General features: G+C 41.9%; 1 protein-coding gene and 1 pseudogene across 2 annotated transcripts; one reads left to right on the top strand and one right to left on the bottom strand.

The window, feature by feature from the left end:
• Positions 1-12,174, bottom strand: part of LOC104846621 (CREB-binding protein-like) — a 12,612-nt pseudogene extending 438 nt beyond the window's left edge.
• A 70,620-nt stretch (positions 12,175-82,794) lies between these two features.
• Positions 82,795-240,432, top strand: ADCY9 (adenylate cyclase 9). 2 transcript variants are annotated; one of them, XM_064295495.1, is made up of 11 exons: positions 82,795-82,972; positions 83,176-84,907; positions 201,722-201,912; positions 214,709-214,813; positions 215,904-216,016; positions 220,760-220,862; positions 223,646-223,854; positions 225,025-225,184; positions 227,200-227,348; positions 228,752-228,793; positions 235,857-240,432. In XM_064295495.1, exons 2-11 carry the CDS (start codon positions 83,218-83,220, stop codon positions 237,046-237,048), a joined length of 3,954 nt encoding a protein of 1,317 aa, XP_064151565.1. In that variant the 5' UTR covers positions 82,795-82,972; positions 83,176-83,217; the 3' UTR covers positions 237,049-240,432. The 2 variants fall into 2 exon arrangements, with proteins under 2 accessions (XP_064151565.1, XP_064151564.1); XM_064295494.1 differs by having other exon boundaries at positions 215,904-216,121.
• The last annotated feature ends 47,926 nt before the right edge of the window (positions 240,433-288,358 follow it).

Here is a 288,358-nt window from a genome sequence, read left to right as displayed (position 1 = left end):
CACGCTCGCCAGCTGGGTCTCAGTGTCTCACCTTGTTAGCCCGGGGCTGCATTCGCTCAAAAGATCTAACCTCTTTAAAATCTCATCCTCCACCCGTGTTTCCCCACTCTCGACTTTCCAGTTTTTTAGTATGTACAATAAGATTACACATGAGCACTACATGTGAAATTAGCACATAGCATCTCAATGAGGGGCCAAAAACCAAAACCAAACCCAGTGCTGTCGAGTCGATTCCGACTCATAGCGACCCTATAGGACAGGGTAGAACTGCCCCATGGAGTTTCCAAGGAGCGCCTGGTGGATTTGAACTGCCAACCATTTGGTTAGCAGCCATAGCACTTAACCACTACGTCACCAGGGTTCCCAATGAAAGACAGTAGCTCTTTATGACCCAGGACGACTGATTTATTCTTCTTCCTCTGCGCCCCTGCTGTCTGCGCAGCTCTGGAGAACACGGCCTTGGCAGCTCCTTCCCAGTGCGACTCTCCTTGGTGGAACATTGTAGCTGCAGCACTCAATCATCCCCTTAATAAAAGGTGATTTTTTTTTTTTTTTTTTTTTTTACAGAAGCATATTTTCCCATGATGTGCTAAAAGCACGTTTTGGCTCAACTGAAATCTTTGTTTCCATTTTACAGCAATCCAAAGAAATAGTAAATTTCAAGTCTTTAACCTGAGATCGCAGGAGAGGCATAAGCTCCTCTACCTCATGTGATCTGGAGAGATTTCATTCTATTTAACACACTACGTTTTCTAAAACATAATGAAACACACACCCTGGGGAGTCAAGTGTGCATCCTTAATTTTAGAGCCACTGACTTTTGGGCTTATTCTAAGGGGCGTTGGCCAGTGGGAATCATCTTTTAACTCAAGCAGTTTTTTCTATGACCGTTATAGTTTTTGGCTTTATATTTAGGTCTTCGATCCATTTTTAATTAGTTTTTGCGTATGGTGTGAGGTATGGGTCTTGTTTCATTTTTTTTGCAGATGAACGTCCAGTTTTGCCAGCACCATTTGTTAAAGAGTGGAGCTGCCCTGGATGAAGAGGTGCTGCAGCATTCTGCTGTGGCTGCATTTTGCTGCAGGGCCCACTGGATGTTGGGGGTGCCATCTATGCCCAGCCTGGGCTGCCCCAGCTGGCCCATCTGGGCTGCCATGTGGCCCATCTGGGCTGCCATCTGGCCCATGGAGCTGCCCTGGATAGGGAAGTACTGCGGCATTCTGCTGTGGCAGCATGGTTTGGGGGGGGGGGCGGTATCCTCTGGGTCCCTGCAGCTGCTGGAATTGGCTGTGCCCAGCTGTACCCACACTCCCCTGCTGCTATTGCTGCCATAGCAGCTGCCTCCTCAGCATCTCTCTGTACTGTGGATTCGTGCTCACCATGTTGGGGTTGTGCCCCGGGTTCATGATGTTCAGTGCCCGGCCATGAGGGTTTATGCCTCCCATGACCTGATGTGGTGGTGGCATGGTGGTTTGCATGGTGTTCAGGTTCTGCAGGCTGGGCTATGAGCACATGCTGGGCTGGGGCTGCAGACTGGGCTGCTTGGCTACTTACTTATGTGCACTGCCTGATGAAGGCATCCATGAGCTGCAGGTTGGACTTGAGGATGTTCAGGCTGCTGCTGCTGAGGGGAGCTAGGTGACTTCAGGGTTTGCAGCAGGTCCTGCAGGGAAGTGGGCAAGATGCTCTGGGGCGACTGCATGCTGGACATCCACGGGCTGGCCATGGCCAGCTGGGGTGGCACAGATATCACTGGCCTCAGCATGCCTGGCACCTGGTGCTGTGAGGACACGGGCCCCTGCTGCCACTGGCCCAGTGGCATATTGGGCATTTTGGGCCCACTGACTTGGTTGGGGTGCAGCACATTAAGCCCACAGGGACCATTTGGCTCACCAGGGTCACCATGCCCGTGTGCCTTCGGGGCATAACACTGTTGATGTTGACATGGTACAGGTGCTGCTGAGTGGCCTCCACAGCCTGCCAGGGGCTGGGTGGGTGGGCCAGCACCTGGGTGGTGGGCTTCCCTGTGGATACCATGGTGGGGGCCTGAGTGTGGGCCACACTGAGGAAGCTGGCCGGCAACATGCTTGCAGGTGAGGGCTGGGGCTGGACGGGGGGCTGTGGCATGTGGGGTGTGCTGGGCTGCTATGTGGGGGTGCTAAGTGGTGCTGAGGTAGAAGAAGGCAGGCTCTGCTGATGCGCGTTGTGGGTGTTCATGGTGGCCATTCACCAGTGTACGATCTGGTCCTGCTGCAGGTGGTGCTGGATTTGCTGCTGGCAGACCTTGTGTTTGATGTTGAGGCAGAAGGGCATGGGGCAGTTGTTCTCTTGGCAGTGTCTGGCATGATAGCAGCAAAGGGCAATGAGCTGCTTGCAGACAGGGCAACTACCATTGGTCTTGCCCTTGCAGCCCTTGGTGTGCTGCACCACTCGCTTCATCTTCTGGCAGGATGGCAGCGAGCAGTTGGCGTTGTGGCACTGGCAGGCCTGCACCAGTGACTGGATGCAGCACTGGATGCTCAGGTGCCGATACTCCTGGCGACTCTTGGACTGTGGCTCACCCTGGCCGCTGCCCTCATTTTCCATCTTATGGCTATGGTTCTTGGGGTTGTAGCAGTTGATGTGCAAGTCATAGCCTTCAAACAAGAGGGGACTGAGCAGCATCAGCACAGAGCCTGCACAGGTGGCAGCGTGGCCCCCGACACTGATGCTGGCGACATTTCACGCCAGTTCAACTTTCTGTGACATTAGGGTCAAGCCTTTCTCAATCCAGGAAAACTTAATTTTTCTTTAGAAGACCATAAAGACAATAAAAAGGAAGCACTGGGAAAGAGAGAAACTTAATAGTGACATGCAGTTGCTTGCGACCAAAGGTGTGTTCATCAGATTCGGAGCTTCCCTGTGAACCCACCTCTTATCCTAAGAATAAAGCAACATGCATAAGGGAGTCTTTTCAGAGTCTGCTTGCATTATGGAACATGCACTATGATTTCCCACAATGTCGGTGGGGAAGGGAATCAATTTCTAGAGCCACCTGCTTTGTGCCAGAAAGGAGCTAGGCACCTATAGACATTACTGTATGTAAACGTTAGGATGACCTGATAATTATTACCAGGTACTGTGAGGAGTCCTTTGTATGCATTATTTTATTTAATCTTCATAATTCCACAGGGAGGTAGCACAGACTCTGGAATCAGACTGCTTGGGTGGATCCTGGGATCCACAAGTTACTAGCTGGGTGACCTTATGCAAATTACTTAACCTCTCTGTGCTTCAGTTTCCCTACCTGTTAAATGGAGATACCACCTCATGGGGTTGTTGTGAGGATTAAATGAAACAATGCATGCAAAGTGCTTGAAATAGTACACAGCCCACAGAAAGCATTCAATAAACATTAGTTATTATTACTATTATTATTCATAGTTCATATTATTCATGAGGAGACTGATGGTCAGAGATATTGAAATGATGGCATGTGTACTAAGTAAGTGGGAGGACCAGAATTCTGTCTGACACCTGTCTTACCCTGTAGGTTTGGCAGACACTGGACTGATGGCTCTTCCACAATGTAATATAATGTAGTCACCTCCATGATGAGATCTGATATGAGCCCAAGGCTGTGTTCTCTAGAGGAGCAAAACCAGTGAAACCTATACGTATAAACATATATTTAAAATCCTTCACTATTGCACCTTAAGGCTGGAATTTTTCTTCGTTCTTTCAGCTTGAGAAATGCTGAGCATATTCTTCCTTTTTGGTTTTCTAACTCCAGGTCTTTGCACATGTCATTATAATACTCTACTTTGTCTTCTTGAGTTGCCCTTTGAAATCTTTTGTTCAGCTGTTTTACTTCATCATTTCTTCCATTCGCTTTAGCTACTCTACCTTCAAGAGCAACTTTCAGAGTCTCTTCTGACATCCATTTTGGTCTTTTCTTTCTTTCCTATCTTTTTAAGGACCTCTTGCTTTCTTCATGTATGATGTCCTCGATGTCATCCTACAACTCGTGTGGTCTTTGGTTGTTAGAGTTCAGTGCGTCAAATCTATTCTTGTGATGGTGTCTAAATTCAGATGGGATATACTCAAGGTCATACTTTGGCTCTTAGGGACTTGTTCTAAGTTCTTGTTCCTTCAGCTTCAACTTGAAATTGCATATGAGCAATTTGGTACAGAATCACTGTGCCAAAAAGAACTGGTCAATGTTCAACCACTTCAGGAGGTAGTATATGATCAAGAACTGATGGCACTAAAGGAAGAAGTCCAAGCTGCACTCAAGAACTGGCGAAAAACAAGACTCCAGGAATTGACAGAATACCAACTGAGATGTTTCAACAAACAGATGCAGCAAAGTGGTCACTTGCCTATGCCAAGAAATTTGGAAGATAGCTACCTGGCCAACTGACCAGAAGAGATCCATACTTACGCCTATTCCAAAGAAAGGTGATCCAACCGAATGTAGAAATTATCAAACAATATCATTAATAACACATGCAAGTAAAATTTTGCTGAAGAGCATTCAAAAGCAGTTGTAGCAATACATCAACAGGGAACTGCCAGAAACTCAAGCTGGATTCAGAAGAGGACGTGGAACCAGGGATATCATTGCTGATGCCAGAAACCCTGGTGGCAAAGTGGTTAAGAGCTATGGCTAACCAAAAGGTTGGCAGTCCGAATCTACCAGGCGCTCCTTGGAAACTCTATGGGGCAGTTCTAATCTGTCCTGTAGGGTCGCTATGCCTAGGAATCGACTCGATGGCAACAGGTCATCTGTCAGAAAGATGTTTACCTGTGTTTTATTGACTATGCAAAGACATTCGGCTGTGTGGATCATAACAAACTATGGATAACACTGGAAAGAATGCTAATTCCAGAACACCTAATTGTGCTCATGAGGAACCTGCACATAGATCAAGAGGCAGTTGTTCGGACAGAACAAGGGGATACTGCATGGTTTAAAGTAGTTGTGCATCCGGGTTGTATCCTTTCACCATATGTATTCAATCCATATGCTGAGCAAATAATCCGAGAAACTGGACTATATGAAGAACGAGGCATCAGGATTAGAGGAAGACTCATTAATAACCTGCATTATGCAGATGACACAATTTGCTTGCTGAGAGTGAAGAGCACTTGAAGTACTTAGTGATGAAAATCAAAGACTACAGCTTTCAGTATGGATCACACCTCAACATAAAGAAAACAAAGATCCTCACAACTGGACCAGTAAGCAACATCATGATAAATGGAGAAAAGATTGAAGTTGTCAAGGATTTCATTTTACTTGGATCGACAATCAACACACATGGAAGCATTAGTCAAGAAATCAAATGACGCATTGCAATGGGCAAATCTGCTGCAAAAGATCTCTTTAAAGTGGTAAAAAACAAAGATGTCACGTCAAAGGACTAAGGTATGCCTAACCCAAGCATGGTATCTTCAATTGCCTCATATGCATGTGAAAGCTGGGCAACGAATAAGGAAGACTAAAGAAGAATTGATGCCTTCGAATTGTGGTATTGGCAAGGAATATTGAATATGGACTGCCCAGAACAAACAGATCTGTCTTAGAAGAAGTATAGCCAGAATGCTCTTTAGAAGCAAGGATGGTGAGACTTTGTCTCACATACTTTGGACATGTTATCAGGAGGGATCAGTTTCCAGAGAAGGACATCATGCTTGGTAAAGTAGAGGGTCAGCAAAAAGAGGAAGACCTTCAATGAGATGGACTGACACGGTGGCTGCAACAATGGGCTCAAGCATAACAACGATCATGAGAATGGCACAGGACCCGGCAGTGTTTTGTTCTGTTTTACACAGAGTCACTATGAGTCGGGAGTGACTGGATGGCATCTAACAACACCAACAACATGGAGATTTATCTCAAGGAAATGGCTCACGCAGTTGTGGAGGCTGACAAGTCCCAAATTTGTGGTTCTAGCGTCAGGCTGGAGGGTTCTCCTGACTCACACGGTTGCAGGGGCTGATGAACCCAATATCGGCAGGTCAGGTGGCAGGTTGCTGGCTCCCAAGAACTGGAGGTCAAAGGATGACAAGTCAGCTGCAGGATCCAGAGACAGAGTAAGCCTTGTTGGAACATCCATTCATATACTGGAGGCAGGCCGCACCCCCAAAGAAAGTACCCTTTCAACTGATTGGCTGCTCAGTGCAGATCTCATCATGGAGGCAGTTACCTGTATCAGATCTCATCATGGAGGTGACTATATTATATTACATTATGGAAGAACAGTCAGTCCAGTGTCTGCCAAAGGACTGGAATCATAACCTAGCCAAGTTGACACATACTAGGTGACACATCACGTTGTGATCCCAAGGCTTTTCCCTACTTTTCACAAACTGGCAAATACCCAGAATTTCTTGATTTTTTGGTAAATAGTTGGTCAGCACTTTGAAGCTTGTTAGTAACAAAATTTGAAACATTTAAAAAGTAATTTATTTAGAGGTATTTAAACATTGGAAAATTTATTGAGAATTATTTCCTGAACAAAAAACGGTAATAATGACAAATCCCTTAATTCCATTTCATATTTTATGTTCACCACAATCATCTTGTAAGGCAGGCGGGTTGGGTTTATTTATTATCCCTAAACCCAATGGGGGAAACTGCATCTCCAGAGAAGTTAAAAAACCATCCAAACCAAACCCATTGCCATCGAGTTGATTCTGATTCATAGTGACCCCATAGGACAGAGCAGAACTGCCCCCATAGGATTTCCAAGGAGTGCCTGGTGGATTTGAACTGCTGACCTTTTGGTTAGCCAGCCATAGCTCTTAACCATTATGCCACCACTGTTTCTAGCCAGAGAAGTTAAGCCTGCCCAAATTCACTCAGACCTAATGAAAAGTCCAAGTTTCTACTCATACAATACTTCTAGCAATTCTAACACATTGATTTGTGTTCATCTAGACCCTAAACCAAGTTGTACAAAGTATATTTTTCTGATATACTAAAAAGAATAATTTTGTATTTGTATATAACAACAACAAAAAAATTTCTTGGGTGTATCTGCATTTTCTCCAAACTTCTGGCTATTTCCCAACCACAACTTCTAAAAATTTGGAAATTCTACATATTTACTGAGACATAAGGCTCTGCCTTTGAGCAGATAACAATCTAGTTAGGGATACAAGGCACAGGAACTGGGGTGATAAGGGAAGACCTCAGGGATAAGGTAGCCATATTTTCTAAATCACAAATCAGGGTAGATGTCTGACAAAGGATTTTTTTCCTCATTTGCAAAACTTAACTATTTGATAAGTCTGACTAATGCATATATGTTGTTAAATTTATATAAACATTTCAAGTATCACTTGGTTTGAGAATAAATTAACTTTAGGACTTTTCAAAGAACCCATAGGTGGGGATTTCCAGTTATCAAGCCCCTCAGGGAGTAGAATTTAAGTTTCAGAAATGGGCAGGTTTGGAAGGTCAGAAATTGGGATGCAACCTGGGGGTGAGATCATGGACCCAGATTCAGAGGAAGATGTGTGTGTGTGGCTGGTGATAAGGGGGTAACAGAGGAATCAAGGTTAGAGAGTTGGGTTGAGAAAGCCAGGCCTTAAATGGAAGCCCAAGGAGTCTAGGTTTGAGAGGCATGAAAAAGCAGGGTTGTGGGAAGATCGAGTTAGCAGCAGCATTTGGATTGACTGGACAGGTGAGAGCTTAGCACCCAGGAGCCTATTTTGGCAATCCTGATAGTGTCCCTGGACAGTGTCCTCAGATCTGTGATCCACAGGGTTTATTTCCTCCCTCTACTCTGCCCTGGAGCACACTGAGGAGCCTGAGAGCAATGCGCATCCCATCAGCTTGGCCCTGCCTAGGGGCTCCAGTTGACCCTGGACTCCTGCCTGCCTTGGGCAGCCCCTGCTCTGATTCCCTTCTCAGGATCCTCGTGACATTTTGGGTCACTCCAACCCTTGAAGCCAGTTAAGAACAGACGACCAAGGCCAACGAAGTTGAGGACAACACAGGCCTGTAAACCCGAGGCCATAGGGGGGACGGAGGACAGCCCGGGATTATGATCGCCATCTCGGGTGGCACCTGGTCAGGGGAGGAAGCTCCGCGTTCAGTGGCTCTGGGACTGCTGCCCTCTTCCTCACCGCAGCTGGGTCCGGGTGACTCTCCCTCCTTTAAGGGAAAACACTGCGGCTGAAGGGGCCTCAGCCCTCCTCAGTCCAGCCCCTCACCTTGGAGGGGAAACTGAGGCCCCGATCAGCGCAGTTTTGGGCCTGGGTCCTGAGGGTGGGGACAATAGGGAGCATGGGCTCCCGCCACAGCTCAGCCAGTGAACTTGGCCACGTCGGTTCCTTATGCGCAATCCCTGAGGGGTTGTCATCACCTCGACCCTGCCCGGGGATCGCCCGAGGTAACTGGACAGGGACTGACCTCGTGGCTGCTCACCAGCACGCGTTACCGAACCCACCGCCCGGCGACAACCACGTGTCAAACCCGCCGAGCGTCGCTCAGTAAAAAAGCCAGAAATTCCGGAATGGCACCGCGCATGCGCGCGCAGGCGCTCCCGCGACCATTGTGCTCAGCCCCGCCCTTCCCGGGCCGCGCACTGGGCCGAGTCACAGGCCAGAGCCGGCTCGGGTGCGCGCGTGTGGCGACGGCGGCGGCGCTTCCCCGGAGCGCCGCGCCTAGCGGAGCCTCTGGGTGTGGGTTGACTGAGCGCTGGAGGCGGGAAAGGTTGAGGCCAGCCTCCTGACTTGGGTGGCCTGAGCGGTCTCTCCATACCCTTCGCGCGCAGGACGTTGTCCCAGAACCCAGGGCTGAGCGGGGCCGGAGCTTCGTTGGCGCCAGTGCTGGCCTTACCCGCTCAGCTCAGCCGGGAACGCCAGCCGCTCCTCGCGCCCTAGGCGACTGCTTCCTGGGGCTTTTTTTTTTTTTTTTTCTTCTTCTAGTTCAGTCTCTGGGAGGAGCCTGCGAAGTTGGAGCCGCAAATGAACTTCTTTTCTCTCATACCTTCATGATGGACTTCGAGGGGCGCGGAAGAGTCCAAAGCCCGGTGGCCACCCCTCGGGCTAAGATTGTGTCCTGAAAGCTAGGGTTCTTCTGCACCGGCGATACCTCAGCCTCGGCGCTTTGTGGAACAGACGGCCTGGACTTGCTCACTGGGAGCTGTGGGTTGAGGCCACGGATTTCTGGAGACATTTGAGGGATGTAAAGAACATCAAAGACAAATTGGTGGGTGGTTGCAGTTATTACTTTGTGGTTTTCACCTGAGGCCAGCCCTCAGGTAAAACAGGAAATGAAAGTTTGAGAAGATAATCCAAGCAAGTACATGCAATACTACCTCCCTTACCCTGCCAGGAGCGGAAAGAAGACTGGAATCTGAACTATTCCCTCCCCCTGTCGTTCAAACCAGAACCCAGCCCTATTCTACCCACTTGGGTCCCTTATAGGCTTCTGGGTGAGGGGAGATGAGGAAAGACTTAGGGCAAATGAAAACTCCAGATATTGGGGGACAGGGACAGTAATAGTCTTATTATCTGTATCACTCTAGGAAGTAATTAAGAATTTTTATTCCTTTCCCTTTCCTTAGGACTCTGGTATCTCTTTTTCATTTGTTACTGGCATGATCATTTCTCTCAGCCCTAGGATTCCCCGAATCACTAATTCTAGAAGCTAAGAGGGACTTGAGAGATTCTGTAATAGCCCATCAAGTGGTCAGCCTCTTGTGAAATATGTCCAGCGACAGTGATCTCCCAGGGCATTTCGTGTCTTTTTTTTATAGGATTCTGGATTAGGTCACTTCCTCTGCCCTAGAGGCCAGCTGTCTCCCCAGTATTTTCTAATGCGGACACAGCTTCACGTCACTTTGCAGCCCTGTGGTGAATGCATTGATGCCAGTGGGTATTTTCTTCCCTGCTTGGGTCCCTGGGTATACTAGAACCTGGGAGATGGACCTCTGTGGTTAAACCAGAGTTGGTCAGTTGATTACTGAGAGAAGGAATTTACTTTGTTTCTGGGTTCCCTTGGCTGTTGCTTTGGAGCGGAGATCATTTAGGTATCTGGTACCCTAAAAAGAAAAAGTCCTTGGAAAGGAGTGAGGAGACTACTGGGTATGAAGGAGCTGCTATAGAAGGGAAAGCTGCTGAGCTGGCTAACCTGGCCATTATTGCCCTTTGTGTTAGGGAGCTTTACTCCCTTTTGTGAATCCATTTCCTGGGTTTAATAACCTCCTCTTCACAGAACACCCAGTAGTGGCAGGGAGTCATAGCAGAAAAAGAACTAGATGATTCAGCCCACTCATACTACAGGTGAGGAAGCTGAGGCCTAAAAAAGGGAAGGCCTGGCCCAGGATTACAGAGTGAGCTAGTTGCAGAAATGGGACTTGAATTTAGGCCTCCCGATTCCCAGGCCTGTTCTCACTTCAGTACACTGTGTATATCAGTCAGAGTCCAGCTGAGAACAGATGGCACATTTAAATTGGAAAATTTAGGGCAGGGGTTGGGGAAACTACTGTGGATAGTGAAGTGTTATGGGGCTAGTAACAGTGGGCTCTTATACCTTCGCTTCTGCAGACAGAGGCTGTGTGAAGAGGGTCATCTTATTAGAGCTGGTACTTTTGTCCAGGGGACTCAGGAGAGGAGCCGGGGGGAAAAAACGCTGCCCTCCCTTTCCTTTCCCTCTTTGATCTCCAGCCTTGGCTCCCCATGGTCTGGATCCAGCTGGAAGTCAGAGCGGGTAGGAGTCTTGATGTAGTCCGTGTAGGTCAATTCCAGGGTACAGCACAAGGTGGAGAACGACAAAGCATGTACCTGGAAAGGCAAGGGAGAGATATCCAGCCTGCCATACAGTCTTCTATTAATGTAACAGCTTACATTTCTTGAGCATTTACTCCATTATCTTATTGAATCTTCCCATAAACCTGGTTTTCTCCATATGACAGATGAAACTGACTAGTTAAACAATTGAGGGAGAGAGGTATAAACAACCAAGCTGACATCTGTCTCTCTGAAATCTTGTGTACAGTACCTCTGAATGTTTGTGGAATGAGAATAAATAAGGGGGAAACATGGATAGGGTTAGATAGGAGCCTTAGCTGTGCCCATTCTCCATGGGACTTGGAGGGTCAGCTGTAGGGACTGGAGACTTTCTACAAGGTGGTCCCATGCCTGTTGGTCTCTCCTCTGCTGGTATTGTAATACGCCAGCCTCTTCAGGTTAAAAGAGCAGGTATATAGGTTTGAAAATAATCTTGGACTTTTGTTTGGCTTTCCTAAGAGGACAGCTTTTGGAATTTTTTAATTTTCTCTCTGAAGCCATCTTTACCCACCCCCTGATTCTTGATACCCCCACAGTCTGGGCAAGGGCCCAGGGTGCTGCTTCTCTGCTCTACTCCCACTCGCTGCTCCATGTAACAGTTCAGTTCTGCTATCAGTGCTGGTGCTGCTACTGGAACACAGTGTTCTCCAGGGATGCACGAAGACCAGGTTGGTAGGAACCAGCACCCCTAAAATGGCCTGCTGTGGAATAGAAACCTCACTTTAAAGGCATCAGGACCGTTGTCTCGTGGTTTCCCTCCCTTGACCATCTCTTCTCTTCAGAATCCCTTTTCATTGGCCTTGTCCCTCCTAGAGCGTCCCATAGTCTCTCATTTGTTGTTCATAGTCCAAGTCTTCAAGTACGGAAACACAACGTAATATATATTGATTGTATTCTGTGTGCCAGGTACCTCCAATGCATTATCTCATTCAATTTCATAGCTATCTGTTATGTATAAAGTACCAGATAGGGAACTAGCAAATGAGAAAATCAGGACTTCAGTAAGGTAATTTGTCTAAGATCACATAGCTATGAAGAGTAGAGCTGGCATTTGAACTATGGTCTAATTCCAAGGTCCATCGTGACATACTTCTTCTCAGAATAAATCCTGCCGCTATGGTATTTGGATTACTCTTGTACTTTTGATTTTCAGAGCCTTTTCCTTGTGCCCTTACCTGTGTCCCTGGATGCTTATGTGTGTCGAATGTACTGTTTCAGCTCATCCCTTGAAGATTTCATATGGATTTGCCTAACATTTGATCTATTCTGCCTTACGTATCCTGCTTCAGTCCTTTGCTGGTGAGGTCTCGGTCTGGAAGGCTATTTTATTACCTCTTTCTGAATGGCAACGTCCAACTTGTTCTCCAGTGTGGTGGCTCCTGTCATGTGCTACCTCTCCCATGATGTCCCTCTAATTTCATTCACCTCCAGATTTCCAAACTCACTGTGAGCCTCCTTCCTAAAGGATTTATTACATTATTCCCTATGTAGCAGTAATTTAGGTTATGTAACTTATTTTCCTTTATTTGGGGTAGAAATTATACTGAGTTAATATCTGAATCTCTCCACTTCCTAACAGAAGACCTTACAAATAGTAAGCCCCAGTGAATGAATGCATTAGGGGAGCTGCTTATGGTAAGATTTCTCCCCCAACATCCTATGCTGACTGTGATGACTAAGATTGTATGTCAACATGGTTGGGCTATGATGCTCAGTGGTTTGGCAGGTATGATGTAGTTTGGCAGTTATGTAATGATGTAATCAACACCATGATGAGATCTGCTCTGACTGGCCTGTCAGCTGAAAGGGAATTTCCTTGGGGGTGTGACCTGCCTCCGGTATGGAGGTTCCAGCAAGGCTCTTGCTCTGGATCCTGTGTCCTAATGGTTATTATGTGACCTCTGGTTCTTGGGACTTGAGCTAGCAGCTTCCCTGCCAATTTTGGGTTTTATCAGCCTCTGCAGCTACATAAGGCAGAAGAAGCAGCCTGTCTGACGCTGACCCAACTGTGTGAGTCATTTCTTTGAGATAAATCTCTGTTTCTCTCTGTATATGCATATATGTATTCTTCACTGGTTTTGCTTCCCTAGAGAACACAGCCTAAGATGCTTACATTGCTTAAAAGAAGATTCAACTGTAAGATAAATGTTCTGGTCAAGTCTGGGGGGTAGGGGGTGGTGGGACGCCTGGAAGGGAGAAGTTCCTTGTGTTTTTTCTTGAGGAGCTTTGAATTTGGGGGAAGCGAAGAGACAATATTGAGGACAGGCAGTGGAGAACAATCTTTGCTTAGGTGGAAGACCCCCAGGCCCCACTCATTTGTCTTTCCAGCTGGGACACAACAGAATGGTAAGCTGTGTCCTTTTACCTTTATCATGTGCTGCAGCTTTGCTGAAGCCATCCTCTACTCCCCTGAGTTCGTTTGTTCTGATGGACAAAGGCCATCATGCCTCCTATGTTCACTTCGAAGGTTAGGGGACATCTTGGTCATAACTTAGCCCTTTTCCACTGGGACCTAAGTTGGCTCAGAGCACCCATTTCCCATATCACCCACAAGGCAGACAGATGCTGGGGCCTTCAGCAGAGAATGGGTGTAGGTTGGGATGATTCACTTGCTCTGTCGCTGCCTAAATCTCTTCTCTAAGCCCTTGGGAATCAAAAACACTTCCCTAGGAGAAACACTGAAGGCTCTCCTTAGAGTTAGCAGCTTGGGTTCTTGCTTCTGCAAATGTATGTCACTGTCCCAATTTTTAAAAGTCTAGTTCACTGAGAAACCATCCAACTAGATGGTTGTGGAACACAGGTGGATGAAGCAACCTAGAAAGTCGTGTGCTGACCTGGGCATCAGAAGAGCTAGATTTTAATTGGGTTCTGCCAGTGGCTCACTATGTGTCTGTAAAGGAAGAGAATTCATTTTGGGGGAACACCTACTCCTACAGATACTGTGCTAAGAGGAGAGACAGTTGTGAGAAGTCATAACCTATTCCTACCCCTGATGATCTGTTAATCTTTGTAAATAAATGCAAGTCAGGGTAATAAATGCTATACTGAGGTGCTTTTGGAGAATTAAAGAGAAACTAACTCATTCTAGGGGAAATGAGTGAGCCAGGGAAGATGGAGCTGAAGAGGTAACACTTGAGATAGGTCTTGAAATTGGAATTTGCCTTGCACAGGGGAGTAAGTATATTGCATCTTTGGAGAATATTGTACAATATAGTGTCAATGGACTATAAAGAGGGGTAAAGGCAGAACATTACATTTGAAGGTAAACAGGGTCTAACAGTGAAGGGCCTTGTTAGACCATGGGGACTTTAGACTTTATCCTGAGGGCAGAGGGCAAGGCATGGTCAGATCTGTGTTATAGATTTATCACACTGGCAGCAGTGTGGAGGGTGAATTGGAAGGGCCAAAGATGAAAAGGGAGACACTCATTAGAAGAGTGTTAGAATTACAGGAGTCATGGGGTTGTTAACCAATGTCATACAACAATGTGTGTACTGTTTGATGAGAAGCTGGTTTGTTCTATAAACTTTCATCTAAAGTTCAATAAAAAAAGATTAAAAAAATATTACAGGAAAGAAAGTTTGAGCACCTCTACTATAGGATTAGAGAATTGGAGTAGATAATTCCTAAAACTAAAATTCTTCACACCTAAATGCACCTGTGCCTTGGGTACTTTTTGTGCCCCCCCCCCACCCGCCCCACGTCCCACTCCTGGTTGATTCTCTTGGTTGCTTGCTTCTACTATGGCCTCGGGGGAGGAGAGAGTCTGTGACCTGTTGGATTTGGACCTTATCCAGTTTCCCTGTTTATCAGTTCCGTCCACCCAGTACTTCAGAGGAAACCTCAGCTCCTTGGAGACCAACTAGGAGGAAGCTATTCTCTGCCTAGAGTCTTTCTCACTCCCACCTCTGGCTCCCGCCTCTGGCCTTGACTCTGCTTGTATCTCTAGCTTTGGACCTGGGGTCTCCAGATTGGCAATTGCAGGTGTGCCATCCTTCCTGTTACTCTTTCCAAGAGGAAGGATGAGACACCATGTCTCTTTGTAAGATGTTGACAAGCAGGAAACAGAGTAGAAACCAAGTTTGGGACCTTGGTCTGAGTGAGCATAGAAGATGAATACAGGTCCATTCCACATAATGACCCAGCAAGCCTGAACACCTTGATTTAAATTTAGATCATTTTAAACATATGCCTTTTCCTAATCCCTTTACTGTTCTTATCCCAGACTAGGGTTACAAGTACTGCCCCTACTTGTTCTACTTGTTTGTAAATGTCATCTCTTGATTATTGGGCCTAAAGACTTCAGCAGCTTTCAACAAATATGTTCTTGGTGCCCACTGTATGCCCAGCCTGGTGCTAGCTGGAGTAAGAGAAGTTCCATCGCTATGATCTCAAGGAATCAGGAAGTTGGTATTTCAGTCTATTTGGAAAAGAAAAACACACAAGAACCAACTGGAGAACAGAAATATGGGTAGTTAAGAAGGCAATTGATTTGGTGATAAATTCTGCAAATACCATAGAACCTGAGAAAGAAGGAGCAAATGATGTAGGTCTCTTGGGTTGCCTTAAGTTGGGGGTAGGATCCTAGACCTGGTCTGAGGGTCTAGGCTGGATACCATCTAGCCTCATTGTGAGGTTGGGAGCCAAGAGGCCCCTTATGCTGCTCTCAATCAGGCTATGTCCCTATTTCCTAAATGTTCACGCTATTTCCAGTGTCTGCATCTCTCTCCCAATTTGTCAAGATTCTCCATTCATCCTTCCAGTCTCAGCCCGAATGCTTCTTTTTTTCACAAAGACTTCTCCCCTCCCACCAGTCAGAATTGTTGCTGTCTTCTCTGTTCCTCTGCAGCCCTCTTTTGTGACATTTATTTCATCTTGTATTTGTATTTTCATCTGTTCCCTTAGACTGTGAACTTCAGATAGCAGGGACTATATCTGATTCATTTCTGTAACTCCCGGTGACTAACCTAGAGTAGTACCCTGCTTAGAAAGTGTTTGCTAAATGGGTGAACAACAGTTTAACAGGTTCAGTTCTCCCTGGCACATCAGTTCTGTAACATCAGGTGTCTAAAATGTAATCCTAAAACCAGAATGGAGGCCTGCTTCCTGGGGCCAATTCCTGGCAGGGCAACACAAAGTGAGATTAAGTTACTTTAAGTAGGGCTTGTGTAGAATGTCTTTCTTCTCTTGGTCTCCGTCGTTCAGGGGCCATAGGGACAAAAGTTAGAGTATGAGAAATGGGTTGGGAATCAGAAGTCCCAATCTCTGACAAATGGTGATATTATACTTATTAACCTTATGAGGTTGTTGTGTGAACCAAATGAGATAAGAAATGTGTGAGCCCTTTAAGAAGTACAAAGTGTTACTTGAATATTGTTGTTTGTTGCTGCCAAGTTGGCTCTGACTCATGGTAACCCCATGTACAACAGAAGGAAACACTGCCCAGTCCTGTACAATCTTCATAATCACTGGTATGCTCAAGTTCATTTTTATAACCACTGTGTATTTTGAGTGCCTTTCAACCTAGGAGGCTCTTCTTCCAGTACTATAGTGGACAATATTCTGTTGTGATCCATAGGTTTTCATTAGCTAATTTTCAGAAGTAGATCGCCAGGCCTTTCTTCCCTAGTCTGTCTCAGTCTGGAAGGTCCACTGAAACCTGTCTACCATGGGTGACCCTCCTAGTATTTGAAATACTGGTGACAGAGCTTCTAGTATCATAGTAACATGCAATCCACAACTCAAAACAAACAGACAGATGGGTAGTGGACTTGAATATTACCCATTGCCATTGAGTCCATGTCTAATACGGTTTTCAAGGAGTGGCTGACTGGTGGATTTGACTGCTAACCTTTTAGTTAGCACCTTTGGCTCTTAACCACTGCACCACCAGGGCTCCAATGACTTGAATATTGTTGTTGTTGTTGTTGTTAGGTGCTGTCAAGTCGATTCCAACTCATAGTGATGCTATGTACGACAGGAGGAAACACTGCCTGGTCCTGTGCCATCCTCACAATTGTTGTTATGCTTGAACCCATTGTTGCAGCCACTATGTCAATCCATCTTGTTGAGGGTCTTCCTCTTTTTTGCTGACCCCCAGCTTTACCAATCATGATGTCCTTCTCCAGGGACTTGAACGTTAGACACACATTTTTCCTCTTGCCTCCTGATCCCCACCCCCACCTCATTGTTTCTATGAAGAAATCTCTTGAATCACCTGCTACTTAGATCAGCTTGAAAGAGTTTAGCTAATTTCCATTTGAGTTCCCATTTAGTCTCAGAGACTAGAGCTAAAGTAGAAGAGAGGAGATAACATGGCTTCTTAGCTTCCAAGCCAGTGAACCCTGGGTAAATAACTCTCTGATCTGCAGTTTCCTTATCTGTGAAATGGAGAAAATAACTTCACCCCAGCTACCTCCTAGGACTAATGGGAGGATCAAATGAGACAATGAATGTGACTGTGCCTTGTAAACTATAAAGGTCAAACACTATGGATTTATTTTTTAATCTGTGCTTCTACCCTGTCCTATAGGGTCGCTATGAGTCGGCATCGACTCGACGGCACTGGGTTTTTTTTTTCCAAGGGCCCTGGGTGAAGTTTGCCAAGGGTATTGCAAATCTAGACAGTGACGTCATACACGTGTTGTTGGAGTCCTGGGTGGGGCACAAATGATGGGCTCAGAATCGTGGGGCAAGGTAAATACAGGAAGGAACCCCACCTACTGCCTGCCTTTAGAAGACCTGATTCTTTTGTCAGTCATCTTTCTGACTGGAAGAAATTTGGTCTCCTGGTTTCCACACTGTCAAAAGTTCCTTCCCTGACCTCTGTGTGCAGGGGCTACTTTGACTAAAGCTCCAGAGTAGGGCCGCTCTGAGTGGTCCCTGTCTCCAGGGTGTAGCCAGGTGCCTGGAGCACGGCAAACATTCAGAATATGTTTGTTGTTGAACAAAATATAGGTAGTGCATTTTGTGAGGCCTCCTCTTGATCCTTCTTCTTACCTCCTTTGTGTTTGCAAATTCCAGTTGTAGGAAAGCCTAAAAAATCCAGGACATGATTCAGAAAAACCGTAGCCTACCTCGTGCTTGAAAACATGACTGAGGGATTTTTAGTAAAAGCCATGCTTTGGCAGTGGGGAGTCACCATTTTGATGCTTTGTTAATCCCAGGAAGATGTGAAGGTAGAGTTTTATATAACAAAAATTTTGCCATTGTAACCATTTTGGGTGTACAATTCAGTGACATTAAAAGCATTCACCATGTTGGGCAATCATCACCACTGTCTATTTCCAAAAGTTTTTCATCACCCCAAGCAGAAACTCAGTACCCCTTAAGCAGTACCTTCCCATTTTCCCTTGCCCCAGTCCGTGGTTCAAAAACAAACAAACAAAAGAACCCACACCCATTGCCATAGAGTTGATTCCAAGTCATGGTGACCCCACATGTTTCAGAATAGAACTGCACTCCATAGGGTTTTCAATGGCGAAGGAACCCTAGTTGCACAGTGGTTAAGTGTTAAGGCTGCTAACCAAAAGGTTGTCAGCTCGAATCCACCAGTCGCTCCTTGGAAACCCTATGGAGCGGTTCTACTCTGTCCTGTAGGGTTGCTATGAGTCGGAATTTACAGCAATGGATTTGGTTTTTTGTTGTTGTTAATGTTATAAAGAAGGAGCCCTGGTAGCACATTGGTTAAAGCATTCGCCTGCTAACCGAAAAGTCTGCAGTTCAAACCCACCAGTGGCCCTGAGGGAGAAAGATATGGCAGTCTGCTTCTCTAAAAGATTGCAGCCTTGGAAACCCTATGGCTGTGGGAAATGTTATGGAAGTAGATCACCAGGCCTGTCTTCCATGGTGTCACTTGGTAGATCTGAACTGCCTACATTTCGTCAATTGTTAGGTGCCATCGAGGTGGCTGTGACTCATAGTGACCTTCTGTATAACAGAATGAAATGTTGCTTGGTCTTGTACCATCCTCATGATCGCTTTTCTATATGAGCCCATTGTTGCAGCCACTGTGTCTGTCTCATTGAAGGTCTTCCTCTTTTTTGCTGACCCTCTGCTTTTCCAAGCATGGTGTCTTTCTCCAGTGGTTGGTCCCTCGTGACACGTCCAAAGTAAGCAAGACAAAGTCTCATCATTCTCGCTTCTAAGGAGCATTCTGGCTATACATCCTCCAAGACAGATTTGTTTGTTCTGGCAGTCCACGGCGTAGTCAATATTCTTTGCCAATACCACAATTCAAATTCATCAATTTTTCTTTGGTCTTCTTTGTTCATTGTCCAGCAAATTGAAAATAGAGGAGTGCAAACCGTTTGTGCCCCCTGGTAACCACTAATAAATTTTGCCTCTATGGATTTGCTTATTCTAGGTATTTCATGTAAGTAGGATCTTATATTTGTCCTTTTATGTCTGTTTCACTCAGCACAATGTTTTAGAGGTTTGTCCATGTTGCAGCATGTATCACAACTTCATTTTTCTTTATGGTGGAATAATATTCCATTTTATGTATATACCACATATTGTTTATGTATTCATCTGTTGATTGGCACTTGGGACATTTCCACCTATTGGCTATTGTGAATAATGCTGCAATGAACATTAGTGTGCAACTATCTGTTTGCATTCCTGCTTTCAAGTCTCTTGGGTATATACAGGCAGTCCCTAGGTTAAGAATGAGATCCCTTCCTAAGTGTGTCTTTAAGTCAAATTTGTAGGTAAGTAGGTATAGGTGCATATGGTTCTTATTTAGCCTTGCTTTAGTGCAAGAAGGAAACCCTGGTGGTGTAGTGGCTAAGCACTACAGCTGCTAACCAAAGAGTCAGCAGTTCGCATTCGCCAGGCGTTCCTTGGAAACTCTATGGGGCAGTTCTACTCTGTCCTAAAGGGTCGCTATGAGTCAGAATCGACTCGATGGCGCTGGATTTGGTCTTTGGTTTAGTGCAAGAAAGGCTCGAAGACTTTTCAGTGATTTAAAAGGGAGGAATCTAAGATGATGCTGAAGCCCTGAGTCTAGATGATTGGGAGGACAGTAGAGTCATTAGTCACAGTATGCTCAAGGACTAATACGATAGTGTAGGAAGGCCACCAAGTTTCTGTGTAATTTCAAATCTTCAGCATCCCCAGGCTCTGTTAATCCGTACCTTTTACCTTCAGAGAAGCTGGTTCTCCTGCAAGGAGAGGGCAGGGCCACCAGCTTTATGTCTTGACTCCTGGTAGTGTTTCAAAGCCTAGACATAACTGGGAACCCTGAATGTCCTAGAAGGTGAAGGGGGTTGGAATCTCCACCAAACAATAATAGCATATGGAGCTGGATGCAGAAATTCTTCATTACCCAAAGGCCTGGGAAACCCTCAGTGCTCAAGGTGGTTGACTTTTTTGGACTCTGATGCAGAAATCGCACAGATGGGCCATACTGTGATGTTGGTACACAGTTTGTGGGAAATCGTGGTGCCTTGTCCTGTTACCTCCTGTAGGACAATTATTTCTGGGGCTATCCGTGATAAATCTGGATAGCTGATAATTTGTACTTCTCCTTCCCTGTACCTGTCTGGAGTACTGGTGTCGCAGTGGTTAAGAGTCCAGGCGGCTAACCAAAAGGTCAGCAGTTCAAATTCACAAGCCACTCCTTGGAAACCCTATGGGGCAGTTCTACTCTGTCTGATAGGGTCACTATGAGTTGGAGTTGACTTGATGGCAACGGGTTTTTGGTGTCCCTGTCTAGGGAGCCCTCATGGCGTAGTGATTAAGCGCTCAGCTACTAACCAAAAGGTCAACTGTTCAAACCCACCAGGGGCTCCACAAAGGAAAGAGTAGCTTCTGTAAAGATTACAACTTAGGTAACCCTATGAGGCAGTTCTGCTCTGTCCTGTGAGTTGGAATTGATTTGATGGCAACAGGTTTTTTTTTTTTGTCTCGTCTACCCAGTCTGTTTCAAATAGGTGATGATTACAAAGGAGGTTTGATGGACAATATGATCTCTGTAACAATAAGATCTCTCTCTGCGAATGGGGCTTCGTTTCTTAGGTAATTTGCGTTGTCACTTTTGAATTACTCGTTTACCAGCATTTCTCCAGATTGCTGAGACTGTGTCACTTACAGGCTCTTTGTGGTTTTGTCTTTGCCCTGCTTTTGAATACGTAGAATCTCAACAATATTAGCATGCTTAAAACAATAGTCAGCATCAGATAGGTTGTAATTAAGAGTTTAAACAGGAAGTGTACTATTGTAAGGAGCCCTGGTGATGTAACAGTGAAGCACTTGGCTGCAAATTGAAAGGTTGGAACCCACCCAGAGGCTGTGCAGCAGAAAGGCCTGGCTATCTGCTCCTGGAAACATTGTAGCCTAGGAAACCCTATGGGGCAGGCCACTCTGTTACATGGGGTTGCTACAAGTCAGAATCATCTCAGTGGTACCCAGCAACAAAACATAACTATGTTGTATGTTTTCTCTAATGGCTGTTCCAACTCTGATTCTGTGTGCTGTGGATGTTTAGTTAAGAGGGACGTCCATCAGTAAGACTAGAACTGACAATGCAGAGGACAAGCAGGAGGTGCCCTTAGACTGGGCATTAAAGGATGACTGGGGTGGGTTAAATACACAGGAGAAGGGGAGAAGGCATATGGGCAGGGATGAGGGCTTACTAAAGACGTGCAGGTCTGAATGGGCATGGTCAGAACCAAGGGACTCAGTCCTACCTCAACCTGAGACAGTGACTCTCAGCCTTCTTCCTTTGCATTAAGGTTTTGGGTTTCTTCACTTTTCTTACCTGTATGTTTGTAGAATACTGCTTCCCCTTGAGGTTTATTCTCTGCCTCCCAAACTGAGTCTTCCCCCTGCCCCGCCCCACCCTTACAGTTTTCTTTACAAAGTATTGTTTTTACCAGGGGACTTTACTTGCTGTGTCTTCATTTTTGTAGACAAAATGCAGTATCTTAAAGTCCATTACATTTCAATGTTATTATGTAGTTTATCTTCTGTTAGTTTACTTCTTTTTGGCAACCATGACTGTTATTTCATGTGTTTCATTACTGCACATTTTCTAGAGGAGCATAGGAGGAGGGAGGCCTAGTTTTGGTTGTCATGCTTTGGAGGCTTTTCTCTGCAGACTGGTGGGTAACCCTTGACCGAAGAGTCCTTTTTCTTCTGTGAATCCAGGCACACTAGGGCAGAATTACTCCAGTGATCATACACATCATGAGGAAATGGGTTAATAATGTATTAGTTAGGATTCTGTTATTACAAGCAGAGAAATCAGCTGGAATTAATTTAAGCCAAAGAATAGCATATATTTAAAATGTTTAGGTTTTAGGATCTAAGGATAGGAATACTGCTGGGTCTGAGGAAGGACTTGATCTGGAAGCTGGAAGGCCATGAAGAATCTAGGCAACTTCTTGCTGTGCTGGCTTCAATTTGTGCTCTATGCAGACTGACTGTTCCCTGCTTCCAGGGAATTCCCTTTATCCAAGAGACCAGCCAAGACTCAATGAGCATCTACTTGTTTCAGTTTCAATTACGGCCTGGATAATGACCCTTAGTCCAACAAGAGTGACCAGTGTTGGGTCACAGAACACAGCTCCTGGCTGTTGGAGGCTTTGCCTGTGGAAGGGGCCTATTTCATCCATAGGGGCCTACTTCAAATATCTGGCTCATTTCTAATTGTAACCTGCTCAGAATCTGTCCCACTTCATGAGGGGGGATGAGAATCAAGATCAGCACAAAGCTGGTTCCTGTGAGGTGGAGTTCAGAAATAGCTCCACTCTCCAACTTTCTCACCATTTCTCACACCAGCCACCCCCCTCATGACACTCTCTACTTCTCTGCTGGGTTCGATAGTTCATTGCAGTGGCCACACAGAACTTATAGACCATACTCATGATTATGTGGTTTATTACAGAAGACTACCACCTGGGATCAGGATCAACTTGGATGTAACAGGATACAACTCAGGAGACAGGATACAGTTCTTCAGTCAGGACAGTTTCCAACCAAGACAGCTCTTAGCTTCTTCTTGGCCATGCCCGCAGGCAGGCCTTCTCTTGGCCTAAGCATTACAGCTTTTTAGCTCCTCTGAAAGTGCCCAGAAACACCCTACTCCACTAATAAGCTTTCTGCCTGAAGGCACTCAGCTCTCTCTCTTGCTCCGTGGCTCTGCAAGCCCACTGCAGCCTTCTCACACCGATCTCCTGGTTCCCACCGCTCATACTCCTGCTGCTGTTTCTCTGCCACGGGGCTCTGCTGTGGTTGCCACAGTTTCTCACCTTTTCATGCTGTCTCCAGTGTTACAGCTCTCTCTCTCTTCTATGTATAGGAAGGACTCAGCACAGGGACTTTGGGTCCAAAAGGCTCACTACACTCCAGACTCTTTTTGATAATAGTGAGATCCCCTCCAACCTCGGTGGGTTTGGCCCTTATGTAAGTGTACTCCTTGTCAATTTCAAGGTATGGTCCTCCCACCAAGATGATGAACTGACCAATCCCCTTGGCAGACCACAATCACTTAATTTGCATAGTAATCGACCAGTTCCTGCAAAGTCACTTAATCCTATTGGGCTCTGATCAATCCTTTGCAAGACTGTGACCCAGCCAATCATTTTGGCAGAATTATTAACCTAAGGCCAGAAAAGGCATATGTAAGAGAAATCCATTGCACCACACTAGCCTTTAGCACATCTTAGGTTGGGCAGTTTTACAACGGAGGTCTCGAAGTATGTAGAACTTGGCTAAGAACTCATCATTTTTCTTTGCTGCCAAACCACATTCTACTAAAAAAAAAATTGCTTAACAGAGTTGTTTAAAGGTGTTTTGTTATAGGCTTTTTTTTTTTATTGAGGTGGAATTCACATTACATAAAATTAACCAACGTAAAGCAAACTATTCAGTGATATTCAGTATGTTCACAATGTTGTGTAGTCACCACCTCTGTCTAGTTGTAAAACATTTTCATCAAGAATGCAGCCTTTGGGCACACCAGCCCAAAAGCAAAGATGTGAAGGCAGGAAGGGACAGGAGAACCAGACAAATGGAAACAGGGAAACTGGGGTGGAGAAGGGGAGAGTGTTGACACATAGTGGTTTGGCAACCAATGTCACAAAATGACTTGTATATTAGCTGTTTAATGGGAAATTAATTTGTTCTGTAAACTTTCATCTAAATCACAATTTAAAAAAATGACTATAAATTAAGACATTAAAAAAAAAAAAGCATATTTAAAAAAAAATCTTTTGTAAACTTTTACCAGTTACCTGTTGCTGTTGAGTCAGTTCTGACTCATGGCAACTCCATGTGTGTCAGAGTAGAGTTGTGCTCCAGAGGGTTTTCAATGGCTGATTTTTGGGTTGTAGATAACTAGGCCTTTCTTCTGAAGTGCCTGTAGGTGAACTTGAACCTCCAACCTCTTGTTTATCAACAGAACATGTTAACCATTTGCATCACCCAGTATCTCCATTTGTAAACTGGTGGTAGGGAATTACTAAGAAAAAGGGTTTTAGGCATATTTCTTTAAACAGGTCCTTAGCTAGTGGTAGAGTGGATTTTTTTCACATTTCTTTAGAATCTTTGTCTTTTAGTATAAATAGCATTTGTCCTGGGAGCAGAAGACCGAATTTGAGTCCCCATCCTGATACCAGCTTTGTGGATTTGGGCAAGTTATTTAATATATCTGAGCCCCAGTTCTACTTCCATAAAATGGAATAAATAACAGGATCTACTTTTGAGTGTCAGCAAGACTATGTGAATTAATAAATGATATGTGCTTGGCATACTTCTTTGCATATAAGCATTCAGTAAATGCAGTCTTATAGAAGTTAATGATTAAGTCCGTTTGCTAATAGTTAAGGATCAAAGGGAAAAGAACAAGTTATACTTGGGCATTTATTTGTTTTTAAAGCATACTTTGTGAATATTTTTTTTTAAAAAGCATATACTAATGTTGCCTATAATAAGCTGTTTTATAAAGAGCTATAATTCCTTTTTAAAGGAGAAAAAGTAGGCTTTCTGAGTGTCATAAGAAAGGGAGCTTTGGCCTAAGCCTTTTGGCATGGGTCATGAGATATGAATTATGAAATCACTGCTATCCGGTGATGATATACCCTAATTGCAGGAAAAGTACCTAAATGGGCAAAATGCTGCCTTTTAAATCTATAGAGACAGAAAGTAAATTAATGGTTGCCTAGGTCTGGGGGGTTAGAGGGTGGCAAATGGGGAGTGACTGCTAATGGGTACAGGCTTTCTTTTTGGGGTAATGAAAATGTTCTAAAATTAGATCATGGAGATGCTGCACAACTCTGTGAATATACTAAAAACCATAGAGTTGTAAACTTTAAATTGGTGAGTTTTATTGGTACATTAATTATCTCATTAAAGCTAAATAAAAAATATTGCCTTTTGAAAGTAGTACAAAAACAGCAACAGTGATAATAGCAAATGTTGCTACTTCATTAGCCAACCTCTTTTGAGTAGGGGTGAGTATTATAAATGTTTGCTGAATTTACATTCCTACCCAGAATTTTAGTCACTCTCTATCTCCCTCCAAGTCCCTGGGTGGTGTAAACAGTTAATGCGCTCAGCTACTAACTGAAAGGTTGGAGGTTCGAGTTCACACAGTGGCTTCTCAGAAGAATGGACTGGCAATATACTTCTGAAAAATCAGCCACCAAAAACCACATGGAGCATGGTTCTAGTATGATGCACATGGGGTGGCCATGAGTCAGAACTGACTCTACAGCAACTGGTTAGGTTAGGTTATGTCCCTCCAGTTTCCCAATTCTTCCTTCCATCTGATTCTGTCCCATATGAGTCTACCTTAGGTTCTTCTAATCCAGGAAATGCCTTTATTTCATCTGAGGGGACAAGCAAACCTCTTTTGATCTGAGGAAATAGAAAGTTAGGCAATGGAGAGTAAGCCAGAGGGGGTACCTTTGGGCCCCATACTCGCCATAGATTGGCAGAGGCAGACCAGAAGAGAGGACATCGGGGTCTGTGGGCCTAGTTAGGAGTGGGGTAAGACCTGTGGGAGCTGTTACACAGGGCCTTAAACAGCGCCTCCATACTTCTCATCTCATTTATTCCCCTTTCATTTTCTGTGGTGACTGAAGTTCTACCACTGGTTCCTTGTATGGGTTAGCACTAACCCATGAGTGGCCACTAACCCTTTAGCCCTCAATAAGTTTAGCATATTAGCCTAACTGGAGAGCAATGTTCTGAGTGTATAAGAGTCAAGTAAGGCTTTGGTGAAGAATAAGAAACTATAAGCGATGGGACAGCACTGGACATGTTGCCATGGGGGGAGGTGGGTCCCAAGCCAGCCAGGAAAATCTACGCAGTCCCTAGGCTTTCATGGACTTAAAACTGTTGGCCTTAAGTAACAGACTTGCATCTGTACCTAGAGTTTTTCTGAGGCACCGTTCTACATCCAAGGTAGCAGGGCTCTCCTTGGTAAATTTGCAAGGGTGCCTCCTTGCAAGCTTACTTCCTGATCCAGCAAGAAAGATAAGTGACTAAGAAAGCTAGAGGAAAGATGGCAAATATCTCAAGGTTACAGCAACTGGAAACAATTTGGTAGAGTTTGGGGTTGAAGGTTAGTAGTATTTCTATTCCAACAACGATACCTCTCTAGGTCTTAGACATCACCAAATGGAATGCCACCCTCCATGCCAACGTCCTTCTTTTAAACATGAGGCAACAAACCCAGAGAGAGGAAATAACTGGCCCAAGGTTGCATTGTCAGTTAGAGGTATTGCCAGAACTTCCAGCTCCCCTGTCTGTGCATGTTGCACTCAACTCTACATATCTGGCTAAGCCAACTGTTCCCATTTCCAGCTTCTATTGCTGAGGAGGACACAGGATGATTGATACCATCTCAGATCCCTCCAGGGGCCCTCAAACGTCTAACTTTCCCCACACGTTGCTCTTGAGGCTTTCTTTGGAACAGACTTCTCTCTCGTTGTGCTTTCTGCCTCTCTACTGCAGCCCCCTCAGGTTTCACGATTACACGATATGAGCTGTGGCTCTGCTGAGGACCTTGATGACTCTGTCCACCTGCTCTGCCACATTCTGCCAAGTGTGGGCCCATGCCAATGTAGATTTAGTAAGAAGAGAGTTGTCCTTATATTTATTTCTGAATGCTTAGGAAGAAAATGTTTCTTTGCAGATTTCAGAGTCTTTGCACTGAAGGATGACAGTTTTTTTTTTTTTTTTTTTAACAAAATCTGCCCCTTAGTATTTACCACAGTTGCTCATGAGCTCCTCTGCAGACCCACAGTCCCTGACCCAGTTTTGTATCACAGGCTGCATCTTAGCCTCCTAGTGCTGCTGTAACAGAAATACCACAACTGGGTGTCTTTAACAAACAGAAATTAATTTTCTTATAGTTTAGGAAGCTAGAAGTCTGAATTCAGGGTACCAGCTCTAGGGGAAGGCTTTCTCTCTCTGTTGGTTCTGGAGAAAGGTCTTTGTCTCTTGTCAGTTTCTATTCCTTGGTGATCATGTTGATGTTCATGTTGCGTGGCATCCATCTTCCTCCATCTCTACTTGCTTTGCTCCTCTGTTTACTTGATCTGCTCTTCTATATAGAAAAAGAGATTGATTTAAGAAACAAACAAAAAACCCAAATCTGTTGCCATCATTTTGATTCCAACTTATAGCGACCGTATAGGACAGAATAGTACTGCCTCATAGGGTTTCCAAGGAGCAGCCGGTAGATTCGAACTGCTGATCTTTTGGTTAGCAGTTGAGCTCTTAATCACTGTACCATGAGTGCTCCAATTTAAGATGTATCCTACATTAATACTGCTTCATTAATATAACAAAGAAAACCCATTCCCAAATGGGATTATAACCACTATATAGTTTAGAATTTACAACACATACTTTTGTTGACACAATTCAATCCGTAACAGGCCAGGTGTGTGGTTTTAAGGGGTTAGATACCTGATCCACAAGGGGCTCTTCTGTCCCTTGGCCTCACAGGCTACGCTGCCCTGCCCCAGATCTTAATCTATGACAGGAGAAGCCAAGTCAGGCAAACTGTCATCCTACAAAGCCCTCTGTAGCAGGGAAAGTCTGGCATATACTCCTTGTGCAAAGGGGGTATGCCCTATTCCTCTTGTTTCTCTCCAACTCCATCTTCCTTCCTCTGCCATCTCTCCCCTTCCCTTCTTCTCTTCTTCATCTCATCTCCAGATTTTCTCACCCTTGTGACCTGGTAGCATCCAGTTACTATCTATTTGAAATGCTGTGTTAAAGTTGTGGCTGTTTTTTGAGCAAAGGTATGATAATACAGTTGGGTCATTCATTGTCATTTGTGTTATCAATGGTCTGGGAATGTCTCAGACCAGAAACAAACTCTAAGGAGCTGGGCTGTTCCCAGGATAGGAATCTTTCTCCTTATTTTAATCATGAAGTTAACCAATGGAAGGTTTTATTGACTTTTGTTGCAAGGTGCAAAATGGGGAGCAATGTCCCCTGAGGTCTGCATGGTAGTGGCAGTGGCAATGAGAAAATCCAGGGGAAGGTATCACTCAGGAGAAACAGGGACAGAGTTGCTCAGCTTTTTCCCACCTGGAGTTTCTCTTTCCGCTGTTGCCCCTTGAAGCTTGAAGGCTCAGGTTATATGTCCACTAGGGAAGCTGTCACTAGAGCCCTTGCCTATCTTTGCAATGAACCTCCCCAAAGCCACTGGCTCTTATCTGTCCAAGAAAAAGCCCAGAAAGCAGCTACAAAGCAATTGTTTCCACTTTTTAATTAGGAACCACCTACCCAATCTCTGGTCTCTGTTTTGGTCATACCCAAGTAGTTTGTGGTTCCCCAAACGCTCCATATCTCCTCCTTCTTGCTTTTTGTAAATGTGGTTACCTCTGCCTGGGCTCCCCTTCTTCCCACCCTTTACCCAGCTGAGACCTACTTGAGCTGGGGCATCAGGTCTTTTGGGAAGCTGAGTGAGTTTTCTCTCCTCTGTGCTCTTGCCCTCCCTTCAGCCTACCAGCACTGGGGCATTTATCATCTTGTGCTCCAATGCTGACATGTCTGTGTCCCCCATGAGGTCTTGACATCTTCGAAGGCAGGGATGTCGATATTTATCTTTGTTTGTCCTAGCTCTGTTCCTGTCACTTGCTGAGTGAATGAAGTAGCAGCTAATGTAACCACATTTGCTAAACATGCATGTACATTCCAGCCCTTTTATTTAATTAAAAAAATTTTATTGTGGAAAAATACATGTAACCAAGTTTTTCATTTTAACCATTTTTAAAATGTACATTTCAGTGGCATTAATTACACTCTCAATGCTGTGCAACCACTACCACTATCTATTTCCAAAACTTTTTTATTAACCCACACAGAAACTGTATCCATGAAGCACCAACCCAGCCCTTTTTGATGGTATGAAATCTCCAGAGGGAAATACATTTACCTGGGCCAGGGAGAGAGAGGTATATAGGAGCAATGTGTGAATTGCATTTCCATGGATTCTGCATGGAACATTCTAGTTTCCTGTTGCTGCTGTAACTAATGACCACAAATCTACTGGATTAAAACAACACCAACGTATTGACTTACAGATCTGGACATGAGAAGCTCAAGGTAAGTCTTGCAGGGCTAAAATCAAGGTGTCAGCAGGGCTGTGTTCCCTCTGGAGGCTTCAGAGGAGAATACATTTCCTCGCCTTTTTCACCTTCTAGCGGCTGCCCACATTCCTTGGCTCACGGCCCCTTCCTCACATCACTCCAACCTCTTGCTCCTGTTGTCATATTTCCTAATATATACTCTGATCTCCTCCCTCCTCCTTATAAGAACACTTGTGACTACATGGAGCCCATCCAGATAATCCAGGATAATCTCCTCATCTCAAGATCCTTAATTTAATCACATCTGCAAAATCCCTTTTACCATGTAAGGCAACATATTCATAGGCTCCAGGGATTAGGAAATAAATATCTTTGGGGGCTGTTATGGATTGAATTGTGTCCCCCCAAAACATGTGTTGTAAATCCTACTATATCTGTGGTTATAACCGCATTTGGAAATAGGGTTTTTTTTTTTTTTTATTGTTGTTGTATTAATGAGGCAGTGTTAGTGTAAGGTGTGTCTTAATCAATCTTTTCTGAGATATAAAAGAATAGATTAAGCAAGCAAGCAAAAAAGCAGAGGTGGAGAAAGATAGACCCCATTCCACATGAAGGTCACCAAGGAGCCATTGAATAGAAACTGAAGAGACAGAACCTTCCCTCAGAGCTGACAGAGAGAAAAAGCCTTCACCTAGTGCTGGTGCCCTGAATTTAGACTTCTAGCCTCCTAAACTGTGGGAAAATTAATTTCTGTTCATTAAAGCCACCCACATGTGGTATTTCTGTTACAGCAGTGCTAGATAACTCCATGATTCATCTTACCATATGAAGGAAGCCTGGAGACCCAGTGTCTGCTGTGCTCCTCATCTGTGTTTACATTCTTCCAATCATTCAAGACAGGTAATTCTTCCTCTGTGAGTTCTTCCTGAAGTCCTCATTCCCTCCAGGTGGATACTCCTCAGCCTTGACACTTGACCGTGAGTACTTCTGTGGTCAAGCTGAGCTCCCTTTTGCTCTGTGCATGTTTCCACCTCTGCACCTGTCCCCCCAGAACCTTCCTTCTCTCTGGAGTGGCCCTAGTTTGACCCAGCAGGTCCTCCCTCTTCACAAAGCTCCCACACTTCTCCAGGCAGAGGCCCTACATTGACAGAACTCGGCTTCGATTTGACCAACCCCACAGTGCATTTCAAGTCTTTGCACATTTAGTCTGCACTGCTGGATGACGAGTGAGCTCCCCGGAGTGCAGGGGCACTTCCGACTAACCATCACATCCCCAAAATTAGCACTGTGCTTAGCATGGAGTGCTCACAGAGGGCATGAGTGTGAAACGGTCTCTCCGATTTGAACTTACTTAGCGTTGGCATCTGGAACCCTGTCATTTCTAACACTTGGCACCTGTGGCCTTGTACTGTTAGTTGCTTTTTTTCTGTGTATACTCTGCTGCCCTCCTCCATCCCTACACATGATTAGGACAGGGGTCTTCAGCACTGCACGTAGGGCCTTGTACTCACAAGATGGTCTACCAGGCTGTCATGGATTGAATTGTGTCCCTCCAAAATGTGTTTCAACTTGGCTAGGCCATGGTTCCCAGTATTGCATTGTTGTCCTCGGTTTTGTGATCTAATTTTCCTACCTGTTGTAAATCCTAACCTCTGCCTGTGGTTAATGAGGCGAGATTAGGTTATGTTAAAGAGGATTAAGTGGGATGCAACACCCTTACTCAGGTTACAGCCCTAATTCGATGTAAGGGGAGTTTCCCTGGGGTGTGTTCTGCATCACCTTTTACCTTATAAGACATAAAAGGAGACAGAAGCAAGCAGAGAGATAGGGATCTCAGACTACCAAGCAAGTGGGAGTGGAGTGTATCCTTTGGACCAAGGGTGGCTGTGCTGAGAAGCTCCTAGATCAATGACAAGGGCCTTCCCCCAGAGCCAACAGTGAGAGAAAGTCTCCCCTGGAACTGGCACCCTGAATTTGGACTTCTAGCCTCCTAAACTGAGAATAATTTCTCTTTGTTAAAGCCATCTACTTGTGGTATTTCTGTTACAGCAGCACTAGACACAGGCTGAACCAAATAAAACTGCTGCTATCTGACCGTTCTTGATTTTTTTATCCGACCGTTCTTGATCTACATAGTTCTGAGTGTCTTTTGACAACAAGACAAAGCATGCAGTGCTCAGGGTGTGCTAATGCAATTGGTGGCCAAGTCCTGGGGCTTCCTGCCTGCCTGCTGCTGCCTCCTTCTAGCGCTGGAGGTCCTTCGCTCTGTCCTCCTTCAAGGGCCTCACGCTTCCTGGCATGGCCTCCCTTCAAGCTTAAAAAAATTGCTTTTTGTCTTCTAAATGACAAATCATGTGTCATTTTATTGATTGATTGGTTGATTTCATAATTTATTTTTATTGTTGAGAATACACACAGCAGAGCATACACCAATTCAACAATTTCTACATGTGCAATTCAGTGACATAGATTACATTCAAGTTGTATAACCATTCTCACCCTCCTTCTCTGAATCGTTCCTTTTCCATTAGCATAAACTCACTGCCCCCTAAGTCTCCTGTCTAATCTTTTGAGTTGCTGTTGTCACTTTGATCCTGTGTAGATAGATCTTAAAAGAGCACAGTGCTCAAGGCGGACATTCTTTACTAGTTAAGCTAAACCATTGTTTGATTTTAAGAAGGCTTCAAGGGATATTTTTGGTTTAAGGTAGTTTGTTGACTTACATTGAGAGATATAACTGCCAGAATCACCAGATAGGCGCTCCCTCTTGTAGCAGAAAAATCTCCCCAGGAGGACTTGACATTACAAAGTTGCTTGGGAAGCAATTGACTTGGATGATCTCAAAAGGGAGTGAACTCAAACTTAGTGGCCTTTGCAGGGATTGGCCAGCCTGAAGCAGACGGGCTGCAGTCCAGCCAAGCCCATTCTTCAGAAAGAACAGTTGGGTCTTCACTACAAGACAGAAGGTGCTCAGCTGCAGGTAATGAGAGTCGATTGGGGAGTACACTCTGACAATCACAGGGCCATGGGTGAGCCTGAGCACAGCTTGGTCCCCACTGGGGAGCAGCTTTCTACAGCCCGTGGGGAAATAGTGGGGCTTGACTTGGGTGAGTCACACCCCTCAAATAACCCATGATGGCCTTGGCTAAGACCAGAAGGAATTGCTTCCAGGAAGATTTCTTTCTGTCTCTCTTCCTCCCTTTCTCCCTTCCTTTCCTACGTTCCCTTCCTCCCTCCCGCCTTTCTTTCTCTCTCTAATTCTTTCTGTCTTCTTTTCTTCCTTCCATCCATCCTTCTTTCCTTCCTGTCTTCTGTCTTTCTGCCTTTTTTCTTCCTTTCTGAGGCGGTGGCTTCTTCTTTTCTTCTCCTTCTCCCCCTCCTCCCTTTGAATTACAGTTTACTCACAATAAAATGAGTGTATTTTAATGGCTGGCATCAATACTTTTTGACAAATATACACACCTATGTAATTACCATGGCAATCAAGATGTAAAACATTTCCATTACCCCAGAAAGTTCTCTTGTGCCTTTTCCAGTCAAGCCCCTCCCCAGTTGTCCCTCAACTGAAATGATAAATGAATGGATAAATAAAATGTGGTATATCAAAATAATGGAATATTGTTTAGAAATAAAAAGGAAAAAAGTACTGTATATATATGCTATAACATGGATGAATCTTGAGAACATTATGCTAAGTGAAAGAAGTCAGACACAAAAGGCCACATATTATATGATTCCATTTATGTGAAATGTCCAGAACAAGCTAATCTCTAGAGACAGAAAGTAGATTTTTGGTTGCCAGGGGCTGGGATGAAGGGGGTTGGGGAGTGGGTGGTAAAGACATCTGGAATTAGATAGTGGTGATGGTTGCACAACTCTGAAAGTATGAAAAACTTCTGAATTGCACCCTTTAAGAGGGTGAACTTTATGGTATGTGAAATGTATCTCAATAAAGCTATTATTTAAAAAGAAAGATATAGAGCGTTATCATCACCCAAAAAAGTGCCTTCGTGCCACTCCCCAGTCAATCCTTACCCCATCATTCTTTTTTTTTACACTAAAATATTTTTAACATAATAATACAGTAATAATAATAGTAATAGTAATGTTTTGATGTGCGATGTAAGGTAGCACCCATTTGTTATTACAGGCCATTGTAGATACCTTGAATTTTTTTTTTTGGCTTTTTATTATTATTATTATTTTTAAAATTTTTATTAAGCTTTAAGTGAACATTTACCATTCCAATCAGTCTGTCACATGTAGGTTTACATACATCTTACTCCCTTCTCCCACTTGCTCTCCCCCTATTGAGTCAGCCCTTATAGTCTCTCGTTTCGTGCCAGTTTTGCCATCTTCCCTCTCTCTCTATCTTCCCATCCCCCCTCCAGTCAAGAGTTGCCTACACACTCTCCCGTGTCCACCTGATTTAATTAGCTCACTCTTCATCAGCATCTCTCTCCCCACCACTGACCAGTCCTTTTCATGCCTGATGATTTGTCTTCGGGGATGGTTCCTGTCCTGTGCCATCAGAAGTTCTGGGGAGCATTGTCTCTGGGATTCCTCTAGTCGCAATCATACCATTAGGTGTGGTCTTTTAGTGAGAATTTGTTTACCCCATCATTCTTGAGGCAACAACCGTTCTGTTTTTCTTCCAACATAGATTAGTTGTGTCTGTTCTAGAAATTCATGTAAATAGAATCATGCATTCAGCAATCACTTATGGAAGGCTTCTTTCACTCACCATAATGTTTTTCAGGTTTGTCCTTGTTGTTGTAACAGTAGTTTGTTCCTTTTTATTGCTGAGTAGTATGACTTCACCACAGAGTCTTTATCAATTTTCCTGTAAATAGACATCTGGGCCATTTCCACTTTTGGGCTATTATGAATAAAATATTCTTGTGTAAGGCTTTTTATGGACCTATGTTTATCTTTCTCTTAGGCAGTGTTATGGATTGAGTTGTGTCCCCCCAAAATGTGTGTTGCAAATCATAACCTCTATGCCTGTGGTTATTATCCCATTTGGGGATGGGTTGTCTTTCTTACGTTAATGAAACAGGATTAGTGCAGGGTGTGTCTTGAGCCAATCTCTTTTGGGATATAAAAGAGTTTGAACAAGCAAGCAAGCAGACAGAGATGGGGGAAGAGAAATGTCTAGCTACCTGATCGCCCAGGAACAGAAGCTCAAAGAGACAAGGACCTTCCTCTAGAGCTGACAGAGAAAGCTTTCCCCTAGAGCCAGCACCGTGAATTCAGACTTCTAGCCTCCTAAACTGTGAGAAAATAAACTTCTGTTTGTTAAAGCTACCCATTTGAGGTATTTCTGTTATAGCAGCACTACATAACTAAGACAGGTAAATACCTAGAAATGGAACAGCTGGGTTTTATTTTTCTTTCTATGGGAAACTGCTAGAACTTTTTTCCAAAGTGGTCTTACCATTTTACACTCCCATGAACAATGTATGAGAGTTCTGGTTGTTACTCATCTTTGGTAAAATTTGGTGTTATCAGTCTGTTTAATTTTAGCTATTCTGGTGGGTATATCAGAAATTTAAAATTTTGATGAATTCCAGTGTATTAATTTTTTTCTTTTATAGTTAAAGATTTTTGTGTTCTGTCTAAGAAATATTTGCCTACCTCAGGGTTCTGAAGATGTTCTGCTATGTTTTCTTTTATAAACTGTGCAGTTTTATCTATTTCAATTTTTAAATTTATTTTCAGTATGATGTGAGGAATTGAGGTTCCTTTTTTTCCTTGTGGATAGACAATGTTCCAGCACCATTTGTTGAGAAGATTTTTCTTTCCTCATAGAATTAGTTCGGTACCTTTGTTGACAATCAGTTGACCATGTATATATGGGCCTATTTCTGGACTCTGTTTTCTGTTTCATAGATTTCTTCCATATTCTAATGACAATACCCAATTGTCATGTTGACTGTTGTTTATAGGGATTCTTAAAATAACCTACTGTAAGTCCTCCACATTTGTTTTTCATCAAGGTTGTTTTGGCTTTTTTAGGTCCTTTTCATTTCCACTTAGATTTTTATTAATTTACTTTAGATAGTTAACAGAGCAAGTTAGTTTCTCATTAAACAATTTGTACACATATTGTTTTGTGACATTGGTTGCCAACCCATGACATGTCAACACTCTCCCCTTCTTGACCTTGGGTTCCCCCTTACCAGCTTTCCTGTCCCCTCCTGCCTTCTTGTCCTTGCCCCAGGCTGATGTGTCCACTTAGTCTCATTTTATTTTATGGGCCTGTCTAATCTTTGGCTGAAGGGTCCACTTAGATTTTTAGAATCAGCTTATCAATTACTTAAAAAAAAAAAAAGGCTTTTAGAATTTGATTGGGATTGCATTGAATCTATAGATCAATTTGGAGAGAATTGTCTTCAGTTATTCAGGCCTTCTTTCATTTCTCTCATTAGTGTTTTGTAATTTTCAACGTAGAAGTCTTATACATCTTTCATTAAATTTATGCTAAGTAGCTTTTGTTTTAGAATAAGTAGTTTTTTTTTTTTGCATTTCTTTTTCTTTTTTTATTATACTTTAGATGAAGGTTTACAGAACAAACTAGCTTCTTGTTAAACAATTAATACACATATTGTTTTGTTACATTGGTTGCCAACCCCATGACATGTTAACACTCTCCCCTACTCCACCTTGGGTTCCCTATTATCAGCTTTCCTGTCCCCGCCTGCTTTCTAGTCCTTGCCCCTGGGCTGGTGTGCTCCTTTAGTCTCATTTTTTTTTTTTATGGGCCTGTCTAATCTTTGGCTGAAGGGTAAACCTCAAGAGTGATTTCATTACTGAGCTAAAAGGGTGTCCACAGGCCATACCCTCAGGGCTTCTCCAGTCTCTGTCAGGCAGGCCAGTAATTTGGTCTTTTTTTGTGAGTTCAAATTTTGTTCTACATTTTTCTCTAGCTCTGTCCAGGACCCTCTATTGTGATCCCTGTCAGAGCAGTTGGCGGTACTAGCCAGGAACTGTCTAGTTGTGTTGGACTCAGTCTGGTGGAGGCTGTAGTACTTGTGGTCCATCAGTCATTTGGAGTAATCTTTCCCTTGTGTCTTTGGTTTTCTTCCTTCTCCCTTGCTAGCATCTTTATTTTAATAAAGAAACCTACAGCTTCCAAAGGGGTGAAGGTGAAGTGATAGATTGACAGATGATCCCCCTGATGTTTCGGGTTGGAGCCCTATTCAGGACCCCAAGTTGTCACCAACAAAAAGCAGCTGATCACAAGGGGTGGTTCTTGTTGAGTCCCCTCCATCTGTATAGCAGAATCACATCTCTTCTCTGTCTGGGGACATGTTGTGTTATTCCTTCTGTTCACTGAAACGAACACCTTCTTAGTCCTCCCTTCTGGATACCAGGTGTACCACACTGGTCAATCACAGGCAGGTCATGCTCACTGTCCCCTCTTGAGGGAAACTTTAATGTCTCCAGCTCCTGATAAGAGAAGCCCCCTCAGGCTGTCCCCTGACAAAGCAGTGACTCATGACTTCTGCAAGGACCTGGTTTGGATAGCCCTGCCCCAGTGAACTTGGGAGTGTAGAATCAACCACACATTTCATAGGGGAGGAGAAACAAAGATACGAATGAGAAGATGCAGAGCACAAGAGGAGAGCTGAATGACTGATGGCAGAACACTAGGGTATATGTCCATGAATCACCTGCTTCCCAGATCTGCCTTGGGTTTCTAATGGCCTTCTAGCTCCAATGCCTGGGAGGCCTCTCTCTCCTGGGATTCCTACTCCTCCCACAAGGCTTGATTGCTTGGTTTTTCTAGGGCTTCTGTGAGGGCTGGCCCTTTGGATAAGGTTCCTCTGTTCTTTATTTTCACAAGTATCCCAACAGCACTGCCCACCTGCTTGCAGGAGGTTAACTTGAGGGAGTTGCTGTATTTTTTTTTTTTTTTTTTTTACATCCAAAAGTGTCAAACTCACGCATCCAAGACTCCCCTTGGGTCTATGGTGTTCCCTATTTGATGTCTTTAGTTTTTCCCTGGCTTACATTGCATAAGTATATAAACATAAGTAAATGGGACTCTGAACTTTGTCTTTGTAGTTGCGTTGCAATAGTCAGGGGTCTTATTGAGAATTCGGAGTGGGCCCATTGGAGGGCCTCCTGCACAATGAGGACTCTGAAAGCTATGCTTGTGAAGAGCTATAAGAACCGGGATTCTCAGGAGAAATGTTTGGGGGACCTGCAAGACCACCTCAAAGAAGGAGCACATTCATTCCCAGTGCCATATCAGAAGGGGAGGAAGCTCTAGGCAAAATATTTTGGCTTAATGTAAAGAATCCCATGGGTCTGTCAGGTTGTCATACTATGGTGGCTTGCATGTTGTTGTGATGCTGGAACTGATGCCACTGGTATTTCATGTACCAGCAGGGTCACCCATGGCAGACAGGTTTCTGTGGAGGCTCCAGACTAAGACAGACTAGGAAGTAGGACCTGGCAGTCTACTTTTGAAAAAATTGGCCAGTAAAAACCTCTTGAATAGCTGCAGAACGTTGTCCGGTATAGTGCCAAAAGATGAGCCGCTCGGGTTGGAAGGCATTCAAAATACCACTGGGGATGAACTGCCTTCTCAAAGTTGAGTCCACTTCAATGATGTGAATGGAGTCAAGCTTGCAGGACCTTCATCTGCTGATGTGGCACAACTCAAAATGAGAAGAAACAGCTGCAAACATCTATTAATAATAGGAATGTGAAATGTACGAAGTATGTTTCTAGGAAAATTAGAAGTCATCAGAAATGAAATGGACCACATAAAGATCGATATCCTAGGCATTAGTGAGCTGAAATGGACTGTTATTGGCTGTTTTGAATCAGACAATCATATGGTTTACCATGCCAGGAATGACAAAGAGGAATGGCATCACTTTAATCATCAAAAAGAACATTTCAAAATCTATCCTGAAGTACAATGCTGTCAGTGATAGGAAAATATCCGTACACCTACAAGGAAGACCAGTTAATAGACTATTAATCAAATTTACTCACTAGATGAGGAAGTTGAAGATTTTAACCAAATTCTTCAGTCTGAAATTGATCAAACATGCAATCAAGATGCATTGATAATTACTAGGCATTGGAAGGTGAAATTTGGAAACAAAGAAGGATTGGTAGTTGGAAAATATGGCCTTGGTGATAGAAATTATGCTGGAGATTGCATGATACAATTTTTCAAGACCGATGACTTTTTCATTGCAAATACCTTTTTTTCACCAACATACATGGCAACTATACACATGGACCTTGCCAGATGGAATACACGGGAATCAAATCGACTACATATGTGGGAAGAGATGATGGAAAAGCTCAATATCATCAGTCAGAACAAGACCAGAGGCCAACTGTGAAACAGACCATCAATTACTCGTATGCAAGTTCAAGTTGAAACTGAAGAAAATTAGAACAAGTCCATGAGAGCCAAAGTATGACCTTTGGTTTATCCCAACTGAATTTAGAGACCGTTCCAAGAATAGATTTGACGCGTTGAAGACGAGTGACTGAAGATCAGATGAGTTGTGGAATGACATCATGGAAATCATACGTGAAGAAAGCAAGAGGTCATTAAAAAGGCAGGAAAGAAAGAAAAGACCAAAATGGTTGTCAGAAGAGACTCTGAAACTTGCTCCTGAACATCTAGTAGCTAAAGCAAAAGGAAGAAATGAAGTAAAAGAGCTGAACAAAAGATTTCAAAGGGCAGCTTGAGAAGACAAAGTATTATAATGACATGTGCAAAAACGTGGAGTTAGAAAACTCAAAGGGAAGAACATGCTTGGCATTTCTCAAGCTAAAAGAACTGAAGAAAAAACTCAAGCTTCAAGCTGCAATATTGAAGGATTCTACGGGGAAAATATTGAATAATTCAGGAAGCCTCAAAAGAAGATGGAAGGAATACACAGAGTAACTGTACCAAAAAGAATTGGTTGACGTTCAACCGTTTCAGGAGGTAGCATATGATCAAGAACTGATGGTACTGAAGGAAGAAGTCCAAGCCACACCGAAGGCATTGACAAAAAACAAGGATCCAGGAATTGAGGGAATACCAAATGAGATGTTTCAACAAATGGATGCAGCCCTGGAGGTGCTCATTCATCTATAACAAGAAATGTGTAAGACAGCTACCTGGCCAACTGCCTGGAAGAGATCCATATTTGCGCTCATTCCAAAGAAAGTTGATCCAACAGAATGCAGAAATTATCAAACGATATCATTAATATCACACACAAACAAAATTTTGTTGAAGATCGTTCAAAAGCGATTTCAGCAGTACAGGGAAAGGGAACTGCCAGAAATTCAAGCTGGATTCAGAAGAGGACATGGAACAAGAGATAACATTGCTGATGTCAGATGGATCTTGACTGAAAGCAAAGAATGCCAGAAAGATGTTTACCTGTGTTTTATTGACTATGCAAAGACATTCAGCTGTGTGGATCATAACAAATTATAGATAACATTGTAAATAATGGGAATTCCAGACCACCTAATTGCGCTCATGAGGAACCTGTACATAGACTAAGACACAGTTGTTTGAAAAGAACAAGGGGATGCTGAGTGTTTTAAAGTCAGGAAGAGTGTGAGTCAGGGTTGTATTTTTTCACCATACTTATTCAATCTGTATGCTTAGCAAATAATCCAAGAAACTGGACTATATGAAGAAGAACGGGGCATAAGGATTGGAGGAAGGCTCATTAACAACTTCTGATATGCAGATGACACAACCTTGCTTGCTGAAAGTGAAGAGGACTTGAAGCACTCACTGATTAAGATCGAAGACTACAGCTTTCAGTACAGATTGCACCTTAACATGAAGAAAACAAAATCCTCACAGCTAGACTAATATGCAAATATGCAACATCATCATAAATGGAGAAAATGTTGAATTTGTCAAGGATTTAATTTTACTTGGAGCCAGAGTCAATGCCCATGGAAGCAGCAGTCAGGAAATCAAATGATGTATCACTTTGGGCAAATCTGCTGCAAGAGACCTCTTTAAAGTGTTAAAAAGTAAAGATGTCACTTTGAGGACTAAGGTGCGCCTGGCCCAAGCCATGATGGTTTCAATCACCTCATATGCATGCGAAAGCTGAGCAATGAATAAGAAAGACTGAAGAAGAATTGATACCTTTGAATTATGGTGTTGGTGAAGAGTATTGAATATACCATGGACTGCCAGAAGAATGAACAAATCTGTCTGGGAAGAAGTACAGTCAGAGTGTTCCTTAGAAGCAACGATGGCGAGAGCTCGCCACCCATGCTTTGGACATATTTTCAAGATGGACCAGTCCCTAGAGAAGGACATCATGCTTGGCAAAGTAGAGGATCAGCGAAAAAGAGTAAGACCCTCAATGAGACGGATTGACACAGTGGCTGGAACAATGGGCTCGAGCATAACAAGAATTGTGAGGATAGTGCAGAACTGAGCAGTGTTTCGTTCTGTTGTACATAGGGTTACTGTCAGTTGGAAAAAACTCAATAGCACCTAACAACAATGGTGTAAAGAACTTTATTGGAGCTGTACAGCCACAGAACAGGCTCCCTTGCCAGACTGTGATTTCCATATCCCTGGAACACCTAAAGCAGACCTGTCAGAGATGCCTGCCTTGGGCAAGATAAAGTGACCTTTAAGGCTCATTGGATTCTCGCCCGACACCTTACCAGGAGTTTAATATTCTCCTCTGAAGAGTATTTTTAGAAGAGGAGCTTTCCTGGGGAAAGGAACCTGTCATGGGTTGAATTGTGTCCCTCAAAAATATCTGTCAACTCGGCCAAGAACTGTTTTAGGTGAAGGGAAAGACAACACACAATACAGTGGAGGTCAGCACAATTGTACTAAACCAAAAGCAAAGCAGTTTCCTGAATACAACCAAATGCTTCAAAGGCCAGAGTAGCAGGGATGGGGGTCTGGGGACCATGGTTTAAGGGACATCTAATCAATTGGCAAACAAAATGTATTAAGAAAAAGTTCTGCATCCCACTTCGGTGAGTGGCCTCTGGGGTCTTAAACACAAGCAAGTGACCATCTAATAAGTTGAATCAATTGGTCTCAATCCACCTGGAGCAAAGGAGAATGAGGAACACCAAAGACTCAAGGTAAATATGAGCCTAAGAGACAGAAAGGGCCGCATAAACGAGAGACTACATTAGCCTGAGACTGGAAGAACTAGATGGTGCCCAGCTACCACTGATGACTGCCTTGACAGGGAACACAACTGAGAATCCCTGATGGAGTGGGAGAACAGTGGGATGCAGACCTCAAATTCTTGTAAAAAGGCTAGACTTAATGGCCTAACTAAGACTAGAGGGACCCCAGAAGTTATGGTCACTGAACCGTCTGATAGCCCAAGACTGGAAGCATTTCTGAAGCCAACTCTTCAGACAGGGATTGGACTGGACTATATAAGACCGAAATGATACTGGTGAGGAGTGAGCTTCTTGGCTCAAGTAGACATGTGAGATTATGTGGGCAGCTCCTGTCAGGAGGGAAGATGAGAAGGCAGAGGGGGACAAGAGCTGGTTGAATGGACACAGGGAGTACATGGTGGAGAGGAGGAGTGTGCTGTCAAGTTAGGGGGAGAGCAGCTGGGGTTACTTAGCAAGGTGTGTATAAGTTTTTGTACAAGAGACTGACCTGATTTGTAAACTTTCACTTAAAGCGCAAAAAAAAAAAAAAAAAAAAAAATCTGTCAACTCGACTAGGTCATGATTCCTAGTATTGTACAATTGTCTACCATTTTGTCATCTGATGTGATTTCCCTATGTGTTGTAAATCCTACCACTATGATGTTGATGAAATGGATTATTGGCAGTTATATTGATGAGATCTACAAGATCAGATAGTGTCTTAAGCCAATCTCTTTTGAGATATAAAAAAGAGAAGTAAGCAGGGAGTTGGGGACCTCATACCACCAAGAAAGCAGCACAAGTAGCACAGCACATCCTTTGGACCTGAGTTCCCTGTGCCTGAGAAGGTCCTCAACCGGTGGAAGATTGATAACAAGGACCTTCCTCCAAAGCCGACAGAGAGAGAAACCCTTCCCCTGGAGCTGATGCCCTGAATTTGGATATCTAGCCTGCTAGACTGTGAGAAAATAAACTTCTCTTTAGACTGTGAGAAAATAAACTTCTCTTTGTTAAAACCATCCACCTGTGGTATTTCTGTTATAGCAGCACTAGATAACCAAGACAGAACTCAAACAAAGAAATCTTTAAAGGTGGAATTTCAGGAGCAGTGACAGCAAAGTGGAGGGATGGTTTTGTCCATGGACTTGCCATTGTCCTTAAATTATATTGCAGTTGGTATACAGGACCATCCCCTATACTTCCCACCCTGTGAAAATGCCTTCCCCTTCAACATCCTCACCAATCATTTGTTTGGCCAAAGTAAGCCTCTTTGCAGCTTCTGTCTATGAGAAACTGCCAGAAGGTGCATCATCAGGGCTAGAGGAGAAAGTAGAAGATGAAGGTGGTAGGAGACGCCTACTCAGGCACTTCAAGAAGAGCATCACAGCATCAGTATGGAACCAACTTTTCCTCCTTATTATGACTCAACCCTCATTAACTAGAAAAATTGCCTGAGCATTTTTCAGTCACTCTAAAGTTCTGCCCATGTTCAAGCTATTGATGCTGTAGTTTTCTCCTTTCTCATTTAAGGTCTCCAAGGAGACTTGTCCTTTCCAGAGGGCCCCTTTGGAGGGACACCACACTTCATGGTTTTTGTGGGGTGGAGGGCAACACATTTTCCTTGTGCTTTCAGCTGATCCCACCCTTGATATGTCTTCCCATGATGCATGTTGGGGCCTCTAGTGGGAGAGTAGTGCAGGGGGATAGGGGTGAGGAATGCATCACTCCCCAACATAGAAAGAGAGGTATCATGGTGTTAAAGAAGAGAGCCTTGAGACTGGACAAACCTGGATATGCTTTCCATTCTGACACTAATTAGTTGTGTGACCTTAGTAGTTTATTACCTCATCTGAGCCTCATTTTCTGCAACTATAAAAATGAGATACTGGTGTCTCTTGTACAGGGCTATTGAGATTATTCAATGAGACATTGTATGTGGATCAAGTACTCTACTTTTCCACCATGACCTGGGACTGCTTTCCATTCCATCCAAGGCCTTCTTGGTAGCTGCACAGCAGGTGCACCAGTGGTAATGGGTGTAGAAGGAGCAGTTTTACTGAATAGAAAATCTTAGCACCTTCTAGAGCTTCCAGAAAGGTCCATAGGCAGAATAAATGGCCACTCTCTGCTATTTCACAAGGTGATTTGAGGAGTGGTTACCAAACTCCATCCGTTACTTGTTTACTGGGATGTGGCCTGAAATTCCCCCCCACCATTAGTCATTTACATTTTTTGATTGTCTTTTGGAATCAATACTTCACCTGGGGAAATAGTCAATAGTCTATAGGCTGTATTCTAGAAAGCTACTTTAAAAAGTGGACAGGAAAGCCAGCTACATTGGCTACCTCTCATCCCGTAGCACGTTGATCTCTGACCAACTGCCTTCTTTAAAAATGAGGTCAGTTGGCTGGCACCTTGGAGCAGAAACACTGTCATTTACCTCTTTTTAGTTGGAACATCAAGTACAGGGCCCTGCCTGCAACAGGAACTCATCAACATTTTGTGATGTTCCAGTCAATGTCTTTGAAAAATTGTGTGTGTATGTGTGTGTGCATGTGCACGAATACATGAGATCTAATCAGTGTCCTAAATTTTTAATTTGTGGCATAGTCAATTATTTCTCAAAGGTAATACTGTGTATTAAACTTTGCCAGAAGTAAAAATTTTGCTGGGCTTATTCATTTATTCAGCCAGCACTCCTTGGTTGCCTCCTTTATCCAAGCTCCTGAGCTCAGCTGGTGTGGATACAGAGGTTCTTTCACATGCTTCCTCCAGAGCTAGGCTCTGAGGGCAAGGATGAGACCTGGTGTGTAACCCCTGGATTCCCTGGGTCATCTGTACTCTGGTGGAAGAAGTGGAGAAGCGATTAATTTCACTTGGTGTCTGAGGAAGGCTCCAGGAAGGAGGCAGTGTTTCAGCTGCGTGGTTGTTTAGGGATGTCTTAGATGTCTAGTACTGCTCTAACAGAAATACCACAAGTGGTTGGCTTTAACAAAAGAAATTTATTCTCTCACAGTCTAGTAGGCCAGATATCCAAATTCAGGGCGTCATCTCCAGGGGAAGGCTTTCTCTCTCTGTCAGCTCTGGAGGAAGGTCCTTGTCATCATCTTCCCTTGGTTGAGAAGCTTATCAGGCACAGGGACCCCAGGTCCAAAGGACACGCTCTGTTTCTGGTGCTGCTTTCTTGGTGGTATGAGGTCCCCCACTCTCTGCTTGCTTCCCTTTCCTTTTATCTCTTGTAAGATAAAAGGTGGTGCAGGCCACACTCCAGGGAAATTCCCTCTACATTGGATCAGGGATGTGACCTTAGTAAGGGTGTTACAACCCCAGCCTTATTCTCTTTGACCACAGGCAGAGATTAGGATTTGCAACACACAGGAAACTTACAGTCACAAAATGGAGGACAACCACACAATACTGAGAATCATGGCCTAACCAAGTTGACACATTTTGGAGGGGATACAATTCAGTCCATGATAAGGGAGGACATCAGATGACAGAGCAGGAGGGAAAGGGCTCTATACAAAGAAGGGGGGCCAGCCCTGGACACAGACACAGACTCCTGGCCATATCTAGCAAGTCTGAGAGAGGGGAGGAAGTTGGTGTAGCTTGGGGTGGGGCTCGGGTGGTGAGGAGTACAGCATGATGACTCGCAAGTCATCAGACCTGGATGCCAGGCTCACCTCAGTCTCCTGTCTCCTGTGGACCTTGGCTAAGTTAAGGGAAACCTCTGTTTCCTCATTCATAAAATACAGATAACATTTCTTCCCAGGTTGAGGGTACAAATGAGAAAATTTGTGTAGTTTTTAACTCAGCCCTCTATCTATATCTTTATGTCTATGATTATAACTGCTGCCGTTGAGTCAACTCCAACTTATAGTGACCCTATTTTTTATAGGACAGAGTAGAACTGCCCCATAGTGTTTCCAAGGCTGTAATCTTTATGGGAGCGGACTGCCACAGTTTTCTACTGAGGAAGGGCTGGTGGGTTTGAACTGCTGACCTTTCGGTTGCAGCTGAGCGCTAACTCACTGAGCCACCAGGGCTCCTTCACCTATACCTAACTTGTGTCTCTATCTATACAACACACGCACACATACACACACACAAACACACACAAAGATAAGCCAGGGTCACAGAACGCTGAAGGTTTGGAGACAAGGCTTGGGTACTTTAAGGTTTCAGTTCTGTTTTCTAACCGGGACATCTTGACTCTAGGAAGCAGTGAGAACATCCTGGGTGTGTTTGATGCCCTAGGTTTCCCCAGCCTAGCCTGTGTCAGTGGGTGACAAGGAGTGTGGGAGACAGGGTGGAGGATCTGGCTCTAGTCTGGGTGGTCACCAAGGGTAGGTACTGTGACCGTAGAAGCCCAAGGCTAACTTCTTTCTTTGGTTACTGTCTTAGTTATCTAGTGCTGCTGTAACAGAAATACTATAAATGGATGGCTTTAACAAGTAAAAATTTATTTTCTCCCAGTTTAGGAGGCTAGAAGTCCAAATTCAGAACGCTAGCTTTAGGGAAAATCTTTCTCTCTTTGTCGGCTCTGGAGGAAGGTCTTTGTCTCTTCAGTTTGTTTCTCAGTTCCTTGGAGATCTCCATGTGGGTTGTCATCAATCTATCCCATCTCTCCTCTGCTCGCTTGTTAAATCTCTTATATCTCAAGAGAGATTGACTCAAGATACATCCTACGCTAATCCTGCCTCATTGACGTAACAAAGACAGTGCGTTCTGAAACAGGACTATAACTACAGGCATAGAGGTTATGATTTACAACACATATTTTTGGGGGACATAATTCAGTCCATAACAGTTGCTGTGTTGGGGCTCTGGTCAGAAGCCCAATCTTTTGGGTGGGTCAGTTTGCTTTGTTGCCATGGAAACCACATTGTCTCAGTGCAGACCCGTCCCTCCTACTTCCTGGAGTAGCAGTTTGGAAGGCAACAGGGTAATTTTCTTCAATGAAAAATGGTGCATTCATACACAACCCACACACATGTGCGGGAAGCATGAATGACTTAGATATGATAGAGCCCAAAAAACAATTGGCTCAAGAACAGACCATGGGGAAGGGGGAGGGGTAACACAATGAGTCTCTATTAGCCATTGATACTTCAACTTGAATCAGTTTGTCAGATTTTACATAGTCACTTACGAGGTTTGTGGGGTAGAGATAGCAAAATATTGGGACCTTGGAAGAAAGAGAGGAAATGAATCACAGAGAAATACAGGTACTTTGAATTCCATAGACATTTACTGACAGTCTGCTAATAATTATAATAACCAGTAACCAGTTTTCTTTAACACCAATGCGGTACTTTTCATCACCAATAAAAAATATGAGAATTCTCAAATTACTAATAGTCCCATTGTCTTAGTCATCCAGTGCAGCTATAACAGAAATACTACAAGTGGATGGCTTTAACAAACAGAAGTTTGTTCTTTCACAGGCTTAGAGGCTAGAACTCTAAATTTGGGGCGCCAGCTCCTGGGAAAGGCTTTCTCTGTTGGTTCTGGGGGAAGATCCTTGTCTTCAAAGTCTCCCCCTGGTCTATGAGCTTCTTAGTGCAGGGACTATGGGTCCAAAGGACACACTCTGCTCCTGATGCTTCTTTCTTGGTAGTATGAGGTCCTTCTTCTCTCTGTTGGCTTCTTTCTTTTATATCTCAAAAGAAATTGACTCAAGACACAGTCTAATCCTGTTGATTGAGTCCTGCTTCATTAACATAACTGCTTCCAATCCTGCCTAATTAACATCATAGAGATTAGGATTTATAACACACAGGAAAACCACATCAGATCACAAAATGGTGGACACCCACACAATACTGGGAATCATGACATAGCCAAGTTGACACAAATTTTGGGGGAACATAATTCAATCCATAATATTCATGATCAACATTTTTTATCCAATCCTCAAACTTTAATTTCACTTCAGTAATCTTGTCTAACACAGTAAAACACACACACACACACGCACACCAACCATGCTCATACGCGTGCCCTCTAAGGACCAGAGTTGACAGAAATTAAGACAATGTATTCGTTTGGAATGCATATGACTACAAATAACAGAAAATCCTACTTTAGAGGCTTATACCAATATATGTTTTTCCTATGTAATGATGGAAACCCTGGTGGCATAGTGGTTAAGAGCTACAACTGCTAACCAAAAGGTTGGCAGTTTGACTCCACCAGCTGCTCCTTGGAAAATCTATGGGCCAATTCTACTCTGTCCTATAGGGTTACTATGAGTCAGAATTGACTTGATGGCAATGAGTTTGGTTTGTCTTAAGTAATGACAAGTTCACCGGTAGGCATTCCAAGACTGGCATCAATGACCATTGAGGCCATCAGGAACCCAGGCTCTTTCCATTTTTCTCTTCCTGTATCCTTAGCATAGGAGCCCCTGCATGGCATAAACTGTTAAGTGCTGGACAGCTAAGCGAAAGGTTGGCAGTTCAAACCCATCCAGAGTCTCTTCGGAAGTAAGGCCTGGTGATCTGCTTCTGAAAGGTCACAGCCTTGAAAACCCTATGGAGCACAGTTCTACTCTGCACACATGGGGTCACCATGAGTCGGAATCAACTTGAGTCGACAGCAACTAACAACAACAACAACAATCCTTAGCATAGGTCTTTTGTTCAGAAGCCTGTTTTCTCATGGTGACTGCGGCACCTCCAGGCCTCACATCGATGTTCCAGGCAGGAAGAAGGAAAAGGGGTGAAAGGATGAAGGGCTTTCTCTTAGTGTCTTAGGCTGGATTCTCTAAAGAAGCAAAACCAGTGACGCATACATACACACACACACACACACATACTCACACATATATAGATACAGAGAGAGACTAAGAGAGATTTATATCAAGGAAATGGCTCACACAACTGTAGAGACTGTAATGTCCCAAGTCTGTGGGTCAGGTGTGAGGCTGGAGGCTTCTCCTAACTCACATAGCTGCAGGGGCTGATGAATCCAAAATCTGCAGGTAACGATGCCAGGCTGCTGGCTCACAGGCTGTGGAGGCTGACAAATCCCAAGGTTGGGAATACAGGAAGCCGCTGGCTCAAGTCTCAAGAACTGGAGGTGAGATGATGACAAGGGAAATGCAGGATCCAGAGCGAGCAAAAGCCAGCGAGCTTTGCCAGAAAATCCGCATATATTGGATCCAGGCCACACCCCCAAGGAAAGTTCCTTTCAGCTGATTGGCTGCTCGTAACAGATCTCATCATGGAGGTGATTACATTATATCAGATCTCATTATATGAGACCTCATCAGATCTCATCATTACATAACTGCCAAACCACTGAGAATCATGGCCCAACCAAGTTGACACAGAATCTTAAACCATCAACTTAGTAAGTCTTTACCTTGTCATTCGGGAGGGGAAGCCTTCCCCAGGGCTTGGGAAAGCCAACCAACAGTGTCTGCTTTATATCAATTATCTTATTTAATCCCTATTTGAGCCCTCTGAGGTACACAGTTTTCTCTCTGCCTTACGGATGAGGAAACCTAGAGATCTTAAGCAACTTGCCCAAGGTCATAATGCAAGTGGCAGAGCTAGGACTAACAATAATGAAGTATTATATTTTTCTGGCCTATATTTCATCATTGTATACAAAACACTTCCTCATTCATTTTTTCCTTTGGGTCTCACAAAAATCCATGAGATGGGTGAGGCAGGTAAAAGAATTACCTCCATTTTATAGAAGAGGAATTCAGGACCCAGAGAAGTAAATATTGACTTGCCATGGGTACCCGGTTGCTGAGTTTCAGAGCTGAGGTTCAGTCTTGGGACCAGTGTCCTAACGTCCTTGACCCCGTTGGCTGGGTGCAGTCTGGGAATTATCAATTTGCTGAGGGAGACAGACACAAAAGAAAAGGTAAAGACTGACCTCATGTACTTCAGTCTTACACGGGCCCAGCTTTTGTGGCTTTTCTGCTGTTTCCCTTGCAGGGAGTGACTAGGAGATGATGAGCCAACACTTAGAATAAACCATGCCCCCAGAGGTGGTCAGCATTGCTTTTATTTCCCAACTGGCTCCATTCTTTTTGTGTGTGTGTTTCCAGCCTTGCTCCCAGGTGGGTATCTGCTGTCTGAAGTTGAGATTTCTGGGCCAAAAAGTCAGATTTATTCAATCTGTATGCTAAGCAAATAATTCGAGAAGCTGGGCTGTAGGAAGAAGAGGAAGACTCATTAACAACCTGCAACATGCAGGTGACACAACCTTGCTTGCTGAAAGTGAGGAGGACTTGCAGCACTTACTGATGAAGATCAAACAGACTACAGTCTTCAGTATGGATTGCACCTCAACATAAAGAAAACAAAAGTCCTCACAACTGAACCAATATGCAACATCATGACGAATGGAGAAAATATTAATGTTGTCAAGGATTTAATTTTACGAATCCACAATCAACGTCCATGGAAGTGGCAGTCAAGAAATCAAATGATGTATTGCTTGGGCAAATCTGCTACAAAAGACCTCTTTAAAGTGTTAGAAAGCAAAGATGTCACTTTGAGGGCTAAAGTGTGCCTGACCCAAGCCATGGTATTTTCAATGGCCTCATAGGACAACTGACAGCACCTAAAAACGACAACAATTACCTTCCACTCCTTGAACACAGGTAACACGGAGAAATGGATGTCTCTTGACAACCCTGTCTGATTATATGGCAAAACAAAAGAAAACAAGACAAAACAAAACTGAGACCCAAGAGCATTTTTTGTTGTCCTTGGCAGAATTAAATTATGGTTAAAAACAAAGCAAAACAGCCCATTGATTTTTTTAAAGCCTGTGTGTGACGTGGTGAACCTGGAGCTGAGGTCTGATCTTGGTGGCCAGGTCATGGGGAATCTGAGCAAACCTGGAGTTGATTTATAGCAGGGCAGACACAGTGAAGACCCCAAACACAGTTAACATTCCGAACACAATAGATCTGCAGTGTTTGAATTAAATACGTCCCTTTTAAAATAAAAGTGTGCTATTTTGGTGTTGTGTTAAGTAGGAAAATGTTGATAATCACACAGTGAGCAGATTGGTATCATGATAAATTCATGACCACCAGCCTTACCTTGGTCCTCAATATGGAGGCGCATATAATTGTTGTTAGTTGTTGTCAAGTGGACTCTGATTCATCGGGACCCATATACAATAGAACGAAATGTTACCCAGTGCCGCACAATCTTCATGATTGTTGGTTTGTCTGAGTCTATGGTTGAGGCACATAGTAGGTATTCAATAAAATAGTTATGGAATGACTTTGAGAGTTAAGCCAGCTTCCTGAAATGATCACTGGAATTTTGTTGTTGATTTTGTTTTTGTTGTTGATTTGTGACTTAGGAGACCCCATCTGACATAGTAGAACTGGTCCATAGGGTTTTCTTGGCTATAATTTTATGGAAGCAGTTTGACAGGCCTGTTTCTTCTGCAGTGTGCCACTGGGTGGGCTCAAACCGCCAACCTTTTGGTTACCAGCTGTGATTGTTAAGATTGTGTGTCAGTTTGGCTGTGCCATAATTCTCAGTAGTTTGGCAATTATGTAATGATGTAGTTATCCTCTGTTTTGTGATATAATGTAATTATCTCCATGATGTGATCTTATGTGATCAGCCAATCAGTTGTAAGGGAAGTTTCATTGGGGACGTAGCCTGTATCCAATATATATAGACATTCTGGAAAAGCTTGCTGGCTTTTGCTTCTTCTGGATCCTGCATCCAGCTCATCATCATCTAACCTCCAGTTCTTGGGACTTGAGCCAGATGCCTGCTGTATTGTCTGCTGATCTTGGGATTTGTCATTCTCCACCGACTGTGAGCCAGCAGCTTGCCATCTTACCTGCTGCTCTTGGATTCATCAGCCTCTGGAGCCTGTGAGCTAGCAGCCTGCTGTCTGACCTACCAATCTTGGGTTCATCAGCCTCTGCAGCTACATGAGTCAGGAGAAGCCTCCAGCCTGATGCGTGACCCACAGACTTGGGACTTGCCAGCCTCTACAACCATGTGAACCATTCCCTTGATATAAATTTCTCTCTCTCTCTCTCTATAGTTATATCTATATGCTTCACTGGCTTTGCTTCTCTAGAGAACCCTGCCTAAGACGCCAGCAGAGTGTAAACCACACCACCCAGGGACCTTGATCGCTGGAATTTTGACACCACAATAAGACAAACCATTTAAAAAATGCATTGAATTGTGTTTTTGGTGAAGGTTTACACAGCAGCTTAGATTTCCATTCAATAATTTCTACACAAGTTGTTTGTTGACATTAGTTACATTTTTCACAATGCATAAACATTCTCAGGGAAATAGTCTCGGGAGTCTTCTAATCTCAACCAGTCCTATAGATTTTTTTTTTTTTTTTTTTTAGGAACTTGAGGTTCTTTTCCACAATTTTCTCCCGTTCTTTCAGAGTCCATCTATTATGGCCCTGTTTAGAATGGTTGGTAGTGGTAGCTGGGCACCATCTAGGTTTTCTGGTCTCAGGGTAGATGAAACCATGGTTTGTGTAGACTATGTGTCCTGTAAACTAGTCTCTTCTTTGAATCTTTCATTTCCTTCTTTCTCCTTTGCTCCGGATGAGTAGAGACCAATAGTTGTACCTGAGGTGGACCTGTGCAAGCTTTTAAGACCCTAGACACTACTCACCAAATTAGGATGTAGAACATAACTTTATGAACTATATTACGCCAGTTGACCAAGATTTCCATGAGACTATGGCCCTAATCCTTCAAATCCAGAAATCCAGTCCTGTGAGGTGTTTGATTATGTCTAAGAAGTATCTGTAACTGTGCCTCCATTATTATGCATATGAATATATGTGCATACAGTCACACAGGTGCATATACATATACATATGCATACACCTATGTATACACACATATATACATACCTATATACACAGGGTCGCTATGAGTCGGAATCGACCCAACCGCAACAGGTTTGGTTTTGGTTTTTTATGCATGTATTATATCTCTGCCATCTTTACCAATTCTGACACCAACCATCCCTCCCACAGCACTTTGTACTTCTCTGCTGCGTTCAATAGTTCATTGCAGTGGCCACACAGAACTCACAGACATTACTTACGATTGTGGGGTTTATTAGGGAAGTAACAGGTTGCAATTCAGGTTCAGGAACACTCATGATACAGTTCTTCCATTAGGACAACCTCTTCCCAGCCACGCCCACTGGCATGCCTTTCTGGACTTTGGCCTCTGCTCTGCTCCGGCAAGTGTTACAGAGCTCTTTTAGTTCTGCTGATAAATGCCCTGAGGCACTTCACTCCACCAGTAAGTCTCGGCTGGCCCGAAGGTGAAGGCACTCAGCTCCAGCTCTTCCAACTGCCCAGAGTCATCCTACTCTGCCAGCAAGCCTTCTGCCTGAAGGCACTTGGCTTTCTTGCTCCATGGGTAGGGAAGCCTGCTACAACATCTCCTGCCCATCCCTCCTGCCACCTTTTCTCTGCCACTGCTTCTCACCATCTTCAGTGTACAGCTCTCTGTCTGGGTCCCCCAGAGTCCTGGGTCCAAAGGACATGCTCTGCTCTTGGCCCTTCTTCCTTGATAGTGATGAGATTCCCCTTCTGCTCTGGAATTAACTTTTTTTTTTTTTTTTAATTTTTGTTATGCTTTAAGTGAAAGTTTGCAAATTAAGTCAGTCTCTCATACAACAACTTACATACACCTTGTTATATACTCCTAATTGCTCTCCCCCTAATAAGACAGCACAATCTTTCCCTCCACTCTCTATTTTCGTGTCCATTCAGCCAGATTCTGACTCCCTCTGCTCTCTCATCTCCCCTCCAGACAGGAGATGCCAACATAGTCTCATGTGTCTACTTGATCCAAGAAGCTCATTCTTCCCCATTATCATTTTCTATCCCATAGTCCAGTCCAATCCCTGTCTGAAGAGTTGGCTTTGGGAATGGTTCATGTCTTGGGCTAACAGAAGGTCTGGGGACCATGACCTATGGGGTCCTTCTAGTCTCAGTCAGACCATTAAGTCTTTTATGAGACCATTAAGTTTTATGAGAATTTGGGGTCTGCATCCCACGGTTTTTCTGCTCCCTCAGGGGTTCTCTGTTGTGTTCCCCGTCAGGGCAGTCGTTGGTTGTAGCCAGGCACCATTTAGTTCTTCTGGTCTCAGGCTGCTGTAGTCTCTGGTTTATGTGGTCCTTTCTGTCTCTTGGGCTCGTAATTACCTTGTGTTTTTGGTGTTCTTTATTCTCCTTTGCTCCAGGTGGGTTGAGACCCATTGATGCATCTTAGATGGCCCCTTGCTAGCATTTAAGACCCCAGAAGCAAGTCTCTTGAAATGGTTGAACATCGACTAGTTCTTTTTGGTATAATGACTCTGTGTATTCCTTCCATCTTCTTTTGATTCTTTCTGCATCATTTAATATTTTCCCCATAGAATCCTTCACTATTGCAACTCGAGGCTTGAATTTTTTCTTCAGTTCTTTCAGCTTGAGAAATGCTGAGTGTGTTCTTCCTTTTTGATTTTCAATCTCCAGCTCTTTGCACATGTCATTATAATACTTTGTCTTCTCAAGCCACCCTTTGAAATTTTCTGTTCATTTCTTTTACTTCAATTCTTCCTTTTGCTTTAGCTGCTTGATGTTCGAGAGTAAGTTTCAGAGTCTCCTCTGATATCCATCTTCGTCTTTTCTTTCTTTCCTGATTTTCAGTGACCTCTTGCTTTCTTCATGGATGATGTCCTTGATGTCATTCCACAACTTGTCTGGTTTTTGGTCACTAGTGTTCAATGTTTCAAATTTATTCTTCACATGGTCTCTAAATTCAGGTGGGATATACCCAAGGTCATATTTTAGCTCTTGTGGACTTGCTCTGATTTTCTTCAGTTTCAGCTTGAACTTGCATATGAGCAGTTGATGGGCTGTTCCACAGTCGGCCCCTGGCCTTGTTCTGACTGATGATATTGAGCTTTTCCATCGTCTCTTTTCCACAGATGTAGTCAATTTGATTTCTGTGTGTTCCATCTGGCGAGGTCCATGTGTATAAAAAAAAAAAAATGTGTATAGTCGCTGTTTATGTTGGTGAAAGAAGATATTTGCAATGAAGAAGTCGTTGGTCTTGCAAAATTCTACCATTCAATCTCCAGCATTGTTTCTATCACCAAGGCTGTATTTTCCAAATCCTGATCCTTCTTGTTTGTTTCCAACTTTTGCATTCCAGTCACCAGTAATTATCAATGCATCTTGATTGTGTGTTTAATCAATTTTAGGCTGCAGCAGCTGGTAAAAATCTTCTATTTCTTCATCCTTGGCTCTAGTGGTTGGTGCATAAATTTGAATAATAGTCATATTAACTGGTCTTCCTTGTAGGCATATGGATATTATCCTATGACTGACAGCATTGTACTTCAGGATAGCTCTTGAAATTTTCTTTTTGACAATGAATGGAACACCATTCCTCTTCAAGTTGTCATTCCCTGCATAGTAGACTATATGATTGTCCTATTCAAAATGGCCAATACCAGTCCATTTCAGCTCACTAATGCCTAGGATATCAAGGTTTATGCATTCCATTTCATTTTTTGATGATTTCCAATTTTCCTAGATTCATACTTCGTACATTCCAGGTTCCGATTACTAATGGATGTTTGCAGCTGTTTATTCTCATTTTGAGTTGTGCCACATCAGCAAATGAAGATCCCGAAAGCTTTACTCCATCCATGCCATTAAGGTCGACTCTACTTTGAGGAGGCAGCTCTTCCCCAGTCATCTTTTGAGTGCCTTCCAACCTGGGGGGCTCATCTTCCAGCACTATATCAGACAATGTTCTGCTGCTATTCATAAGGTTTTCACTGGCTAATGCTTTTCAGAAGTAGACTGCCAGGTCCTTCTTCCTAGTCTGTCTTAGTCTGGAAGCTCAGCTGAAACCTGTCCTCCATGGGTGACCCTGCTGTTATCTGAATACCAGTGGCATAGCTTCCAGCATTGCAGCAACACGCTGCAAGCCCCCACAGTACGACGAACCGACAGACATGTGGGGAGACTTTGTATTGCGTTGTCTAATTCTGTAATTTTATTGTTAATCTTCTGAATTTCTGATTACTGTCTTCTATGGATTCTTGCAGCTTATTAAATTTTTCATTATGTTCTTGAATAACGTTTTTAATTACTTCAACTACTTTATCTGTGTTTTCCTTGGCTTGTTTTGCATATTGCCTGATCTCCTTCCTAATTTTGTTCCTGATGTCTTGAAGAGCTCTGTATATTAATCTTTTGAATTCTGCATCTGGTAATTCCAGGAAGGCACCTTCATCCAGAAGATCCATTGATTCTTTGTTTTGAGAGCTTGTTGAAGCGATCATAGTCTGTTTCTTTGTGTGACTTGATATTGACTGTTGTCTCTGAGCCATCTATAAGTTATTGTATTAAGTTTGTTTTATGTTTGCTTACTGTATCCTAGCTTCTTGCTTTGTTTGGTTTGATATGCCCAAATGGGTTGTTTGAGTGAGCTAGCTTGATTATTTTTGCCTTTGAAGCTCTGACATCCTGTCATCAGATGGCTAGAGCTGGTGACAGGTGTATCAGTCTAGGAGTCCATTCACTTTTCTTGTATGAATTCAGCTCAGATGTCCAGGTAGCTGATCATCAAGTGTGTGGTACAGGCTTTGTCATACAGTCTTAGAGGGGCAGGGGTGATTGGTATAGGTACCGGTATCTGGTTGCAGCAGGGGGTCATGCTCTGAACAAGGCAGGGGGCTGAGAACCATCCCCCCAGTGTCTGTGAGGAAAGCATGTTCCTGATCCCTAGAGCATAGAGGTGTGTGGGTTCTGTAGACGGACCATGGGCATCCGATGCTTTTGGTTGTAAGGACTGGGAGGTACCAGTTATCTTTGGACCCCTGTTGCAGGTGGCTGAGTGACCTGAGTGGAGCCACCAGTCCTTAGGCCCCTGATGTGGGTAGGTGAGGACCCTGTTTAATAGGCAAAGCAATGTCAAATATCAAACACCCACCTCTTCACCACACAGCTGAAATGGTTGCAGTCTGCCAATAAGGGCCTACTCTCCTGAAATAGGCCCACACAAGGTCCATGCAGTGGGGAAAGTTATTAAAGTCCACGGACTGTTTATTCCTGGATAGAAACCACTTCTGTCCTGAGCTGCCCTGGTTAGTAGGAGCTGGCAAATTATCTTTTCCCCCAATTGTGAATTTATTCCTACTCCAAGGCCGGGAGGATGGCTCCAGGTGCTCAATGGAGCCTATCTCAGGCCCAGGGAAATCCACAGCCACTGAAGCTGGCTTGGGGGTGGACAGTGCAATAAAATATACGCAAATACTTAGCTTTTGCCAAGAGCGCCGTTCTTCTTTGGGTCCAGCTATGTGGCTGGCTGCTTCTCCCTGAGGAAACTGTGGCCAAACGCTACTAACAGCCTGCTGCAGTCGCTCCTGGGAATGGTGCCTGAGGGTTCCCAGCGATTCCAGTCCGGCAACCCCTCTCTCCCTCCTCCTGCCGCCCAGTGCGTTTTCTAACTTTGTGTTTGAGGTTCAGGGCTCCTAGCTTGTCATAAATATAATCGTTTCACTTGTTTTTTCTGGTCTTTGTTGAAAGAGGGATCGCAGGAAGCATCTGGCTATTCTGCCATCTTGGTGCCATCTCCAGCTTTCTTTTAAGTCAAAACTGACCAATCCTCTTGGTGGGCCATGATCACCTTATTTGCACAGTCCCACCCAATCTCTTGGTGGGAGTTATAAGATCATGTTGAGAAAGGCCACACAAAAGCAACCTATCATACCGCAATATATATAGATATATGTTTTAGTTTACCGCTTCACAATAGTTTGCCCTTTGGGGAGCTCAACTTTCTTGGGCATGCTCTGGACTTTATCTCCTGACCCCACACAGGTGGCATAGGCCTTAGGGGCACCTCCTAGCTTCAGCACTTGTTACCTCTTTGGGTCCCTCCCCCTGTTTTCACTTTTTGGTCTCTGAGGATTTAACTTATTTCTTGCCATGTTGTCTGTGGATTTAAAAATATTTCTCTTGAGGCATTTTGCAGCAGGAGGATTTTTCGGTATAGCCAGGACTCCATGTTGCTAGAAATGGAATACTGGCCCAGACATTCTAAAACATCTAGGTTTAGAGTCAGACATCTAGATTGATGACTTCTGCTCTGTCCTTCTCCAGTCTTGGCACTTACAGCAGATATATGGTATCAGCAATCAGACATTAGAAAGTACAAGAAGAAAGGAGCCCCCAGAATGCAACAACTACACCATGACCAGGAAGAAAGTCCTGGCTACTGTTTCATGTGAGCTGGCAAGTGAAGTCTCTTCAGTGTGAGCCAGGCTTTCTGGCCAAAGTCAGCTTTGAGAGCTGCTGGTGAGGATGATGTTCATTTGACTCTGGGCTGTGAGCAAGGCTCACGATGAAGGCAGCTCCCGCCGGCTGCCTTCCAGAGCTTCTGCAGGAGGCTGCTCTTTCTCAACAGCACCTACCTTCAGAATTACCTGAGCCTCTAAAATCCACCAGGAACTCGTTTTGCAGCACTGCACATTCCAGGTCTCTGCCTAGGGTTGCCACACTCAGATTCCTAGCTGACCCAGCTCCTCCTGCAGCCTTCCCCACCTGCTTGAGTGTTTCTGCCAAGTGACTGAGCCGTGATGCTGCAAAGCGAATGAGCCCTGATGTTGACAGGCAGGGATGCTATGTGCTCCTGCATCTGGGTGCAGCATCACTCGTTCCATCGAAAGGTGGGCTTCCTTTTCATCTGAAGCACACCTCAGCCCTCCAGTTTCACCTGCAGCACAGATACAACTTGGGGGGTCTGCAGGCAGCCCCAGGCACCTACTCCTGCCTCACTAATCTTCCTTGGCCTCCAGATGCTCCCATCCGGCTTCCAAGCCTCCTGTTCACATGGCCCCAGACTGCCTGTCCTGCCTCACATCCTGCTGTTCCCTCTTGTACCCTCTGCACTGCAGCCAGGCTGGCCCGATTGGTCCTTCACAGCACAGCCCACCTCTGGGCTCTCAGCCTGTGACCTTTGCCCTGCTGACTCCCTGGCCACTGATCCCACCTGCCCCTCCTCCAAGTACACCTCCCGTGTTGCCCGTTTGTGGTAGCCAGCATTAGGTGAGTGTTTATAACACATCAGGCACTTCGTGAAGTACTTGCTTTGGCTTTCTCCACTTCAGCCCCTATGAAGTAGGCTGTATTTTTTTTTTTTAAATTGTGCATTACGTGAAATTTTACAGAACAAATTAGCTTTCCATTCGATAGTTTGTATGTTTCATGACCTTGGCTTCATGTCGCACAATGTGTCAGCATGCTCCCAGTTTCCGCCTTGGGTTCCCCATTTCCTTGTGTCCTGGTTTTTTACCCCTTCCTGCCTTCTCATCTTTGCTTTTGGGCAGATAATGCCCTTTTAATCTCGTATAATTGATTGTTCTAAGGAGTGCATTCCTCTTGGGTGTTACTGTTTATCTTATGTACTTCTCTATTGTTTGGGTATGAGGTGGTCTCCAGAATGCCTTCAGTTCCAGGTTAGACAAGTGTCTTAGGGCCGTAGTCTCAGGGGTTCCTCCATTTTCCGTCAGACAAGTAAGTCTGGTCTTTTTTGATTTTGGTTTTTTGTTCTACAATTTTCTCCTGCTCTGTCCAGGACCCTTTGTTCTGATCCTAGTCAGAGCAGTTGGTAGTGGTAGCTGGGCACCATCTAGTTCTGGTCTCGGGGTCATGTAGGCTGTGGATCATGTAGGCTGTGGTTCACGTGGTCCAAGTAGACTCTATTTTGATCCTCACTTTGTGGAACATGAGAGCTGAGGTTGAGAGAAGTTGAGTAACTAGCCCGGGGTTGCACAGCAAGCCGTGGAGCTGGGATTGAGAGCCAGGCAATTCCCCTTCAGAGCCCCCAGATGTAACCACACATAGCACTGCTGCCTCTTCCCTAATCCCCAAGGGACCCTCTCACTTATTGTAATCAGCACACCTTTTAGGCCTATCCCCTCTGCTCTTGTCTTATCCCCCTCTCCCACTTGTTGAGAGCAGATTGTGGGTTTGTTGAGTGGAACTGAAACCCAGAATTGCATGTGGCCAGCAGCTGTGCCGGACACCCTCACCCTGAGGGAGCAAGGAAGGGAAATGGTGTTGACTGCCCACTCCATGCCAGGTCTTGACCTGACAGCCAGAATACTCCTGAATGGGCCCTGTCCCTGGCTGGGCGCTGGTGGGACCCCACTTCCTGCAGACATGCTCTCCCAGCCCTCCAGCCTCAGCTGATAAGGACTCAAAAACCAAAACCAAACCCATTGCGGTGAAGTCGATTCCAACTCATAACAACCCCAGGTGACAGAGTAGAACTGCCTCGTAGGGCTTCCAAGACTGTCATCTTTATGGGAGTAGATCACCAGGTCTTTTCTCCTGTGGACCAGCTAGTGGGTTTGAACCAGCTACCTTTTGTTTAGCAGCTGAGCACTTAACTGCTGCACTACCTAGGCACCCTGATAAGGGCTCAGGAGGAGTCAAATGGGGTGAGTCCCAGCACGGCAGTGTGGCCTGGCTGCAGCAGTACAGCTTCTGCCTTCTCAGGCTACTTAAATAGCCCAGGAACGCAATTTTAGAACCGCTCTGCCATGCTGCCCTGAGAGCTTCAGGCTCAGCTCTCCTTCCCTAACCTTCCTAGTCCCATGAACCACGAATTTCTACCCTGCTGGACCTGCGTACACTCACCTGGGAACATAGTACACTGGTTCTCTTCCCAAATTCGCAGGCTGAGTGCCCAGCCTGGTCCTGGGGTTGAGGCCACTTTCCCACTGCCCGCCAGCCTGGTGCCTGGCCAGTCCTGGGGTTCTGGCAGGAGCAGCTACCACTGTTGCCTATGTTCCCCCCTGAGGAACTCTCTAGACCAACCTGCCTTTCCCCAAATCTGGGGCCCATGAAGCAAGATCTGTCCTGCCCTACCCTGCCTTGTTCTGGGGAACCTGATCAGAGCCAGCCCGCTGCCTGGCTGCATCAAACTAAACCCATAGCCATTGAGTCAATTCTGACTCATAGTGATCCATTAGGACAGAGTAGAACTGCCCCACAGAGTTTCCAAGGAGCGCCTGGTGGATTCAAACTGCCGATCTTTTGGTTAGCAGCTGTAGCTCTTAACCACTATGCCACAGGGTTTCCCCTGACTGCATAGCACCTTGCATATCCCAGCTACTCAGTGAAAATGAGTGGAATTGTGGGGTAGTGTGTTGGTTGCTGAAAAGTTAAACATGGAATTACCAAATGACCGAGAAATTTCACTCCTAGGTTGTTGTTAGGTGCCGTTGAGTTGCTTCTAACTCATATCAATACTATGTACAACAGAATGAAATACTGTCCTACTGTCTGGTCCTGTGCCATCCTCACTATTTTTGGTATGTGTGAGCCCACTGTTGCAGCTTCTGTGTCAACCCATCTTGTTGAGGGCCTTCTTTTTCACTGACCCTCCACCGAGCGTGATGTCCTTCTCCAGGACTGGTCCTTCCTGATAAGATGTCCAAAGTACATAGGCAAAGTCTCACCATCCTCACTTCTAAGGAGCATTCTTGTTGTAATTCCTCCAAGACAGACCTGTTCGTTCTTCTGGCAGTCCATGGTATATTCAATATTCTTCGCCAACATCATAACTCAAATGCAGCAATTTTTCTTTGGTCTTCCTTATTCATTGTCCACCTTTTACATGCATATAAGGAATTGGAAATATCATGGCTTGGGTTAGGTGTACCTTAGTCCTCAAAGTGACATCTTTGCTTTTTAATGCTTTAATGAGGTTTTTGCAGCAGATTTGCTCAATGCAATACATCATTTGATTTCCTGACTGCAGCTTCCATGGGCGTTGATTGTCGGTCCATGTAAAATGAAATGCTTGACAGCCTCAATATTTTCTCCTTGGTATACATGCAAAAACTTGAAAACAGTAACACAAATACTTTTATAGGAATGTTTATAGCACCACTATTTATTCACAATAGCCCAAAGGTTGAAACAAACCAAGCGTCTATCAGTGAATGAATGAACAAAATGTGGTATATACATACAATGGAATAGCTACCACATGGATGAATGTTAAAAATATTATGCTAAGCAAAAGAAGCCAGACGCAAAAGGTCACATATTGTGTGATTCTATTTATATGAAATGTCCAGAATAGGCAAATCCACAGAGACAGAAAATGAATTAGTGGTTGCCAGGGGATAGGAGGAGGAGGATGGGGAGTGACTGCTTAGTGAGTGAGTAAGGGGTTTCCTTTCAGGGTGATGAAGATGTGTGAAACTAGATAGAGGTTATGGCTGCGCAACACTGAATATAAATGTCACTGAACTGAACACTTTAAAAAATGGTTAATGGTTAATTTAATGTAATATGAATTTTACCTCAACTTTTAAAAATGACTGGAATTGAATTGGAGTGAACAGAAGTACATTGAATGCAGCTGAATTAGAAGGCAGAGACAGGGATTTCCTGAGTTCAAATCTTTCCTCCAGTATTTGTTGGCTAAACCTCGATTCTCTAAGGGTGGTTGAGGATCAAATGAGCTAATAAATGTAGAACGGTAGACACAGAGTAAGCACATTGTTATTGTTGTTGTTATGTGCCATCAAGTTGATTCTGACTCAGCAACCCTATAGGATGGAGTAGAACTGCCCCACAGGTTTTCTAGGCTGTAGTCTTCACAAGAGCAGATCACCAGGTCTTTTTTCCTGTGGAGCCACAGTGTGGGTTTGAACTGCTGACCTTTTGGTTAGCAGCCAAGTGCTTAACCATTGCAACTAAATGGTAGTTATTATTATCAGGGTAGAGTGGAGAAAACTCAGGACTAGGAAACCTGGGATTCTAGACTTTTCTTTGCCACAAACTTGCTCTTGACCTTCAGGAAAGCATTTGTACCTTCTGAGTCTCGGTGCCTGCACCTGTCCGTGGGGGCTAATTGATCCTGACCTCCTACCTCAGGATTGTTTTGGGAATCAGAGGACTGAGTATAGATCTAAGCCCTTCATAAACCATAAAGTGTTTCACAAACTCCAGGTGTTTATATTATGGTTTACATGGCCATTATCTGTGTCCTGACGCATTTACCCCCTAGTATCTTTGAATGTGCCTTTGTGTTACTCAAGAGGGATGGGGGCAAAAAAGGTGGTTTTCAAGCTTTTTTTAAAATAATTTTTATTGTGCTTTAAGTGAAAGTTTACAAATCAAGTCAGTCTGTCACATATAAGCTTATATACACCTTACTCCATACTCCCACTTACTCTCCCCCTAATGAGTCAGCCCGCTCCCTCCTTCCAGTCTCTCCTTTTGTGACAATTTTGCCGGTTTCTAACCCTCTCTACCCTCCTATCTCCCCTCCAGACAGAAGATGCTAACACAGTCTCAAGTGTTCACCTGATACAAGTAGCTCACTCTTCGTCAGCATCTCTCTCCAACCCATTCTCCAGTCCCTTCCATGTCTGATGAGTTGTCTTCGGGAATGGTTCCTGTCCTGGGCCAACAGAAGGTTTGGGGACCATGACCGCCAGGTTTCCTCTAGTCTCAGTCAGACCATTAAGTCTGGTCTTTTTATGAGAATTTGGGGACTGCATCCCACTGATCTCCTGCTCCCTCAGGGGTTCTCTGTTGTGGTCCCTGTCAGGGCAGTCATCGGTTGTGGCCGGGCACCATCTAGTTCTTCTGGTCTCAGGATGATGTAAGTCTCTGGTTCATGTGGTACTTTCTGTCTCCTGGGCTCATAGTTATCGTGTGACCTTGGTGTTCTTCATTCTCCTTTGATCCAGGTGGGTTGAGACCAATTGATGCATCTTAGATGGCCGCTTGTTAGCATTTAAGACCCCAGACGCCACATTTCAAAGTGGGATGCACAATGTTTTCATAATAGAATTATTTTGCCAATTGACTTAGAAGTCCCCTTAAGCCATAGTCCCCAAACCCCACCCTTGCTCCACTGACCTTCGAAGCATTCAGTTTATCCCGGAAACTTCTTTGCTTTTGGTCCAGTCCAGTTGAGCTGACCTTCCGTGTATTGAGTATTGTCCTTCCCTTCACCTAAAGTAGTTCTTATCTACTAAGTAATCAGTAAATAACCCTCTCCCACCCTCCCTCCCTCCCCCCCTCGTAACCACAAAAGTATGTGTTCTTCTCAGTTTATACTATTTCTCAAGATCTTATAATAGTGGTCTTATACAATATTTGTCCTTTTGCCTCTGACTAATTTCGCTCAGCATAATGCCTTCCAGGTTCCTCCATGTTATGAAATGTTTCACAGATTCGTCGCTGTTCTTTATCAATGCATAGTGTTCCATTGTGTGAATATACCACAATTTATTTAACCATTCATCCGTTGATGGACACCTTGGTTGCTTCCAGCTTTTTGCTATTGTAAACAGAGCTGCAATAAACGTGGGTGTGCATGTATCTGTTCATGTGAAGGCTCTTATTTCTCTAGGGTATATTCCGAGGAGTGGGATTTCTGGGTTGTATGGTAGTTCTATTTCTAGCTTTTTAAGAAAACGCCAGATAGATTTCCAAAGTGGTCGTACCACTTTACATTCCCACCAGCAGTGTATAAGAGTTCCAATCTCTCCGCAGCCTCTCCAACATTTCTTATTTTGTGTTTTTTGGATTAATGCCAGCCTTGTTGGAGTGAGATGGAATCTCATCCTAGTTTTAATTTGCATTTCTCTAATGGCTAATGATCGAGAGCATTTTCTCATGTATCTGTTAGCTGCCTGAATATCTTCTTTAGTGAAGTGCGTGTTCATATCCCTTGCCCACTTTTTGATTGGGTTGTTTGATTTTTTGTGGTTGACTTTCACCAGTATCATATAGATTTTAGAGATCAGGTGCTGGTCGGAGATGTCATAGCTGAAAATTGTTTCCCAATCTGTAGGTGGTCTTGTTACTCTTTTAGTGAAGTCTTTAGATGAGCATAGGTGTTTGATTTTTAGGAGCTCCCAGTTATCTGGTTTCTCTTCATCATTTTTGGTAACGTTTTGTATTCTGTTTACGCCTTGTATTAGGGCTCCTAACGTTGTCCTTATTTTTCTTCCATGATCTTTATCGTTTTAGTCTTTATGTTTAGGTCTTTGATCCACTCGAAGTTAGTTTTTGTGCATGGTGTGAGGTATAGGTCCTGTTTCATTTTTTTGCAAATGGATATCCAGTTATGCAAGCACCATTTGTTTAAAAGACTATCTTTTCCCCAATTAACTGACACTGGGCCTTTGTCAAATATCAGCTGCTCATATGTGGATGGATTTATATCTGGGTTCTGAATTCTGTTCCATTGGTCTATGTGCCTGTTGTTGTACCAGTGCCAGGCTGTTTTGACTACTGTGGCTGTATAGTATGTTCTAAAATCAGGTAGAGTGAGGCCTCCCACTTTCTTCTTCATTTTCAGTAATGCTTTACGTATCCGGGGCTTCTTTCCCTTCCATATGAAGTTGGTGATTTGTTTCTCCATCACATTAAAAAATGTCATTGGAATTTGAATCGGAAGTGCATTGTATGTATAGATGGCTTTTGGTAGAATAGACGTTTTTACTATGTTAAGTCTTCCTATCCAGGAGCAAGGTATGTTTTTCCACTTGTGGAGGTCCTTTTTAGTTTCTTGCACTAGTACTTTGTAGTTTTCTTTGTATAGGTCTTTTACATCTTTGGTAAGATTTATTCCTAAGTATTTTATCTTCTTGGGGGCTACTGTGAATGGTATTGATTTGGTGATTTCCTCTTTGATGTTGTTTTTGTTGATGTAGAGGAATCCACGTGATTTTTGTATGTTTATCTTATAACCTGAGACTCTGCCAAACTCTTCTATTAGTTTCAGTAGTGTTCTGGAGGATTCCTTAGGGTTTTCTGTGTATAAGATCATGTCATCTGCAAATAGAGATAATTTTTCTTCCTCCTTGCCAATCTGGATGCCCTTTATTTCTTTGCCTAGGCTAATGGCTCTGGCTAGGACCTCTAGGGCAATGCTGAATAAGAGCGGTGGTAGAGGGCATCCTTGTCTAGCTCCGGTTCTCAAGGGAAATGCTTTCAGGCTCTCTCCATTTAGAGTGATGTTGGCTGTTGGCTTTGTATAGATGCCCTTTATTATGTTGAGGAATTTTCCTTCAATTCCTGTTTTGCTGAGAGTTTTTATCATAAATGGGTGTTGGACTTTGTCAAATGCCTTTTCTGCATCTATTGATAAGATCATGTGGTTTTTGTCTTTTGTTTTATTTATATGGTGGATTACATTAATGGTTTTTCTAATATTAAACCAGCCTTGCATACCTGGTATAAATCCCACTTGGTTGTGGTGGATTATTTTTTTGATATGTTGTTGAATTCTATTGGCTAGAATTTTGTTGAGGATTTTTGCATCTATGTTCATGAGGGATATAGGTCTGTAATTTTCTTTTTTTTGTGATGTCTTTACCTGGTTTTGGTATCAGGGATATGGTGGCTTCATGGAATGAGTTAGGTAGTATTTCGTATTCCGTCCTTTTCTATGCTCTGAAATACCTTTAGTAGTAGTGGTGTTAACTCTTCTCTGAAAGTTTGGTAGAACTCTGCAGTGAGGCCGTCCAGGCCAGGGTTTTTTTTTTTGTTGGGAGTTTTTTGATTATTTTATCAATCTCTTTTTTTGTTATGGGTCTATTTAGTTGTTCTACTTCTGATTGTGTTAGTTTAGGCAGGTAGTGTTTTTCTAGGAATTCATCCATTTCTTCCAGGTTTGCAAATTTGTTAGAGTATAATTTTTCGTAATAATCTGATATGATTCTTTTAATTTCAGTTGGGTCTGTTGTGATGTGGCCCATCTTGTTTCTTTTTTTTTTTTTCCATCTCGTTTCTTATTCGGGTTATTTGTTTCCTTTCCTGTATTTCTTTAGTCAGTCTGGCCAATGGTTTATCAATTTTGTTAATTTTTTCAAAGAACCACCTTTTGGCTTTGTTAATTCTTTCAATTGTTTTTCTGTTCTCTATTTCATTTAGTTCAGCTCTAATTTTTATTATTTGTTTTCTTCTGGTGCCTGATGGATTCTTTTGTTGCTCACTTTCTATTTGTTCAAGTTGTTGGGACAGTTCTCTGATTTTGGCTCTTTCTTCTTTTTGTATGTGTGCATGTATCGATATAAATTGACCTCTGAGCACTACTTTTGCTGTGTCCCAGAGGTTTTGATAGGAAGTGTTTTCATTCGTGTTGCATTCTATGAATTTCTTTATTCCCTCCTTAGTGTCTTCTATAACCCAGTCTTTTTTCTGCAGGGTATTGTTCCATTTCCATGTATTTGATTTCTTTTCCCTAATTTTTCTTTTATTGATTTCCACTTTTATGGCCTTTTGGTCTGAGAAGATGCTTTGTAATATTTTGATGTTTTGGATTCTGCAAAGTTTTGTTTTATGACCTAACATGTGGTTTATTCTAGAGAATGTTCCATGTGCGCTAGAAAAAAGACTGTACTTTGCGGCAGTTGGGTGGAGTGTTCTGTATAAGTCTATGAGGTCACATTGGTTGATTGTAGCAATTAAGTCTTCTGTGTCTCTGTTGAGCTTCTTACTGGAAGTCTTGTTCTCCCAAAGTGGTGTGTTGAAGTCTCCTACTATAATTGTGAAAGTGTCTATCTCACTTTTCAGTTATGTATTTTGCAGCCCTGTCACTGGGTGCATAAATATTTAATATGGTTATATCTTCCTGGTCAATAGTCCCTTTAATCATTATGTAGTGTCCTTCTTTATCCTTTGTGGTGGATTTAACTTTAAAGTCTATTTTGTCAGAAAATAATTTTGCTACTCCTCTTTTTTGCTTGTTGTTTGCTTGATATATTTTTTTCCATCCTTTGAGTTTTTGTTTGTTTGTGTCTCTAAGTCTAAGGTTTGTCTCTTGTAGGCAGCATATAGACGGATCGTGTTTCTTTATCCAGTCTGAGACTGTCTCTTTATTGGTGCATTTAGTCCATTTACGTTGAGTGTAATTATAGATAAGTATATGTTTTTATATGTTTAGTGCTGTCATTTTGATGCCTTTTTATGTGTGTTGTTGACAATTTCATTTTTCCACTTACTTTTTTGTGCTGAGACGTTTTTCATTGTAAATTGAGTGTTCCTCATTTTCATAGTATCTGACTTTATGTTTGCTGAGTCGTTATGTTTTTCTTGGTTTTTATTTTGAGTTATGGAGTTGTTATACCTCTTTGTGGTTACCTTAATATTTACCCCTATTTTTCTAAGTAAAAACCTAACTTGTATTGTCCTGTATAGCCTTGTTTCCCTCTCCATATGGCAGTTCTATGCCACCTGTATTTAGTCCATCTTTTTCATTATTGTGATCTTTTACCTATTGACTTCAATGATTCCCTGTTTTAAGCATTTTTTTCTTTTTAAAATTAATCTTAATTTGTTTTTGTGATTTCCCTATTTGAGTTGATATCAGGATGTTCTGTTTTGTGACCTTGTGTTGTGCTGGTATCTGATATTATTGGTTTTCTGACCAAACAATTTCCTTTAGTATTTCTTGTAGCTTTGGTTTGGTTTTTGCAGATTCTCTAAGCTTGTGTTCATCTGTAAATGTTTGAATTTCCCCTTCATATTTGACAGGGAGTTTTGCTGGATTTTTTTTTTTTTTTTTTTTATGATCCTTGGCTGGCAGTTTTTCTCCTTCAGTGCTCTGTATATGTCATCCCATTGCCTTCTTGACTGCATGGTTTCTGCTGAGTGGTCTGAACTTATTCTTATTGATTCTCCTTTGTAGGAGACCTTTCTTTTATCCCTAGCTGCTTTTAAAATTTTCTCTTTATCTTTGGTTTTGGCAAGTTTGATGATAATATGTGTTGGTGATTTTCTTTTTTGATCAGTCTTAAATGGGGTTCAATGAGCATCTTGGATAGATATCTTTTTGTCTTTCACTATGTCAGGGAAGTTTTCTGCCAACAGATCTTCAACTATTCTCTCTGTATTTTCTGTTATCCCTCCCTGTTCTGGGACTCCAGTGACACGCAAGTCATTCTTCTTGATAGAGTCCCACATGATTCTTAAGTTTTCTTCATTTTTTAAAATTCTTTTATCTGATTTTTTTTTCAGTTATATTGGTGTCAATTCCCTTGTCCTCCAGATCCCCTACCCTGCATTCCAATTGCTCGAGTCTGCTCCTCTGACTTCCTATTGAGTTGTCTAATTCTGCAATTTTACTGTTAATCTTTCGGATTTCTGAATGCTGTCTCTCTATGGATTCTTGCAGCTTATTAATTTTTCCACTATGTTCTTGAATAATCTTTTTGAGTTCTTCAACTGCTTTATCAGTGTGTTCCTTGGCTTTTTCTGTAGATTGCCATATTTCATTTATGAGGTCATGCCTGATGTCTTGAAGCATTCTGTAAATTGGTTTCTTATATTCTGCATCTGGCAATTCCAGGATTGTATTTTCATTTGGGAAAGATTTTGATTCTTTAGTTTCGGGAGTTGTAGAAGCAATCATGGTCTGCTTCTTTATGTGGTTTGATATCAACTGCTGTCTCTGAGCCATCTCTAAGATATTGTAGTGACTTATTCTATATTTGCTCACTGAGTCTTATCTTGTTTTGTTTTCTTTCAATATACGTAGATGGGCTACTAGATTGTGCTGTCTTGATTGTTGTAGCCCTTGAATCACTTATGTCCTATTACCAGCTGGTTTGGGCTGTTACCAGATATATAAGCCTAAGAGTCCATTCACTATTCTTGAGTAGAATCTGATTTTGGGTCATCAAGTGTGTGGTGCAGACTGTCACCTATCCACCTAGAGAAGTAGTGGTGATAGTTGTGTGCACCAGATTCTAGTAGCAGCAGGGTTTCACACTCCAGGGCAGGGGCGGGGGCAGGATGCTGACAGGCTTTCCCCAAGTGCCAGTGAGGTAGGTGTGTCTCTATTCCTAAAGCACTTTGCTGGGTGGGCTCTGCAGCTGTACGTTAGGTCCCCATTGCAAGTACCTCTACAGATTGGTAGGTGTCACCCTCCTTAGACCTCTAAGGCAGGAGGCTAGGTGGTCTGGGGGGAGCTTCAGCCCCCAGTTCCCTGTTGTGAGTCAGTGAGGGCTCTGTTGAATACGCAGAGATATCAGACCTGGGAAACTTGTCTTTCCAGTAATCCGCTAAAACAATTTCACTCAGATCCCTATCAGAATTGCCTTTGTATTATAATAGCCACCTTGTTCCTTGTAGGGATGAAAGCCCAAGACTGTGGATCACATATGTTTGGCTGGAGCTGGTTCTGTGTTTTTAGTCCAATTAGGGAAGGATTTTTGGTCCCTGGGTTTTTTGTAGCTGCTTCTGTCAGGCCAGGAGAATGGGTTAGGAAAAGACCAAAAAAAAAAAAAAGAAAAGAAAAGAAAAACCACAGAGCACTTCACTCTCTGGCTCAGGAAATTGCAATGTCAATGAAGCCACCTGGGAAGGGGAGGGGAGGGTTCAGATAAATAGGAGAGAGTAGCACCCCAGAAGATAGACAAAGTTACTTGTCTTGCTTGGGATGACTGTTTTATCTGAGATTGCCGAGGGGTGAGTCGACTGTGTGCGCTGGCTGGGTAGAGATTGCCCCCGAGGGTCAGGCCCATGTCCCGTGCTTGCACTGTCTCAGAAGCCGTGGTCAGTTCCTCCGCTCCCAGTCCAAAGCCCAGGGCCAAGGTTCCCCGGCTGGGATGCCACACTCCAGGCTCCAAAACCAGTTGCTGCTTCCCGGTGACTTTTCATTCTGTCAGCCGCATCACTGCGCTGCCTGCATGCACTGGCTGGCTTCCCCCGAGGTCACTTCTGGGGGGTAGGGCTGCATCCCGTGTTTATGCTGTCTCAGGATGCTATGCTCATGTCCCCCGCGCCCAGTCCAAAGCCCGGCGCCAAGGTTTCCTTACTGGGACGCTGGCTCCAGGCTCTGAAAACAGTCGCTGCTTCCCCGTGGTTGTTCGTTCTCAGTCTCTGTCACTCAAGTCAACTCTTTAGATCTGTGTTTGATGGTCAGGGTTCGTAGATTGTCATGTATGTGATCGATTCACTTGTTTTTCTGAGTCTTTGTTGCAAGAGGGATCCGAGGTAGCTTCTACCTAGTCAGCCATCTTGGCCCCACCTCCGGTTTTCAAGCTTTTAATGTTACCGAGCATGAAAGGTAGTTAGTAAAGAAACTTGGTTCCCAAACAGGTGGAATTAAACTGCAAACACATTTCCTTTGTTCAGTGTCTCACAGTCTTGCAGCTGGGTTCCTGCTTCAGGTGCAGGGGCCTATCTACGGAAAATAGCATCCCTGGCAATTAGACTTAAATTGCAGAATGATCTCTCACAGCTGGCAATGGAAACGGTGATGGCCAATAGAAAGTGCTCGTTCGCATCCCTCCTTAAGCAGCGCCCTACCTGTCATATCTTAGTTATACCTCTGTTCATGTGGCCTCCTCTTTATCTTACTGTAGTCACCAATTGCCTTCTCATAGCAGGTGCAAAGAGGAGAGACACCACAGCCCCTAGACTCAGTGCCCAGGCTGCTGCATACCAGCCCCCTTCCCTGCTATACCTGAGACAAACCTGGGCCTCTGAGAGCCAATGTAGATCTTCCCCCAGCTGGAATAGATGTTGCCCAATATTTGTCTTCCAGATTTTTTAGAGCCTGAGGACAGAGATTCAGACATCTCCTTTTAAATAGCATTATAGTCAATAAGAGCCCCGGTGGCACAGTGGTTAAACGTTCGGCTGCTAACTGAAAGGTTGGCCGTTTGAACCCACCCATTATCTCCTCTGGAGAAAAGCCCTGGGAATCTGTTCCCGTAAAGATTACAGCCAAGAAAACTGTATGGGGTAGTTCTGCTCTGGCACATGGTGTCACTGTGACTTGAAATTGACTCGATGGCACTCAACAGCAAAAATGGTTAATAACAGACTTGGTGCTAAGGAAACACAGACGAGAGATCAACCTCTCTGTCTTGAGGTGGATGAAAGCTGCACACAGCATCTGTTTGTGGGGAAGTTCCTCTGATGGATCCCATCTTGAGAACTTGATCTTCCTGGCCCTGAATATTCTCAGTGGAAGAGATATAAAAGGGGCAATTATGGGTTTAGTTTCAGGAGACACCTAAGTCAACTGGCATAATAAAATCTATTAAGAAAATACTCTGCATCCCACTTTGGAGAGTGGCTTCTGGGATCTTAAAAGCTAGCAAGTGGCCATCTAGGAAGCACCAATGGGTCTCAACCCACCTGGAGCAAAGAAGAATGAAGAACACCAAAGATAGAAGGTAATTATGAGCCCAAGAGACAGAAAAGGCCACATAAACCAGAGACTACATCAGCCTGAGACCAGAAGAACTAGATGGTGCCTGGCTACAACCGACAACTGCCCTGATAGGGAGCACAACAGAGAACCCCTGAGGGAGCAGAAAAGCAGTGGGATGCAGACCCCAAATTCTCATAAAAAGACCAGACTTAATGGTCTGACTGAGACTAGAAGGACCCCATAGGTCATGGTCCCCAGATCTTCTGTTAGCCCAAGACAAGAACCATTCCCAAAGCCAACTCTTTGGACAGGGATTGAACTGGACTATGGGATAGAAAATTATAATGGGGAAGAATGAGCTTCTTGGATCAAGTAGACACATGAGACTATGTTGGCATCTCCTGTCTGGAGGGGAGATGAGGGGGTGAAGGGGATCAGAAGCTGGCCGAATGGACAATTAAATAGAGAGTGGAGGGAAGGATTCTGCTGTCTAATTAGGGGGAGAGCAATTAGGAGTATATAGCAAGGTGTATATAAATTTTTATATGAGAGACTGACTTGATTTGTAAACTTTCACTTAAAACACAATGAAAATTAAAAAAAAAAAAAAAGGAGGCAATTACATAGGGTAGAGGTGGGGGTGTGGAGAACCAGAGAAACGTCTGGGCAGAGGAAGTGGAGAATTTTAAATAGTTTTTCTCCCACAATGGGGCAAGATTTGAATTACTTTGCCTTGGCCTTTTTGTCTGGCCCTACTTACCCTCCAGCCAATTTATCTGGCATCACAGGCTCTGCGCCAGGCATTATCTGTCCTACCCACTCCAGCCTGCCCAGCTCTCTGGCCTTTGTGCCTTTCTTTAGGTGACCCTCTGCCTGGAACACCTTTCCTTAGCCCCATAGTCAGGGTCCTACCACTTCCTCCAAAATGTCATTGTCATCTTACCTCCACCAAAGCTGCCTTTCCACCTCTTTTCTGTCCGAATAAACTTCTCCTGCCCTTTCTCCTACCCTGCTGTGTCTATTTGTTATAGCACCTACCATGAGCTGCTTCCTGTTAAGCCAGTGACAACTCTGTGCACACTAGGACAACAGACTCATTTTTTATTTATCTTTAGCATTCAGCAGCTTAGCACGTTACTTTGTACATAGCAAGCACACAGTAAGTTTTTGTTTAATTAAATTGGGTCTGTCTACCTGAATTTCTGGGGCAGGGGTGGCTGGGAAGAGCTCTGTAAGTACCTAGGAGTCTTTCCTAGAACCTAGACCTTTTTTGTGCTCTAGGTGAAACTTTACAGCTCAAGATAATTTCTCATACAAAAATTTATACACGTATTGTAATGTGACACTATTTGAAATCTGTATAATGTGATAGCATACTCCCCCTTTCCATCCTGGGTTCCCAAGTCCATTCAGCCAGCCCCTGTCCCTTTCTGCCTTCTCATCCTGCCTCTGGACAGGAGCCAACCTTTTTGTCTCATGTATCTGCTTGAACTAAGAAGCACACTCTTCATGAGTATTATTTTATATTAGAACCTAGACTTTGTTTCCAAATATAAACACAGAACTATTTGGGTAGTCACTAAAGTGTCTTCGACATGGCCTAAAAATACAGATCCAGTCTTTTTTTTTTTTGATAATATTTTATTGTGTTTTCAGGGAGACTTTACATAGCAAATTAGGTTCCCATTTAACAACTTCTACACGAATTATTCAGTGACATTGGTTACATTTCTCACAGTGGGTCAACATTCTCATTAATTCCGTTCTGGATGTTTCATTTCCAGTACTCTAGTTTCCCTGTCCCTTTACCTTCTCATCTTTGCTTTAGGGTAATTGTTGACCATTTGGTCTTATACAGACAATTTCTTAAAGGAGCATAGTACTCATGGGTTGTATTCTTTATTTTATGAGCCACTCTGTTGTTTAGGTAAAAGGTAACCTCAGGAAATAGTTTCAGTTCAAGGTTGAGATCCGGTCTTAATGGGAGGAATTAAGGCTTAAAGAGTATTAGGTTGACTGGAAAAAGCTTCCAGGCACTTTAAGCCGGAGTCAGCCCTTTTGGGACTAAGCAGAAATGTCTATTTAGTCCCTTGGAGGAGGAAGGGACTCTCTTAGCCCAGTGGGAACCCAGAGACCCACATCCTTACTTCCACAGTCCCCATGGACTGAGCCGGGAGGAGCTATAGGTATGCTTCCGGCCCCCGGGAGGTCTTTGAGGGAGTGGTGATATTACATGGAAGGAATTCCCTTCCCAGTCAAGGCTAGGAAACCCTGGGCCTTTCTTGGAGAAGCAGAATGAAGCTTGAACTTGAGACAATGATTGCAGAGCCTCAGTTCCATTTTCTAACTGCCTTCAAGTTCCTCCCAGGGGGGGAGATGAGTGGCCTGCATCACTAAGGGCAAGGGCTCAAATGGTATCCTTGTAGAAACTTCCAGGTAACCCCACGTCATCTCCGTTTGGGGTGTAGATATGATTTTGTACTCCCACATGAACATGGGAGTGGCAGATGTTCTGGGAATGCGCTTCACACAATAATGAAGCCACTCTAGTGAAGGCTGACTCAGGGAGTGCTGGGAGGGATCCAGTTCCCACCTCCTGTTCCTGCTCAGTGCCTCCCTGCAACCCACTCCCTGCTGGGAAGAGTGAACTTGTCTCTCAGACTGATGCTGAACGTGGAAGCCACGTCCATAAGTATAAGCTCTCCTTGCTGAATTCACAGCACAGATGCCTGCTGATTTATTCCACACAGTATGTCTCTCTTTCACAATATTAAATCCATTGCCGTCAAGTCGATTATGACTCATGGCAACCCTATAGGACAGAGTAGAACTGCAACATACAGTTTCCAAGGGTGTAATCTTTACAGAAGCAGACTGCCACATCTTTCTCCTGTGTAGTGGCTAGTGGATTCGAACCGCCAACCTTTCAGTGAGCAGCCCAGTGTTTAACCACTGTGCCACCAGGGCTTCTTCTTAGAATCAACAGCCCCCTTAAATGTGTAACAAGAGTTGGCAGTTAGCTAAGAGCACTCTTTGGAACTCTCTTGGAGTCCTCATACAGGACTAGGCTGCTCACTTCATGTGAGAGAGGCTTGTCTCACTCCAACAGTCCCCGCCAATGATTGTGATGGTGCGTTTTTTTCTTGTGTGAGGAGCTTGTCAGGGATCATCAGAACTTGATATATACGTGAGAACAGCAGAGATCCAGAAAATCTGGTTGTGTACAACCCAGAGTCAACAGCTTGTTGTTGGGTACCATCAAGTTGATTCCGACTCATAGTGACCCCATGTGACAGAGTAGAACTGCCTTATAGGGTTTTCTTGGGTTTTTTAATCTTTACAGAAGCAGATTGCCAAGTCTTTTCACCAGGGGAGTTTGAACCCCCAACCTTCTGGTTAGCAGCCAAGTGCTTAACCATTATGTCACCAGTCAAACTAACCGAAACCAAACCTATTGCTGTTGAGTCAATTTGGACTCATAGCGACCCTATAGGACACAGTAGAACTGCCTATAGGGTTTCCAAGGAGTGGTTGGTGGATTCGAACTGCTGACCTTTTTTGGGTAGCAGCTGAGCTCTTAACCGCTGTGCCACCAGGGCTCTAGTCACCAGTAGACCTTATATATTGCTTATTGCAGTGAAACCTGTGAGAGCCGGAACTTGATGGAATTGCCTTGTTTTTCCAGATCTCGCAAGTTTTCCACCTTGGACAGGATGCAGTCTTACCACTTTTCCATTGCTCTCTATTAGTGGAAAATATCTGGGTTTTCCTTCTCTGACAGGTTTCTCTGCCTTCTACAGATTCTGGTTTTTCTGGGTTTTACTGTACTTATCTACATTACATATATATTGCTTATTGTGGATGGTTCTTTCTCCTGGAGTTTTTCTGTTTGAACAAATTACTATTATTTTTGGCCTTGCAATCATATTTTCCTGGCTCACAAACTTTTTAAATAATGTTAATGACAATTTGATACCACTGTGTGCCTAGAATTTAGAGCCCTGGTGGTGCAGTGGTTAAGTGTTTGGCTGCTAACCAAAAAAGACTGGCAGTTTGAATCCACCAACCACTCCTTGGAAACCCTATGGGGCAGTTCTACTCTGTCCTATAAGGTTGCTATGAGTTGGAATCGACTTGAAGGCAATGCTTTTTTTTTTTTTTGGTATGTGCCTAGAATAGACACATATCACCATGACCAGTATACAGGGCTTCTCCGTGGTGGATACAGACAAAAGCTTTATAAGGAGATTCAGATGCATCGTTGTAGATATACCAACACCTGCAATCACTCAACCACCAGGACTGAAAGCAGGGCTTTGAACTGGTTCATTCAGGTTTGAACCCCTACTGAGAATTTGCATTTCTAACAAGTTCCTAGGTGATGCTAATTCTGCTGGTTAGGGACCAATTCTGAGAACCACTAGCAGAGCAGTTGTTTTCAAAATTTATTATACATAAGAATCACCTGGGGATCTTGCTAAACTGTAGATTCTGATTCAGTATATCTGGGATGGAAAGGCAAATTCTCATCAGGGGTTTGAACTGGTTAGAAGCCCTGATTGAAACTGTCTCTGGTAATGGTTTGCTAAAGTGAAGGTTTGCATACCTAAGGCTGAGACTTCCAGCCTTTTCCCTGCTGTCAGCTGAGTGCAGCCAGGCTGGAAGAGTCTTCTCTGAAAAGCCTGACTAACTCGAGGAAAACACTTGAAGATATTGAGATGGGGGTGAGGGGGAAGAGAGTCCTCTACAAAATGACCTAGCCAGAACATTCAAAAGTAATTAGAAAGAATCATTAGAATCACGGGGGGTGGGGGGGGTTGGGGAGGAGTTCCCCCCAGGGGAGGTTTTAATGCCTGTCTGTGCTCCTCCCCCACCCCTGAATGGTTAAAATCGAAACCTCCGAGGAGCAGTCAGGACATGAGTATTAAAAATCACCCAGAGTGATTGGACTGGACTATGAGATAGAAAATAATACTGGTGAAGAGTGAGCTTCTTGGATCAAGTAGACACATGAGACTATGTGGGCCGCTCCTGTCTGGAGAGGAGATGACAGGGTAGAGGGGGTCAGAAGCTGGCCGAATGGACACGAAAATAGAGTGGACAGGAGTGTGCTGTCTCATTAGAGGGAGAGCAACTAGAAGTATATAGCAAGGCATATATAAACTTTTGTATGAGAGACTGGCTTGATTTGTAAACTTTCGCTTAAACCACAATTAAAAAAAAATCATCCCAAGTAATTCCAGTGTGTGGCCAGCGTTGAGAACCACTGCTCTAGTTCTGCCACTTAATAACTGGATGGCCTTGGGCAAATATTTTATTTCCCTTGGCTCAATTTCATCATCTGTAAAATGGGCACACTGTTGTATAAACTGAGTTTTCCCAGGTGTCTCTGTTGTTCTTGTTGTTGGGTGACATCGAGTGGATTTTGACTCATGGTGATCCCATGTGATGCCCCATAGGGTTTTCTAAGCTAATCTTTACAAGAGCAGATTGCCATGTCTTTCCTCCTGCAGAGCCGATGGGCAGGTTCATACTGCCAACCTTTTGGTTAGCAGCTGAGTACCCAACAGTTGCTCCACCGGGGCTCTTTCAGGTGTCTCGAGAGCCATTTTAAACAAAAGTGACCGAATTTCTCTTTTCTCAGCCCCACTGATCAGGGCTGGTCTCCACGCCTTGGACAGTGTCCTCTGGAGCCTCTAGCAGCTCTTGAGGAAGCCCTCTAAAGGTTTACTCTAGTCTGCTGGGAAGTGGGGAGAATTCCTCCCTCCCCTTTGTCTTTCGTGTCACCAGCGGAGCTGAGGTCCTTTCACATCTTACAGAGTTGGTGATGCAATGACACTTGGGCTGCTTTTCTTACACCCGCTCTCTGGATCCTTGGCACTCCCCCCATGGGACAGAAGCAGCAACACCATAGGAGCTGGGCCAGGACTGATGCCAGCGCCAGACTCTAGGCTGTGCTCAGAATCTCCTATCCCCTCTCAGCTAAACTTTGTTTGCTGGTCAACCCACCAGGTCCTGCTTACTGCCAAATGTGATCACCTGGGCAGGCTCACCTTTCCTGCCCGTCAGGCCATAAATCTGCCCTTGTTTTAAATGTGCCTCAGGTCGGGTTCAAACTGGAGCCTCGACTATAGGTGTAGGTGAAAAGAGCTCTAAACTCATAAGCATCATATAAAATATTACTTATTCTGCTTATTAAAAGCGGTTGATAGCTTAACTGCTTCACATACATCTGCTCTCTTTTAGTTCCCTTATGTAGTCTCTCAATAAATATTTATGGGGTAATGTGCCAGGCAGAGTACGATTTAGAGTCTATATAATGGCTAGATGGAGTCCCTGGGTAGTGCAAATAGTTAACATGCTCGGCTGCTAACTGAAAGTTTGAAGGTCTGAACTCAATGAGTCCACCCAGAGGTGCCTTGAAGAAAGGCCTGGTGATCTACTTCTGAGAAGTCAGCCATTGAAAACCCTGTGGAGCACAGTTCTACTCTGCTGCACATGGGGTCACCATGAGTAGGAATCAACTCAGTGGTAACTGGGACAGGTACTGGTATCATGGCTAGATAGAATACTCCTGGATTATGGTGGTACCTGCTGGGGTTTCTATGGTCTTCTCTCATCAGTCTTCTTTTGCTTTGCCAGGACACCTTTTCCTCCACCTCCTGTAAAAGCAGCTTCCCAAGACTTGTGATCAGGATCAAGGAAGTCAACGGTGAAGCCAACGTCAGTAGCTTCCTACAAATTCACCCTTGTCAGATGAAAGCAGCACTCAAAGCTTGCAACTGTGGGTTTGGACACATGACCAGGTAAGAGCAGGAAATCCCATCTTCCAGGGGGTGGTTCTCCAAGATTGCTGTCTACCTGACAGCCAAAAACCACGGGGGCACTGCTGAGACCTCAGGGACCAGCGTGATGAGAATGATCAGAGCTCAAGTGATATGCTACTTATCTCAGAGCCCCCACCTCTGTTTGACTTTTGACAGCTTAGATCCTGCTTCCCCCCATCAGGTGAACATGTGTGGGAAGGAAGGGGAGGATGAGACACCAAGAGGTGGAGGTTTTATATGACATCTTGTGATTCACAGATGGAGGGAAAACCCTGCAGATGTGGCAGCAATCTGGATTGGATGGTTGGAGAAAGCCATTGGCTTCTGTTCTGAGTCTCCTGAGTATCATTCTTCACGCTTTCCTGGAGGAGAGGAGAAGGGAACCTCCAGGCCTTGGCATTATGAGAACATATTGAACTCCTTTGCAGAACTCTTTGTCATGTCCAATCTGTCACCAAGCCTAATTTATTCCATCTTCTTCATCTGTCCCATTTCTAGGGTATCTCTCCCAGGCTACCATAAGCCCCTGAAAAGCAGAGATAATGTGTCATCGAACCCCAGGGACCTGACACAGTGCTGGCTACAACATCCCCGCTCCCTAAGGGTTTATTGAATGACTCACACCCAAACCTGGAGATCAGGAAAGTTCTGGCCATTTATAGATTTCAGCAGCAGTTTCAACAGTGGGGAATGTAGCCGAACTGCTTCCGGAAGCACACACAAGAAAGAAGCAGGGGGTGGGTATGGTCATCATCTGTGCTTAAAAATCGACACGACTAATGTACACATCTGAAAGCCACCATTAGTGGTGGGTGGATGGATATGATTTGAGGAGAGGAGGAAAAGGTGATTTTTCAGATTAAGTACATCCGAAAGTGGGGAGCACAGTGCTGCATTAGGGGAAATGTATTTTTCAAGTGCTGCCCCCATGGGCCTCCTGCCGAGCTGGGTTGGGGGATACAAGGAGGGTAGGTGAAGATGGACAGGTTGGCCACTGTGATGGTTACTGAAGGTGGTGCCAGGGTCATTCAGAGCACTGTGGCCTTAGGAGTCGGATCCAGTTTCAAATCTGAACTCTGCCACTTGGCCTCTGTGTGACTTTGGGCACATCCACTCTTCAGTGCTGTGATGGTTAAGGTTGTTTGTCAACAATGTAGTCATCCTTCATGATGTGATCTGATGTGATCAGCCGATCAGTTGTAAGGGGAGTTTCCTTGAGGGGGTGGCCTGCATCCAATTTGTATATATGGATGTTCTGGCAAAGCTTCCTGGCTTGCTCTGGATCCTCAATCAGGCTTGTCATCATCTGACTTCTAGTTCTTGGCACTTGAGCCAGCAGCCTGCCATACTGGCTGTTGATCTTGGGATTGGTTGGCTTCTGCTGCTCATGAGCCAGCAGCCTGCCCTCTGAACTGCCGATCTTGGGTTTGTCAGCCCCTGCAGCTATGTGAGTCAAGAGAACCCTCCAGACTGATGCCTGACCCGCGAGCTTGGGACTTGCCAGCTTCTACAACCGTGGGAGCCATTTCCCCGAGATAAATCTCTCTCTATATACATATATATACCCTTCACTGGTTTTGCTTCTCTAGAGGACCCAGCCTAAGACAAATGCCCACTTTCACATCTCTAAAATAGGGACAATAATATCCACCTCAGAGGGCTGTGGCAAAGACCAAATAGGTCACCAGTGAAAGTGTCCAGAAATTTCTGGCACTTCTGACATTGTCCATAAATGTTAGTTTATTCTTATTATCTCCTTTACTACCTTTGACCTTGGGCAGTTCCCTATACTTGTCTGAGCCTCAGTTTCTTCATGTGTAAAAAAGAGATACATCAGAGTGCCTACAACGTAGTTGATACTCAATAAAGGCTTATTTTTATTTTGAAATAATTTTACACTTAAAGAAAAGTTGCAAAAATAATAGGTCTCTCCTATACACTCTCACCTAGCTTCCCCTAATGTTAACGTCTTACCCAATCACAGTATAGTTATCAAAATCAGGAAATTAACATTGGTTACCATGGTTTTACCTAAATGCTGACCTTATTCAAATTTCATCAACTTTTCCCCTAACTTGCTTTTCTGTTCCAGGATCCCACATTCCTTTGTCATGTGCCCTTAAGGGTGAAACAAAACAAAACAAACCCATTGCTGTTGAGTTGATTCTGACTCATGGTGACCCCATGTGTGTCAAAGTAGAACTGTGCTCCAAGGGTTTTCTTGGCTGTGACCTTTATAGAAAGCACATCTCCAGGTCTTTCTTCCATGGCACTGCTGGGTGGGGTCAAACCACCAATCTTTAGGTTAGTAGATGAGCAACCACTTACTTGCTCCACCCAGGGAACTTCATGTCTCCTTGGTCTCCTCCAATTTGTGACTAGCCTTCGTTCGTTCTTTGTTTTTGTGTCCTTGACACTTTTGATGAGTATTGGCCAATTACTTTGTAGAGTATGTCTCAATTTGGGTTTGTCTGATGTTTCCTGATGACTAGATACAGATTATGTCCGTTGGGCAGGAGTACCACAGCTGAGATATTGTGTTAAGGAGCCCTGGTGGTGCAGCGGTTAAGCGTTCAGCTGCTAACCAAAAGGTTGTTGGTTGGAACCTACCAGGTGCTCCACGGGAGAAAAGATGTGGCAGTCTGCTTCCATAAAGATTACAGCCTTGGAAACCTTATGGGACAGTTCTACTCTGTCCTATAAAAAAAAATAGGGTCACTATAAATTAGAATCAACTTGATACGAACTGGATATTGTGTTATTTTTAGTTTTTGTTTCAACAGTGAAGTCTGGTTGTGGGCGCTGGACTGGGCCTGGAAGGTGAGGTAACTGCCGGGAGGAACTGTGATGTATGGGGAGGAGAAGGGGCCAGGATGGAGGCACTGGGAATGTAAGATTGTATCTACATGTTGTAGACAGTGTTTAAGGGAGCCTGCTGGCACAACCCTAACTTTAAGTAGTTACAGTTAGTATTTAAGGGACCGTGCTGGCACAACCGTTTGGGTTGTCTGTTTTAACCCACCAAGCACTCTGCTGGAGAAAGATGTAGGCTCCTGCTTCCATAAAGGTTACAGGCTTGGAAACCTTATGGGGCAGTTCTACTCCGCCCTATAGGGCCTCTATGCAGCAACGGGTTAGTTTGTTTTAGGTAGTGTTTAGCAGGCGAGTGTAGAACCGTTTTTATGGGAAACAGACTCCTTTGGAAGTTTAGTTTGAGGAAAGGGAAGGCGCTAAAGAACGGGAAGGAAAAGTCCTGAGTTGTGGAGGAGCAGGTACTCGGCGTCACCCCACTTTCTAGCGCAGACCACTGCCGCATCGAGGCCGCCTCAGGGCACGTTTTCGTTGCTTCCAGAGAAAGGGACGCCTTCCTTTAAGCACGTCCAAAGTAGAAAACAGACTTATACAAAAGGTACGCTGAGGGTAAGAGTGAGGGTGAGGGTGAGGGCAAACGTGTTTTCCCAAACGTTGCACCACAGTGGCTCTTTAGCAACTCTCCCAGTATGGGTCCGGGGGGCTCAGTCAAGGGTGGAGGGGGAATCTTCCAGCAGCTTCTACAAGGTCGCCGCCAGCCCGGGCCGGCGCCGCCCCTTAGGCCGCACATAGTCGGAGCGGGGCGACCAAGGCGCGCGGCCGCCCCCGTGAGCAGCTCCCGCGGGCTCGCCCGGCGCGCGCACGAAGGCGGGGCGGTGCGCGGCCAGTGCACGTGCCCGGCGGCGGCGTGCGCGGGCCGCGCGTGCGCGCTGCGGCGGGGCGAGGGGCTGTGCGGGCGGGCGCGAGTCTGTCAGTGACAGCGGCTGGAGAGGAGGCGGCTCTTCCGACATGAAGCCGAGGCAGCGGGTGGGACGGCTGCGGCAGCCGCGGCCGCGGCGGCATCTCTAAGCTCCGGAGGCCGCCCCGGGCGGAGTCCGCGGCTGACGGGCCGCGCGGCCGCCCTCCCTGCCCTCGGCAGAGCAGAGGCAGCGGGCGGGCGGGCGCGCCTCCACATCCCCGCGGGCGCCGGCTGAGAGGAGCAGGCCCCGCTAGACGGGCGGAGCGACGGGAACGCCGCGCGGCCGCGGTCTGCAAACTCGCTGGCCGGCGCGGTCCCCGCACCACGCGCCCGCCGCCGTCGCTCTGAGGGCCGAGCAGGGCGGCGGGCGCGGCTGCGGGGCCACGAGCGGCCACGCTCGCAGGGAGGCAGCCGGGCGCGGAGCGAACGCCGGGAGGGCCCGCGCCGCCCGCCGCCCTGACGCAGGGGAGGCCGCGCTCCGCCCGCGCAGCATGGGGCGCTGCTCGCCGTCGCCGGGACGCTCGTTCTGACCCGGAGAGGCTCGCGGGCCGGGGCCAGAGGTCTGAACTTCCCTCAGAGCCGCCGCGGCCGGAGGAATCGCTTCGCGGCGGACGGCCACTTCAGGCCGAGGGGCGCGGGAAGGAGGCAAAACCGCCTTCCTCTGCCGTGAGCCCTGGATTGCTAGGTCTGTCCTCATGGGCATCGTCGGGCTTGACGGAGGGACCGTGGAAGCATTTCAGTAGACATTACTGACAGTTTGGGGAGCATATGGTGCCTGGCCAAGTAGATGGGGAGAGCCATCACTTGGGAAATCCATACATCCCGTGGCCTTCAAGTACTTGCATACGTGTAAAAACATCCGTGTAACTCGCCTTGTTTTCCCAACAGGTGCCAGTGACCCAGTCCGGGGGGTACCGAGAACTCAGCAACATGGCTTCCCCGCCCCACCAGCAGCTGCTGCATCACCACAGCACCGAGGTGAGCTGCGACTCCAGCGGAGACAGCAACAGCGTGCGGGTCAAAATCAACCCCAAGCAGCTCTCATCTGGAAGCCACCCCAAGCACTGCAAGTACAGCATCTCCTCCAGCTGCAGCAGTTCGGGGGACTCCGGGGGCGCGCCCCGGAGGGTGGGCGTCGGGGGCCGCCTGCGCCGGCAGAAGAAGCTGCCGCAGCTGTTCGAGAGAGCCTCCAGCCGCTGGTGGGACCCCAAATTCGACTCGGTGAACCTGGAGGAGGCGTGCATGGAGCGCTGCTTCCCGCAAACCCGGCGCCGCTTCCGCTATGCGCTCTTCTACATCGGCTTCGCCTGCTTGCTCTGGAGTGTCTACTTTGCGGTCCACATGCAATCCAGACTGGTGGTCTTGGTAGGCCCTGCTCTGTGCTTCCTGGTGGTGTGCGTGGGCTTATTTCTTTTTACCTTCACCAGGCTGTACGCCCGGCACTACGTGTGCACCGCGCTGGTGCTCACTCTCTTGGTGTTCATCCTCACTCTGGCCTTGCAGTTTCAGGTTTTGACGCCTCTCTCAGGACGCGCTGACAGCTCCAATCACACACCCACAGTCAGCCCCCACTCCACCTGCTTGTCTCAAGTGGGGAGCTTCTCCATGTGCATCGAAGTGCTCCTTTTGCTGTACACTGTCATGCACTTACCTTTGTATTTGAGCCTGTTCCTGGGAGTGGCCTATTCTATTCTCTTTGAGACCTTTGGCCACCATTTCCGAGATGCAGACTGCTTCCCTCCGGTGTGGGGAGCCCTGCACTGGGAGCTGCTGAGCAGGGCCTTGCTCCACCTCTGCATTCACGCCATCGGGGTCCACCTGCTCATCATGTCCCAGGTGAGGTCCAGGAGCACTTTCCTCAAGGTGGGGCAGTCCATTATGCACGGGAAGGATCTGGAAGTAGAAAAAGCCCTCAAAGAGAGAATGATCCACTCTGTGATGCCCAGAATCATCGCTGATGACTTAATGAAACAGGGTGATGATGACAGTGAGAATTCTGTCAAAAGGCACCCCACCTCGAGCCCCAAGAACAAGAAGAAGAAATTTTCTATACAGAAAGCGCCTATAGCCTTCCGCCCTTTTAAAATGCAGCAGATCGAAGAGGTCAGCATTTTGTTTGCAGACATTGTGGGCTTCACCAAGATGAGTGCCAACAAGTCCGCGCATGCCCTGGTAGGGCTTCTCAATGATCTGTTTGGTCGCTTCGACCGCCTGTGTGAGGAGACCAAGTGTGAGAAGATCAGCACGTTGGGTGACTGTTACTATTGTGTGGCAGGTTGTCCCGAGCCCCGGGCAGACCATGCCTACTGCTGCATCGAAATGGGCTTGGGCATGATCAAAGCCATCGAGCAGTTCTGCCAGGAGAAGAAAGAGATGGTGAACATGCGTGTCGGGGTCCACACGGGCACCGTTTTGTGTGGCATCTTGGGCATGCGGAGGTTTAAATTCGACGTGTGGTCCAATGATGTGAATTTGGCCAACCTCATGGAGCAGCTGGGAGTGGCTGGCAAGGTCCACATTTCCGAGTCCACTGCAAAATACTTAGATGATCGGTACGAAATGGAAGACGGGAAGGTGTTTGAGCGCCTGGGCCAGAGTGTGGTGGCTGACCAGTTGAAAGGTATGTGTGTTTCTTGGCCTCCTCACCTCCCTCCCCAGTCCTGTTTGTGTTTAAAAAGAACAAAATAGTTCATATCTCTTTCCAGTATCAGTGTGTGGAGGCAGATCAGTTGTCTCAGGATCAGTTTGACTTTTTTCTCCAGTGAGTCAGCCCAGGTCTCTTCACACTGTAGAAAGTGACACTGTGAGCAGGGCAGACCTCGAGGAGACCTCTAGAAGGAAGGATAATTTTGAAAATGAGTAGACTAGCATCGGCTGGTAGTGTTTCTGAAGTGCGTTTCTGAATTACGATCGTCCCATAAATGTCAGGGTATTGGGCCCCTTTGGCAGCCAACTTTGAAGCACTTTAAGAAACTGCCTTTGCAGTTCCTTTGCTTACCCTTGAGTTTCCTCAGGACATTTCCCTATGCCTTTTTGCAAAAATGTGAAGAATAAAACCTTTTTTCTCTAGTTTTCACTTACTTTATTGTCAAGCTAGCGATAAGGAGGAGATCAGCTGTGCCCTGCAGGACTTGGAGAATTAGAGTTATATACCTCTAAGTGCTCACTGCCTTTTGCCTAGATCTCTTTATGTTAAAATGTTTACATTTTCAGCTTTCATTTATGTAGCAATATTTTATTATTCATGGTATTCGTCTTACCCTTTAGATCTCAGCATTTTAGAACTTGAACTTCTCACGTCACCAGATGATTTGAAAGTGAGACACCCTCAGGGGACTGTTTATAGCCTGCCTCCCCAGCCCCTCAGACTTGTTTTTGCCCCCTTGTCCCTGGTCTTAAGCTCCTTACTGTCATGCTTGGTGTCCTTACTGGGCTGCTGCTTGTTTTATTTTGCTTTTCTTATTTTTATATAGGACAGAAATCTTTGAGGCGTGGGAAGTTACGTGTGAATAAGCAGGGCCAAGAATAAGGAGTCTAAATAATTTGCTATGATTCTAATGCCTCCCCTTTTTTTTCTAAACAGTTCTCATATTTGACTAAAATCTTCCTGATTGAGGGTAACATCTGTTTACGAAGTATGTAGAGAAAGAAACGTTGATTTTTCTAGTTCTTAAAAGAGCATAATGCTTTTAAGAACTATCTATATGGGATCAAAACAAGCCTAAGTCTGCTAAGCCTGATTGTGTTTTGTGGTGCCCACACGTTGCATAATGACATAGTTAAAAGCCCTAGGAAAGGGAAGCCCTAGGAAAATGAATCATTACAAGAATAGTTTAAGTCAGACATGTGAGTGGTGGAGGTGGAGCGCCTGCACAGATTGTTGGCCTTAAATTTCACCCTGTGTGCTGAATTGGTCATTACTTGCTCTCTTGATGGTGATCGTAGTTCCCTGGGCTATTTATTTGTTGTCTGGCAAGAATGCTTTATCCTTCTCTGGAATTTTCTTTACCATATTAATTTTTCTAGTTGATGAATAATTTATGGAAGTAGTGGAAAAATACTTTCTCTGATCATTCCCTTGACCCAGGAAGTGTTAGATGCTATATTGACCAGACCTGAAAGTACACCCTGCAGTTCACTTGATTCTGTCTGTCGAGAGAGGTGGTACTTGCTTTAGAGTTGGAAGGTAGAGGTGGAGTTGGAGTGTGGCTAGAATCCCTAGTAACATTTTGGCATCTTTGTGAACCAAGCATTGTGGGCTCTGGCCTCAGGTGTCATGGGACAGATCCCAGAGCATGGAACTTGCCTGCACAACATTAAGTATGTCGGGCCAAAGGAGGACAGCTGTAGTTATGTAAGTTGGACTTTGTTTAGTGTATTATTTGAATTTCAAAAATGGAAACAGGTGTAATCATTAAGTATGTTTGGAAATCCCCAAGTCATTGAATCTTTGGAAATGCCCATTTTTGTCAGTTTATGGGTAATTTTATTTTAAATTTACAAGCCAAGTGTCTCACTGTCAACAAAATTGCTAGAGTGGATTTTTTTGCTTCCTTTCTTACCTCAAATAGTGTAAATTTGGTAAATTAAATATTTTTTTGAATTTGTATACATTGTGTATCTATAAATGAAAAATTTTAGTCCTGGACTGGAAATATGGAGAAATAGAAGACTTAGGTAACCGGTAATTTTTCTTCAATATGATAATGCTCTTCTTTAACTGTTTCTCCAAGACCATGATTTTGCTTTATTCAGTTCGTTTTGAAAACTTTCGTGGACAGGGCTCAGTAACAGTACATCTACAAAACTTCCTACTCTTTTGAAACTGCACAGTTCGACTCTTCTAAAGTTGTTTGAAGCTGAATAAATTGAGCTGATAGCATACCAGTTAGTAGAAGGCCCTTTTTATTCCTGTGGTAAAGCTTGTATAGGTAAGATTTATTTTAGCCTTTTGTCTTTGGGCTGGTAGCAGCTATTTTCTCTATACAATGTTGGGCATTAGCTTTTACCTCGTATCGCCTTTACTGATAGTGGGGTCAAAAGGTAGAGAACTCTGTGGAAGTCAACATCAGTAGAGTAAGCAAAGGATGGTGGAACAGACCCAGCAGGATAAAAGGAAGCTGTTGTTGTTTACCATCGAGTCGATTCTGACTCATAGCGACCCCATGTGACACAGTAGAACTGCCCCATAGGGTTTTCTAGGCTGTATTCTTTATAGGAGCAGATCTCCTGTAATGGTTCGAACCACCAATTTTTTGGTTAGCAGCCAAGCGTTTAACTGTTTTGTCACAAGGGCTCCTGAAAAGGAGTTAATTTACCTGAAAAGGCTTTGGTGGGAGACTGGAATTTCATTATCTCTGCACATTCACTCACTCGCTGGAACGTACTGTGTCCCTACGCGTTTACACTGAGGATGCAAAGAAGGATGCATGACAGTTCCTGACCTCAGCGAGCCCAGTTGTAAGTGGTGTCACCATGTCAGAGGGCCAGGGAGCTCTTTTGAGGGGTGCGGACACTTGGGGTGGGTCTTGAGATGAAGCAGCAGTTCTCCAGGTAGATTTAAAAAAGAGCGTTTGATGCAGAGGGAATAGCATGTGCAAAGCCTTGGAATTGTTGTTTCTTGGTGGGGTTGGGAACTTTGTAAGTTGTTCATTAGGACATAGAAAGATGGGCAAGGAAGGCTGCTGATAACATGGGAAGGAATTTGGATTTGATCTCTAGGCAGGGAGAGCCACTGAAGATCCATCTCTCTAAGCAGGAGTGTTAGACCTGATTTGCAACTTTAGAAAGCTCTATTTTTCAGTTCTAGGGAGCTGGGTTGAAGGGTAGGAGACCCGGGATTAATTAGCTGATCTGGTAAATCCCTGGCAGAGTGATGAGGGCCTGGACTAAGGTAACAGCAGTGGGGATGAGATGATGGGACAGGTATGAGCACTTTAAAAAGATAAACTTGATGGGCCTTAGAGTCAGGTTTCAACAAAGGACTGGAGCTTGGCTGTTTGGATGGGAGATGGCATTTTAAGTTTCTGGAATTGACCTGGAGACAGTTTGGACTCAGATTTGAAGTCAGAAATGGGCAGGCCTTTGAAGTTTCCGTGGTATGAATGAAAGATACAGGATTGAGTTGCAGAAGGTGAAATAGGCCAGGACCCCCTGGCTGACCCCTCCCCTCCCCTCCCCTCCCCTCCCCTCCCCTCCCCTCCCCTCCCCTCCCCTCCCCTCCCCTCCCCTCCCAGTGTCCTCCCTCACATTATTTTTTATGCTAGGCATAGTTCCAGGTACTTGGGGTAGTAGTAAATAAAACAGACAAAACTTCCTGCCTTCATGGTGTATACGTTCTCATAGGGGAGTCAGACGACAAGCAAATAAGTAAAACAAAGTTTGTTGGTGTTAAGTTCTAAGAAGAACTCAAAGTGGGAAAGGGTACATGGTATATGATGTGTGTGTACGAATTTTTAGAAAGTGTGGCTATTCACTGCGAGAGAAAGTTGAAGAGAAATTTTCAGCATAGGGCTAGGATTTTGGAAATGATTAAAAAAATGAGCGGCTTTTTCTTAAAGATAAGGAGAAATGGTCTGATACAAGTAATGGGAAGAAGGACCCTTCCATAGCATTTAGGGTGAACCCTCAACAAGATGGACTGACACAGTGGCTGCAACAATGGGCTCAAGCATAACAACGATGGTGGGGATGGCGCAGGACCAGGCAGTGTTTTATTCTGTTGTACGTAGGGTCGCTATGAGTCGGAACTGACTCAATGGCGCCTAATAAAAACAACATGAGACCTAAGGGGGTACTGGCTGTTCTAGTCTACCTTGGGCCACAAGCAAAATACATGAGCAGTATTAGCTAGAACTTTGGGTTTTCCTATTATAGATATAGGGTCAGAAATGAGAAAGTGAAACTGTCAGAAAATATGTGCAGACATCTTGCTTTCTCCACTCTTCAGTATTAGGAAGATAAAACACATTAACACCAGTGGTTATGTGACTGTAGAAAGGAATATCCAGGAACTACCACACTGCCAGATGTAGAAATAGAAAAGACTTTCTTCCCAGCCACGCTTCTGGCTTGTGGAGCAATCAGGGGAAGGATCCGCTGGTGTGTGTTTGGACAAATCATTACCCATTGGCCACTTCAGCAACTGAGACCTTTGCTTTTGTTAATGTTATTGTGTGTTGTTGAGTTGATTCCGACTCAGCAACCCTATATGACAGAGTAGAACTTCCCCATAGGGTTTACTAGGCTATAATCTTTAAGGGAACAGATTGCCAGGTCTTTTCTCCTGCAAGATGGCTGGTGGGTTCAAATCGCCAACCTTTCAGTTAGCTGAGCTCTTAACCATTGCACCACCAGGGCTTCTTTTTATGCTAATAGGTGGCATTTAAGAAGAGTTACTGTCTAGTCCCTGCTGGGGGTCACACCTCAACCTAATGCAAGGCTGAGTCACCCTAAATATTTTAGCCTTTGTCAACAGCTGCCCAAAACTGGAAGTCTGAGTGTCCTGGTTCCTATCAGGTGCAGGCCTGTCAGCTGATAGTTAAGGCCTGGTGCCAAATGCCAGTTTTGGGTGCAGTTTGCTTGCTCAGGTTCTGCCCTTGCTTTGAGCACGATTGGATTGCTTGTCCCCACCTAAGCATATAACCCTTGCCTCTGTGGGTGCTAACCTGTTAGCTGATAGCTTAGTTTTTCCTCAAAAGTTCTGGGCTTCCCTGCATGCTTGAGCCAGGTCTCTCAGGCACATGGAAACATGCCTCTCGGGGAGCAAGTGGCAGAGATAAGATGAAGCAGAAAATTTGAGTTGACAACTGGGATGGGAGAAGACAAACAGCTGTGATCAGGCAAACTTCAATGACAATTTATTTACATCTTTTCAAACTAAATTATATAGCTTCCAGCAAGGAGCACACAGCTGCTAATTCTGAGGATGAGCTTTTGAGTAGAATTAGCCTTTGGCAAAGAAAGTTAAGCATAAGGTTTGCTGAATTGCTGGTGAAATGAAGGGAGAAAGGTACTGTTTTTCAGGTGGAATTACTAGGAAAGGGAAAAATTAAAAAGGAGCAAATAGAGTCAATAAAGACGTTTCACAGTTCTCTTTTACCAGCCAGGCTGGTTTAAGTAATAATTGTTTTTCTACTTACTGGTCAATGTTGCCTAGGTACTTTGGTGTAGAATCATAATCTTGAAAAAAAAAAAAATACACAGAACTTTCCATTTGTGTGTGTGTGTTTATGCTCACATGCACATGCTTGTGTAAACTTGCCTCTTTCTGTTGGTTGGTGATTTTCGTGTTGGTATTTCTGTTGGGGTTTCAACATTTTAGTAAGAGTACAGTCATTAAGCATTAAACAAAAAAAACAAACCCGTTGTCGTCGAGTTGATTCCAACTCATAGCGACCTTATGGGACAGAGTAGAACTGCCTGTAAGGTTTCCAAGGAGTGCCACCAGAGTTTCCCTTTAAGCATTCCAAAGCAAAAAACCAAACCTGTTGCTGTCAAGTTGATTCCAACTCATGGTGACGCTATATGACAGAGTAGAACTGCCCCATAGAGTTTCCAGGGAGTGTCTTGGTGGATTCAAACTGCCTGCGTTTTGGTTGGCAGCAGTAGTTCTTAATCAGTACACCACCAGGGTTTCCCATTAAGCATTAACAACCAAAAAACCAAACCCAGTGCCGTCGAGTCGATTCTGACTCATAGCAACCCTATAGGACAGAGTAGAACTGCCCCATAGAGTTTCCAAGGAGTGCCTGGTGGTTTTGAACTGCTGACACTTTGGTTAGCAGCCGTAGCACTTAACCACTACGCCACCAGCGTTTCCCATTAAGCATTAGAACTCAACAAATCTACTCTCCCAGTGCGGGCAGGAAGCTGCATCCATTTGGCTCTGGCATCCTTTGTACTTTGCGTATGAGACACCTAAAGGCCTTTTTTTCCCCCAACAGGTACTAGCATCCTTGGAGGAAATTTTTATAAAGAGGTGAGAGTTTGTGAAACAGGAAGGGGGTGACATACGAGGTCTAGATTGGCAGGCTCAGATGTTAATACAGACGGGGCTGCCCCAGAGGGAGTGTTGGCCTCAGGAGCTGGCCAGGGCCACCATAGAGAGATGGGCCAAAGGCGGGGGTAGTCTTCCCCCAAGGAAGAATGGAAAAGACATTCTTGCCAGTGGCATTCTTGCCACTCTTTTTGATATAGCTGGTACGCTGTGCCAGCCAGGCCAATCTGTAGCTAAACTTGAGTTAAATTTGGCAGAGGAAATTTACTTCATAAAACCAACTTACTGTCGTAAATTATGTTTTTGCTTTGTTTCCCCCAGCATTTGCTAGTATTGTACTTGTAAAGAAGCCCTGGTGGGGCAGTGGTTAAGAGCTTGGCTGCTGTCCAAAAGGTTGGTAGTTCAACTCTACCAGCCACTCTTTGGAAACCCTGTGGGGTAGTTCTGCTCTGTCCTGTAGGGTTGCCATGAGTTGAAATTGACTTGATGGGAACGCGTTTGGTTTTTTGGTTATCAAGGATAGTTTAAGTGAAACTGACTTTTTCCCTCTGCAAGTGTGGTACCGAATATACTGACTGCCAGCTAGTGTACAGCGTGGAGCCACTGCCTTGACTTGTGGTCTGGTGCCAGCAGTTTTACCTCCACTGCTTTTGCATCATCAGCACAAATGGCACTACACTGGAAAAGGCAAATAAGGTCTTAGTATAGGAGCCCTGGTGGCATGATGGGCTAACCAAAAGGTTGGCAGTTCGAACCCAACTAGCAGCTACAAGGGAGAAAGACCTGGCAATCTTCTCAAAGGTTATAGCCTAGGAAACCGTATGGGGTAGTTCTAGACTGTCCCATGGGGTCGCTGTGAGTCGGAATTGACTCAATGGCACCTAACAACAACAGAATTATTGTGAAAACTATTTTGACCTCAAAGTTTCCCTGCAAAAGTCTCAGGACCCCTATGGGTCTGTGGACCACACAGTTGACTACTGCTTTCCTATGCTGTAATATAGGAAGACTGAGAGTATTATTCCATCTGGGTAAGTCACATTTTGTACCACAGAAAGCTGTTTCTTTTTCCCTACACTCTGTTTGGTGCACCTCTTGTGTAATGTGGAGCCGAAACCCAGAGCACACCAGGGATTGTGACTGTTTTAGCTTCTCAGATTAAAAAGGGCAAGTCTCCAGAACACAAAGGCGCCGATAGCTTGCCCTGGCTAAGCTGTAGCTGCCAAGTTTGGCAGCCCCTTTATTGAACACCCCGGGGAGTTCAGGCAGTATTGCTGTGGGGCTGCTTCAGATCCCCAGATCTTAGAGGTACTTATGATGATGTGGCCCTTGGTAGTTGAGGAATTATGGGAAAATTTTCAGCTTTGTGACTCTGGAGATACTGGCCGACTTTGAACTAAAACGATTATTCAGCTCCATGTTTTCTACTGTAACAACATTTATCTATGTAATAAATATGGAATGAGCTCCTACCATTTGTGAGGCTGGGACTAGGGTCTGGAGATACAGCCGTGGCTCCTGCCCTCTTGGAGCGTACAGTGTGGAAGGGGAAGCAGACATTAATCAAATAATCACCTCTGTTTTATAGACGAGGGAATGGAAGCACCGGGAGGTTAAGTAACTTGCTAAGGCCACACGGCTAAGAGCTACTAAGTGGTAGAGCCAGTATTTAAACCCACCGGCTCTGCTAAAGAGCCCGGGTGGCACAGTGGTTAAGAGCCTGGCTGCTAACCAAAAGGTCAGCAGTTTAAATCCACCAGCCACTCCTTCGAAACCCTATGGGGCAGTTATACTCTGTCCTACAGGGTTGCTATGAGTCAGAATTGACTCGACAGCAATAGGTTGGGCTCTGCTAAAAAAATACTATTGTTTACCTCACAGTTGTAAGGATTAAATGGAGAATATGTGCCGAGCGCGTAGAGCAGTACTTAGCGCATAACTCAATAGAGAATAGATTTACTAGCTAGTGTTACCGAACCTGGGAACAATTTTCTTAACAGCAGAAACAATAGTCATCCCTTTGTATAGCTCTTTCCAGTTCACAATTGTATTCATGCACCTTGTTCTGTCTGCCCTTGAGAAGTCTTAGGATGAGGGGAACTGTGCATATTGAAAAGTTTATATTGTATTTGCTAGATTCTTTCCCTACATGTACCAGTTTTCAGAAGAAGTTGATTTCCTAACATCCTCCAGGGTGACCGATGTCTTTTTTTCAAATATCAAGATAAATTCTTAGGTTTTTGCTTTTTTCATGTATTTCAGTCCATTACAAATTTGAGCATTCTTTTTGATGCTTAAATTGTCCCATCATGGGCCTGTGGGAGTTCTTTCAAGTAGGCTCCCGAGTCCTTTTCATACAACCCAGTAGCCCCTGATAGCTTCCTTACCCATTTGTCACCATTCTTAAGGAGCCGAGAAATTATAGGTGTCAAAATCTCATTAATCCTGGTTGTCTGATATATTTATTCAGAGAGACTGAGCTAAAGTTTACCCTCCCTCTTTCCTGCAAAGAAAATAGCGTGTACATGTTTATATCAAGAATGTTTAATAATGCACCACAGAAGGTTTTGTGTACCTTCAAGCTCTTTGGAAGCTTTAATTTGCATCCATACAATTGACAATTACAGAGTAATGCAGCATTTCTTCTTGAGACATCTTCCTGCCAATCCCTGCCGAGGACAAGTGCCTGTGAATGTTGGCAAACAGTGATAAAGAACAATGAAATGAAAGAAATCCTAAGCCAAAACGTAGATTACCTGTTTGCAGACGGGGGAAGTACCCCTAGCCTAGCAAGCCCCATACCTAGGGCTGCTGTGGACGGTTCTTGAAGGCCCAACTTCAGAAGTTTCCTCCCACAGACCTTACTGTGAATAGCCTCTTAGAATGTGGCACTGTGACAGCCCTGCCACTCTTGTTTCCATCTGGTGTTCTATGTACTGTGTCTCTACCCCACTAGAACGTTAGCATCTTGAGAGTAGAGATTTTCTTACGTTTTATTTACTGCTGTATTCCTTGTGGAGCCGTGGTGGCACAGAGGTTAAGAGCTCAGCTGCTGACCGAAAGGTTGGCAGTTTGAAATCGCCGGCTGCTCCTTGGAAACCCTATGGGGCAGTTCTACTCTGTTCTGTAGGGTCGCTGTGCTTTGGAATTGACTCTACGGCAATGGGTTTGGTTTTTGGTTGGTACTCCTTGTTGTTACTGGTTGCTGTTGAGTTGGCCCCGACTTACAGCGACCTTATGTATAACAGAATAAATTGTTGCCTGGTCCTGTACCATCTACATGAATTGCTGGTATGTTTGAGCCTGTCGTTTCCTCTATTGTGTCATAGTGCCGGGAATATAGTATCTGGCATATACAGTGAGACCTGTGAGAGCTGGCATTTGTCAGGACTGCCTTGTTTTTCCCAGGTCTCGCTGGTTTTCCACCTTTGACAGGGTGCAGTCTTACATTTCTCTATCATTTGTTTTAATGGAAAATATTTGTGTTTTCCTTCTCTGACAGGTTTCTGCCTCACACAGCTTCCAGCTTTCACAGGTTTTACTATAGTAAATGCTCAGTAATATTTGTTGAATGAATGAATGAATATTATAATTACTCAAGCTCCACATGTGGGCACCCCGTTATGTGGGAAACCACACCCCAAACATCTACACAGAACAAACCAGAAGGAAGAAGCTGGTTTGCTACAAACAGTTGAGTGGTTGATTGAGACAGGTCGTGGGCAGGGCTTTAAGAGGCTGTACAGCAGGAGAGGTTTGGGAGAGCTGGCTGCAGGAGAAGGATGCAGATGATGGAAACCCTGGGTGCTTGTGTAAGGCCCAGAAAACATGCACTGGAATGGCTTAGTTTAGGCAATTATTTTTAAGCTTTTTAAAATGGAGATTTCAAGAAGTATATTCATCTTTAATAACGCTGTAGCACCTTCTAATTCTTATCTGGTGATAATCTGTGTACATGAAAAGTCAGCATTCCCTTTTTTGACATAGCTTCAGAAGAGTATTTCTGCGTAATTTCCAGGATTTTCGTGTAATGCTATTAAATTCTGTCCTTTTATGTTCCTTCCAAAGAAAAAAATATTGAAAGCTGTTTTTTAAATCATTTATATTTATGTTGGAGTTGTTTGGGAAATACTATTTTTTTTTTGTAACCTAGTTTGGAGAGAGGAAGAAAACACACATGCTCATGATTTGTTTTCTTGCATGTGAATATTAAAATACAATCTACTATGTCATTTCAAGTGAAAAGGTCTATTTCACATTGATTCAGTTCATTTTACCCAATTAGGCGTTACTATTCAAAGTCAGTGGATTACACTGCATTCTGTTACTTCATAAATGAGTTCTTTTCCCCATGAGAAAATGTTGCTACTTCTTATGGTTGTTAATGTTAGTTTTTGTTTTGTGAACGAGCTCTTTAAGAAATAGGGAGTTTTAGAGAAGGAAAGTACTTTTACAGAATTTGTATTTGTTTTGGTAGCTTAGCTTTCCACCTTCTACTAACTAGTCCAGTGCTTTTGGGCGAATAGTTTAATTCTTGTGGTTTGCAGTTTTTTAAAAATGTGGTGTTTGAGTGAGATGTACTTTAGAATCCCCACCATTCTTTAAGAATAGTAAGGGTTGAATATGATTGGGAAATGGTACCTGTTCTTTCCTTCCGTTTTTAAAAATTTTGTTGTTGTTGAGAATATATACATCAAAACATACACCAGTTCAATAGTTTCTGCATGTACATTTCATTGACATTAATTATATTATTTGAGTTAGACAACCATTCTCACCCTCCTTTCCTGAGTTGTTCCTCTCCCATTACCATAAACTTACTGCCCCTTAAGTTTCCTATCCAATCTCTCAAGTTGCTGTTGTCCCTCTGATCTCATATAGACAGTTCTTAAAAAAGCATTATGCTCAAGGCAGACATTTTTGACTAGTTACGCTAAACTATTTTTGGTTTTGAGGAGACTTAAGGGGATATTTTTGTTTTAAGTTTTAAAGATTTTTCTCAAGGAAATAGTTTCAGGGGTTCATCCTGCCCCCATGGCTCCAAGAAGTCTGGGGTCCATGAGAGTTTGAAATTCCCTTCTGGATAGTCCCCCTTTTGATCAAAGATTCATCTGTAGAATTCTATAGATTCTATAGAATCTTTGCTCAGTAATGCTTAGTGATGATAGCCGGGTACCACCTAGTTCTTCTGGTTTCTTGGTAAAGGAGGCAGTGGTGCCTGTTCTTAATACCAAGGAATGGTTGCTACTTTGCCCATTCGTTTAAACTATGGACCTTACTTTAGACAATGTGGTTTATGGGATCTCAAATTTGCCGAATTGCTAATTGAGGGATGTGTGAGATTCTTAACTTTATAAATAATTCCTTACTTCCTTAGTTGTTATTGTGTGCCATCAAGTTGATTCCGACTTGTAAAATTAAGTTATAGAAGTCCAATTTACACTTGGTTTTTTAGTATCAAATTTGTTGTATAAAGTAGGTTATTTTTAGAGGAATTCCATTTGATTTTGAAGCTGTGAGAAACACTTTTGAAATGGCTGGAAGAAAATACGATTTGAATAAAAGTTTTTAAAAAATGTTCTTCAATTCTTGTTTGAACATTATTTTGGAGAGCGGCTGGAAGGTTGTCAATAAAATGAATTTCACTGTGTTGGGACAGAGTAAATATTGGATTAATATTGTTCTTACTGATTATTCCATTAATAAAGGGCTAGCTTGCTCCCGATGGTGAGTTCCTGGATCTGTTTACTATGTGCTTAGTGCTCCAGGGTACCTGGCAGGGGTCTAACGTACCTGGAAATCAGTGTATCTGGAAAGTGCCTCACTGAACCTCATAACTGAAAATTTGAGGTCACCAATGTTAAAAGGCAACCTTTTAGATTTTATAAAGGGTTCATACAAATTTTGAGTGGGTTTTCTTACCCTTCCTTACATACAGCAAAGAAGCTTATGGAAATGTAACATTTGCTGTGATTTGCATGCCTGGTGAAATAAACAAAGTAGAAAAGAAAAAAAATGCTACCTTGTTGTGGGAAACAGTGTTGTCATTGGGTACATGTGTCATCCAACCTGAAGGAGAATTTTACCTCAACAAAGACCCCAATTATGAAATCTAACTTCCCTTAGAGCAGCTGTTACCGAGAGCTTGTTGGACTTCAGTGTTTCCTAAGGATGAAATTGACAGACTCAGGTGTAGGTAATTGCAGAAGGTTAAACTTTCAGGATCACTAAGAGGGGAATGGGGTGGGAAATCAAAGGACTTATCTCTAACACACATTTCACAGTAAGTTTTTCAGCTGTAATAACTTAATTAACTTTTTTTTTTCTGGCTCCCCACAGAAATTGTGATTATGAATACTTTTGGAGCTGGTGATTCTAAGATACCAGCTTTGCTCTTCTGCCATTTGAAGTTCAAATAGGAATACTTGCTCTCATAGCTTCAGTCATGATGTTACTTTATTTAGTAGCTATTAAATTTCCAATTCCGTATACTCCTCTGGCAGTGTTCCAGTTTGCACTAAGTTTTCTGTTTCAACTCCGGTGTTTTATGGTGCGTGGTTCTTTCTTGCCTTCAGAATATGAACAAGAGTTTTAGAGCAGATTATAATTTTAAGCTATTTCTTTAAAAAAAATTTTTTTTTTAATAACAACGTTGTTTTTATGTTTAGTTGCCATCAAGTTAACTCTGACTCATGGTGACAACTTATGTATAACAAAATAAAATATTGCCCAGCCCTGCACCGTTTAGCACTAAATTGGATAATGTTCTGTTGTGATCCCTAAGGTTTTCATTGGCTGATTTTTGGAAGTAGATTGCCAGGCCTTTCTTCCTGGTCTTTCTTAGTCTGGAAGCTCTGCTGAAACTGCCTACCATGGGTGACCCTGCTGGTATTTGAAATACGAGTAGGTAGCCTGGCTTCCAGCATCACAGCAACATGCAAGCCACTATAGTACCACAAACTGACAGGTGGTGGGTAACAGCTTTATTGAGGTATAGTTCACATACCATTACAATTGGCCTATGTAAAGTATATAGCTCAATTCAGTGGTTTTTAATTCATTCACAGAGTTGTGCAACCATCACCACAATCAATTTTGAAACATTTTTGTTTACCTCTAGAAGAAATCCTGTACCCATTAGCAGTCACTCCCCATTTTTCCCTTAAAACCTCTCAGCCCCCATCAACCACTAATCTACTTTCTGTCTCTATGAATTTGCCTATTCTAGAGATTTCATGTAAGTGGAATCATATACTATGTGATCCTTTGTGACTGGCTTCTTTTACTTAACATGTTTTCAGAGTCCAGCCACGTTGTAGCACGTGTCAGTACTTCATTTCTTTTTATTGCCAAATAATATTTTACTGTATAGATATACCATATTTTATTTATGAATTTGTTAGTTAATGGAAAAGCTATTCTTTTTTGAAATCAATAATTAAGCTGATTGAAAACAATTTGAAATGATAAAAATATTTTATTGTTTAATAATATACCTTGTCTAAAATTTAGCCATTTCATTTCGCTAGTGTTTAGAAGTTGTCCTGGAAGGTATGATTAAATGAGATTTAAACCTGAATTGTAATTTGATGTAAATATTTCATCTAATCAATTTTTTTTTTTCCTTAAACAACTGGCCTCTTTTCTAGGTTTGCTTAGAAGTTAAATACTTAAATTCTCTGATCCTATTCCTTTCTCCCAGCCAATTCCCCAGTAGGGAGTTTTAAGAGTAGCGTATGGTTGAATATGAAACCAACCTCATTGTTATGTTGTTAGATGTAGATATCAATTGTAGTAAATCTTTCTGGATGGTTGAGTTTTCTGAAAAGCTGAGGATTTTCCTTGTTAGCCAGTCAGACTTTTTCCTGTTTTAACCAATTTAAACATTTGGTTTTACATCTCTAAAATGTATATAAATTTTCTTACCTTCATAAAAATAAAGTACTCCATGTAAAGTTTAATTATTTATTTATTGTACTTTAAATGAAGGTTTACAGAACAAACTAGCTTCTCATTAAACAGTACACATATTGTTTTATGATATTGGTTAACAACCCCACGAAAAGTTTAATTATCTTGTTGACTCACTTTTTTTTATTACCTGTTATTTGGCCTTTACTAGTACAGTTATTTCTGTGTATTTAGAAAATAGGAATTTTTGCCCTACTTTAAATACACCTTTTACAGGATTGGAAACCCTGGTGGCATAGTGGTTAAGTGCTATGGCTGCTAACCAAAGGATTGGCTGTTCGAATCCGCCAGGCGCTCCTTGGAAACTCCATGGGGCAGTTCTACCCTGTCCTATAGGGTCGCTATGAGTCGGAATTGACTCAACGGCATGGGTTATTACAGGATTACTGTATTTTTCAAGTTCTTATGTTTCAAGAAATAATTGTTCTGCTTTGCTTTCTTGCTTTGGACTGTTTGCTTATGTAGCCATTAGTATGCTTTCCGCTAACATCTTTGCCCCTGGTTCCTAAGACCTTCCATAAAAAACAAAGAATCAAGCTTGTTGACCCTGAGGGTATAGTTTAATTAGAAGAACTAAGAATTCAGTCTTTGTGGAATCTTCTGGTTGTCATCTAAAAAAAAGTATAAACTTTTTTTTTTTTTTTTATGGGTTGTCATCTAGTTCAGGATAAATAAGGCTGTTATTATAGGTTTTTTAAAGTATATATTTAAAGCTGGAGAAAGAGAAATTTGAATTAAAATTGTGTCTTAGTAAATGGAGCGTGTGTTCCACAAGACCAAAGTAGACTTCTTTTGAGTATGTAGAAATAGAAAACACAAATTGTAGATTAGATCTTTCAGTAGATTTTGTTAGCTCATAAAGCTGAAACGTGACTGCTAAATCAGTGAAGTATTGATTGCTGTTGAAATTTATCAGAATTTTGGGATGATACTTTGCTGACTTTCCCGAGAAACATCTGGTAAGAGTAACTGTTTCTGTAGAAATTTTGTGTGTTCTCTAATACACTGCCAAGGAAGAGCTGACCGCATATTTTCCTCTTTGGTTTCAACTGAAGGGGTATGTGGATTTTCATCCCAGAAATTTGGTAGACACTCAGTAGCACTGAAACAGTGCTTGTTTGTTGTTTGTTTTGGGAAGGTTTGCTCTTCCTGAAGGGCTTAGTCAGTGGCCAGGTGGTCTAGTGAATGTCTAGGCAGTTCCTAAGTTCTGATTGGCTCACCAGGTCTGTCCTTCTGTAGGTTACACTTGTGTGTATGCCAAGTCCACAGACCTCAGCTTTCCAGTGTAGTCGGGCTGTTCTCTTACATTAAAAAATTAAAGTGGGTTCAACTTTTAAGAGTATGAGCTGGCAATGTCTTCCTTTTCAAAGTAGTCAACATGTAGTTTACAGTTAAAATGGCGCAAAAATGATAACAAATCTGAAAATGCTTGATGAGCCCAAACATATTGGAATAACGTTTCCCAAGGGGAGCTCCAGGAGGGAGCCCTGAATGGTAATGATATTTTAGTTAGTGTGGGGGTGGGGAGGTTCTCTGACTCAGGAAGAGAGAAGAGAATACAGTTCTGTTCAGAAAGGCAAGAATCAGGAGACATTTATAGCTATTTGTTGAGGGGAGGGTGTGAAAACATTTGCTGTGTAAGGAGTGGGAACATTTACATCTTAAAGACATAGAGATGATTCTTTCTGGTATCCAAACTGACTGCATTCTAAAATGTTACTTTAAAAGGTTTGACAAGGCTTGGGGTAAATGGATTTAACTAGATATTTCCTAAGAGTTATGGTTAGTTGCCATTGAGTTGGTTAATGGTGACCCCACGCATACAACAGAAGGAAATATTGCCCAGATCTGGGCCACCTTGATGATCATTAGTTTGCTCAAGTCCACTTTTGTAGCTACTGTATTTTGAGTCCTTTCAATGTTGGTAGCTCATATTCCAGCACTGTACTGGATAATACTCTGTTTTGATCCATAGGGTTTTCATTGGCTAATTTTTGGAAGTAGATTGCCAGGCCTTTCTTCCTAATCTGTCTTAGTCTGCATCCTCTGCTCAAACCTGTCCACCATGGGTGAACTTGGGGGATTTGAAATACCAGTGGCGTAGTTTCCAGCATGGAGAATAGGTTACAATAATTTTTATTTTTACATAATATTTTATTGTGTTTTCAGTACAATAATTTTGAGTGAATTATTTTACATTAATTACTTTATAACCTGTATGTTTCTATTGGGAGCCATGGTGATGCAGTGGTAAAGAGCTCAGCTGCTAACCAAAGGGTCGGCAGTTCGAATCCACCATTTGCTCTTTGGAAACTCTATGGGGCAGTTCTACTCTGTTCTGTAGGGTGGTTATGAGTCAGAATTGACCCTACAGCAACGGGTTTGGTTTTGCGTTTTAAGTTTCTATTAAAGCAAAGAAATGATTGTGTTATATTTTCTAGTAATTTCTGATTTGCAAGCATTTTTATAATTTTCATTTAAAGAACATACTAAATTCTAAAAATATACTTAGATTAAACTGGAGGGTGTTTTTTGGTATATCTAAAAGAGACACATTTATCAAAACTAATTTTGGACTCAAGTGGCTACTTGGCTTAATTGAGACTAATACTCAAGAATTTTTCAAAAACCCTATGAGATGCAGAGCTAAATGTTTGGAGGAAAGCCCAAGCCAAATTTTATGCTGTAAATTGGCAGTCCCATAGAATCAGTGTCATTAAATACTGATGCTGTATCTGTGACTAGAGGTGGTCATCAAAAGTCAGTGACTTCTGTGTGTGAGTACTTAGGCAAAGAAGGTCACGTGGGACATGGCGTATTCATCCCTCAGGTTTTGTGTAGTCCTAGATCAGTGGTCAAATTCTAGTTGGGGCCTTAAGGTTTTTGAATCATTGGTGTTACATGATTTTATTTTACTATTAAAAAATTATTTAATTTTGTTTTGTCATTGACAATATACACAGCAGAACATACATCAATTCAGCACTTTTTACATGTACAATTTGGTGACATTGATTATGTTCTTCAAGTTGTGCAACCACTCTCACCTTCCTTTTCCTAAGTGTTCCTCCTCCATTAGCATAAACTCACTGCCCCCTAAGTTTCCTATCTAATTATTTGAGTTGCTGTTGTCAATTTGATCCCATATAAACAGTCCTTAAAAGAGCACAGTGCTCAAGGCAGACATTCTTCATTAGTTATACTGTTGTTTGATTTTAAGAAGACTTCAGGGGATATTTTTGGTTTAAAGTTTAAATTTTAAAGATTATCTCAGGGCAGTAGTTTTGGGGGTTCATCCAGCCTCTATGGATCCAGAAAGTCTGGATTCCATTAGAATTTGAAAGTCTCTTCTGTACCCCCCCTTTTGACCAGGATTCTTCTATAAAATCTTTATGCGATCTTATTTTTAAACAAGGTATTATGATGGGAGGAGGCCTTTGGAGCCAGACCAACTGGTACCCAGTGCTGGCTCTATCACTTGCTTGCTGGGCATCCTGACTGTGGGCAGTCTGAGTGTCCGTTTTCTCTTCTGTGAAGCAGACACCCAGGCTGAAGGTTTTTGTGAGGTAATGCACACATAAGGCACCTGGCTCCATGTCTGACATGGTAGGTGTTTTTCAATTGTTAGTTTTCTCCCTAATGCCTTCCCACCAAAACCTGTTTTCATCAGCGTTGAAACTCATGTTATTGGTATTATCCTACAAGCAGTGCTATAAGGAAGTGGAGGGGCACAGTGGAAGTCCAAACCTCATGCCAGGCACCTGGAGCAGCAGGAAGCCTGGCCGGCAGCTTGCACTGGTCTTAAAGGAAGGAGTGTGAGCAGGCTTCCCGAATATCCAGACAGCTCATCTTTCAGCTTTGGCACTCACCTTGCTCTTGCTGAATCCAGATCTGGGCGTCTGGTGTCTGGGGCTCCCTGAGGCTCTGAGCCCTGGGGCCCAGATCAGCCCTTGGTGCATGTTGCAACTGTGGCTTGTTATTAGCTCTCTGCCAGTACTGCTGGTTCCAGTCTTTCTTTCATCTACACAGCACATGCCAGGACTCTTCTAAGCAGTAGGACACATGGTGACAAAAGCCTCCAGCTCAGGGAACTTACCCTGCTAAAAGGGAGGGCAACAAAAAACAGAGAAGAAGCCAGATAGATACACAGTGGCCAGAGGGGCTGCACAGAAAAGCAGAGCAGGGAGAGGGCATGGAAATTGATGCTAGCGATTTCCATCTGGTGGGTGAAATGGCCATGAATCTTTACAAATAAATGTTAACTAATAGCACGGCTAATTTAAGGCCATGAGTAGAACACTTTAATTCCTGATTCCACCCCCCGCCCCTTCAGATAATGAGAAGTATATTTGACATTGAAGTGTTCTATTCAGGTTTTTCCTCCAGGGAATCATGAGCTGCTTTTACAGTACCCGAACCTTGGAGGTTGATATTTCTTACAACAGTCTTTGTAATATCGCCACAAAAAATCCTTGGGTAGAGATTTCTTAATATTTATCTAAACCTCACTTGCCTTCTAGTCTAAACCACAGGCCTGGTGTTGCTGTTCCAGATTGCTTTCATAAACCTTCTCTGATACCGACCCACAGAAGTCAGGCTGGTTGCACTAGGAACATTCAAAAGTCTCATATTCAGGCACTTTGTTCCTCTTACCGTTATCCTTCCATTTCCTGATACTTTCTTCACTTTTTTAAAATTAATTGAGGTAAAATTCACATAACATAAAATTAACCATTTTAAAGTGAACAATTCAGTGGCATTTAGTACATTCTCAGTGCTGTGCAGCTGTCACCTCTGTCTAGTTCCAAAGCACTTTCATCACTCCAAAAGGAAACCTTCTACCCGTTAACCAGTTACTCCTCACACCCTCTCCCCTCACCCCCTGGCAATTGCTAATCTACTTTCTGTCTGTATAGATTTATCTATTTTTTGGACATTTCATATAAATGAACTGTGCAATGTATGGCTTTATGTGGTTGGCTTCTTTCACTTAGCACAGTGTTTTCAAGGTTCATCCATGATGTAGTGTATACCAGTGCTTCATTCCTTTTCATGGCTGAATAATATTCCACTGTATGGATAGACTGTGTTTTATTTATCCCTTCATCAGTTGGTGGATATTTGGGTCGTTTTCATCTTTGGGCTCTTGTAAATAGTGCTACAATGAAAATTCGTGTACAAGTATTTGTTTGAGTACCTGTTTTCAAGTTTTTGGATACCTAGAATCATTTGGTACTTCTATGTTTAACTTTTTGAGAACCTTCTGCCACTTTTTAAAATGAGAAACTTATCAGAAGGACCCTGTAAAAAGTCACATCTGGCATTCACATGTTTCAGAAAACATGCACCAAGTGGAGAATCAAGCTGGTAATGGATAATGCTATGAAGTCTGTGTCTTAATTGAGATAATTGCTTTGTTCACCATTAAGATGGGATACTGTGATGATTAGGATAAAATTAAATTGTAGATATAACATGTTTAGAGACCTGTTTATTTTTGATAAACATATGGGTTTTGGTTCTCATCAAGCTGGCTTGGATTTGGCAACTCTGGAATTGTGTGTTAGATAAATAGTCGGTATCTAGGGCAAGCCTTAAAAAAGTACTATTTAAATATTCACACACACACACACACACACACACAAAACCAACTCTGAGAACTTTTTTTTTTTTTCCAGTGAGTTCAAACTGTCTAAATACAGTGTGGTAAAAATACGCTTCCCCTCTGGTTTCTGTGGGGTTGAGTGAACCCACCAGTCTCTGTGCCTGTCTGGGACTCTCGCTCATCAGCTGTCCTTCGAGCACGGGAATGTGGGATGGTTTCCGTAGCCAGCAGTGTTCCCACAATGCAGCCTTAATATAGAACCTTTGGGAAAAAAAACATTGGGTACTGAGAGAGCTTAGCTCCCAAACATGGTCATCAGTTGATAGTTCATTTTCATTTGTTTTTATGTAGTTAAAACAAGAAATACTGTGTAAACTTGTCAGTGTTACAAATTGTCAGTCCTGTTTAGGGCAGGAGAGGGGAAAACAGACTGAATTCCCTAGAGTTTCTAGTCAGAAAAAAACCAGTCACCATTCAGGGCAAAGGCAGAGGCTAGGTCCTCTTTGGCTAAATGAGTGAGACTGGAGGGAGGCTAAGAGGCCTCTGCCTACTGTGTATTTAGAGGCTGGGGTGGGTGGAATGTGTCCATATGATGTGGAGGGTATGGCCCGGTGCTGAGCTGGCCAGATTCCCCTCCAGGTCAGTGGCCTCGCCCCCCACCTGAAGTTATTGTCCCACTTAAAAAGTTGCCCTCTTACCAGGCTACGAAAAGACATGGAGACGAGACCAGACCTCTTGCCATCAAATTGATTCTGACTAATAGCGACCTTAATAGGACAGAATAGAACTGCCCCATAGTGTTCCCAAGACTGCAGTCCTTACAAGAGCAGATCACTAGGTCTTTCTCCCAAAAGGTGGCTGGTAGGTTCACACCATTGACCTTTCAGTTAACAGCCCTGAGCTTAACCACTGCACCCCCAGCGCTCCTTAAAAGATATGGCAGAACCTTGAATGCATATTGCTAAATGAAAGAAGCCAGTCTGAAAAAGCTGTGTACTATATGATTCCATATATATATATATATATATATATAAAAAAAATACATATATATATATTTTTTGTGGGTGATATGATTCCAACCATATGACATTCTGGAAAAGAAAAAACTTACAGAGACACTGAAAAGATCAGTGGCTGCCAGGGATTTGGGAGGAAGGGGAAAGGGATGAAGGGGGAGCAAAGGAGATTTTTAGGACAGTGAAACTATTCTGCATGACACTGTAATGGAGGACACATGACATTATGCATTTGTCAAAACCCATAGGGCTGTAGAACGCTGTAGAACACTGAAGAGTGAACCCTAGTGTAAACTGTGGACTTCAGTTAATAGTAATGTATCAAGAATTGTACATTGTTCATTGGGTCATGAATTATAACAAATGTGCAAAGGAATGCAAGATGTTAATAGTAGGAGAAACTTTGTGCAGGGTTAGGAGGCATATGGAAACTGCGTAGTTTATGCATACTTTTTCTGTAGATGTAAAACTGCTCTAAAAAATAAAGCTTATTAAAAAAAAAAGTTACCCTTGTGGAGCAGCTTAGAACGCCCCTTGGGGCAGCTAGGTTACGATCACCATGAGCAATAACTGTCAAAACCGTCAAGCAGCCCTCCAGCCCACAGGGTCCCAGAATGTGTCGTTTACTATGTATTAGGGTGTTATCCAAGCCCACAGGTAGATGGGTACAACTATTCAGGATAAGTGAATGTAGCTTCTCCAGGAGACCCAAGGAGCATGGTGTGTCAGGATCCCACCCTTAGGTATTGGTGAGAGGATATTCCTGGGCAATGCTCTGTTACTCTGCCACGAGGCTTCATTTAGCTTTCGTTTTTTTAAGCCACCTTTGCTCACATCCATTTGTTGAACAAAGTCTTTGAATTCCTACTATAGATTAAGGGTACAAGGATGAATAAATCATAGTCCTTGTTTCAAAATCTGAGGCTATTCTCGTACACTACTTACTGGTGGTGGTTGGGGGGGGATGTAAAATGGTGCAGCCACTTTGGAAAATAGTCTGGCAGTTCTTCACACATTAAACACAGAGTTACCATAAACCAAAACCAAACTCATTGCTGTCGAGTTGATTCTGACTCATAGCAACCCTGTAGGATAGAGTAGAACTGCCCCACAGGGTTTCCAAGGAGTGGCTGGTGGATTCACACTGCTGACATTTTGGTTAGCAGCTGAGCTCTTAACCACTACACCACCAGGTCTCCAGAGTTACCATGTGTCCCCGTAATTCCACTCCTAGATTTATATGCAAGAGAATTGAAAACACAGATCTACATAAAAACTTACACAGAAATGTTCATTGCAGCATTATTCCTCAAAGCAAAAATGTAGAAATCCCCCAAATGTCCATCAGCTGATGAATGGATAAACAAAACGTGGGCTATCCAGACAATGGACTATTACTCAGCCATAAAAAATGAATGAAGCACTGATACATGCTGCAGCCTGAATGAACCTTGCAACCTGTGCTGAGTGAAGGAAGCTGATCATAAAAGGCCACGTATTGTATGAGTCCATTTATGTGAAATGTCCAGAATAGGCAAGTCCACAGAGGTAGAAAATAGATTAGTGATTGCCAGGGGCTGGGAGCTAAGGGTCTAGGGGAATGACTGCAAAGGATACAGGGTTTCTTTCCAGGGTTTTGAAATGTTCTGGAATTAGATGGTGGGATGGTTTACAACTGTGAATATACTAAAACTCACTGAATTGTATACTTTAAATGGATAAATTGTATATGAATATATCTTAATAAAGCTGTTATAAAACACAAATCTCCCAGACTAACTTTGGCAGTCAGTTAGAATACACTATAGTACAAGGCAATAAGAATGGAAATAGCCAATAGCCGTGCTGTGGTTAGTGGAGCCGGGGCGGGGTGGGGAGGTGGTGGTGTGTGAGGTGGATGGTACTGTTGTAGCCTCACAGAAGGGATTGAGGTTCTTGGAGGGTGCCAGGAGCTTTGAGGAGGTGGTTTTCAATTTTGGGCTCAGAATCTTCGTTTTGTCAGCATTCTGAGTTGTGTGAGTATAGGAGAACTGATTCATGCTAACCATGACACTGATGCATAACATAAACTAGGTGCCAGTGTATTTAAGTTCACTTTTTTTTGGGAATACTGTGTACTTTTCCAGTGACTAGAATATTCAATATCTGTTGCTCAGTACACTTCCTCCACAATATCAACGTATCTGGGAGGCCTACTTAGTAGTAAGAAAATTGCTTAAGGAATGTAGTATCTGAGCCAAATACCTTAAAAGATGTATTTTATCGAGCCACAAGGTATTCGCAGGTGAGTACATCCCACCAGGGACTGGAGTCCTTATGCCCCCAGATCGAGTGTCTTCCTCGAACTGTAAACACTGCTGAAGCTCTTACCTTTTGCCCTCCTCAGAGACAAGGAAATGTTACACAACAACAAACAAGCATACAAAGCAAAACAAAAAGTCACCATAAAATAGAAAACTCCCTACTTCAAAATGTAGAAAGATGTAGGAATGCTTACAAATAAAGCCAAAGTTGTTCAAATTAATACTGTGCCGATAAAGAACATGAGGAGCCCCGGTGGCACAATGGTTAAACGCTCAGCTCACAACCAAAAGGTTAGTGGTTCGAACCCACCCAGCGGCTCTGCTGGAGAAAGATGTGGTGATCTGTTGCATAAAGATTACAACCTAGAAAACCCTATGGGGCAGTTCTGCTGTGTCGCATGGGGTTGCTAAGAGTCAAAATAGACCCGACGGCACCCAATAACAACAAAGTACATAAAAGGAAGGAATGGAGGGCACAGACAGAATAGAATAGAATGGGGCTAATCAGGCAAATTCTTAGGACAGTAGAGATTTGAAGGAAGAGAGGCAAATTTATTAGGCAGGAAGAAAGCAAGCATTGGGAGGAGTCCCTTCAGAAATGGTCAAGCAAATTGTGGTAAATGAACATGTCTCATTGACATTATATAGGGATGGGGGAGAGAACCTGGAAAACACCTCAACATGGCATCCAATGTGGAAAGACTTTTGAAATGGAGAGGAGTTGGTTGGCAGTGCCATTCATCAGAGGCACAGAAGGGTGAAAATGGTGTGGTTTTTAGGTTTGGTTAATATATAGCCCCAAAGAGAGATTTGGTTGAGTGGTCAGGAGATTAGTCATATTAGAGAGGGCACAAATAAGGAGGAAAGGGGTCAGTGGTTACTAATAACCCAATTGAGAAAGGCAGCGTTTCGTTCCGTTGTGCATGGGTTGCCATGAGTCAAGGGCCGACTCAATAGCAGCTAACAGCAACATTTTCAAGATTCATCCGTGTTGTACCATGTATCAGAATTCCATTTCTCTTTATGGCTGAATAAAAATACTCCGTTGTATGGACGTAGCACATTTTGTTTATCTGTTCATCAGTTGATGGGCATTTAAGTTGCTTCCACCCTTTAGTTATTTTGAGTAATGCTACAATGAACATCTGTGTGCAAGTTTTTATGTGGATGTATGTTTTCCTTTCTCTTGGGTATATGCCTAGGAGTGGAATTGCTGGGTCATACAGTAATGTTTAACCTTTTGAAGAACTGCCAGACTGTTTTTCAAGTGGCTGTACCGTTTTACATTCCCACCAGCAGTGTATGAGTGTTCTGATTTCTCCACACCCTCACCAACACTTGTTACTATCCTTTTTTATAATCATCTTATGAGAAGATACTTTGTATCAAACACAAAGAGCAAACTTATATATTTGATTTTCTTAAAGATTGTATGTTTCAACAAAATAAAGCATGTTGTATCAGTTGATAAGCTTTTTGGTCGAAAGTTAAATACCTGACTAAAAGAATCTTATAAAAAAAAAAAAGGGAATTTATCATTTCACTTAACAAGAAGAATGGTGTTTTCAGGGCTGATGAATTTAGAGGTTTGATGATGTTTTCAAGAACCCAGGTAGGTGCTTTCTGTTTTTGCCCTCTGCAGTCTTTGCCACATGGGAGATGTCTTCTCTTGTGGTACCTTATGGCACAAGGTGGCTGCAGCCATTCCAGATGATGTGATGACATCCAGTAAAGAAGAGGGCCATTTCCTCTCATGCACATAATTTTTTTTTTTTTATTAGCAAGGACTTTCTCCCAAAGGCCCTGAGCAGACCTCCGTCGGGTCTTTTGGCCAGGTTTGGGCCAAAAGCCTTCATAATCACTTGCCAGGGGAGTGGGTCAGACTGGCCTGGATTTATTCTGCTTTACCTACTGGGCCTGGGCCAGGGGGTGGTCTTCCTAAGCATATGGGAGGGAGAAACCCCACACAGACTCAGGCTTCTGCTAGTGAGGAGAGTTGGCAGGGCATGAAGAAAGAAGATAGCTGTGAGAGGTGCAAAGCATTCATGGCTGTGACTTTAGTTAAAACATGCAGTGTTTTTAAAATAGAAATTAAAGTACCTGTGAAATGGGTCCTGTAGCCTTCTTTTCTTCTCCAAAATAGTCACAATCCTTTACATCTTATGTTGTTTTTAGTTGCTCTTGAGTTGTTTCTGACTCATGGCGACCTCATTTTGGTAGAGAGTAGAACTGAGCTCCATAGGGTTTTCTTGGCTGTAATTTTTTTTTTTGTAATTGTGCTTTAAGTGAAAGTTTACAAATCAAGCCAATCTCTCATGTAAAAATTTATATACACCTTGCTATATACTCTTAATTGCTCTCCCCCTAATGAGACAGCCCACTCCTTCCCTCTGCTCTCTCTTTTCGTGTCCATTCCGCCAGCTTCTAACCCCCTCTGCCCTCTCATCTCCCTTCCAGATAGGAGATGCTAGCATACTCCCAAGTGTCTACTTGATCCAATAAGCTCATTCTTCACCAGCACCTTTTTCTATCCCATTGTCCAGTCCAATCCCTGTCTGAGGAGTTGGCTTTGGGAATGGTTCCTGTCCTGAGCTAACAGAAGGTCTGGGGGCCATGACCACTGGGGTCCTTCTAGCCGCAGTCAGACCATAAAGTCTGTTTACGAGAATTTGGGGTCTGCATCCCACTGCTCTCCTGCTCCCTCAGAGGTTCTCTGTTGTGTTCCCTGTCAGGGCAGTCATCAGTTGCAGCCAGGCACCATCTAGTTCTTCTGGTCTCAGACTGATGTAGTCTCTGGTTTATGTGGCCCGTTCTGTCTCTTGGGCTCATAATTACCTTGTGTCCTTGGTGTTCTTCATTCTCCTTTGGTGCAGGTGGGCTGAGACCAATTGATGCATCTTAGATGGCCGCTTGCTACCGTTTAAGACCCCAGATGCGGCTCTCCAAAGTGGGGTGTAGCATGTTTTCTTAATAGATTTTGTTATGCCACTTGACTTAGATGTTCCCTGAAACCGTGGTCCCCAGACCCCTGCCCCTGCTACACTAGCCTTCAAAGCATTCAGTTTATTCAGGAAACTTCTCTGCTTTTGGCTTGGTCTGGTTGTGCTGACCTCGCCTGTATTGTGTGTTGTCTTTCCCTTCACCTAAAGTAGTTTTTATCTACTCTCTAAGTAGTGAATACCCTTCTTCCTCCCTCCCTTCCCCTTCTCATAACCATCAAAGAATATTTTCTTCTCTGTTTAAACTATTTCTCGAGTTCTTGTAATAGTGGTCTTATACAGTATTTGTCCCTTTGCAACTGACTGATCTCACTCAGCATAATGCCTTCCAGATTCCTCCATGTTATGAAATGTTTCACAGATTCCTAACTGTTCTGTATTGTTGCCTAGTATTCCATTGTGTGAATATACCATAATTTATTTATCCACTCATGTGCACCTTGGTTGCTTCCACCTTTTTGCTATTGTAAACAGGGCTGCAGTGAACATAGGTGTGCATATATCTGTTTGTGTAAAGGCTCTTATTTCTCTAGGATATATTCCAAGGAGTGGGATTGCTGTATTGTATGGTAGTTCTATTTCTAGCTTTTTAAGGAAGCGCCAAATCGATTTCCAAAATGGTTGTACCATTTTACATTCCCACCAGCAGTGTATAAGTGTTCTAGTCTCTCCACAACCTCTCCAACATTTATTATTGTAGTTTTGGTTTGCATTTCTCTAATGGCTAATGATCTTGAGCATTTCTTCATGTACCTGTTAGCTATCTGAATACCTTCTTTAGTGAAGTGTCTGTTCATATCTTTTGCCCAATTTTTAATTGGGTTATTTGTCTTTTTGCAGTTGAGTTTTTGCAGTACCATGTAGATTTTAGAGCTCAGATGCTGATCGGAAGTGTCATAGCTAAAAACTTTCCTAGTCTGTAGGTAATCTTTTTACTCTTTTGGTGAAGTCTTTGGATGAGCACAGGCGTTTGATTTTTAGAAGCTCCCAGTTATCTAGTTTTTCTTCTGCATTTTTAGCAATGTTTTGTATACTGTTTATGCCATGTATTAAGGCTCCTAACGTTGTCCCTAGTTTTTCTTCCATGATCTTTACCATTTTAGATTTTATATTTAGGTCCTTGATCCATTTTGAGTTCGTTTTTGTGCATGGTGTGAGGTATGGGTCTTGTTTCATTTTTTTGCAGATGGATATCCAGTTATGCCAGCACCATTTGTTAAATAGACTGTCTTTTCCCCATTTAACTGATTTGGGGCCTTTGTCAAATACCAGCTGCTCATATGTGGATGGATTTATGTCTGGATTCTCAATTCTGTTCCATTGGTCTATATATCTGTTGTTGTACAAGTCCCAGGCTGTTCTGACTACTGTGGTGGCATAATAGGTTCTAAAATCAGGTAGAGTGAGGCTTCCCACTTTGTTCTTCTTTTTCAGTAATGCTTTTCTTATCTGGGGCCTCTTTTGCTTCTATATGAAGTTGGTGATTTGTTTTTCTATCTCATTAAAAAATGATGTTGGAATTGCATTAAATCTGTAGATAACTTTTGGTAAAACAGACATTTTTGCAATGTTATGTCTTCCTATCCATGAGCAAGGTATGTTTTTCCACTTATGTAGGTCTCTTTTGGTTTCTTGCAGAAGGGTTTTGTAGTTTTCTCTCTATAAGTCTTTTACATCTCTAGTAAGATTTATTCCTAAGTATTTTATCTTCTTGGGGGCTACTATAAATGGTATTGATTTGGTGGTTTCTTCTTTGATGTTCTTTTTGTTGGTGTAGAGGAATCTAACTGATTTTTGTATGTTTATCTTGTATTCTGACACTCTGGTGAACTCTTCTATTAGTTTCACTAGTTTTCTTGAGGATTTTCTTGGTGTGAGATCATGTCATCTGCAAACAGGGATACTTTTACTTTTCCTTACCAATTTGGATGCCCTTTATTTCTTTGTCTAGGTTAACTGCTCTGGCTAGGACCTCCAGCACAATATTGAGTAAGAGTGGTGATAAGGGGCATACTTGTCTGGTTCCCGATCTTGAGGGGAATACTTTCAGACTGTTTCCATTTAGGATGATGTTGGCTGTTGGCTTTGTGTAAATGCCCTTCATTATGTTGAAGAATTTTCCTTCTATTCCTATTTTGCTGAGTTTTTATCATGAATGGGTGTTGAACTTTGTCAAATGCCTTTTCAGCATCAACTGATAAAATCATGTGGTTCTTTTATTTTGTTCATGTGATGGATTACATTAATTGTTTTTCCAATGTTGACGCATCCCTGCATACCTTGTATGAATCCCACTTGGTCATGGTGAATTATTTTTTTCTGTTCTCTAATTCATTTAGTTCAGCTCTAATTTTTATTATTTGTTTTCTTCTGGTGCCTGATGGATTCTTTTGTTGCTCACTTTCTATTTGTTCAAGTTGTAGGGACAGTTCTCTGATTTTGGCTCTTTCTTCTTTTTGTATGTGTGCATTTATCGATGTAAATCGGCCTCTGAGCACTGCTTTTGCTGTGTCCCAGAGGTTTTGATAGGAAGTATTTTCATTCTCGTTGCATTCTATGAATTTCCGTATTCCCTCCTTGATGTCTTCTATATCCCAGTCTTTTTTCAGGAGAGTATTGTTCAGTTTCCAAGTATTTGATTTCTTTTCCCTAGTTTTTCTGTTACTGATTTCTATTTTTATTGCCTTGTGGTCTGAGAAGATGCTTTGTAATATTTCGATGTTTTGGACTCTGCAGAGGTTTGTTTTATGACCTAATATGTGGTCTATTCTAGGGAATGATCCATGTGTGCTAGAAAAAAAAGTATACTTTGCAGCAGTTGGGTGGAGAGTTCTGTATAAGTCAATGAGGTCAAGTTGGTTGATTGTTGCAATTAGGTCTTCCGTGTCTCTGTTGAGCTTCTTACTGGATGTCCTGTCCTTCTCCGAAAGTGGTGTGTTGAAGTCTCCTACTATAATTGTGGAGGTGTCTATCTCACTTTTCAATTCTGTTAAAATTTGATTTATGTATCTTGCAGCCCTGTCATTGGGTGCATAAATATTTAATATGGTTATGTCTTCCTGACCATTGTCCCTTTTATCATTATGTAGTGTCCTTCTTTATCCTTTGTGGTGGATTTAAGTCTAAAGTCTATTTTGTCAGAAATTAATATTGCTACTCCTCTTCTTTTTTGCTTATTGTTTGCTTGATATATTTTTTTCCATCCTTTGAGTTTTAGTTTGTTTGTGTCTCTAAGTCTAAGGTGTGTCTCTTGTAGGCAGCATATAGACGGATCGTGTTTCTTTATCCAGTCCGAGACTCTCTGTCTCTTAATTGGTGCATTTAGTCCATTTACATTCAGCATAATTATAGATAAATAAGTGTTTAGTGTTGTCATTTTGATGCTTTTTTATGTGTGTTGTTGACAATTTCATTTTTCCACATACTTTTTTGTGCTGAGACGTTTTTCTTATTGAATTGTGAGATCCTCATTTTCGTAGTGTTTGACTTTATGTTTGTTGAGTCGTTACGTTTTTCTTGGCTTTTGTCTTTAGTTATGGAGTTGTTGTACCTCTTTGTGGTTACCTTATTATTTACTCCTATTTTTCTAAGTAAAAACCTAACTTGTATTGTTCTATATCGCCTTGTATCACTCTCCATATGGCAGTTCTATGCCTGCTGTATTTAGTCCCTCTTTTTGATTATTGTGATCTTTTACATATTGACTTCAGTGATTCCCTGTTATGAGTTTTTTTTTTTTTTTTAATTAATCTTAATTTGTTTTTGTGATTTCCCTCTTTGAGTTGATATCAGGATGTTCTGTTTTGTGACCTTGTGTTGTGCTGGTATCTGGTATTATTGGTTTTCTGACCAAACAATATCCTTTAGTATTTCTTGTAGCTTTGGTTTGGTTTTTGCAAATTCTCTAAACTTGTGTTTATCTGTAAATATCTTAATTTCGCCTTCATATTTCAGAGAGAGTTTTGCTGGATATATGATCCTTGGCTGGCAGTTTTTCTCCTTCAGTGCTCTGTATATGTCATCCCATTCCCTTCTTGCCTGCATGGTTTCTGCTAAGTAGTGTGAACTTATTCTTACTGATTCTCCCTTGAAGGAAACCTTTCTTTTCTCCCTGGCTGCTTTTAAAATTTTCTCTTTGGTTTTGGCAAGTTTGATGATAATATGTCTTGGTATTTTTCTTTTTGGATCAATCTTAAAAGGGGGTTCGATGAGCATCTTGGATAGATATCCTTTCGTCTTTCATGATGTCAGGGAAGTTTTGTGTCAGGAGTTCTTCAACTATTTTCTCTGTGTTTTCTGTCTTCCCTCCCTGTTCTGGGACTCCAGTCACACTCAAGTTATCCTTCTTGATAGAGTCCCACATGATTTTTAGGGTTTCTTCATTTTTTTAAATTCTTTTATCTGATTTTTTTTCAGCTATGTTGGTGTTAATTCCCTGGTCCTCCAGATGTCCCAGTCTGCATTCTAATTGCTCGAGTCTGCTCCTCTGACTTCCTATTGTGTTGTCTAATTCTGTAATTTTATTGTTAATCTTTTGGATTTCTACATGCTGTCTCTCTATGGATTCTTGCAACTTATTAATTTTTCCACTATGTTCTTGAATAATCTTTTTGAGTTCTTCAACAGTTTTATCAGTGTGTTCCTTGGCTTTTTCTGCAGTTTGCCTTATTTCGTTTGTGATGTCTTGAAGCATTCTGTCAATTAGTTTTTTATATTCTGTATCCGATAATTCCAGGATTGTATCTTCATTTGGGAAAGATTTTGATTCTTTTGTTTGGGGGGTTGTAGAAGCTGTCATGATCTGCTTCTTTATGTGGTTTGATATGGACTGCTGTCTCCGAGCCATCACTGGGAAACTAGTTTTTCCAGAAAATCCGCTAAAAAAAAATGCAGTCAGATCCCTATCAGAATTGCCTTTGGACTATAACCGCCATCTTGTTCCCTGTAAGGATGAAGGTGTGAGATTTGCATCCTATATGCTTGGCTGTAGCTGGTTCTGTGTTTTTAGTCCAATTAGGGGTGGATTTTTGGTCCCTGGGTTTTTTTTGTTTTTTTTTGTTCCTTCTCTCAGGCCCAAAGAGTGGGTTAGGAAAAGACCAAAAAAAAAAAAAAAGCGGGGGGGGAAGCAAAGCCACCGCGGAGCCGGAGCTGTTCTCCCCCTGGCTCAGGCAATTCCAATGTTAATGAAGCCTCCTGGGAAGGGTGGGGAAGGGATCAGAGAGATAGGAGAGTAGCACCTCAGAATATAGCCAGAGTTGCTTGTCTTGCTTGGAATGACTATTATATCTGAGATTCCCGCAGGGCGTGTTGCCTGTGTGTGCTGGCTGTGTGGAGATTGCCCCCGGGGGTCTGTCCCTCTGAAGCCACCCACTGCCAGTCTAAATCCTAGCGTCAAGGTTCCCCTGCTGGGATGCTTTACTCCCGGCTCCAAAATCAATCGCTGCCTCCCGGGGACTTCTCGTCCCGCCAGCCACATCGCCGCGCTGCCCCCGCGGACCGGCTGGGCCCCCTCCCGGGGTTAGTTCAGGGGAGTGGAGCAGCTCTCCGTGCTTGTGCCGTGCCAGTGCCCAGCCAAAATCCCGGCAGGACGGTTCCCCGGCTGGGACGCTGCTCTCCCAGCTCCAAGACCAGTCACTGCCTCCCGGGGACTTCTCCCACCTGCTGCATTGCCACGCCGCCCGCGCGAACTGGCTGGGCCCCCTCCCGGGGTGAGTTCGAGGGGGTAGGGCTGGGCCCCTTGTTTGCGCCGTCAGCTCCCCTGGGCTCTGCCCTAAATCGGGCGCCGAAGGTTACCTGACTGGGACGCTGGCTCCAGGCTCCGAAAACAATCGCTGCTTCCCCGTATTTGTTCGTTTTCCGTCTCTAAATCTGTGTTTGTTGTTCAGGGTTAGTAGATTGTTATGTACTTGATCGATTCACTTGTTTTTCCGAGTCTTTGTTGCAAGAGGGATCCGAGGTAGCGTCTACCTAGTCTTCCATCTTGGCCCCGCCTCTCTATTTTTTTGATATGTTGTTGAATTCTATTGGCTAGAATTTTGTTGAGGATTTTTGCATCTAAGTTCATGAGGGATATAGGTCTGTACTTTTCTTTTTTTGTGGTGTGTTTACCTGGTTTTGGTATCAGGGATATGCTGGCTTCATAGAATGAACTTGAGAGTATTCTATCCTTTTCTATGCTCTGAAATACCTTTAGTAGTAATGGTGTTAACTCTTCTCTGAAGGTTTTGTAGAACTCTGCAGTGAAGCAGTTCGGGCCAGGGTTTTTTTTTGTTGGGAGTTTTTTGATTACCTTTTCAATCTCTTCTTTTGTTATGGGTCAATTTGTTGTTTTACCTCTGTTTGTGTTAGTTTAGGTAGATAGTGTGTTTCTAGGAATTCATTTCTTCTAGGTTTTCAAATTTGTTACAGTACGGTTTTTCATAGTAATCTGATATGATTCGTTTAATTTTAGTTGGGTCCGTTGTAATATTGTCCATCTCATTTCTTATTCAGGTTATTTGCTTCCTCTTCTGTTTTTCTTTTGTCAATTTGGCCAATGGTTTATCAGTTTTGTTAATTTTTTTTAAGAACCAGTTTTTTGTCTTAGTAATTCTTTCAGTTGTTTTTCTGTTTTCTGTTTCATTAGTTCTGCTTTAATTTTTATTGTTTTTTTTTCTTGTGCTTGAGTGTTTCTTTTGTAGTTCGCTTTCTATTAGTTCAAGTTGTAGGGATAATTCTTGGATTTTGGCCGTTTCTTGTTTTTGTATGTATGCATTTATTGATATAAATTGACCTCTGAGCACTGCTTTTGCTGTGTCCCAAAGGTTCTGATAGGAATTGTTTTCATTCTCATTGGTGTCTATGAATTTTATTCCATCCTTAATGTCTTCAATAGCCCAGTCTTTTCTGCACAGGGTATTGTTCAGTTTCTAAGTGTTTGATTTCTTTTCTCTGCTTTTTCTGCTGTTGATTTCCACTTTTATGGCCTTATGGTCAGAGAAGATGCTTTGTAATATTTCAGTGTTTTGGATTCTGCTAAGGCTTGCTTTATGACCTAATATAAGGTCTATTCTAGAGAATGTTCCATGTGCACTAGAAAAGAAAGTATACTTGGTTGCTGTTGGGTGGAGTGTTCTGTATATGTCTATGAGGTCAAGTTGGTTGATTGTGGCATTTAGATCTTCCGTGTCTTTATTGAGCTTCTTTCTGGATGTACTGTCCTTCACTGAAAGTGGTGTGTTAAAGTTTCCTACCATTATTGTGGAGCTGTCTTTCTCATTTTTCAATGCTGATGGAGTTTGTTTTATGTATCTTGCATCTCTGTCATTGGGTGCATAAATATTTAATATAGTTATAGTCTTCTGGTATATTGTCCCATTAATCATTATGTAGTGTTGTTCCTTATCCTTTACAATGGGTTTAACTTTAAAATCTATTTTGTAAGAAATTCATATTGCTACTCTTGGTCTTTTTTGATTGTCGTTTGCTTGATATATTTTTTTCCCATTCTTTGAGTTTTAGTTTGTGTCTCTAAGTCTAAGGTGTATCTCTTGGAGGCAGCATATAGACGGATCGTGTTTTTTAATCCATTCTGCCACTCTCTGTCACTTTATTGGTGCATTTAGTCCATTTACATTTAGCATAATTTATGGGTAGGTATGAATTTAGTGCTGTCATTTTGATGTCTCTTCTTGTGTGTTGTTGACTGTTTTTCCCACTTGATTTTTCGTGCTGAGTAGATTATCTTTATATATTGTCTTTTCCTCATATTCATTGTTGATTTTGTCTCCGCTGAGTCTCTGTTTTTTTTTTTTTTTGATGTGTAGGATAGTTTGTCTCCTTTGTGGTTACCTTATTATTTGCCCCTATTTTTTAAATTTAAACCTAACTTTTATTTCTTTGTATCGCCTTGTCTTCCTCTCCATATGAAAGATCTATGGCTACATTTCGTAGTCCCTCCTTATTGCTTTAATGTTGTCTTCTTTTACGTAATAACATTGCTTTTTCCCTGTTTTGAGTGTTTTTTATCTTGATTTATTTTTGTGGTTTCCCTGTCTGGGTTGACATCTAATTGGTCTGCCCAGTGTTCTAGTCTTGCACTGATACCTGATATTATTGATTTTCTAACCAAAGAACTCCCTTTAGTATTTCTTGTAGTTTTGGTTTGGTTTTTACGAATTCTCTCAACTTCTGTTTATCTGGAAATGTCCTAATTTCACTTGGCATATTTGAGAGACAGTTTTGCTGGATATGTGATTCTTGGCAGGCAATTTTTTTTCCTTCAATGCTTTATATAAGTCATCCCATTGCCTTCTTGCCTGCATGATTTCTGCTGAGTAGTCTGAGTTTATTCTTACTGACTGTCCTTTGTAGGTGACTTTTCATTTATCTTTAGCTGCGCTTAAAACCCTCTCTTTATCTTCGGTTTTGGGAAGTTTCATTATAATATGTCTTGGTGACTTTGTTTTAAAATCTTCCTAATGTGGAGTTTGATGAGCATCTTGGATAGATATCTTCTCATCTTTTACGATGTCAGGGAAGTTTTCTGCCAACAAGTCTTCAACAATTCTCTCTGTATTTTCTATTATCCCTCTCTGTTCTGGTACTCCAATCACTCGTAGGTTAATTCTCTTGATAGAGTCCCATATGATTCTCATGTTTTCTTCATTTTTTTAAATTCTTTTGTCTGATTTTTCTTCAAATAAATTGGTGTCTTGGCTGTAATCTTAATGGAAGCAGATTACCTGGCCTTTTCTTCTGTGATGCTGCTAGATGGGTTCCAACTGCCAACCTTTCGGCTAGCAGTAGAGTTCAAACTGTTTGTGCCATCCAGAGACCTTTTTGCACCTTGTATATCTACTATTCTCATGTGGAATCCACATTCCCATCACAGAGCTGCACCTCTCTGTAGCTCTCCCAAGCTCCACGCCTCTACCTCCGTCTCTGCAGTGGGATTACATGTGTCTTCCCCCTCTGTTCTCCTGGCCCCTTCTTTTAGCCCTCACCTCCCCAGCCCCTTCATACACAGCCTACCTCTTCCCTAGCTAGAGGGAGGTCTCCCTTCAGGTGCTGTGATGTGGAACAAGTGGGTGTGAATGAGTGAAAGGAAGAAATCTAGACTTGATGTGGTGGGAGGTGAAGTACTTCAAGGGTTTTTGAGTCTCACTATGGATGTCAAGATTAAAGTGGTGTTTATGTATTTAAGGTGCGCTGGTGGCATAGTGGTTAAAGTGCTCTGCTAACTGAAAGGTCGGCAATTTGAACCCATCAGCTGCTCCGCAGGAGAAAGATGTGGGAGTCTGCAACCGTACAGATTTACATTCTCAGAGACCCTGTGGGGCAATTCTACTCTGTCCTGTAGGGTCGCTATGAGTGGGAATCGACTTGATGGCAGTAGATGGGTTTACATGTTTGAGAGACTTAGTCTTTTAATAATCACCTGCTTAAGTGACTTAGATTTTACTGATGTAGCATTTAAAAAAAACCTCGAACACACATATTCCTTAAACTTTCATCTGAAGCCCTACAAAGTATTATTTGCTCTGCCAGAATGGCAAAGTGTCGAGTGCATAGCCAGCTCTTTGGTAGTTAAGGAGCTATCCTTGTTCTAAGGGCTGTGACAGAAGGAGGCAGTGATGGTTTTATGGTATGGTGTGAGCTGTTAACATTTTCTTTACTGTTAAGTGAGTAGATAGATAGATAGCTGCTGTTGAGTTGACTCTGACTCATGGCATGCTTGTGTACAACAGAACAAAGCATTGCCCGGTCCCTCATCATCCTCACAAATGCGGACATGTTTGAGTCTGTCATTGAGGCCGTTGTGCCAATGCATCTCACTGAGGGTCTCCCTCACCCTCTCTGGCCCTCTGCTTCACCCCAAACAAGGTGTCCTCCTCCAGTGATTGATCCCCTTGATGACATGTCCAAAACAAGTGAGTTGGATAATGTTCTGTTGTGATCCATAAGGCTAGTTTTTAGAAATAGGTTCCTAGGCCTTTCTTCTTTGTCTGTCTTAGTCTGGAAGCTCTGCAGAAACCTGTCCACTATGGGCGACCCTGCTGGTGTTTGAAATACTGGTGGCATAGCTTCCAGAATCATAGCAACACCCAAGCCATCACAGCCCAACACACTGACAAAAGGGTAGTGGGTTAAGTGATTAGATTTCTCAAATACTATTTAAATTCTAATTTGTATTCCATGAGAGGAAATAGGCGAAGGGCCAGCAATTCCTAGAACATAAACATGCAGGTAAAATGTTTTCTTCTCCAAGCACTGCTCTGTCCTTACCTAGGCTATTCCATTGACACACAGCATGCATATCTTCCTTTTCCATAAAGCACAGACTTATAAATACTTCTCCCCTTTAAAAATAACGCTTTTCCTACCATGAGTTCAAGGTTTAGTCCTCGTCTATCTAATTTTAGTTCCTTGTTTTTATGAACTTGAAAATGTTTTCCTTAACCAGAGAATAGAAAAAAGCACAAAGAGATTAGGAAGCTTCTTGCTAACATTTCCCCGTAGCGTAGGCATTTCTAGGAGCTTTTCTTTTTTGTTGAACGGGTTATTGAAAACAAAATTGTGAATTAGGACAGGAGTTTGGAGAAAAAACAAAGGGGAAAGGTGCTTTCTATTGGACATTTGTTGCCATGTGGAGTATTTTTGGAGTGTATCAGCATGCCAAAAAAGCTTATATTAGTGGCCTAGAGGGTGCTGTAGTTGTTTTGAAAGTGTGTATTTTTTTTACTGTCTCCATTGGAGATTAAAACAAATTTTACATGAAAGATTAATTAAAATGTCAAGACAACAAATAATTATATGAAACCTACCATCATAAATTATTTCTATTTCTTAAGTACAGACCGTAATTTTCTCTTGGTTGAAGTTGACGTGAGCCAATTTGTGTTTTAATTTTCTCTTGCTATTTTATATGAAGAGCCCTGGTGCTCAGTGGTTAAGAGTTTGGCTGCTAACCAAAAAGTTGACAGTTCGACTCCACCAGCTGCTTCTTGCAAACTGTATGGGGTAGTTCTTCTCTGTCCTATAGGGTTGCTATGAGTTGGAATCGACTCGATGGCAACAGTTTTTTGTTTTTGGTTCTATGCATCTACATAATTGCAGTGGAGTTCATTAATTAATATGGCCCTTCTTGCTGTAGTCTTTGTGACTTCCACATAATGATTAGGTAAAACCAAACCAAACCTGGTGCTGTTGAGTTGATTCCGACTCATAATGATCCTATAGGACAGAGCAGAACTGCCCCATAGGGTTTCTAAGGAGCGGCTGGTGGATTAAAACCGCCGACCTTTTGGTTAGCAGCCTAGTTCTTAACCACTACGCCACCAGGGCTCCAACGATTAGGTGGGACTGTGCAAATACGGTGTTTGTGGCCCACTAAGGGAATTGGACAGCCTGCTAAGAATGCAAATAAGGTATGTGGAACCTAGGGCCATGCAAATAAAGTGTATGGAACCCTAATGAGGGGATTGGTCAGTTTTGCCATTCAGCTAGGCTTGAAAGAGCCAATTCCAGAGCGGAGAGGGACCTGACTACCACCAAGAAAGAAGACCTGGGAGTGGAACATGTCCTTTGGACCTGAGACCAGGAGAACAGTGTGAGACAGCTGCAGTGGGGCTTGCTGACCAATGGAGCAAGAGAGCTGAGCGCTTTTGAGCAGGAGACTTGCTGGTGGAGTGGGGTGCCTCCAGACACTTATTGGCAGAGCTAAAGAGCTTTGTAACACTTGCCTGAGCAAGGTAGGGGCCGAGGGACTGAGAGCCAGAGAGAGGCCTGCCCATGGGCATGTCTGAGAAAAAGCTGTCCTGATCGAAGAACTGCATCCTGAATTGTAACCTGTTACTTTCCTAATAAACCCCATAACTGTGTGTATTGTCTGCGAGTTCTTTGTGGCCATTGCAACAATTTATGGAACGCAGCAGAGGAATAGAGAGAGATGTGGGAGGGATGGTTGGTTTCAGAGTTGGTAAAAAGGCTGGAGGATGGAGGCACACCTGATTTCTCCCTCATGGGAATGAGCCTTGGGCAATTGATCTTGATTCTCCTTCCCCTTTGTGAAGTTAGAGGAGGTCAGATGCTGCTGCCATGACATTTTTACAATAATTCACACGTTTTTATTTGTTTATTTATTCATTGAATTGAAGTTCGGTAGTTAGTTTAACCATTTCCTGTTTGTGCTTTTAGATTGTTTCAAGTATGTTTATACATAATACAGATTTAAGGGATGCATGACTTTTGAAGCCCTGTGTTTAATAGGCAGATGACAAGGGATTGAGGTGATCACATTATTTTTATTTATTTTTTAATATAAAAGTGAAACGTGTTTATGGTGCAACTTTTAGAAAAGGCAAATAAGCAAAGAAGATGAAAGCTGCCTTACCATCTAGAGATAGTCACTGTGGACTTTTTGATTAAGGCTTTTAGACTTTTTCAATGCATATACACATATCAGTAATTATCTTTTTAGAAAATGGGGTCATATTAAATATATCGTTTTATAACCTAAACATCTTTCCATTGTTAACCTATACATATATCTATATCATCGTTCTAAATGGCTATGCTATTTTTTTTATAGAGTTTAGTATAAATTATTCAGGAAACCACCCTTGTTGGAAATTTAGATTGTTTCTAATTTTGTATTACTATATATCATGACACTAAGATGTACATTCACCACATCTCTTAAATCAGGATGTGGCTTACAATTTAATAGTATATCATAGTTTAACTGGCAGTGCTTTTTTTTCAAAATGCAAAAATAATGATACAACTTACAATCATTGGCATCTTAGATTTGATGAATTACGGTATTGTAATTCACACAATGAGTACCCTTATTGGTAACTGTATTTTTGCCCAAGTTAATTGCTAGTGAAGCTGAATGCTTTTGTATTTCTTCTTTTATGAGTTGTCTGTGAATTGAGGTGTTTGTGTTTCTTACTGACTTTTTAAAAGCTCTTTTTTTAAATAAGGATGTTACATCTTTGTCTTTCATATATGTAGTACGCTTTTCCCCAGTTTGTAATTTACCTTTCAATTGCACTGTTTTTTGGCATTTGGAAATATGAATTTTTTATATTAGGTGTATCTAGCATTATTTTCTCCTATTGGTGACATGGTTAGAAAAACCTTCCCCACCCCAGGATTATATAAAATGCTTCTATGTTTTTTTTGTTTTAAAATACTTGTATTTTTAATCCATCTGACATCAATTTTAGTGTGGGTTATGGGTGGCCCAAGTGGTTAGGCAGTTATTTATTTCAGCATTTATTTAATAATAAAGCTTTTGCCATTGATTTGGAAAGACCTCCTATGTCATAGTCTGAATTTCAATTTTTATACATTTATTCTTCCAGATAAAAATTAGACTTCTTGAGTTGTTTCCTCACAAAACACCCACCAGCATTTTCATTCAGTTCTTTCAGGTTATAGATTAATTTGATATCTTTACAATTTTGAGTCAGTGTACCTCTCCACTTATAGAAGTCTCTTTTATGTCATTCAGTAAAGTTTTGTAGTTTGTTTCATGAGCTTTTACATATTTCTTAAATTTATTCTTAAGTTTTACTATTTTTCATTACTACTAGGAATAGGATCTTTTTCCCATTATATTTTCTAAGTAGTAACTGCTGATTTGTAGGAAAGCCATCAATTTTTAAAAATCAGCTTTATTGAGTTATAATTTACATACAATAAAATTCTTCCATTTTAAGTGCACAGTTTCATGAGCTTTAACAAAAGTTTGCCTGACCCAAGCCATGGTCTTTTCGATCCCCTCATACGCATGCAAAAGCTGGACAGTGAAAAAGGAAGACAGAAGAAGAATTGATGTATTTGAATTGTGGTGTTGGCAAAGAATATCAAATATACCATGGACTGCCAGAAGAAGGAAGAATCAGTCTTTGAATAAATACAAGAATGCTCTTTAGAAGCGAGGATGGTGAGATTCTTTGACTAGATTACTTTGGACACATTATGAGAAAAGACTAATCTCTAGAAAAGGACATCATGTTTGGTAAGGTGGAGGGCCGACAAAAATGAGGGAAACTTTCAATGAGATGGCTTGACACAATAGCCTCAATAATGGGCTTAAACATACCAACGATCTTAAAGATTGCGCAAGACCCTGCAATGTTTTGTTTTGTTGTACGTGGGGTCACCATAAGTCAGAGCTGACTGGAAGGCAACTAACAACAACAACCACAACAACATGTACTTGTGTAACCACTACCACAGTCAAGATCTGGAGCATTTCCATTGCCTCACAGAGTTCCCATGTGCTCCACTGCAGTCATTCCCTCCCCATTTCTGGCTCTTGATAGCCACTGATGTACCTTCTGTCACTATAGTTTTATCTTTTGCTGAATGTCATATAAATGGAATCACACAGTATGTGGTGTTTAATGACTAGCTTCTTTCACTTAATATAGGTAGTCCCTGACTTAAGATGGGGTTCCATCCTGATGACTACTCTGTCATAAGTCAGATACCTCATTTTTTTTTTTCTTAGTTTTCATTATTGTTGCCTTTTATTATCAGTATCTTTATAAATCCAATCTTTATTTGCTTTGAGGGGTTGGAAACATTACATCTGATAATGATTACATCAGCAAATTATGTACTGCAACATTGTATGTGGCACGTATTTGTAAAAATGACGTGTTTGGGACGTCTGACCTTCTCTAACTTCACAAGGGGAAAGAATATCAGCACCGACAACCCAAGGCTGATCCCTATGAGGCGGAGGTCAGACATGCCTCCACCCTCCAACTTTTTTACCAATCTAACACTAATCATCCTTCCGACAGCAGTCTCTACTTCTCTGCTGGGTTCAATAATTTATTACAATTGGCCACACAGAACTCACAGGCCATACTCACAACTATGGGGTTTATTAGAGAAGTAACTTAGAAGTAACAGGAACAACTCAGAATACCGTTCTTAATCACGACAGCGTCTTCTCACCCTCTGCCACTGGACCTTGCTCTGGGCCTTCTTGGGCAAGTGTTACAACTCTTAGCTCCAAAGGACAGTGAACCTAGCCCTGACAAGTGCCCAGAGGCACCTCATTCCACCAGGAAGCCTCCTGCCAGAAGGCACCTGGCTGTCTTGCTCCATGGGCCAGCAAGCCCACCATGCTGTCTTCTGCTGGTTTCCTGGTTCTGCTGCCTCTGCTGCCACTGCTTCTCGCCATCTCACGCCATCTTTGGTGTTGCAGCTGTCTCTGTCTGTCTTCTGGATCTAGGAGATTCTCAGAGGAGGGATCCTAGGTCCAAAGGACATGCTCTACTCCTAGCTGTTCTTTCTTGGTGGTGTGAGGTTCTCCTTCTGCTCCGGGGTTGGCTCTTTTTTAAGTCTAGTGAGATGACAAAACTGACCAGTCCCCTCGTTAGGGTTCCATACACATTATTTACATGTTCTCACCCCTGCAGGGTGCCATGCACCTTATTTACATTATTAGCAAGCTATCTGTCTTAGTTATCTAGTGCTGCTGTATCAAAAATACCACAAGTATTCTCTCACAGTCTAAGAGGCTAGATGTCCGAATTCAGGGTGCCAGCTCTCTCTGTCAGCTTTGGGGAAAGATCTTTGTCATCAACCTTCCTCTGGTCTAGGAGCTTGTCAGTGTAGGGACCCCAGGTCTAAAGGACACGCTAGTCTCCTGGCTCTAATTTCTTGGTGGTATGAAGTTCTCACGTCTCTCTGCTGGCTTCTCTGTTTTATACCTCAAAAGAGAGTGACTTAAGATACAACCTAATCTTGTAGATTGAGTCCTGCCTCATTAACATAACTGCCTATAATCTTGCCTCATTAACATCATAGAGCTAAGATTTACAACACATAGGGAAATCATGTCAGATGACAAAATGGTGGACAGTCATACAATACTGGGAATCATGGCCTAGCCAAGTTGACACATGTTTTTTGGGGACACAATTCAATTCATAACACTATCCAATCCTGTTGGTGGGCCATAAGCACCTTATTTGCATAGTCATTTGGTGAGAATTACAAAGTCTATGGCTAGAAGGACCTTATTAAGTAATTCATTGCACTGCAGTAGTACTAACAGTAAGATTGGGGGAAAAAAAGGGCAGTTTTAAGTGTGGTTCATCGTAACTCAAATATGTCACAAACTGGGGACTACTTGTATAATGCTTTTGAGATTTAGCCATGTTTTTGCATGTATTAGTAGTACATTCCTATCTGTTGATGAATAGTGTTCTTTTGTGTAGATATACAACAATTGAAAAAAATCTATCAGTTGATGGACATTTGGGCTGGTTCCAGTTTTTGGCTATTATGATGAAAGCTGCTATAAGCATTCACAAGGGTTTTGTGGACATATGTTTTCATTTCTCTTGGTTAAACACATAGGAGTAGAATTACTGAGTTGTATATTGAACCTGTGTTTAACTTTGTAAGAAACTGCAAAGCCGAAAATTTTATTTTTCTTTCTAATTGGCCACTTCATTGAATGCTTATTGGTTCTGATTTTTAAAAAAGGTTAGTCTTAGATTTTCTTGGTAGAAAGTCATATACATTTAAAATCTCTTCCTTTTCAGACTCTATGCCTCTTATTTCTTTTGATTGAACCAAAATGTAAAGGCCAAAAATATGCCTTTTCTCTTCTGCAAGTTACAGTAACATCTGACTCTTCAGTTTGTGTGTGTGTATTTGCCCTCCCTAAGAAAAGAAAAGGAGTGATGTAAAGTACAGGAAATAATCATAATAAAGGAAATGCTGGCCTGTTTCTTAAGTGCTCATTGCAGCTAACCTGATCACTTAACACTTAAAGGACCCTGGGGAAGGGTGTTTGATCCCTCCCATAAGCAGAAAGGCCACAGCAGCCAACCAGAAACAAAAACTACCCTGCGCCTCATCAGTGTGTTTTCTCTTTCTGTACTAAGCTGGCACTGGGGCTGGGGAGAGTGGTTGTTCAGCGGCAGAATTCTTGCCTTCCACGCGGAGACACAGGTTTCATTACCAGCCAATGCACCTCAAGTGCAGCCACCACCCATTATGTCAGTGGAGGCTTCCATGTTGCTGTGATGCCGAACAGGTTTCACTGTAGCTTCCAGACAGAGTGGGAAGAAAAGCCTGGCGATCTACTTCCAAAAATGAGCTGTTGAAAACCCTATGGTTCACAAGGGTCCAATCTCGTTGTACATGGGGTCATCATGAATCAGGGTGCCGACTTGATGGCAGCTAACAGCAACTAAACTGGCACTAGGAATTACACTAATCTGTGGGTTTGGGTGCTACCCCATTCAGTCATGATCTTGGGATGCTCCCCCAAGTGAGTGAATTTTGAACAAAACAGTAACTTCCCTGATGAAGGCTTAAATTTTGACCTCAGTTAATTGAAATAGCTTGTCCACATACTAGCCGTGGAAAGCATATAGAAAGGAGTTCTTAATTATTATTGTCCTGTGGGTCCTTTTGAATCCTCACTGATAAATAAATATCTCCTTAATTTGTCAGTGCATCCTGTATCAGGCAAATGGCTTTAGGGCCCTTGGTGATTACAGATGCATTTGTGACTCAGTTAATAAATTCTTCAAGTTCAGAGCCCTACTGGATTTAGTAATTGTAAGGATGGACTTTGGGGTTAGGTAAATCTGGACTTAAATCCTAGCTTTACCACTTATAAACTGTGTGATCACTAGCAAGTTCCTTAACTTCTCTGAATCTTGCTTTGCTCATCCCTAAAATAAGGCTAAAAACAGTTGCTCTCTCACAGGCTGTTCCAACTGAGATCCCCAGTCTGTGTACAAATGAGTACACTGTGTGCCATCACACATCACATATCACTGTGTGCGAGTCATCACTCAATAATGGTATCGACTACATTTACACACGTGCACACACACGCACACGCAAAGGACACCTGTACCCTCGAAGTTTGTAGGAAGTTTGCAGTTGATAAGGTGCCCCAGCACTTTTCAAATATAAAATGATTCTGTACATGTCATAGCAAAATTAAGTATTAAGTCTTATACCTCTGTTTTAGGGCTAAAATTAATTTATCAGGTAAATACTCCTTGTTTACTTTTTTTTCTCTCACTAAGAGTGAAAATGTCAGTTTTTGTGAGGCATCATGTACATTCAGTAAAATTCAGCAATTTTAGTTATATAGTCTAAGGACTCCTTGTCTGCTAACCAAAAGGTTGGTGGTTCGAACCCACCTGGCAGCTCCATGGCAGAAAGACCTGGTGATCTGCTCCTGTAAAGATTACAGCCTACAAAACCCTATGGGGCAGTTCTACTGTGTCACATGGGGTCACTATTTATGAGTTGCAGTCCACTTGATGGCATCCAACAACGGTTAAATGATCTAGCTTTTGGGAACAAGTAGTATTTCTGACCCTGTGTTCTTTGTTCTTTCGTTTCTCTTTCCTTTGGATTGAGTTTTTTTTTTTTTTTTTTTTCCTGATTCTGTTTTTATCTTCTCTATTTACTTATTATAACTCTTTTTTTTTTTTGGTAATTTACAATATACACTTCTATCACAGTCTGCCTTCAGGTAATCTACTATTTGACCTATTGTATAAGAACCTTTTATATGTTATAAACCCAATATTACATTGTTAAAATTTTTGCCTTAGGTAGCCAATTATTTTTGAGAGTAGTGCTGTCCAGTAGAACTTTCTGTGATGATGTAAATATTTTATATCTGCACTGTAGGATATGGTAGCAACTAGCCACATGTGACTATTGTAGAATTAGAGGGACTTTCACTTTATATTTTATACTTTTGTTGTTTCAGTTTTTTCTACAACAGACACATATTTCTTTTATTACCAGAAAAATTATTATATGGCAGTAAAAGACATTGTATGAGTTATCCTAATTGGTGCATAGTTAAGCCACTTAAATGAGGAAAACTGAATGCCAAATAAATCCTGACCGTACCCTGGGTATAGACTGGATGTGAACTTGTCTTGGCGTGAGAGTATAACATTCTATATATTCTTTATTTCTTGCTTAGCTGTGTGAAGTATAAATCATATTATTAAAAGACTTTACTTTTGCCACAAGCAGAACTCTTTTTTAAATACCATCAAATTCCAAAAAGGGAAGAAGAAAAAGAAAGCTTTTCTGGCTAACTTTTTCCCTAGCCTATTTAATTAAAGAAGGAATCAATTTTTCACCAAAAGTACAACTGTAGAGCTAGGTCAATCACTGAAAAAAAGTTCAGTGATATGATTCTGCCAAATTGGTGTAGTAAATATTTGCATACACCAACTCACAGTGGGACAGTATAATTGGGAGATGACTTCCTGAGATGGTATCTAACCTCCTTGTAAGATAGATCATGTCCTTTTGATCAGTGACTGAAAAGCTAGTTGCCATGGAGTCGAGTCTGAACTCACAGTGACCCTCCATGTGTGCCGGAATAGAACTTTACTCCTTAGAGTTTTCAATGGCTGAATTTTCATAAGTAGATCACCAGGCCTTTCGTCCAAGGAGCCTCTGGGTGGACTCAAACCTTGAAGCTTTTAGTTAGCAGCTGAGCACATTAATCATTTCTACCACCTAAATTTACCTTCTCTGGAGGGTGCCTCTGGAAGCTGTGGTGGTTCCGAAACTTCTCTGGGGGTCTAGTTCTGCTTAGGAAGGACCATACAATATAGCCACCTGGGGTGCTCAGGGTTACCCCAGAGCAGGCACTGAGTCAGCCTTGACATTGACTTAGCTGCCTGTGCAGGGATGACTCAGTTGAACCAGAACTATCTTAATTCAATAACTGTCTTAATTTGAACCAGAAGTCTTGGGTTTGAACCAGAAGCATCTTGGTCTGTGGTGGAGTTGTGGTGTGTATAATAATGCAGTCAGATCGTTCGTTGTTAGAAGCCTGGGGAAAGGAAGTAACTTGCTTGGCCATTACAAAAATAGTCAGAGTCCAAGAAGAAGGATTTAAAAAAATTAGTATTTTGCTGTGCTCATGAAGTAATGCTGGTTATAAATATTATTTCAACCTGTTTTATAAATACAGTTTAAAAAAAAAAAAAAAACCCTGCACTTTGGGCAGGAGTTCATGTTTCTAACTTGGGATGCATTTTTCTCTCACCCCTGCCCTCTCCCCTCCATTCCATTATCCTAATGGGTTTTTACAGTTGTCATTTCACATCTTAAAAACTCTTTTCTGAGAGCTGAACATCAGCAGCAGTTGCAGTTTAACTTTATAAAAGATAAGAAAATTGAACAGTGAGGTTGCATTTGCTTTGATGTTAAAAAAAAAAATTCATCTCAAGAAAATGGAAATTTATAAGAAAGTAAATCTCTTTGAATTGTATGTAAATGAGAAAGTTGGAATGGGGACAATTATGTTGAACTGGGCATTTTTGAAATTCTGCTAGCTCCTACAATGGGAATCTTTTAAAGCTAAGTTTTTTGCTTTTTTTTTTAGAGATGGTATAAGTATAACCCATTTATTTTTGTTTTTTGAGGAACTACTGAATTTTAATACAGCTAGAGTAGGACATGATCTTTTTTTTTAAAAAAAATTAGTGTCCAGCAGAAGAATAGCCTTGATTTTTTTTTTATTATTAACTTTTATTGAGCTTCAAGTGAACGTTAACAAATCAAGTCAGTCTGTCACATATAAGTTAATATACATCTTACTCCTTACTCTCACTTGCTCTCCCCCTAATGAGTCAGCCCTTCCAGTCTCTCCTTTCATGAAAACTTTGCCAGCCTCCAACTCTCTCTATCCTCCCAACCCCCCTCCAGACAGGAGATGCCAACACAGTCTCAAGTGTCCACCTGATATAATTAGCTCACTCTTCATCAGCATCTCTCTCCCACCCACTGTCCAGTCCCTTTCATGTCTGATGAATTGTCTTCAGGGATGGTTCCTGTCCTGTGCCAACAGAAGGTTTGGGGACCATGACCGCCGGGATTCCTCTAGTCACAGCCAGACCATTAAGTATGGTCTTTTTATGAGAATTTGGGGTCTGCATCCCACTGATCTCCTGCTCCCTCAGGGGTTCTCTGTTGTGCTCCCTGTGAGGGCAGTCATCGATTGTGGCCGGGCACCAACTAGTTCTTCTGGTCTCAGGATAATGTAGGTCTCTGGTTCATGTGGCCCTTTCTGTCTCTTGGGCTCTTAGTTGTTGTGTGACCTTGGTGTTCTTCATTCTCCTTTGCTCCAGGTGGGTTGAGACCAATTGATGCATCTTAGATGGCCGCTTGTTAGCATTTAAGACCCCAGACGCCACATTTCAAAGTAGGATGCAGAATGTTTTCGTAATAGAATTATTTTGCCAATTGACTTAGAAGTCCCCTTAAACCATGGTTCCCAAACCCCCGCCCTTGCTCCGCTGACCTTTGAAGTATTCAGTTTATCCCGGAAACTTCTTTGCTTTTGGTCCAGTCCAGTCCAATTGAGCTGACCTTCCATGTATTGAGTGTTGTCCTTCCCTTCACCTAAAGCAGTTCTTATCTACTAATTAATCAGTAAAAAACCCTCTCCCTCCCTCCCCCCTCCCCCCCTCGTAACCACAAAAGTATGTGTTCTTCTCAGTTTATACTATTTCTCAAGATCTTATAATAGTGGTCTTATACAATATTTGTCCTTTTGCCTCTGACTGATTTCGCTCAGCATAATGCCTTCCAGGTTCCTCCATGTTATGAAATGTTTCACAGATTTGTCACTGTTCTTTATCGATGCGTAGTATTCCATTATGTGAATATACCACAATTTATTTAACCATTCATCCGTTGATGGACACCTTGGTTGCTTCCAGCTTTTTGCTATTGTAAACAGAGCTGCAATAAACATGGGTGTGCATATATCTGTTTGTGTGAAGGCTCTTGTTTCTCTAGGGTATATTCTGAGGAGTGGGATTTCTGGGTTGTATGGTAGTTCTATTTCTAACTGTTTAAGATAATGCCAGATAGATTTCCAAAGTGGTTGTACCATTTTACATTCCCACCAGCAGTGTTTAAGAGTTCCAATCTCTCCGCAGCCTCTCCAACATTTCTTATTTTGTGTTTTTTGGATTAATGCCAGCCTTGTTGGAGCGAGATGGAATCTCATCCTAGTTTTAATCTGCATTTCTCTAATGGCTAATGATCGAGAGCATTTTCTCATGTATCTGTTAGCTGCCTGAATATCTTCTTTAGTGAAGTGTGTGTTCATATCCTTTGCCCACTTCTTGATTGGGTTGTTTGTCTTTTTGTGGTTGAGTTTTGACAGAATCATGTAGATTTTAGAGATCAGGCGCTGGTCGGAGATGTCATAGCTGAAAATTCTTTCCCAGTCTGTAGGTGGTCTTGTTACTGTTTCGGTGAAGCCTTTAGATGAGCATAGGTGTTTGATTTTTAGGAGCTCCCAGTTATCTGGTTTCTCTTCATCATTTTTGGTAATGTTTTGTATTCTGTTTATGCCTTGTATTAGGGCTCCTAGGGTTGTCCCTATTTTTTCTTCCATGATCTTTATCGTTTTAGTCTTTATGTTTAGGTCTTTGATCCACTTGGAGTTAGTTTTTGTGCATGGTGTGAGGTATGGGTCCTGTTTCATTCTTTTGCAAATGGATATCCAGTTATGCCAGCACCATTTGTTAAAAAGACTATCTTTTCCCCAATTAACTGACCCTGGTCCTTTGTCAAATATCAGCTGCTCATACGTGGATGGATTTATATCTGGGTTCTGAATTCTGTTCCATTGGTCTATGTGCCTGTTGTTGTACCAGTACCAGGCTGTTTTGACTACTGTGGCTGTATAGTATGTTCTAAAATCAGGTAGAGTGAGGTCTCCCGCTTTCTTCTTCTTTTTCAGTAATGCTTTACGTATCCGGGGCTTCTTTCCCTTCCATATGAAATTGGTGATTTGTTTCTCTATCACCTTAAAAAATGATATTGGAATTTGGATCGGAAGTGCATTGTATGTATAGATGGCTTTTGGTAGAATAGACATTTTTACTATGTTAAGTCTTCCTATCCATGAGCAAGGTATGTTTTTCCACTTAAGTATGTCCTTTTGAATTTCTTGTAGTAGAGCTTTGTAGTTTTCTTTGTATAGGTCTTTTACAGCCTTGGTAAGATTTATTCCTAAGTATTTTATCTTCTTGGGGGCTACTGTGAATGGTATTGATTTGGTGATTTCCTCTTCGATGTTGTTTTTGTTGATGTAGAGGAATCCAAGTGATTTTTGTATGTTTATCTTACAACCTGAGACTCTGCCAAACTTTTCTATTAGTTTCAGTACTTTTCTGGAGGATTCCTTAGGGTTTTCTGTGTATAAGATCATGTCATCTGCAAATAGAGATAATTTTATTTCCTCCTTGCCAATCTGGATGCCCTTTATTTCTTTGTCTAGCCTGATTGCCCTGGCTAGGACTTGTAGCACGATGTTGAATAAGAGTGGTGATAAAGGGCATCCTTTTCTGGTTCCCGTTCTCAAGGGAAATGCTTTCAGGCTTTCTCCATTTAGAGTGATGTTGGCTGTTGGCTTTGCATAGATGCCCTTTATTATGTGGAGGAATTTTCCTTCAATTCCTATTTTGCTGAGAGTTTTTATCATAAATGGGTGTTGGACTTTGTCAAATGCCTTTTCTGCATCTATTGATAAGATCATGTGGTTTTTGTCTTTTGTTTTATTTATGTGGTGGATTACATTAATGGTTTTTCTGATATTAAACCAGCCTTGCATACCTGGTATAAATCCCACTTGGTCGTGGTGAATTATTTTTTTGATATGTTGTTGAATTCTGTTGGCTAGAATTTTGTTGAGGATTTTTACATCTACGTTCATGAGGGATATAGGTCTGTAATTTTCTTTTTTTGTAATGTCTTTACCTGGTTTTGGTATCAGGGAGAATGTGGCTTCATAGAATGAGTTGGATAGTATTCCGTCATTTTCTATGCTTTGAAATACCTTCAGTAGTAGTGGTGTTAACTCTTCTCTGAAAGTTTGGTAGAACTCTGCAGTGAAGCCGTCCGGGCCAGGGCTTTTTTTTGTTGGGAGTTTTTTGATTACCGTTTCAATCTCTTTTTTTGTTATGGGTCTATTTAGTTGTTCTACTTCTGAATGTGTTAGTTGAGGTAGGTAGTGTTTTTCCAGGAATTCATCCATTTCTTCTAGGTTTGCAAATTTGTTAGAGTACAATTTTTCATAATAATCTGATATGATTCTTTTAATTTCAGTTGGGTCTGTTGTGATGTGGTCCTTCTCGTTTCTTATTCGGGTTATTTGTTTCCTGTATTTCTTTAGTCAGTCTAGCCAGTGGTTTATCCATTTTGTTAATTTTTTCAAAGAACCAGCTTTTGGCTTTGTTAATTCTTTCAATTGTTTTTCTGTTCTCTAATTCATTTAGTTCAGCTCTAATTTTTATTGTTTTCTTCTGGTGCCTGATGGATTCTTTTGTTGCTCACTTTCTATTTGTTCACGTTGTAGGGACAGTTCTCTGATTTTGGCTCTTTCTTCTTTTTGTATGTGTGCATTTATCGATATAAATTGGCCTCTGAGCACTGCTTTTTCTGTGTCCCAGAGGTTTTGATAGGAAGTGTTTTCATTCTCGTTGCATTCTATGAATTTCCTTATTCCCTCCTTGATGTCCTCTCTAACCCAGTCTTTTTTTCAGGAGGATATTGTTCAGTTTCCAAGTATTTGATTTCTTTTCCCTAGTTTTTCTGTTATTGATTTCTACTTTTATTGCCTTGTGGTCTGAGAAGATGCTTTGTAATATTTCGATGTTTTGGATTCTGCAAAGGTTGGTGTTGTGACCTAATACGTGGTCTATTCTAGAGAATGTTCCATGTGTGCTAGAAAAAAAAAGTATACTTTGCAGCAGTTGGGTGGAGAGTTCTGTATAAGTCAATGAGGTCAAGTTGGTTGATTGTTGTAATTAGGTCTTCCGTGTCTCTATTGAGCTTCTTACTGGATGTCCTGTCCTTCTCCGAAAGTGGTGTGTTGAAGTCTCCTACTATAATTGTGGAGGTGTCTATCTCACTTTTCAGTTCTGTTAAAATTTGATTTATGTATCTTGCAGCCCTGTCATTGGGTGCATAAATATTTAATATGGTTATGTCTTCCTGATCATTGTCCCTTTTATCATTATATAGTGTCCTTCTTTATCCTTTGTGGTGGATTTAAGTCTAAAGTCTATTTTGTCAGAAATTAATATTGCTACTCCTCTTCTTTTTTGCTTATTGTTTGCTTGATATATTTTTTTCCATCCTTTGAGTTTTAGTTTGTTTGTGTCTCTAAGTCTAATGTGTGTCTCTTGTAGGCAGCATATAGACGGATCATGTTTCTTTATCCAGTCTGAGACTCTCTGTCTCTTTATTGGTGCATTTAGTCCATTTACATTCAGCATAATTATAGATAAATCACTGTTTAGTGTTGTCGTTTTGATGCCTTTTTATGCGTGTTGTTGACAATTTCATTTTTCCACATACTTTTTTGTGCTGAGACGTTTTTCTTAGTAAATTGTGAGATCCTCATTTTCGTAGTGTTTGACTTTATGTTTGTTGAGTCGTTACGCTTTTCTTGGCTTTTATCTTGAGTTATGGACTTGTTATACCTCTTTGTGGTTACCTTATTATTTACCCCCATTTTTCTAAGTAAAAACCTAACTTGTATTGTTCTGTATCGCCTTGTATCACTCTCCATATGGCAGTTTTATGCCACCTGTATTTAGTCCCTCTTTTTGATTATTGTGATCTTTTACATATTGACTTCAGTGATTCCCTGTTATGAGCTTTTTTTTTTTTTTTTAATTAATCTTAATTTGTTTTTGTGATTTCCCTCTTTGAGTTGATATCAGGATGTTCTGTTTTGTGACCTTGTGTTGTGCTGGTATCTGGTATTATTGGTTTTCTGACCAAATAATATCCTTTAGTATTTCTTGTAGCTTTGGTTTGGTTTTTGCAAATTCTCTAAACTTGTGTTTATCTGTAAATACCTTAATTTCGCCTTCATATTTCAGAGAGAGTTTTTCTGGATATATGATCCTTGGCTGGCAGTTTTTCTCCTTCAGTGCTCTGTATATGTCGTCCCATTTCCTTCTTGCCTGCATGGTTTCTGCTAAGTAGTCTGAACTTATTCTTATTGATTCTCCCTTGAAGGAAACCTTTCTTTTCTCCCTGGCTGCTTTTAAAATTTTCTCTTTATCTTTGGTTTTGGCAAGTTTGATGATAATATGTCTTGGTATTTTTCTTTTTGGATCAATCTTAAATGGGGTTCGATGAGCATCTTGGATAGATATCCTTTTGTCTTTCATGATGTCAGGGAAGTTTTCTGTCAGGAGATCTTCAACTATTTTCTCTGTCCTCCCTCCCTATTCTGGGACTCCAGTCACATGGAAGTTATCCTTCTTGATAGATTCCCACATGATTCTTAGGGTTTCTTCATTTTTTTAAATTCTTTTATCTGATTTTTTTTCAGCTATGTTGGTGTTAATTCCCTGGTCCTCCAGATGTCCCAGTCTGCATTCTAATTGCTCGAGTCTGCTCCTCTGACTTCCTATTGTGTTGTCTAATTCTGTAATTTTATTGTTAATCTTTTGGATTTCTACATGCTGTCTCTCTATGGATTCTTGCAACTTATTAATTTTTCCACTATGTTCTTGAATAATCTTTTTGAGTTCTTCAGCAGTATTATCAGTGTGTTCCTTGGCTTTTTCTGCAGTTTGCCGTATTTCGTTTGTGATGTCTTGAAGCATTCTGTCAATTAGTTTTTTATATTCTGTATCTGATAATTCCAGGATCGTATCTTCATTTGGGAAAGATTTTGATTCTTTTGTTTGGGGAGTTGTAGAAGCTGTCATGGTCTGCTTCTTTATGTGGTTTGATACGGATTGCTGTCTCCGAGCCATCACTGGGAAACTTGTTTTTCCAGAAAATCCGCTAAAAAAAAATGCAGTCAGAGCCCTATCAGAACTGCCTTTGGATTATAACCGCCACCTTGTTCCCCGTAAGGATGAAAGTCTGAGATTTGGATCCTATATGCTTGGCTGTAGCTGGTTCTGTGTTTTTAGACCAATTAGGGATGGATTTTTGGTCCCTGGGTTTTTTGTGGTTCCTTCTCTCAGGCCGGAAGAGTGGGTTAGAAAAAGACCAAAAGAAAAAAAAAGGGAGGGGGCAAGCAAAGCCGCTGTGGAGCTGGAGCCGTTCTCCCTCTGGTTCAGGCAATTCCAATGTTAATGAAGCCGCCTGGGGAGGGTGGGGGAGGGATCAGAGAGATAGGAGAGTAGCACCTCGGAATATAGCCAGAGTTTCTTGTCTTGCTTGGAATGACTATTTTATCTGAGATTCCCAAGGGGCGTGTCACCTATGTGTGCTGGCTGTGTGGAGATTGCCCCCGGGGATCTGGCCCGCTGAAGCCGCGGTCAGATCCTCCGCTGCCAGTGCAAAACCCAGTGTCAAGGTTCCCCTGCTGGGACGCTGCACTCCCGACTTGAAAATCAGTTGCTGCCTCCCGGGGACTTCTCGTCCCACCAGCTGCGTCGCCGCGCTGCTCCCGCAGACTGGCTGGGCCCCCTCCCTGGGTGAGTTCAGGGGAGTAGGGCTGCGCCCCTTGTTTGCGCCATCAGCTCCCCTGGCCCCGGACCTAAACCGGGCGCCAAGGTTACCTGACTGGGACGCTGGCTCCAGGCTCCGAAAACAGTCGCTGCTTCCCCGTATTTGTTCGTTTTCCGTCTCTAAATCTGTGTTTGTTGTGCAGGGTTTGTAGATTGTTATGTATGTGATCGATTCAGTTGTTTTTCCGAGTCTTTGTTGCAAGAGGGATCCGAGGTAGCGTCTACCTAGTCTGCCATCTTGGCCCCGCCTCCTAAAGCTACGTTTTTAATATAAATTGTTATTTTAAAGAATGTGATATTCACCTTTTCATGAATCTCATGGAAAGGTTAGCGGACTTATGATCTGTCTCATTAAAAAATAAATTGTTGCTCTACGCTAGGGAGAAGAGAGAAAAGTCGACATGGGCAAGGAGCAGAAGGGAGTTCATAGTAGTAGATCAAAATGAGAACTCTAGGTGTGTTTTTGCCAGACTAAAGCTTTATGGGGTATTTATATTAGAACTATTTAATACTTCTTACATCTTTGGGATTGTATGGTTTTATAACATTTTTATGGATTCCATAATGAGATGTAGATGGAAATTACTAGTTGTCCATCATAGACTACTCAGGGCAATTCTGACCCATTCTTATAACAGGGACCCTTTCTCTGTTGTTGGAAGTGCCCCTGTTGCTTAAGAGGCAGCAGCATGAAGTGAAGAGCACAGCCCGTTGGATGGGAGGCTCGATGCTGCTATGTGACATTGGACTCTTCCCATTATTTCAGATTTAACACCTGTCAAAAGGGCATCACCTGCCCGACCATGTCCGTCCTGATGTTGCTGTGAGGATCTTAAGAGGAGATGAATGGTTCTTTATAAGTGTTACTGTTATTTCCTTTAGGGAGAAAAGGAAGAAAATTGGAAAGCACCAAGTATTTGGAAGGAAGCTAAAACAGGCCTTACTTTCCCTTTTGGCCTGTTCCCTGTAGTGTGCACTTGGTAACTGAAAGTGAAAGAAATGTGCAGGTGTTTGGGATGGGATGGGATGGATGGGGTGAGGCAGGGAAGATGAAATGTAAAGACTGTCAGCCAGAAATGGCAACATTAAACACCTGGATGCTTTATTCTGAGGGCACCATTAATTTATACTTAGCTCAGGTCCAAGAGAGTTATGGTACAGATGACATAACAATAGAGGAACATTGTCTTGTTATCTCCTGCTGCTATAACAGAAATACCACAAGTGGGTGGCTTTAACAAACAAATTTATTTTCTCACAGTTTAAGAGGCTAGAAGTCTGAATTCAGGGTGCTGGCTGTAGGGGAAGGCTTTCTTTCTCTGTTGGCTCTGGAGGAAGGTCCTTGTCTCTTCTGAGCTTCTACTGCTGGGCAATCTTCATGTGGTTTGGCGTCTCAATTGCCCCATCTCTGCTTCTTATGCTTGCTTGTTTAATCTCCTTTGTATCTCAAAAGAGATTAACTCAAGACATACCCTACACTAATCCTATCTCATTAACACAACAAAGACAATTTATTTCCAAATGGTATTATAACCACAGGCATAGAGGTTAGGATTTACAACATGATTTTGGGGGGACACAGTTCAGTCCATAACAGGCATTTTCTAGCAGTACTCTGGGAGCTTCCAGTCTGGCACGTGGGTCTTTGGAGATTGACATGTACAGTCGTGGAGTTGCTGTACACTGCCATAAATTTGAGCTGTTGTCGCTAATGCTTGTGATCTTCCACTTATTCTTCCTTTGTCAGTCTTCATGCTTCTCTCTTAATTTCCCACACCCATCCACCGACCCATTCACTAGCCATGTGTACCAGGCATGGATTCTAGTGAGAACCAGCCTGTAGGTGAGTGATGTAGGCAGAGGATGAAGAGTGAGCAGTATTAAGGCAGCCTTGATTAGTTGGGAATTTTTTTCCTTCTTTTAGTACTTTAAAACAAAAAACAAATACCACTTTGTTAAGGATAATTTCAAAGAAAAGAGAATACCCTGTTTTTATGCAAATAACATACACCTTCTACGTTTGTTTGCCAACCATGCCCTTACCCCCTGCAAGATATTTTCTTAAGTGTGCTGTGCTTATGTTGTTTGTGTAAAAATATGGTAGTATGATTAACCATCATGTACCCATCACCCAGCTTCAAACAATCAACTCCTCATGGCCATTCTTGTTAATTTCTAAAAAAACTAAAAAAAGAAATGCTCGTGGGATTGCATTGAATCTGTAGATCAATTTGTGAGGGATGACCATCTTAACTATTGATTCCTACAATTCCTAAACACAATATCTCCCTCTAGTTAATAAAAAAAAAAAAAAAATTTTTTTATTCCCTCTAGTTAGGTATCACTTAATATCTTAACAATGATTTTGTCCTTTTTCAGTGTACAACTTAGTACTTATTTTGTTAAATTTATTCCTAAGTGTTTTATTAATTTTGATGCCACTGTAAATGGAATTTTTTTAAAGAAATTTATTGTTTTTGAGAATATACACAGCAGAACATACACCAGTTCAATAGTTTCTATATGTACAATTCAGTGATATTGATTATATCCTTTAACTTGTACAACCATTCTCACCCTCCTTTTCTATTTTTCCCCGGTTAATATAAACTCGCTGCCCCCTAAGTTAATCTCGGGAGTTGCTGTCGTCAATTTGATCCTGTATAGATGGAGACCTGGTGGCGCAGTGGTTAAGAGATACGGCTGCTAACCAAAATATCGGCAGTTAGAATCCACTACCCGCTCCTTGGAAACCCTATGGGGCAGTTCTGCTCTATTCTATAGGGTCGCTTTGAGCTGGAACCGACTCGATGGCACTTAACAACAACAACCGATAGATCTTGAAAGAGCACAATGCTCAAGGTAGGCATTTCTTACTAGTTAAGCTAAACTTTGGTTTTAAGAACACTTCAGGGGATATTTTTGGTTTAAGGTTTAAAGATTATCTCAGGGCAGTAGTTTCAGGGGTGCATCCAGGAAATTGTTTCTTAATGTCATTTTGGGTTGTTCATTGCTGATATATAGAAATACAGCTGAACTTTGAATATTGACCTTGCATCCTGTGAACTTATTAGTTTTTTTGTAGATTCCTTAGGATTTTCTACATACGGGATTGTGTCATCTGTGTGTAAGAGTCACCTTTTCCTTTCCAATTTGGATACCTTTTCTTTCTTTCTCCCCTAATTGTTCTGACTAGGACTTCCAGTACAATGTTGAATAGAAGTAGTGAGAGCAGACACTTTTGCCTCGTCCCTGATCACAAGGGGAAGCACGTAGTCATTCACCATGCTTCTCCATTCCTCCTTCTGTTTTCATTGTGGTCACTATCATTATTTATTCCGAATATGGAATCACTCCTTGATGGTGACCTTTCAGGTCTCCTTAGGAAAGAAAAATTTGAGTGTGACTCATGTGCTCACACAAGCTTTGGTGTTGGTTAAACCACTGGATAAAGTCAGGAATTTCCTATAGAGAGTAGGAGCTTGGACATGGTAGGTTGAGAAGAGGCTGATGTTAGGAAGAAAACAGGAGCAGGACAGTGGCTGGGCAGGTACAAAAGACAACAAGCCAGGATGATGAATGATTTCCTGGAAGTGTTCCGTGAACCCTCAGTTCAGCTGCCACACCAAAGCTGGCCTTTTACCCTTGTAAAACTTTAGCTGCTGTGGAATGTGGAAAGGAAAGCATGAGGAAGGAAAGCAGAGGGTTTAAGGTGCCTTCCTCCCTGGTGCCCAAGGTTTTGCCCTAGGGGCCTTGACAGCTAATTGCTAGGAAAAAGTGAGGCCTGGATGGGAGGTTGTCCAGAGTAATGTTCTTGGGGAGGGCTGCGACACAGACAGATGGAGATAAGGCTGCAATTAGAAGTCAGCAGGTGGATTTTGGAAGAAGGAAAAAGGAAATAGCATTTGTTGCAATAATTAATAAACATTTATAAAGTGCATATTAGGGTCAAGAATTTTAAATGTAATCCATATAGCAGCCTTGGAGAGATAGGGCATACCCCCATTTTATAGTTGAAGAGACCAAGGCCTAGAGAAGTTAAGTAATTTAACCAACTTCTCCCAGTCTTCCATGGTTCAAGTTCAGTTCCAAGTCTATATCTGTCCAATTCTGAAATGCATATGTTTCTTGTTAGAGACCACTGCTTCCATAAAGGCATGAGGATTTGAGAAGAGAAGATCAGAGTAGACAACAGAGCCAAGTGTTGAGGTCTTCAACCTTGTTTTCTGTTGCTTTTGTTTTTCTTTTGACTCAAGGGCCAAAGGTCACACAGTGATAGTGACAGATAGTGTGCCACCACACATGGGATGCCAAATTCTGGTTCTGAGTTCATGTAGTGCCCTTGGGGACTACAGCACTCACACTGTCTCTCTTCTACTGTTTTCTGACCCAGGTGTCTTGCTCATCACCTAACTGTCACCACATTGTTGGGTTTTTGCCTCCGTGAATAATGAGATGGGGCAGTCACTTCTTTAAAGGAGTGACTGTGACTTTGAGCAAACTCTGCTCCCAGCTCCTTCCCCACACCCCAGCCCAAAAAAGCAACTGAAAAACAATTTTTAAGTTACTTTCCATTTAAGAATTTATCCTATAGAGGTGATAAACAAAAAAGCCCAAACCTGTTGGCCAGCTCATAGCAACTCTATACAGAGTAGAACTGCCCCATAGGGTTTTCAAGGCTGTAATTAAAAAAAAAGGTTTTTGTTATGCTTTAAGTGAAAGTTTACAAATCAAGTCAGTCTCTCACACAAAAACTTATATGCACCTTGCTACATACTCCCAATTACTCTCCCGCTAATGAGACAGCCTGCTCCCTTGCTCCACTATCTCTTTTTGTGTCCATTTCGCCAGCTTCTAACCCCCTCTACCTTCTCCAGGCAGGAGATGCCAATGTAGTCTCAAGTGTCCACCTGATCCAAGAAGCTCACTCCTCACCAGCATCCCTCTCCAACCCATTGTCCAGTCCAATCCATGTCTGAAGACCTGGCTTCAGGAATGGTTCCTGTCCTGAGACAACAGAAGGTCTGGGGGCCGTGACCACCAGGGTCCTTCTAGTCTCAGTCAGACCATTAAGTCTGGTGTTTTTATGAGAATTTGGGGTTTGCATCCCACTGCTGTCCTGCTCCCTCAGGGGTTCTCTGTTGTGTTCCCTGTCAGGGCAGTCATCTGTTGTAGCCGGGCACCATCTAGTTCTTCTGGTCTCAGGTTGATGTAGTCTCTGGTTCATGTGGCCCTTTTTGTCTCTTGGGCTCGTAATTATCTTGTGTCCTCGGTGTTCTTCATTCTCTTTTGGTGCAGGTGGGCTGAGACCAATTGATGCATCTTAGATGGTGACTTGCTAGCGTTTAAGACCCCATATGCCACTCTTCAAAGTGGGATGCAGAATGTTTTGTTAATAGATTTTATTATGCCAATTGACTTAGATGTTCCTTGAAACCATGGTCCTCAAACCCCTCCCCCTGCTACTCTGGCCTTTGAAGCATTCAGTTTATTCAGGAAACTTCTTTGTTTTTGGTTTAGTCCAATTGTGCTGACCTCGACTGTATTGTGTGTTGTCTTTCCCTTCACCTAAAGTGTTCTTATCTACTATATAGTTAGTGAATACCCCACTCGCACCCTCCACCCTCCCCCATCTCATAACCACAAAAGAATGTTTTCTTCTCAGTTTAGACTATTTCTCAAGTTCTTATAATAGTGATCTTATACAATATTTGTCCTTTTGCATCTGACTAATTTCACTCAGCATAATGCCTTCCAGGTTCCTCCATGTTATGAAATGTTTCACAGATTCCTCACTGTTCTTTATTGTTGCCTAGTATTCCATTGTGTGAATATACCATAATTTATTTATCCATTCATCCATTGATGGGCACCTTGGTTGCTTCCATGTTTTTGCTATTGTAAACAGTGCTGCAAAGAACATGGGTGTGCATATATCTGTTCGTGTAAAGGCTGTTATTTCTCTAAGATATATTCAAAGGAGTGGGATTGCTGGATCATATGGTATTTCTATTTCTAGCTTTTTAAGGAAGTACCAAATCAATTTCCAAAATGGTTGTACCATTTTACATTCCCACCAGCAGTGTATAAGAGTTCCAGTCTTTCCACAACCTCTCCAACATTCATTATTTTGTGTTTTTTGGATTAATGCCAGCCTTGTGGGAGTGAGAAGAAATCTCATTGTAGTTTTGATCTGCATTTCTCTGATGGCTAATGATCGTGAACATTTCCTCATGTATCTGTTAGCTACCTGAATGTCTTCTTCAGTGAAGCATCTGTTCATATCTTTTGCCCATTTTTTAATTCGGTTATTTGTCTTTTTGCAGTTGAGTTTTTGCAGTATCATGTAGATTTTAGAGATCAGATGCTGATCGGAAATGTTGTAGCTAAAGCCTTTTTCCCAGTCTGTAGGTAGTCTTTTTACTCTTTTGATGAAGTCTTTAGATGAGCATAGGTGTTTAATTTTTAGGCGCTCCCAGTTATCTAGTTTTTCTTCTGCATTCTTAATAATGTATACTGTTTATGCCATGTATTAGGGCTGCTAATGTTGTCCCTATTTTTTCTTCCATAATTTTAACCGTTTTAGATTTTCTATTTAGGTCTTTGATCCATTTTGAGGTCGTTTTTGTGCATGGAGTGAGGTATGGATCTTGTTTCATTTTTTTGCAGGTGGATATCCAGTTATGCCAGCACCATTTGTTAAAAAGACTGACTTTGCCCCATTTAACTGTTTTGGGGCCTTTGTCAAATATCAACTGCTCATATGTGGGTGGATTTATGTCTGGATTCTCAATTCTGTTCCATTGGTCCATATATCTGTGGTTGTACCAGTACCAGGCTGTTTGACTACTGCGGCAGTATAATAAGCTCTAAAATCAGGTAGAGTAAGGCTACCCACTTTGTTCTTCTTTTTCAGTAATGCTTTACTTACCCGGGGCTTATTTCCCTTCCATATGAAGTTGGTGATTTGTTTCTCCATCTCATTAAAGAATGTCGTTGGAATTTGGATCGGAATTGCATTAAATGTATAGATCGCTTTTGGTTGAATAGACATTTTTGTAATGTTAAGTCTTTCTATCCGTGAGCAAGGTATGTTTTTCCACTTATGTAGGTCTCTTTTGGTTTCTTGCAGAAGTGTATTGTAGTTTTCTTTGTATAAGTCTTTTACATCTCTGGTAAGATTTATTCCTAAGTATTTTATCTTCTTGGGGACTACTGTAAATGGTATTGATTCGGTGATTTCCTCTATGATGTTCTTTTTGTTGGTGTAGAGGAATCCAACTGATTTTTGTATATTTGTCTTGTATCCCACTACTGCTGAACTCTTCTATTAGTTTCATTAGTTTTCTGGAGGATTCCTTAGGGTTTTCTGTGTATAAGATCATGTCATCTGCAAATAGAGATAATTTTACTTCCTCCTTGCCAATCTGGATGCCCTTTATTTCCTTATCTAGCCTAATTGCTCTGGCTCGGACTTCCAGCACAATGTTCAATAAGAGCGGTGATAAAGGGCATCCTTTTCTGGTTCCCGTTCTCAAGGGAAATGCTTTCAGACTTTCTCCATTTAGGGTGATGTTGGCAGTTGGCTTTGTATAAATGCCCTTTATTATGTTGAGGAATTTTCCTTCTATTCCTATTTTGCTGAGAGTTTTTATCTTGAATGGGTGTTGAACTTTATCAAATGCCTTTTCTGCATCAATTGATAAAATTCTGTTATTCTTTTGTTTTATTTATATGATGGATTGCATTAATTGTTTTTCTAATGTTGAAGCATTCCTGCATACCTGGTATGAATCCCACTTGGTCATGGTGAATTATTTTTTTGATACGTTGTTGAATTCTATTGGCTAGAATTTTGTTGAGGATTTTTGCATCTAAGTTCATGAGGGATAGAGGTCTGTAATTTTCTTTTTTTGTGGTGTCTTTACCTGGTTTTGGTGTCAGGGATATGGTGGCTTCATAGAATGAGTTTGGTAGTATTCCATCCTTTTCTATGCTCTGAAATACCTTTAGTAGTAGTGGTGTTAACTCTTCTCTGAAAGTTTGATTGAACTCTGCAGTGAAGCCATCTGGAACAGGGCTTTTTTTTGTTGGGAGTTTTTTGATTACCTTTTCAATCTCTTCTTTTGTTATGGGTCTATTTAGTTGTTCTACTTCTGTTTGTGTTAGTTTAGGTAGGTAGTGTGTTTCTAGGAATTCATCCATTTCTTCCAGGTTTTGGAATTTGTTAGAGTACAATTTTTCATAGTAATCTGATATGATTCTTTTAATTTCAGTTGGGTCTGTTGTAATACCGCCCATCTCATTTCTTATTTGGGTAGTTTGCTTCCTTTTCTGTTTTTCTTTTGTCAGTTTGGCCAGTGGTTTATCAATTTTGTTGATTTTTTCAAAGAACCAGCTTTTGATCTTGTTAATTCTTTCAATTGTTTTTCTGTTATCTATTTCATTTAGTTCTGCTCTAAGTTTTCTTCTGGTGCCTGTGGGTTTCTTTTGTTGTTCTCTTTCTGTTTGTTCAAGTTATAGGGATAATTCTTTGATTTTGGCCCTTTCTTCTTTTTGTATGTGTGCATTTATTGATATAAATTGACCCCTGAGCACTGCTTTCGCCGTGTCCCAAAGGTTCTGATAGGAAGTGTTTTCATTCTCATTGGATTCTATGAATTTCTTTGTTCCATCCTTAATGTCTCCTGTAATCTAGCCTTTTTTGAGCAGGGTATTCTTCAGTTTCTAAGCGTTTGACTTCTTTTCCCTGCTTTTTCTGCTATTGATTTCCACTTTTATGGCCTTATGGTCAGAGAAGATGCTTTGTAATATTTCAGTGTTTTGGATTCTGCTAAGGCTTGCTTTATGACCTGATATATGGTCTATTCTAGAGAATGTTCCATGTGCACTAGAAAAGAAAGTATACTTGGTTGCTGTTGGGTGGAGTGTTCTGTATATGTCTATGAGGTCAAGTTGGTTGATTGTGGCATTTAGATCTTCCGTGTCTTTATTGAGCTTCTTTCTGGATGTACTGTCCTTCACCGGAAGTGGTGTATTGAAGCCTCCTACTGTAATTTTTACTATAATTGTGGAGCTGTCTATCTCACTTTCGAATGCTGATAGAGGTTGTTTTTTGTATCTTGCATCCCTGTTATTGGGTGCATAAACATTTAATATTGTGATATCTTCTTGGTATATTGTCTCTTTAATCATTATATAATGTCCTTCCTTATCCTTTATGATGGATTTAACTTTAAAATCTATTTTGTCGGAAATTAACATTGCTATTCCTGCTCTTTTTTGGTTGTTGTTTGCTTGATATACATTTTTTCCCATCCTTTGAGTTTTAGTTTGTGTCTCTAAGTTTAAGGCGTGTCTCTTGTAGGCAAAATGTGGACTGTTCTTGTGTTTTAATCTACTCTGCCACTCTCTGTCTCTTTATTGGCGCATTAGTCCATTTATATTCAGTGTAATTATGGGTAGGTATGAATTTAGTGCTATCATTTTGATGTCTTTTTTTGTGTGTTGTTGACAGTTTCTTTTTCCCACTTAATTTTATGTACTGAGATTTTTTTTATATATTGTCCTTTCCTCATATTCATTGTTGTTGATTTTGTTTCTGCTCAGTCTCTATTTTTTTCTTCTGTTTTATTTTGTTGAGTAGGATAGTTTGTCTCCTTTGTGGTTACCTTATTATTTACCCCTATTTTTCTAAATTTAAACCTAACTTTTATTTCTTTGTATCGCCATATCTTCCTCTGCATATGGAAGATCTATGATTACATTTCTTAGTCCCTCTTTATTGTTTTAATGTTGTCTTATGTAATAACATATATATAACATATAGGGTTAACATATAACATACAACATGTATATAACATATAGGGTCGCTATGAGTCGGAATCGACTTGATATAATAACATCACTGTTACCGCGTTTTGAGCTTTTTTTTTTTTATGGTCTTGCTTTGTTTTTTTGATTTCCCTGTCTGGGTTGACTTCTGATTGCTCTGCTCAGTGTTCTAGTCTTGGGTTGATACCTGATATTATTGATTTTCTAACCAAAGAATTCCCTTTAGTATTTCTTGTAGTTTTGTTTTGGTTTTTAGAAATTCCCTAAACTTTTGTTTATCTGGAAATGTCCTAATTTCACCTTCATATTTAAGAGACAGTTTTGCTGAATATATGATTCTTGGGTGGCAATTTTTTTCGTTCAGATTTTTAAATATGTCATCCCATTGCCTTCTTGCCTGCATGGTTTCTGCCGAGTAGTCCAAGCTCATTCTTACTGGCTCTCCTTTGTAGGTGACTTTTCATCTATCCCTAGCTGCTCTTAAAATACTCTCTGTATCTTTCATTTTGGCAGGTTTGATTATATGTCTTGGCGACTTTGTTTAAAAATCTACCTTATGTGAAGGTTGATGAGCAGCTTGGATAGACATCTTTTCATCTTTCATGATATCAGGGAAGTTTGCTGCCAACAAATCTTCAACATTTCCCTCTGTATTTTCTGTTATCCCTCCCTCTTCTGGTACTCCAATCACTCGTAGGTTATTTCTCTTGATAGAGTCCCACATGATTCTTAAGGTTTCTTCATTTTTTAAAAAATTCTTTTGTCTGATTTTTCTTCAGATATGTTAGTGCCAAGTGATTTATCTTTGAGTCCAGAAATTCTGGCTTCTACTTGCTCAGTTCTACTCCTCTGACTTTCTACTGAGTTGTCTACTTCTGTAATTTTATTGTTAATCTTCTATATTTCTGATTGCTGTCTATGGATTTTTCCAGCTTATTAAATTTTTCATTATGTTCCTGAATAATCTTTCTAATTCCTTCAGTTGCTTTATCTGTGTGTTCCTTGGCTTGTTCTGCATATTGCCTCATTTCCTTCCTAGTCTTGAAGGTTTCTGTATATTAATCTCTTGTATTCTGGCTGTGGTAATTCCAAGAATGCACTTTCATCTAGAAGATCCCTGGATTCTTTGTTTTGAGAGCTTGTTGAAGTGATCGTGGTCTGTTTCTTTATGTGACTTGATATTGACTGTTGTCTCCGAGCTATGTATAAATTATTGTATGAGTTACTTGTATGCTTGCTTACTGTGTTGTAGCTTCTTGTTTTGTTTTGTTTTGATATACCCAAATGGGTTGCTTGAATGAGCCAGCTTGGTTATTTTTGCCTTTGGAGCTTTGATGTCCTGTCCCCATATGTCTAGAGCTGTCATCAGGTATATCAGCCTAGTAGTCCATTCACTTTTCTTGTATGACTTCAGCTCTGGTGTCCAGGTAGCTGATCATGAAGTGTGTGGTACAGGCTGTGTCCTAAAGACTCAGAGGGGCAGGGGTGGTTGGTGTATGTACCGGTATGTGATTGCAGCAGGGGGTCACGCTCTTAACAAGGAAGGGGGCTGAGAACCAACCTCCAAGTGTCTTGGAGGAAAGCGTGTCCTTGTTCCCTAGAGCGTGCAGGAGGATGGGTTCTGCAGACGGACCATGGGCACCCAGAATTTTTGGTTTTAAGGACTGGGAGGTACCAGTTATCCTTTTACCCCTGTCATGGGTGGCTGGGTGACCTGAGTGGAGCCAACAGTCTTTAGGTCCCGGATGTGGACCTTGTTTAATAGGAAAAGCAGTGTCAAACATCAAACACCCACCTCTCCACCACATAGCTGAAATGGTTGGAGTCTGCCAACAAGGGCCTTTTCTCCCGAAATAGGCCCATACAGGTCTATGCAGAAGAGAAAGGTGCTCAAAGTCCACAGACGGTTTATGCCTGGGCAGAAGCTGCTTCTGTCCTGAGCTCCCCCGGTTAGTGGAGCTTGCAAATTATCATTTGCCCTAATTGCAAATTTTTTCCTCCTTCTCCAAGGCCAGGAGTAATGCTCTAGGTGTTCAACAGGGTGTATCTCAGGCCCAGGGAATTCAGCCACTGTAGCCACCTTGGGGGTGGGGCAGCACGGTAAAGTATACGCAAGTTCTTAGCTTTTGCTGAGAGGGCCATTCTTCTCTGGTTCTGGAGGTATGAGTAGGCTGTTTGGCTGGCCGCTTCTCCCTGAGAAAAGTGCGGCCAAACGCTAGTACCAGCCCGCCCCCAGGAATAGTGCCTGAGGACTCCCTGCTATTCAGGTCCGGTAACTCCTCTCTGCTTCTGAACGGTCTCTTCCTCCCCCTGCCCCTCAGTTCGTTTTCTAAGCTTGCCTTTGATGGTCAGGGCTCCTAGCTTGTCACAAGTATACTTGTTTCACTTGTTTTTTCCAGTCTTTGTTGTAAAGAAGGGTTGCCAGAAGCATCTGTCTGTTCTGCCGTCTTGGCTCCGCCTCCAAGGCTGTAATCTTTGTAGAAGCAGACTGCCACATCTTTTGTCTTAAGGAGCCATTGTCAGGTTTGAACCACCTACTTTTTGGTTAGGAGCCAAGCGCTTAACCACTGAACCACCAGGGCTGCATATAGAGGTGGTGGTTGTACAGTACTGTGAATGGATTAAATGCCCCTGAATTGTTCACTTTAAAATGTGTATTATGTGAATTTCACCTCAATGAAAAAATAAAAAAAGAATTTATCCTAAAGAAAGAGAGGCTCATAAGTACTTAACTACATGGATGTTCGTTAAAACCATTTTTATTTGAAAAGTGTGGAGAGACCTAAATATCCAAATGTAAATGAATGGTTAAGGTATAGTAAGCATAGACGATAGAACACCATATAAGCATTAAAATGTTATGTTTCTGAAGGAAATTTAATGAGATGGAGGAAAAGTTCACTATAATACATGGGGGAAACAATAGAATATGAAAACTAACTCATGTGATCCATGAAAACCTCTGAATTTTGTACCTTAAATGAGTGAACTCTATGGTATGTTAATTATATCTCAATAGAGCTGTTATTAAAAAGTCATGGAAAGGAAGTAGTTAAGAGGGGTTGGTTGATCACTCCAGTTGGGATTACTGATCATCTTTATTTTTTCACCGTACTGTTGACTATTTTAGATAGTTTTCAGTAATAAAGACTTATTGCCTTTATAATCAGAAAACAAAACAAATTTTTAAAAGGAATGTTATTTTATCTGCCAAAATCCATTATAGACGTAAAATAATAGAATACAATAGGAGACTGCAGGACTGATAAAATCCAGAGCAGAAGAATAAGATCGAGGTGGGTTTCTCTAGTACATGTTCCCTGGAAGAACCTAGTTCTTAGCCAGAGCTCTGCTAGGATGAACCACGAGTTGGCAACAGGCTTGGCACTCAGGAGCACTTCAGTTGCTTACAGTCACCAGTCACCAAATTCCAGGGCCTGAAAGTGGCTGCGTGGTGAGGCAGCTTCAGAAATCCCAGGGGTGGGAGGTGGGGAACCTAGTGTGGCTGACTTGCCCATGGGAGATAGTAATAGCAATACTCATGTAACACTCTGCTTGTTGTGGGGCACTGTCATGCTCAAATACAATGACACACGCCTCAATCTCCTAGAGCTGCCATAACAAAATAACACAAGGTGGATGTCTTTGAAGAAGGGAAATTTATTCACCCCTAGTTCTGGAGGCTCAGAGTCCAAACTCAGGGTGTGGGCAGGGCCATGCTCTCTCTGAAGGCTCTAGGGGAAGATCTTCCTTGTTTCTTTCAGCTTCTGGTAGCCCCAGGTTTCTCTTGGCATTCCTTTGCTTTTAGATGCATCTGTCCCATATGGCTCTGTCTCTGTGTCTCTTCTCCCCTGTATAAAACACCACTCAGCGGGATTAGGGCCCACTCTCCTCTGGTGTAACCTTGTTAACAGATAATGTCTGCAAAGAAAGACCCCACTGTATGTACAAATAAGGTCCCATTCACAGGTACAGAGGTTAAGACTTGGGCACACAAGTCAGTCCATAATAGCGAATATTTATGGAAGACCTACTGCATCAGGCATGGTGCTGGGTGCTGAGGTTGCAGAGACAAGGTGGGTGCCTATCACTTGGCCCCCGCTGATCATATACTGCTTTCCAGTATTCCCAGAAGACCGGGGTTGAAGTCAGAATTCGGCTTTCCCCTTTGAGGGCTGGTTCTGACTCAATGGCACCTAACAACAACAACAACAAAACAATGAGGTTTTTCGTGATATATTGATGTTGTTGTTATGTGCCGTGGAGTCAATTTCAACTCATAGTGACCCCATGTGACAGAGTAGAACTGCCCTATAGGGTTTTCTACACTGTAATCTTTATGTGATCAGATCACCAGGTCTTTCTCCCTAGGAGCTGCTGGTAGGTTTGAACCACTGACCTTTCAGTTAGCAGCCAAGTGCTTAACTGTTGCCCCACCAGGGCTCCTTATGCTGATGTAAAACCCTGGAAAAAAGTAAAAATCTCAGAGTTGTTATATACAACACAGAATTCTTTTGAATAACTTGATGTTTTTAAAATAGTCATTTAATTAGGGCCACACTGATTAGCATAGGTGCTTCCTAATGGTTAATATTCCCAGCTAAAAGGTTTATTGGAGCCCTGGTGGCACACTGGTTGAGAGCTATGCTGCTAACCAACCAAAAAAGTCAGCAGTTTGAATCCACCATGTGCTTCTTAGAAACCCTATGGGGCAGTTCTACTCTGTCTTATAGGGTCACTATGAGGCGAAATTGACTAGGTGGCAATGGGTTTCTTGGTTAGAAGCTTTGTCAAATGGACAAGCAATAATCTTTTTTTTTTAATAATTTTTATTGTGCTTTCAGTGAAAGTTTCCAAATCAAGTCAGTCTCTCACACAAAAACCCATATACACCTTGCTACATACTCCCAATTGCTCCCCCCTGCAATGAGACAGCCCGCTGTCTCCCCCCACTCTCTCTTTTCGTGTCCTTTTCGCCAGCTTCTAACCCCCTCCACCCTCTCATCTCCCCTCCAGGCAGGAGATGCCAACATAGTCTCAAGTGTCCACCTGATCCAAGAAGCTCACTCCTCACCAGCATCCCTCTCCAACCCATTGTCCAGTCCAATCCATGTCTGAAGACTTGGCTTTGGGAATGGTTCCTGTCCTGGGGCAACAGAAGGTCTGGGGGCTGTGACCACTGGGGTCCTTCTAGTCTCGGTCAGACCATTAAGTCTGGTCTTATGAGAATTTGGGGTCTGCATCCCATTGCTCTCCTGCTCCCTCAGGGGTTCTCTGCTGTGTTCCCTGTCAGGGCAGTCATCTGTTATAGCCGGGCACCATCTAGTTCTTCTGGTCTCAGGATGATGTAGTCACTGGTTCATGTGGCCCTTTCTGTCTCTTGGGCTCATAATCACCTTGTGTCCTTGGTGTTCTTCATTCTCCTTTGATCCAGGTGGGTTGAGACCAATTGAGGCATCTTAGATGGCTGCTTGCTAGCATTTAAGACCCCATTTGCCACTCTTCAAAGTGGGATACAGAATGTTTTCTTAATAGATTTTATTATGCCAATTGACTTAGATGTCCTTTGAAACCATGATCCCCAGACCCCTGCCCCTGCTACTCTGGCCTTTGAAGCATTCAGTTTATTCAGGAAGCTTCTTTGCTTTTGGTTTAGTCCAATTGTGCTGACCTCCCCTGTGTTGTGTGCTGTCTTTCCCTTCACCTAAAGCAGTTCTTATCTGCTATCTAATTAGTGAATATCCCTTTCCCACCCTCCCTCCCTCCCGCCTCTCGTAACCACAAAAGAATGTTTTCTTCTCAGTTTAAACTATTTCTCAAGTTCTTATAATAGTGGTCTTATACAATATTTGTCCTTTTGCAACTGACTGATTTCACTCAGCATAATGCCTTCCAGGTTCCTCCATGTTATGAAATGTTTCACAGATTCCTCACTGTTCTTTATCGATGCATAGTATTCCATTGTGTGAACATACCATAATTTATTTACCCATTCATCCGTTGATGGGCACCTTGGTTGGACAAGCAATAATCTTAAGTGCTTTAGAGATATGAGTGAGCCCTGTGAGGTCTTTGTATTCTGCAAGTCTGAGAAAATGAGGTGGATTTTTTTTAGTCCCTTTCTGTTTTTGCGCACTGTAAATATATAAACAAAACTCAAATCTTTTGTGTATGTGTGTCTGGGGAGAGGATGCCATAGAATTCTGGAATCTAATATTAGTCATCACTATTTCCATGAGTTTCCTAATACTGTTGTCTCTGTTATTTAAATTAATTCTGCACATATATGCTCAATAATTATGATGTTCAAGACACTTGTCTTGGTTCTGTAGCTATATCAGTGAACAAAACAGACATAAAACCCTGCTCTTGTGAACTACCTATAATAGCATGGGGGAGTCTAAAAATCCACACATATATTAGAAAAATATTTCATTTGTTGATGATAAGAGCTTTGGGAAAAAATAAAGCTGGAAAGAGCAAGAATTTGTGGGGATGCTGGGGAGAGGCTTGGGCGAGGGCAGCAAGGAGTCCTGGTGGTGGTGGATACAGCAGTAAATAGGGTGATCAGGGTAGATATTCCCTGTCAGGGAGACCCTTTTCAAAGTTATAGAAAGTGGTTTTATTCCTGTAAAGAGTCATCTGTGTGCTCTCTGGAGCGCGTAACTTCTGCAGTCGGCATTGGCAGGATATTAAACAATGGGCCCTGCTGGCTCAGGCCCAGACCTCCGCATCTGATGGGAACCACAACTCCGCAATCACTGCCCCTGCCATCCAAAAATATTTTGTGACCTTGCTGGGTAGCTGCTTTTTAAAAGTTATTTTAAATCTCCAAAAAAGGGCAACATCAAAGTGTAGGCTGTCCATTCCTGCCCTTCTTGGTACACACAGACAGCTGCATGAAATAATCAGCCATTGTCATGGCTGTGTCCATGCCCAGGTATTATAAATAGACCTCAGGCTCAAAACATGAAATGCCCAGACCATGGGCAAGTTCCTGAGCTGCAAATTGCTCTGCTTGTGAATGCAGACTGCTGTTTCCGCCTAAGCCCGGCTCAGAGATCAGTATTATTTTATGGTTCACTGACTGAATTAAAAAAAAAAAAATGCATTTACTGTGAAGGCACTGCATAATTTTAATTATTACTAACATTCTAAGCAAAGATACTTTTCTCTCTTTACTAGTACAGTCATACGTCACTTAACATCCACAATACCAAAACTCCACTGCTGTCAAGTTAATTCTGACTCATAGCGACCCCATAGGGTTTCTGAGACTATAAATCTCTATGGAAGCAGATCTCCACATCTTTCTCCCAAGGAGACACTGGTAGTTTCGAACCACTGACCTTTTAGTTAGCAGTTGATCCTTTAACCACTGCACCGCCGGGGATCCTTTATATGTTCTGTGAAGTAAGGCATTATGTGATTTGAACGCTGTGCAAACACCATATGTATTATAGGTTATAGGCAGTCTCTTGGTTTATGAGCGTCCAATTTACTTACAACCCGTAATTATGAACTAATCCTCGTAAAGCCTATTATATTAAAAATTTGAGGCACGTGCAATGGTTTGTCATAATAAATGGGCACTACTTTGCGATGCACATCAAAACATCATTATTACTGATTATTATGTTAAAGACGATTTAGTGTATCTGGAAGTGTTTCTTTAATGTTTTTTATGCATAGAAAGGTATACTATATGCTAAGACAAACATTCGACTCACTGACCTTAAATACAAACAGTACCTCACTGTTCTGATTTATCTACACATTCGACGTAGGAATGGAACTCATTCATCTTCTGGGGACTGCCTGTATATATGTACTATATACAGTGTGTCAGACCTGAGATACACGTGTTGTGTGTGGGAAGCTGTTGTGTTCGCTAAGTTCAGTTACATCTGCCATGTCTTGCTCTCCAATTGGGATTTTCTGAGCTCTATTGTAACCTTTGTGACTATGGACATATATACGGTTGGATGTTGCCCGAACTGATGTTACGTGGTACACACCTGGCATCATAGAAGTATCTTGTGCATACTCGGTAGTAATTGGTTGGCCCAATTCACTGCATTTTTTAAGTTTCTTATGGCCCAATTTTAAATGAGAGATTTATGTATGATTTTTGTGTTCATGTATATGGCATGACTCATGGCTGAAAATGTATCATTATTAAGTAACATGTTCATTCCCATATTTTTAGCCTCCATTCTAAGAAATTTATTGTGGTTTTTTATTTGTACATGTCACAATACCTAAAACTGCCATTCATACAGTAGGTTGTCAGTAATTTTAAAACCTGTTTGTCCCTTAAGAAAAAAAATGTAGTTTGTGACTTTTATTAGTCTCTGACAAAGCCTCCATTGTTACCAGTGGAGTTTAAGAGCAGCTTAATGTCATAAAGAAACTATTATCATACAATGTGTGACTTAAGATGCTGAGCCAGTCAGATTCATTTAGTGGAAGTACGAATGATAAGTTAAAAGTGGTGTGCCATGATTAAGTTAACATGTTAAATGAGTTTTTAGCGTTGGTGAGAAAGCCATTTTAAATATTCTCTGAGTATCTGGCATTCCACTTGTGTTTCTTGAGCACCCAGTTCGAGCATTTACAAGGCACTAAATGGGATGGGAGTAGAGGGTGGGTTTCAGAGATAAATGACATAGCCTTTCCCTCAAGGAATTTATGATGTCCCCTTCTTCACTCTTATTATTGGTATTTAAGTCAAGGAAGAACCACTAACACGCATTCCTGCCCATGCTGATTGTCTTAAGAGCTGTTCCCTGGTGGATAGAACCAGTACTGTGTAGCGGGACGGCTGGAGTGCCCACCAACCCTGGGCTAGCTGTCGGGGAGGTGGTCAGGGCTGAGCCTGAGACCCCCATTCGCCATTGGCTCCCCAGCTCCTATATATTTTCCCGTCACTCTTTCCAGGGCCAGGCTCATCCTGAGAGATCACTGCTGTGAGTGTGGGCTGGAGCGAAGGGAAGCCTTACCTCTGAGAATTAAAATCCTTGTTTTTGCTTGCCTCCTTCGAGTCACACTAATTGCAGGGAATGATAAGGATAGTCTTTGCTGGTTTTCTTTTTTTGTTTTTATTGTACTTTAAGTGAAAGTTTACAAATCAAGTCAGTCTCTCATATAAAAATTTATATACACCTTGCTATGTACTCCTAGTTACTCTCCCTCTAATGAGACAGCACACTCCTTCTCTCCACCCTGTATTCCCCGTGTCTGTTCAGCCAGCGTCTGTCCCCCTCTGCCTTCTCATCTCCTCTCCAGACAGGAGCTGCATGTATAGTCTCATGTGTCTACTTGAGCCAAGAAGCTCATTCCTCACCAGTATCCTTTTCTATCTTATAGTCCAGTCCAATCCTTGTCTGAAGAGTTGGCTTTGGGAATGGTTCCAGTCTTGGGCTAACGGAAGGTCTGGGGACCGTGACCTCCAGGGTCCTTCTAGTCTCAGTCAGACCATTAAGTCTGGTCTTTTTACGAGAACTTGAGGTCTGCATCCCACTGCTCTCCTGCTCCATCAGAGATTCTCTGTTGTGTTCCCTGTCAGGGCAGTGATCGGTTGTAGTCAGGCATCATCTAGTTCTTCTGGTCTCAGGCTGATGTAGTCTCTAGTTTACATAGCCCTTTCCGTCTCTTGGGCTCATAATTACCTTGTGTCTTTGGTGTTCTTTATTCTCCTTTGCTCCGGGTGGGTTGAGACCAATTGATGCATTTTAGATGGCTGCTTGCTAGGTTTAAGACCGCATATACCACTCACCAAAGTGGGGTGCAGAATGTTTTCTTAATAGATTTTATTATGCCAGTTGACCTAAATGTCCTCTGGAACTGTGGTTCCCAGACCCTCATCCCTGCTATTCTGGCCTTCGAAGGATTCGGTTGTATTCAGAAAACTTCTTTGCTTTTCATTTAGTCCAGTTGTGCTGACCTCTCCTGTATTGTGTGCTGTCTTTCCCTTCACCTAAAATAGTTCTTATCTACTATCTAATTAGTGAATACCCCCTCCCTCACTCCCTCCCTCCCCACCCTCGTAACCGTCAAAAAATATTTTCTTCTGTGTTTAAACTGTTTCTTGAGTTCTTGTAATAGTGGTCTCATACAAATTTTTCCTTTTGCAACTGACTAATTTCACTCAGCAAGTCTTCCAGATTCCTCCATATTATGAAAAGTTTCATGGATTCATCATTGTTCTTTATTAATGCGTAGTATTCCATTGTGTGACTGTACGATAATTTATCCATTCATCTGTTTGTTGATGGGCATCTTGGTTGTTTCCATCTTTTTGCTTTTGTAAACAGTGCTTTTGCTGGTTTTCTTGATGAATATCGAGCTGAGGAGTGGAACTGTGCTAGAAAAGGTGCTGTATTCATCAACTTTGACTTGGGTTTGGGCCCTAGGGCTACTCTTTTCTGAGTATGACTTTGGCAAAGGCCCTGTAGGACAGAGTAGAACTGCCACATAGAGTTTTCAAGGAGTAGCTGGTAGATTCAAACTGCTGACCTTTTGGTTAGCAGCCGAGCTCTTAACCACTGCACCACCAGGGCCCCTAAATACGTCTGTGTGCATTTCCTAAAAATAAGGACACTCTCCTACATAATTCCTGTGTACCTACTGAAATCAGGAAATTGATATTGGCACCATATACCACCTAATGTATAGGCCCCCTTCAGATTTTAACAGTTGTCCCGGTAATGTCCTTTGTAGGCCCAATGCTAGCCCAGGCTCTCACATTGCATTTAGCTGTCACGGCTTCTTTAGTCTCCTTCAATCTGGAGCAGTTGCTTAGTTTTTGTGTCTCATGACCTTGACATTTTTTAAAAGAACAAGCCAGTTACTTTGTAAATGTCTCTCAATTTGGGATTGTCTGATATTTCCTCATGATTAGGTTCAGGTTGTGCATTTTTGCAGGAGGAGCACAGAAGCATTGCTGTGTCTTCTAAAAGCATTGTAACAGAGGGTGCATGGTTTTGATTTATCTCTTTTCTAGAGATGTTAACTTTTATCATTTACTTGCTTGAGATGGTGTCTACCAGGTTTCTTCACTGTGAAATTAATTAACTAGCACATATACATACATACACAAGTACATACATATATGCAGGTATACCTACATACATTTATAGTTCTATACCTATCTATCTGTTATCTATCCATCCGTCCATCCGGTTAGTTGTAAAAACCATGGTATCTCAATTACAATCTAACATCCCATGGCTTGTTTTAGCCTTTCCCCCTCCCCTGGTTGTACTTCCCTCTGCCAACTGTATGGAACCTGGCTCCCATCATCTTCAGTATATTTATTTACTTGATCACACCCATTACATGTAACCGATCTTCCAATGCACAAGCCATCTAGATTTTGGCAGTTTACACCCTGGCACCAGCAGCATGACATCCAAGAAACCCCTCCCCCATCCCTGTCCCCTAGCAGTGAGCAGACTCCCATCAGCCTGTGCCGGTGAGCAGTACAGTTATGTATCTACACTTTTGCCATGAAAAGGGATTAAGTTCATCTAGGAAATTAAGTTCTTTATAAAAAAAAAAACCAGTGCCCTCGAGTCGATATAGCCTAATCAGAACAACATATACAACATAAGCTGAGAAAAAGTCTTCCTTATGGATATTCCTAAATCACACGGGAAGATTTTGACCATTTGAAGAATCAGCTAGCTCTGTTGTGTGGAGAGACCATGGAGATGACAGTGACTTGAAAGGGCTGGTTAGGAAACATGAGGTGAGTTTACTGTAGTCTTTTACTCAGAGTGTCACTTTCATTGTTCTGCTTTGTAGCCAAAAGAAAAATCTGTTGTCACCCAGTTTGGGCTCAGAAGTGGCTAAGAGTTGAATGTAGAGGTTTAAGTTGACATTCCAATGACTGTTGCTAAGGATAATCTGTCAGAAGGTGTTCAATATTTTATTAGCCAAAATCCTTGAGCTTGGTCTGGGTCTGTTCTAGCCTGAGAACCCTGATGGGTTCATCATCGGTGGTGGGTGTCTGGCCCTGTTACTTCTTGCCAGCTGGGTATTGGCACTCTTCCCTTCATCACAGGGAAACATCTGGAACTATACTTTCCAGAATCCTTTCACCATGGCCCCACGTAGATTCTGCATAGCGATGGAAGGCAGGGGAGAAGACACCATTGTTGTCCTCTGGCAGTTTCAAGCAGACATGTGGGCAAGTAGCAGATGTTCTCCTCCGGTTCTAGGTGAGCTTGGCAGCAGCTCTCCTTAAAATACCCATTTACAGTGGTTCTGGCTGAGTGGCTCTGGAGCACTTGCTTCTAGTATTGATTTCCTGAGTCTTTGCTCCCCTAGCCTTCTACTTCCCTGCATTTAAAACCCTTCCTATCTGGGATTGCTAGAAAGGCTTCTGTTTTCCTTATTGGATCGTGAATGGTATAGTATCTTTGGTCATTTCAAGTCCTGATGCCCCAGGAGCTTCTGTGGACTTGTGTGGGCTTTGAGTCATGATTTGGAGACTGGGCATTTAATTCAATTAGAACATGACTGGGTCCTCTTCAGTGAGTGACCTGGGGCCCAGCCCAGGTGCTTCCTTGAGGACCTTGGAATTATGAGTGGTCTGGGGCTGGATCGGCCCCACCCGGGTGTCATCATCGGGAACAATGAGCAGTTTCATTGGCCAAACCAACATTTACTGAATATTCATTATGTGCAGGACACTCAGGTAGGCTCTGTGAAAGACAGAGTGGTACCTATTCTAATAATAACACATGCTTCCTAACTTCAAGGAATTTCCACTTTACCTTATAAGGGCAGAAATGGGCGTCCCGTAGTAGAGTGGGTAGCTGGACATGCTGTACCCTCTGTGGTCACCATTTGGGCCTACTCTCGAAATGGAATGTGAGGTGCCAGTCTAAGTGATTATCAGTGTGTTGCCATTTCTTTCCACCTCACCCATGTCCTTTTCCAAATATGGGAATTGTACAGTTGTGTTATTCATAGGTAGGTGTTAATGGATCAGTTTTCATAATAAACTTTATCTTGACATTGTACTGCCATTTGTTGAACAGAGAAGCTATGCAAACTACAGAAGGGGGCACACGTGACGAAGGAATAAACTTGTGTTTCACGGTAAGCGTATGTAACAAATTTAGGGTTATTTTTCACATGGAACAAAGAAGTAATTGAAATTTGAACAATATGTAGCCATTTTCTTTTAACTGAGTCTTCATTTTAATGTTCTTAGTGTTATCAAATGTTAAAATGGCAGTGCAAATACAGCTTTAAAATAGTATTTATGATTAATTAAATTTCTTTTAGGTCTGTCCAACAATTTCTTATTCTGGGGTGTTTCCTTCCCCCTACGCCCCAAATTACGAACAGAAACCAATGCAAAGATCTCTCTTTGGCACCCTTCCCAGCCTGAGACCTGTTTCTGTCCGGGTTGAATGCACACGGATTGCTGAGTCCTCTTGTCTTACTGGAGGGAGGATGGCATTAAAAGTCCCAAGTGGGTCAGGGTGGGGCACCGGGCAAGAATAGCATGTGCCTGCTTGAGAGCCAGTGCTACTAGGAGGCCTTCATGGTGCCTGGGTAAGAGAGGTTTGGGGGTAGGTGAGAGAGAAACCTGCAGTTAAAACGACAACAGCAAACATTTGAGGGGGTGAGAGTTAACCTAGAAACAAAGATCTCTTGTTGATCGGAATACACTCTGCAGTTTTAAGACACTGTAAACCAAGTCTGGAAGTAATCTTGGAGCCAGTCTCCAACCTCTCGCCCACCTCCGCCAGACCTACCTTCCATCCAGGTGAACAGAGCCACAAGAACAAGATTCTCCCCAAACTCCCTCATCTCCTTGTCATCACCTCAGCTCGTCTTGGGAACTTGGCTCCCATCTGCATCAGGGAACTAGCTCGACATCTGAGCGTGCTTTTTGGAAAATAGCTGTTTTTCCCATGCTCCACCCTACTCCTAAAATTAATCATTAGGGAATGCCCATCCTTACTGTTCAGGAAAAAATGTGCTGTCTGCAAGTACTTGAGCCTGCTGTATGTGCAGTGTTGGAATCAAAGAATGAAGGACGTCCAAAATCCTATTTATTTTTTAAAGTGTGTGTGTGTGTGTGTGTTGGAGGCGCAGGGTGGTGGTGGGGGCTTGACCATCCAGCTTCTGTTGGAGGGAAACATGTCAACCAAAGGGAGCTTCCTGGTTACATGTAGGCAACGCTTTAAGAACTGTCATTATAGGTACCTGTATCATTTTTTTTTCCATACTGAATGAATATCATTATGTATCTTAGGGTCTTCACAAAAGCAGATTGGTTGAAAAGGAAGTCTCTTTGTCAAGCCAGTTGTCCGCCTCCGCCTCCCAAGAAACTGAAGATCTTTTAATATAATGACTTTGTAACAAGCATATAAATCCCTTAGTTGTTAACTAAAGAGAAATATTAATTTGATAAATTAATCTTAGTTTAAGATTATTTAGACTGATTACTAGACTAGAAGTTTCAGTGAACCTTATTTTCTTCACATCTCTAATAAAGAAACAATTACTAGATTTAAATTTAAGGGGTGTACATTTTTTTTTTTAAACAGCTCGCTTCAATACATTTTTTCATGAAGTATATACATTTAACATTGCTTGCTCATTTTGAATTAATGATTTCTTCTGTAGAAAATGTTCTTTTCTTTATTTATATCATTACTTTTTAAAATGTACACACATAAAAGGAACAAATTTTGCTGGCCACTATTATTTTTATCCTTATTTACAAAGCTAATATGAGATTCATACATGAATCTGTACAAAAAAACACTGATTAATATAAATTTGGAAAATATAGGGAAAATGCATGTGCTGTGGTTCATTGCTAAGTCCTACACTAATTAGTTCTGTGACTTTGAACAGTTACTTAAAGCTTAGCTTCAGATGCTTCATCATTAACATGGATTGAAAATTCATAAGCTAGTTATTATCTGAAAATTTTTCCCACTCTTAGGATAGATTAAGAAACTTGGGAGGCAAAATTGTTTGGTTCTTTCTTAATTAAGACAAAGGCCTATTAAAAGAAAAAAAAAGACAAAGCTCAAACTGCTTTAATTTTTTGTTAGGAGCCACTTTGTTTTTATCTGTAGCTTCCCCTCAGATATTCTCAAAGGATCTAAAAATGGAGCTTGGCTCTTCAATTCAGGACTTTGTCCAGAGAGGCACTTATAGCACACTTGTAATTTGTACTTATAGCCTTGAATTAAGATCATATTAATTAATATGAATTTGTGTTAATGAATATTTATTGCCTGCTTGTTTATGAACAATACAGACCAAGGAACAGTCTCCTCTCGCAAAGAATTTATAGTCAATTTTTTAGCAGAGCCTGGAGCCAGTTGCTGTAGTGCCGGGAAATAGAATGTTTGTCTGGGGAAAGATTTACAGTGCTGGGGCAGCCAAGGCAGGATGGAGAAAGTTTATCCTCCAGTCCAGAGTGCTTGTTTGGCCTTAGAGCTGGGTTCTAAAAAATTGGTAGGATGTAGAGTCAGACTCTCTAGAGGCATTATTTCAGTACATAAAAGTTCAAAAGTGGTTCTTGCTTTGTTTCTTTCAAGATAAAATGGCCTTCTATATTGGGATTTATGAGTATCCAGAGATAAAACTGGTTTACATGACAAGCAGCAGCAAACTTCTGTTTTCAAGGTTAAATGCAGTGTTTGTTGATGTTAAGTTGTGGTTTACTGATAACTCGATTTTAAATGATTTGATTCCATAGGTTTATGACTGAGAAGTCCAAGTCTCTAAAATGTCAATTTTACTATTTGGGAACTTGTTTTTGGATTTCCTTTGCCTCGAAGAGCTAACCATCTTGGACAAAAATGGCTCTATCAAATCATAGAATTTTTTTTTTTTTACTATATAAACCATAATATTTTAGAATTAACAAAAGGAACTTTGTCATTTAGATGATTCTAAATTATCTAATTTTTAAAAAGGAAGAAACTGAAGCCCATGGAATTTAAGTGCCCTGCCAAAGGCCACAAGGATATTTAATGACATTGTTATTTGAACTTCTTAAGGTACTCATTGCTACAATGCACAGAATATTCTAGGCAAAGAATTAAAAACTTCGCATTATTAGAAAATAAGCGAATCTTTTTAAATTTAGTTACATTGGTTTGCTCCCTTGTCTTATAATAATATTTTATGTTTATGTATAACAAATTATATGATCCTCAAAGTAACCCAGTGAGGTAGAGTTTTAATGTTCTTAGTCTGATTTTACAAAAGAGATAAAGGAGGCTCAAGGAAGTTAAATAACTTGTCAAAAGTCATACATTTGGTAAGGAGCAGACCAAAACTAGACTTATCCAAATTGTGTTGTATCTAGAAAGCCCAGAAGAAATATGTATGATAAGTAAAGTCACATTTTGTACTGGAATAGGTCGTTGTAGCACAGTTGGTTTACAGGTGGCTGTTGGACTTTCATTTTAGCACTGGTCTGGCTCAGCTTTACAGGTTCTGTTGAGCATTACATTATGTGCCAAGAACTATATGTTCATTCCTACTTTTCCAGGTAATTAATATTTACAAATCCTGGTAACTAGGAAATTCAGTTCAACTAACAAGTGAATGCAGGTGCTCTGGGAACTTACCTAAAATTAAATCCTATATTAACAGAATCAGCCAGGATTAAAGTCATGGCATAAAAATGGATTTTTCAGAAAGAAATAAATAGGCAAAGTATTCCAAGAATTCAGTTTATATAATAATCTAATCAAATTATAATAGAGGACGGTCACACATGTATTTCCCTTTTTCTTTTTATTAATGAATTCAGAGTAAATAAAAACAAACTTAGTTTAAACTCACAGATCATCAACTTTTTCTTTACACATCTTTTTCTTTTTTTAATCCTAGCATTGATATTAAAATGGTAATATATAAGGATGGAATTTGCTAGTACTTAATTTGTGATTCCAGAGTTTTATATACTCTTTTTTTCCCTACATTGTTTTTATTTTGTTGTTGTTGAGAGTATACACAGCAAACCATACACCAATTCAGCAGTTTCTACGTGTACAATTTAGTGACATTGATTACATTCTTTGAGTTGTACAACCATTCTCACCTTCCCTTTCTGAGTTGGTCCTTCTTAATTGACATAAGCTGACTGCCCCCTAATGTTCTTATCTGATCTTTTGAGTTGCTGTTGTCAGTTTGATCCCATATAGATAATTCTTAAAAAAGCGTAATGTTTAAGGCAGGCCTTTTTTTTTTTTTTTACTAGTTAAGTTTAACTATCATTTGGTTTTAAGATGACTTCAGAGGATATTTGTGGCTTAAGGCTTAAACATTATCTAAGGGCAGTAGTTTCAGGCGTTCATCCACCCTCTGTGGCTCCAGAAAGTCTAAAGTCCATGAGAATTTGCAGTTCTGTTCTGTGTTTTTTCCCTTTTGATCAGGATTCTTCAGTGGTATCTTTGATCAAAATGTTCAGTACTGATAGCTGGGTACCATCCTGTTCTTGTGGTTTCATGGCAAAGGAGGCAGTTGTTCATGGAGGCAATTAGCCACACATTCCTTATTCTCCTCCTATTCCTGACTCTCCTTCTTCCTCTGTTGCTCCAGGTGAATAGAGACCAATTGTTGTTCCTTGGATAGCCTCTTATAAGTTTTTAAGACCCCAGGCACTGTGCAGTGAACTGGGAGGTAGAACAAAAGTACTAAACACATTACTAGGCCAATTAACTTGGATGTCCCGTGAAACCAGGACCCTAAACCTCCAAACCAAGGAACCAAATCTCATGAGATGTTCAGTTGTATATAAGCAGCCTCACCAGCTACTCCTTTTTTGGGGGGGGCAATACATCCTTTGCCAGTTCAACTTTTTACAGGTGAACAATGTATTGACAGCAATTACATAATTGGCTGTGCAATACCTTAAATCAACGTGGTTTTTCCATCACTGTTAACCCCCTTTTTCTCCCTCCTGCCCACCCCTGGTAACCAGCTAATAAACTTTGGTCTCTATACATTTGCCTTTTCTTGTCTTTTTATATAAATGAGGTCATAGAATATTTGTCCTTTTGTGATTGGCATATTTCACTCAGCATAATAATGTCTTCAAGCTCCATCCGTAATGTAAAAAGTTCATTTCTCCTACTGGCTGAGTAGTATGTATGTACCACATTTTGTTTTTCCATTCATCTGTTGATGGGTATTTAGGTTGTTTCTACCTTTTGGCTAATGTGAATAGTACTGCAATGAACATTGGTATAAAAGTCTCTTTTTGAGACTGTGCTTTCAAGTCTATTGGGCAGAGTTTTATATACGCTTGCAATCAAGTTTTTCTTGAGTTTGGCAATAAATGTAAAAATTTATGAGTCCAGCTTTTTGAAAGGAAAAAAGCAAGAGTGGAAACAGAAAATTATGAATGGAGGGGGTATGCTTCTTATTGAGAGTGCGCTTCTGCCCATCTTGACTTTATTTTAGGACTTGCTGTTTCTTAGGAAATTTTACGACTCCGGCTGGTCTTTAATGCTTCATATATGATTTTACTCTTCTAGCTTTGATGTTATGCCTTATCTTCTGTGGTCTTTTCCAATCCTGAGTTTGGGATGGAAATTTACCACCAACTTAGGACTGAACACTGTGGTTGAGTTTGCAGCTTCCATTTACCCATCTCCACTGAAGACACAATTATTTCATCTGTCTCATTGGAAAATCAAATGAAGTAATGGAAATGAAAAGTACTATACAGAATAATTATTAAAAACAGTTCAGTCAACAGGTAAAGAGATTTGTGTTAATACTTTATTTAACCTAGAATCATTATCTTACACTCAGTAGACAGTCTTTAAAGTTTAATTGAATGTCATTTTAGTGAGCATTTCCTTTTTAAGTTACAAAGAAACCAGGACATATGGTAGTGCTCAGCAACTTCACCAAGTGCTTGTCTTTAAAAGCAGTAATACCCAGAGGGAAAAAGAGCCCCAGACAGTTTTACTTAGCAACTTTCTTCCTTCTATAGAGTCTTTCTTGATTAAGTAAGAAAAAAAATTCCAACAACAACCCCCCAAAACCCCTTCCGCCCCCCAAAAAAGCCCACCATAGCCATAGCTTAATGTCCTAAAACCTAGATTCTTCAAATAGTTACAGATTCAGGAGCTCTGACCTATTTTATGTCCCGGAGCATAAAAGGCTGTCTAATTAGTCGTGCCCCATGTGTCTGTCAGTTTGTTGTACTGTGGGGGATTGTATGTTACTGTGCTGCTGGAAGCTATGCCACCAGTATTCAAATACCAGCAGGGTCACCCGTGGTGGACAGGTTTCAGCTGAGCTTCTAGACTAAGACAGACTAGGAAGAAGGACCCAGCAGTCTACTTCTGAAAAGAGTTAGCCAGTGAAAACCTTATTAATAGCAGCAGAACATTGCCTGATATAGTGTCGACGATGAGTCCCTCGAGTTGGAAGGCACTACACAGTGGCTGCAACAATGTGCTCAAGCATAGCAATGATTGTGAGAGCAGTACAGGACCAGGCAGCGTTTTGTTCTGTTGTGCATAGGGTTGCTATGAGTTGGAGCCGACTCGATGATAACTGACAACAACAATAATTACTTGTGAAATGCTTCGTTCACAGAAACCAAAATTTTAGACTAGACTAAAGCTGTCATTGGAGTTATTTATATGAAAAGGCATGTTAAGCTCAGTTGTTTCTTTTAGTAAAAGTATTTAATTTTCCAGTGTAAATTCCTGAACTTAAAGCAATTTTTAAGTATAAGTGGAACACCTAAAAAGACAAGTATTGGAAAATTAGTGAAACACTTGAAGAAACAAGGAGACAAAACAAGGGTGTGAAAATATTTGGGGCATTTGGGAAATACTACCCTAAGCATATAGGACTTGGGAGATGGTATTGGGAAGGTAGCTTGGGGGCCAGACAGTGAGTGGATTTGCATGCTACATTAGAATTTATGCTTTATTCTGTTAGAATTAATTTGTAATAGTACACCTGTACATAGGACTGGTGTAAGTTAAATATGATAATAATGTAAAGTGCTTAGCACAGGGTCTGAGCTAAGTGTCTAAGTGTTCTCTAAATGTTAGTTGTAGTAGTTGTTGTTGTTGTTATTGTTATTCCTATAAGAGGGCAACCATCAGGGATTTTAAAGCAAGATATCTTGAATAACAAATGGGAGGGATGAGTTGGAAGAGGAGGAACTGGAAGCCAGTAGACTAGTTTAGGAAGCTGTTCATTAGTACCCGAGAGAAATTAAGATTCAGACAATGGGAGTGAAGAGAAGGTGATAGCTTCAACAGGTAGATCTGACAGGGCTTGATGTTAAGGGAGAGCAAAGAGAAAAACATTACTTGGAGGCTTCTGGTTTGGATAATTGGAGAATGATGATGACCTAGAGAACAGAGGAGAAAAACAGGTTCGTGGGGATAAGACCTAAGTTCGTCATTTCCCACACGATACTTTGGAGACTTCATACCCTAAAGGTTTCAAAAATGAGTAAAAGCCTTAAACTGGTTGTTTACTTTTGAATACCAATTAATGGTCCTCATATTCATTCATTGCATTCTCACACTTCTCAGAGTTGTGCAGTCCTCTGTAGCACAGGCCTCTGCTCTAAGACAGTTGACAAATGTGGACTAGGTCAGCCAAAAGCATTGTACACAACTCAGGAGGATGTGTGGTAAATTTGCGAGTTCTTAAAAGAAGTTGGAGGGGACCAGAGTTTACTGTGGCATGATCCTGGGCAACAGTCAAAAAGCACCATCACCTGGATTGTGTTCAAGGATGTCTGGCTGTGTCAGAGTGAAGCCAACCTACTGGGTAATATGAAAGATAGAAGGTGCTTATCCTGTATACTGAGAGAGATTAAGGCTCTAATCCTGATGCCACGGATTATGAGGTGCTGGCATGTATTTGGTGAAGACAGAGGAGGTTGAGGACTGTAGAATTGCTAAGGTGAAAAACCTGGGAAGTTGGAGATCTAGCAATGCAATCAGGAGAAGTAAGAAAGAAATGAGGACTCTGTGAGACAGTGAAGCTGCCAAGTGCTTCTTTCTTTCTTCATGTGTGTGATTGGCTTCCCATGTGCATAGGTGAGAATGTATGTCTCTGTGCTTTGTGTTTTTGTACGTAATGAGTATGGCTAACTTCTGAGTGATTCAACATGTCAGTTACCCTTATATCAACTTACTCTTACCAATTTCATAATAATTAATATATAGTGCCATATATCATTTCATATTCTATTTTAAGTAATTGTTACCTATTATTCTTTTTCTAGTTCTGAAATACATAACTAGAATATATATGCTTAGCAACTGGCAGAATTCTGACATTGGTTCCCTGATGTATGAAGCGAGGGCTATTATGGTAGGAACAGCTAAGTGGAAGACATTAGAACTTTCTCTACCTCTTCCACAATAGTAAACAAAAAGCGATATCACATTCCTGGAAGGATGGCAGAGATTAGTGCCACCATCAAGGACTTGAAAGATGCAGGGGTGGTGATTCTTACCACATCCTCATTCACCCTGTCTTTTTGGCCTGTGTAGAAGATAAATGGATCTTGGAGAATGACAGTAGTTTATCACAGACTTAACTATGTGGCGACTTGAGTTGCATCTGCTTTGCCGGATGTGGTTTTGTTGTTGAAACAAATCCATATATTTCCTGGCACTTGATATGTAGCCACTGATATGGCATATGCTTTTCTTCTTCTAAACCTGGTAGTAAAGACTATCAGAAGCAGTTTACTTTGAGCGGGCAGGGTCTACAATATACCTTCATGGTTATACCTCAGAGCTATATCACCTTCTCTAGCCTTATGTCATAATCTAGTCATAGCCTCGATTTCCGTCTTCATTCCACAGGGTCTCAAAGGGGAAATGACTCAGCTAGAAGAGGAATGAACATAAAGGGACTTCGTATCTTCTTTTGCAGAGTGTTAACATGTTTTTGGTTGTAAGAGAGATAGTTGCATTTTATGAGATGGAAGCCTGACTTTACCACTGTCTTTATTTGGAAAAAGAGCCTTGGTGTTACAGTGGTTCAGCGTCTGGGTGCTAACCAAAAGGTCAGCAGTTCAAACCTATCAGCTGCTCCTCAGAAGAAAGATGTGGCAGTCTGCTTCTGTAAAGATGACAGCCTTGGAAACCGTATGGGGCAGTTTTACTCTGTCCTATAGGGTTACTATGAGTTGAAGTTGCTTGGTGGCATTGGGTTTTTTTTTTTTTTTTAATTTGGAAATATGGTTAAAAAAGAGGAGTGTATATGGATGTCAGGCTGACAAGGGGTAGACTGTAGTGAGTTCGTATTGTGTCAGCTTATCTGAGTTGGAACTATATGTGTAGCTTGAGCCATAGGGACAATTCATACAAGATTCAGAAGGCAAAAGAGAAATAGCAGCCATATTCTTCTTATCTCAGAAAGCTGGTATGGGGGTCCCAGGTACGATTACAGCTCACAAACCTTGTCTCTGATCTGCTGGCTCACTTTGTTGGCATGGGTGGCAGCAAGCCTGCAGCTCCTCCAGCACCCACAGCTCTTTCGTTATTCCTGCCATTTGCATATTTGATAAACATCCTTTCCATATCTTCATCCAAGCTGTTGGCCAAATAAAATGTTTGAACAGGACAGGGTCAGATACACAGCCATATTTATTTTATAGGGTGGCATACTACAAGTATAGTAGTGTAGTTGTCATCATCATCATCATCATTGTTGTCGTAGTAATAGTAGTAAAAAAAAAAAAAGTAGTAGTTAACACTTATTGCTAACTGCAGTATGCTAGGCAGTTTAATATGCGTTTTTCACATGTTATTTAGTTCTTTCGACAACCCTAAAAGCTAGGAACTTCTATTGTTTGTTCCAGTTTCACAAATGAGTATACTGGGGCATGGAAAATGTTAAGTAATAACTAGAAAGGTGGCAAAATTGGTACCTAAAGCCAGACAGCCTGACTCAGACTCCATGCTTGTAATATTAGACTAGATTATTTTTAGAACCCTTTCCTTTTGAGCAGTGATTGATCTTTCAACGACATTCTCTGGTTGTGGTTGTTCAGCCAGCTGTGTTTTCATCCACTACTGCTTCCCCTATTTATTTGAATATTGTTTTTAACAAACACTTATTTAATGTTTATATATGCCAGACACTGTTCTAAGCACTTTATGAGTATTTACCTAGTTAATCCTCAACAACCCTATAACATACAGAAAAAAAAAAAAAATTTTTTTTTTATAGGTGATGTTAAATCCTTTTCATATTAAGAGATTGAGGCACAAAGTGGTTAAATAATTTGCCAAAGGCCACATAGGCTAAACCTAGAGGAATTGGGCTCTGGACCCGGGTGGTCTGGCTCAGGAGTCCACTAGATGAAATATAACACAGATGCTGTTGTCAGCTTGTCAAGAAGGACTTCAGCAAGAGATGGCCAAGAGTTTGTCCTGTGGATGGAGAGAATTCGTTCTCAGAGAACTGAGAACGAATTCTCTCCGTATACAGGATAGAGTAACTCTTGGCTGCCTTGCATATTTAGTTCTGTAATAAATGAGTCTGCTGAACAGCTCCTTTGGAATTAAATTCCAAGCAGCTGTAAATAATAAGTATTTTGTTTCCATTATCTTTGTAGCAACAGGAGGAGAAAAGAATTAGGGACTAAAACATATGGGAGTTCTAAATAAGTTTTTGGAAAGTGTTTATATGATTTATGGGAAAATAACTCTCTGGAAACAACTTGGTTTCATGAAAAATGACCATTTTGCAACACCTTTAATAAATCAGTCTGAAGTAAAAGTTAGGTGTGTTTTCATTTAGCAGCTAAGTGACAGTAGCATTGTTATGATTATGTAACTACACCAGAAACTATACAGCGTGGCTGATGAGATTATGACAGCAAACTTTGGCAGCACTGGGCTGAGTGGCTAAGCTGCTCCCTTTTCCTCCAGGTCCTATTGCAACTTGCTTTTCCCACACTGTGCACAGAACTCCACTTTGCTCAGTCGCTCTGTTCTTTTGTAAAACTTCCTTTTTAATTGTAAGTTATAATACAGATACAGAAGACCACGTAAAACAAGTGTACAGGCTACTTATTATAAAGTGAACACCCTGGTACCTACCACCCAGTTTAAAAAGGAACATGCCAACCACCTAGATGCCCTCTCCTTTCTTTAGCATCTGTCTTCTAACAACAAGGCCATTCTACTCTATGGCCACAATAATTATCATACTCAATAAATTTAACATTGACATAATACTCTTATCAAATACGTGGCTCATATTCAGATTTCCCCGGCTGTCCAATAGTATCATTTAGGGGTTTTTATTGTTTTTCATCCTGGATCCAATTGGATAAATCATTGTAGTTATCATGTATGTCTAGTATTCTTTGATCTGGAACAATTCCACAGCCTTTTTTGTCTTTAATGATGTTGGCATTTTTAAACAATTTGAATGCCTCTTTTTTAAAATAAGCTTTCACACTGAAGTATAACATGCATACATAAACAAACAAACAAAAAACCCCAAAAAACCAAACCCATTGTTATGGAATCAATTCTGACTTATAGCAACCCTACAGGACAGAGCAGAGCTGCCCCATAGGGTTTCCAAAGAGTGGTTGGTGTATTCGAACTGCCGACCTTTTGGTTAGCAGCTGAACGCTTAACTACTGTGCCACTAGGGCTCCATGCACATGTAATATTTCATGAATTATAAGTGTACAGCTTGAAGAATTACCACAAAGTAGACACTCTATAACCAGCACCCACATAAAATGGAGCATTGCCAGCCTCCCAGAAGCCCCCCTTATGCCCTCTCAATACTGCCCCCCCAAAGGTAACCCGTACCCTGACTTCTGGCACACAAATTAGTTTTGCTTGCTTTTGAATTTCTTATGAACAGAATCATGCAGCCGTGGCTGTGTCTGTCACCCAATTCTGTGAGATTCGTTCTGTTGCTTATAGTTGTAGTCTGTCCATTTTCATTGCTGGAGTGTGTTCTCTGTAGCACTGTATCATACTCTATCCACCCAACTATTGGTGGGCACTTGAATTGTTCCCAGTTTTTGGCTTTTAAAGACAGAGTTGTTATGAATATTGCTTCCATACTGTTTCCTGGTGAGCACTCATATGCATTTCTTCTGGGTAAATAAATGTCTAGAAGTAGACTTCCTTGGTTGTTGTTGCTGTTGGGTGCCATCAAGTTGATTCAGACTCAGCAACCCTGAGTGACAGAGTAGAATGCCTTATAGGGTTTCCTAGGCTGTAATCTTTATGGGAACAGATCTTTCTCCCGAGGAGCCTCTGGGTGGGTTTGAACCGCCAACCTTTTGGTTAGCAGCCAAGAGCTTAACCACTGTGTCACCAGGGTCCCTGAACACCCACTACCTGTACCCAGAGGTGGCTTGATGAAAGGCTGCTCAGCTGGAGGTGTTTTGGAAGTTTGTTAGGTGTTTTTGATGGTCTTAGTGATTCAGGGCTATATTACCCATGAATTTAATTTTATTTCAGGATGACAAAGAGGATGTTATAAATTAAATATGTAAAAAAATTTAATAAATGTCATAAAAAGGAGCCATAAGGTCTGACGGGGTTGAGAACCAGTGGCTCACAGCCTGGTTTCCAGAAGATGTTACTATGGGCCTTCAAGGGAATTTAAAGTAAGACCCTAACAAGAACTATATGACAGCCCCCAGATAAGGCAGAGATTTATGCTGGAACTAACCATTTCCAGCCTGGAGGCACCAATCATGGGTTGCTCCTCAGAAATTTTGACTGAGTGTTGGTGCCACAGAACTTGCTGGGATGTGATTGGGGGACCAGTTGTCATCACCTGCATTCATGTCAAGAAGGTACAATATGTACCTTGATCAGCTGAGGAGGAGATGTCCGTAACTTCCAGTGGAGTGACTAGAAACCTTGTCTCTGAACATTGGTGCCACGACCATGGTCACGGCAGCGATGGTGTGATTTTGTAAAGCTCACGTGGTCATCGTGGATTGGTGGGAGGGCAGGGAAAACCTAGAGGCAGTAGGATCCTGGAGGGGACAGGTAGAAAGGGGGAGCTTGACAGCTGTGACTCAGTTAAATTTTACTTACTTCCTGAATTTGCCTGGGGCTCAGGCCTCCGCACAAGGGGCACTTCAGTGATACCTTTCCTGAAACAGCTTCTTGTGGCTCTGCTGAGTCCATTTCTACCAAATCCTGTTAGCATTGTGGCTGCATGCCTAGTTAAACATTCAGGCCCCATGGAGTCAGAGAGAACCCTCGTGAGATGATAATTTGCCTGGTGGTGTAGTGGTTAAGTGCTACGGCTGCTAACCAAGAGGTCAGCAGTTCAAGCCCGCCAGGTGCTCCTTGGAAACTCTACGAGGCAGTTTTAATATACGTGTTGCTTTTAATGGGTGTGAAAGATCAGAGAGCTCAGATGTTCATTTTACAAACTGTTTTAGGAATTGTAGTAAAATTTAATGCCTATAAAAGCAAAAAATAAGATTTATTTTACAAAGATTCACATTGCAAACATTTTTTAGAAATAATATGTCAAGCAAGATTAAGCTATATATATATCCATGGACTCTGAATTCAATTTTTATATCTGTGTTTTCATCCTATTTTAAGAATTTTTTAATATATTCAAATGTTTCCAAGCTCTCTAGTTTCCTTATTCTTAGAGGCTACCTACCATTTAAAAAATAGAGCATTTATTTCTGTTCTGTTTTCAATCGGCTATTTCTGCTGTTTGTGTACAGGCCAATTTCCCCCTTGTATTTGCTACTAAATGTCATCTGTAATAAATAGGAGTTAATACTTAAGGAGGCCTGGTGGTGCAATGGTTAAATGCTTGACTGCTAACCAAAAGGTTGAGTTCGAGCCCACCAGCAGCTCTGTGGGAGAAAAGACCTGGCAATATGTTCCTGCAAAGATTACAGCCTAGGAAACCCTGTGAGGAAGTTCTGCTCTGTCACATGGGGTCACTGTGAGTCACAATCAACTTAACTGGCATACAACAATACACTGGTTTCACATTTAATTTTCCTCCTTTTTCCCAGCTATTCCTTTAATAGTCTTTACTACCTCATCTCTGTTCAATAAACACAAGAAAGAGCTTTCTATTTCAGTTCTTTACTTTTTGTCAGTAAGGAAGGATTTAGATCTTCACTCTTCAATATGGTAGCAGCTAGCCTCATGCAGCTATTTAAAATTAAAATGAAGACTAAGTAACATACAAAATGTGGTTCCTCCCTGGCACTTGCTGCATTTTCCATACTCAGACTTGGGACTTCTGAAGACTCATCCACTGCCTCTTGGGAATGACGGTTGTTGATGGCAGCTCCATCTCACTTTTTCTTTGAGCTGCATCTCTGTGTGATGACGTGCCTGGACCCGGGCCTCTGGCCTCTTCTCTTTTGTGGACACTCCTGTCTTGATTTCGTTTTCAGTTTTGATGAGTGGGAGTCTGTGACATATTGTGATTTCCTGGAGGGATGAAGTCCAACCACATGGATAAAGGGGTTCCCCGGTGGCACAGCGGCCCTGCCACGCAAAAGCATGTTGGAGGTTATTAAAAACACACCGCACTATGGACGAAAAACCTTTAGAAATTTTAGTAATGATAGCTGCCCAACATGGCACATATAATTAACACCACTGAATTGTATGCTCAAAAGTGATTGAAATAGCAAATTTTAGGTAATACATATTTTACCAAAGTAAAGCAAATGCCACACTAACACAGCTTTGACTATTCTGAGAAAGGTCTGAAAAAGAAAGACTACCACTTGTGCTGAAATGAAATGAGAGAAACTGGAGATACCTAAGAAAAAAATTGCTTTTTAATCGGGAAATAGAAGTGTGGGTTTCTCAGTTATGTGGCTCGAACAAATCAGCCATACTCTGTATGGAACAAGAAAACGCAATTTGGGAAGCTGTTTCAACCAGTGCTCCATCCAGTTTACAAAACAGTCCTCAAGGGAGCCAAGATGGCGGAATAGACAGACGCTTCCGGTGAGCCCTCTTTACAACAAAGACTGGAAAAAACAAGTGAAGTGAGTATATTCGTGACAAGCTAGGGGCCCTGAGCATCAAAGGCAACCTTAGAAAACGAACTGAGGGGCAGGGGAAGGAAGAGGCAATTCAGAAGCGGAGAGGAGTTACGGGACCTGAATCACGGGGAGCCCTCAAGCACCATTCCCTGAGCAGCAGCTGCGGGCTGGTACTAGCGTTTGGCTGCAGTTTTCTCAGCGAGAAGCAGCCAGCCACACAGCCTACACACACCTTGGGAACCTGAGAAGAATGGCACTCTCAGGAACAGCTAAGTACTTGCGTATATTTTACCATGGCCCCTACCCCCCGCCCCCCATCCCCCCACCTCCCCACTCCCCCTCACCCCCAAGCTGGCTTCAGCGGCTGAATTCCCTGGGCCTGAGATAGGCCCTGTTGAACCCCTAGAGCCATCCTCCTGGCCTTGGAGAAGGAATAAATTTGCAGCTGGGGGGAAAAGACAATTTGCCAGCTCCACTAACCAAGGGAGCTCAGGACAGAAGTGGCTCCTGTCCAGGCATAAATGGTCCATGGACTTTCAGTAACTTTCCCCTCTGCATGGACCTGTGTGGGCCTATTTCAGGAGAGTGGGCCCTTGTTGGCAGACTCCAGCCTTTTCAGCTGTGCAGTGGAGAGGTAGGTGCTTGACATTGCTTTGCCTATTAAACAGAGTCCTCACCTACCCACATTAGGGACCTAAGGACTGGTAGCTCCACTCAGGCCACCCAGCCACCCGCAACAGGGGTCCAAGGATAACTGGTACCTCCTAGTCCTTACAGCCAAAAACACTGGGTGCCCATGGTCCATCTGCAGAACCTACCCACCTGTACTGTCTAGGGAATAGGGACAACGCTTTCCTTGCAGACACATGGGGGACAATTCTCAGCAACCTGCCTTGTTCAGAGTGTGACCCCCTGCTGCAACCAGATACCGGTACCTATGCCAATCACCCCTGCCCCTCTAAGACTGTAGGACAGATCCCATACCATACACACTTGATGATCAGCTACCTGGGCACCTGAGCTGAATTCATACAAGAAAACTGAATGGACTGCTAGACTGATATACCTGATAACAGCTATACCCATCTGGTGACAAGACGTCAGAGCTCCAAAGGCAAAAATAAGCTAGCTCACTCAAGCAACCCATATGGGCATATCAAAACAAAACAAAGAAAGAAACTACGACACAGTAAGCAAACATGAACTAATACAATAACTTATAGATTGCTCGGAGACAACGGTCAATATCAAGTCACATAAAGAAACAGACCATGATTGCCTCAACAAGCATTCAAAACAAAGAATCCAGGGATCTTCTAGATGAAAGTGCCTTCCTGGAATCACCAGAGGCAGAATACAACAGATTAATATACAGAACCCTTAAAGACATCAGGAAGGAAATACGCAGAACAAGCCAAGGAACACACAGATAAAACAATCGAAGAAATTAAAAAGATTATTCAGGAACATAATGAAAAATTTAATGAGCTAGAAAAATCCGTAGACAGCAATCAGAAATTCAGAAGATTAACAATAAAATTACAGAAGCAGACAACTCAGTAGAAAGAGAAGCAGATTTGAGCAAGTGGAAGGCAGAATTTCTGAACTTGAAGGTAAAGCACTTGGCACTAATATATTTGAAGAAAAATCAGATAAAAGAATTAAAAACAACGAAGAAACCTAAAGAATCATGTGAGACTCTATCAAGAGAAATAACCTACGAGTGATTGGAGTACCAGAGCAGAGAGGGATAACAGAAAATACAGAGAGAACTGTTGAAGATTTGTTGGCAGAAAACTTCCCTGATATCATGAAAGATGAGAAGATATCTATCCAAGATGCTCATTGAACTCCACATAAGGTAGATTTTAACAGAAAGTCATATTATAATCAAACTTGCCAAAACCAGAGAGAATTTTAAGACCAGTTAGGGATAAACAAAAAGTCATCTACAAAGGAGAGCCAATAAGAATAAGCTTGGACTACTCGGCAGAAACCATGCAGGCAAGAAGGCAATGGGATGACTTATTTAAAAATTTGAAGGAAAAAAATTGCCAGCCAAGAATCATATATCCAGCAAAACTGTCTCTTTTAAATATGAAAGTGAAATTAGGACATTTACAGATAAATAGTTTAGGAAATTCGTAAAAACTAAAGGAAGTTCTTTGGTTAGAAAATCAATAATACCAGGTATCAACACAAGACTAGAACAGTGAGCAGAGCAATCAGAAGTCAACCCAGACAGGGAAATCAAAAAAACAAAACAAGATTTAAAAAAAAACGCTCAAAACATGGTATCAGCTATGTTATTGTATGAAAGAAGACAACATTAAAACAATAAAGAGGGACTAAGAAATGTAGTCATAGATCTTCCATATGGAGAGGAAGATGCAGCACTACAGAGAAATAAAAGTTTGGTTTAAATTTAGAAAAATAGGGGTAAATAATTAGGTAACCGCAAAGGAGACAAACTATGCTACACATCAAAATAAAATACAAGAAAAAAATAGAGACTCAGCACAAACAAAATCAACAACAACGAATATGAGAAAAGGACAATATGTAATCTACTCAGCACATAAAATTAGGTGGGAAAAAGAAAATGTCAACAACACAAAAAAAAAGAAATCAAAATGATAGCACTAAATTCATACCTATCCATAATTACCCTGAACGTATATGGACTAAATGCACCAATAAAGAGAGAGTGGCAGAATGGATTAAAAAACATGATCCATCTATGTAATGCCTACAAGAGACGCACCTTAGACTTAGAGACACAAACAAACTAAAACTCAAAGGATGGAAAAAAAGAGCAAACAACAAGCAAAAAAGAGCAGGAGTGACAATATTAATTTCTGACAAACTGGACTTTAAAGTTAAATCCATCATAAAGGAAGGATACTATATAATGATTAAAGGGACAATACGCCAAGAAGATATAACCATATTAAATATTTATGGACCCAGTACAAGGCTGCAAGATATATGAAACAAACTCTATCAGTACTGAAAAGTGCGATAGACAGCTCCACCATAATGGTAGGAGACTTCAACACACTACTTTTGGTGAAGGACAGGACATCCAAAAAGAAGCTCAATAAAGACACGGAAGATCTAAACACCACAATCAACCAACTTGACCTCATAGACATATACAGAACACTCCACGCAACAGCAGCCAAGTATACTTTGTTTTCTAGTGCACATGGAACATTATCTAGAATAGACCACTTATCAGGTCATAATGCAAGCCTTAGCAGAATCCAAAACACTGAAATATTACAAGGCATCTTCTCTGACCATAAAGCCATAAAAGTGGAAATCAATGACAGAAAAAGCAAGAAAAAGAAATCAAACACTTGGAAACTGAACAATATGCTGCTCAAAAAAGACTGGATTATAGAAGACATTAAGGCTGGAATAAAGAAATTCATAGACACCAATGAGAATGAAAACACTTCCTATCAGAACTTTTGGGACACAGCGAAAGCAGTGCTCAGAGGTCAATTTATATCAGTAAATGCACACATCCAAAAAGAAGAAAGGGCCAAAATCCAAGAATTATCCCTACAACTTGAACAAATAGAGAGCAACAAAAGAAACTCTCAGGTACCAAAAGAAAACAAATAATAAATCTTAGAGCAGAACTAAATGAAACAGATAACAGAAAAACAATTGAAAAAATTAACAAGACCAAAAGCTGGTTCTTTGAAAAAATCAACAAGACTAATAAGCCATTGGCCAAACTGACAAAAAAAAAACAGGACAGGAAGCAAACAACCCGAATAAGAAATGAGATGGGCAATTTCAGAACAGACCCAACTGAAATTAAAAGAATCATATCAGATTACTATGAAAAATTGTACTCTTAACAAATTTGAACGCAAAGGCATTCGTCTCTGTGGATCATAACAAATTATGGATAACATTGCAAAGAATGGGAATTCCAGAACACTTAATTGTGCTCATGAGGAACCTTCACATAGATCAAGAAGCAGTTGTTCAGACAGAACAAGGGGATACTGATGGTTTAAAGTCAGGAAAGGTACGCGTCAGGGTTGTATCCTTTCACCATATCTATTCAATCTGTATGCTGAGCAAATAATCCGAGAAGCTGGAGGATATGAAGAACAGAGGGCATCAGGATTGGAAGAAGACTCGTTAACACCCTGCGTTATGCAGATGACACAACCTTGCTTGCTGAAAGTGAAAAGGATTTGAGCACCACAGCCTTAAGTATGGATTGCACCTCAACATAAAGGAAACAAAAATCCTCACAAATGGACCAATGAGCAACATCATGATAAACGGAAAAAAGATTGAAGTTGTCAAGCATTTCATTTTACTTGGATCCACAATCAACAGCCGTGGAAGCAGCAGTCAAGAAGTCAAAAGATGCATTGCATTGCATTGGGTAAATCTGCTGCAAAGGACCTCTTTAAAGTGTTGAAGAGCAAAGATGTCACCCGGAAGGCTAAGCTGCACCTGACCCAAGTCATGGTACTTTCAGTCACATTATATGCATGTGAAAGCTGGACAATGAATAAGGAAGACGGAAGAAGAATTGATGCCTTTGAATTGTGGTGTTGGTGAAGAATATTGAATATACCACGGACTGCCAAAAGAACGAACAAATTTGTCTTAGAATAAGTACAGCCAGAATGTTCTTTAGAGGCAAGGATGGCGAGACTGCATCTTACATACATGGGACATGTTGTTAGGAGGGATCAGCCCCTGGAGAAGGACATCCATGCTTGAGAGAGTATAGGGTCAGCAGAAAAGAGGAAGACCCTCGATGAGGTGGATTGACACAGTGGCTGCAACAATGAGCTCAAGCATAACAACGATTGTAAGGATGGCTCGCGACTGGGCAGTGTTTTGTTCTGTTGTTCATAGGGTCTCTATGAGTCAGAACTGACTCGATGGCACCTAACAACAACAACAACAAATTTGAAAACCTAGAAGAAATGGATGAATTCCTAGAAACACACTACCTACCTAAACTAACACAAACAGAGGTGGAACAACTAAATAGACCCATAACAAAAGAAGAGGTTGAAAAGGTAACCAAAAAACTCCGAACAAAAAAACCCTGGCCTGGACTGCTTCATTGCAGAGTTCTACCAAACATTCAGAGAAGAGTTAGCACCACTACTACTAAAGGTATTTCAGAGCACAGAAAAGGATGGAATACTACCAAAGTCATCCTATGAAGCCACCATAATCCTGGTGCCAAAACCAGGTAATGACACCACAAACAAAGAAAATTACAGACCTATATCCCTCATGAACTTAAATGCAAAAATCCTCAACAAAATTCTAGCCAATAGAATTCAACAACATATCGAAAAAATAATTCCCCATGACCAAGTGGGATTCATACCAGGTATGCAGGGATGCTTCAACATTAGAAAAGCAGTTAATGTAACCCATCATATAAATAAAACAAAAGACAAGAACCACATGATTTTATCAATAGATGCAGAAAAGACATTTGACAAAGTTCAACACCCATGCATGATAAACACTCTCAGCAAAATAGAAATAAAGGACATAATATAAAGGACATTTATACAAAGCCAACAGCCAACATCATCCTAAATGGAGAGAGTTTGAAAGCATTCCCTTTGAGATCAGGAACCAGACTAAGATGCCCTTTATCACCGCTCTTACTCAACATTGTGCTGGAGGTCCTAGCCAGAGCAATTAGGCTAGACAAAGAAATAAAGGGCATTCAGATTGGCAAGGAAGAAGTCAAATTATCTCTATTTGCAGACGACATGGTCTTATACACAGAAAAACCTAAGGAATCCTCAAGAAAACTACTGAAACTAATAGAAGAGTTCAGCAGAGTATCGGGATACAAGATAAACATACAAAAATCAGTTGGATTCCTCTACACCAACAAAAAGAACATCATAGAGGAAATCACCAAATCAATACCATTTATGGTAGCCCCCAAGAAGATAAAATACTTAGGAATGAATCTTACTAGAGATGTAAAAGACTTATACAAAGAAAACTACAAAACACTTCTGCAAGAAACCAAAAGAGAGACCTACATAAGTGGAAAAACATACCTTCCTCATCGATAGGAAGACTTAACATTATAAAAATGTCTATTCTATCAAAAGCTATTTATAGATTTAATGCAATTCCAATCCAAATTGCAATGACATTCTTTAATGAGATGGAGAAACAAATCACCAACTTCATATGAAAGGGAAAGAGGCCCTGGATAAGTAAAGCATTACTGAAAAACGAGAACAAAGTGGGAGGCCTTACTCTACCTGATTTTAGAACCTATTATACTGCCACAGTAGTCAAAATAGCCTGGTATTGGTACAAGAACAGGTACATAGAGCAGTGGAACAGAATTGAGAATCCAGACATAAATCCATCCACATACGAGCAGTTGACATTTGACAAAGGCCCCAAAACAGTTAAATGGGGCAAAGACAGTCTTTTTAACAAATGGTGCTGGCATAACTGGATATCCATCTGCAAAAAAATGAACTAAGACCCATACCTCACTCCATGCATACAAACGACCTCAAAATGGATCAAAGACCTAAATAGAAAATCTAAAACATGAGAGATCATGGAAGAAAAAATAGGCACAACGTTAGGAGCCCTAATACATGGCATAAATGGTATACAAAACATTACTAACAATGCAGAAGAAAAACTAGATAACTGGGAGCTCCTAAAAATCCAACACCTATGCTGATCCAAAGACTTCATCAAAAGAGTAAAAAGATTACCTAAAAACTGGGAAAAAGTTTTTAGGTACAACATTTCCGATCAGCACCTGATCTCTAAAATCTACATGATACTGCAAGAACTCAACTACAAAAACACAACCCGATTAAAAAATGGGCAAAAGATATGAACAGACACTTCACTAAAGAAGACATTCAGGTAGCTAACAGATACATGAGGAGATGCTCATGATCATTAGCCATTAGAGAAGTGCAAATCATAACTACAGTGAGATTCCATCTCACTCCAACAAGGCTGGCATTAATCCAAAAAACAGAATAATAAATGTTGAAGAGGCTGTGGAGAGATTGGAACACTTATACACTGCTGGTGGGAATGTACAACCACTTTGGAAATCGATTTGGCGCTTTCTTAAAAAGCTAGAAATAGGACTACCATACAATCCAGCAATCTCACTCCTTGGAATATATCCTAGTGATTTAAGAGCCTTTACACAAACAGATATATGAACCCATGTTCATTTGCAGCACTGTTTACAATAGCAAAAAGATGGAGGCAACCAAGGTGCCCATCAACATATGAATGGATAAATAAATCATGGTATATTCACACAATGGAATACTATGCATCGATAAAGAACAGTGATGAATCTGTGAAACATTTCGTAATGTGGAGGAATCTGGAAAGCATTATGCGAGTGAAATTAGTCAGTTGCAAAAGGACAAATATTGTATAAGACCACTATTATAAGAACTCAAGAAATAGTTTAAACAGAGAAGAAAATATTCTTTGATGGTTACGAGGGGGGAGGGAGGGAAAGTGGGAGAGGGGTAGTTACTAATAGTAGATAAGAATTACTTTAGGTAAAGGGAAAAACAACACACAATACAGGCAAGGTCAGCGCAACTGGACTGAGCCAAAAGGAAAGAAGTTTCCTGAATAAGCTGAATGCTTTGAAGGCTGGCATAGCAGCGGCGGGGGTTTGGGGACCATGGTTTCAGGGGACATCTAAGTCAATTGGCATAATGAAATCTATTAAGAAAATACTCTGCATCCCACTTTGGAGAGTGGAGTTTGGGGTCTTAAACACTAGCAAGCAGCCATCTAAGATGCATCAATGAGTCTCAACCTACCTGGATCAAAGGAGAATGAAGAACACCAAGGACACAAGGTAATTACGAGCCCAAGAGACAGAAAGGGCCACATGAAGCAGAGACTACATCATCCTGAGATCAGAAGAGGTAGATGGTGCCCGCCTACAACCGATGACTGCCCTAACAGGGAACACAACAGGGAACCCCTCAGGGAGCAGGAGAGCAGTGGGATGCAGACCCCAAATTCTCATAAAAAGACCGAACTTAGTGGTCTGACTGAGACTATAAGGTCCCCAGGGGTCATGGCCCCCAGACCTTCTGTTGGCCCAGGACAGGAACCATTCCCAAAGCCAACTCTTCAGACAGGGATTGGACTGGACAATGGGTTGGAAAGGGATGCTGGTGAGGAGTGAGCTTCTTGGATCAGGTGGACACTTGAGACTATAGCCCTCCCTGGAGGGGAGATGAGAGGGCAGAGGGGGGTTAGAAGCTGGTGAAATGGACACAAAAAGAGAGAGTGGAGGGAGGGAGCAGGCTGTCTCATTAGGGGGAGAGTAATTGGGAGTATGTAGCAAGGTATATATAAGTTTTTGTGTGAGAGACTGACTTGATTTGTAAACTTGCGCTTAAAGCACACGCACACACAAAACAAACACTCCTCAAAAGAGAGAAAACCTCAATGCAAGTTGAAAACTGGTTGACTGGTAAAGTGGAGAGATTCGCAGCAAGCATGTAGCTGTGGTGGAAATGAGGTTGGGAGGAAGCCCAAAGCCTGTGTAAGCATTTCCTTGAAATAGCATTGAAGGTTCAGTGGTAGAATTTGCATAGTCCATGCAAGAGACCCAGGTTCAATTCCTGACCAATACATCTCATGAGCAGCCATCACCCATCTGCCAGTGGAGGCTTGCATGTTGCTGTCGTGCTGAACAGGTTTCAGTGGAGCTTCCAGACTAAGATGGACTAGGTAGAAAGACCTGGTGATGTAGTTCGAAAATGAGCCAATGAAAACCCTATAGATCACAATGGTCTGATCGCAGCCAATTATGAGGATGGTGCAGCTCTAAGCATGAGGTCATAATGAGTCTGGGGCAACTTGAAGGTGGCTGACAGCAACAGCAGGTGGTGAAGCCACTGGTGTGGCTGCTCCCAAGAAGGGTTAGCTGACAATTTTAAGAATTGTTTCTTTTTCTTTACATGATATGCAGTTTACAGAGGCTCCAATGTCTATGTTGCTTCAAAACCCTTTCCTCTCAGCTGAAGGCAGTCATAGAAAGCATCAATGCAGGTAAAAATGGCCCTTTGTCAGAGGAAGATGCCTTTGCAATTAAATTTTTTTACAGATGAAAAGTAAGTACCAGCATTTAGGGCAGCCCAGGAAAGCCAGACCCTTTCTCCTTAGTTGTGACAAAGCTGTAGCCCTTATCATTAGTCCAGCTTGCTTTACTGTGCAGGGAACACCCACCATCAAGGGGTAAGAGTAAGAGCCTCTTACTGTATTGGCAATCTAATAAGAGAACGTAGTGTTGGCCCAACTTTTTTGGACTAGACTGCAATAGAGAATTTTAAATTTGAAGATTCCTGAAGATACCTCATCTTAGACTGGGTTCTCTAGAGAAGCAAAACCGGTGGAGCGTATATATGTGTGTGTGTATATACATATATCCAGAGAGAGGGAGATTAATCTCAAGGACACTGCTCACATAGTCGCTTTGTCCTTGTTGTCGTTAGGTGACCATCTAGTCTGTTCCGACTCATGTACAACAGAACAAAACACTGTCTTGTCCTGGGCCATTCTCATGATTGTTGTTATGCTTGAGCCCATTGTTGCAGCCACTGTGTTAATCCATCTCGTTGAGGGTCTTCCTCTTTTTCACTGACCCTCTACTTTACCAAGCATGATGTCCTTTTCCAGGAACTGATCCCTTCTGATAAGATAAGATGTCCAAAGTATGTGGGATGTCTTACCATCCTTGCTTCTAAGGAGCATTCTGGCAGTACTTCTTCCAAGACAGATCTATTTGTTGCTTTGGCAGTCCATTACATATTCAATATTCTTTGCCAGCATAATTCAAAGGCCTCAATTTTTCTTCCATCTTCCTTATTCATTGCCTAGCGTTCACATGCATATGAGATGATTGAAAAACACCATGGCTTGGGTCAGGCACATCTTAGTCTTCAAGGTGACTCCTTTGCCCATTGCAATGCGTCATTTGATTTTTTGACTGTTGCTTCCATGCGTGTTGATTGTGGATCCAAATAAAATGAAATCCTTGACAACTTCAATCTTTTCTCCATTTGCCATGATGTTGCTTATTGGTCCAGTTGTGAAGATTTTTGTTTTTTTTATGTTGAAGTGTAATCCACACTGAAGGCTGTAGGCTTTGATCTTCATCAGTAAGTGCTTCAAGTCGTCTGTACTTTCAGCAAGCAAGGTTGTGTCATGTGCATAATACAGGTTGTTAATGAGTCTTCCTCCAATCCTGATGCCCTGTTCTTCATATAGTCCAGCTGAACTGTTGAAGTTCGTGTAACTTTATTTCTTCTTTTTGAAAAAATAGCTTTATTGAGATATAATTCACATACCATACCAAAAACCAAACCTGTTGCCGTAGAGCAGATTCCTACTCATGGTGACCCTATAGGACAGAGTAGAAATGCCCCCATAGAGTTTCCAAGGAGTGCCTGGTAGATTTGAACTGCTGACCTTTTGGTTAGCAGCCATAACACTTAACCACTACACCATATACCATATAGATTCACCCATTTAATGTGTACAATTCAGTGGCTTTTAGTGTAGTTACAGGGTTGTGTAACCATCACCACAGTCTAATTATAGAACATTTTCATTACCCCTAAAAGAAACCCCATACCCGCTAACAGTCACTCCCCATCCTACCGGCTTTAAACCTCTGGCAACCCCTAAGCTACTTTCTGTCTCTATGAATTTACCTACTGTGGACATTTCATATAAATGGAATCATATAGTGTGTGGCTTTTCATGACTGGCTTCTTTCACTTAGCACCATATAGCTTTATTTCTATTTTCAATGTATTTCCCTTTTTCAGTTATTTAGCTGTCACCTAGTCTTAGACTTAAAATTTAGCCTTTCATTTTTTCTTCTGTCTAGAATCTACTTTCTATCATCTATGTTCTGTCCTGAAATCTGCACCTTTTAAAAACCTTCACATCAACTACCCATTTCTTAGTTCTCTAGGGAAAAAAATATGGTCTGTAACACTTGTTGTACCTATTTCAGGTGTGACTTAAGATATTCCTTTGTGTGTGATGGCATTCTAGATTTTAGTCATTACTCGATTTCAGTTCTTGATACCTTTCATTCTAGCTCTCTTGTTCCATGTTCTCTTCTGATTATTTCAACTCTATACTGTTTCATGATAGTGATCTTAAACCTTCATTTTTTCTCTTGTTTTTTAAAACTCACTATAAAAATACCTTTTCTCACATCTGAATGTCCTGTCAGAACACTGACTACATTCAGGTAATTCTCTCTTCTTGAAGGTTCCTACTGTCACTTCTTGTCCTCAAATTCACTGCCATCCTTCAACTCTCATATTTAATTTTTTGTGAGCATTATTTCAAGCCCTTCCTCAGTTTAATCTTTGAGTTACTTCTGAGTATTCCTGTAGACTTTCCCAGGAAAAGCATGGTCTTTCCCTTTTGTTTTTCCCTCAAATGCAGACTTTTACTTTCTGATTTCTTAATTTCTGTTTCCTTTTCACTTTTACTGTCTTACCGTTCTAGGTTGTTCCTACCATCTTGTCTTTTCCTTTGACTGATTAGCTCATGTGACTCTCCCTTTTCAAGGCTTTTCTCTCAGTCCTTGGAACATAATAAAGATGACAGCTTTTAATTCATGTATATACCTCGTGAAGTAATTTGATAGTAAGAAGAATAACCTTATTCTAACCTTTGTGCCAGGCCCTGTTTTAAGCATTTCCTGTATTAGCTCGTTTAATACCAGCCCCATGATGTGGTATTATGATGATGATGATTTTATTTTCCACCTATAGATTAGGGAACTGAGGTCAAGGGTTAAGTAAAAAATGAAAATTTTCATCTGCAGCCAGTTTCTGAAGCTAGAGTCCTTTTTTTCTCTATTTCTTTCAATGCTTAGCCCAAGTCCTAGCCCTTAGGAAATATTTATTTGGCAAATGAATGAATGAGATAGTCCCTGCACCCTGTGAGGCACAGAGCCACCCTTCTTTGCAGCTCCCAGGCTCCGCAGGCAGAGGGTGGGCACTGGCCTCTGTTCCCGGGCTCACCCTGGCCCTGGCCGGTGCCTGCTCTGTACTGGCTCTCTCGGCCGAGTTCCAAGCCCAGGTTCCCCCAGACACTCTGGCTCTGGCCCTTGCTTCAGGGTTCCAAGTAGCAAGGTGCCCTGCAATCCACATCCACTGCCTACCCACAGCCATGGTACTGCTAGTACCAGGAGAGGAGGTCCATGGGGGAGAGGTGTGACAACCCTAGTGATGCCACTGTTTCAAAGAACTCATTTCTGTAGGCTTTGAAGGTCCATAGTATTAAATGATAATTCAGTAATTTTTTAGTGGTGGGAGAAATGGGCCACTGAAGAGATTGGGACTGTTACCATTGGACTCTCGCAATGCTCGTATTCAATATAGCGTTTAGCAGTGTAGCATTTACAGTGTCATGTATAAAAGTTAGCAATAAGGCAATTTCTGGGAACATGGGTCACTAGCAATTGCTCGGTCACTCTCGTTGGGGCATGCGGGCAGCGAGTTTGCTGTGACTGGTAGAGGAGAGCTGGGTGCAGAAAGCAGCTGTTTAGGAGCTGAGTACAGAATGTGCATGTGTATTTGTTCTTCTAAAAATTCACTTTGTTGGGCTGTAGTTTTAACCAAGATCAAGTTAAACAGGCATAATGTCTGCCCTTTGTTTCTTTCAACTTCTTGGGCAAATCTGTCTTGTATTTGATTGTTTGGAACTTCATTTTTTAAAGAGAGCTTAAGTTTCACAAGCAGCTGTTCACTGTAGGAACTTGTGATTTGTCATCCAGTATTGAGAAAAAAAAAAAGTATTGAGAGCAACTGAAATAAGCAGGTCTTTATGTTTTATGTGATAGTGAAAAGAACTTAGAGCCATCCACGGTGTTTTGTTTTTTCTCTTAATCGATTTTATTACGTCAGTTGACTTTGATGTCCCCTGAAACTGAAACCATGGTCCCCAAATCCCCACCCCTGCTACTCTGGCCTTTGAAGTGTTTCGTTGTATTCAGGAAACTTCTTTGCTTTTGGTTTAGTCCAGTTGTGCTGACCTCTCCTGTATTGTGTGTTGACCTTCCCTTCGCCTAAAATAGTTCTTCTCTACTATCTAATTAGTGAGTACCCCTCTCCTCCCTCCCTCCCCACTCTCGTAACCATCAGAGAATATTTTCTTCTCTGTTTAAACTCTTTCTTGAGTTCTTATAATAGTGGTTTCATACAATATTTGTCCTTCTGTAACTGATTAATTTCACTCACTATAATGCCTTCCAGATTCCTCCATGTTATGAAGTGTTTCATGAATTCATCATTGTTCTTTATCGATGCATAGTATTCTGTTCTATGAATATACCATTAATTTATTTATCCATTCATATGTTGATGGGCACCTTGATTCTTCCATCTTTTTGCTGTTGGAAACAGTGCTGCAGTGAACATGGGTGTGCGTATATCTGTTTGTGTAAAAGCTCTTATTTCTCTAGGATATATTCCAAGGAGTGGGATTGCTGGATTATATGGTAGTTCTATTTCTAGCTTTTTTAAGGAAGCACCAAATTGATTTCCAAAGTGGTTGTATCATTTTACATTCCCACCAAAAGTGTATAAGTGTTCCAGTCTCTCCACATCTGCTCCAACATTTATTATTCTGTGTTTTTTGGGTTAATGCAAGCCTTGTTGGAGTGAGATGGAATCTCATTGTAGTTTTGATTAGCAGTTCTCTAATGGCTAATGATCGTGAGCATTTCCTCTTGTATCTGTTAGCTACCTGAATGTCTTCTTTAGTGAAGTGCCTGTTCATTTCCTTTGCGCATTTTTAATTGATTTATTTGTCTTTTTGTAGTTGAGTTTTTGCAGTATTATGTAGATTTTAGAGATCAGGCGCTGATCGGAAACGTCATAGCTAAAACCTTTTTCCCACTCTGTAGGTAATCTTTTTACTCTTTTGGTGAAGTCTTTGGATGAGCATAGGTGTTTGATTTTTAGGAGCTCCCAGTTATCTAGTTTTTCTTCTGCATTTTTAGCAATGTTTTGTATACTGTTTATGCCATGTATTAGGGTTCCTAACATCATCCCTATATTTTGTTCCATGATCTTAGTCGTTTTAGATTTTCTATTTAGGTCTTTGATCCATTTTGAGCTCGTTTTTCTGCATGGAGTGAGGTATGGGTCTTGTTTCATTTTTTTGCAGGTGGATATCCAGTTATGCCAGCACCATTTGTTAAAAAAAAAAAAAAAATTTTTTTTTTTTTTAAAGAGACTGTCTTTTTCCCATTTAACTGATTTTGGGCCTTTGTCAAATATCAGCTGCTCGTATATAGATGGATTTATGTCTGGATTCTCAGTTCTGTTCCATTGGTCTGTGTATGTGTTGTTGTACCACTACCAGGCTGTTTTGACTACTGTGGCGGTATAATAGGTTCTCAAGTCAGGCAGTGTGAGGCCTCCCACTTTCTTCTTCTTTTTCAGTAATGCTTTACTTATCTGGGGCCTATTTCCCTTCCATATGAAGTTGGTGATTTGTTTCTCCATCTCATTAAAAAATGTCCTTCCAATTTGGATTGGAATGTATTGTATCTATAGATTGCTTTTGGTAGAATAGACATTTTTACGATGTTAAGTCTTCCTATCGATGAGGAAAGTATGTTTTTCCACTTATGTAGTCTCTTTTGGTTTCTTGCAGAAGTGTTTTGTAGTTTTCTTTATATAAGTCTTTTACATCTCTAGTAAGATTCATTCCTAAGTATTTTATCTTCTTGGGGGCTACTGTAAATGGTATTGATTTGGTGATTTCCTCCTCAATGTTCTTTTGTTGCTGTAGAGGAATCCAAGTGATTTTCGTATGTTTATCTTGTATCCTGATGCTCTGCTGAACTCTTCTATTAGTTTCAGTTGTTTTCTGGAGGATTCTTTAGGGTTTTCTGTGTATAACATCATGTCATCTGCAAATGGAGATATTTTATATTCTTCTTTACCAATCTGGATGCTCTTTCTTTCTTTATCTAGCCTATTTGCTCTGGCTAGGATCTCCAACACAGTGTTGAATAAGAGTGGTATTAAAGGGCATCCTTGACTGGTTCCTGTTCTGAAGGGGAATGCTATCTGACACTCTCCATTTAGCGTGATGTTGGCTGTTGGCTTTGTATAAATGCCCTTTATTATGTTGAGGAATTTTCCTTCTATTCCTATTTTGCTGAGAGTTATTGTCATGAATGGATGTTGGACTTTGTCAAATGCCTTTTTCTGCATCAATTGATAAGATCATGTGACTTTTTTGTTTTACTTATATGATGGATTACATTAATTGTTTTTCTAATGTTGAAGCATCCCTGCATGCCTGGAATGAATCCCACTTAGTCATGGTGAATTATTTTTTTTGATATGTTGTTGAATTCTGTTGGCTAGAATTTTGTTGAGGATTTTTACGTCTAAGTTCATGAGAGATATAGGTCTGTAATTTTCTTTCTTTTTTTTTTTTTCTTTACCTGGTTTTGGTATCAGGGACATACTGGCTTCACAGAATGAGTTTAGAAGCATTCCGTCCTTTTCTGTACTCTGAAATACATTTAGTATTAGTGGTGTTAACTCTTCATTCAAAGTTTGGTAGAACTCTGCAGTGAAGCCATCTGGGCCAGGGCTTCTTTTGTTGGGAGTATTTTAATTACCTTTTCAATCTATTCTTTTGTTATGGGTTTATTTAGTTGTTCTACCTCTGCTTGTGTTAGTTTAGGTAGGTAGTGTGTTTCTAGGAATTTATCCATTTCGTGTAGGTTTTCAAATTTGTTTGAGTACAATTTTTGCTAGTAATCTGATATGATCTTTTTAATTTCAGTTGGGTCTGTTCTGAAATAGCCCATCTCATTTCTTATTCAGGTTATTTGCTTCCTCTCCTGTTTTCCTTTTGTCAGTTTGGCCAATGGTTTGTCATTTTGTTAATTTTTTCAAAGAACCAGCTTTTGGTCGTATTAACTCTTTCAGTTGTTTTTCTGTTCTCTATTTCATTTAACTCTGTTCTAATTTTTGTTATTTGCTTTCATCTGGTGCCTGAGGGTTTCTTTTGTTGCTCTCTTTCTATTTGTTCAAGTTGTAGGGATAATTCGTTGATTTTGGCCCTTTCTTCTTTTTGGATATGTGCATTTATTGATATAAACTGACCTCTGAGCACTGTTTTCGCTGTGCCCCAAAGGTTCTCATAGGAAGTGTTTTCATTCTCATTGAATTCTATGAATTTCTTTATTCCATCCTTAATGTCTTCTATAACCCAATCATTTTTGAGCAGGATATTGTTCAGTTTCCAAGTGTTTGATTTGTTTTCCCTGTTATTGGTTTCTACATTTATGGCCTTATGGTCAGAGAAGATGCTTTGCAATGTTTTAGATTCTGCTAAGGCTTGCTTTAGGACCTGTTATGTGGTCTATTTGACAGAATGTTCCATGTGCACTAGAAAAGAAAGTATACTTAGGTGGGTGGAGTGTCCTGTATATGTCTGTGAGGTCAAGTTGGTTGATTGTGGCATTTAGATCTTCTGTGTCTTTATTGATCTTCTTTCTGGATGTTCTGCCCTTCACCAAAAGTGGTGTGTTGAAGCCTCTTGCTATAATTGTGGAGCTGTCTATCTCACTTTTCAATGCTGATAGAATTTGTTTTATGTATCTTGCAGCCCTGTCATTGGGTGCATAAATATTTATTATGCTTATATCCTCCTGGTATATTGTCCCTTTAATCATTGTATAGTATCCGTTCTTATCCTTTGTGGTGGATTTAACTCTAAAGTCCATTTTTTCAGAAATTAATGTTGCCACTCCTGCTCTTTTTTGATTGCTCTTTGCTTGATGCATTTTTTTCCATCCTTTGATTTTTAGTTTGTTTGTGTCTTTAAGTCTAAGGTGTGTCTGTCGTAGGCAGCATATAGACAGTTTGTGATTTTTTATCCATTCTGCCACTCTCTGTCCCTTTGTTGGTGCATTTAGTCCATCTACATTCAGCATAATTATGGATAGGTATGAGTTTAGTGCTGTCATTTTGATGTCTTTTTTTTGTGTGTGTTGTTGACAGTTTCTTTTTCCCACTTAATTTTTTGTGCTGAGTAGTTTATCTGTATATATTGTCTTTTCTTCTTATTCCTTGTTGATTTTGTTTTTGCTGAGTCTTTATTATTGTATTTTATTTTGATGAGTAGGATTGTTAGTCTCCTTTGTGGCTACCTTAATATTTACCCCTATTTTTCTAATTTTAAACCTAACTTGTATTTCTTTGTATCGCCTTGACTTCTTCTCCATATGAAAGATGTATGACTACATTTTTTAGTCCCTCTTTATTGTTTTAATGTTGTCATGTTTTATGGAATGACATAACTGTTTCCCTGTTTTGAGCGTTTTTTTGTTTTGTTTTATCTTGATTTATATTTGTGATTTTCCTATCTAGGTTGACATCTGGTTGCTCGGTCTTGTGTTCTAGTCTTGGGTTGATATCTGATATTGATTTTCTAACCAGAGAACTCCCTTTAGAATTTCTTATAGTTTTGGTTTGGTTTTTACAAATTACCTAAACTTCTTTTTATTTGGAAATGTCCTAATTTTGCCTTCATATTTGAGAGACAGTTTTGCTGGATATATGATTCTTTGCTGGCAATGTTTTTTCTTCACTGCTTTATATAAGCCATCCCGTTGCCTTCTTGCCTGCACGGTTTCTGCTGAGTAATCCAAGATTATTCTTACTGACTCTCCTTTGTAGGTGAATTTTTGTTTATCCCGAGCCACTCTTAAAATTCTGTCTTTATCTTTGGTTTTGGCAAGTTTCATTAGAATATGTTTTGGTGACTTTCTTTTGAGGTTTACCTTATGTGGAGTTCAGTGAGTATCTTGGATAGATATTTTCTCATCTTTCACAATATCAGAGAAGTTTTCTGCCAACCAATCTTCAGTGATTCTGTCTGTATTTTCTGTTATCCCTCCTTGTTCTGGTACTCCAATCCCTCCTAGGTTATTTCTCTTGATAGAGTCCCACATGATTCTTGAGGTTTCTCCTTTTTTTAAAATTCTTTTATCTGAATTTTCTTCAACTATATTGGTGCCAAATGTTTTTCTTCAATCTCACTAATTCTGCCTTCCATTTCCTCAATTCTGCTCCTTTGACTTTCTGTTGAGTTGTCTAATTCTGTATTTTTATTGTTAATCTTCTGAATTTCTGATTGCTGTCTCTCTATGGATTCTTGCAGAGTATTAAATTTTTCATTATGTTCTTGAATAACCTTTGTAATTTCTTCATTTGCTTTATCTTTGTGTTCCTTGGCATGTTCGATGTTTTGCTTGACCTCCTTCCTGATGTCTTGAAGAGTTCTGTACATTAATCTTTTGTATTCTGCATTTGATAATTCCAGGAAGATACCTTCACCTGGAAGTTTCCTTGATTCTTTGTTTTGAGAGCTTGTTGAAGCGATCATGGTCTGCTTCTTTATGTGATTTGATATTGACTGTTGTCTCCGAGCCATCTATAAGTTATTGTATTAGTTTATTTTATGTTTGCTTAGTGTATCCTAGCTTCTTGCTTTGTTTTGTTTTGATATGCCCAAATAGGCTGTGTGAGTGAGCTAGCTTGATTATTTTCACCTTTTAAGCTCAAATTTCCTGTCACCAGGTATATGAGCCTAGGAGTCCATTCACTTTTGTTTTATGGATTCCGCTGAGGTGTCCAGGTAGTTGGTCATCAAGGGTGTGGTACAGGCTCTGTCCTACAGGCTTAGAGGGGTGATTGGTGTGGGCACAGGTATCTGGTTGTAGCAGGGGGTCACACTCTGAACAAAGCAGGGGGCTGACAACTGTCCTCCGAGTGTCTGTTAGGAAAGTGGTTCCCTGTTCCCTGGAGTGCACAGGTGGGTGGGTTCTGCATCCAGACCATGGGCACGCAATGCTTTTGTTTGTAATGACTGGGTGGTACCACTTATCTTTAGATCCCTGTTGTGAGTGGCTAGGTGACGTGGATGGAGCCACCAGTCCTTAGGCCCCTCATGTGGGTAAGTGAGGACCCTGTTTAATATGCAAAGTGGTGTCAAACATCAAAAACCAACCTCTCCACCACACAGCCGAAACAGTTGCAGTCTATCAACAAGGGCCTATTCTCCTGAATTGGGCCCACACAGGTCCACACAGGGTGAAAGATATTCAGAGTCTGAGGATCATTTGTGCCTGGACAGGAGCCAATTGTGTCTTGAGCTCCCCAGCTTAGTGGAGGTGGCAGATTACCTTTTCCCCCAATTGTGAATTTATTCCTTCTCCAAGGCTAGGAAAATGGCTCAGGACACGCAGCAGGACCTATCTCAGGCCCAGGGAATTCGGCAGCCACTGAAGCCGGCTTAGGGGCTGGGGGAGTGGTAAAACAAACTCAAGGGCTTAGCTTTTGCCGAGATTGCCATTCTTCTCTGGTTCCAGAGGTATGAGTAGGCTGTGCGGCTTGCTGTCTCTCCCCGAGGAAACTGCGTCCAGAATACTACTGTCAGCCTTGCTGCAGTTTCCCCAGGGGATTGTGCCTGAGGGTTCCTGCTGAGTCTGGTCCAGCAACTCCTCGCCGCTTCTGAACCATCTCTCCTTCCCCCTGCCACTCAGTCTGCTTTGTCTTTGCCTTTGATGTTCAGGGCTCCTAGCTTATCATGTATATAATTGTTTCACTTGTTTTTTTGGGTCTGTGTTCTGAGAGGGATCACTGGAAGCGTCTGACTACTCTCCCATCTTGGCCCCGCCTCAAGGATCTGTCCACAGTGTTTTAATGATGAGCAAGGTGTTTATTTTTTTTACGAAAGCTTTTGCTCTCCTTAAGTAGAAGCAAAAGATAATTGTGAAATATAATGATATCTATACTTTTATAAAGGATCCCTGGTGGTGCAGTGGGTAAAGTGATTGACTGCTAACTGAAAGGTTGGCGGTTCAAAACCACCAGTAGCTCCGCAGGAGATGTGGCAGCCTGCTTCTGTAAAGATTTACAGCCTGGGAAACTCTATGGGGTCATTATGAGTTGGAACTGACTTGATGGCAGTGGGTGTTGGTATAATGGTTACTTGGTAGATTAAGAACAAGAATGCTTTTAATCTTTATTTTTTGTTGATTGACTGCATTTTATGTGAATAATTCTCATGCTACTTGGCCATCTCAAACCTGCTTAGGAGGAAGAAAACAGCACAAAGTAAAAAAAAAAAGGTTTTTAGAATATTTGTGAACTAGCCCAAACTAATTGTTTCTCTTATGTTTATTTTTTAAATTGCCAGTGATGTAAGCTTTTACTGTTTGTTATGTTTTGGTGTTAACTCCCATGGTCCTGTGTTAAAGCATTCTTTCCTTTCTCAAGTGTTCCCTTTCTGATTAGTTGGCAGTCAGGTTCTTTTTTTTTTTCTTTGAAAATGTCAGTTTTATAAAAGACATTGTGGAAATGTTCTAGATTGTTGTTGTTAGGTGACATTGAGTCAGTTCTGACTCATAGACACCCTGTATACAACAGAACCAAACACTGCCCAGTCCTGAGCCATCCTCACAATTGTTGCTATGTTTGAGCCCATTGTTGCAGCCACTGTGTCAATCCATGTCATTGAGGGGCTTCCTCTTTTTCACTGACCCTCTCCTTTACCAAGGATGATGTTCGTCTCCAGGGACTGATCCCACCTGATAACCCGTCCAAGGTACATTGAGACGAAATCTCGCCAGCCTTGCTTCTAAGGGCCATCCTGGCTGTACTTCTTCCAAGACATATTTTTCTGGCACTCTGTGATATATTCAACATTCCTTGCCAACACCATAATTTTAAGGCATCAGTTCTTCAGTCTTCCTTATTCATTGTCCAGCTTTCACATGCATATGAAGTGATTGAAAATACTTTGGCTTGGATCAGGTGCACCTTAGTCTGTAAAGTGACATCTTTGCTTTTGAACACTTTAAAGATGTCTTTTGCAGCAGATTTGCCCAATGCAATGCGTCATTTGATTTCTTGACTGCTGCTTCCATGGGTGTTGATTGTGGATCCAAGTAAAATGAAACTCTGGCAGTCAGGTTCTTGATTCTTGGTGGTTGAGGATATCTCACTCCTAAGCAAGAGTCCTACAGAAAAAGACCATGCTTAAAGTAGGCCAGAAGAGTCTTTCTTTTCCAAAATGGACTTAGGTACTCTTTCAAATTACACCCAGCTCACCAAAAGTCAGCACGAGCTGTGTGCAAGGCACAGTTTTTGTCCTCCCCCCGCCCCAAATGGATGATACACACCTACAGACAAATTCCACTATTAGATGTGCACACTTGAGGAACTATGTTTTTTCCCATTCCTGTAGCCTTTCTAAAATTAAACTCATAAAAGGCATAAATGTTGGTCAGGTTTAAAATCAATTACCAGGAAAAATTACAAGAAATTTTATTAATTATTTTCCAGTTTACCCTACACTTAAAACATTTAGCTGCCTTCTTTTGGCCTTCTGTTCCAAAAGAGCTATTCTAATGAACTTGAACCCCAGTGTCCATGTGTGTGGTCACTTATTAAATCCTTATCTCTTATAAATTCTCTTGACTTAAGGCTTTTGCTAGGCTCGAGTTCAGCAACTCAGCCCTGATTTGTTTCTCAGAGCTGATATTTCATATTGGTCAGCTAAGCGCCACCTGAATTTAGTTAGGGGTTCCATAAAGAAAAACTCAAGTTAGACACAGATTTGGGCTAATTATTGATGTCAAACTCCAAAATGCTTTTGTGCATAGAAGGAATAAGAAGGAGACTTCCAGTGATAAGCAGGTGAAAAGTCCAAGTCAGTAATAATAACTAATGTCGTTGAGTGCTTACTAGATGCCAGACACTATTGTAAAGGCCTTGTGCATGTTAGTTATTTTATCTTCACATCAACCCTGTGAAGTAAGTACTATTCCCGTCCTCACTGTACAGATGAGGAAACTGGGATGCAGAAAGATTGAGTGTCTCTGTGTTGAATCTGCCTTCAAGGGCTCCATCTCCTTAACCATCACACACGACTGCCTGTAATAGAAGCATACCTTATCAGTGTCTCTCAGCACATTTCAGGGGGCTGTTGTTGTTAACTGCTGTCGAGTTGGCCCCTGACTCATGGTGACTGCATGCACAACGGAACGAAATGCTGCCAGGTGGTACACCTGACTTCTGCATCCCCTAACTCTTACCATCGCCAAGCTGTGCCCATTACACTGTCTCCCAGTTGGTGACTGAGGAGATCTCATTCTAAAGCAAAAGTTTATTTTGAATTACTGAGTTGCTGTTCATTTATCAGACATTTATTAAGCACCTACAGTTTGCCACCCTCTAGGGGTTTTTTTAGTAGGAGCTGGGGCGGGGGGTGAGGGGAGATGAGTGAACACATCAGTCATGATCCCCACCTTTTGAAGTCCATCATCTGACCAACGAATGAGCTGCCCAACATCTACGTCTTCTATCAGCTTAATTTGTAAAGGCTGTAGAAGTGGGGAGGAGGCACTCCCTGATGTGTGCCTGTCTGATGGAGGAATTTGTCCATGGCTGCGTGTTATGAGGAGATGAGCCTGGCTAACATATGAGAAGTAGCACTGGTGGCACAGTGGTTAAAGCGCTCGGCTGCTAACCAGAAAGTAGGCTGTTTGAACCCACCAGCGGGTGTGCAGGAGAAAGGCCTGGCAATCTGCTCCCGTAAAGATCACAGACTTGGAAACCCTACCGGGCATACTCTGTCCTGCACGGTTACTATGAGTCAGAATTGACTTGACAGCACCCACTTGAAAAGGCTCACGAGGTGCCCTGCACCATAGTCTGCAGCTCTTCTCCAGCCACACTCCCGTACACATTCTCTGTGCTGGCCACACTCCCATACATGTTCTCTGATCCAGCCACTCTACACTCATTCCCATTGCTCACATATGCTTCCAAAGGCCTCCTTTTTGGAAGGTCTCTTCATGGACTGTTCTAGTAACACTTGTTCCAGCCTCGGCCCTTCTTGCTTTCACCTGGCTGACCTCTTTTCATCTCCCTTCCTCCAAGAGGCCTTTCCTCACCCCCAGTCTTTGTGAGGTACCCTCTCCCTGGCCTCCCAGCATACCCCACTTCTCCTCGTCATGGGGCTTAGCGCCCCAAGATGTGATCTCCTGTTGGTTGTGGCAGTCCTGTTTCAGGTGATGGCTCCATGCAGGTGGGACTACGGCTGACGTGTGTACTCTTGTTCCCTCAGCACCTAGCACAGTGCCTAGTAATTAGTCGGTGCTTCATCAGTGACTCAGGAACAGTGACTCGGTAAGTCACAACAGTAGCAACTCACCTCTGGGATGTGTGCATCCAGGAGTAACTCAAACTGGTGACTATGGAGACAGGTTTCTGTGGCCTGTTCTGCTGGGAAGGTTAGATAGGCCTCTCCTTTCAGGCAATGGACTCGGCATTTTTAAAAAGAACAGGTTATGAATGTGGTCTTAGGTCATACTCTTAGGCCTGGGGACTCTCAGCTCTCTGTGCTAAACCTTTTCTCCAGGAAAGGCCACTTTACCTCTCGCAGTTACAGAGCCGCACAGGGACTGGATGAATAGTTGCTGTGATGAAGGACCTGTCCTGGCTTTGATAGACTGAGAGGCCTCAGCCCTCCTGCTCCCAGGGCTGTCCTTAACCAGGGGGCAGCAGCCTCAGTCAGGTATCGTTGCCCTGTGGTCAGAGGCAGCCGAAGACAAATGGACAGTGCTCTCTCCAGTACAAGTCCTCACCCTTCAGTCAGAAAACTGCCCCTCCTCTGCCAGGAGGTGGGACCGGAGGTGGCCTCTGCAATACTAGCACATGACCCTGAGCCTTCTGCTTCGCTCTCCCTGGCCCCTCACCACCTCCCTGCCCCACAGACATACCAGCAACACTCAGGACTCACGAAGACCATGGACTGAGCTCCTAATCCCCAGGGAACAGGCCTTCCTATGCCCTTCTTTGAGAAAGCCAGAATAGGCCCTCACAGCTCAGAGACCCCAAAACAGGTCAGAAATAGGCGTTTTTTTCTCTCCCAGGGTGAAATAACAAAATCGGCTCAGTGTTGTGTATGACATTAGTATAAAAGTACTTTTATTCATATGTCATATTCCACTTCAAATTTTCATTCCAAGTTTACCCATTTAATTAGTTAAGACTGGGGTTCACCCAGTTATAAACTGTGATGTGTATTTTTTTGGAAGGAGCCCTGGTGGCTGCTAACCGAAAGGTTGGTGGTTTGAACCCACCAGCCACTTAGTGGGAGAAAGATGTGGCAGTCTGCTTCCGTAAAGATTACAGCCTCAGAAACCCTACAAGACAATTCTACCCTGTCCTGTAGGGTTGCTGTGAGTCAGAATCAACTTGATGGCAATGGGTTTATTATTTCTCCAGCAAGATAGTTCTTTGGAATATCTGGAGCCAGGGACATGCCTTTTAAAGCTGCTTAATGGTATAGTGTGTACTAATGTCTTACTTCAGCCTGTAATGAGAATTGTAATGATGCAGGTTAATTGTCATCTGACCAACTTTTTTTTTTTTTTAAAGTGGGGATTTCATGAGATAATCAAACACAGGTAGATGACAGCTTCACTAAAGCCGAATGTTCGGGTTGAACAGACAATAGATACCTGATACATTTAAATCAAGGGAGGTTTTCATACCCCTGTGAGTCTACTTTTCATGGTAGCTTTGCAGTCCCTGAAGTAAGATGGTCACTGCTTTAAGGTCTGCTCATTATAAACGTCAGTGACTGGTATGCACAGATCGAAACAAACCCAAGACCTTTAGAGCATCAACTGTAAATCTGCTTTGCTGCCTTCACAAAGAGGCCACATGACCCTTTCATGAGGAACCTCTTAATAATGCCTCTTTCTGCTCCTAAAGGTACAATGTGCAGTCACTATTCAAAGAAAACATAATGTAAGTAAATGGTGTGTCATGAAGGCAGATGTTTTCCTGAGGCCACATCTCTGGAAAGATCACAGAAGTCGGTAGTGAACTGTGACATACTTACATTCTCACTTTGCCCTCAGTGTTTCAGGAGCACTTCCTCCATAACGAGATCACGCTGCTTCGAACTCGACAGTGGTTTCCATCTGTGCTGATTGTAACTTTTGTCCATAGGTCTGAAGACATACCTGATATCGGGTCAGAGAGCGAAGGAGTCTCATTGCAGCTGTTCAGAGGCCTTGCTTTCTGGCCTCAAGGTCATTGGCGGCTCCCAGGGGTCTTCAGGCCCTAGGTTACAGGGGACAGCATCACCAGGGAGTGTCAGTGACTTGGCACAGACTGTCAAAACCTTTGATAACCTTAAGGTTAGTTTTTTTTTTTTTCCCTCCTACCTCTAAAACTTCATATTAATTCTGCAGTAGAACATGTAAAAGCATAACAACCTTCAGGTCTGTGGCATGCCCTTCCAATTTGGTTTTCAGAATTTTTTAGTATAAAGTTAGCAGCATCTGGCATTTTTAAAATGCTTGTTTCTTTGGAACATATTAAAACAAACAAACAAAAAAAAAAAACCAAACCCATTGTCATCGAATCGATTCCAACTCATACCATAGTGACCCTATAGGACAGTGTAGAACTGTCCCGCAGAGTTTCCAAGGAGCATCTGGTGGATTCAAACTGCTGACCTTTTGGTTAGCAGCCTTAGCTCTTAACCACTACTCCACCAGGGTTTCCTGGGACATATTACCTCTGTTTCCTTTCTCTGTTGCATAAAGATATTTCTCCCTTGAGTTGTTAGTTGTTTTATTTTTCTGCAACCTGTGGTGTCTTCTGGGATTTCTAAAACCTAAGGATAAATGAAATCCCTGAGTGGCGCAGATGGTTAAGCACTCAACTACTAGCCAGAGATTGGTGGTTTGAACCCACCCAGAGGTGCCTCAGAAGAAAGGCTTGTCTATCTGCTTACAAAAACTCAGCCACTGAAAACTTTATGGAGCACAGTTCTACTCTAATACGCATGAGGTTGCCATGTGTCAGATTGACTCAATGGCAACTAACAACAACGATGGTAAATGATAGTAAAAGTGGTTCTCCTTGCATCTTGCTTGGAGAGTGTGTTTGTATCTTATTTCACAGCCCACTTTCTCAGATATGCCTAGGTCTCTTGGAATGCAGTGTTTTATGATTATTTTAAATTCTGTTGGTGTGGGTAAAGCTTGTGACAAATCTCCCTGAGCAAGTGCAGGCTTGCCAGGAACATCATGGTATCTCTTATCAGGACAGAGACCTCCTGGTAGCTGCCTGGGAGTGCCCCTCTTTGTACTGATGTTATATCAGAGGCGATTACAAAGCCCTGGATGTGTGAAGTCCATCCAGTTTCTGAGCTGGTCCTCAGCTTATACAACTGATTTAGTTCCTCCACCGTACTTTTTATTTTTACAGTTTAAATATTTGCTGTTTCCATTAAAAAAAAAAAAAAAAAGATCATCATAGCAGTCCCACCTCACTGTGCCCTCAAGTGACAAAATAATATATTTGTCAGGATGGTGGGCTGTCATTTGGGCTTTAATCCAGTATGTTCCTCCTTATCAACATTCATGAGCATATTTGAAAGCTAGCTGTTGATATTTAAGCTTAACAGGCATAATAATATGGTCATCAGCTGGGGCATCCAGATTATCTCACTGTGTCAGAATCCATAGAACCTATCCTCCGGTCACTTTTTGTAATTATCATGTCCAAGTTTATTGACATACTGATGTTCATTTTTACCCTGTGTTTTTTACTCAATGAAAGGTTTCTCAACCTCGGCACTGTTAACGTTCTGGGCCAGATAATTCTTTGCTATGGGACTGTTATGTGTATTGTGAGACGTTTAGCAGCATCCCTAGCCTCCACCCATTAGATGCCGAGGGCACCCTCCGTGTTGTGACAACCAAAAATGTCCCCAGACATTGCCACATGTCCTTTGGTTGAGAACCACTGGGACGCTGGTGTGAGACCCTCTGTTTCCCATACTCTTTCTGGCACGTGCATAATAGCTCCTATGTCAGCAGTTCCCTTAAAATCTGCAAACTTTAGATGCAGACAATTTGCTGGGGCTGATGCTCTGCAGCAGAGAGGAGCTCTGTGCTCGTATGTTACGAGTGCTGGGCCAGGAAGGATTGGTGCAGGGGAAGAACACAGAAACTTGGCCTTCCAAACATGGCTTTTTTATTTTGGGAGGAATGATTTCCTCCAGACTTCAGACTGAGCCATGTTTAAGTAGAGAAATAGATTTCAAAGCTAAAAGTAAACGATTTGTTGTTAGTGTCTGCCATTTTAGATGACTCATCTGTTTCAATCCGTTAGTGAGTGAAGCTGTTGAGTTCATCATATTACATATGTGCAGTTTTTGTGATAGTGTCTTCATGCCGAATTCCCTTAAGAAGGTCTCCTTCACTCCAGAAGAACTTTTCTTGATTAGTCATTGATGTGCTTTGATCTGGATGGGCAAAACTACTGAGCATATTGTTGCCATGTATAAAATTTCCACATAATCATTGGAAGTTTTCTGAAAATCTTGTGACCTGTGAAGTTGCCTGTGTTCACCAAAAGGAATTCAAACCAAGAAAGGCTCTCTGTGGCCCTTCCAGAAGGGAAAGGTAGACCTTCAAGTATAATTTCTGGAATGTTTTAATGGTTTACAGGAATAATTAGATATCTGAGACTAGGACTACCCCAGAAAATTAGAATTATTCCCATGGTTGGAGTGGAAAGAGCAGGAAGAGTTAAAAGATAGGGTTCCTGCTCCTTGCTTTGTCACTTTGGGAAACCATTTTTTCAATCTCACCTTCCCAGCTTCCAGTTTTTGTGATAGGGATCAGAGGAGATCAGGCTTCTGTAAGCGCCTTGTAAACCACAAGCCCTGTGTAACTGTGGGTGAATCTTTATGAATTATAATCCTGAACAGGTCTGTTTTTAATAGTACATAGATTATAATCTGGCACATAAAACCTCCCTTAAGTTAAGAGTTTTTGAACAATACAGATCTAAAATATCAGTTGCTTGTTCAGACTTTCTTTGGGTGGATTTATCCTACATAAACTTTTTTTTTTTTAATTGAACTTTAGATGAAGGTTTACAGAAACTAGTTTCTCATCAGTTAGTACACACATTGTTCTATGACTTTGGTTAACAGCCCCACAACATGTCGACACTCTCTGTTATCAACCCTGTGTTCCCTATTACCAGCTTTCCTGTTTCCTTTTTTCCAGTCCCTGCCCCAGGGCTGGTACACCCCTTTAGTCTTGTTTTGTTCCATGGGCCTGTTCAGTCTTTGGCTGAAGGGTGGACCTCAGGAGTGACCTCATTACTGAGCCGAAAGAGTGTCTGGGGGCTATACTCTCAGGGTCTCTCCAGTCTCTATCAGGCCAGCAAGTCTGGTCTTTCTTTCTGAGTTAGAATTTTGTTATACATTTTTCTCCAGCTCTGTCCAGGATCCTCTATTGTGATCCCTGTCAGAGCAGTCAGTGGTGGTAGCCAGGCACCATCTAGTTGTACTCAACTCAGTCTGGTAGAGGCCGTGGTAGCTGTGGTCCGTTAGTCTTCTGGACTAATCTTTCCCTTGTGTCTTTACTTTCCTTCATTCTTCCTTGCTCCTGAAGGAGTGAGACCAGTGGAATACCCTAGATGGCTGCTCACAGGCTTTTAAGACTCAGACGCTACTCACCAAAGTAGAATGTAGAACATTTTCTTTATAAACTATGTTAATGCCAGCTGAGCTAGATATTCCCTGAGGCAGTGGTCCCCACAGCCCTCGGTCCAGCAATTCAGTCCCTCAGGGAGTTCAGATGTGTCTATGGAGCCACCATGACCTTGCCTTGTACAGGTTATGCTGGGTTCGCCAGTGTTGTGTACTGTCCTACCCTTCACCAAAGTTATCACTTACCTATTGCCTATTAAGTGTTTTTCTATCCCTGCTCCTCCCCTCCATCATAACCATCAAAGATTGTTTCTTTTTGTATGTAAACCTTTTTATGAATTTTTACAGTAGTGGTCCCATACAATATTTGTCCTTTTGTGATTGACATTCCACTCAGCATAATGCCCTCCAGATTCATCCATGTTATGAGATGCTTCACAGATTCGTTGTTGTTCTTTATCATTGTCCTACATAAATTTTTAAGTGCCACAAATGTGTGCTGTTGGTTTGTTGCCTTACATTGTCTTCACTAAGGTTAGCTTTTAGGATTAGCTGGAATTGCAGACTAGTTCCACTGAATCCCTTTCCCCAGGGTTTGTTAACTCTTCCTACCAGAGGCTTCGTTTATTTTCCTTTGTCTCTGCTGCTGCCTCATCTAGCCAGAGTTCACTCCCAGGTGGGTTTCTGTAACATTCTCCCACACCTCCTTCTGCCCACCTGTCCCACTTGGGAAGGCTTGCCTAGTTGAAGAGGCCTGGTGTAAGGCCATGGTTTCTGATATCTGTTTCACAGGGTAGAAAGAAGTCTCATACAAAAGAGCATTCTGTGATCAAATACACTTGGGAAATTCTGGATCAAACACATTAAAAGGGTTTTTTTTTTTTTACTGCAGGACTTCTAGAGCCTTTAATATGCTAACATGCATTGTTAGATCTGCAGAGGGGGATGTGGCACGTAGCAATTCTCAACCCTCTTTGACCACAGAGTTGTTTTATCAAGATGTACCTTGCAGGTTTATTGCTGTGAGTAACATCTTTTGGGGGAATGCTTGTTTGGTGGAAAGAGTTCCATGCCAAGAGCCAAGAAATCAGAGAAAAGGTGCTCAGTAAACGGGATGGGTACAGAGTCTCTCACTCCGGCTCCTCTTACCTACAGTGCTCATCGCTTACCTTTTGTCGCCATCGCTTCTCTACACATTTCATGGCTCAGCTTACCTAGAGTTTTCTATGACTCCTCTGGCTGATGGTGCTGTCTCCCCCTGCTTCATCTATCCTGATTTCATTTAGTCTGTACTCCTTGTCCATAGCATACACTATCCCAAATACTTTCTTATGTTTTCTATGTGCCTTCTTGTCAGCTCTTTGAAGCAGAGACCGTGTGTTAACATACTACTTCCTGAGTGCCTGGCACAATGATTGGCATATAGTAGAAAATTATAACTTCCTTTTGGCTTTAGTTTTTCATTCTTTAATGACACACAGAGAGACAGATAGCTCTGAGGAGCCAGACTAAGACGGATCAAACTCAGAAGGCTGGGCAGAGATATATAGACCCAAACAAATAAAACCCTAAACCCGTTGCTGTAGAGTTGATTCTAACTCATAGTGATCCTATAGAACAGAGTAGAACTGCCCCATAAAGTTTCCAAAGAATGGCTGGTGGATTCGAACTGCCAACCTTTTGGTTAGTAGCCAAGTTGTTAACCAATGTGCCACCAGGGCTCCGTGGCTAAGTCTCGTTCCTAGAATACAAACCCTATATGTCTATAATTTATCTCCCAGTTCATAGTTGGAAAAGGCTGGAAAATTCTTACCTAATATATCATAAAATGGTCTGAGTACTGTGATGACCTACCAAGAAACAATAGTGATGTCAAAGGACAAGACCTTTGTCTCTAAGGTCATAGGTCAAAGGACACCCCATCCCACACCCTCGTCTTTGCCTCTTAAAGTGGCTGGTATTTTTTTTTTTTTTTGAGAGTTTCTCATCCGCGAGGCCCTGGCATTGCACAATAGAGGGGGTCTCCCAGAACTGTGGCACTTAGCTCCCTGAGCCTGAGCTTGCCAGGATGCCCCTAAAGCTTGGACGGGGAGTCAAGAAAAGAAACAAGGAACGAGCAGTTGAGGAAAGGATGTTCATGTCAATGTCACTGATGGATGCTTCAGAGCTGTGGGCCAGTACTTAAATAGAAGGTGCTTCTCAAAGCCTCAGCTTTGGAACTGGGAACAAATCACTTAACTCTTGCAAGCCACAGTTTTCCTCCTCTGTGCGCTGGTTATGGTGATAACACCGTCAGTATTGTTGTGGAGATTAACTAAAGGAATGGGTGTGAAAGCTAGATTTGGAGTAGAAGCTCAGTTAACACTGGCACACCCATTCATCCATGCAGAGAAATGGTTTTCAACCATAGTAGGAGTAAAGAAGGCAGGAGGACACAGAGAGATAGCTTTTTGCTTTGCCCAGGAGGTTGTTGAATCTCTTAGGAAGACCTTGTCTTCTCCATAGGTACCAGTTGGTTGTCATTGTAGGAGCCAGGTGCTCTCTGATATAAGCAAGTCACAAATATGACCTAGGCCCAGGGGTGGCTTGGCCTATTTAATGTGACATCAGCTCTACAGTAGCTGTTTGTGAGCACCATGGTGATGGATGGACCTAGACTACCTAGATCAATAAAAACAACTGGTCTGCACCTTCATAAAGAACAAAGAAAGTGAAAACCAAGGATTGGGATGGCTCTTACTGCGTTAGTCCCAATCAGGTATCCATTTGAGCTGTGAGAGCATCTTAGTTCATCTCTGAGGCCTCCTTAGAAAGGCACCTTCCTGGCTCACTTTTTGTGCTGACCTTAATCCATTATTCAGAACCTCGTGGCTGCATACTCCCAGCCCTTCTACATGTTTACAATTAGTAACGAAGCTGAGGATGAGCGTGTGCCTACATGGGGGCCATTCCAAGAGACCTGCTCTGTTTTCAAAAGGTTCTAATTGCCCTTTGAGGTCAGATTACAGGTCTAGCCCCAGGGACTGTCCTTTTGTGACAGTCAGCATGACTTTTTAAAATGATATTAAATGAAAGATCACTTCTTTTACCTCCTTCTTATCTAGATATAACATCATTATGAATAGGCCCAGTAGGCTCAGTTTGAGGCAGTGCAGGACATTTAGTTCATTATAGAAATTGAAAAGGTAAGAGATTTAAATATATATACATATATATTTAAATATATGTATTTAAATTTCTGAGTGGCACAAATGGTTAAGTGTTCAACTACTAGCCAAAAGGTTGGAGGCTCGAACCCAATCAGGTACCTTGGAAGACAGGCCTGGCTATCTGCTTCTGAAAGGTCACAGCCTTGAAAACTTTATGGATCAGTTCTACTCGTCACACGTGGGCTCGCCATGAGTCGGAATCAACTCAATGGCAACTAACTACAACAATAAAACTTTGTAAGTTTAGAAATTAAGTGAGTATTTGTTATAAATGGTAGTCTGAATTGATTGTGGTGATGATTGTGTAATTCTGGGAATATACTAAAAGCCATTGAATTGTACACTTTATGTGAATTGTATCTAGATAAAGCTGTTATATAAATAAATAAATGGTAGTCTGACTGCTGGTCCTGGAAGTGAGTCTAAAAGAAAGGACTTTTCAAGTTTTATCTGTAATTTTAGCTGTGTGTGTTTCCTTCAATTAGGAGAAGCACATGAAATATAAATTGACAACTCTTCCTTACAGAAGAATTCCAGTTAATAGATGTAGAAGGAATGAGGAAAATGGAAAATCACCGTTAGAATGCTACGGTAATAACTGCTGCAGGCCAGTTCCATCAATGAATTCTAAACTAGTGCATACAAGCTTGAAGATAAACAGGACATTTGCATAGCCTCCAAGCGTCTCCCTCTAAATATTTATTAATTATAAAGGGAACAATAGTGACTGCATACTGGAAACACCTGGCAGATACCACTGATAAGCCACATCAGTGGTAGGTTCCCCTTGATACGATGGACTGAGAAGGGCATATCACCTCTGTGTATTCTTCCCCCAAAGGCTCCACCTCAGTCTAATTGTGAGAAAGCATCAGACAAACCTAAATTGAGGGACATTCTGCAAAATATCTGACCAATACACTTCAAAAGTGTCAAGGTCATCAAAGACAGGAAAAGATTTGAGGAACTTTTGTAGACTACAAGAGACTAAGGAGACATGATGACTCAGTGCAACAGGGATTGGACCCTGGGCCCAGAGAAAGGCCATTGGGAGGAAAACTAGTAAAATCTGAATGAAGTCTGTAGTTTAGTTGATAGTATTATACCAATGTTAATTTCTTGGTTTTGATAACTGTACTGTGGTTATGTTAATAAGCAACATTGTGATAAATGGAGAAAAGATTGAAGTTTTCAAGGGTTTCTAAAATTTTACTTGCATCCACAATCAACACCCATGGAAGCAGAAGTCAAGAAATCAAAAGACGTGTTGCATTGGGCAAATCTGCTGCAAAGGACCTCTTTAAAGTGTTGGAAAGCAAAGACGCACCTTGAAGACTAAGGTGCGCCTGACCCAAGCCATGGTATTTTCAGTTGCATCATACGCATGTGAAAGCTGGATAGTGAATAAGGTAGACCAAAGAAGAATTGACACCTTTGAATTGTGGTATTGGTGAAGAATATTGAATATACCATGGACTGACAAAAGAATGAACAAATCTGTCTTGGAAAAAGTACAACCAGAATGCTCCTTGGAAGCAAGGATGGCAAGACTGCGTCTTACATACTTTGGACATGTTGTCAGGAGGAATCAGTCCCTGGAGAAGGGCATCATGCTTGGCAAAGTACAGGATCAGCAGAAAAGAGGAAGACCCTCAACGAGGTGGATTGACACAGTGGCTGCAACAGTGGGCTCAAGCATAACAATGATTGTAAGGATGGCCCACAACCGGGCAGTGTTTTGTTCTGTTGTTCATAGGGTCACTATGAGTCGGAACTGACTTCGACAGCAGCCAACAACACTGTGGTTATGTAAGCTGCTACCGTTAGAGGAAGTTGGGTGAAAACTATGGGAACCCCTGGATGATCTTTCCCACTCTTCTGTAAGTCTCAAATTGTTTCAAAATAAAAAGTATAAAAATATATATGAACCAAAATGGAAAGATATATCCAGCATCGTTTAACTGATATCATCAAGTATGGAAGTGTTCCACATAAATGGAATAACATAAAATACCAAACATTTTCTCATTTTGACTCTTGATGAAGTATTTCTGCAACATGGTAACACTGTCCTTGCCTTTCAGTCCTCTGAATATAACTTCATCTACACTAGAAAAAAAAAAAAACTCTTAACCTGCATCATCGTAAGGGGCCTTGGTTGTTAGGCTCGGTGCTCATGTAGGCAAAGGAATCTGGAGAGATGTGCATGGTTCTTTGCTTTGATACCACGGGGCTTTGAGATTATGTGTCTGACTTTCATAGGCTTTTGTTTGTCTGTTATTTTGCCTCCAGTGTTCTTAGGCTGTCTGCTTCCCATTCTTCCAGCTTCCAGGATTCCTTTCTTTTCTTGTGATAATTGCTCCTCTATTTTCTTCTAATATTGTGCTTCTATTTTTCTCCAATACTTTGTTAGCAGAAATCACCTGTTTTGAAGTGTTCGTGCCTTTGCCTTGTCCGTTGGCTTAAATAGCAATGCCCTGGCTTTGCCACCTGAGATGGTATGACTTTTAGCTGTGGCGACTTTTGTGAGGATTCCTCTGCCCCACGTTACAACAGAGGAAGTCCTTGTTCACTTGGAGATGCCACGTGCATGGTGGTTAGGACCCAGTGCTCTGCTGCCTGGGCTTAAACTCCCCTCTACCATTTTCTAGCAATCCATGGGTGATGCATCCATGGTCGGCTGCTAACTGAAAGGTTATCCCAGAGGTGCCTTGTGATAAAGGCCTGGGGGTCTACTTTGGAAAAATCAGCCATTGAAGACCCTTTGGAGCACAGTTCTACTCTTGACACACATGGGGTCACCATGAGTTGGAGTTGACTCAATGGCACCTGGTAACTGGTACCATTTTCTAACTGTGTGACTCTGGGAAGTTCCTTCTCTTCTCTGCCTCAGTTTCTTCCCATGTAAAATGGGGCAATCATCGTACCTGCTCCATGGATTGTTATGAGGACTAAATAAATGGATACATGCAGAGAGTGTAAAATGGTGCCTGGTTGAATCCTATTTGTTATTGCTGTGGCAGTGTACTCATCTGCCATGTTCAGCATGAGTTTTGAGGTTGGGAGCAGGGGACTCTTCAAGTAACACAACATCTTGCTAAATATTCATGTTCAGCAGACTAAACAGGCAAAGTCAGGACTTTCTGATGTTGTCTCTTCCTCATTTCTCAGAAAAGAGGTTTCCTGGCTCCCTCCCTTGACAGTTATGACAAGGGACAGCTGTTGGCTTAGAGATGATTTATGTTGTGAAGAGAGAGAGTCTTGAAGGGACAACTATTTCATGGCTCTATGCCATGCATTTTGAACAGACCACAGGGGCTTGTATTGAGATGTGTTAAAAATAAATGCAAATGTGACCAAGTATGTTATAGAAATAGTTACAGTCTTCCCACCAAAGTTCATACCCATGTTTTCAGAGGGAGCATATAATCTGGGAAAATGCACAGCTTGCTCTTGGGTGTTATTCAAGGACGTCTCAGACTATGCAGGTCCCAGCCAGCAGATCTTGCCCAGGAGAGTGCTCTGTTTGGGGGACCTTAGAGGCTAGTCTTGTCACTTCCCTGGGTGCCTCTGGGCCAATAGTACTGCTTAAAAGAACCAAGAGAACAGTCGTAATTGCCTAGGTCACTTCAGGGGAATGAGGCCTAGGATTATTTCTGGGTCCTCCTTGTTCCAGAAAAGGAGGCCTCCTTGTTCCAGAAAAGGACAGCCACATGGTGGTCAGAGGCCAGGCGTCCTGGAGGCTGACCCCAGCCATTAAGGAGTTGAATGTCCCATGCCTTTGTGCCTCAGAGTGGTCATTTTTGCCTTGCAGTGCCATTCTGAGGAGTCACTGAGATCCTTTACCCAAGACCACAAACTTCATGGGGACAAGGGCCTAACTTGTTCACTGGTGTGTCCTCAGCATGTAGAATAGAAACGTCTCCATCAGAGTGGCTGCTGTTGTTACTATAGTCTTTTTTATCCCACAGGCCTGCCAATGTGTCTTCCCTGACATGCCTCCCAAGAGGGGGGTAAGGTGCACCGAGAGTCTTCCTAGATCTGACACGCTTTTCCCAGGGAGGGCCTCTGCAGAGATGGAGCCCCTGCAGCTCTGTGGGGAGAGACCCATTTTCCATGGGTTGAGAAACATTTTACAGAGGCATCTGAGTGCTTGGCAAAAATCAGCTTGTGTGAGGCTTTAACCCAGATCAAAATTAATCTGGAAAAAGTTATAGTGCTGGGGAGGGGGGAACAAACCAGCCCGCTGTGGCAGGGCAGGATGCCCAGATGCAGAAGGGCCTCTGACTAATGGCTAGAAGAGAACATTGAGATAGGAAACTGGCTCCATCAAGGGAGAGGTTTTCTTTAAAAAAAAAAATCTCATTTGTTTTAAAGTTTTAATCAGTAATATATCCCCCCAAAAGGAAAGTAGCTGAGGAAGAAGCAGAGTGCCACATTTTCATAGTGCTGTAATGATCCGCCCCTGGAGACAACGTGGTGCAGTCCTGGCAGCCTGCTCCAGGGGTGGCCTGGAGATGCACACAGTCCGTTCTCCCTACAGCCCCTGCCTGCTCCCCAGGACGCTGAGGTGGGAGGGCCAAGTGAGCAGTGAGTCACAATGGGGGCCTGCCCTCTATTGCTGGAGGTGTGGCCCAGACAAGCCCCCAACCTCCCAAACACGTCTCCTCATCACTCACAAACATTTCTGCTCTGAGGCCCTATCTCTGTGCCTTTGTTCCCTGAGGGTCTCTTCTGGGTAGCTCAGCAAGACCTCCTGTCTGTATTAAAGCATTTCATCCCCACAGTTGTATGGGCCGGGTAGCCTCTGTTTGCCAAAGGGATTGCAGATGTAGCATTGCATTGCCCACCTGTGAAGATTACTGCTCCAGACTCCCCAGAGGTCAGCCGTGTCCCCTGGGACACTCCCATTCCCCGCTGCCCTTCCAGCCCTTTCTCAGCAGAGACTTTCAGAGAGAAGGTGCACTATCTGCAGTTCTGTATCCTTTGCAGAGCATACAGGCTCCAGAGAGGGGAGCCCCTTCCTGTCTTCAGTGCGCCCTCTGGTGTCCAATAGGTTTGACAGTCACTTTTACACATTTGTGGTTCTAAATGCATAAAACACCTTATGTGTGCAAAGCCAGTGCACCTTGAGGAATACCTAAGGGCAGATGGCATATTCTTAAAGTACACCAAGTGTATTTGAGGAGAGAAAAACACTTAGAAACGAACTGATTACAAGAGATACCTATAGAACCAATGGCTACATGTGAGCAGACACAAAATATAACTGTCCTGTCTGTGATCAAAGACATTAAATTACCAGATGAACTGTCTTAATAACCAGAAGCAATAATTAACAGATGTTTTAACATTAAGAACCAACATTTATTGAACCCTTGCCAACAACTTCAGTCGTTGTGTGAGCTAGGGGTGGCAAATGCACAGATAAGTGCTTTTACTCATCCAGTCCTTCACCCATGGCAGACATCACCAATCAGGTATATCTTTGTTCCTCACTGGTTAGGGTGTGGCCCCATAACCCTATCACAGACATCAATAATCACAGTTCTTTTCCCCATCGGGCCAGCATGTGGCCTCACAATCCTTCTCAATTGCATATTCTAGGAAGTCAGTACCCAGTGATTAAAGTTGGTACACAAGATAAAGCTGATTTATCATATTTTTGACATGCATTATGTGTATTTCCTCATTTTTCCTGTATAATAATTCTTTGAGGTAGATATGACCCTGTTTTGTGATATCCAAAGCAGTCATTTTCCATCTTCCCCTCCCCTCAGCCCCGGGCAACCTCCAGTCTGCTTTCTGTGTCTATGGATTTGCCTATTCTGGACATTTTCATTTAAGTGTAATCATGCAATATGTGATCTTTTGTGACTGGCTTCCTTCACTTAGCATCATGTTTTCAAAGTTCATTCATGTTGTAGCATGAATCAGTACAGTACTTGATTCTTTTTTGTGGCCAAATAATATTCCATTGCATGGATACACCACATTTTGTTGACCCATTTACAATTTGATAGACATTTGTTTCAATTTTTTTTATTATTGTGAATAACACTTGTGACAGGTCTGTGTGTGGTTTGATGTTTCTGTTTTCATTTTGCCAGTTTCTTTTTAACTGACCCTTGGGTGGTCAGGCAAGCCTTCCTTTTGGTTGCAACCGTTCTGTGTGATAGCAAATTGCAGAAGCTGTGGACTTGTTTGAATTATGTACAGTGGTTGTGTTTTCTGGGTGCATTCCTATGATCTACGTTTTTCTTGTAGACCTGCCTTTCATGTGGAATTACGTTTGCTCCAAAATCTGAAGCTGGTGCAGAAGGAGGAGCAGTCCAAAATGGCTGTCAAGACGAGCATAAAAACAGCAGCAAGGTAATGAGCTCATGGCAGTTGCTTTCTGTCAGTTCCTTTCCTGGTTCATCCACCCAAGTGACATTCTGTCTTCTCAGCTTCTCTGTTCTGACAGTCAGTCCTCTTAGGTGACACCATCCCACACCTCCTAGTCATTTGGGTTTTAAGCAGACCAATAAAGAACAGAGTGGAAGACAGAACTGACCCATTTGAAACAGAATGACTGCGTGCTGAAATGGGTGGGACTCCCTTAGTGGACAATAAGAGTTTAAAGACATGTGGATTAGAAAAGTCAGGGAAGGATTTGTAAAGCTGGAGACCAGGCTCAAAATACGGTAGACTGTAGATGTGCAAAGAGAAGAGGGGCCTTCTTCAAGATGAGAAATGCATGGTGAAGAGAAGCTTGGAGTTAGAGCAAGCAGTGATGGGACTTCTAGAGAAATCTGACTTTGAGACCAGGGCCAGGACCCAAATGGAAAGCAGAGTAAAGACCAAATCCAAGGGCCCTTTCGAGAAAGCTTATGAAGGCTGACTTCCCCAGAGAGGCTAAGTCTCTGATATCCTCCACCCTTGTACCATCTGCCAAAGGAGTTGTGGGATGTCTCTCGCAGCCACAGTCACCACCTGAAATCTAAGCCTCTGTCTTCATTCACCTTTTCTTAAGCTGCAGCCTGTACAGCTCAAGGCTTCCTTCCCCGGGCCCATCCTTGTATCTCCCCTGAGTCCTCCAAACATCCCACACTGCCCTCTGGAACACTGGCTCTATGGTGAGCAAACCCTCCTGGAACCTCAACTCTTCTCTCAACTTTCTTTCCACCCTCTTCCTTGCTTCTTCCACGATATCACCTTCCTGGCTGCCAGAACAATTACAGATGCAGGTCGAAGAAACAGGGTAATGAGGAGAAGCAGGTGGGTGGGGAGGTCAGACACTGGGGTTAGAACAGAGACCTTAAGGTGCTGGCCCCTTTTACAGGTTGAAATGTTAAGCTACTGTTAGGAATGTGGGACACCAGCATGGCGGAGAGGTTGGGGATGGAAAGAAGCATTTGCTGGTGCCTACACACAATTGCCACACAATTGCCGTGTTTGTTTATCCTTTGTCTTGAGGCAGGCTTCTGGAGGACCTAATTCCAAAGCCCAGAATGGACTTCTGAGCCCTCCACCAGAGGAGAAGCTTACCAACAGTCAGACCTCCCTGTGTGAGATCCTACAGGAAAAGGGAAGGTGGGCAGGGGTGAGCTTGGACCAATCTGCCCTCCTTCCGTTGAGATTCAAGAATATCCGGGAGAAAACAGATGCCCATTTTGTTGATGTTATTAAAGAAGATAGGTAAGATTAGAACCACTCACACCAAAAGTAAAGCTTTGCAGGTAGAAAGCTCTCCTTTTTTCTCGATTACTTTATTCCTGCATGTGTTTGTCCCCATTATCAGTATATTATGTTATTTTGAAGTAATTTCAAACTCAGAAAAGTTGCAAGAATAATAGAAAAAATTCCCATTATACCCTTTGTCTGGATTTTAACAGTTGACTATTTATTTTATCACTTTATTTTTTCTGAACCATTTGACAGTAAGTTAGCTACATCATACTTCATACATCATAGTTCAGTGTATGTTTCCTAAAAACAAGGATGTTATTTTATGTAATCATGTTTGTATTATCAAATTCAGGAAAATTAACATTGATATAATATTTTATATAATCTACAGTCCATATTCAGAATATTTTATCAGTTGATGCAAAGTGTTCTTTGTAGAACCTTATTCTCTCTAGTACAGGACCCAGTCTGGGGTCACACATTGCATTTAGCTGCTATATTTCCCTCATTTTTAAAATCTGGAGCAATTCCTCACCTATTCCTTGTCTTTCATGATACTGAATTTTTTTTAGAAATATAGGCTATATGGATATTCCCGAGATTCAATTTGTGAGATGTTTCCTCATGATTAGATTCAGGTTATGCATCTCTGGCCAGGATACTGCAAAAGTGATGTTGTGTCCTTCTCAGGCTATCCAGAGGCATATGACGCCTACCTGCCCTTCATTGGTGATACTAAGTTTGATCAACTGGGCAAGGTGTGGTCTAGTTCTCCAATCTATAGTTATTATTTCCTTCTTGTGAGTAATAAGCAATCTGTAGGAAGATATATTGGAGCCCTGGTGGCACAGTGCTTAAGAGCTCGACTGCTAACCAAAAGGTCGACAGTTTGAACCCACCAGCCACTCCTTGGAAACCCTGTGCGACAGTGCTACCCTGTTCTATAGCGTGGCTGTGAGTTGGAATTGAGTCGATGGCAACGGGTTTGGTTTGGTTCGGGAAGATACATTAAGATCATGTAAATGTCCCATCCCTCATCAGACTTCCCTAGATTTAATATTCATTGATGATTCTTGCTAAAAAAAAGTCTTTACTCTGATAATTCAAAATGGTGATTTTTTCCAACTCCAGCACTTCCTGCAAATTTATCATTCAGTATTCTACTATAAAGAAGAACCCCTACTCCATTTATTATGTATCCATCCATCCATCCATCCACCCATCCACCCATCCATCCCATCCATCCCATCCATCCCATCCATCCAATCCATCCATCCATCCATCCATCCATCCATCCATCCATCCATCCATCCATCCATCCATCCATCACATCCATCCCGTCCATCCATCCCATCCATCCATCCCATCCATCCATCCCACCCATCCACCCATCCACCCATCCTATCCCATCCATCCCACCCATCCCACCCATTCTTCCATCTATCCCTCCCTCCCTCCCTCCATCATTAGCTTGGACTCGGGGATTCCTGTTTCATTTAAGGGACTATAATCCACCACTGTCCTTATTATATTTTGACACTCCTAATTGTCTCAAACTTGGCCAGCAAGAGCCCCTTTAGTCTGGCTTCTGTGTCTTTTTGACATGTCCCCATCATTTGTTTTGAGAAATTCCTTACTTTCTAGCACAAAAAAGATGCTCCAGGCTTATCTTATACCTTCCCTGTACCAGCTTAGGAATCAACTATTTCTCCAAAGAACGCTGGTTACTTTCAGTGAGAACTGGTATTTAGATATCTTACTGTTATTAATGTCTAATTTTATGTTATTGTAGTCCAAGAACATATCTGTGTGATTTCAATACTTTTACATTGATCGAGACTTGTTTTCTGGCCTCACATGTAGTCTGTTACATGCCACATGCACTTGAAAAGAATGTGTAGTCAGCTTTCATGGGATGTTGTGATCCCTAACCATCAATCAGGTCCAGGATCATCTCTCTGACTGATTTTTTTGTCTAGTTGTTCTATCAGTTATTGAGAGAAGAGTATTAAAACCTCCAGCTATGATTGTGGAATTGCCTGTCTTTCTCTTTAATCCAGATAATTTTTGTTTTATGTATTTTGAAGCTCTCTTATTAGGCGCATTAAAACTTATAAGCATTATATATCCCTGATGAATTGATCCTTTCATCACTTTGAAGTGTCCCTTTTTATCCCTGGTAACACTCTCTGTCTTTAGGACTACTTTATCTGATATAAATATAGTCCTCTTGCCTTCTTATAAGGAGCCCTGGTAGTGCAGTCATTAAGTGCTCTGCTGCTAACCGAAAGGTCGATGGTTCAAACCCACCAGGCACTCCGCAGAAGAAAGGTGTGGTAGTCTGCGTCCATAAAGATCACAACCTTTGAAACCCTGTGGGGAAACTCTGCTCTGTCCTATAGGGTCGCTTCAAGCTGGATTTGACTTGACAGCACACAACCAACAACAGTCTTCTTTTGCTTATTGTTTTCATGATACATTCCCACCCCCCCCTTTTTTTTTTTACTTTCAGCCTGTCTCTGTCTTTATATTTAAAGTATGTCCCTTGAGGGTCTTGCTTTTTTATCCATTCTGACAGTCTCTGCCTTTTAATTCCATTTTTATTTATTATCTCTCTCTTTGCATTATATTTTTTAGTGGTTGCTCTATGGGTTACAGATATACATCTTTAGCTTTTTATAGTCTTCTTAGAGTTAATATTGTATCAGCTCATTTTAAAGGTAGAAATTTTATAACTGTATAGATCCACTTACTGTTTCTTCTCACTTATTATGCTATAGTTGTCATATCTACATACATCATAAACCCCAACCTCTAGTTCCAACCTCTGCGTCATCTCAGGGTTGGTCTCCATTGATTACTTTTCTGTTGAATATAGATTGTGGTTTCCTGGGGTTTTTTTTTTTTTTTTTGTATGTCTAGTAATTGGATGGTATCCTAAACATGGCATATGGTGCGTGTATGATGGTCAGAAACTCTGGATCCTGTTATATTCCTCTGAAGAATATTAAATTTTTTTAAGCAAGCATTTAATGTCTCTGAACTCAGACTCCATGCTCTTTCTCCCCTGAGGTAGGCAGCAACTGAAATATCTGTTCAGTTCTCGTGGCTTTAGCTAAGCTGCTTGGCATCTGACGGGCACGTGTGTATTTCAGGGCTCAGCCAGAGATTTGAGCAGAGTTTATACTCAGAATTTGAGGCTTCCCTTCTCTGGTTCTCTCCTTTATGAGACTTACAGCCTCACTTTTCATCTGTGGTCAGCCCAAACTGTAATTTTTTGGTTTTTCAAGCCAGTAAGACTGTGGGTTTTCTATCTGAGTTTTAGCTACCCTCTACATGGTCCAGACTAATGCCTGCCCTCAGGCAAACAAAACAAAACACAGAAAAAATGGGAAACACGTCTGGTGCTGTTCCCTTCTTCCAAGTTTTAACTCCCCTCCTGTCTCTACCTCCCTTGGCTGCTATCTAGTGCAACCTTCAGGTAGGTGTTTTCTATTTTGTCCAGAGTTCACAGTCATTATCTGTGAGAGGGTTGTTCCAGAGGGAGCTGCTCTGCTACCCAGAAGTGGAACCTCCCAGTATGAAAGGGAGCAGCATGGCGTGTAGCAGTGTTGATTCTGCCACTGGGCTGCGAAAGCGTGGCCACTGCACATCCTTCCAACAGCTGCTTTGTGGTTTTTCCCTCTGTCTAGACTTCCTGAGTGGAGGGGAGGACTCAGGATCAACACCAGGAGACAGAGTTTCTCTCTTTCTTCTGAGTCTGAGCACAGAGTAAGGCATTACACTTGTCACAGAAAGGAGAGCATCCTCTGTGCTACAAGGAAAGGAAGGAGTACACATATGGTGAACCTTCTCTGTGCCAGGCACACGCTAGGTGCTTTACACATTTTATCTGATTTCATTCTCATAGTTACTCCATGAGAACAGGTTACTACACCCCGATGCTGTATTTGCCTTCTGAGATCGTGCTAATGTTACCTTAAATTTACAGTAATTTTCTGCAGTAGAAAAAGGATCTTACTATTTGCTAGCAATCCATAAAAGAAGGAAAAAGTCGCCCAAGCAGGTTTGATTTCTCTGCTTTTAAAATCATCAAGCTTTATCACTTTTCAGGTTTCATGTTCAATCTGTACATGTGAAGATAGCACCCAGATTACCCCAGTGCCTAACTACAACTGCAATTTTGTGGTAACAACCTGTTAGCTTTTATGGCCGTGATTACAGGACAGCCAGTTCTGAAATTTTTGTTTGTTCAAAGCTTTCAAATCAGTACAAGTTCTCTTAGTGCAGGGATCTGCTGTTTCTTCAGAAAGGACAACTTAATAGAGCAAAAAGTCTGCCTTTACCTTCTACCCCTGAATATTAGGAAAAGAGGGTTCTAATGATGCTGTTATATTTATGGCAAATGTCACACTTTAATGGAGGTGGAATATAAAACATGAGTATATTTAGAAACATAGAGAACTTTCCAGAGATAGGTTTTTAAAAGGAGGAGGTCATGGAGCACCTCTTACAGAGTGACTTTGAGGTGCGGCTTTTGTGACGTGCTTAGCAAACGGTGTTTGGGGAGCTAATTGCCTACTTCTGAAAAGATAAATACAATGATTGTGCTGAATGTTGATGGATTGCATTTGTTGTCTCTTCTAGCCTGATGAAAGATTATTTTTTTAAACCACCCATTAATCAGTTCAGCTTGAACTTCTTGGACCAGGAGCTAGAGCGAACCTACAGGACCAGCTACCAAGAAGAGGTGTGTTCTTCCTTAGAGTACTAATAAACTGGTTGTTTTCATTGGATACTTCACTATTAGTTTTGTGTCTTAGCAGCCTTGTTTTGCTTTGCTTTTCTCCTGAGTGACAGGAAAATGGAGGCTAGTAGTGATTTCCCATGACCTCTAAACCCTCAGTTACATCTGTATATGAATTTGTCTTCACAAAGGAGTGGAAACCAAATCTTTCTGTCCTCTTTTGTCTTACAGCCCAGGCTTATCATTGCCCAGTCCCTTCCCTTTGCAGATGGTCTATTTCCAGGCTCCCCTGGGTGTGCCTCTGCCCCAGAGGGCCCTCACACAGCAAGGGAAAGCTCTAGTAGATGCCCGTGCTTGCCCTGCAGTGGGCTTCTCACCTGCTTGTCTGTTGTCTACTTTCTGCCTGCACTGAAATAGGCCAAGCAGCTCAGGAGGCCTTCTGCCTTTCTCTGTAAAGCTGACTCCACACTACCCTCCTGCTTTAGGGCTTAAACACACTGACTACCACCCCTCCACCACTTAACTCCTGTTGTCCTTTCACTCTCGACTCAGACACCATTGCTACCAGGAAACCTCCCCTGACCCCCAGACTGGATCACATATCGCCTTTACATGTTTTCTTCTTAGATGTATCCCATTTTTTCATCTTTACTTATGTGACTGCCTTGTCATAGGCCTCCATTCCCAGACTCTAAACACCCTGAAGCATTCCCTCCTCCTTGTTCCTGACCATCTTATTCTGCAACACTGACAGGTCCTCAGGAAATAAGTACAAGAACCCAGAGCGGGCCGGAGGACTGAGCAGCGGGATCCCTGCCTTCTGTCCTCTGGGCCCAAACTATCCTCATGTTACAAGATCTAAAATGCATATCCTGCCAGCCACAGAACCAAAAGGCTTTTTGACTCAATTTCTGTTCATTCATCCAACACTGACCCAGGCTCTAGGTCACTGACCTAGGCTCTAGAGACAGAACCATGAACCAGACAGACCTAGTACATGCTCAGGGGGTTGGAGGTAGCCAGGAGAGAAGTGGGTTGTGCTGGATGGAGGCCACCCAGGGCTGACAAGCCCCTGGTGGAGGCGGGTCATTGTGGGCAGCATCACCTCCCACAATTCTAATACCTTTGCAGGGAATTCAAGAGGTAAGACCAGACTGGCCCTCTGGGGCACACAACCACCTGCAGAGCTTCTGAGTTTCTCGGACTCGCAGGAGGGAGTTTAATGCCAGGTGGCTGTGGCAGGGTCTTGGCCCCCTCAGGCCCCCAGATCACTGACCACTGCTGCACACCTTGTCTGAGTGTATCCTTCTTCCCTCTGAGGGCAGCCCCACAGACTCCAGAAGCTCCTCAGGATGTGCAGGTGTGACCAAGACACTAAAGAACCCATTTGTCCTGAAAGAAACACCCACGAATCCAAGACCCCATTATAGCAACTTTCAGCTCTACACTCGCCAACTCAGCCAGCATTCCAAGCCCTGCTGGGGGTGCTGAGCTGACACCACTGCCTCTGGGATAGGGGTGGCCAAAGGGCAGTTCCTGAGATAACTTACTGCGTTACTTTTTCCAAGTGGCGCCTACCTAAAAACCACCAAACCCATTGCTGTCCAGTTGATTCTGACTCATAGTGACCCTATAGGACAGCATAGAACTACCCCACAGGGTTTCTGAGGAGCGGCTGGTGAATTTGAACTGCCGACCTTTTGTTTAGCAGCAAGCTGCATTTTTATCCAAGAGGCACTCAGGACAGTGGTTGAGGGAAGGGACTCGGGGGTCTTTACGTCTGGGTGGAATCCTGGCCTTGCTCCTCAGCTTTGCGACCTTGGGGTGGCCACCTAGCCTTAGTTTCCCAATGTGTACAGGGAGTCGGCAGCATTTCCTTCTCCCTGGGCTGATGAGAGCAGTGACTGAGAGCGTGCCCCAGTGGGTTCACCAGGTGCCTGGATCAGTCTTCTCTTGGGATATGTCAGCTCTGTGGTTACTCCCTCCCTTCTTCCTCTGTGGTTCCCTAGAACTACGTATGTGTCACTTTTCATGCTCAGCATGCTGTCCTGCCCAGTAATATCTGTTCCCCCACTGGGCTGTGAGCATTGTGGAATGGCTCTCCCAGCACCCAGCTCCAAGCGAGGCACAGGGAAGCTCCTAAGTAGGGGTAGGGGTCTTTCACTAGCAGTTGTGTGCAGTCATGTGACGGGCAGGTGCCTAAGTCCCCACCTATTACTCCAGTCATGAACTCAGCATCCACACACCTTGCCCCTGGGACTCAACCACTCCCTGACACCTCCTACACATGGCTTTCATGGAATTGGCTTTACCAAAAGGAGCCCTGATGTTGCAGTACTTAAGCACTTGGCTGCTAACTGGAAGGTCGGCAGTTTGAATCCACCAGCTGTTCCACTGGAGAAAGATGAGCAATCTGCTTCGTAAAGATTACGGCCTTGGAAACCCTATGGACTATGAGTGGCAACAGGTTCAGTTTGGCCTTACTGAGGCAAAGGTGTAAACCAGCCAGTTGGTGAGTCATATTTCAGGTTAAATAACATGCCTGGGAGAACTCACTGGTTCATAACTGGTTGCTCTGTGACCTTGGGCAAGTTTCTCAACCTCTCTGTGCTTCAGTTTCTTCTTTGTTAGATGGAGTGATAGTTGAAAGTAACCCACCTAAAGCAGCCTGGTCAGATGAGGCATGCGCTCAGTGAGGCTTCGCTATGTTTGCGTCTGAGTTATACACACAGCCAGACAGTGCAGCTCCTCCTCATGCCCCCACCTTCCTCTCCTGTTCCAAACAGGTCATAAAGAATTCTCCCGTGAAGACTTTTGCCAGTGCCACCTTCAGTTCCCTTCTGGATGTGTTTCTGTCAACAACTGTGTTTCTAGTCCTCTCCGTCACCTGCTTCCTGAAGTACAGGGCCACCGCCTTGTCCCCACCGCCTGCTGCCCTGGCCATCTTTGGTGTGGCCCTGGTGCTGGAGGTGCTCTCCCTCGTTGTCTCTGTCAGGTAAAGTCCTGGCACAGGTGGGTGTCTCGAGCTGTTAGCTTTTGGCTCCATCTTCTGGTCCTGCGACTGTGGCTGAGCCGTCCACCGGCAGCACAACAGCTTGGCTTCTCCAGTCATATTCCAGGGAATAGGGCCTCATCGCCTCCCCTACCCATACTTCCATGGTGTCTTCTGCAGAGACTCTGGCTCTCTGCACTGGTGGGCACCCTCCTCAGTAGGGGCCTGGTGCCTTCTGCAACCTTGACTGTCACCAGTGAGGCCCTGGGTATCCTAAACCAGAGACTGGAAAAAGGAGAGTGGGAAGATCAGAAAAAAGAGAAAAAGGGAGAGAAGAAGAATGTAGGGTGGAAATGGCAGGGGTGGCCAGCAGTCATCTGGTGCCTCTGCTAAATGTAAGAGCTGAAACGATCAAGCTCTTAGGAGTCATAGGCATAAATCTTCATGACCTTGGATCAGATGGTGATTTCTGAGCTACGAAACCAAAAGCACAGGCAGCAAAAGAAAAAGTAGATAAGTTGAACTTCATCAAAATTTAAAACTTTAGTGCCACAAAGGTCACTGTATTAATCAGGATCCTCCAGAGAAATGGAACCAGTATGGTGTATAGATACACACTCACTCACATACTCGGACAAATATACATATATATAGAGAGAGAGAGAGAGAGAGATCAATTTTAAGGAATTGTCTCACAAGATTGAGGGGACTGGCAAGCCCGAAATCTGTAGGGCAGGCTGGAAACTCCAGCAGGGTGTCTATGTTATAATCTTGAGGCAGAATTCTTTCTCAGTTTTTTCTCTTAAGGCCTTGAACTAATGGGATGAGGCCCACCCACATTATGGAGGGTAATCTCCTTTCCTTAGAGGCAACCAATTGCAGGTTTTAATCCCATCAACAATATACCTTCACAGCAACATCTGGACTAGTGCTTCACCAGACAGCTGGGCACCAGAGCTAGCCCAGTGGACATAAACTAACTGTCATGGGTGCTGTCAAGGAAGTAAGGAGAAAACCCACAGTATAGGTAGCCTGTTTTGTCAAAATGCCACAAGTGACCCTAAAACAAGGTCTGATGAGCTGAGTGAGGCCAGCTTACTTTGCCATTTACCAAAAGTGAGGGGTAGGATGCCCCCTCAGTGTGTGCCTGCTCACCCTCTCGCCCCATTACAGGATGGTGTTCTTCCTGGAAGATGTCATGTTGTGTACCAAGCGCCTGCTGGAGTGGATCGCCGGCTGGCTTCCTCGTCACTTCATCGGAGCAATCCTGGTGTCACTCCCTGCCCTTGCCGTCTATTCCCATGTCACCTCTGAGTTTGAGACAAACATTCATGTAAGTAAAGGCTGAGCGGTTGTCTTAGCTTGCTGGTGCTACTGTAACAGACACACCACAAGCTGGCGTCTTTAGTGAACAAAAGTTTATGTTGTCACTGTTAAGGAGGCTAGAAGTCGGAATTCAGGGCACTGGCTCTAGAGGAAGGCTCTGTCTCCGCTGGGGAAGATCTTTGTCTCTTTCTGCTTCTGTTCCCCAGTCCCTTGGCTATCTTCACGTGGCAGCTGTCTTTCCCCATTTGTGCCTGGTCATCTCTGTGTCTAATCTGCTCTCCTTATATTTCAAAAATGATTAGTTTAGGACCTATCCTACACTGATGGCCTCATTAACATAACAAAGGAAACCCTATTCAAATGGAATTATATCCACAAGTAAAGGGGTTAAGATTCCAACACCTGTTTTGGGGGGACATAAATTCGGTCCAGGACGGTGGTTGTTATTTCTGTACTCTGGTGGGCTCCCTAGTCACCTTTTTTTTTTTTCTTAAATAACCCTGATTATTTGGGATAGTAATTTAAAACAGTATATTAGGAGCCCTGGTGGCACAATTGATAAGTGCTTGGCTGCTAACTGAAAGGTCAGCAGTTTGAACCTGCCAGCAGCTCTGCAGGAGAAAGACCCGGTGACCCACTCCTGTGAAGATTACAGGAAATCCTATGGGGCAGTTCTGCTCTGTCACGTGGCATTACTGTGAGTCATAATCAACCAGACAGTGCCTAACAGCAACAAAGAGGTACAAACCCTCCGTTAATACCCTGTGAAAGAACGCTTGCCTGGGATCGAGAAGCGGGCAGAGAGGCTTAGCCCAGGTCCCTTCTGGTATTCAGCTCCTGTGACTGATCATGCTTACCATGCTTGGTAAAGACACCACCGTAGCCCTGGGAGAACCCTTCCAGGGGTACATGCGTGCTCCAACTTCACTGAGCCTTCACCAACTTTCAAATCAGTAATTACACGTTTCACAAAGAGGCATCTGTCCCACGTTTCCAAATGACGTAAGATAATGTGCTAGTCTGCAGAATCGGCAGGAATAATTGCGTTGCACCTGCTCTTAATCAGAGAAGGAGCTTTGGAGTCAAACTCCACAGAGAGTGGAGTAACATGAGCTGCTGGGCGCGGGCTGATTGTACTTGATACTTTAACACCAAATCACGTTTCTGTTGGCAGGCAGCAGGGGGCTCAAAGAAAAAGCTTTCTGAAGGTAACTGATATAGTACAGGGGTCACTGTCAAATGGGGTAGCCTACCTTTTCTTTCCACAAAAATAGCTTGCACAGTTTTCACACATCTGGAGGAGAATTTTAGTAGCACAGTGTGAACTTATAAGTTACAGGTCTGGGTAACCTAATGAATTATGATCTGTTGTTGAAATTGCCTGGCTAACCAACAGTAAGAATTACTGCAGGTATCTAAGCAGTTCTGTGATATCAGCAAGATTTTTATATTAAACAGAAATATAGGTAAGTCAGTGTATTAGTTTTCTAGGGCTGCCATAAAAAAAATACGACAAACTGGGTGGCTTATAAGAACAAAAATTTATTGCTCCTCAGCTCTGGAGACTAGGAGTTAGAGGTCAGGGTTTCGGCTCCCTTGAGTCCTTCAGAGGCTTTGAGTGAGAATCTGTTCCATGTTCTTTCCCAGCTTCTGATAACTCCAAGTGTTCCTTGGCTTGCAGCTGCAGCGTCCCACGGCCATCGTCCCTCTGTGTCTGTGTCTCTTCTCTTTTGTAAGGACACCACTCATTGGATTAGGACCCACCATACACCAGTATGACTTCAGGTTAACCTAACTGATAACATCATCTAAGATCCTATTTCCAGATAGGGTCACATTTACAGGTACAGGGGTTAGGACTTCACCATTATATTTTTTTCAGGGGAGGGGGGATGGAGAGGACTCAATTTAATCCATAACAGTGAGCAAACCATCAATCTCAGAATGTTTAAACAGAGGTGCGGTGAGCCGGCCATGGGGAAGTGGCAGAGGAGAGTCCTGACAGGGTTTGTCTTGTTGCAGTTTACCACGTTCGTGTGCTCAGCCATCCTCATCGCTGTCGTGCAGTACTGCAACTTCTGCCAGCTCAGCTCCTGGATGCGGTCCTCGCTGGCCACCATTGTTGGGGCTGGGCCCCTGCTCCTGCTTTATATCTCCCTGTGTCCAGACAGGTACATAGTTGTGCTCCACAGCTGACACTCACAGTCACAGAAGCAGCTGTCCTGATGCCTCTCACTTCTCAGACAACAACTTAGCATTAGAACCAGTGCTCTTTTCTGTGACGGATACTTACTATCCCAACATGAAACTCATAGGGAAAATAACTTTCAACACACATAATGTCAGGAAATTAATAAAGTGCACTAAGAGTAACATGGAGTTCCTGGCTGGTGCAAATGATGAACACACTTGTCTGCTAACCAAAAGATGAGGTACAAATCCACCCAGAGGCACTTCAGAAGAAAGGCCTGACGATCTACTTCCAAAAAATCAGCCATTGAAAACTCTGTGGAGCACTCAATTTGCCTCCTGCACATTTCCAACCAGTTTTGTGGCTTTTGACCTCTTTCAATTAAATACGTAGTTAGAAGTATACCCACTCCTTACTTATCGATATGGTTAGGTTCCAAAGACCAGATCGTTAGGTGAAAATGTGGCGTTATGTGAAAATGGAGGATGACCACATCAGATCACAATCCTGGAGGATGACTACATCATTATTTAAGTGCCAGATTACATCATTTCGTAACTGCCAAATCACTGAGAATCATGGCCTGGCCAAGTTGACACATAACCTTCACATCCAGCGTTACTCTTGCCTCATACCTTGGCATTCGTTACTGTCAGATCATGGATACATCATTAATGTGCAAAATAGTTGGATGGCAGATTTTTTTCTATTGTTGTAAATGCAAAATGTTGGATAACGAGATACTTGATATAGCAGAATGTACACAGTGAGCAACTTGTTGAGCAATTTCATAAGAATGCCTGTAACCCTTTAAGCCTCTGTAACAGTAATAACTTCTAAGTATTCAGCTTTTGTGTAACTGCTTGTAAGAAACATTTTACTACTGGCATGTATTAAAGGACCACCTGTTTATACTTACAATAGGTTTAGACTAGCAAGACATTGCTTAGGGCACCTTTTTCCGCCAATAACAGTAATCAGCCAAAGCCTTCAGCAGTTCTTTTCAAAATTACTCCCTTACTTTCTAGGAGGCATTGGTATCTGACCCCAGACTCTAACCCATAGGACATCATGGATAAGTCCTAACAGTAAAACAAATGCCCTAGATACTTTCTCTATTTGATCTTGTTGACCTTGGTGATTGTGCCTACTTTCCATAACTGGTAGAAAGGCCTTTTGGCTATATTACTGTTGTTACCATTTTGTTATTCTTTATGAGTTACCACACAGTATCAAATTATCATCAAAATTATTATCCTTAACTATCTAATTTGATCTCTGCATTAAAAAAGGAAAGCTGTTTGTTTAAACTCTTCTCATGTTACTTTATGTCATACCTTCTTTGCTTTTTTCTATTAATATTTTCTTGCATTTTAATTTCAGTTCCATAATAATTGCACACCTTGATGCAGTACAGAATTTCAGGTAAGCTTCTTATGCCGATGTTGGGATACATGGGTGTAGCTATATGAATATGACTACTGCTTATTTCTAAATGTACTGAAAACAGCATGGCTTAAATGAACGATATATGCATACCAAAAAAGGGGAAAGTGGAAAACATTCACTTGTTAAAATATGAGATTATAGTTATCATATCTTTCTGGAAAAATAAAATGATTATTAGAGTTGGTTTAATTTTGTGTGAGACTTTAAGCATACAACAAAGAAGATTTCACAAACCCAACAGAAGTAGTAGTACATTATCCTCTAAATTATTTCAAAATAACTGACAAGAAACTGGAAAGGATAAATGTTAAGCCCTTGCTTTACTCTAAGCATCAAAATAAATTCTAAAAATTAGAGTCAAAAATAAAAATTAAACTATATAAAATCTTGAAAAATAAATTAGTTATCAGGCTTTTAAGACAGAGGTAACTTTCCCATCTTAGAAATAATAAAACAACAAAAGAAAATACTGATTGGTAGATTAGAGACAGAGAAAGTCAAAGCAGGCTGAGAAAAATAATCTGTGGTACTATTATATAGGGTTGCTATGAGTCGGAATCAATTTGACAGCAACAGGTTTGACTTTTTTGTTATTATATAAAGAGCTAATTAAGAGATAGATAAAGGACAAAAAAATTCGTAAAAAAGGAAATGTGGGTAGAAGATACACACAGAAATGTAGTCAATATCATTACTATGAAGTCATTGCAGATTTAGATAACTATAAAATTCCTTTTGGTCTTTTAAATTGGGCCTTCAAAAAGTTGTAATGCTAATAATACCTATTGTAGGAAGTGTATGTTACATTCTAAATTATCGATGATATCTAATTCGCATTAGCTACTAGGCACTTAAAATATACATTTGCTTAACCCTCTCAATAATCTGACACATAGGTGACTTTGTCCCCGTTTTATAGCTGAGGAAGCTGAAACTCAGAGGGTAAGGCACTGGCCTATGGTCACACAGCCAGTCACTGGCAGTGGTTAAACCCCGGCCTCCGGGACTCCCCTGCCAGGCTCTTTCTGCCATGCCTCAGTCCAAGAGTTTCAGAAAGTAATTTGACAGTCTGTAAAAAACAGTCATAAAAATGTTCATAGCCTTTAACCTAACAATTCCATTTTTGCTAATCTCCCGAGGAAATCATTCAGCAATATAGAAAAGATTGTATGCCCACAGATATTCATCACAGTGATAGATTATAGTGAAAATTCGTCAGCAACTTCAGTTGTCAGTAATAAGGAAATTTATGTAAATTTCAATACACATACACAAATATTGCGGTTTATGCAGCAGTTGCACATCAGGCAGCACTATGGGAAACATTTATGGTTTTCTTTTTTCATGTATTATGTGAAATTTCAAATATACTGCAGTTACAACTAGGTTATTTCATTAAATATGAAAAAAGGGAAGAGATCACTCTAAAATGGTAATATTTGTGATATAATAATATCATGAGTTTATGAGGGATTTTTTTTTTCTGTTTTTACGATTAAAAATAAAATATCTGTGAGCATTTAGGTATTGGTAAGGAAGTGGCTAGAGGAAAAAAAACAGAATGCAAATATGTTTGTAGGTGTGATTATAACTATTCGAATTTAAAAGTAAAAAGTAAAACACCTAGGTGTCTTTTTTTTAAAATTAACTTTTTATTGACATATAACATTTACACAGGAAAGTACCAGATCATAAGAGTATACAGCTCAATGAATTCTCACAAGCAAACATAACCATTTAACCACCACCCAGACCAAGAAATAGAACATTACCAGCACGCCAGAAGTCCCCCTCGTGCCCCCTTCTAGGGACTCCCTTCCTCACCCCTAGGTGTAGTTTTTAAAATTGCAGTGAAGTACACCAAAATGTTAACAAATGCCATGTTTAGCGGATTAGGATGGCAAATGTTTTTTTTTTTTCCTGTTTTTCTCTTTTTCAGTCCCTCTTCTCAGTGATAATGGATTATACTCTGTTTTACTTTAAATTTCATTTATGATTTAATGTCCAACTAGCAAATCATAAATGAACTCTTGCATTTAGTCACATAAAAGTTCTCTTTTGGGAACTGACCTTTGCAATTTGAATTTGGGAATAGGATCATCACTTTTGTTCTTCCTATATTAGAATAAGAAATATAGGCTGTACTGTGGAAGTCATGATTTTACTTACTTGGTACAGTTATCTTCTGTTGCAAATCAGCCAACTTGGGTGCCAGATATAAATTCAGTTTAGTAGGACTCATTTCTTTTAACCAAAAACCAAACCTGCTGCCGTCAACTTGATTCTGACTCATACTGACCCTGTAGGACAGAGAAGAACTGCGCCGTAGGGTTCTTAAGGCTGTAATCTTTACGGGAGCATATTACTAGGTCTCTTCTCTCTCGGAATGGCTAGTGGGGTTGAACTGCTGGTTGACCTTTCGGTTAGCAGCTGAGTGCTTTTACCACTGAGCCAGGGATCCTTCTTCTTTTAAGCAAAGCTTAAAAAAAAAAAACCAAGAATCGTTGTCTCTTTTCTCTTTCCCTCTCAAACCAGCCCTTGCTTTTCTCCATCCAGAGGGGACTGGCCTGTGCCATCTCCAGAGTTGGGCCACACTGTGGCTTTGGCTATAGTCACAGCATGAAGAGCAACAGAAGCAATAGACTGATTGAGGAAACCCAGCTACAATCACCCATTTCTACCATGGGGCTTTAGAATACCTTCTGTGCCATGAAGATTACTTTACAGCGTGGCAGTGTAGAGAGGGCTATCCCTTGGTATCAGTGCTTTGGAGAAACTGAAAGGAAGACAGACTCCCCACCCCTAGAGGAGCTCACAGCACAGGAAAGTCTGGCTCTCCCCTTCTAGACCCTCTTCTTACAATATTGAAAAGCCAACCAGAGGGCTTAAGGGTGCTATGCATAAGTCTGTTTTAGCCATCTAAAGTAAATAGTTACTATGTTTAGCACTTGAGATTCATGGTATATATTGAACTTAATTAACAGCTTTTAGCAAAATAAATGAGTGAAGCTCAGTGTGTCTCACCGTAGAGGACTTTTCTGGTTCCTAGTTTACAAGTGTTGAGTCATAGAACCTTTGTCGGGGGTCCCTAAGACCACCCCCAAGTTTGACAATTTGCCAGGAGAACTCACAGGACTTGCATATAGTTGCACTTACAGCTGTGGTTTATTACAGCAAAGGGAAAAGGCACATTGGGAGAAGTCTGGAAGAAGCTGGACACAGCTCCCAAGGGTCCTCGCCCCATGGGGTCACACAAATACCCACTGTCATCAAGTTGATTCTGATTCATAGTGGCCCCCACAGGGCAGTGTAGAACTGCCCCATGTAGTTTCCAAGGCTGTACATCTTAAGGAAGCAGAGTGCCACATCTTTCACCGCCAGAACAGCTGGCTGGTGGGTTTGAACTGCCTGCCTTTTGGTTAACAGTGGAGCTCTTTAACCACTGTGGCACTGTGTGTTTAATTCCCCAGCACTGAGTTGTGACAACATGTGTAAAATGTTACAGAGATCAGCGCCCAAGATTTTTGTTGGGGGCAAAGCACATGGACTTCCCTGTCTGGGATGTACCAAAATTCTGGGCCCCCAAAAGAAAAGCAGATGTTCAGTATCAGCCACATTGCATGTATGAACAGTTTAGGCACAGTGAGCCTTGCTTACCTGGGAATGGCAGGAACCCTCCCAAAATCTAAGTTTCCTGATGCCAGCCAAGGGCCAGTCTTGCAAACAGGCTTTCTAAGGAGAGCATTCTCAGGCCTGCTCTGTTAGCTTTTTTCTGCGTAGAACCTCAGGCCAGAAAGGAATGACCCTCCAGCCTATCTTCATTAAGTCCTTCCTGGCCTGAGGTTCTGTGCAGAAAAAAGCATACAACTTAAAGAAGGACTTTTTGACCCTCCAGCTCATCTCCTAGGAACCAGGGATATCACTGGATATCATTGCTGATGTCAGATGGATCCTGGCTGAAAGCAGAGAATACCAGCAAAGATGTTTACCTGTGTTTTATTGACTGTGCTAAGGCATTCGACTCTGTGTCTCATAACAAATTATGGATAACATTGTGGAGAATGGGGATTCTGAAACACTTAATTGTGCTCATGAGGAATCTGTTCATGGATCAAGAGGAAGTCATTTGAACAGAACAAGGGGATACTGCATGGTTTAAAATCAGGAAAGGTGTGCATCAGGGTTGTATCCTTTCACCATACCTATTCAGTCTTATGCTGAGCAAATAATCTAAGAAGCTGGGCTATATGAAGAAGAATGGGGCATCAGGATTGGAGGAAGACCCATTAACAACCTGCGTTATACAGATGACACAACCTTGCTTGCTGAAAATGAAGAGGATTTGAAACACTTACTGATGAAGATCAAAGACTACAGCCTTCAGTATGGATTACACCTCAACCTAAAGAAAACGAAAATCCTCACAACTGGACCAAATAAGCAACATCATGATAAACAGAGGAAGGATTGAAGTTGTCAAAGATTTAATTTTACTTGGATTGACAGTCTACACCCATGGAAGCAACAGTCAAGAAATCAAAGGATGCAGTGCATTGGGCAAGTCTGCTGCAAAAGACCTCTTTAAAGTGTTGAAAAGCAAAGATGTCACCCTGAAGACTAAGATGCGCCTGACCCAAGCCATGGTGTTTTCAGTTGCCTCATATGCATGCAAAAGCTGGACAATGAATAAGGAAGACTGAAGAAGAATTGATGCCTTCGATTGTGGTATTGGCGAAGAATATTGAATATACCATGGACTGCCAAAAGAATGAACAAATCTGTCTCGGAAGAAGCATAACTGGAATGTTCCTTAGAGGCAAGGATGGCAAGATGTCTCACATACTTTGGACATGTTATCAGGAGTGATCAGTCCCTGGAGAAGGACATCATGCTTGGTAAAGTAGAAGGTCAGCAAAAAAGAGAAAGACCCTCAACGAGATGGCTTGACACAGTAGCTTCAACAGTGGGCTCAAGCATAGCAACAATTGTGAGAATGGCACAGGACTGGGCAGTGTTTTGTTCTGTTGTGCATAGGGTCGCTATGAGTTAGAACTGACTCAGTGGCATCTAACAACAACAACAGCCCATCTTCACAGTTTGTACGTGAGGAAATTGAGACCCAGAGAGAGGATGTGACTTCAGAGTTCCAGAACTCTGCAGTGGTCAAGCTGGAAAATAGCCTCCGGTCTTCTTAATCCAAGGCCAGGGCTTTTGTGACTGCATCATGGAGGGCCATGCTAGTCAAGTTCATTATTTTTTAATATCCTTAAGTACAGGCAAAGGAGCCCTGGTGGTACAGTGGTAAAGCGCTCAGCTGCTAACTGAAAGGTTAGTGGTTCTAACCCACTAGCCACTTCACGGGAGAAAGATGTGACATTCTCCTTCCGTAAAGATTACAGCCTTGAAAACCTTATGGGACAGTTCTACTCTGTCCTATAGGGTGGCTGAGTCAGAGTCAATGGCAATGGGGTTTTTTTGGTTTAAATACAGGCAACACTAAAACTTGTTACATGCTTTGATTAAAGAATAGAGCTTCCTGTGCAGCAGAGCTGTCTTATTAGTTGAGGATCTGTCTATGTATTGACCTAGCCAATTGTTCATAAAATCTAGTGGACTTCAGGCTACACAATATATATGGGCAGAGCAATCACAGAATTGTCTTAAAAAAAAAATAGAAAAAAGACTAGAAGAAAATTCAAGTATTAACAGTGATTGCCTCTGGAGAAATTTTTTTTCCTAAATTGTCTATGATGTATGTGTAGTACTTATAAATAGAAAAAATGTAGATTTTAAAAATAAACTTTTAAAAGAAATTATGCTATTCTCCACTAATCTTCAGTCTTCCTACCCCAGCTGTCACCCACCAGCACTATCAAGCTGGGGAATAGCTCCATGGGAGATAGGTTAAATGATCAGAGGAAATTAGAAATTGGTTCAGCCTCTTAGAAGGGCAATTTGGAAATTTCTAGCAAAATTCTAAATGCACAGTATTTAAAATCACTGAGCAATTCCATCTGTAGGAGTTTATCCCACAGGTAGATTCATTCATATGCACAAAGATGTACGCACAGGAATACTCACTGCTTTGTTGTTTGTAATAAGACAGGCACGACCCAGGTGTCCCTCTGTAGGAGTCTGGCTGTTGCAGCACATCCATGTATTAGAATTCTACATGACCACAAGAAATTGTAACATTGGTTACCTCTAAAGACACTGACTCCCCATTGCTTGTACTACTTGAGTTTCTTACAGTGTGCATATGTTACTCTTAAAAGTAGACATATTCTTTGAAGAAATGTTAAAGTTGTCTTAGATGATTTTGCCAAAACAGAACTAGCCCAGAGGGGGAAAATGGTATTTTGCCAAACTTTTATATGGGTAGAGAGTAGAGAACTTATAAACATTCTTTGTAAAATCATAAGACTTTCAAAAACAAAGTCAGATTAGAAATCTAAGGAGCAAGTATATTAGGGAATACTACTGTATCAATGTTAAATTTCTTGAGTAGATAACGGTGGTGTGGTCACGAAGGAAGATGTCCTTTTTAGGAGACACATACTGAATGTTTTTAAGTATGTGTATGTGTTTAGAGAGAAAGAAAGGAAAAAGGTAAAATGTTAACAATTTTTGAATCCAGGTGCCAGGTACATGGATATTTATTTTATAAGTCTGTAAATTTTTCAAAATAACAATTATTTTACTAGTCTGAAAAGTTTTCAAAATAAAGAGTTTGGGGAAAGAGAGAAAAAAAGATTTTAAAAATCAAGAAGATAAAAGACTTCTGAAGAACCAAGCAATGATAAAGCACTTATTAAAGAAGTTATCAACATAAGCCAGTCTATCTCTGCACATCTTTAGCCAAATTAACGAGCATGGATTGCTTTGTGGCTCCCAGTGGTTGAAGGTCTGATCTCAGCAGAACTTGGAGCAGGTTGCTGGTTAACTGGGCTGTTTCAGAACCTTGAAGTGCAGAGTAGGCACCTTTCACTTAAAGATGAATTTAAAAGGACCTGTTCTTTCTCTTCCCTTTGTTCTCCAGTTCCCAGGGGAGTCCCTGCAGTGGCTCACTGCCACATGACAGCAGGAAGCCAGCCAGTCTGATTGGCCAGGAGGTGGTTCTCGTCTTCTTTCTTCTGCTCCTCCTGGTCTGGTTCCTGAACCGAGAGTTCGAAGTCAGCTACCGCTTACACTACCATGGCGACGTGGAAGCGGACCTTCACCGCACCAAGATCCAGAGCATGCGAGACCAGGCTGACTGGCTGCTGAGAAACATCATTCCTTACCATGTGGCCGAGCAGCTCAAGGTGTCTCAGACCTATTCCAAGAACCATGACAGTGGAGGGGTCATCTTCGCCAGCATCGTCAACTTCAGCGAATTCTACGAGGAGAACTACGAGGGGGGCAAGGAGTGCTACCGGGTCCTCAACGAACTCATTGGGGACTTTGACGAGCTCCTAAGCAAGCCGGACTACAGCAGCATTGAGAAGATCAAGACCATTGGGGCGACCTACATGGCTGCCTCGGGGCTGAACACGGCTCAGTGCCAGGATAGCAGCCACCCGCAGGAACACCTGCAGATCCTGTTCGAGTTTGCCAAGGAGATGATGCGTGTGGTGGATGACTTCAATAACAACATGTTGTGGTTCAACTTCAAACTCCGTGTCGGCTTCAACCATGGGCCCCTGACTGCAGGGGTCATCGGCACCACAAAGCTGCTGTACGATATCTGGGGGGACACGGTCAACATTGCCAGCAGGATGGATACCACTGGGGTAGAATGCCGCATTCAGGTGAGTGAAGAGAGCTACCGGGTCCTGAGCAAGATGGGCTATGACTTTGACTACAGAGGGACAGTGAATGTCAAGGGGAAAGGTCAAATGAAGACCTACCTCTACCCCAAGTGTATAGACAACGGGATCGTGCCTCAACACCAGCTGTCCATCTCCCCGGACATCCGGGTCCAGGTGGACGGGAGCATCGGGCGGTCACCCACTGATGAGATCGCCAACCTGGTGCCTTCTGTACAGAATTTGGACAGGGCGTCTCTGAGTTCCGATAGCAGCACACAGGCCAAGGATGTCCACCTGTCTTCTAAGAGGCCCTGGAGGGAGCCTGTCAGAGCAGAAGAGAGTTGCCGCTTCAGCAAAGCCATGGAGAAAAGCGACTGTGAGGAAGTAGGGCTGGAGGAAGCCAATGAGCTCACCAAGCTCAATGTCTCCGGGAGCTTGTGACGCAGCGCTGAAAAGCTGCCCGCGGTGCTCTGTTCGTCAAAACACAATAATATTTGTATTAGGCTATTGCACCTATCCAGGTGCCACAGTGCCACCCCTGGACGTGGTGTGCTGTCATTTCAGCCCTGACTTCTGTGTGGATGATGAATATTCAGGGCTCACTCCCACCCATTTCTTCCCACCTGCTCCATTCCCGGGACGCCTCCCGCCTCTGTGTCACCCGCTCAGCAGTGTGGAAAATAACAAGTGCCTTCAGGGGTTGGCCTTGGTCTCCATGCCTAGGGACAGAGGCCGCTGGGTGAAATCATGGCTCTGGATGTCACTGGACTTTGAAAACAGAGGTTGTGGTTATCATTTTTATTTCTTTTTCTCACAAGACTTTTTTTTTTTTTTTTGGCTAATACGATGTTTCTGAGGTTTATTGTTTTTTTTTCTGTATACATGATAGCGTTCTACATGACCTGACCTTTCTATGTAAACACATACACGCACACATCTGCATTTATGAAACTGATATAAAGTGCCAGTAGTTTACTGAGAAGGGTGTGTCTGAGGGGCATGTGAGCTGAGGAAAGCATTCAGCAGTCGGCAGAGAGGGCCCCACACGAAGCCAGAGAGCTCTTCAGAGAGCAACCCTCGAGTCCTTTCCTTGCAGGCTGTCTGTACTGCCTTCCCTATGATGAGTGGTTTTAGGAGCTCATCTGCATCCGGGCCAAGATGTCAAATGCTAACAGGTAACACTGTGTGTGAGCTGAGGCCTCAGGTTTTTTCAAAGCCAGCATTCATCCTGCCCCCTACCCCGAGGAATCTTCCAGTTGGGAGTGAAGGTGGTTGTCTTCGAAGCTGCCGCATCCAAGAGAGAAACTCAAAATAAATGTCCTAGGGTTACATCTATTTATTTATTTATTTATCAGGTGGTGTGTGTTGGGGGATAGCAGGGGCCTTGGCGGAAGGAAGCAGGCTTTGTAGGGCCGGGGATGGGCTGAGCAGAACCAGGAGGAGCTGTCTACTACTAGTTCAGCCACCTCAAGCCTCCCCTTGAGGGCAGGTGCTAGGTGGGATTCCTATCAAAGCTGAGGGGCCTTCCCAGACATCAAATGCACTTCGGGTGGGAAAAATGCTCAGCCTCCCTTTTCCAATGGAACACTACTGCTGCAGGGTCAGGATTAGTCCCCTTATGGAGGAAGCCTGGGCCATGAGCTGAGCCTAAGAACAGGTAGACAGGGGTGGCGCTCTCTTCCTTTCCACCAATTCCAACAGTGTTCTCGTGGTTTCCCAACTGCAGGCCGCATGTGGCCTATCTGTGGTAGGATTCATTCTTATAAGCTGACTCCAGCCCCCTTCTGATTGAGTTCTTACACTGTATTTAGGGAGAGTCATCTGTATGCAGATGAGGCGTGTTGCCTGGACGAAGTATAGAAAACCAAGTAGCTTCACTTCTGTGCTGTTTCCAACTGGGTTTGTAATTGCCACAATGAGTCTGAAGTTTATGGAGAACTGAGCTACAGTCTCCCTGTTGTGGTTGTAGTTTAAGGTGACACTGATGCACAGCTCGGAAGGTAATTAATTTGAGGACGAGCGCCTTATCTGTTGAGGTCTTCACCGTCTTGCCCATGTGCATTTTCTTTTCACTGTTAAATCTTACTGTAGAGTTTTCACAGCTGCATTAAGTCCCAGTATTATCCCTCCTCCCCAAATGTTTACAGAATCTGCATAAAGAAGTAATGGTTCTGCTCAGTCAGCTCGTCAAGGGATGTGCAGGAGTGGCTTCGTGGCACCCGGAATCTTGGCATCCCCGGACCCAGAGCCCTCTCAGTCACTGAGTCTCTCCTTCATGAGTCACTGCCAGTGTGTTGCTCTTCCAGTACCACAGAGGGGACGGCTGTGACAATACCACGCTTCTAAAGAGTGTATTCTTACGAAATATTGCACAACTTTTGTTTGTTTTTTTTTTCCTTAAGAAATACTACCTGATGCCCCCCTTGAATGTAGGAATTGTTGGCACTTCAGGAGTTTTCTTCCACAGTATTAAGGGGTGTATACAAGGGCTGTCATTTCCCCTTACTCTCTGTTCTCCAGGCTCCAGAGCTAGAACGGCATGTAATGGGGCTGGGTGGTTGCCAACGAGCGATACAGTCTTGGCTGTTTCACAAAGTGGACTGTACAGCAGCTCACCTCCTCACACGTCTTCCCTATCAAACTGTCCTCCTTCACTGAGTGCAAAAGTGTTTGTGACTTCTGACCCCGCAAGACTGAGGAGCTAATGCATTAACATCTGGCGGCCTAGTCTAGCTTTGCGTGAATGCAGATTTTAGAATGGTCTTTACAAACCACCCTGAGCCTTCAGAAATGGCTGGTACAAATGCTCCCTTTGGGCCACATGGCAACTCTGATCCCCTAGGTCCCTGCCCTGAAGCATACCTCAACACGGAGCATAGACCATCTGCAGTGGAGACGTCATGCATCCAGATCTGTTGGCATTGAACAAGTGGTTGCTGGAGACAGACAGGTTTCTAAGCAGTGGGCTCAAGTGCTAGCAACAAGAAGGATGTGTCCTTCAGTGTGGCAATACCTCTTACAAACTTAGGGCAAGAAGCAGTACTTCAGAATTGAATGTGTGTAAATAGTTGCTCTGAGTTGCAATTGCTATTTTCCTCTTGGCCCTAGGTCAGATCAAATTGTATATATTAATACATGATAAACAAGCACACATAATTTTATCCAATGCAAACAAATGTAAAGCATCAGTTATGAAACCCTTCAGAAGTTTGGAGAGTTCCCCAGGTGACACCCCACTGCGTATGACCCTACTGAAGCCAACTTCCCTCATACGTCACCCCTGCAGATTTGCACTCAACGGAGAGCCAAAAGGTGGTGTGCTTCCCATCATGCAGGCTAGTAATAGCTTGTAGTCTCCAAAGATGCATCTGTATTTGAATTTATAGATTTTCCAGGTAAGCATTTTTTGATTGGTGGTTTCAGAAAAATCATATCCTGCCTAGAATCTGAAATTAAATGAGCAAGAACAAACTGTTTGCCTTTTCTATATTTCATTTGCTCTGCTCTTTTTAAATTGTTAACTCTAAATTTCAAAATGCATCCACTGAAGAAATGGACATTAAAATATTCATAAATCTAATACTTGATGCCTGGTATTTCCTCATTGAAGAGGGCAGTACTGCTAATGTGTTCTGCACTTTGTGGCTGAAATAGGAAGATTTGCATTTTCTTCACATCATGCCTTGGAAAACAGGTCAACTAAAAAAACCCTGTTCATATATGCATTTTTGTTTATTTTAATGGAAATATTTGCTGTAAATTTTGGTTGAGAAGTATTTATTTTTACATGGAATTTTAAAAAATAAAAATCAGGTTGCAGGACAAGTTTTGCTTGTGACAGTGTCCCTAGTCAGGCCTTCTAAATTGCTTTTCACTGCAACATCTTGAGAGAAGGAGTTGACTGAGCAAACAAAGTAGGCTTTCTGAAAAGATGCTCCCAAGTAGTCTCTCCCTGGCAGAGTAATTGGGACACCATATCGTGGTGGCTTCTGGTGTTTTGGGAGCAGTCACAACCCATTTCAGAATCTGTTTAAAGTCACGGAGTCTCTTCCAAGAAACACACATGTGCCATTTTGTGCATATCTTAGGGAGTTTGTGAATATCTTAGGGAGTTCACAGTACCTCCAAATCTGAAGCCAAACTGTGGATCTTCTGGGGCTCCATGGGGAGTCCCTGGGTTCTGCAAATGGTTAATGCCTTCACCTGCTAACTGAAAGGTTGGAGGTTTGAATTCACCCAGAGGCACCTCAGAAGAAAGGCCTGGCAATCTACTTCTGAAAAATCAGCTATCGAAAATCCTATGGAGTGCAGTTCTACTCTTACACACGTGGCGTCGCCATGAGTCCGAAGGGACTCTACGACAACTGGTTAAGATGCCACAGACCTCAAGCTTAGAGCCGCTTCCTCTAAAAGGCTTTTCCTGGTGACTCATGTATTCAGAGCAGATACCCCATCTTGGACTCTGCTAAAGGAAACGAAGCCGGGCCCCCCAGCCATCGCTCCTGACAATAAGGACACCTCTCTGAGGAGGGCACACCTTCCTTCCCGAGGCTATGCTGCAGGCATCCCCAGGAACCTTCTGGAGGTTAGTGAATATCAGTCTTCGCTGCATTGAAGGCCTTGTAAGAACATGAGTCTTTCTACAAGAAAGGGCACCCCAGGGACACCAGATAATTTCTGAAACGGTTGAGAAAGATGGCCTGTAATTTCTGTGCTAAGCCTCAGGATTATCACTTGTGGTTTTTCTTTCATCTGAAATCTTTTTCGCATGTGGTAGATTTTTCCCCTGCTGTGGGAATCTATCATTGTGGCCACTTGGAATAGGTCCCAAGTACCAGGAACAGGAAGCTAGCTGGGGAAAGAGATAATGAAAGGAAGTGATTAAGAAAAAGTACACTCGCACACTATATATGAGTAAATTCAACATCTTCCTAAGTGTCTATTTTTATACAGTTTCTTTGTAAAAACTTGTTTTTTTATAACGTGACTCCAAAGAGCTGTTACTGAATAGTGGAGTAATCTGAGTTCGGGGAATTCTCATATTCCTGCTAGGCCTGAAGCTCTGACTGTTTTTGTTAGGTGCCATCAAGTCAGTTCGTCCCGTATGTACAATGGAATGAAACACCGCCCGGTCCTGCGCCATCCTCACAATCGTTACTGTGTTTGAACCCATTGTTGCAGCCGGTGTGTCAATCCATCTTATTGAGGGTCTTCGTCTTTTTCACTGTCCCTCTGCTTTACCAAGCATGATGTCCTCCAACGACTAGTCCCTCCTGATAACGTGTCCAAACTACATGAGACAAAGTCTCATCATCTTCACTTCTAAGGAGCATTCTGATGAAGATCAAAGACTACAGCTTCAGTATGAATTACACCGTAACGTAAAACAAAAATCTTCATGACTGGACCAATAAGCAACATCAAGGAAAATGGAGAAAATACTGAAGCTGCAAAGGAGAAAGAATGAAGCAATCTGACTGAGACCTCATTCATTCACAGCAGTGACTCCTCACCTCCTTTTGGCTCACCAAGACTTTTGATAATTTGATGAAAGTTGTGGCTCCTTTCTCCAGAAAAACGCACTTGAAATAAACCCACTTGATGTGGCATGCAATTTCAAGAGTTTCTGGATTCAAAGAACCCCAGACCCACAATAACCTGAGGAATGATGATTTGTAATTATAAATATCTGTGAATGAGATTGCCAAGTGTTTCTGGACCCTCCATCAGAAACTTGATCAAACATGTTAATGCTGCTCATTTATATTACATATTTCTAATCAAGAGTATATTCCACCACCCCAACCCGGCTTCAGTGGCTGTTCATTTCCCTGGGCCTGAGATAGGCCCAGTTGAGCACTAGAGCCATCCTCCAGACCCTGGAGAAGGAATAAATCCGCGATTGGGGGTAAAGATAATTTGCCAGCTCCACTAACCGGAGAGGTCAAGACAGAAGTGGCTCCTGTAAAACATAAATGGTCTGTGAGTACTTTTCCCCCCTGCATGGACCTGTGTGGTATATTTTAGGAGAATAGGCCTTGTTGGCAGACTACAACTATTTCAGCTGTGTGGTGGAAGGGTGGGTGTTTGACACCACTTTGCCTATAAAACAGGGTCCTCACCTACCCACATCAGGGGCTGAAGGACTGGTGGCTTCACTCAGGTCACCCAGCCACCTGTGACAGGGGCCCAAGGATAACTGGTACCTGCCAGCCCTTACAGCCAAAAACATTGGGTGCCCATGGTCCATCTGCAGAACCCACCCACCTGTATGTTTTAGGGAACAGGGACACGCTTTCCTCAGAGACACTAGGGGGATGATTCTCAGCCCCCTGCCTTGTTCAGAGCGTGACCCCCTGCTGCAATCAGATACCTGTACCTACACCAATCACCCCTGCCCCTCTAAGACTGTAGGATAGAGCCTGTACCACACACTTGATGATCAGTTACCTGGACACCTGAGCTGAATTCATACAAGAAAACTAAACGGACTCCTAGACTCATATACCTGATAACAGTTCTAGCCATCTCATGAGAGGACGTCAGAGGTTCAAAGGTGAAAATAATCAAGCTAGCTCACTCAAGCAACCTATTTGGGCATATCAAAACAAAACAAAGCAAGAAACTATGATTCAGTAAGCAAACATAAAGTTAACTAATACAATAACTTATAGATGGCTTGGAGACAACAGTCAGTATCAAGTCACATAAAGAAACAGACCATGATTACCTCAACAAGCTCTCAAAACAAAGAATCAAGGGATCTTCTAGATGAAAGTATGTTCCTGGAATTACAGGAGGCAGGATACAAAAGATTAATATACAGAACCCTTCAAGAGATCAGGAAGGAAATCAGGCAATATACAGACCAAGCCAAGGAACACACAGATAAAGCAGTTGAAGAAATTAAAAAGGTTATTCAGGAACATAATGAAAAATTTAATAAGCTGGAAAAATCCATAGACAGCAATCAGAAATTCAGAAGATTAACAATAAAATTACAGAATTAGACAATACAAAGTCAGAGGAGTAGAATTGAGCAAATGGAAGGCAGAATTTGTGAACTTGAAGATAAAGCACTTGGTACCAATATATGTGAAGAAAAATCAGAATTTTTAAAAAATGAAGAAAACTTGAGAATCATGTGGAACTCTATCAAGAGAAATAACCTACGAGAGATTGGCGTTCTAGAAGAGGGAGGGATAACAAAATACAGACAGAATTGTTGAAGATTTGTTGGCAGAAAACTTCCCTGATATTGTGAAAGATGAGAAGATATCGATCCAAGATGCGCATCAAACTCCACATAAGGTAGATTTTAAAAGAATGCCACCAAGACGTATTATAATCAAACTTGCCAAAACCAAAGACAGAGAATTTTAAGAGCAGCTAGGGATAAACGAAAAGTCACCTACCAAGAAGAGTCAATAAGAATGAGCTTGGACTACTTTGCAGAAACCATGCAGGCAAGCAGGCAATGGGATGACATATTTAAGAAATTGAAGGAAAAAAATTGCCAACCAAGAATTATATATCCAGTAAAACTGTCTCTCAAATATGAAGGTGAAATTAAGACATTTCCAGATAAACATAAGTTTAGGGAATTGGAAAAAACCAAACCAAAACTACAAGAAATACTAAAGGGAGTTCTTTGGTTAGAAAATCAATAATATCAGGTATCAACCCAAGACTAGAACACTGGGCAGAGCAATCAGATGTCAACCCAGACAGGAAAATGACAAAAATAAATCAAGATAAAAAAATGCTCACAACAGGCAAACAGCGATGTTCTTATGTAAAAGAAGACAACATTAAAACAATGAAGAGGGACTAAGAAATGTAGTCATAGATCTTTCATATGGAGAGGAAGAGAAGGCGATACAAGGAAACAAAAGTTAGGTTTAAACTTAGAAAAATAGGGGTAAATATTAAAGTAACCCAAAAGGAGACTAACTATCCTACTCATCAAAATAAAATAAGAGAAAAAAAATAGAGACTCAGCAGAGACAAAATCAACAATGAATAAGAGGAAAAGACAATATATAAAGGTAAATTACTCAGCACAAAAAATTAAGTGGGAAAAAGAAACTCTCAACAACACACATAAAAAGACATCAAAATCACAGCACTAAACTCATACCTATCTATAATGAGGCTAAATGGAAATGGACTAAAGGCACCAATAAAGACACAGAGAGTGGAAGAATGGATAAAAAACAAAAAAAACATCCATCTCTATGCTGCCTACAAGAGACACACCTTAGACTTAGACACACAAACAAACTAAAACTCAAAGGATGGAAAAAAATATATCAAGCAAACAACAAGCAAAAAAGCAGGAGTGGCAGTATTACTTTCTAACAAAATAGACTTTAAAGTTAGATACACCACAAAAGACAAGGAAGGACACTATATAATGATTAAAGGGACAATATAGCAGGAGGATATAACCATATTAAATATTTATGCACCCAATGACAGGACTACAAGATACATAAAATCCATCAGCTTTGAAAAGTGAGCTAGCTCCACAATAATAGCAGGAGACTTTAACACATCACTTCCAGTGAAGGACAGGACATCCAGAAAGTAGCTCAATAAAGACATGGAAGATCTAAATGCCACAATCAACCAACTTGACCTCATAGACGTATACAGAACACTCCACCCAACAGTACCCAAGTATACTTTCTTTTCTAGTGCACATGGAACATTCTCTAAAATACACCACATATTAGGTCATAAAGCAAGACTTAGCAGAATCCAAAACACTGAAATATTACAAAGCATCTACTCTGACCATAAGGCCATAAAAGTGGAAATCAATAACAGGAAAAGCAGGGAAAAGAAATCAAACACTTGGAAACTGAACAATATCCTGCTCAAAAAGGACTGGATTATAGAAGACATTATGGATGGAATAAAGAAATTCATAGAATCCAATGAGAATGAAAACACTTCCTATCAGAACTATTGGGACACAATGAAAGCAGTGCTCAGAGGTCAATTTCTATAAATAAATGCACACATAGAAAAAGAAGCAAGGGTCAAAATCAAAGAATTATCCCTACAACTTGAACAAATAGAGAGCAACAAAAGAAACAGGCACCAGAAGAAAACAAATAATAAAAATTAGAGCAGAACTAAATGAAATAGAAAACAAAAACAACTGAAAGAATAAGACCAAGAGCTGGTTCTTTGAAAAATCAACAAACTTCATAAGCCATTGGCCAAACTGACAAAAGAAAAAGAGAAGAGGAAGCAAATAACCCAAACAAGAAATGTGATGGGTGATATTACAACAGACCCAACTGAAATTAATAGAATATCAGATTACTAGCAAAAATTGTACTCTAACAAATTTGAAAACCTAGAAGAAATGGATGAATTCCTAGAAACTACCTACCTAAACTAACACAAACAGAGGTAGAACAACTAAATAGACCCATAACAAAAGAAAAGATTGAAAAGTTAATCAAAAAACTCCCAACAGAAAAAAAAAAACACTGTCCTGGACAGCTTCACTGAAGACTTCTACCAAACTTCCAGAGAAGAGTTAACACGACTACTACTAACGGTATTTCAGAGCATAGAAAAAGAAGGAATACTCCCAAACTCATTCTATGAAGCCAGCATATCCCTGATAACAAAATCAGATAAACACACCACAAAAAAAGAAATTTACAGACCTATATCCCCCATGAACTGAGATGCAAAAATTCTTAACAAAATTCTAGCCAATAGAATTCAACAACATATCAAAAAAATAATTCACCATGACCAAGTGGGATTCATACCAGGTATGCAGGGATGGTTCAACATTAGAAAAATAATTAATGTAATCCATCATATTTTTTTTTAAACAAAAAGAAGAGTCACATGATTTTATCAATTGATACAGAAAAGGCATTTGACGAAGTTCAACACTCATTCATGATAAAAACTCTCAGCAAAATAGGGATAGAAGGAAAATTCCTCAACATAATAAAGGGCATTTGTACAAAGCCAACAGCCAACATCACCCTAAATGGAGAGAGCCTGAAAGCATTCCCCTTGAGATCAGGAACCAGACAAGGATGCCCTTTATCACCACTCTTATTCAACATTGTGCTGGAAGTCCTAGCCAGAGCAATTAGTCTAGATAAGGAAATAAAGTGCATCCAGATTGGCAAGGAAGAAGTTAAAGTATCTCTATTTGCAGATGACATGATCTTATACACAGAAAACCCTAAGGAATCCTCAAGTAAACTACTGAAACTACTAGAAGAGTTCAGCAGAGCATCAGGATACAAGATAAACATACAAAAATCAGTTGGATTCCTCTACACCAACAAAAAGAACATCGAAGAGGAAATCACCAAATCGATACCATTTACAGTAGTCCCCAAGAAGATAAAATACTTAGGAATAAATCTTACTAGAGATGTAAAAGACTTAATACAAAGAAAACTACAAAACACTTCTGCAAGAAACCAAAAGAGACCTACATAAGTGGAACGATATACGTTGCTCATGGATAGGAAGACCTAGCATTGTAAAAATGTCTATTCTACCAAAAGCGATCTACAGATTTAATGCAATTCTGATCCAAATTCCAACAACATTTTTTAATGAGATGGAGAAACAACTTCATATGGAAGGGAAAGAGGCTCCGGATAAGTAAAGCATTACTGAAAAAGAAGAAGAAAGTGGGAGGCCTCACTCTACCTGATTTTAAAACCTATTATACTGCCACAGTAGTCAAAATAGCCTGGTACTGGTACCACAACAGATGCATAGACCAATGGAACAGAACTGAGGATCCAGACATAATTCCATCCACATATGAGCAGTTGATATTTGACAAAGGCCCCAAAACAGTTAAGTTGGGAAAAGACAGTCTTTTTAACAAATGGTGCTGGCATAACTGGATATCCATCTGCAAAAAAATGAAACAAGACCCATACCTCACACCATGCACAAAAATGAACTCAAAATGGATTGAAGGCCTAAATATAAAATCTAAAATGACGAAGATCATGGAAGAAAATATAGGGATGATATTAGGAGCCCTAATACATGGCATAAACAGTATACAAAACATTGCTAAAACTGCAGAAGAAAAACTAGATAACTGGGAGCTCCTAAAAAAAAAAAAAAAAATTTTTTTTTTTTTTTAATTTATGCTCATCCAAAGACTTCACCAAAAGAGTAAAAAGATTTCCTACAGACTGGGAAAAAAGTTTTAGCTATGACATTTCTGATCAGCACCTGATCTCTAAAATCTACATGATACTGCAAAAACTCAACTGCAAAAAGGCAAATAACCCAATTAAAAAATGGGCAAAAGATATGAATAGACACTTCACTAAAGAAGACATTCAGGTAGCTAACATACATGAGGAAATGCTCAGGATCATTAGCCATTAAAAAAAAAATTTTTTTTATGCAAATCAAAACTATAATGAGATTGCATTTCACTCCAACAAGGCTGGTATTAATCCAAAAAACACAAAATAATAAATGCTGGAGAGGTTGTGGAGATACTGGAACACTTAAACGCTGCTGGTGGGAATATAAAATGGTACAACCACTTTGGAAATCATTTTGGCACTTCTTTAAAAAGCTAGAAATAGAACTACCATATGATCCAGCTATCCCACTCTTTGGAATATATCCTAGAGAAATAAGAGCCTTTACACAAACAGATATATGCACACCCACCCATGTTCACTGCAGCATTGTTTACAATAGCAAAAAGATGGAAGCAACCAAGGTGCCCATCAATGGTTGAATGGATAAATAAATTATGATATATTCACACAATGGAATACTACGCATCGATAAAGAACAGCGATGAATCTGTGAAACATTTCATAACATGGAGGAATCTGGAAGGCATTATGCTGAATGAAATTAAAAAAAAAATTAGATGCAAAAGGACAAATATTGTATAAGACCACTGTTACAAGAACTTGAGAAGCAGTTTAAACAGAGGAGAAAATATTCTTTGATGGTTATGAGATGGGGAAGGGAGAGAGGGAGAGGGGTATTCACTAATTAGATAGTAGATAAGAACTATTTTAGGTGAAGGGAAGGACAACATACAATACAGGCGAGGTCAGCAGAACTGGACTAAGCCAAAAGCAAAGAAGTTTCCTGAATAAACTGAATGCTTCGAAGGTCAGCGTAGCAGGGGCAGGGGTTTGGGGACTATGGTTTCAGGGGACATATAAGTCAATTGTCATAATAAAATCTATTAAGAAAATATTCTGCATCCCACTTTGGAGACCCGCATCTGGGGTCTTAAACGCTAGCAAGCGGCTAGCTAATATGCATCAATTGGTCTCAACCCAGCTGGAGCAGAGGAGAATGAAGAACATCAAGGGCACAAGGCCAAGAGAAAGAAAGGACTACATAAACCAGAAAGTACATCAGCCTGAGGCCAGAAGAACTAGATGGTGCCCGGCTACAACCGATGACTGCCCTGAGGGAACACGACAGAGAACCCCTGAGGGAGCAGGACAGCAGTGGGGTGCAGACCCCCAATTCTCATAAAAAGACCAGACTTAATGGTCTGACTGAGACCAGAAGGATCCTGGTAGTCATGGCCCGCAGACCTTCTGTTAGCCCCAGACAGGAACCATTCCCAAAGCCAACTCTTCAGACAGGGATTGGACTGAACAATGGGATAGAAAAAGCTGCTAGTGAAGAATGAGCTTCTTGGATCAAGTAAACAATTGAGACTCTGTTGGCATCTCCTATCTGGAGGGGAGATGAGAGGGCAGAGGAGGTCAGAAGCTGGCGGAATGGACACGAAAGGGAGAGCAGAGGGAAGGAGCGGGCTGTCTAATTAGGGGGAGAGCAATTAGGAGTATATAGCAAGGTGTATATAAATTTTTGTGTGAGAGACTGACTTGATTTGTAAACTTTCAGCTAAAGCACAATAAAAATTTAAATAAATAAAACACCAGGAAACAACTGTAATAGAAACTGTGTTTTCCCGATGGCTTTTTTGTTATGAATTCCACTAGTAAACTGAAGAAAATTTTGATGTATCTAGTGTCGCAACACCTTTTTCCTTATTGGCATATTTAAACAGTGGCTCCCTAGTGTTATTCTATAACCCATTAGAGATTGTTTTCCTGTTCATAGTCCCAGAGAATAGTCAGCCTTTGAAGAAAGCAATTGGTGAGAAATACTCAGAGAAAATAACTTCCCCAATATTGTGTTGGTCCCTCAATGAAAGAAGAGCTTATTTCATATAAAATCATACATTTTATTTTTAACAGTGCTCTGCCAACAACTGGGGTCCCACACAGGGGTCTCAGAGCTTGGCTTGTGTTGATTCTTTAAGAGCCTTTAAAGAATAATATAACCACCCAGTAAAGAGTTTTCCCTCTCCTCATTGAAAAAGGAGCTGGTGGCTGGCTGACCAGATGACCAGATGTCTCTGCAGATGCATCTCAGCTCTGTGCACATTGTGAGGCAGATGTGGCCCAGCCTTCCACAGTCTTCTGAAAGAACTGCTCATTCTGTGTCTTCCTCTGACATTCTTCTCATGCAATAAAATCCTTGCCCTCTAGCTTGGGAGAGAGTTGGACAGTGTCAAAAAGGATCAACAGTGTCAGTAGTCTGGACTTGTCCATGTGTTGGGGTGTTCAAGGAAAGGGGAATAAAATTGACTCCTATCCTCTGCTTAGGAGTCCCTTGGGTATAGACATCCCATGCCCAAGGCAGTCCTCAACTACTCACCTGCCACCTATCTCAGATCCTCCACAGCTTCCCAGCCTCATGGGTCTCTTCTAGAACTGGGCCTGGTGGATACTGGCTCTTGGCATCTCATGCACATCCATTCCTCTCCGAGGACACACTTGCCTTCATCAAACCCCAGGGTGCATCCTGTTCTCCACTCTATCCAGACCCCCCATCCATTCTACCGTCATCCTTGACCTCCCAAATAGGCTTCAGTGTCATCTGCCTCCCACCTCCCCAACCCCCCCGCCGCTTCCTTTAGGAATACAGATAAGCCTACAGCAACACAGTGATCAGATGCTTTACTGATCCAATGGAAACAACTTTTTAGCCTATGAATGCAATTCTCATATATGCAAGCATGCCTTTGCACATAAGTTGATGGTTGTTAAGACCAAAAAAACTAAATCAAACCCATTGCCATTGAGTCGATTCTGACTCAGAGACCTTATGTATAAAAAACCAAACGTTGCCTATTCCTGTGCCATTCTGACAATCGTTGCTATGTTTGAGCCTATTGTTGCAGCTACTGTGTCAGTCCATCTCCTTGAGGGTCTCCCTGTTTTTCACTGACTCTCTACCAAGCAAGATTTCCTTCTTCAGTGATTGCTTCCTCCTGATAGCGTGTCCAAAGTAAGCAAGACGAAGTCTCACCATCCTCACTTCTAAGGATCATTCTGGGTGTACTTCCTCCAAGACAGATTTGTTTATTCCTCTGGAAGTCCATGGTATAGTCAATTCTTTGCCAGCACCATAATTCAGATACATCAATTCTTCAGTCTTCCTCTTTATGTGATGCTTTTCCACCAAGAAACTCAAAGCCCTTGAATCTCACTTTCCTCAAGTTGCCTCGTTATAGTCGGTAGGCACAGGTGTTTTTTTCCACTTAACAGATTAGAAAACGCAGGTTCATAGGGACCAAGCAGCTTGCCCTGGATCAGCCTAGCATGGGCCATGATTCCCAGCTGCACATTCCTTCCACGGAAGCAGGTGGTGCTACAGGTAGTTACAGCAGAAAGCAGGGCACTCTGCCAAACCCAATGATCTAATCTGTTGGCCTCCTCCATTTCTTTTCAAGGAAAGAACAAAGAATCCAGGAGGTGCAGTGAGACACTGTATTAAATTGTGAGATTAGGCATTGGTCCAACAAGACCAACAAGGTAAAGTGTATCTTTCCCCTTAAGGCATCTCTTACTCTTTTTGTAAGACTAGTTCCTTGAATTGCAGGTGCAATATTTAAATTATCTGGTTTCTGTTTAGAATGGAGAATTTTTTAAATCAGTCAAGTGTTCTGACCTCCAAAAACCTCAAAGCTGGTGTTCAGATGCTAACCAGGATCATCAGGGAAGAGAGCCAGAGCTTGCAACACGTTGGGGCCTCAGGAAGATCAGCGTAAGACATAGATTGTGTTGGTATCATATCCTTCGTAATTTTAACAAATAGAATGTGTATCTTTAACACAAAATCAGGTTTTTTTCCCCTAAGTGCTGATGACACAGTTCTTTATTATGTGTTAAAAACATTAGTTTTTAAAAGCCCTTATCATATAGCTGCAAAAGGTATATCTCCAGTATTTCAGAGACTTATTAGAAAGAAAAGAAAACAAACAAACAAAATCTGTTGCCATCTAGTTGATTCCGACTCATAGCAACCCTATCAGACAGAGTAGAACTGCCCCATAGAGTTTCCAAGGAGCCCCTGGTGGATTTGAACTGACAGCCTTTTGGTTAGCAGCCGTAGCACTTAACCACTACACTGCCAGGGTTTCTTATTAGAGAGAGGGAAAGGAAAAATGAAATATTACTTGGCCATTTAACTTGAATTATCATAGAGCATGATTTGAAGTTTTAACCCTAACTTGGGGATCTTGGGTAAAAAAAACAATGACTTGCCTATTTACAAAGGACTGAGGAAGCCAATAATTTACTTTTTAGAAAGAAGTCATGCTGATTAGGCTTGGGTTAATGGGACTTCTGTTCAGTAATTTTTTTAAATTATTTTATGTTGTTGAGAATATACATAGCAGAACAAAAAAAAAAAAAACATGTACTACTAATTCAACAGTTTACATGTCCAATTCAGTGACATTAACTTCTTTAAGTCGTGCAACCGTTCTCACTGTACTTTACCTAATTGTCCTTCCCCCTTTAACATAAATTCTCTACCCCCTAAGTTTCCAGTTAATCTTTTGGGTTGCTGTTGTCAATTTGATCCCATATAGATAGTTCTTTAAAGCTCATATTGCTCAAGGAAGACATTCTTTACTAGTTAATCGAAACTATTGTTTGGTTTTAAGAAGACTTCTTTTTTTTCAAGGAGTATTTTGCTTTAAGGTTTAAAGATTATCTCAGGGTAATAGTTTAGGGGGTTCATCCAGCCTACATGGCTCCTGAAAATCTGGATTCCATGAGAATTTGAAATTCTGTTCTGCATAGTTTGGTAATTCTGATTTGCCAAATTAATATTTATTTTTCCTAAAGAGTAGAGACTCCTGGATGACATCACAGATACATCTAGAATGTTTATTTAGTGCAGAAGGTAAGGGCTGAATATCATCCATGGTCTCCTATTTCTGTCATTAATTTCAAAATGAGTTGTAGTTTCCAAAATTAAAATACAGAACTTTTACAGACTTTTAAAAGTCCCATTCGCTCATGACACTTGGAGAATGGTTTGCTTTGCTCTTTTTTTTTTTTAATGATTTTTATTGTGCTTTAAGTGAAAGGTTACAAATCAAGTCAGTCTCTCACACAAAAACCCATATACACCTTGCTACACACTCCCAATTACTCTCCCCCTCATGAGACAGCCCACTCTCTTCCTCTACTCTCTCTTTTCCTGTCCATTTTGCCAGCTTCTAACCCCCTCCACCCTCTCATCTCCCATCCAGGCAGGACATGTCAACATAGTCTCAAGTGTCCACCTGATCCAAGAAGCTCACTCCTCACCAGCATCCCTCTCCAACCCATTGTCCAGTCCAATCCATGTCTGAAGAGTTGCCTTTGGGAATGGGTCCTGTCCTGGGCCAACAGAAGTTCTGCGGGCAATGGCTACCGGGGTCCTTCTAGTCTCAGTCAGATCATTAAGTCTGGTCTTATGAGAATTTGGGGTCTGCATCTCACTGCTCACCTGCTCCCTCAGGGGTTCTCTGTCGTGTTCCCTCAGGGCAGTCATCAGTTGTAGCCGGGCACCATCTAGCTCTTCTGGTCTCAGGATGATGTAGTCACTGGTTCATGTGGCCCTTTCTGTCTCTTGGGCTCGTAATTGCCTTGTGTCCTTGGTGTTTTTCATTCTCCTTTGATCCAGGTGGATCGAGACCAACTGATGCATCTTAGATGGCTGCTTGCTAGTGTTTAAGACCCCAGACGCCACTCTTCAAAGTGGGATGCAGAATGTTTTCTTAATAGATTTTATTATGCCAATTGACTTAGATGTCCCCTGAAACCGTGGTCCCCAGATCCCTCCCCCTGCTACACTGGCCTTCGAAGCATTCAGTTTATTCAGGAAACTTCTTTGCTTTTGGTTTAGTCCAGTTGTGCTGATCTCCCCTGTATTGTGTGCTGTCTTTCCCTTCACCTAACGTAGTTCTAACCTACTATCTAAGTAGTAAACACCACTCTCCCACTCTCCCTCCCTCCCCCCTCTCGTAACCAGAAAAGAATGTTTTCTTCTCAGTTTAAACTATTTCTCAAGTTCTTATAATAGTGGTCTTATACAATATTTGTCCTTTTGCATCTGACTAATTTCACTCAGCATAATGCCTTCCAGGTTCCTCCATGTTATGAAATGTTTCACAGATTCCTCACTGTTCTTTATCGATGCGTAGTATTCCATTGTGTGAATATACCATAATTTATTTATCCATTCATCCATTGATGGGCATTTTGGTTGCTTCCATCTTTTTGCTATTGTAAACAGTGCTGCAACCAACATGGGTGTGCATATATCTGTTCGTGTAAAGGCTCTTATTTCTCTACGATATATTCCAAGGAGTAGGATTGCTGGATCTATGGTAATTCTCTTTCTAGCTTTCTAAGGAAGCGCCAAATCGATTTCCAAAGTGGTTGTGCCGTTTTACATTCCAACCAGCAGTGTATAAGAGTTCCAATCACTCCACAGCCTCTCCAACGTTTATTATTTTGTGTTTTTTGGATTAATGCCAGCTTTGTTGGAGTGAGATGAAATCTCATTGTAGTTTTGGTCTGCATTTCTCTAATGGCTAATGATCGTGAACATTTCTTCATATATCTGTTAGCTACCTGAATGTCTTCTTTAGTGAAGTGTTTATTCATAACTTTTGCCCATTTTTAAACTGGGTTATTTGTCTTTTTGCAGTTGAGTTTTTGCAGTATCATGTAGATTTTAGAGATCAGGCGCTGATCAGAAATGTCATAGCTAAAAACTTTTTCCCAGTCTGTAGGTAGTCTTTTTACTCTTTTGGTAAAGTCTTTGGATGAGCATAAGTGTTTGATTTTTAGGAGCTCCCAGTTATCTAGTTTTTCTTCTACATTCTTTATAATGTTTTGTATACTGTTTATGCCATTTATTAGGGCTCCTAATGTTGCCCCTATTTTTTCTTCCATGATCTTTATCGTTTTAGATTTTACATTTAGGTCTTTGATCCATTTTGAGTTCGTTTTTCTGCATGGTGTGAGGTATGGGTCTTGTTTCATTTTTTTGCAGATGGATATCCAGTTATGCCAGCACCATTTGTTAAAAAGACTGTCTTTTCCCCATTTGACTATTTTGGGGCCTTTGTCAAATATCAACTGCTCATATGTGGATGGATTTATGTCTGGATTCTCAAGTCTGTTCCATTGCACTGTGTATCTGTTGTTGTACCAGTACCAGGCTCTTCTGACTACTGTGGTGGTATAATAGGTTCTAAAATCAGGTAAAGTAAAGCCTCCCACTTTGTTCTTCTTTTTCAGTAATGCCTTATGTATCCGGGGCCTCTTTCCCTTCCATATGAAGTTGGTGATTTGTTTCTCCATCTCATTAAAGAATGTCGTTGGGATTTGGATCGGAATTGCATTAAATGTATAGATCACTTTTGGTAGAATAGACATTTTTATAGTGTTAAGTCTTCCTATCCATGAACAAGGTATATTCTTCCACTTATGTAAGTCTCTTTTGGTTTCTTGCAGAAGTGTTTTGTAGTTTTCTTTGTATTAAGCCTTCTACATCTCTGGTAAGATTTATTCCTAAGCATTTTATCTTCTTGGGGACTACTGTAAATGGTATCGATTTGGTGATTTCCTCTTCGATGTTCTTTTTGTTGGTGTAGAGGAATCCAACTGATTTTTGTATGTTTATCTTGTATCCTGATGCTCTGCTGAACTCTTCTAGTAGTTTCAGTAGTTTACTTGAGGATTCCTTAGGGTTTTCTGAGTATGAGATCATGTCATCTGCAAATAGAGATACTTTAACTTCTTCCTTGCCAATCTGGATGCACTTTATTTCCTTATCTAGACTAATTGCTCTGGCTAGGACTTCCAGCACAATGTTGAATAAGAGTGGTGATAAAGGGCATCCTTGTCTGGTTCCCGATCTCAATGGGAATATTTCAGGCTCTCTCCATTTAGGGTGATGTTGGCTGTTGGCTTTGTATAAATGCCCTTTATTATGTTGATAAATCTTCCTTCTATCCCTATTTTGCTGAGAGTTTTTATCATGAATGGGTGTTGAACTTTGTCAAATGCCTTTTCTGTATCAATTGATAAAATCATGTGACTCTTCTTTTTGTTTAAAAAAAAATATGATGGATTACATTAATTATTTTTCTAATGTTGAACCATCCCTGCATACCTGGTATGAATCCCACTTGGTCATGGTGAATTATTTTTTGATATGTTGTTGAATCCTACTGGCTAGAATTTTGTTAAGAATTTTTGCATCTAAGTTCATGGGGGATATAGGTCTGTAAATTTCTTTTTTTGTGGTGTGTTTACCTGGTTTTGGTATCAGGGATATGCTGGCTTCATAGAATGAGTTTGGGAGTATTCCTTTCTTTCCTATGCTCCAAAATACCTTTAGTAGTAGTGGTGTTAACTCTTCTCTGGAAGTTTGGTAGAACTCTGCAGTGCAGCTGTCCGGGACAGTTTTTTTTTTTTTCTGTTGGGAGTTTTTTGATTACCTTTTCAATCTTTTGTTATGGGTCTATTTAGTTGTTCAACTTCTGTTTGTGTTAGTTTAGGTAGGTAGTTTCTAGGGATTCATCCATTTCTTCTAGGTTTTCAAACTTGTTAGAGTACAATTTTTGCTAGTAGTCTGATATTCTATTCATTTCAGTTGGGTCTGTTGTGATATCGCCCATCTCATTTCTTATTCAGGTTATTTGCTTCCTCTTCTGTTTTTCTTTTGTCAGTTTGGCCAATGGTTTATTAAGTTTGTTGACTTTTTCAAAGAACCTTATTAATTCTTTCAATTGTTTTTCTGTTTTCTATTTCATTTAGTTCTGCTCTAATTTTTATTATTTGTTTTCTTCCGGTGCCTGAGTGTTTCTTTTGTTGCTCTCTTTCTATTTGTTCAAGTTGTAGGGATAATTCGTTGATTTTTGCCCTTTCTTATTTTTCTGTGTGTGCATATATTGATATAAATTGACCTCTGAGCACTGCTTTCATTGTGTCCCAATAGTTCTGATAGGAAGTGTTTTCATTCTCATTGGATTCTCTGAATTTCTTTATTCCATCCTTAATGTCTTCTATAATCCAGTCTTTTTTGAGCAGGGTATTGTTCAGTTTCCAAGTGTTTGATTTCTTTTCCCTGCTTTTCTTGTTATTCATTTCCACTTTTATGGCCTTATGGTCAGAGAATATGCTTCGTAATATTTCGATGTTTTGGATTCTGCTAAGGCTTGCTTTATGACCTAATATGTGGTGTATTTTAGAGAATGTTCCATGTACACTCGAAAAGAAAGTATACTTGGTTGCTGTTGGGTGGAGTGTTCTGTATATGTCTATGAGGTCAAGTTGGTTGATTGTGGCATTTAGATCTTCCATGTCTTTATTGAGCTTCTTTCTGGATGTCTTGTCCTGAACCGAAAGCGGTGTGTCGAAGTCTCCTACTATTACTGTGGAGCTGTCTATCTCAATTTTCAAAGCTGATAGAGTTTGTTTTATGTATCTTGCAGCCCTGTCATTGGGTGCATAAATATTTAATATGGTTATATCTTCTTCATGTATTATCCCTTTAATCATTATATAGTGTCCTTCCTTATCCTTTCTGATGGATTTAACTTTAAAGTCTATTTTGTCAGAAATTAATATTGCCACCCCTGCTCCTTTTTGATTGTTGTTTGCTAGATATATTTTCTTCCATCCTTTGAGTTTTAGTTTGTTTGTGTCTCTAAGTCTAAGGTGTGTCTCTTGTAGGCAGCATATACACGGATCTTGTTTTCTAATCCATTCTGCCTCTCTCTTTGTCTTTATTGGTGCATTTAGTCCATTTACATGCAGGGTAATTATGGATAGGTATGAATTTACTGCTATCATTTTGATGTCTTTTTTTGTGTGTTGACAGTTTCTTTTTCCCACTTGATTTTTTTTTAAATACTTTTTTATTGTGCTTTAAGTGAAAGTTTACAAATCAAGTCAGTCACATATAAGCGTATATACACCTTACTCCATACTCCCACTTACTCTCCCCCTAATGAGTCAGCCCGCTCCCTCCTTCCAGTCTCTCCTTTCTTAACGATTTTGTCAGTTTCTAACCCTCTGTACCCTCCTATCTCCCTTCCAGACAGGAGATACCAACACAGTCTCAAGTGTCCACCTGATAGAAGTAGCTCACTCTTCATCAGCATCTCTCTCCAGCCCATTGTCCAGTCCCTTCCATGTCTGATGAGTAGTCTTCGGGAATGGTTCCTGTCCTGGGCCAACAGAAGGTTTGGGGACCATGACCACTGGGATTCTTCTAGTCTCGCTCAGACCATTAAGTCTGGTCTTTTTATGAGAATTTGGGGTCTGCATCCCACTGTTCTCCTGCTCCCTCAGGGGTTCTCTGTTGTGCTCCCTGTCAGGGCACTCATCGGTTGTGGCCGGGCACCATCTAGTTCTTCTGGTCTCAGGATGATGTAAGTCTCTGGTTTATGTGGCCCTTTCTGTCTCTTGGGCTCATAGTTATCATGTGACCTTGGTGTTCTTCATTCTCCTTTGATCCAGGTGGGTTGAGACCAATTGATGCATCTTAGATGGCCGCTTGTTAGCATTTAAGACCCCAGATGCCACATTTCAAAGTGGGATGCAGAATGTTTTCATAATACAATTATTTTGCCAATTGACTTAGAAGTCCCCTTAAGCCATAGTCCCCAAACGCCTGCCCTTGCTCCGCTGACCTTCGAAGCATTCAGTTTATCCCGGAAACTTCTTTGTTTTTGGTCCAGTCCAGTTGAGCTGACCTTCCGTGTATTGAGTATTGTCCTTCCCTTCACCTAAAGTAGTTCTTATCTACTAACTAATCAGTAAATAACCCTCTCCCACCCTCCCTCACTCCCCCCTCGTAACCACAGAAGTATGTGTTCTTCTCAGTTTATACTATTTCTCAAGATCTTATAATAGTGGTCTTATATAATATTTGTCCTTTTGCCTATGACTAATTTCACTCAGCATAATGCCTTCCAGGTTTCTCCATGTTATGAAATGTTTCACAGATTCCTCACTGTTCTTTATCAATGCATAGTATTCCATTGTGTGAATATACCATAATTTATTTAACCATTCATCCGTTGATGGACACCTTTGTTACTTCCAGCTTTTTGCTATTGTAAACAGAGCTGCAATAAACATGGGTGTGCATATATCTGTTCGTGTAAAGGCTCTTATTTCTCTAGGGTATATTCCGAGGAGTGGGATTTCTGGGTTGTATGGTAGTTCTATTTCTAACTTTTTTAGAAAACGCCAGATAGATTTCCAAAGTGGTCGTATCATTTTACATTCCCACCAGCGGTGTATAAGAGTTCCAATCTCTCCGCAGCCTCTCCAGCATTTATTATTTTGTGTTTTTTGGATTAATGCCAGCCTTGTTGGAGTGAAATGGAATCTCCTCCTAGTTTTAATTTGCATTTGTCTAATGGCTAATGATCGAGAGCATTTTCTCATGTATCTGTTAGCTGCCTGAATATCTTCTTTAGTGAAGTGCGTGTTCATATCCTTTGCCCACTTTTTGATTGGGTTGTTTGTCTTTTTGTGGTTGAGTTTTAACAGAATCATATAGATTTTAGAGATCAGGTGCTGGTCGGAGATGTCATAGCTGAAAATTCTTTCCCAATCTGTAGGTGGTCTTTTTACTCTTTTGGTGAAGTCTTTAGATGAGCATAGGTGTTTGATTTTTAGGAGCTCCCAGTTATCTGGTTTCTCTTTGTCATTTTTGGTAATGTTTTGTATTCTGTTTACGCCTTGTATTAGGACTTCTAACGTTGTCCTTATTTTTTCTTCCATGATCTTTATCGTTTTAGTCTTTATGTTTAGGTCTTTGATCCACTTGGAGTTAGTTTTTGTGCATGGTGTGAGGTATGCTTCCTGTTTCATTTTTTTGCAAATGGATATCCAGTTATGCCAGCACCATTTGTTAAAAAGACTATCTTTTCCCCAATTAACTGACACTGGGCCTTTGTCAAATATCAGCTGCTCCTATGTGGGTGGATTTATATCTGGGTTCTCAATTCTGTTCCATTGCTCTATGTGCCTGTTGTTGTACCAGTACCAGGCTGTTTTGACTACTGTGGCTGTATAATATGTTCTAAAATCAGGTAGAGTGAAGCCTCCCACTTTCTTCTTCTTTTCGGTAATGCTTTACTTATCTGGGGCTTCTTTCCCTTCCATATGAAGTTGGTGATTTGTTTCTCCATCACATTGAAAAATGTCATTGGAATTTGGATTGGAAGTGTATTGTATGTATAGATGGCTTTTGGTAGAATAGACATTTTTACTATGTTAAGTTTTCCTAACCATGAGCAAGGTATGTTTTTCCACTTATGGAGGTCCATTTTAGTTTCTTGCACTAGTACTTTGTAGTTTTCTTTGTATAGGTCTTTTACATCTTTGGTAAGATTTATTCCTGAGTATTTTATCTTCTTGGGGGCTACTGTGAATGGTATTGATTTAGTGATTTCCTCTTTGATGTTCTTTTTGCTGATGTAGAGGAATCCAAGTGATTTTTGTATGTTTATCTTATAACCTGAGACTCTGCCAAACTCTTCTATCAGTTTCAGTAGTTTTCTGGAGGATTCCTTAGGGTTTTCTGTGTATAAGATCATGTCATCTGCAAATAGAGATAATTTTACTTCCTTCTTGCCAATCCAGATGCCCTTTATTTCTTTGTCTAGCCTAATTGCTCTGGCTAGGACCTCTAACACAATGTTGAATAAGAGCGGTGATAAAGGGCATCCTTGTCTGCTTCCTGTTCTCAAGGGAAATGCTTCCAGGCTCTCTCCATTTAGGGTGATGTTGGCTGTTGGCTTTGTATAGATGCCCTTTATTATGTTGAGGAATTTTCCTTCAATTCCTATTTTGCTGAGAGTTCTTATCATGAATGGGTGTTGGACTTTGTCAAATGCTTTTTCTGCATCTATTGATAAGATCATGTGGTTTTTGTCTTTTGTTTTATTTATATGGTGGATTACACTAATGGTTTTTCTACTATTAAACCAGCCTTGCATAGCTGGTATAAATCCCACTTGGTAGTGGTGGATTATTTTTTTGATATGTTGTTGAATTCTATTGGCTAGAATTTTGTTGAGGAGTTTTGCTTCTATGTTTATGAGGGATATAGGTCTGTAATTTTCTTTTTTTGTGGTGTCTTTTTTTTTTTTTTACCTGGTTTTGGTATCAGGGGTATGGTGGCTTCATAGAATGAGTTAGGTAGTATTCCATCATTTTCTATGCTCTGAAATACTTTAGCAGTAGTGGTGTTAACTCTTCTCTGAAAGTTTGGTAGAACTCTGCAGTGAAGCCGTCCGGGCCAGGGCTTTTTTTTGTTGGGAGTTTTTTGATTACCATCTCAATCTCTTTTTTTGTTATGGGTCTATTTAGTTGGTCTAATTCTGGTTGTGTTAGTTTAGGTAGGTAGTGTTTTTCTAGGAATTCATCCGTTTCTTCTAGGTTTGCAAATTTGTTAGAGTATGATTTTTCGTAATAATCTGATATGATTCTTCTAATTTCAGTTGGGTCTGTTGTGATATGGCCCATCTCGTCTCTTATTCAGGTTATTTTTTTCCTTTCCTGTATTTCTTTAGTCAGTCTGGCCAATGGTTTATCAATTTTGTTAATTTTTTCAGAGAACCAGCTTTTGGCTTTGTTAATTCTTTCAATTGTTTTTCTGTTCTCTATTGCATTTAGTTCAGCTCTAATTTTTATTATTTGTTTTCTTCTGGTGCCCGATGGATTCTTTTGTTACTCTCTTTCTATTTGTTCAAGTTGTAGGGACAGTTCTCTGATCTTGGCTCTTTTTTCTTTTTGTATGTGCATTTATCGATATAAATTGACCTCTGAGCACTGCTTTTGCTGTATCCCAGAGGTTTTGATAGGAAGTGTTTTCATTCTCGTTGCATTCTATGAATTTCATTATTCCCTCCTTTATGTCTTCTATAACCCAGTCTTTTTTGAGCAGGGTATTGTTCAGTTTCCAAGTATTTGATTTCTTTTCCCTAATTTTTCTTTTATTGATTTCCACTTTTATGGCCTTTTGGTCTGAGAAGATGCTTTGTAATATTTCGATGTTTTGGATTCTGCAAAGGTTTGTTTTACGACCTAACATGTGGTCTATTCTAGAGAATGTTCCATGTGCGCTAGAAAAAAAAGTATACTTTGCAGCTGTTGGTGGAGTGTTCTGTATAAGTCTATGAGGTCACATTGGTTGATTGTAGCAATTAGGTCTTCTGTGTCTCTATTGAGCTTCTTACTGGAAGTCCTGTCCTTCTTTCAAAGTGGTGTGTTGAAGTCTTCTACTATAATTGTGAAGGTGTCTATCTCACTTTTCAGGTCTGTTAAAGTTTGTTTTATGTATCTTGCAGCCCTGTCATTGGGTGCATAAATATTTAATATGGTTATATCTTCCTGGGCAATTGTCCCTTTAATCATTATGTAGTGTCCTTCTTTATCCTTTGTGGTGGATTTAACTTTAAAGTCTATTTTGTCAGAAATTAATATTGCTACTCCTGCTCTTTTTTGCTTGTTGTTTGCTTGATATATTTTTTTCTATCCTTTGAGTTTTAGTTTGTTTGTGTCTCTACGTCTAAGGTGTGTCTCCTGTAGGCAGCATATAGACGGAGTGTTTCTTTATCCAGTTTGAGACTCTCTGTCTCTTTATTGGTGCATTTAGTCCATTTACATTCAGCGTAATTATAGGTAAGTATGTGTTTTTTTTTTTTTTAGTGCTGTCATTTTGATGCCTTTGTATGTGTGTTGCTGACAATTTCATTTTTCCACTTATTTGTGCTGAGACATTTTTCATTGTAAATTGTGTATTCCTCATTTTCATAGTAGTTGAATTTATGTTTGCTGAGTCGTTATGTTTTTCTTGGTTTTTATTTTGAGTTATGGAGTTGTTATACCTCTTTGTGGTTACCTTAATATTTACCTGTATTTTTTCTAAGTAAAAACCTAACTTGTATTGTCCTACATTGCCTTGTTTCCCTCTTCTTATGGCAGTTCTATGCCTCCTGTATCTAGTCCCTCTTTTTGATTATTGTGATCTTTTACCTATTGACTTCAATGATTCCCTGTTTTGAGCATTTTTCTTTTTAAAATTAATCTTAATTTGTTTTTGTGATTTCCCTATTTGAGTTGATATCAGGATGTTCTATTCTGTGACCTTGTGTTGTGCTGGTATCTGATATTATTGATTTTCTGACAAAACAATTTCCTTTAGTATTTCTTGTAGCTTTGGTTTGGTTTTTGCAAATTCTCTAAGCTTGTGTTTATTTGTAAATATTTTAATTTCACCGTCATATTTGAGAGGGAGTATTTGCTGGATATATGATCCTTGGCTGGCAGTTTTTCTCCTTCAGTGCTCTCTCTCTCTCTCTCTATGGCACCCCATTGCCTTCTTCACTGCATGGTTTCTGCTGAGTAGTCTGAACTTATTCTTATTGATTCTCCTTTGTAGGAGACCTTTCTTTTATCCCTGGCTGCTTTTAAAATTTTCTCCTTATCTTTGGTTTTGGCAAGTTTGATGATAATATGTCTTGGGGATTTTCTTTTTGGATCAATCTTTTATGGGGTTCGATGAGCATCTTGCATAGATATCCTTTCATCTTTCATGATGTCAGGGAAGTTTTCTGCCAACAGATCTTCAACTATTCTCTCTGTATTTTCTGTTATCCCTCCCTGTTCTGGGACTCCAATCACACGCAAGCTATTCTTCTTGATAGAGTCCCACATGATTCTTAGGGGGATTCTTATCATTTTTTAAAATTCTTTAATCTGATTTTTTGTCAACTCCCTTGTCCTCCAGGTCCCCCACTCTGCATTCCAATTGCTCGAGTCTGCTCCTCTGACTTCCTATTGAGTTGTCTAATTCTGTAATTTACTTTTAATCTTTTGGATTTCTGAATGCTGTCTATGGATTCTTGCAGCTTATTAATTTTTTCCACTATGTTCTTGAATAATCTTTTTGAGTTCTTCAACTGCTTTATCAGTGTGTTCCTTGGCTTTTTCTGTAGATTGCCATATTTCATTTATGAGGTCATGCCTGATGTCTTGAAGCATTCTGTAAATTAGTTTTTTATATTCTGCATCTGGCAATTCCAGGATTGTATCTTCATTTGGGAAAGATTTTGATTCTTTAATTTGGGGAGTTGTAGAAGCAATCATGGTCTGCTTCTTTATGTGGTTTGATATCGATTGCTGTCTCCGAGCCATCTCTAAGATATTGTAGTGACTTATTCTATATTTGCTCACTGAGTCTTATCTCGTTTTGTTTTCTTTCAGTATACGTAGATGGGCTACTAGATTGTGCTGTCTTGATTGTTGTAGCCCTTGAATCACTTATGTCCTATTACCAGCTTGTTTGGGCTGTTACCAGATATATAAGCCTAAGAGTCCATTCACTATTCTTGAGTAGAATCTGATTTTGGGTCATCAAGTGTGTGGTGCAGACTGTCACCTATCCACCTAGAGGAGTAGTGGTGATAGTTGTGTGCACCAGATTCTAGTAGCAGCAGGGGGTCACACTCCAGGGGGGGCAGGATGCTGACAGGCTTCCCCCAAGTGCCAGTGAGGTAGGTGTGTCTCTATTCCTAAAGCACTTTGGTGGGTGGGCTCTGCAGCTGTACCTTAGGCACCCAATGCAAGTACCCCAACAGATTGGTAGCTGTCACCCTCCTTAGACCCCTAAGGCAGGAGGCTAGGTGGTCTGGGGGGAGCTTCAGCCCTCAGTTCCCTGTTGTGGGTCAGTGAGGGCTCTGTTGAATACACAGAGATATCATACCTGGGAAACTTGTCTTTCCAGTAATCTGCTAAAACAATTACAGTCAGATCCGTATCGCAAATGCCTTTGCATTATAATAGCCACCTTGTTCCCTGTGGGGATGAAAACCCAAGAGTGTGGATCTCATATGCTTGGCTGGAGCTGGTTCTGTATTTTTAGTCCAATTAGGGAAGGATTTTTGGTCCCTGGGTTTTTTGTAGCTGCTTCTCTCAGGCCAGGAGAATGGGTTAGGAAAAGACCAAAAAAGAAAGAAAAACCACGGAGTACTTCACTCTCTGGCTCAGGAAATTCCAATATTAATGAAGCCGCCTGGGAAGGGGAGGGGAGGGATCAGATAAATAGGAGAGAGTAGCAGCACGGAATATAGACAAAGTTACTTATCTTGTTTGGTGATGACTGTTTTATCTGAGATTCCTGAGGGGTGTGTAGCCTGTGTGTGTTGGCTGGGTCGAGATTGCCCCCGAGGGTCAGGCCCATATCCTGTGCTTGTGCTGTCTCAGAAGCCGTGGTCCGTTCCTGTGCTCCCAGTCCAAAGCCCAGCACCAAGGTTTCCCAGCTGGGACGCCACACTCCAGGCCCCAAATCCAGTCACTGCCTCCTGGTGACTTCTCGTCCTGTCAGCCGCGTCGCTGCGCTGCCTGCGTGCACTGGCGGGGCTTCTACCAAGTTCACTTCTAGGGGCTAGGGCTGCGTCCCGTGTTTGCGCCGTCTCAAGATGCCATGCTCAGCTCCCCTGCGTCCAGTCCAAAGCCCGGCACCAAGGTTTTCTGACTGGGACGCTGGCTCCAGGTTCCGAAAGCAGTCGTTGCTTCCCCGTGGTGGTTCGTTCTCAGTCTCTCTCACTCAGGTCAACTCTTTAGATCTGTGTTTGATGGTCAGAGTTCATAGATTGTCATGTATGTGATCGATTCACTTGTTTTTCCGAGTCTTTGTTGCAAGAGGGATCCGAGGTAGCTTCTACCTAGTCAGCCATCTCGGCCTCGCCTCTTCCCACTTTATTTTATGGCTGAGTAGATTTTCTTTATATATTGTCCTTTTCTCATATTTGTTATTGTTGATTCTGTTTCTGCTGAGTCTGTATTTTTCCCTTGTGTTTTATTTTGATGAGTAAGACAGTTTGTCTCCTTGGTGGTTACCTTATTATTTACCCCCATTTTTCTAAATTTAAAACCAATTGTTATTTCTTTGTATCGCTGTATCTTCCTCTTCATATGGAAGGTGTATGATTACATTTCTTAGTCCCTCTTTATTATTTTCATGTTGTCTTCTTTTATATAATAACATCGTTGTTACCCTGTTTGGGGCTTTTATTTTTTAATAATCTTGCTTTGTTTTTTTTTGATTTTCCTGTCTGGGTTGACTTCTGGTTGCTCTGCCTAGTGTTCTAGTCTTGGGTTGATACCTGGTATTATTGGTTTTCTAACCAAAGAACTCCCTTTAGTATTTCTTGTAGTTTTGGTTTGGTTTTTTCCAATTCCCTAAACTTGTATTTATCTGGAAATGTCTTAATTTCACCTTCATATTTAAGAGACAGTTTTGCTGGATATATGATTCTTGGCAGGCAATTTTTTTCCTTCAATTTCTTAAATATGTCATCCCATTGCCTTCTTGCCTGCATGGTTTCTGCTGAGTAGTCCGAGCTTATTCTTATTGGCTCTCCTTTGTAGGTGACTTTTCTCCCTCGCTGCTCTTATAATTCTTTCTTTATCTTTGGTTTTGGCAAGTTCGATTATAATATGTCTTGGTGACTTTAAGATCTACCTTACGTGGAGTTCGATGAGCATCTTGGATAGATATCTTTTCATCTTTCACAATATTGGCGAAGTTTTCTGCCAACAAATCTTCAACAATTTTCGCTGTATTTTCTGTTATCCCTCCCTGTTCTGGTACTCCAGTCATTGGTAGGTTATTTCTCTTGATAGAGTCCCACATGATTCTTAAGGTTTCTTCATTTTTTAAAACTCTTTTATCTGATTTATCTTCAAACGTATTAGTGCCAAGTGATTTATCTTTGAGTTCAGAAATTCTAGCTTCTACTTGCTCAATTCTGCTCCTTTGACTTTCTATTGAGTTGTCTAATTCTGTAATTTTATTGTTAATCTTCTAAATTTCTGATTGCTGTCTGTCTATGGATTTTTCCAGCTTATTAAACTTTCATTATGTTCCTGAATAATCTTTCTAATATCTTCAGTTGCTTTATCTGTGTGTTCCTTTCCTGTTCTGCGTATTGCCTCATTTCCCTCCTGATGTCTTGAAGGGTTCTGTATATTAAGCTTTTGTATTCTGCATCTGGTAATTCCAGGAATGCACTTTCATCTAGAAGATCCTTGGATTCTTTGTTTTGAAAGCCTGTTGAGGTGATTATGGTCTGTTTCTTTATGTGACTTGATATTGACTGTTGTCTCCAAGCCATCTATAAGTTATTGTATTAGTTTATGCTTCCTTACTGTGTCATAGCTGCTTTCTTCGTTTTGTTTTGGTGTACCCCTATGGGTTGTTTGAGTGAGCTAGCTTGATTATTTTCGCCTTTTGGGCTCTGGTGTCCTGTGCCCAGTCTAGGAGTCCATTCAGTTTTCTTGTATGAATTCAGCTCAGGTTTCCAGGTAGCTGATCATCAAATGTGTGGTACAGGTTCTGTCTTACAGTCTTAGAGGGGCAGGGGTGATTGGCGTATATACCGGTAACTGATTGCAGCAGGTGATCATGCTCTGAACAAGGCAGGGGGCTGAGAACCGAACCCCAAGTGTCTCTGAGGAAAATGCATCCCTGTTCCCTAGAGTATGCTGGTGGGTGGGTTCTGCAGAGGGACCATGGGCACCCAAGGTTTTTGGTTGTGAGGACTGCGATGTACCAGTTATCTTTGGACCCCTGTCGCGGGTGGCTGGGTGACCTGAGTGGAGCTACCAGCCCTTAGGTCCCTGATGCGGGTAGGTGAGGACCTTGTTTAATAGGCAAAGAAATGTCAAACGTCAAACACCCACCTCTCCACCACACAGCTGAAATGGTTGGAGTTTGCCAACAAGGGCCTATTCTCCCGAAATAGGCCCACACAGGTCCATGCAGAAGGGAAAGGTGCTCAAGGTCCACAGACGGCCTATGCCTGGATGGGAGCTGCTTCTGTCCTGAGCTCCCCTGGTTAATGGAGCTAGCAAATTATCTTTCCCCCCAGTTGCAAATTTTTTCCCTCCCAAGGCCAGGAGGATGGCTTAGGTGCTCACCAGGGTCTATCTCAGGCCCAGGGATTCATCTGCTGAAGCCGACTTCGGGGTGGGAGGTGGGTGCTGTAAAATATACGCAAGTACTTAGCTTTTGCCTAGAGCGCTGTTCTCCTCAGGTTCCGGCGGTGTGAGTAGGCTGTGCGGCTGGCTGCTTCTCCCTGAGGAAACTGCAGCCGAATGCTAGTACCAGCCCACCGCCACCACCGCCACTCAGGGAGTGGTGCCTGAGGGCTCCCTGTGATTCAGGTCCAGTAATTCCTCTCTACTTCTGAACGGCCTCTTCCTCCCCCTGCCCCTCAGTTCGTTGTCTAAGCTTGCCTTTGATGCTCAGGGCTCCCAGCTTGTCACAAATATACTCGTTTCACTTGTTTTTTCAGGTCTTTGTTGTAAAGAGGGCTCAATGGAAGCATCTGTCTATTCCGCCTTCTTGGCTCTGCCTCCCTGCTTTGTTTTTTAAATACTGAAGAATGACGTTCATATGAACTTTGAGGAAATTAAATAAATTGAAACCTAAAAAGAGTGCAACTATTCCAAGAAAAGAGATCTGAGGCAAATATCCAGAAAGTTTGGATTAAAACATCCTTTTTTTCCTAAAATGTTTGAATATGTTGAGTGAATCATGTGGATAAAACCCACTGCTGTCAAGTCAATTCTAGCTCATAGTGACCCTATACGACAGATTAGAACTGCCCCCATAGAGTTTCCAAGCAGTGCCTGGTGGATTTGAACTGCCAACCTTTTGGTTAGCAGCTGTAGCACTTAACCACTGTGCCACCAGGGTTTCCATCATATGGATAGCAACCCAAATTCTTCTCTTAAGAAGCCACTTTCAATCCTTTTCAGCTCATTTCCAAGTTTTTCCACTTCCTTATTAAACTGTCCATTTTGTTGGTGGAATTAAAGTAGGCTCAGACCTGCAGTCTTTGAGAGAAAACCTAACACATCCTAGGGAACTAGCCACACACATCACTACTTTGTGATATTTACCAGCACTCCAAAAAGATTGTGCTCATGTCCCCAATGGGTAGCTTCTGCCCCAAACACAGGCTGTGTCAATAGCAGTGGTCCCTGTAGATGGCCCTGCCAGTGCCAGGGTGTCCATTCAGACATGTGCTGGGTCAGCCTGGCAGTGTGGATGAGACAGTGGCTTCCTCGATTTTCTCTGATGTGCTTTCTAGCACCAACCGTGAGGGAGCCCTGGCGGTGGAACAGTTAAGCGCTCAGCTGCTAATTGAAAGATTCGCAGTTCGAACCCACCTAGTGGCTCATGGGAGAAAGACCTGGCGATCTGGTCCCATAAAGATTACAGCCTAGAAAACCCTATGGGGCAGTTCTACTCTGTCACGTGGGGTTACCGTGAGTCTGAATCGACTTGATGGCACCCAACAACATACAGTGCCAGCCCTCTCTCTGCCTCTTTGGCTTGCTTGGTGGAAGGTGGTGAAGTTCACATCCTCTGAGACTTTTCCTGGCCTGCACTTCTTGCACGGGTCCAGTGTGAGACACTCTAAGCCCCTTGCCCTAAGTCACTATCAGATCTAGACAAGCCTGTGATGCCTACAGCCCTTCAGAAAATTGCACGTCTCTGCCAGTTTTAGCCCCAAGAAGCTTCTAGAGCCAGAGACACGTGAGTTGGGAGTTCTGGGCCCGGTCTGGGCTCAGAAAGAGGTTCCTCTACCCCCCACCAATGGTTCTTAGGTCTCCAAAGCTGTCCTTGGACTTGGATTTGGACTTGGACTTGGGGGAGGGCAGGGACACAGCAGAATACCAAGCAACAAATGCCCAGAGCAGTGGATTTCAGTGGTGTGCAGTTCACCAGCACTCTCACCTCACACGTGGTGCTTGGCTCCCAGGTTGCTCTCCACCCACTCTGCGCCTCTCAAGTGCCATAGGCACTCCATAAGCCATCAGAAGAGGGTGCCAGATGGGGGCTTGGGCACACCCCTCAAGCTGCAGCTTTAAACCGAAGCACTAATAACACAGGGGTGAGCGCCAAGTGAAAACCAAAGCCTTAACGCATTCTTGGAAGACAAATCCTGCATCAGTGTCATGATTTGTAAAAGACAGTGTTTTAGGATTTAGCAACCCCTGAGATGATCCGATTATGAAATTCAAATGTCGCCTTCTCAATCCACGCAGTTACCCTCGTACCAAAAACGACTCTGCAAAGTATGCAAGTCGGGGTGGAGTACATGGTATAGCAACGTTACCTCATTGAGCTTTTTCCCAACAGGTTGCCACAGCATGACGTTTTCATTGTTTAAATTGCTGTGATATCAGGCTTGGAAAGCTGTAAATGCGGTAGCAGTGGTTCAAGCAGCTTTTTGACCTGTGGTTGGTTGTGTGTTATATCTTAAAACCAGCATCTTCCACACAAGCTGTGGGAGGCTTCTTGCCCATGGGCGTTGCACCTTGCTTGTTGTGAAATACAGAAAGAAATCACAGAAGATTGAAAATACTCTTTTCATTCTAAGAGCATGGACATTTTTCTTTCTCAAGGGTCATATTTTCTAGAAATCTCCAATTTTTCTTTCTTTACTCCCCTTATTTCAGACCTTGTTATCCCTAACACTTTCCTGTCCTCTCTTTTCCAGAAGACAGAAATACTGCTGGGAGGGAAACTCAAGAGTTTAATTTCATTTAAGGGAAGAGAGTTGCTATTCAGGAGCCTAATTATAAATTTAAAAAAAAGGAACTGCTTGTGCTCTGTCAACAACCAAAACCAGGAAGAATTGTATCTGTGAAATATTAAGTTATATCTGTATATAGATAAAATCACATTGTCTTTAATGATTGCGACAGACCTTGTAATCTATTGTATATTAAAATGTTTTGCTGGATCAGAGAACATTTCACACTATAGATACAGAAAAGCTGGGAGAATGATTCAAAGTACAATATAATTAATTCACATCTTGTTGTTTGTTTATTCTGGGCTTGATAGGATTTCAAGTAGAAAATGTGCTTAATTTAAAGTTTTTACCAGAAAATTAATTTATCTGCAAGACTCCTGAAACCCTTTCTAGCTCGACACTGATTCATAGAGCTTACCATCTTCCATGTATATACTGTGCAGTTGAAGAGGGGCACGGAGGGCAGTTTGCAGACTGGACTTTGCACTTTAATCTGCGGGAGCCCAGGCTCAGGCTTTGGGTTGAGACCGCTGCTGCACGGCATCAGGAACCAGGGGTCAGGGACTGTCCTTGGCCCTGATGGAGGCATTTCAGGGAAGAAAGTGCTGTCCTCTTCCATCCCTTAGCTTGACTGGGACTGCCTAGAACACAGTGTGGCTGCAAGGCTCCAGGCCTTGAATGCCCCCCTGGGATCGGAGGGTCCAGTAGCCACTTGTCTCAAACAGGAACCTGTGCAGAAAGGCAAAGATAGAGAGCCAAGATGCCCTCTCTCCCTGGTGGTCTTTCTCTCCAGGACCAAAAGGAAGGTGAAGTTTCTCTGTATTAAGATGCACAACTACACAATGTCTTGTATGAACTACCTATGTGATTTCACAGGAGTTTGTTCAACGCTGAGCTCATGGACAGGAGGGAATCAAAACTTGTTTTCTTTGGACTGCTCTTAGAAAAAATAGAAGAAAAGCGTTCATTTTTCCAGTGATTTTTTTTTTTTTTTTTAATTAAAAGTACGGATCCAAAGTAAGTATTTATTCACTGGTCCAATTTCCCAATCTTTTCATTTAGAAGCGTGACTGCCAATTTCCTAGCATTTAAGAATATTCTGAAAACGAGCCAACATGCTTAGGTGTACGGGAATCATAGAAAGTTCTTTCCACATGTGGTTGGATCAGATTTCCTGCAAGGACTGGTATGTGTGTAGTCCTCAACTCGAAGTTTGACTTTTTTAGCTGTTGCTGGGTAAACAGGTGTGTAGAGCTGGTTAGCAAACAATACAAAGAGATGCTGTGCTTTTCCTGTGAAGCAACTGAGATTTTTTTTTTAATTCAGCCCAACTATGTAGAAAGAAAAAGGAGCCCTGGTGGCACAGTGGTTAAGTGCTTAGCTGCTAACCAAAAGGTCAGCAGTTTGAACCCACCAGCTGCTCCATGGAAGAAAGATGTGACAATCTGGTCCTGTAAAGATTTACAGCCTGGGAAACCCTGTGGGGGCAGTTCTGCTCTGTCCTACAGGGTTGCTATGAGTTGAATTGACAGCAGTGGGTTTGGTTGTTTTGTTTTTTAGAAAAAGAAAGCCCAAGCCCAGTGCCAAAGCTTTTTTTTAATTTAATAATTTCTTTTTTGTTATTGTTTTTGAAAATATACACAGCAGAGCATATGCCAATTCAACAATTTCTACATGTACCATTCAGTGACATTGATTACATTCTTTTTCAAGTTGTGCAACCATTCTCACCCTCCTTTTTTCAATGGTTCCTCTCCCATTAATGTAAACTCACTACCCCCTAATGTTCCTATCTAACCTTTTGAGTTGCTGTTGTCAATTTGATCTCATACAAATAGCTCAGAAAGAGAAAATTTTTGCAAGGAAGAGCTTTAGACATACATATTAACAGATGCCTTTTTTTTTTTTTTAAATCCATACAGGAAAATTGTTTGCCTTCTCTTGTATCCAATTATCAAGCTGGTATGAAAATAAGCAAGTGTCTCTTTAAGTAGTATCAGGCCCTAGCAGAGGCCACTTTTAGCTGGGTGGCTCTCTTGAAATTAAACTAGTCATTCCAGGTGTTCCCTTTGTGCCTTCCCGCTGTGGTTGGGCCAGACAGAATCCTTGTCCATTAAAAACAAAAACAAAAAACTGTTGCCCTAGAGTCAATTCCGACTCATGGAGACCCCATGTGTTACAGAGTAGAACTTCTCCGTAGGGTTTCTTTGGCTGTAATCTTTACAGAAGCAGATCTCCAGGCCTTTCTTCCACTGGGTTTGAACTGCCAACCTTGTGGTTAGCCGCCGAGTGCTTAACCACTGCACCACCAGGACTCCTTTCTTGTTTAACAAACTCTTAGAGCCCAAGGAATCTGTGAGCAAACATTAAAACATAGGGATATTGTTACCAAATTTTGAAAAGATATTAGTTTTAATTTTGATTTAACAATTAGATTTTTTATTTTCATTTAACAATTAAGTTTTTCAGGGTTTATTTTTTTCAAGTAAACTAGCCACTTTTGTGCTGTTGTGAGGCAGCCATTTTAATTTCATGGCTTTCAAAAGTTTACAGGAACATAAAAATCAGATGTCAATGGAATTCATTAGAATTCTCATTTATCTTGTGAGTTTAGTACCCATCTGTCTTGCATATGCTTCCAGTGCTGGCTTACAATGAGTCTCTCTATATATTGGACATATGCATATTTATTACACACGCATATAAACACATGCATCAAGAGCCAAGATGGGTCATAAAATAAGGCCCTATCTGACTTGGATTTAAAATCACTGTGAAGGAGAGCCCCATGTCCCTCCAGAAAAGTACAAGTACGTATTGGTGTGCTCTTGACCAGCCCTCACAGCTCAGCAAATGTCATTGTGTTTCTGTCTGCTCACCCTTTCTTTGGCAATAAACCTGAAAAAAATTTCCAGAATGAAAATAAGAACATTCACATTTAAAGGAAACGTTGGCAGGCAGCCACAGTCTTAAAGAACGCAAACTAATTTTGCTCTTGTTTTTCTGCCAGTGAATCCCTGGGCTCCCGCCCTGTGCACAGCCAGAGGCTGAGGGGTGATTCGGATCATGTCGGCTGCACGGACAACCCGAGGCTCAGAAGGTGACGAATCTCTAGCCAAACGAACTTCTCTGCGCCCAACAAACTGGTTTCCTCTGTAGCTGGGGGTGGTAAGCTCACATCAGCTTGTTTATTACACAAAGAATATAGAACTCATGTCTTACACCAACCCAGCAAAGTCCATTTAAATCTGGTTTTACCTGTCTTTCCTCCCCAGTTAGAGGCGATCCTTCTTCACCCAAAATAATAATGATAATAACAGCAATAATAACAATAAAATAGCAAATGCCTTTAGTGCTTTTAAAATGGGTTTTGTCTTTTTTTTAAGTGTGTTTTATAAGTCACATTATAAGATCACATTTCCTGCCTTAGGTGCCCTGCCTTCTGGTAACATAGAGAAGCTGAAGTTTTACACCATGTTGCCAGGGAGTAGGCTTCCCCATGAGGTTTTAAGCTAAACAATGGAAAGTATTAGGGCTTGATTAGTTTCCTCTGTAGCTGGCAAGGTGACCAGCCAACCACCTTTCCAATTAGGAATACTGTGATGGAGTGAGGGGGCGGAGGCATACTGGTTTTCTGAAATGAGGAAGAAAAGACTTAATTAGAGACCAAAAGGAGCTTGGAGAAAACATTCAAGATTCCCCAAAGATGCTGCCCTCAGCCTCCCTGGAAGAGGTAGAGGATGAGGGCCTGGGAGTTTCACCCCTTGCTAAACTTTCTTTGAGGAGGTCGGCCTTCGAACCAGGAGATCCTTAGGAGAGGGCAGCACAGATAGAGGAGCCTGAGTCTTTGGGAGGCCTGTGTCAGGCATTAGGAGAAACATGCTTCCCTGAGCAAAAAGTTGGCTGACTCTTTAGCCAGAAGGCCCTGGAGATCACAAAGAGAAGAGGACAGAAGCTGCATCATACTTCTCAAAAAGGATCAGACCTCCCATGATCCATGAGGTGGAGTGTTATTTCACCCAAAGAGAAGGCATGGAAGCAGAATGGCCAGGCCACTATGAGACCTGGTATTAGAGTCTGGTGAGAGAATAATTCTCCCTACCTGGTTCAAAAGCCAATCAGAGCATTGAGGTCACTAATAGTTGCCTGTACTTCAGAAGAATCCCCAGGAATCAGCTCTGCAGGGGCAGGCTGCTCACCACAGTGACAGGTAGCCCAGTCGTAGGTCTTGGTATGTTCCAGAAACATTAAAAAAAATTATGTTCTAGGATATTTGTCAGTGAACTCAGACTTCACCATCCCCACTCTTCTGCTTGTTGTCCAGACACAGCCAGGCTCTTGGGACGCCTAGGGGCTTAGGAAGGGAGGGGAGAGTGGTCTCAGGAGCAGAGCCAAAGGTAGGAGGAAGGAGTTGATGAATGAGGATCCTTTTATTCAGAGCCTCAAGGCTATAAATAACCAGAAGGCTGCTCCACAGTGGGTACAGAGAATTGTCTAGACTAGGGGCACGGTGTTGGGGGAGGGAGAAGTAAGAGAGCAGGGCTGGACAGAAAGGGAACAGAAAGGAGACTGCAGGGGCACAGAGCCACCTTTCTCCCTTGAAAATACGACATGGTATATCTTTCGGGGTGTGGGAGGAAGCCTAGACAGCCCTAGAGATAGCAGAGGGAACTGTGTGCTTCACTTCCTTACACCTTACTTCTTTATGACCAGAGCCCACATCAGGCTCAAGACTGGACAAAAAGAGATAAAGTCTGCACTATGATGGCCACATTGCTCACACATCAGTGTTGGCATGTTTTTCATATTTTTTTTTAAACTATCTTTTATCAATGAAGTACACACAATGGGATGAATTTTGACATATTTATATACCTGTGTAACTATGAAAAATGAAATGGAAGGCTTGAAGATAGATATCTTAGGCAATGTGAGCTGAATTGGACTGGTATTGGCCATTTTGAATTGGACAAGCATATGGTCTACTATGTTGGAAATAACAAATTGAAGAGGAATGACGTCACATTCATCTTGAAAAAGAACATTTCAAGATCTATCCTGAAGTACAGTGCTTTCAGTGATAGGATAATATCCATATGCCTACAAAGACCAGTTAATACAACTATTATTAAAATTTACCCACCAACCACTAATGCCGAAGATGAATAAATTGAAGTTTTTAGCAACTTCTGCAGTTTGAAATTGATCAAACATGAAATCAAGATGCGTTGATAATTACTGGTAATTGCAATGCGAAAACTGGAAACAAAGAAAAAGGATTAGTCGTTGGAAAATATGGCCTTGGTGATAGAAGTGACACTTGAGATTACATGATAGAATTTTGTGAGACCAATGACCTATTCGTTGGAAATACCTTTTTTTCAACAACGTAAATGGCGACTATACACATGGGCCTCCCAGGTGGAATGCACAGGAATCAAGTCAACTACATCTGTGGACAGAGATGCTCAGTATCATCAGTCAGAACAAAGCCAGGGGCTGACTGCAGAACACCAATTGCTCATATACAGGTGCAGGTTGAAGCTGAAGAAAATTAAAACAAGTTCACGAGAGCTAAAGTATGACCTTGAGTATTAAAAAACCCCATTGCTGCAGTCAATTCCGACTCATAGTGACCCTGTAGTATATCCCACCTGAATTTAGAGACCATCTCAAGAATAGATTTGATGCATCGGACACTAATGACCAAAGACCAGACGAGTTGTGGGATGACATCAAGGATATCATACATGAAAAAAGAAAAGGTCATTAAAAAGAAAGGAAAGAAAGAAAAAAAAAAAGACCAAAATGGATGTCAGAAGAGTCCCTGAAACCTGCTCTTGAATGACAAGTAGCTGAAGCAAATGGAAGAATGAAGAAGTAAAAGACCTGAATGAGGTTAGAAGAAAGAAGATTTCAAAGGGTGGCTTGAGAAGACAAAGTATTATAATGAAATGTGCAAAGACCTGGAGTTAGAACACCAAAAGGAAGAACACTGTCAGCATTTCTCAAGCTGAAAGAACTGAGGAAAAAAATTCAAGCCTGGAATTACAATACTTAGGGATTCTATGAGCAAGTATTGAATGACACAGGAAGCATCCAAAGAAGATGGAGGGAATACACAGAGTCACTGTACCAAAAAGAATTGGTCAATGTTCAACCATTTCAGGAGGTAGCATATGATGAAGAACCAATGGTACTGAAGGAAAAAGCCCAAGCTGCTCTGAAGGCATTGGCGAAAAACAAGTCTCCAGGAACTGACAGAATGTCAATTGAGATATTTTCAACAAATAGATGCAAGGCTGGAAGCGCTCACTTGTCTATGCCAAGAAATTTGGAAGGCAGCTACCTGGCCAACCAACTAGAAGAGAGCCATATTTGTGCCCATTTCAAAGAAAGGTGATCCAACAGAATGAGGAAATTATCAAATAATATCATTAATCATTAATATTACACACAATGAAATTTTGCTGAAAATAATTTTAGAAGTGGATGCAGCAGTACATGGACAGGGAACTGCCAGAAATTCAGGTCAGATTCAGCAGAGGACATGGAATCAGGGATATAATTGCTGATGTCAGATGGACCTTGGCTGAAAGCAGAGAATACCAGAAAGATGTTTACCTGTGTTTTATTTACTATGCAAAGACATTTGACTGTGTCGATCATAACAAATTATGGATAACATTGCAAAGAATGTGAATTCTAAAAGACTTAATTGTGTTCATGAGGAACCTGTATATAGACCAAGACGCAGTCGTTAAAACAAAACAAAGAAATACTGCGTGGTTTAAAATCAGGAAAGGTGGGCGTCAGGGTTGTATCCTTTCACCATATTTATTCAGTCTGTACATTAAGCAAATAACCGAGAAGCTGGATTATATGAAGAAGAACTCGGCATCAGAATTGGAGGAGGACTCATTAACAATCTGCGTTATGCAGATGACACAACCTTGCTTGCTGAAAGTGAAGAGGACTTGAAGCACTTACTGATGTAGACCAAAGACTACAGCCTTCAGTATGGATCACACCTCACCATAAAGAAAACAAAAATTCTCACAACTGGACCAATAAGCAACATCATGCTAAATGGAGAAAATAATTGGGGTTGTCAAAGATTTCATTTTACTTGGATACACAATCAACACCCATGGAAGAAGCAGTGAAGATATCAAATGACATACTGTATTGCATTGAGCAAATCTGCTGCAAAAAATCTCTTTAAAGTGTTAAAAAGAAAAAATGTCACTTTGAGGATTAAGGTGCATCTGACCCGAGCCATGGTACTGTCAATTGCCTTTTATGCATGCCAAAGCTGGATAATGAATAAGGAAGACCAAATAAAAATGGATGCCTTTGAATTATGGTGCTGGTGAAGAATATTGAATATACCAGAACAATGAACAAATCTGTCTTGAAAGAAGCACAGTCAACATGTTCCTTAGAAGCAACGGTGGCGAGACTACGTCTCACATACTTTAGACATGTAATCAGGAGGGACAAGTCCCTGGAGAAGTATATCATGCTTGGTGAAGTAGAGGGTCAGCGAAAAAGAGAAAGACCCTCAATGAGATGGATTGACAGTAGCTGCAACAAAGGGCTCAAACATAGCAATGATTGTGAGGATAGCACAGAACCAGGCAGTGTTTCGTTTTGTTGCACATAGGGTCACTATGAGTCTGAACTGACTGGACAACACAACAACATGTAACTATCACCCAGGTCAAGATATAAGACATTTCTAGCACCTCAGCGGACTCCCTCATGCCCTTCTAGTCAATACCCCACCCCCTCAATGGTAACCCCTCTTTTGATCTCTGCAGTGCTATGGGTTTCTCCTTATATATGACCTTTCTTGTCTTGGGTTTATAATGCTGCCAAAGATAATAGGAACTGAGAGCTGTCCTTGTTGGAAGTTGTCCTGATTGATGAAACTGATCCTGTCCTGCGTTGTTCTCATTATTCAAAAACTGATTCTGATCCCGAGTTGTACCCTATTACTTCCTCAATAAACCCCATAACTGTGAGTATGGTCTGTGAGTTCTGTGTGGCCACGGCAATGAATTGTCAAACCCAGTAGAGAAGTAGAGAATATTGTGGGAGTTGGGGGAGACAGCTGGCGTCAGAAATGATGAAAAAGTTGGATAGTGGAGGTATGTCTGACCTCCATCTCTGAGTAGGAATCAGCTTTGGACTGATCTTGATTCTCATCCTTTGTCTTGAAGTTAGAGGAAGTCTGGTGCTATGAGGTTATAATCTCTGTCATAGATTACTTTTTCCTTTTTAACTTTTGTCAGTGGAATAATACAGCAAGTACTGATTCGTGTCTGGCTTTCACTCCTCAGTATTCCTGTGAGATTCCTTCATGTGGTGAGTAGCAAGAATTTGTTCTTTTTTGTTTCTGTGTAATATTCCATTGTATGACAAAACCATAATTTATTCAACCATTCTCTTGTTGAGGATCACTTGGGTTGCTTACACTTTGGAACTGTTACAAATAACGCAGCTACAAGCATTCTTGTCAGTGTTGCTGTGTTTCAGAGTAGGTTTAGAAGTGCCCTCTATGGAGGGCATTTTGACAAGAACTGTCAAAGTTAGAAAAGCACACATGCTTATCAGAGCTTATTCTACAGATCTGCTCAAACCCGGAAGACGTGTTATACACAAGACTCTTCATTACAACACCTATTTGTAAAAACTAAGTTTGGACTTGACCTAAATGCCCATCAGTAAATGTTGATTCATCCATGGAGTAGAATACAGTGCAGCCATAAAAAGAGCTGAGAAAGTACTGTGGCATGGCATGATTTCTGAGTTCTGTTGAGTGAAAAAAAGAAAGATGCAGAATAGTATACATAGTATATAAAAACGGGGAGGGGGTTATACCTTTGTTTGAATTTGCATAAAATATGTATAGGTGTATAGTAAAAAAATGGATAATATTAATTGTTTATGGGGACCATAAGCAGGAGACAGGGGTGGGAAGAGGATACTTTTAGTGCATATTCGTTTTACGAATCGAATTTTAAGCCATATGAATGCATTTCCTATTCAAAAATTAAAGGGCTGAAAGTAGTCCTTCAAAATGTCTGCATTGGTTTTCTTCCTTCAGTCTGGTATGCCCATCCAACATCAAGCAAGGGTAAAACTCTGCCTTCCCTCTAAACCTACACTTTTTTTAAAAGTTTTTTATTGAGATATAATTTATGTATCATGAGATTTGCCCTTTTAATAGGTACGATTCAGTGGGTTTTTTTTCCAGGGACTACTCCCAGCCCCCCCGCCATGTGTCTGTCAGTTTGTCATACTGTGGGGCTTGTGTGTTGCTGTGATGCTGGAAGCTATGCCCCTGGTACTCAAATACCAGTAGGGTCACCCATGGCAGGTAGGCTTCAGCTGAGCTTCCAGACTAAGACTAGGAGGAAGGACCCGGCGGTCTATGTCTGAAAAGAATTAGCCAGTGAAAACCTTATGAATGCAGTGGAACATTGTCTGCTAAAGTGACAGAAGGTGAGCCCCTCAGGTTGGAAGGCACTCAAAACACGACTGGGGAAGAGCTGCCTCCTCAAGGTAGAATTAACCTAAATGACGTGGTTGGAGTCAAGCTCTCGGGACCTTCATTTGCTGATGTGGTATGACTCAAAGTGAGAAGAAACAGCTGTAAACATCCATTAATAATCAGAACGTGGAATGTACGAAATATGAACCTAGGAAAATTGGAAATCTTCAAAAATAAAAAGGAATGCATAAATATTGATATCCTAGGCATTTCTGAGCTGAAATGGACTGGTATTTGTCATTTTGAATTGGACAATCATATAGTCTACTATGCCACATTGCATTCATCATCAAAAAGAACATTTCAAGATCTATCCTGAAGCACAATGCTGTCAATGATAGAATAATATCCATAAGCCTACAAGGAAGACCAGTTAATACGACTATTATTCAAATTTACACACCAACCACTAAGGCGGAAGATGAAGAAATCGAGATTATTACCAACTTCGGCAGTCTGAAATTGATCGAACATGCAATGAGGATGCACTGATAACTACTGGTGATTGGAATTCAAAAGTTGGAAACACAGAAGGATCAGTAGTTGGAAAATATGGCCTTGATGATGGAAACAATGCCGGAGATCAAATGATAGAATTTTGCAAGGCCAACCACTTCTTCACTGCAAATACCTTTTTTCACCAACATAAATGGCAACTGTACACATGGACCTCACCAGATGGAATACACAGGAATCAAATCGACTACATCTGTGGAAAAAGACAATGGAAAAGCTCAATATCATCAGTCAGAACAAGGGCAGAGGCTGTGCAACAGGCCAATTACTCATATGCAAGTTCAAATTGAAGAAAATCAGAGCAAGTCCATGAGAGCCAAAATATGACCTTGAGTATATCCCACCTGAATTTAGAAACCATCTCAAGAATAGATTTGATGCATTGAACGCTAATAACCAAAGACCAGACGAAGAATGGGGCATCAGGATTGGAGGAAGACTCATTAACAATCTGCATTATGCACACATCAAGGACATCCTCCATGAAGAAGCGAAAGGTTATTAAAAAGACAAGAGAGAAAGAAAAGACCTAAGTGGATGTCAGAAGAGACTCAGAAGCTTGCTCTTTAACGTCGAGTAGCTAAAGCAAAAGGAAAAAATGATGAAAAGACCTGAAGAGAAGATTTCAAAGGGTGGCTCAAGAAGACAAAGTAAAGTATTATAACATGTGCAAAAAGCTGGAGATAGAAAACCAAAAGGGAAGAACACACTCAGCATTTCTCAAGCTGAAAGAACTGAAGAAAAGATTAAAGCCTCGAGTTGCAATATTAAAGGAGTCTACGGGGAAAATATTTAAATGATGCAGGAAGCATCAAAAGAAGATGGAAGGAATGCACAGAGTCACTATACCAAAAAGAATTCGTCAATGTTCAACCATTTCAGGGGTAACATATGATCAAGGAAGAAGTCCAAACTGCACTGAAGGCATTGTGAAAAACAAGGCCCTGGGAATTGATGGAATACCAGCTGAGATGTTTCAACAAATGGATGCAGCGCTGGAAGTGCTCACTCATCTATACCAAGAAATTTGGAAGACAGTTATCTGGCCACCAACTGGAATAGATCCATATTTATGCCTATTCCCAAGAAAGGTGATCCAACCAAATGTGGAAATTATAGAACAATATCATTGATGTCACACACAAGTAAAATTTTGCTGATGCTTTTGCAGCAGTATCAAAAGGGAACTGCCAGAAATTCAAGTAGGATTTAGAAGAGGACCTAGAACCATGGATATCATTGCTGACGTCAGATGGATCCTGGCTGAAAGCAGAGAATACCAGAAAGATGTTTAACCTGTGTTTTATTGACTATGCAAAGACATTTGACTGTGTGGATCATAACAAATTATGGATAACATTGCAAAGAATGGAAATTCTGGAACACTTAATTGTGCTCATGAGGAACCTGTACATGGATCAAGAGGTAGTCATTCAAGCAGAACAAGGGGATACTGCATAGTTAAAGTCAGGAAAGGTGTGGGTCACGGTTGTATCCTTTCACCATACCTATTTCACCATATCAATCTGTATGCTGAGCATATAATCCGAGAAGCTGGACTATATGAAGAAAAACGGAGCAACAGGATTGGAGGAAGACTCATTAACAACCTACGTTATGCAGATGACACAACCTTGCTTGCTGAAAGTGAAGATGACTTGAAGCACTTACTAATGAAGATCAAAGAACACAGACTTCAGTGTGGATTATACCTCAACAAAAGGAAAACAAAAATCCCCACAACTGGACCAATAAGCAGCGTCATGATAAACAGAGAAGGACTGAGGTTGTCAAAGATTTCATTTTACTTGGATCCACAATCAACACCCATGGAAGCAGCAGTCAAGAAATCGAAAGACACATTGCATTGGGCAAATCGACTGTGAAAGCCCTCTTTAAAGTGTTGAAAAGCAAAGATGTCATCTTGAGGACTAAGGTGTGCCTGACCCAAGCCACAGTGTTTTCAGTCACCTCATATGCATGTGAAAGCTGGACAATGAATAAGGAAGACCGCAGAAGAATCGACGCCTTTGAACTGGGTTTTGGTGAAGAATATTGAATATACTATGGACTGCCAAAAGAACGAAGAAATCTGTCTTGGAAGAAGTACAACCAGAATGCTCCTTAGAAGTAAGAAAGATGAGACCATGTCTTACATATTTTGGGCATGTTATCAGGAGGGATCAGTCCTTGGGGAAGGACATCATGCTTGGTAAAGGAGAGGGTTAGCAAAAAAGAGGAAGACCCTCAATAAGATGGATTGACACAGTGGCTGCATCAATGGGCTTAAGCATAGCCACAATTGTGAGGATGGCACAGGACTGGGCAGTGTTTCATTCTGTTGTGCATAGGGTCGATATGAGTAAAAACAGACTTGATGGCTCCTAACAACAACTCGCAGCCCACCCTGTGGCTCTGCAGAAACTATCTGCCCGTGGCATTCATTCATTCATTAACCTATTGGTTTATGTAACCTTCAAATAGAAAGTACCTCCTATTCTGTCACATGAGTTGATAGTGACACTGGGAAGACATTGGACACGAGCAGAAGATGGAAGCCATCACAGATGAGACAGAGGCACAGTGACTGTGTGCTCGGGAGACTCTTGAGCGATCAGCTTTGGCTTTGGGAACCCTCTCTCCACCTGAGTGCCTCATGGCTTTCTTCACGCTGACATAGAGCTTCTAGGGCTGGTAGGGCTGGGGTTTCCTTCACCTGCGCTGAGCCTACAAAGGCTCCTGGTGGGGCTCCCTGAGTGTGACTCTGGCCTGCATCCCTGGGCCTGCTTCCCTCCAGGGTCTGAGGCATGCTACTCATACAGCGGCACTGTCTTAATCATGGTGCCTCCTCCATCCAGACCACAAATAGCCCCCACGATGCTGGCGAGTGAAGGTTTTGTGGATCTGCCTCGGTGGTCTGCATCATACCCAGAATTGAGCACTAGTAAATACTCATTAAATTGAGATGTGTTTCACCTGGGGGGAATAAACTCTCAGTATGATGGATTCCTAGTATTCCAACAACCTCCCAGTAACCACTATATTAATTCTAATAAAATGTTTTAAAACTCAGCAAAATGCAAGGAATCACATTTTACAGAGAGGCAAATAAAGACTCAGAGGAATATAAGGAACATGGGGAGCCAAGGTTGGCCTGAGAACTAAACCAGTTTCTCTTATATCTGTGCCTAGGTTACTGGGGAACCCATCTGCTTCCAGAGCTTGGAGCAGGAACAGGGTCCTCCACTCTTCAGCACAGCAAGGACCCCACAACCCACTTCTCAAGAAGGTCTGGAGCTGAATCTGCCTCAGGAAGCAAATCTTCCTAACTATTCCAGTTCCTTGGAAGGAGGCCAGGAATAAGCCTGTGGCTTAAATTCCTTACTGTTCAAGTATACTTGGTTGACTCAAGTGCAAAAGCTCAGAGCAGAGGAAAATATTCCACAGCTTTTTCAGAGAAACCTGGCTGGTGCTTGTGTACGTTCTTGTCCTGCCTCTACCCCTAACACTTTTTTGTTTGTTTGTTTTTAATTGTGCTTTAGGTGAAGGTTTACAGAGAAAATTCATTTCCCATTCAATAGTTTATACACAAATTGTTCCGTGACATTGGCTGCAGTCCCCACAACGTGTCAGCGCTCTACCCATTACCACCCTGAGTTCCCCCTGGTTTTCCTGTCCCTTCTGCTTTCTCATCTCTGCTTTTGTGCCAGTGTTGTCCTTTAGGTCTCATGTAAACAATTGTCCTAAGGAGCACATTCCTCTCAGCTGTTGTTTGTTTTATAGGCCTGTCTATTGTTTGGCTGAAAGGTGATCTCCAATGGCATCAGTTCCAAATTAGGTGCCTAAGGGGCATAGTCTTGGTATTTCTTCCAGTCTCAGACCAGTAGGTCTGGTCTTTTTTTGAATTTGAATTTTGTTCTACATTCTTTTTCCTACTCTAACCAGGACCTTCTTTGTGTTTCCAGTCAGAGTGGTCTGTAGTGGTAGCCAGGCATCATCTATTTCATCTGGTCTCAGGCTAGTGGAAGCTATGGTTCCTTTGGACTAACTGCTTCCTTGAGTCTTTGGTTTTCTTCACTCTCCTTTGTTCTGGACAGAAAGAGACCAGTAGTTGTATCTTAGATGGTTGCTCATGAGCTCTTTTAAGATCCTAGTAGCTACTCACCTAAGTAAGACGTAGAACATTGTCTTTACGAATTATGTTATGCCAACTGACCTGGATGTCCTCCAAAACTATGGTCTCTAGCCTTCAAGCCCAGTAGCTGAGTCCTACAAGGTGTTTGGTTATGTCTAGGAAGTTTCCATGATTGTGTCCCATGTGTGCTCTATTGTATATATGAATATACATGCTGCATACAAATACGTATGTAGAAATATCCACAGTCAAACCTATATATGCACATGGGTATACTCCCATACGCTTTCCCTCACCTATTTCACGTATTTATCTACCTATGTATCCACTCATAAATTATTGTTACTACTACCATTGCAGGATCGTATATGTTATGGTATTTACTGTCATTGCCTTTTACTCTTGCATACCTCTGTCTTCCCTTGCCTTGGTCATGTTCTGCTGACTTCCCCCATATTGTGTATTGCCTTTCCCGTCACCAAAGGTAGCATGTGTCTATTTCCTAGTTAGTGATTTTCCCTCCCCTCACCTCCCATCGCTGATAACCATCAAAGAATGTTTCTTTCTGTGTATAAACCTTTTCTTGACTTTTTATAATAGTGGTCTCATACAATATTTGTCCTGTTATAATTGGCTTATTTCACTCAGCATAATGTCCTCCAGATTCATCCATGTTGTGAGGTGTTTTGTGGATTCATCATTATTCTTTACTGTTGTGTCGTATTCCAATGTATGTATGTACCACAGGTTTTCATCCATTCATTCATCGATGGGCATTTAGGTTGTTTCCTTTTTTGTTGTTGTTGGTAATTGTGAATAATGCTGCAGTGAACATGGGCATGTGTATGTCTATTTGTGTTATGGCTCTCATTCCTTTAGGATATACACCTAGGGTTGGAAACCCTGGTGGCGTAGTGGTTAAGTGCTATGGGTGCTAACCAAAGGGTCGGCAGTTCGAATCCACCAGGCGCTCCTTGGAAACTCCATGGGGCAGCTCTACTCTGTCCTATAGGGTCGCTATGAGTCGGAATCGACTAGATGGCACTGGGTTTTTGGGTGGGATTGCTGGATCATATGGTGTTATTTCTAGCTTTACCACTTTCCATAGTTGTACAATTTTACATTCCCACCAGCAGTGTATGAGAGTTCCAATCTCCCCACAACCTTGCCAGGATTTGTTGTTTTCTGTTTTTTTGATCAGTGCCATTATTGCTGGGGTAAGATGGTATCTCATTGTAGTTTTGATTTGCATCTCTCTAATGGTTAATGGAGTGCTGGTGGCACAGTGGTTAAGAGCTCAAGTTGCTAACCAAAAGGTTGGCAGTTTGAATCCACCAACTGCTCGTTGGAAACCCTATGGAGCAGTTCTACTCTGTTCTATTGGGTTGCTATGAGTCCAAATCAACTTGACTTTGGTTTGGTTTAGTGGCTAATGGGGGCCCTGGTGGCACAGTGATTAAGCATTTATCTACTAACCAAAAGGTCAGCAGTTCAAATTCACCAGCCACTCCTTGGAAACCCTATGGGGAAGTTCTACTCTGTCCTGTAGGGCTGCTATGAGTTGGAATCGACTCGATGACAATAAGTTTGGTTTGGTTTTTAATGGCTAATGATCATGATCATTTCTTCATGTGTTTGTTAGCTGCCTGAGTGTCCTCTTTGGTGAAGTGTCTGTTCATGTCCTTTGCCCATGTTTTAATTGGATTGTTTGTCTTTTTGTTGTTGAGGTGTTGAAGTTTTCTATAAATTTTAGAGATTAGACCCTTGTCAAAAATTTTCCCCCAGTCTGTAGATTCGCTTTTTACTCTTTTGGTGAAGTCTTTTGATGAGTATGTGTTTAGTTTTCAGGAGATCCCTGTTATCTAATTTATCTTCTGCTGTTTGTGCATTTTTGGTTATGTTTGGTATTCTGTTTATGTCATGTATTAGGGCTACCCCTGGCACTTTTGTTCCGCAGTCAGTAAGGAATAAGGTAGCTGGGCAGAAGGTTCTCCAAGTTGTCAACCAGCAGCCAATCCCCTAGAGCACGAGTGGGTTACCTTGGCACTTGGGGATACTACATTTGTATCTCAGGAGGGAGACAAACAACAAGGCTAAACATTTGGACAGTGGGAAGATGCGCTGGGGGTATGATAGCACACTACTTCTTATCCCTGACCATGTACTCCTGTAAGTTACCCAGTGTGTTACAGACTGAAAAGAATAGACTAAGGACACCTTAAATCGTGTTTGAACCAGTGCAATTGACTCTGTGCCTCTGTCTCTCCCTTTTACCCTTTCCAGAATTATATTTCTAAAACAGATCTGATCATATTTTAAGAGTGAGGTGCAAACTTAAAGCCCATAGACCAAATTTCTCCTATGGCTTTGTTTACTTTCACCCACGTGGCACTTTTAAAGTTTGAATTTTAAACATGGTATGGGTACTTATTTGACAGTGACCTTATCACTTGTTTTTGTCACTTGTTTACTTTAACTGTCTGAATCCTATAAATCCGAGAGTGGCACCCCATTTGTTGACTTTGGGAGAAAACCCCAACTTAGAATGGCCTAAAATGCTCTTCAGGATCTAACTCTTTCCCACCATTCATCTTAGATTATAAATTCAAACGACTATGGACTTGCTGTTCCTTCCTAAATATGTCTCCATTTTCACGATACCATGATTCTGATCATGACTTCTTCTCTGATGCTGTTCCTCTGTTGTTGTTGTTGTTAGATGCCGTCGAGTCGGTTCCAATTCATAGTGACCCTATGCACAACAGAACAAAACACTGCCCGGTCCTGCGCCATCCTTACAATCGTTGTTATGCTCGAGCTCATTGTTGCAGCCACTGTGTCAATCCAGCTCATTGAGGGTCTTCCTCTTTTCCGCTGACCCTGTACTCTGCCAAGCACGATGTCCTTCTCCAGGGACTGATCCCCCCTGACAACATGTCCAAAGTATGTAAGACGCAGTCTCACCATCCTTGCTTCTAAGGAGCATTCTGGTTGTACTTTTTCTAAGACAGATTTGTTCGTCCTTTTGGCAGTCTGTGGTATATTCAATATTCTTCGCCAACACCACAATTCAAAGGTGTCAACTCTTCTTTGGTCTTCCTTATTCATTGTCCAGCTTTCATACGCATATGATGCAATTGAAAATACCATGGCTTGGGTCAGGAGCACCTTAGTCTTCAGGGTGACATCTTTGCTCTTCAACACTTTGAAGAGGTCCTTTGCAGCAGATTTGCCCAATGCAATGCGTCTTTTGATTTCTTGACTGTTGCTTCCATGGCTGTTGATTGTGGATCCAAGTTAAATGAAATCCTTGACAACTTCAATCTTTTCTCCATTTATCATGATGTTACTCATTTGTCCAGTTGTGAGGATTTTTGTTTTCTTTAGGTTGAGGTATAATCCATACTGAAGGCTGTCGTCTTTAATCTTCATTAGTAAGTGCTTCAAGTCCTCTTCACTTTCAGCAAGCAAGGTTGTGTCATCTGCATAACTCAGGTTGTTAATGAGTCTTCCTCCAATCTTGATGCCC

The sequence above is a fragment of the Loxodonta africana genome, chromosome 12, assembly GCF_030014295.1.
Source record: "Loxodonta africana isolate mLoxAfr1 chromosome 12, mLoxAfr1.hap2, whole genome shotgun sequence".
Taxonomy (NCBI): Eukaryota; Metazoa; Chordata; class Mammalia; order Proboscidea; family Elephantidae; genus Loxodonta; species Loxodonta africana.
Note: the sequence above shows the minus strand (reverse complement) of the source record. Positions and strands in the feature narration are given on the sequence as shown.

Coding starts and splice junctions, on each gene's coding strand:
- ADCY9 (XM_064295494.1), top strand. CDS start 83,218: ATGGCTTCCCCGCCCCACCAGCAGCTGCTGCATCACCACAGCACCGAG. Junction 201,913..214,708: donor AAACCTTTGATAACCTTAAG/GTTAGTTTTTTT, acceptor TTTTTCTTGTAG/ACCTGCCTTTCATGTGGAAT. Junction 220,863..223,645: donor GGACCAGCTACCAAGAAGAG/GTGTGTTCTTCC, acceptor TGTTCCAAACAG/GTCATAAAGAATTCTCCCGT.